Source organism: Molossus molossus, unplaced genomic scaffold (assembly GCF_014108415.1).
Source record: "Molossus molossus isolate mMolMol1 unplaced genomic scaffold, mMolMol1.p scaffold_m16_p_8, whole genome shotgun sequence".
Classification (NCBI taxonomy): domain Eukaryota; kingdom Metazoa; phylum Chordata; class Mammalia; order Chiroptera; family Molossidae; genus Molossus; species Molossus molossus.
The window spans coordinates 81425841-81678369 of NW_023425402.1; the positions used below are offsets into that span (position 1 = coordinate 81425841).

A 252529-nucleotide genomic window follows, 5' to 3' on the forward strand; every position below is an offset into this window, starting at 1 on the left:
CCCCTTTGAGCTTAGAGGTAGCAAGTCTGAGTAAGTCCATGGAAAGACCCTTTAAGAAGAGTTGTCTGATCAATACAATCATAGCAGGGAACTTCAACACCCCACTGACATCACTGGATAGATCCTCTAGACAAAAAATTAGCAAGGAAACAGAGATTCTAAATGAAGCACTAGACCAAATGGATTTAATAGATATCTACAGAGAATTACACCCCAAAACTACAGAATTTACATTCTTCTCAAGTGCACATGGGACTTTCTCAAAGATAGACCACATGTTAAGACACAAACTAAGTCTCTACAAGTTCAAGAAGATTGAAATCATATCAAACATCTTCTCAGATTACAATGGCATGCAACTAGAAATCAACTGTGACAAGAACATGCAAAGACATTTGAAAACATGGAGGCTAAATGGCATGTTATTGAACAATAAATGGGTTACCATGGAAATCAAGGAAGAAGTTAAAAAATTCCTGGAATACAATGAAAATGAACACACAACACCACAAAATCTATGGGATGCAGCAAAAGCAGTTCTGAGAGGGAAGTTCATAGCACTACAGGCATACCTCAGGAAACAGGAAATATTTCTAATAGACTATCTAACCTCCCAACTTAAATAACCAGAAAGCAAACAAGAAGAAAACCCCAGAGCAAGTAGAAGGAAGGAAATAGTAAAGATCAGAGCAGAAATAAATGACATAAAGACCAGAAAATAATTCAAAGGATCAATGAAACAAAGAGCTGGTTCTTTGAAAAGATAAACAAGATTGATGGACCCTTAGCTAGACTCACAAAGAAACAAAGAGAGAGTACCCAAATATGCAAATTCAGAAATGAAAGAGGAGAAGTAACAATTGACATCACAGAAATACAAAAGATCGTTAACAACTACTATGAACAATTATATGGCAACAATTCGACAAGCTAAGCAAAATGGACAAATTTCTAGAAACACATAGTCTCCCAAAACTGGACTGGGAAGAGAGAAAACTTAAACAGACCAATAACAACTAAGGAAACTGAAGATGTCATCAAGACTCTCCCAACAAACAAAAGCCCAGGCCCGGATGTCTTCAAGGGGCAGTTTTACCAAACATTCAAAGAAGAACTAACACCCATTCTCCTCAAATTATTTTTAAAAATTTAAGAAGAAGGAATACTGTCCAACTCATTCTATGAGGCTAGCATAATTCTAATTCCAAAACCAGAAAACGACACTACAAAGAAAGTAAACTACAGGCTAATATCCCTGATGAACATAGTCGCCAAAATCCTGAACAAAATACTAGCAAATCGGATCCAGCAATACACCAAAAAAATTATTCACCATGACCAAGTGGGATTCATCCCAGGGATGCAAGGCTGGTACAATATTTGCAAATCAATAAATGTGATACACCACATAAATAAAATGAAGAATAAAAACCACATGATCATATCAATAGATGCCGAAAAAGCCTTCGACAAAATCCAGCATTCATTTTTTATAAAAATGCTCAACTCAGCAATCTGGGAATAGAGGGATCATATCTCGACATGATAAAGACCATATATGATAAACCTACAGCCAACATCATACTCAATGGGCAACAACTAAAAGCTTTTCCATTAAGGACAGGAACAAGACAGAATGACAACTTTTGCCACTCTTATTTAACATAGTACTGGAATTCTTAGCCACAGCAATCAGACATGAAGTAAAAATAAAAGGTATTCAAATTGGAAATGAGGAAGTGAAATTGTCTTTATTTGCAGATGACATAATATTATACATAAAAAACCCTAAAGACTCCATCAAAAATTTACTAGACTTAATCAATGAATTTGGCAAAGTAGCAGGATACAAAATTAACGTCAAGAAATCGATGGCATTTTTATACACCAACGATGAACTCACAGAAAGGGAAACTGAAAAAATAATTTCATTTACCATTGCAGCAAAAAAATTAAGATACCTAGGAATAAACTTAAGCAAAGAAGTAAAGGACCTATTTGCAGAAAAATACAAGACATTGAAAAAAGAAATAGAGGAAGATATAAAAAAGTGGAAGCACATACCTTGTTCATGGATTGGAAAAATTAACATCATTAAAATGTCCATACTACCGAAAGCAATCTATAGATTCAATGCAATCCCCATCAAAATACTAACAACATATTTCACAGAACTAGAACAAATACTTCAAAAGTTCATATGGAACCAAAAATGACCTCGAATAGCCACAGCAATCTTGAAAAAGAAGGACAAAGTAGGTGGGATCACAATACTGGATATCAGGTTATACTACAAAACTACTGTAATCAAAACAGCTTGGTACTGGCACAAGAACAGGCATATAGACTAGTGGAACAGAACAGAGAACCCAGAAATGAACCCAAGATATTATGCTCAATTAATATTTGACAAAGGAGGCAAGAGCATACAGTGGAATAAAGACAGCCTCTTGCCCTGGCCAGTTTGGCTCAGCAGTTAGAGCATCGGCCTGGGGTCCGGAGAGACCGGGGTTTGGTTCCCGCTAAGGGCACGTGCTTCGGTTGCAGTTTGTCCCCGGCCCTGGTTGGTCGTGTGGGTGGCAGCCGCTCGATGTGTCCCTTCACGTCGATGTTTCTCTCTCTCTCTCCTTCCTCTCTCTCCCTCCCACTCTATCTGTACAAAAAATGGAAAAATATCCTTGGGTGAGGATTTAAAAAAAAAAAAAATGGTTTAATAAATGGTTTTGGGAAAATTGGCAACTACATGCAAAAAAAAATGAAACTAGACCATCAACTTACACCATACACAGGAATAAACTCAAAATGGATAAAATACTTAAATGTGACTCATGAATCCATAAAAATCCTAGAAGAAACTGTAGGCAACAAAATTTTAGACATCATACACAGCAGAATCTTTACTGATACATCACCTAAGGCAACAGAAGCAAAGGAGAAAATGAACATATGGGACTACATCAAACTCAAAAGCTTCTGCACAGCAAAAGAAACAACCATCAAAATGGAAAGGCAACCCACTGTATGGGAGAACATCATTGCCAATGATACATGAGATAATTGGTTAATTTCCAATATATATAGAGTGCTCATACAACTGCACAAAAGGAAGACAAAGAACCCAATTAAAAAATGGGCGGAGGAGCTAAATAGACACCTCTCCAAACAGGACATACAAATGGCCAAGAGGCATATGAAGAAATGCTCAACATCACTAATCATCAGAGAGATGCAAATTAAAACAACAATGAGGTATCACCTCACACCTGTCAGAACAACTGCCATCAATAAATCATCAAACAAGTATTGACGAGGTTGTGGAGAAAAGGGGATTCTAGTTCACTGCTCGTGGGAATGCAGACTGGTGCAGCCACTATGGAAAACATTATGGTGTTACCTCAAAAAATTAAAAATTGAATTTTCATTTGACCCAGTGATCCTACTTCTAGGAATATACCCTAAGAAGCCTGAAACACCAATCCAAAAGAATATATGTACCCCCATGTTCATAGCAGTACTATTTACAATAGCTAAGATCTGGAAACAGCTCAAATGTTCATTGGTAGACGAATGGATAAAAAAGGAGTTGTACATATACACAATGGAGTACTATGCAGCTGTAAGAAAGAAAGTTCTCTTATTTTTTGAGACGACCTGGAGGGACCTGGAAAGTATTATCCTCAGCAAAAGAAGCCAAGCCGAAAAAGACAAATACCACATGATCTCACTTATTTGTGGAATATAATGAACATAACAGTCTGAGGAATAGGGTAGACCCAGAGACGTGGAAGTAGGGTACAGACTGACAACCCTCAGAAGAGGGAGTGTTGGGGGGAGGGAAGAGATAAACCACAGAACTTATATGCATGTACGCATAACCCATGGACACGGACAACAAAGCCGGGAAAAGGTTGGGGGGATGGGGAGGAGGGTGTCAATGGGGAAAACAAGGAGAAACATCTGTAACAAAAATTAAATTAAAATAAAAAACAAATAAAATAAAATAAAATAAAATAAAATAAAAAGAGGAGTTGTCTGGGGCTCCAGCAGCCTCAGCCTTCCTCAGCCTCAGTTCCCGCTGGTTTTACAGCCAGAAGTGATGAGGACTTCTCCTTCCCACACTGGAACCTGAACTGTGCACCTGGTGTGGGACGGGGACCTCTCACTCTTCAGGGAGGACCTTCCCAGCTGAGGTGTCCCTCCTGATTTTTGTCCAGCATATCAGTGCCTCTGCCCCTCCAACCAGTCTCCATGTGGCCACTTCTGCTGCTTTAATTTAGTAGTTGTAGGACTTCCATTCAGCTCGATATCAGGCGGTTCTGAAGGATGGTGGTGTTGTAGGTTAGTTGTAATTTTGATGTGGTTGTGGGAGGAGGCGATACTGCATTTACCTACACAGCCATCTTGATTGGAAGTTCCATAATTCCTGGATTACTTTTTTAAAAAATCCATCAGCACCCCACCTTTCTTTCAAGATTCTCTTCAAATCTTATTCTACTTCCAGATTATTTCAGCTCACAGCACTCTCACTTTTAGCTAGTATTTTTTTTATTTTTTATACACTAGCCCTTTATTGTCCTTGGGTTGTATCATTTCTAACTTTTCTTCCTAACTATGTTATAAGTCCTTTGAAGGAAGGCATGAAATCTAACATAAATTTTGTACACTTGCCATTGCCCTTTTTTTCCCCCGTTTTTCTTCTCTAATGGCACTTTCTTTTTTTGTCTTAGACTTCCAATATTTTCTTCCCAATTCTAACAGTTTTCTAATGAAAATTTCTGGTAAGCAATGAAAAATAATGACTATTGACATATGCAACAAAGATATAAATTTCAAAATAATCATGACAACTGAAATAAATCAGAGAGAAAAAGAGTACACAACAGTTTATACGAAAAATCTAATGCTCCCTAATCTTCTGTCATAGAGAGGGGACTCATGATTGAGATGGTGAAGAGTTGGGGAAATAGGGAGGCAGGAAGAGAGTGGACATAAAAGGTAAAAATGTTCTTAAAGATGAGAATACAAAGGGGAAAATAATAGTTTTACAATGATACAGATGATTATGACCTATGGTGATAGACTCCAGGTTATGTATATACATCGCACTTATCAAATAATGCATTCTTAAAATGTGTAGTTTATTATGCATTAGTAAAGCTATTTAAAATTGTTAAATAAGCAAGAATCAAACATTTAGAGTGCTTAAGTATTGTACAAGCATTAGGTCCATATTACTAAACTAAACTAAACTAAACTATATTGCTAAAAGGCCCAACTTAAAATTCCCCAGTCTGACTTTAAAGAGATCTCTTAAACTGTGCCCTAATTGATGTCAAATATACCACCCACTACTCTTTTCACATACAATTCTGCTCTCAATGTGGTAGTCTTGTTTCCAACAAAACCTGCCATCATTGCCATCCTAATTTGTATTCTAGCTATTTTATTCTAGAAATTCCTCCACCAAGCTCTTTGCTCCTACTTTTTTCCTATGATGACCTCAGCCCATGACTATTATGATTTTTCTGAGCTACTCTTGTGCTTCTGGGTTACTTTCAAAATTTTAAATCTTGTTTTGATTTTCTCTAGTTACGTCATGTAGTTCAACTTAAATACTAAGTAAAATCAGTCATTAAAAAAGAAGAAGAATCCAATTTATTTTGTTCTTGAATGAAAATAAAAGTTTAAAAGGTATCCAACCAACATTTAACCATACCATTTATTTATTATCGAACCCAGGGCAGAAAATTTGTTGGACCTTATGTTTAGGCTTCTCCTCAATCATGTCTCAGGAGTGCAGACATTTTTTTCCTTCATGCTAAGGATGCCTAAGAATATGAGTTAGTCCTGGCTGGTTTGGCTCAGCAGTTAGAGCATCGGCCTGCGGTCCAGAGAGAGCCGGGTTCGGTTCCCTCTAAGGGCATGTACCTTGATTGCAGTTTGTCCCCAGCCCTGGTTGGGTTGTCCCTTTCACATTGATGTTTCTCTCTCTCTCTCTCCCTCCCACTCTATCTGAAAAAAAAAAATTCCTCAGATGAGGATTTAAAAAAAGAGAGAGAGAAAAAAAGAATATGAGTTATACTGGCTTTTAGGAGATCCCTCTGACAAACTTGCTTGTAATGCCAGCTCAGATGATCCACAGAGCCCATATTGCAGAGCCTCATCTATAATCTTTTCCGGAAAATGACCCATTCTCTCATTGATTCCTTTCTTCTAGTACCATTTCCTGGAAGCTGAGGGTGTGAGTCCCTTATTTCTTGAATGCCACTGTTAGCCAAAATAAGATAGTTTGGGATTTATGATATTTTTGTTCCAAAACAAATCTTTACTTTCATTCCTGAGTGTGGACACAATTTTCAGGAGAGAACATATGAGAAAAAGGGTTTTTCTACAGAAGATTTGTATTCCTCCAGTCTACATGATTACTGAAACAATTTAAGATGGTAGGTAATGTAAATTAACTTTATGCACCCTTGTGTATTTAATGTATATTGCCTTAACTGTTTTGTTCATGGATGTACTCCCCAGTGCTTAGTACAAGACTTGACACTCAGTGGTACCTCAATTAATAGTTGTCAATATTGAATAAAGTAGATCTAATATGCTGTGTTTCATTGAATGAGGTAATCACTAGCATTTGTCACTATTTACATTTAAATTAATTGAAATTAAGTAAAATTTCAGGTCTGTGAAAGCATTAGTCATTTCAAGTGCTCAATAGCCATGTATAATAACATGTGAGCACAGTAGGTCTTCTGTTTCCCTACTGGACAGTGCAAATATAACAATTTTCATTACTGCACACAGTTCTAATGGACTTTGCTGGTTTAGAAAAACCATGCACATTGAGGGTATTCAATAAATGCTTGATGAAAAGATATTAGGAAAGAAAAAATAGATGAGGAGGAGTGAGAGGAAGAATAGTTGGAAAAGGAGTAGAAGTGGGGAAAAGAAAAAATAATCAATTTTCAGAAAAGGGGTCTTATTTATACAAGGTAATACTTTCTAATTAATTTTCAGTTAAATCAAAGGGTCATTGTAATGGAAAAGAGATTCATTTTTACCTGTATGATATTGCCATCCATGATGTACATGGAATCCCCATAAAAGATTTTTGTTCATTTGCTGGTGTGAATTTTTCAAAATACTTGGCTGTCTTGTTCAGTAAGATTTTATATGTCCCTTGTCTCTCAAGGTAATGCCAGAAATTAATGATATACTTTCCATTTTCTACCTTGTAATCACTAAATTGATTAGGACAGACTTTCCACAGGAGGGGATACGCATTGAAGATACTGGATACTACTGCCAAAGAAGAAAAATACAACTAATTACTACTCAGGCCTAGGAAAATAGAATGTCATGGTGTTTAACCTGGAGATTAAGATTATAATAAGAAGTTTATTAGAAATGGAGGATGAAATTATAAATTCGTGTGAGTGTGTACCAATTAAAACTCTTTATTATCTTTACTGAAAATGGTACAGTGGAAAGAAATAAAGATAATATGGTACTGTCCCTGCTACCCATCTCCCAAGTAAATGATGTTGATTATATATCAATCTCTAGACTTTTTAGTGAGGCCAGTTTCTTCCTAAATGTATTTCTGCCTCTGTCTTCTGTCTTCCTGGCTCTCATATTAACTATAATGATGAGGTGTATGTCCTCCCCAGGGGTATTGTATTTTAAAAGATGGCTGTTGATCTAAATTAATCTCTGTTTGATGGCATTTAGCAACATATAAAATTATAAAGTAAATAATTTTTTAGATAGAATTTGAAAGACATTTTTTTTTTTTTTTTTTACATTTCTGCCAGATGCAAGCCCAGATTCATATGTCAGATCTGTTAACCCAAATTCCATATTAGTAGGATTTGAGCCAAAGTCTGTTGCAGGCAGATTATTTGAGTCACAGAATTAAACAAAAGGAGGGAGAAAATAAAGAAAGGAAGATAAGCTAATAGAGGAAGAGATAGTTGGCTTGCTTCCACAAAGGGCTTGGGTGCTCAATATTGGCTTGGGACTAATGAAGACCATTGTTATAAAAGACCCAATAATCTTGAAAAATGAAAGTGAGAAGAATTTTGTCTAACCAGCCACTAATAAAGATGACCCCAAAGGTAAAAACTCTCCTGCCATTCTGATTGCACAAGTCTCAGTGCCAAACAGGTTCTTAAATTGCCCCAGGTAGCAGGAGAGGAGTTGAAAGTCAAGGCATAGGCAAGAGGTACAGGAGTGACTGCAATACAGGTGCCAGTCATACCTGCATAAAGCAGGTCCAAGCCTGTGTGGACCTGGTCCTAGCAGCAGGGAGCCAGAGTCTAGTAACATGAAACTGCCAAAAGGAGTACATGAGAGTCACAAATAAAGCTGCTCTCTCTGGCCAAGCACTTGGGAATGTTCTCTGACCATACTGAAATCAAGCTGGAAATCAATAACAGAACAAGAAAACAACAAACAAGATGTTTGTTCCAAGATGAACAAACAAAAATCAATAGCATATTTTTATATTAACAAGTGGAAACACAAATTTTAAGTGCCATTTACAATCATTCCAAAGAAAATGAAATATTTAAGTTTAAATCTAAGACAACATGTAGAGTCTGCATGATGAAAGAAATCAAAGAAGACCTAAATGCTTGTAGAGACATACCATACTTGTGGTTTAGAAAATTTAATATAGTAAAGATATCAATTCTCCCTAAATTTATGTATAGGTTTCCTATAATTCTTATCAATATTTCACTAAGGTTTATTTCCCCTAACTATAAAGAATATTACTCTAAAGTGTATTTGGAGAGAGAAAGACCCTGTAAAATCTAAAACCTATTTTGAAGTAAAAGATTAAAGTAGAGGGCCTGGCCAGGTGGCTTAGTGTTTTGAGCATTGTTCTATGCACCAAGAGGTCACCAGTTCGATTCCAGGTCAGGGCACATGCCCAGGTTGTAGATCCAGTCCCCAATAATGGGCATACAGGATGCAGCTGATAGATGTTTCTCTCTCATGGATGTTTCTCTCTCTCCTGCTCCCTTCCTCTCTCTCAGAAAAATCAATGAAAAAAGAAAGTAGGAGTAATCATTTTTCGTTGCTTAATACATAGCCACAGTAATCAAGACAATGTGGTACTGTTGGAGGAATAGGCACATAGATAATGAAACAGAATAGGGAAAGTAGAAATAAACCTACACAAATATGTGTAATAAATTTCTGACAAAGTTGCACAAGCAATTTAAAAAAGGAGGGATAGATGTTTTAATAAATGATGCTATAGCAATTGGACATCTACAGGCAAATAAATAAACCTCAAAGTAATTCACATACATCATAAAAAATTAACTCAAAGTAGATTAAGAACATAAATTTAAAACATAAAACTTCTAGAAAAAACATTTAAAAAATCTTTGAAACCTAGGATTAGGTAAATAATTCTTAGACTTGACTCTAAAAGCACTTAAAAGTAAAAATTCATGAAAAGAAATTTGATTAATTGGACTCAGAAAATTTTTTTAATTTTCTGTCTGAAAATTTGTGTTAAGAGGATGAAAAGATAAGCCATAAAAGGAAAACTTAAATGGGCCTAATAAAATAATCTTTACATTTCCCTCTGTGAGAGATTCTATTATGAGGATAAAAAGATAAGCTGTAGACTGAACAAAAGTATTTGCAGACCACATGTCCAACAAAGGACTCATGTCTAGACTAAATAAAGAATTCTCAAAACTCAACAAGTAATCAAATTAAAAAATGGGCATACAATGTGAACAGCCATTTTACCAAGGTTAAGGATGTCAAGTAAGCACATGAAAAAAGTTTAACATCATTTAGCCATTGAAGAAATGCAGATTAAAACCACAATGAGGTATCACTGCATGTCTATCAGAATGGCTAAAATAAAAGATAGTAATAACACAAATGCTAGTAAGGATGTGAGAAACTATATCAGTTGTATGTTGCTGGTGGGAATGTACAATGGTACAACTACTCTAGAAAACAATTTGGCAATTTCTTTTAAAACTAAAAGTGGGATTACCATATAACCCAGCATTTAAATTCTTAGGCATATATCCTAAGGGAAGTGGTAACTAATATTCATGCAGAAAAGTGTTCACAGATATTCACAGCAGCTATTTGTAATAGCTCAAGAGCATAAGAGCCTAAATTCAATGGCTTCAGTGGATGAATGGATAAACAAACTATATATCTATGCTATAGAAGCATACTACTCAGCAATAAATAGGAACAAACTTCTGATACATGCAGCAACTTGAATGTACCTCAAAATATTCTGAATTTTAAAAAAACCAGTCCCAAAAGAAAACACACTACATTATTCCACTTATATAATATTTGTGAGATAACATAAATATAGAAGTGAAGAACAGATTAGCCATTGCCAGGGGTCAGGGTCGAGGAAGGAATGGGTTTAGTGTGGACATAAAAATGTAGGATAAGGCACTGTTGTGGTGATAGTATAATTAATTATTTTTATTGTGGTAGTGATTACAAATACTACTCATGTGATGCATTTGCATGGAGACACACACATACACGTACAGGCACACAAATGAATACAAGTGTAAGTGGTAAAAGCTGAATAAACTGTATGGATTGAACCAATGTCAACACTTTTGCTTGATAATGTAAAATGTTCCCATTGGGGGAGTTTAAGTGAAGGGTACTGGTAGCTCTCTGTATATTTCCTTGCACTTATTCCTATGACTAGGTAACTATTGCAAAGTAAGTGAGAATAGCCCGGCCGATGTAGCTCAGTGGATTGAGCAACGTCCCATGGACTGAGAAATCCTGGTTTAATTCCCAGTCAGGCACATGCCCGGATTGTGGGCTCAATCCCCAGTAGGGGGCGTGCAGGAGGCAGCCAATCAATATTCTCTCTCACATCGATGTTTCTTTTTTTTTTTATGAATTTTTATTTATTTTTTTGTTACAGATATTTTACCTTTTTACCCCATTGGCACCCCCCCCACCCCCTCCACCCTGTCCCCGGCTTAGTTGTCCATGTCCATTGGTCATGCATACATGCATATAAGTTCTGTGGTTTATCTCTTCCCACCCCCCCACCCCCATCCCCTCTTCTGAGGGATGTCAGTCTCACATCGATGTTTCTATTTCTCCCTCCTTTCCTCTCTCTCTCTAAAATATATATATATATATATATATATATATATATATATTTTTTTTTTTTTTTTTTTTTTTTTTAAAGTAAGAATACATGTATGTTGCTTTATTTTAAATGGCCAGATTCCTCTGTGGGGGTTATACTATTTTATCTGCTACCAGTAATGACGGTTTTAAGTTGCCTTGATTTTTACTAATTTCTGAGTAAAGAAATGTCACACCAGAATGTATTTAATTTGTATTTCTTTTATCATGAATATGTTAACACAAAGACTATAACTGTCAAAACAGATTCACATGAACCATAAATCTTTCCCAAACCCAAGCTTAATTAATAATTTTAAGGATATAAGCAAGAAGCAGACACAGACAGAATTAATTTTTGAAGGGCAAGAAGGCTTCAGACACCACATCCTAATTGCCTTTTTCTCCTGAACTAATGCACAGTTTGAATTTGGTTTAACAGGCGTGTTCTGAACAGCATATGCAAATGCACCTTTCTCAAAGGCAGTGATTTCAGTGTTAGGGCTCCCAGTTTTATGTTCAGTAACTAACACAGATAAAACATGCCTATGAGATTCACTCCCATCACCAACTCAATATCATAAATCCATACATTCTATGTTTATGTGCAATAAGTGATCTAAACAGCCTGATCCATTCTGCCTGATAAATGCATTTTTATAGCAGGAATCCCTGTTACTGTTTTTTAGCTAGACTATGTAATGGGAGATGTTTTAGGTTAGGACAAGTGTATGAAGAGAGCTGGTCTAAGTCAATCATAACCAAGGGCATTCTTCTTAGGAAAGGATGAGACAAAGCCTGCTGATAATTTATTTTCTAATAAAGTAGAGCATTTTTTCATGTTTAAGTGACATTTGAATATCTTTTTTTGCCAAACTTCTTTTTCATGTCTTTTGCCCCCCTTTAAAATTTGATATTTTGTGTTTTTCAGTTGATTATTCACGCTCACATAAGAGTGATGTTCTCGCCCTGGCCACTGTGTTCAGTGGTTAGAGCATCGGCCCTCTGACTGAAGGGTCGCAGGTTTGATTCCTGGTCAAGGGTATGTACCTGGGTTGCAGGTTCAATCCCTAGCCCCATTCAGAGTTGTTCAGGAGGCAACTAGTCAATGTGTCTCTCTCACATCAATGTTTCTCTCTCTCTCCCTCTCCCTCCCTTTCATTCTCTCTAAAAACCAATGGAAAAATATCCTCAGGTAAAGATTAACAACAAAAAAAGCGATGTTCTTTATTTATGATTGTCATTAGTTTTCCCATTTTGTGATTTGCCTTTTACTTTGCATATGTATGTAAGCTAACCCATATATACAAGCATATCTATACTTATTTCTGTATATATCAATCTGCACATGTGTTAAACATGTCTCTGTCTATAAGTCAGTACCAGTGATTCATTCTACACTTGGCCTGGCCCCTATCCTTGTATTTGTTGGCTCTTATTATCTACAGATATAACTTTTTTGTTTAAATTGGGATACATGTAATACAACATAGTTTCAGAATTACTACCCTGTACTCTTGTGAGAAACAAATACACACTAGAATAGAGAGTATATACATGGCTACCATTAACCTCACAGTATCAGACTGTTTTCTAAAATTAGTTAAGTCAACACCTCCACCTTGCCACCCTTCTGCAATATAATGCATTTGTAATACACATAATATTTTTAGTTTCATTTGGCACAATCTACCTTTCATGCTGAGTTTTGCAACTACTGCTAAGAAAAAAGCCCATTGCTTAGGTGGTCTCAGAAGTTTGAAAGCCTTGTGTACCTCATTTGATCAGACCCATTCACAGAGTGACCAGAAAAGTTGCTCATTTTAGTGAGACCTACCACCACAGAACACTCTGGCACTAGTCTGGATTCCATGAAATCTGCTTTGTCACTTGAACCATATGACCCAACAGACCAATGGTGCTGGAAGTACTAGTGTAAGACAGAAATCTTATACGGAGCCTTTGGCTTGCCCCTGTATTTAAATTATAGTCCAGCCTATTGGGATTTTATATTAAAGTTATAGAATCCTCTGCAAATAATCACTTTCCTTTTGAGAAACAATTTCTCCCTTGTTACTCGCTTTTACATCCCTGACCATGATCCATCAAGTTACCATTCAACCTAAGCTGCCCATCATGAAGGTTTAATCTAACCACTGAGTCCATCACCCAATATGGCAATTAATTTATCCTGAGTACACTGTATGCATTTCTGCCATGACCGGGCCTTTCTTTCCTCTACCCCTACTCTTTGGTGTCATTCATACATACATCACATACACACATCACACACCACAAATACACACACATCACATATCATACATAAAATACACACCCCATACACATACACACACACCACATATCACACACACATCACACAAACCACAAGCACATATCATACATTATACCCTACACACACCACACACATATGACACATCACAATACTTACTGACTCTGTTTTTTCTTAATCTCATTATATTTCATCCTACATGGATTATTATTTTTTATTTCATTCATTTAAATTATATTCATTGTTAAAGATTTACTCAATTCTCACTTCCTTCAATGATTACTCCAGCACACAATATTTTCTCTCTTCTGAAGATATTATCACACTACTACCTAGTGTATTCTCCTTTTTTCTCATTGTCCAATAGTTGGTTTATTTTTAGCTTTCTTCTCTACTATGTTGTATTCTTTGAGGGAAGGAATTAAAACTATTCTTAAATTCCTTCCCTAGTCTCTATAACTATTAGAATTAAACTATTAGATGGGTAAAAATAAGTGTCACTTCATCAGATAAAGTTGGAGTCTTGTTCTTATTTTATATTCAATTATAAATTAAATTACTAGTTGTTCAGTGCCTGTCCCTTTTTTAATCCTCTTTTTCCCTTGATGGTAAGACTTTGCCTAGCCATAAGCTCCCACTATTGTCTTATTAACTTCATTACTTTTTCTATTAAAATCTGTCTGCTATACAAAAAGTAAACAACTATTGGTACACACAACATCACAGATAAATTTAAAAGGATGATGCTTTGTGTTACCACAGTTTTCTCCCCAATTTATTCCAAAGTAAAAACAAAATTTTTCTCATTGGTTGTCACTTACCTCCTAAATTACCTTTGCTCACCAGAACAAAAATAACTTTAGATTTAGATTTAAATAACTTTACAAACCTCCAATCTAATCCTTGAATGTTGACACTATTTTTAAAAAAAATATATTTTTTCTTTTTATTGATTTTAGAGAGATTGGAAAGGAGGAGAGAGAGAGATAGAGACAATGATGAGAGAGAACATCAATTGGCCTCTTCCTGCATTCCCCCCACTGGGGATTTGGCCCACAACCTGGGCATGTGCCCTGACCGAGAATGAAACCAGTGGACTCTTGATGCATGGGTCGACATTCAACCACTGAGCCACACCAGCCGGGCAAGTGATGACACTATTTTTAAGTAGGTAAAACTTTTATAAAATTTTCCAGCAGACTTTCTCTACTTTATCACCCCTCAGAGAATTTCAGATATGGCATACACACTATTTTGTTCTAGGATCTATTCCCATCATTTGGAATGTAATTTGGCACGTAATACAAATTTAATTAATAGCTGTTGATTATTTAATGAACTAAGTCTAAGTCTTTAGAGGTTGGCAAACACACATTTTGCCTTAGTGAGTGTCCACTGTCTTCCACAGTGCTCTCCAGGACAATAGTCCCTACCCACCTGGGCCATATAAATGTAAATTAATTCAAATTAAATACAATTTAAAACTCAGTTTTTTAGTGACACTAGCCCCATTTTAGGTGCTCAATAGTTATCTGTGGCTGGTGTTAACATACAGAAAGTGCACATACATAGTATTTATCAAGAAGGAAAGTTCTACTGGTGCTGGATACAAAATCCTGAACGCAGGGGTTATTTCATAAATATTTGATACAGAAAAATGAGGATAAAAATGGGAGAAGAAAGAGGTAGAAAAGAAAACAGAGATGGTAAAGAGAAGACATGATCAATTTTTAGAAATCTGATGTCTTATTAGTGTCCATTATACTGAAAATACATTAAAGTGAAAAAAGAGAGTTATTGCTTACCTGAATGATTATGCAGCCATGATATAAAAGTAATACCCACAAAAAATTTGTTCATTTTTGTGTGGGTGTGTAAATTTTTCAAAATACCTAATTAGGTTCCTATTCTCTTAACCTGTACCCAGTGATCAGTATGTTCTTCATTCTCTACCCAGTGGCCACTGAACTTATCAGGGCTTTCTTTCCACAGGGGAGGATGTAAATCTGAGTTATTGGTTGTTCCAGCTGAAGAAGCAGATACACAACCTACTATTATAAAGGTCCAAGAAAGATGGAGAGTCATGCTGATAAAGTTAGAGATTAGAATTTTGATAAGGCTTTTGTTGGAAAATTGAGGAGGAAGTCATAGTACATTTTTGTAACTAGCCAATCAAAGCTTTGCATTCCTCTTCCCAGTGATAATAGGTGGAGGTAGAAATGCCTCACCAATGAAAACAGGGCGACTCCCTTGCAGCACAAGGCTGCCAGTGTGGGATTTTATTCACATGACTTGAGCTAGATTTATTATTAAATTATTGTAAGGCTAAATATGTAAGCATTTTTAAGAACTTTAAAAATATTTTATCATGTATCAACATTCCTGTATACTCTCCTTGGTGTTGCACATCTAGATGTGTGTGTGTGTGTGTGTGTGTGTGTGTGAAAGAGAGAGAGTCAGTTTTTCCTTTCTTTTTTTCTCTAAAATCCCTACTTACTTGAAGAAAAATTTCAGCAGTAAATTTGTTTACTTCTCAAAAGATTTTGAAATGATTGGTGTTCTGGACCTCAGTGAAATACAATGAACTTCACTGGAACAAAATGTAGTGCCTTACAAGGCTGTTTCCAGTGATTAGCCCCATTCAGACAAAAGCAATTATCAGTTGAAGTGTATTGCAGAAGGTGTTTAGACATTGACTAAATGCTCATACGTATTTGAATTATTTCCTGGACTTTATCTTTTATCCCATTTTTTGGTCTCTTGTTTCCTAATTCACATTGCTTTAAATAACAAGGCTTTATAATATAGTTTACACACCTATAATTTTTTTTTTTAATCTTCAGAGTTTTTCTGACTACTCTTACTTGTTTTCTTTTTCCTAGACAAAATAAAGTATCTGCTAGAAAATATAGATTTCGAAAAAAATTTCAATGATATTTTTATTTGGGTTATATTATATTTTAGATAATCATGGAATGTTAACACATTGATGATGTTGACTTTTTCTATGTAAGAGTTTGTTACTCCTCTCAATTCAATCACATATTCTCCCTCATAGGATGCCTACATAAATAGAGATAATAACAGTTCAAAATTAAATTAAAATATTTTTTCAGCCCTGGCTGGTTTGGTTAAGTGGTTAGAGCGTTGGCCTGCGGCCCAGAGAGACCGGGGTTCGGTTCCCGCTAAGGGCACGTACCTCGGTTGCAGTTTGTCCCCGGCCCTGGTTGGGTTATGTGGATGGCAACCACTCGATGTGTCCCTTTCACGTCGATGTTTTTTTCTCTCTCTCTCCCTCCCACTCTATCTGAACCAAAAAAAAAAAAGGAAAAATGTCCTCGGGTGAGGATAAAATAATAATAATAATTTAAAAAAAGGTATTTTTTCAGTGCAATGAAAATATCACAAAAATCAAAATGAAAAACACAACACTGAGAACATGTGTAGGTAATTACTTAGTGACATAAAGAAATAAATGGAACTTTCAAAGTAACAACTGAAAAAATAATTTAAAATTATTAATTCATAATTGTCATACTGACTGTGATATAGATGTCTGATTACCTAACCTTATGTACAGTTGGAGAATCCAAACCTCAGCAGGTGTGGTCAGTGATAGCAGCCTCCGCAGTAGTATCTCCACCCACCTTGATATTGTCCTTGCCACCTCCATCCCAGAAGATGACCCTGCATTGCCTAAGGAAATGGTAATAGTCTCTCCTGAGGCAGTTGCCATGCTAAACAATGTTGATTCTACTCAGAACCCACTCTCATCACTTTTTTTTTTTTTTGCTTTTAGATCTATAACTAAACTTAAGTCCCAGCAGGCTCCTAATGACAAAGTACAAGAAAACATGCTACACTCCAAAAGAACTACTTGAGTTTTCAAATTTATACAAGCAAAATTATACAAAGCAGGACTGTAGAATTAAGATTTCTCAGTTTACACTGGAGAAAGCCACATATAGATGCATACCGAGGGAATCACACATTGATGAAGCCAAATCACCCTTTAAATCAGCTTCCGAATTTTCTGTAAAGGCTTATGGAATAAAAGAACCGATTATAAGAGAATATTGGTTAGTAAAGCAACAACATACAATAGTAGAATTGAAAATTTGTTGACATTTTTATGGTGAAATCTTATTGATATTTGGCTTCTTTGATAAAATGACTGTTACTTTGTGGAAAAATAAAATAACAAGTGAATTTACTTTGATGTCAATCTCAAGTAAATAACACTCGTAGACTTATGTTATCATTTGACCACTTTCATTTACTGTATCGAATTATGTTCAATACTGAAATTTACCTGTTTCTCCCTCTGAAAATTCAGCAAGTTAATAAACTATTTCTCAACAAAGGACTCCATGCTCAATATTGAAGCACACCTGAGACCCACGCACGGAAGCATCTAAAGGTGGGCAACCAGGAACAAATGGGGAGGCAAGAAGGGAGGAGAGTCCAGACAGCCACAGACACAGCCTGCAGCCAGGAGCTGGCAACCGCCTTAGCCAGAAGGGAGGAAACTGGAGGTGGCAGGTGCTTCCATGATCCAGGAGAAAAAAAGAGTTTTGGTGGGGTCTTCAGCAGGGCGAGCAGTGCGAACAGTGGCTTAGCCAGCAGAGATGCCTCGGCAAGGAAACAACATAAGGGTCCAGAGGTGGTGTTTCAGATAAAGAAACATAGTCACAGAGCCTCGCAGCCCCTTGGATTCCCAAAACTTGCCCCAGTTGCCCTTGGTGTCTGGTCAAGGAGCACATTATCTGCAAACCAAAAGCTATTGCAGTAGAATCTCTGTTTCCCTCTGTGATTGATCACCAGCCCAGGGGGGGAAGCCTGCAGAGGTCAGGGGTCGCTGTCATGGTGAGGACAAAACAAACCTCACCCCCAGGCAGTGTGGCCCAACTGTTTGACAGGAGCAGAGGAGGGAAACTCTGGAAGGTCACAGAGGTAAAAATTTTGTGATTCAGTGCCACATACTGGAAAATATTGGAATGACTTCTTCAGAGAAAACTGCTAGAGAAAAGTAAATAATTCAATAGATACCTAGGCAAAGGAGATCAGCAAATACCATGAGTAACCACAGTAATGAGGAAACTCTGAAAGAGTATGAAAAATCTCCAGAAAGCAAGCTTGAACACCTGGAAATATATGATACAAATGACAAAAAATTTAAGATTGCAGTTCTGAAAATACTCAATGAGATGCAAGAAAATACAGACATGCAATTTAATACACTCAGAAAACAAATTAATGAAAAAAATGAGTACTTTACCAAAGAGATTGAACCTTATAAAAGAACCAATCAGAAATCCTGGAAGTGGAGTATGCAATTAAGGTGGTTAGGAGTGAACTACTGAGCATAGGAAACAGTCAACCAGGTGGAGGAAAGGATTCGTGACATTGAAAATAGGAATCTAGAAATAACACAGAGGAAAAGAGAGAGAAACATCATCCTAAAAAGAAATGAAGAGTTCTACAAGAGCTATCTGACTCCATCAGAAAAAGAAATATAGGAAATGTAACATAACAGAAGAAGAAGAGAGGCAGAAGAGAATGGAGAGCCTATTCAAACAAATAGTGGATGAGAACTTCTCAAACCTATGGAAAGAACTAGATCCTCAAATCCACAAAGCAAACAGAACACCTAGTTACCTCAATCCAAAGACGCCTTCCCCAAGGCACATTGCATAAAAGCTGTCAAAAATTAATGAAAAAGAAAAAATTCTCAAAGCAGCCAAGGAAAAGAAGGAAGAGAACTACAGAAGAAAATTCATCAGAATGTCATCCAACTTCTCAACAGAAACTCTACAAGCTGGAAGAGAATGGAAGCAAATATTCAAAAAACTGAAAGAGAGCCCTGGCCGGTGTGGCTCAGCGGTTAGAGCATTGGCCTGCGGATCAGAGAGTCCTGGGTTCGGATCACGCTAAGGGCATGTACCTTAGTTGCAGTTTGTACCCGGCCCCAGTTGGGGTTGTGTGGGTGGCAAAGAGTTGATGTGTCTCTCTCACATCGATGTTTTTCTCTCTTTCTTCCTCCCTCTTTCCCTCCTACTCTATCTGAAATGCAAAAATGTCCTCGGTTGAGGATTAAAAAAAAAAACTGAAAGAGAAATTAGTAACCAAGAATCATATATCCAGAAAAGTTATTCTTTAAATATGAAGGAGAAATAAAGACTTTCCCAGACATACAGAAGCAGAGGGGTTTTATTACCAGGAAACTTACATTGCAGGAAAAATCAAGGGAATTATTCTGCTCCAAACAAAGAGTGTAAGATCACAACACTACAAGCAAGATAATCAAAAAACTTAGTAAACAGGGATAATTTGTGACAACAAAAACACAAAAAGGTATGAGATGAAAGTATGAACTGGCAAAGGAGGATGAAGTTCAGATGAACTCAAAAGAAAAAAAAAAAACTACTATATGTATGCAACTTTAGTTTTCATAAACCTAACAATAACCACACACGAAAACCCCAAAATTAAGATACATAGCTTAAAAAAAGAGGAAACAGAGGAAAGAAGTATGGAATACTACCAAACGAAAACAACAGACAGAAACACAAAGAAAAAGAACCAATGGATGCACAAAGCTACCAGAAAACAAATGATAAAATGGCTATAAGAAATTCTCAAACATTAATCATTACCCTCAATGTAAATGGACTGAATTCACCAATAAAGGGGCACAGAGTAGCAGAGTGGATCATAAAACATAACCCAACCATATGCTGCCTTCAGGAGACACATCCAAACTGCAAACAGATAGATAGATTCAATGAAAAGGTAGAAAATTATTCTCCAAGGAAATAACATCCACAGAAAAGCAGGTATAGCTATACTTATATCTGACAAAACAGATTTCAAGACAACAAAGATAATAAAAAACAAAAATGTATATTTTATAATGATAAAGGAGACACTACACCAAGGAAACAACACTTCTTAATATATATGCACCTAACCAGGGAGCACTGAAATATATAAAGCTACTACTTACAGAACTAAAGGGAAACAGATCAGAGCACAATCATAATTGGAGGCCTTAATACTCTGTTGACAGCTCCAGATAGATCATCCAAAAAGAAAATCAATAAATATTGGACTTAAATGACACACTAGACCAAATGTACATAATTGACATTTACAGAGCCTTTCATTCTAGAACACCAGAGTATGCATTCTTATCCAGGGCATGTGAAACATTCTCAAGGATACATTGGGTCACAAAACTAACCTCAACAAATTCAAGAAGAGTGAAATTATACCAAGCATATTCTCTAACCACAATGTCTTCAAATTAGAAATCAACTCTAAAAAGGAAGTAAGGAAACCAAACAAATAGTGGATGAGAACTTCTCAAACCTATGGAAAGAACTAGATCCTCAAATCCACAAAGCAAACAGAACACCTAGTTACCTCAATCCAAAGACGCCTTCCCCAAGGCACATTGCATAAAAGCTGTCAAATACATGGAGATTTAAAAACATACTACTAAACAACATGACTGGGTCAAAGAAGAAATACAAGGTGAGATCTAAAGATACATAGAGTCAAATAAGAATGAAAATATGACATATCAAAGCTTCTGGAATGTAGCAGAAGCAGTAATAAGAGGGAAGTTTATATCATTATGGGCCTATCTCAAGAAAGTAAAAACCTAACGTTACATCTCAAAGTTCTAGAAAAAGAAAAACAAAAGCAACTCAAAGTCAGCAGTAAAAGTAGAGCAGAATTGAATGAAATGGAAAATAAAGACTATACAAAAAATTAATATAACAAAGAGCTGGTTTTTGAAAAGATTAATAAAATTGACAAATCCCTGACTAGACTCATAAGGGAAAAAAAGACCCATATAAGCAAAACCAGAAATGAAATAGAAGTTGCCACAGAAATCCAGATATACAAAAGATAATACTGCAATAGTACGAAGGACTATATGCCACCAAATTCAATAACCTAGAAGAAAAGGATAAGTTCCTAGAATATATAACCTTCCTAGACTAAATCATAGAGAATTAAAAAATCTAAATAGATCAATCAGCAGTGAGGAAATTGAAGCAACCATCACCCTCCTTCCCCCACCCCTCACAAAAGCCAAGACCAGATAGTTTCACTAGTGAATTCTACCAACCTTTCAAAGAAGATTTAAAACCTATCCTTCTCAAAATCTTCCAAAAAACTGAAGAAGCAATAGTTCCTAACACATTTCATGATGCCAACATAACCCTGATACCAAAACCTGGCAAGTATAAGAAATACACACCCTAAAACTACAAACTCATATCTCTGATGAATACAGATGCAAGAATCCTAAACCAAATACTAGCAAATAACACACAAGGAATTATCAAAATAAAAATAATACATCATAATCAAGTGGGGTTCATCCCAGGGGCACAAGGATGGTTTGACATACACAAATCAATCAACGTAATACACTATATCAACAAAGAAAGGATAAAAATAATATGATCTTATCAATAGATATAAAAAAAGCATTTGATAAGGTATCACATCCATTTATTATTAAAACACTAAATAAAATAGGAAAATACCTCAACATAATAAAGGCCATATATAATAAGCCCTCAGTCAATATTGTACTCAGTGGCAAAAAACTTAAAACTTTTTCTCTAAAATCATGAACAAGACAAGGATGTCCAATCTTAACATTCTTAGTCAATATAGTTCTGAATGTCCTTGCCAGAGTAGTAAGGCAAGAGAAAGAAATAAAAGGCATCAAAATTGGGAAGGAAGTAGTAAAAGTGTCACTTTTTGCAGATGACATGATTCTGTACATAGAAAACCCTAAAGAGGCCACTAAAAAACTGTTAGAAACAATAAATAAATAAATACAGTAAATTTGCAGGATACAAAATCAACATACAAAAACCTACTGCTTTCCTGTGTACTAACAATGAAACTTCAGAAAAAGAAATGGAAAAAAAAAAAAAAAACACATTTTGAAATTACAACCCAAATAATAAAATACCCGGAGATAAACTTAACGGAGAACATGAAATGCCTATTGCAAAACATTATTAAAAGAAATTGAAAAAGACACAATAAAAAGGAAAAATATTTCATGTTTGTGGATGGGAAGAATCAGCATAGTTAAAATAGCCATATTACCCAAAGCGATATACAGATTTAATGAAATCCCTATCAAAATTCCAATGTCATTCATTAAAAAAATAGAACAAAAAATCATCAGATTTGTATAGAACCACAAAAGATCCTGAATGGCCAAAGCAATACTGAGAAAAAAGAACAAAACCAGAGATATCACAGTTCCTGACTTCAAATTATATTACAGAGCTACAATAATAAAAACAGCATGTTATTGGCAGAAAAAACAGACACAGAGAACAATGGAACATAAGAGCCAAGATATAAAACCACATGTAGATAATTTTCAACAAAGTAGCCCAAAACACACAATAGAGTAAAGAAAGCTTTGTCAATAAATGGTGTCAAGAAAATGGGAAAACCAGATGCAAAAGAATAAAACTAGATCACAGTTTGTCCCCATATACCAAAATTAACTCAAAATGGATCAAAGACCTAAATATAAGATCTGAAACAATAAATTATATAGAAGGAAACATAGGTACTAAACATATGGACCTTGGTCATAGAGAATATTTTATAAACTTGACTCCAAAGGCAAGAAAAGTAAAGGCAAAAATAAATGAATGGGCCCTGGCTGGTTTAGCTCAGTGGTTAGAGCATCAGCCCATGGACCAGAAAGGCCCCAGGTTCAGTTTCCACTAAGGGAAAGTACCTCAGTTGCAGTTTTTCCCCGGCCCTGGTTGGGGTTGTGTGGGTAGCAGCCACTCGATGTGTCTCTCTCACATCGATGTTTCTCTCTTTTTCTTCCACCCTCTCTCTTCCCTCTCTATCTGAAGATAAATGCAAAAAAATTAAAAATAAAATTAATTAATTAATTAATGGGACTATATTACACTAAAAAGTTTCTGCACAGTAAAAGAACCCCAGCAATGGAGCCGCCTCCTTCCTCCCTCACTTGGCAAATATGTGGAATAGAAAATGAAAGTCTCCAGGGACTTCTGGTCAAGATGGTGGTGTAGGTAAATGCACTATCACCTCCTCCCACAACCACATCAAAATTACAACTAAACTACAACACAACCATCCTTCGGAACTACCTGATATTGAGCTGGATGGAAGTCCTACAACTAAGAAATTAAAGAAGCAGCCACATCGAGACTAGTAGGAGGGATAGAGGCAGATGGGCTGGTCCCACACCCACATGTGGCGGATAAAAATTAGGAGGGACACCTTGGCTGGGAAGGTCCTCCCTGAGGACTGAGGGGTCGCCATCTCACACCAGGAGCCCAGTTCAGGGCTCCAGTGCCAGGAAGAGAATCCCCATAACTTCTGGCTGGAAAAACCAGTGGGACCTGAGGCTCAGGGAGGCTGCAGCTTCGGAAGCCCCAGGCAGCTCCTTTTAAAGGGCCCGCACACAGACTTACTCAGACTTGCTCCCTCTAAGCTTGAAGGGGAGGCAGCTTGAGGGGCACCAGAGACATACAGAGAAGAACTGAGCTGTTTGGCCTGAGGCCAAGAGCTGGAGAGGTGGCTTTCTCCTGGACAGACTGCTGGTAGAGGCTGATGTTGCTTTGGTGAGCCCTTTCATCAGGTGGTAGACAGCCACCATATCTGGGACTCCAGAAACCTAGCTGACTGTTTGCCCTGCCCTGGGGATTACCTGAGGCCCTGTCCCACCCAACTTTCGGGCCCACCCAAGTTAATTCCAAAGGCTTTACCATAGGATCGGCCTATCTTGGATCCTGCTTCATATTTTCCTAAAATCTCTCAAATAAGCAGTATATGGTCTCAGTGAGCCCTGTATCTCTCATTAAGTGGCCCCAGGCCTGGCACTAGAAGCAGCCAGCCTTGATTTACAACTTGGCTTTTCCTGGGTACCTCCAAGCCCAAACAAGAAGCAGCCATCTGCAGATCACTTTGTAGCTTATGCTGGGTGTCCCTGGATAGAACAGGCAGTGGCTGACCTAGCCCCAGAGCCAGCACACCCAGTGGAGAGCTTTAGACCACTACCCAAACACCTCCACAAGTGACACACTCAATGAGCGGACTCAGTGGGTACCAGAGCCCTGATGAAGTAAGTCTTGCTCTGTGTGGTGGGCCCCTATGCTGCTGATCCTTCAAGGGAGTCAGAGGCCAGTAGTCAGTGGGCACAGCCAGTTTTTGCAGCTGATCAGCCTGAGTAAATCCCTCCCATTGATGTGCCAACAGCAATCAAGCCTCAATTACAACAAAAGGGTGTACAGTCGACCCTATGGGAGCACCTCGAGGGCCCAGCTCGGGTAATTAGGGAGGCTGTGGCACTGGATCCTACAGGACACCTACAACAATAAGCCACCCTATGAAGCCTAGGAGACATAGCAACTCTACCTAATACATAGAAACAATCACAGGGAAGCAACCAAAATAAGAAGACAAAGAAACATGTCCCAAATGAAAGAAAAGAACAAAACTCCAGGAAAAGAATTAAACAAAATAAAGATAAGCAATCAATCAGATGTAGAGTTCAAAAGACTGGTTATAAGATTGCTCAAGGAACTTAGTGAGACCTTCAAGGAATGTAAGGAGACCTCCAAGGAACTTAGTGGAAATTTCAACAACATAAATAAGGACCAATCAGAAATGAAGGATGCACTAACTGAAATAAAGAATGATTTATAAGGAATCAAGAGTAGAGTAGGTAAAGCCAAGAAGCAAACCATTGATTTGGAATATAAGGAAGCAAAAAACACCCAATCAGAACAGCAAAAAGATAAAAGAATCCCAAAAAAATGAAGATAGTGTAAGAAGCCTTTGGGACAACTTCAAGAGTGCCAACATTTGCTTCATAGGTGTGCCAGAAGGAGAAGAGAGAGAACAAGAAATTGAAAACCTATTTGAAACAATAATGACAGAAAAATTTCCTAACTTGGTGAAGGAAACAGACATACACGTCCAGGAAGCACAGACAGTCCCAAATAAGATGAACCCAAAGAGGTCCACTCCAAGACACATCATCATCGAAATGCCAAAGTCTAAATACAAAGATAGAATCTTAAAAGCAGCAAGAGAAAAGCAGTTTGTTACCTACAAAAGAGCTCCCATAAGACTATCAGCAATTAAGACTCAATTACAACAGAAGGGTGTACAGTCCATACTAGGGGTGCACGTCGAGGGCCCAGCTGAGGTGATTAGGGAGGCTGTGTCACTGGATCCTATAGAACACCTACAACAATAGGCCACCCTATGAAGCCTAGAAGACATAGCAACTCTACCTGATACATGGAAACAATCACAGGGAAGCAGTCAAAATGAGGAGACAAAGAAACATGTCCCAAATGAAAGTAAAGAACAAAACTCCAAGAAAAGAATTAAACAAAATGAAGATAAGCAATCAATCAGATATAGAGTTCAAAACACTGGTTATAAGATTGCTCAAGGAACTTGGTGCGACCTTTAAGGAACTTAAGAAGACCTCCAAGGAACTTAGTGAGAACATCAACAACATGAAAAAGGACCAGTCAAAATGAAAGATGCACTAACTGAAATAAAGATTAATTTACAGGGAATCAATAGTAGAGTAGGTAATGCCAAAAAGCAAACCATCAATTTGGAATATAAGGAAGCAAAAAACACCCAATTAGAACAGAAAAAAGAAAAAGGAATCCAAAAAATGAGGATAGTGTAAGGAGCCCCTGGAACAACTTTAAAATGGCAATTAATACACATCTATCAACAACTGAATCTACAAACAAAATCAGCAAACAGAACAAAAAGTGACATCTAGATAGAGAGAACTTTTTGTTGCTTTCCAGATGGGCAGAGGCTGGCGGGATGGGTGAAAAAGATGAAGGAATTAAGAGTGCAAATTGGTCTTCAGACTGATGAACCTAAAAGGGAAGGGGGGAAGAAGGGCGGGATGAGATAAACCAAAGAACTTCTATGCATATATGCATAACCAATGGATACCGACCATAGTGTGGGGAAGGCAAGAGGGTGGTGGGATTGAAGAGGAGGGGGGTCACTGGGGGAAAAAAGGAGGGACATCTGTAATACATTCAACAATAAAGATGAGTTAAAAAAAAAAAAAAAAAAAAGACCCCAACAACAAAACAAAGAGGCAGCCCACAGAATGGGAGATGATATTGGCCATATTTGCCAATAATAGATCCAACAAAGTTTTAATATCCAAAATATATAATGAACTCATAAAATTCAATACCAGATACACAAACTATTATAAAAATGGTCAGAGACTCTGAACAGACACCTTTACCAAGAAGATATACCTACAGTCAACAAATATATGAAAAGATGGTCAACTTCACTAGCTGTTAGGGAAATGCAAATCAAAATTACAATGAAATAACACTTCAAATCTTTAGAATGGTTATTATTAACAAGACAAGTAATGACAAGTGTTGGAGAGGTTGTGGAGAAAAAGAACCCTCACACACTGCTAGTGGGAATGTAAATTGCTACAGCCACAATAAAAAACAGTATGGACATTTTTTTGAAAATTAAGAATTAAGTTACCATATGACCCAGCAATCCCTCTCTTGGGTATATACCGGAAAACTAGAAAACATGTATTTGCAAAGATATATGCACCCCTATGTTCATTGCAACTTTATTCATGGTGGACAATAAACAACCAAGGTGTCCTTTGATAGAGGATTTGTTAAAGAAGATGTGGTACAGATATACAATGGAATACTACTCAGCCATAAGAAAAGACAAAACAGTGTCATTTACAATTGCATGGATGGACCTTGAGAATATAATGCTAAGTGTAATCAGTCAGGTAGAAAAAGTGAAGAACCGTATGATTTCACTTGTATTTGGGATATAAAACCAAAACTCATGGACACAAACAGCTGTGTGATGGTTGCCAGAGAGAAGAAGAGGGGGTGGTGGAGTGAAGGGCACCTAACATGTGGTGATGAAAGATGATTTGACTTTGGTGGGTTGGCACACAGCACAATATAGAGGTCTTATAAGATAAAAATCCACACCTGAAACCTGTATGATCGTATTAACAAATTTTACCCCAGTACAAAAGAATTTGCCATGAAGAAACTTTGCATACCAAGTCTCTGATTTATTATTCCACCTAGCAAAAATGATTAAGTAACTTAATCTAACTTGTAAAAAAAAAAAAGAAATGAACATCACGGGTGCTTTCCTGCTATGTCTTCCCCATTCTCAGTATACAAGTAAAAAAATGACAAAGGGTAAATATCAAAAAGTAAGTCTCTCACAATTCTTATTTTTCTCTGTGTGTGTGTGTGTGTTTGATATGAATTTACCCAACCTCTTTATAAATACATATAGAAACATATTATACATAATTTTGTAAATGTTTTAAAAATTAGATGTTGCTCTATCAGTACATAATAATCTACACATTCTTTTTCATGAATGGCATAGCATTATATTTTATTAATTTATGAATATATACATATCAAGATTATTTCAATGATAGTTTGGTTCATTTATTCTTTTCCCAATAAGCTTGCATCAGTGAACAACTTTGCAGAGTTTATTTTGCCATACAGCAATAATATAAGAATAATAAAAATATTGTATGTCGCCCTGGCCGGTTTGGCTCAGCGGTTGGAGCGTCGGCCTGCGGTACAGAGAGACCCGGGTTCGGTTCTCGCTAGGGGCATGTACCTCGATTGCAGTTTGTCCCTGGCCCTGGTTGGTCGTGCGGGTGGCAGCCACTCAATGTGTCCCTTCACATCAATGTTTCTCTCTCTCTCTCTTCCTCTCTCTCCCTCCCGCTCTATCTGAACAAAAAATGGAAAAATGTCCTCGGGTGAGGATAAAAAAAAAATATATATATATATATATATAGTATGTGGAGTTAAAAGTTTTTGAAAAATATTGCCAATATTAATTTTTCCCAACAGTGATGGAAAGTGCATATATTCTCACAACTTGTCAATACTCTGGTCTCAAATCTTTTGATCATATTAATTTCCGAACACAAGCATCCACATGCATTTTTTTAAAACCTGTGAACATTGTTTTTATATCTTTTACCTAATTTTCTACAGGACTATTAGTGTATTTCTTACTGAATTGTAATATTTCATTATACCTAAGGGTAAGCTCTTTTTTGATACATTTGTTTCTGACTTTTTGAAATGTTTTCCTTTTCTCTGTTTTATTAAGATATAATAGTGCATCAATTTAAGGTGTGCAAGGTAATACTTTGACATATATGTATCTATTGCAAAATGATTATCACAAGTTTAGTTATCATCCATCACTTCACAGTTACATTTTTTTTCTTGGGATGAAAAATTTTAACAACATTTGAATATGTAACACAGTATTGTTAAATACAGTCACATGCTATAGATTACATCCCCAGGACTTACCTTGTACTTGGAAGTTTGTACTTTTTGATCATCTTTACCACTTCCACCTCTAGCCCCCACCTCAAGCAACCACCAATCTATTATCTCTTTCTATGATTTTTTTTTTTTAGATTCCACATATAAGTGATATCATGCTGTACTTATCTGTTTCTGATTTATTTCACTTAGCATAATGCCCTCCAGGACCATTTGTACTGTCAAAAATGGCATGATTTCCTTATTTTATTTAATGGTTGAACAATATTTTATTTTATTTATATATCTCACATCTTGTTTATCCATTCATCAATTGGTAGATACCTAGGCTGTTTCCATGTATGTCTTGGCCATTGTAAATAATACAGTGAACATGGGGTGCAGATAGCTCTTCAGGTTAGTGATTTTGTTTCCTATGGAAGTATGCACAGATGTAGAAATGCTAGAGTATGTGGTAATTCTATTTTTAATTTTTTGAGAAACCTCCATACTGTTTTCCATAGTGTCTGTAACCATTTATTTCCCACCTATGGTGCACTGTGGTTCCCTTTTCTTCGCATCCACACCAACAATTGTTTTATAATAACCATTGTAACAGCTGTGAGGTATCTCATTGTGGTTTTGATTTACATTTTCTTGATGATTAGTGACGTTGAGCATCTTTACGTGTACTTGTTGGCCATATGTATGTTCTCTTTCAAAAAGGTATATTCTAGTCCTCTTACCATTTTTTTCCCTTTATTGATTTTATAGAGAGAGGAAGGGAGAGGCAGAGAGAAATGAAAACATCGATGAGAGAGAACATCAATTGACTGCCTCCTGCATGCCCCCCACTGGGGTTCAGGCCCACAACCTGGGCATATGTCCTGACTGGGAATCAAACCGGCGACCTCTTGGTGCATGGGTTGATGCTCAACCACTGAGCCACACTGGCCAGAAATCTTACTATTTCTTAATTACATTATTTTTTTGCTATTGAGTTGTTTATATATTTTGGATATTAGCACTTTATCAGATATATGATTTGCAAATATTTTTCCCATTGTATAGGTTGCCTTTTCATTTTTTGAGGTTTTGTGTGTGTGTGTGTGTGTGTGTGTGCTTAACCTTTTTAGTTTGACGTAGTCTTGTTTATTTTTGTTTTTGTTGCCTTTGTTTTTGGTGTCAAATTCAAGGTCAAGGAGCCTGCCACCTATGCTTCCTTCCAGAAGTTTTATAGTTTCAGGTCTTACATTCAAATTTTTATTCCATTTTGATTGATTTTTGTAAATGGTTTAATTTAGTGGTCAAATTTTAATCTTTTGCATGTGGTTGTCCAGTTTATTTAAGACCATATTTTTCCTGTTGTATGTTCTTGGCTCCTTTGTTGTAAATTAATTGACTATACAGGCATATTTTGAAGATATTGCATGTTTAGTTACAGACCACCACAATAAAGTAAGTATTTCAATAAAGTAAATTGTAACCTTTCTCTGGTGCAGGGTCTAGCCTTCAGCTTGTAAAAAATACATCTGTGAAGTGCGATAAAGCAAAGCACAGTGAAATGAGATAGGTCTTTATATACTTCAGTTTACTTCTAGACTATCCTGTTATTGATCTATGTATCTGTTTGTATGGCTATACCATACTATTTTATTACTATAGTTTTGTGATATAGTTTGAAACCAGGAAGTGTGATGCCTGCAAGTTTTTTTTCTTTTTGATGATTGCTTTGGCTACTTTGGGTCCTTTGTGATTCCATACATTTTGTCTCTTGACTTCACTTATTAGTTTTATGTATTCATGTAAAAAAGCATCACTTGTATATAGATATTGATCTACCTATTATTTTATTTTGAGCAATGGACCTTGGTTAGTAAAGCTTTCTTCTACGGGATACTGACACTATTTAAAGTTTTATATCTTTTCATAAGGGCCAATTTTGGTTGAAAGGTAGCTAAAAATGCGGGAACTTCAAGGGGGGAAATAAAAGAGTGACACATTATAAAAAATATATATAACTGGTACCTAGACCATTGGAAGATACTTAACCTAACATAATTATTTTGAAAAAATTCCCTCAATAATGATTTAAAGATGGTAAGATTTAGATAACTTTCAACTCATATTTCAAAATATGTGCTTTTTTTCATATAGGAGCTTCAATATTAGCAAAAAATCATATTAGAAAAGAAAATTATAAGTTTTAATGATTTACACTGGAGTAGCTGAGAAGCTTTTTACCAGATGGTGAAAATGATTTCTCCAAGTGCTCAGACACTATGGAAATGACTTCTTTCGCTATTTGGATTGACAATTTTACTGATACTGAAAAGTACTTTGAGCTCAGTCATAGATACTTAAAATACTTAAAGTCTTTATTTCAAGTGTCTAAAATTGTATCTTGTATGAATAATTAGAGAAAAATTTACCTTGCTTATCTGGTAGTCTATAATTGAACGTTGAAAAAATATTAGAACCTTAAGTAGTATAACCTGCCTTAAACATAGATATTTGTGTATTCATATGTAACTCAGGCATTCCACAGAATTAATTTGGCTTTCATCAGATATGTAGTTACATTCTGGGAGTGGCAGATAGTAGATCATTGGTTATTAACTTCAAAAATACATAAGTGTAACAGAGATAGTAGGAACCAGAGAAATTTTCATAAACTCCTAATTCTAACATTTAATTGCTTTTTATACATAATTAAATTGGTCAACATATAGCATAAATTTAGGCTACTAAGGACTTGGTATTAAGAGTAACCACTTAGGAATTGTCCCACAGACTGCACAAGTTTTGAATTTATGACGTTCTTCCAAATTGTTAAAAATAAACCTCTTGTGAAAATAGAAAAAAAAAGTATATGCTCAGTTAGTAAAAGCATGAATATAATTTAGAAATGTAAAAAAATACATTAAATTAACATTCTTAATTATAGGATTTGGAATATTAGTAGTTCTGCCTGACAATTACATTTGTCAAATAACATAAGAAAATGCATTGTGTTGGATAGTTTAACAGCATAAATGAAGAGCTATTTATCTTATTTAAGATGAGACCTATTCAAGAATTCTCAAACAATGCATCATACACAATATATTATGAAATAAATAAAGGATAAATACTAAGTATTCTTTTATTTCAACTAAAAATTTTAAGACCCATAGTAACATCCTTTGTATCCCTGCTTATAATGTTTGTTTTTTGGAGTGACTGTTTTCTAAGAGAAAAAGACCTAATTGTTGTCCAAATAACACTAAAAGTGGACCTTAGACTTGATCTATGAACAGATGAAGTATAACTACAGTGTCTACACAATTCTAATTCTAAAATGCTGAGATTGAACTTTATAATATCCACTGATACTGTCCTACTTCCAAGGAAGGGAACACCTAATGGTAAAGAAAACGGAAACCACAAATACTGAGGTTAGGTCCAAGTTTAAATCTGCTTATATGATTTATTTTTTATGTATATTATAGCTCAGAATCATACTTATGATTTCATTTATTTCCGAAATGAGTTTTGCTGAAATCAAAAGTGCTTTTTCTCGTATGCTGAAGTTACTTGTGAGAACTTTAGGATCTTGATCTGTGAGTGGCCTGTGTGGGAAACCCACCAGTATTTCTGCGGAACCTTCCAAGTACGGGTCATATAATGCTTCCTCACAAAATTCTATGGTAACCAGAAATCCTTGGTGAAGTCTCTTTCAGTTTCAGAAGAATAGAATGAACTAAAAGACAATGACTTAATAACTCATTATTAGCAATATGAGTTACAAAATACTTTATATTAAATGCAAATTAAAGTTCAAATGTGTGTTTTCTCCCATATTCCTTAGGGTTATTTTGTAACTTACTAAATAACTTACTTACCAAATTGTGCAATTTCAGTACAATATAATTACTGCCCATAGTCACTTCTGCATTGTGCCTGGATGGAGAATCTCATAAACAGTGACAGAGGAGCCTAAGTTTTAATTTATAATTTTAAAAACTTCTAATGAACTAATCAAAACCTCTCCTACTTCCATCTGTTTTATTCTTCATGACTTCCTATTGTATTTCTTCAATATCAAATTTATATGCTATTCATTTTTCTTAGCATCAGTTGTTTTCTACAAAGAAAGCTCAGGGACTGGGTAAAACAAGCCAATATAACGAGTCGAGTATTATCTAACAGCAATTTCTGAGAATTTTGCAAGAATTAATGGTTGATGTTGATGTTTACTGTATAAGCATATACTTAGAATTTTTTAAAAAGTCACAATGACTAAGTAATGTATTAAGAATTTGCCATGGTAATCAAATCACCTAATCATTTTCTTGAATACAATAAAGTCCAAGGCCGATGGAACAAACACATAAAAGATCAAGGTTTTGTTTGATTTTTATATAATTTAAAAACTGAATTAACAGGCTGAATTCTTTCTTGTTGAGAAATTTAAAACTGAATAAAACATTAAAAAGATGTTCAATGACATCAGAAAGCTCAATGACATCACAAGTTTTGAGAAGTTGTAAAATTAAAAACCAGTTAAAAAGGTATTATGGGCCAAAATTTCATATGTTGAAATTCATATTAAAAAGAATAAAAGACCAGAACTCTCTCCCTTTCTTCTTCAGGTGAGGACACAGCAAGAAGGAAGCGAGGAAATAAACTTCTGTTGTTTAAGCCAACTAGTCTATAGAGTTCTGTTATGGCAGCACAAGTTCAATAACACAGAAGGAAAGCTTTGATATGATATATGTGGACATCATTCTACTCAAGGCAAGATGGTACTGGCACAAAAACAGGCGTATAGATCATTGGAACAGAACAGAGAACCCAGAAATCGACCCAAGACATTGTGCTCAGTTAGTATTTGACAACGGGAGCAAGAGCACACAATGCAGTAAAAGCAGTCTCTTCAATGAATGGTATTGGGAAAATGGGACAGGTACATGCAAAGAGAGAGAGAGAGAGAGAGAGAGAGAGAGAGAGAGAGGGAGAGAGAGAGAGAAAAGAAACTAGACCACCAACTTACACCATACACAAGAATTAACTCAAATGGATAAAAAACTTAAATGTAAGTCATGCAACCATAAAAATCGTAGATGAAAAAGTAGGCAGCAAAACACATCTCACACAGCAGAATTTTCACCAATACCTTGTTTAGGGCAAGAGAAACAAAGAAAAAAGTAAACAAATGTGGCAACATCACATTAAAAAGCTTCTACAGAGCAAAAGAAATCAGCATCAAAATGAGAAGAGAACCCACTGTATGGGAGAACATATTTGCCAATGATACATCTGATAGGGGTTAATTTCAAAAATATGTATTTAAAAATATTTTTATGAAGTGTGCTGCTTTTGATGAGCATTTAATAATGTTGTTTCCACTTTTTGACATGACAATTTTGTAATGAATGTTATCTCTCATTCAGCTTTATCAATGGAAGCTTCAGAATAAATTTTACCTCAGAATTGCTAGATTACTTATGTATTACCAGAATAATTTCCAACCATATTGTAGTAATTCACAATCTATAGCAAAAATATATGAGTAACGTAACTATAATTTTCCCCCAAACTAGTTACTTCTTTTCTTTTAATTACATCTATGTACAATATCATGTATTCTACAAATAATGACAGTTTCACTTTCTCCTTTTTAGTTTGGATTCCTTTTATTTTTTTCTTCCTGATTGCTATGGCTAAGAATTCCAGTACTATGTTAAACAAGAGTGGCAAAAGTGGGCATCCCTGTCTTGTTCTTATTCTTAAGGAAAATGCTTTTAATTTTTGCCCATTGAGTATGATGTTGGCTGTAGGTTTTTCATATATGGCCTTTATTATGTGGAGATATGATCCCTCTGTTCCCACATAACTGAGCATTTTTATCAGAAATGGGTGCTGAATTTTGTCAAATGCTTTTTCAGTGTCTATTGATATGATCATATACTACCCAAAGCAATCTATAGATTCAATGCAATCCCCATCAAAATACTAACAACATATTTTACAGAACTAGAACAAATACTTCAAAAGTTTATATGGAACCAAAAATGACCTCGAATAGCCACAGCAATCTTGAAAAAGAAGGACAAAGTAGGAGGAATCACAATACCAGATATTCGGTTATACTACAAAGCTACCGTAATAAAAACAGCTTGGTACTGGTACAAGAACAGACATATAGATCAATGGAAAAGAACAGAGAACTCGGAAATTGACCCAAGACATTATGTTCAATTAATATTTGACAAAGGTGGCAAAATCATATGACGGAGTAAAGACAGCCTCTTTAATAAATGGTGTTGGGAAACTTGGACGGCTACATGCAAAAATTAAAACTAGACCATCAACTTACACCATAAGCAAGAATTAACTCAAAATGGATAAAAGACTTAAATGTGACTCATGAATCCATAAAAATCCTAGAAGAAACTGTAGGCAACAAAATTTTAGACATCATAGTCAGCAGAATTTTACTGATACCTCACCTAAGGCAACAGAGACAAAAGAAAAAATGAGCACATGGGATTACATCAAACTAAAAAGCTTCTGCACAGCGAAAGAAACAACCATCAAAATGGAAAGGGAACCCACTGTGTGGGAGAGCATCATTGCCAATGATACAACAGATATGGGGTTAATTTTCAAAATATAGAGTGCTCATACAACTCAACAAAAGGAAGACAAAGAACCCAATTGAAAAATAGGCAGAGGACCTAAATAGACACCTCTCCAAAAGGAACATACAAACGTCAGGAGACATGTAAAGAAATGTTCAATGTCACTAATCATCAGAGAGATGCAAATAAAACAATGAGGTATCGCCTCACACCTGTCAGAATGGTGCCATCAACAAATCATCAAACAAGTGTTGGCGAGGGTGTGGAGAAAAGGGGACTCTAGTACACTGCTGGTGGGAATGCAGACTGGTGCAGCCACTATGGAAAACAGTATGATGTTTCTTCAAAAAATTAAAAATTGAACTGCCATTGGACACAGTGATACCACTTTTAGGAATATCTACTAAGAAGCCTGAAACATCAATCAGAAAGAATATATGTACCCCTATGTTCATAGTAGCACTATTTAGAATTGCTAAGATCTGGAAACAGCCCAAGTGTCCTTCAATAGATGAGTCTATAAAAAAGCTGTGGTACATATATACAATGGAATACTATGCAGCTATAAGAAAGAAAGACCTCTTATCTTTTGAGACGATATGGAGGGACCTTGAGACTAACTGAAATAAGCTGATCAGAGAAAGACAAATACCACATGATCTCTTTTTGTGGAATATAATAAACAAGGTGGGCTGATGAATGAAATAGACCCAGAGACATAGAGAGGAGTATGGTTCAGTTTGACGAACCTCAGAGTAGGGGAGCGGGGGAGATGGATGAAATGAACCAAAGAAATTTTATGCATGTATGCATTAACAATGGACATAGACAACAATGCTAGGATGGGAAGACGGGTGTCTAAGGGGGGTGGGAGAGAAACATCTGTAACCAAAATAAATTAATATAAATTTGGAGATAAAAAAAAGTAATTTCCTAATAGAATCAAATATCCAATTCAGAATAAATAAATAAATACTTTACTTTTTCCACATAATTTTTTAATCAACTAAATTATTTTTTCAATTTTGACACAAAGACTGATATTGTTACATTTTTTAAAATAGAGAAAAAACATACTTTAAACATATATAATATAAAATAAATTAAAAATTTTACACTAACAATGGGAAAACTATACATTTTAAAATAATTTGATCTATTAAGAGTCTTCTAGCAAAAATTGTATGATTTTCAACCAACACGTTCTGGTGACTGCACTCTTTTTAAATTTTGAACTAAATACATAACCACTATCCTATTTTCTTTTAACCAAAGAGAACTCAATGAATGTCCTTTGTAAATGCTATTGTAAACCATACAGAATAACTCAGACTACTGTATTTTTTCTTAATCTTTTTGTACAATATAGTAAAATTGACTTATCTTTCCTTTTGGTATAGAGTTCTATACATTTCAAGACATGCATATATTCATATAAATACCTCTACAGTCAGGACACAAAAGTTTCATCACCCCCGAAACTCCTTTATGCCGTCTCTTGATAATGACCACTTCCTGCTCTATTTCTGCCAACACTGGATCCACACTCCATCAGTCTAGTTCTATGATTCTGGGGCTGTCATATAGATGGTATCATGCAGTGATATTTTAATACTAGTTTTTATCACTTAGCCTTTGTGATTCACCAAGTTGTGTGTTCAATAGTTCTTTTGTTGTGGTGTTTTTTGTTGTTGTTGTTGTTGTTTTTCCTGTGGTTTATTTTTATTTATTTATTTATATTTTTTGCAATTGTATGGATTTATCACAGTTTGTTTATCCATTCACCCACTGAAGGATATCTGAGTTCTTTCCAGGTTTTGGAAATTTTTAATACAGTTTTTATGAACACTTAGGTATGGGTGTGATTTTTCATTTCTCTACCATAAATGCCTAGTAATGAGGTATCTGTGTAATTTCCAGAGAGTCTGTTTTAGTTTGCTGGGCTGCTGTAAACTCTGATATACTGTGGGTTTGGTTCCAGACCACTGCAATAAGTAATATCGCAATAAAGTGAATTACATGAATTTTTTAGTTTCTCATGCATATAAAAGTTATTTATACTATACTATAGTCTATTAAGCATACAATAGCTTTATTTATAAAAATGTATACACCTTAGTTTAAAAATACTTTATTGTTAAAAAATGCTAACCACCATCTAAGCCATCTGCAAGTCATTATTTATTGGTGGAACGTCTTGCCTCGGTATTGATGGCTGCTGACTGATCAGGGTGCTGGTTGCTGAAGGTGGGGTGACTTCAAACGAGACATTGTGGCAATTTCTCAAAATAAAACAACATTGCAGTTTGCCACATTGACTAACTCTCCTTTTTACAATTTCTCTGTAGCATGTGATACTGTTTGATAGTATTTTACCCAATTTATTTCAAAACTGGAGTTAAGCCTCTCAAACCCGGCTGCTGCTTTATCGACTACGTTTATGTAATAATCTACATCCTTTGTGGTCACTTCAACAATTTTCACAGCATCTTCACCAGGAGTGGACACAGAGATATGAAGTCAGCAAATGCTGTTGGAAAAACTGTGCAAACAGAACTTGTTTCATGCAGGGTTGCCACGAATCATTAATTTGTAATAAAAACTCAGTATTTGTGAAGCACAATAAAAGTAAGGGCAGTATCTATGTCTCAATTTAATCTTTTTATAATGACACAGGTCACATTGGGTTAGGGTCCACCTTACTCCAATATGACCTTGTCTTAATGAATTACATTTGCAAATATCTTATTTCCAAAAAAGGTCATATTTGGAGGTAGGGGGGTTAGGACTTCAGAGCACAAATTTGGGGGACACAATTCAACCCACAATAGGGGCTATGTCATTTGCTGTTCCAACCATAATGAGAGACCTAGTTCCTCTGCATCTCCACCAATACTTGTTGTTGTCAGTATTGTTATAGTTATCCTAATAAGGTACAGTGGTATTCATTGTATTCATTTGTTTAACAGGCTATCTTTGACCATTGTGTGGGTGTTTCTTTTTTGTCCAAAGTCAATTAACTTTAAATTATGAAAAACAGCATAAAGATTCCTCAAAATATTAAAAATAAAACTACCATATAATCCAGCAATTCCATCTATGGTTATTTATTCAAAGGAAATAAAAAACTAATTTGAAATAATATATGTAACCCCATGTTCATTGCAGCATTATTAATTGTAGAGTTTTTGTAATGCCTTTTAATAAGGTTAAGAAAGATCTCTCTATTCCTAGTTAGCTGAGAGTTCATGAATAGGGTTTGTACTTGTCAGTGCTTACTTTGAAATATTTGATTTGATCTTACAGATTTTATTTTTTAGATTGCTAATAATGTCATTACATCAACTGATTTTTAAATGTTGAACCAGCTTTATATACTCAATATAAACTTTCTTTTGTAGTGGTGTATTATTCATTTTACATGTTGTTGAATTTGATTTGGCAATATTTTATTGAGGATTCTTGTATCAACAATCTTGAGTAATACTGGTCTATGAGTTTGTTTGCTTTACTCTGTCTGGTTTTGGTATCAGGGTGATGATGGACTCATAACAAGAGTTGGGAAGTGTTTACCTCTGTTCTGTATTCTAGAAGAAATGTATACAATTTTCAATCTCTTTTCTCTCTACTGTTTATATTGATAATTTCTGTTGCTCCTTCTTTCCTTTGTCAATTCCATTCTGCTATTGAATTTATCCATTAAGTGTTTTACTTCTATTGTTACATATTTCCACTGTAAAATGTGTACTTCTATACACCTTCCACAATTTGTTAATTTTTTTAGTATTTTTATTTGCTTAAAAATATCTATAATTTTATGTTTGAGTAATTATATGATAGCTGCTTTAACATCTCTTTCAGAAAATCCCTCACATCCATGTCATTTCACTGTAAGTATCTGTGGTCTGTAATTTCCCATGAAAATTGACATTTTCATCTCCATATGCCGAATAATTTTGGATTGTACCTTGATCATCTTGACTATTATGTTATGAGGCTCTGGGCTTTGTTTAAATCCCATGAAGAATATTGACATTTTTGTCTTAGCAGAAAATGTACCTGGTAAAGTTCAGGCTGTGATTTACCACCCGTCTTTTGTAGGCTATGGTTTCAATGTCAGTTGTTTCAAAGCCTCTGCCGTGCCTCAGTGCTATTGGATCGTCCCCTGTGTGTTCTACTCAGTAGTCTGTTTGGATCCTGGGGAAAGATGTATTTACCAGCTCAGGTCTCAGAATATTGGACATGCTGATACGTACCAGATCCATGTGTGCGGGAGATGTGTGCCCTTCTTCGTGAATCTAGAGGTACAGCTTCCGCCTGCCTATCAGTGGACAGTTTAAAGGCTCACAGGTTTATTTGACTAACTAAAGACAAAACTAAAACCTTCTTACAAAGAATTTATTCAACTGGCAATACAATGCAGTTACAAAACCGAAAGAAAACAGACCAAAAAAACACTTTTTCTACAAACCGACTGCCATACAGTTTATTCCTATTGATAGCATCACCCTATAGTCTTTTGAACTGTACCCCAGGACTTAACAATATCACAAACCAAGATTTCCTTTAGGATATTTCTTGGTTTTTCTTAAAAAAAGTGGTCTGTGGAACTGCACAGGATAACGGGCCTCAGTAGGACCAACACTTCCAGAAAGGTGCTTTGAACGATAAGCCTGTGCCGCTGGGATGAAGATGATGCTGAGTGAGGAGACGGTTAGTCCACACCTGGAACCTAGACTCCATTTTCAGATTAGCTTGGTTTTTATGACTATTTCAGACCCTGGATTCTTAACTTTAAGCATGGAAATGTACTCATAAATGATTAAGTTAGCCATGTTTATCTATAGCAAAAATATATTCTGAAATACTGGTGAAAATCAATAGAAGCATAATACCCAAGTAACCCCCAAAATAATGGATGTTTTAAACTGGGTTTTCTTTAAGTAGATATTTTAAGAATTAAATTTTTTAATATCAAGCTCAATTATTCACAGATCTATGCCAGTAATTGAAACAAAAATATTTTAAGATATAAAACAATAGGAAATTGTTCTACTATGTTGAAAATTAAATTTAACTTAACAAAATGCCAATTGCTTATTTATTGTCAATGAATATTTTTTAGAATTTTAGAAAACTATCAGTTTATAAAATTAGCATGTAATTTCAGTTAATTGACAATTTATTCCTTTCAACTTAATGCTTTCCAGAGTTGAATTAATAGTTGATCACATTTATTTAAAATTATAGATACCTATTCAACTTTGCTTTGGCATGGAAGGGTTACTAATAGAAGTATGGTAATTTATGTAAACGATCCTTGGGAGTTTCTGATTGATTTTCTATTGGTAATCACTGCTCCTGCATAAGCTTTACTATAAATATCTGGATGCAGGTTTTTTCCTAAATGATTTATTATTTCAAAAATCATCAGTTTGACATAGAAAAGTTTAAATTGTAACAATAGGTGTCATTGCTCTTACAACTGTGAATTCTTATCTCAGTTACCTTTCTTGATGCTGTTTACCCTGACACAATGAGGTATTTTTAGTGCAACTGACAATGTTGGTCAAGGGAGCAGATAAATTTTAGTATGTATAACAAAACAAAACTATATATACATGACAATACTATAACAAAAATTAACTGCCATTCATTCTCCCCAAAGCAATAAAAAATCAAAATGCATTTAAACTGTTTTTGGGTTGGGATAGACAATTGTTTATATTTAAAAATAAGTAAGATATTTAGCATATTGCACTTCACATTTTCCTAAGAATTGAGATTCCTATAATGAAAATGTAAGTTAATATTTGTAGTAATATTACTATGTGATATATCATTAATTCTCTTTAACAAAGTATTGACCATATTCATCCATTTCTTTCTTCACAAACTAAGTTAAACATATAGAAACAATATCTTAAATGATAGAGGAGGTGTTTAGGTTAACAAAAATTTTAAATCTATCAATTTAAATCTACCTCTTTGTATATGTATGATTTTGGAATTGGTTTTCACAGAGCTGATCAGAAACAACTTGGGGGGATTAAAACTTGTTGGCCAAAAGTAAGGCTTTTGAATCATAGAAAGTGCTCAGTGTGATTAGAGAAAACATAGGTTCATTACACTTTTATACAGCCATTTCATTTTGGGATGTTATATTTAATGCTGCATTTTTCCTGTTAGTATAAATTTTATCATTCTAGAAAAAAACACATATAAGTATGTAATCAAATCTGGTTCTCAGCTCGTTCTTCTGGATGCACATCTAACACCACTAAAGCGCTTTCCTGTGTTTGGAGGATAAAAGGCTTTACATGTATTATAACCATAAATGGTGACTGTCCTTCATTCATAACATTATAAACTTACATGTGTGAATAATATTGTCAGTGAGAGAAATTTTATTTTTTCCCAAATAGCAATAAGATTCTCCCCTTGGTTTATCATTCACAGGTATCTTCTAGTAATGTTAATGACCTCTGGAAGTGAGGATGGATTGTATACAGCTTGTCCTTGGAAGTTGCTGGCAACCTTTTTAATGATGAGTAATATTAGATCTTTATGTTAGTTTAAATAATCATTTCTACTTGATGTAAAAATACACTTTCTGTCATGTTTCTCCTGTAATATAAACTTTTGGGGGAGGCAAAACCCAGGAAACATTTATTGTGCTATAAGCAGAACATAATGTGTGGAAAAGAAATCATGTACCCTCACTCCAAAAGCAAAAAATTACAAGGATGTTTTTTGAAGTCCATTTATTACCAGTTTCTGTCTATAACACTTGAAGATGTAATGAAAAGTAAATTGTGCTTATCTGAATATTTTGGATCACAGAACTATATTATGATCAGAACACTCTTGAATACAAACAAATACCACTACAATGTGACAGATGAGGGTGTGCACAAGGGCCCGAGAAGATTACTTAAAAGAATATTCCCTAAATATAGCATATAAGCACAATACAAAACTGCTTGTTTGACCCGTCCCGCAGGTCGAGCAACGAGGACTCTAGAGGGGGAGTGAGGATGAGGAGGGACAAGAGACACAAGAAATGGAGACAAGACAGAGCTCTGATCAAGTCTCGTTTATTCAGGGGTAATTCACACAATATATAGGGCAAGAAGCACCTGTTGCCAAGCACCAAGCTTGCCCGAAGCAATTCCAGGAAATACTACAAAAGGAACAAAAGTTCAGCAAAGACTGGCTTGTTGAGTAAATGGTTACTTAAAGAAATGCAAAATGCAGAGATAAAGAAATGCAGAATGCAGAGATATCCTGCCTATGGGCAGGCGATGGCAGAACAGATTTTAACAAAATTGACGCCATGCAAAAAGTCTCCCACAGGTCCCCCTTTTATTTTTATTTTTTTTTAAGGCCGAAATAATACCTTGAGGGGACTGTGCCTGTCTTAGGTCAGGAAACTTGCACACGGTGCCAACCTGTCCGAACCCGTCATTGGAATAGCAAGGCAGCATAAGGCCTTGTTCCTGTCTTAGGTGGTGGTTGGCGATGCGTGTGAGTTCCAGTTGCCCGTCTCTGGCTATCCAGTCCAGCGCACCAAGGTGACGAGGTTTTTGAGACTCACTATTTGCCATCTCGGGCATAGTCATAGCTTGACTCACAGCTAGAGTGAGCTTCTCTGTCGGCCATTTCAAGTCTATGATAATGGACCTGTATAGATTGCATCTCAATGGCATCTATCTGCTGCTTGATAAAAGCCATCACCTCATTGAAGAGGAAAGGTCCTAGTGACACAATCAGTAAAAGGCCAAGTAAGGGGCCCAACAGAGGGAGAAGATAAGGCAGCACCCCATTTAGCCCGCTCCAAAGGGGGTTATTGAAGAAAAGCTCTTTTAAGCAGCAGCATTCCTGCAAGGCAGTCGCATGGGGGGCCAAATAAGGCCCTCAGGAGCTCATCAGGGTGTGGAGGAGGCCCAAAACCTCCTTCAACGAGCAGGCAAAGACGCAATAGTATCCCTAGCAGTAAGATTTCAGCCTTCCTGTCCATTCCTGAAATAAAGAAGAAACAGGAAAAGCCTCTCAGGGCGAATTTTCATCCCTGGAGTTATCTATATGGTTATCTGTGATTCCTTTAACTTGATCAATCTGTTTAACCAAACGCTCTGGTAGCCATCTGGCAGATTTCATTTTCTTAGAGTAAATGCATACAGAACCTCGGCCCCAGATGAGGACGGGGTCTGGGCCATGCCAAGAGCTGGTTAGCGGATCTTTCCATAGTACTGATGCAAATTGTTTTTGAGTTTCTGTATGCCAAAAGCGATTAGCAGCAGATTGCCCATCAGTGTCCAGGTTTAAAAAATTGAGGATAAATAAGGCATGAGAGAGAATATTTCTGGGTGACCCCCTTGTGGGGTACCATTCCCCCTTTTTTATTTTATTAATGATGATTTTTAAAGACAGATGTGCCCTCTCTACAATTCCTTGGCCCTGAGGGTTGTAAGGTATACCTGTTATGTGTTGAATATTGAGGCGTTTGCAAAATTGGGAGAAGGCTGAACTTGTATAGCCTGGGCTGTTATAGGTTTTCAATTGCTGTGGGCATCCCAGAACTGTAAATGTGGTTAGCATGTGACTGATCACATGTTTTGTGGCTTCACCAGTTTGGAGGGAAGCATAAATGAATCTATGATATTTAAGCAGTTTTTAACAATTTGCCTAGCTTGTTCCCTAACCATCGTAATGAGATTGGAAACTGATAATATGGCTCAATGACCTTTTTAGGTGTGGCAGGCAAGTGAATCCACATTAAGGGCGCTGTTTGCCAGAAAACAGCGGTAGGGGAGAGAGCAGTCTTACAAATAATAAACTTTAAAGGTTTAGTGTAATCCATAAAGGTGGTTGCTTGAGAATGGATAGCCTGTTCAACTTTGCGTATAGCCTGTTTTCCTTCCAAGGCAAGTTCACGGGGAGACGTAGGGTTGGCATCTCCCTGCAATATATCATACAGGGATTTAAGTTCTCCTTTACTGATTTTTAAATAGGGCATAAGCCAATTAATGTCCCCTAGCAATTTTTGGAAATCATTTAGGGTTTTAAGCTTGTCTAATTTTAGTTCTAATTTTTGAGACAAAATTAGGGACCCTCGCATTTGAAAACCAAGGTATGTATAAGGGTCTGCGAGTTGGACCTTGTCAGGGGCTATTTCCAGGCCTTTGTCTCTTAAGGCAACGCGCATCATCTCATAGCATTTCAAAACTTCACTCCCTTCTTTTCCGGCTATAAGGATATCATCCATGTAATGTATAATGTACATATTTGGCCAATTGTCTCTAATTGTAAGGCTGAGGCTACGAAGGATTAGCATAGGGTAGGGCTATTAGCCATTCCCTGTGGCAGAACACGCCATTGGAATCTTTTCATAGGCGCTTTGAGCTGGTAAGCTGAATGCAAATCGCCTCTGATCATCTGGATGCAGAGGAATCGTGAAAAAACAATCCTTTAGATCAACAATGACTTTGAAATAACCCAAAGGTATGGCAACAGGTGAGGGAAGTCCTGGTTGTAAGGCTCCCATTAGTGCCATAGTCTTATTTACAGCTCTTAAGTCTTGCAATAGCCGCCATTTACCAGATTTCTTTTTAATGACAAAAATAGGAGTATTCCAAGGGGAGCTACTAGGGACAATGTGGCCAGCATCAAGCTGCTCCTGTACCAGCTGTTGTGCAGCCATCAGTTTTTCTGCTGTTAGAGGCCATTGATCAACCCACACCGGCTCCTCAGATAGCCACGGGATCTTTTCTGCATGGGTCACAGGAGTGTCAATGGCCCCTATGGAAAATGGCCTAATCGTGCCCTATCAGTCTTTGGGGAGGGCTCTATGGGTTCTGTTATACCCGTATTATTTTTTCCCAGCCCTTGGCCTGGTAGATATCCGGTTTTCAACATTTGGGTAGTAATAACAGCATTTGGGCTTCCCATTATTAATCCTAATTGGGATAAGAGGTCTCTACCCCAAAGATTTATAGGCAATCCAGCTATAACATATGGTTGTATGGTGCCCTGGTTACCTTCCTGATCTTTCCAAGTTAATAGCTTTGAACTTCTCTCTGGGTTTTGACTTTGCCCTATTCCTTTTAGGTGAGTCAGAGTTGCATCTAGGGGCCAGGCTGTAGGCCAGTCTTCTTTTTTAATTATTGTGACATTAGCACTTGTGTCTATAAGCCCTGAAAATTTCTTACCATCTAACCAGCCTTGATCACCTCTTTGTCCTGATACTTCCCTATTTGTGGTGGGCATCAAAGGCAGGAGCAGCAATTGAGCGAATCTTTGTCCTGTGATGACAGTATTAATATTTTTTGGGGATGACACCATAACCTTAATTTGTCCGGAGTAGTCATTGTCTATGACTCCTGGAAGGACTTGTAGTCCATTCATTGTTGAGCTGCTACGTCCTATTATTAGTCCAAATGTGTTTTCAGGCAGAGGGCCAAAAATTCCAGTAGGAAGGGCCTGAACTCCCATTTCAGGAGTTAATACTGTATAGGTGGTGGAACTGAGGTCTAATCCTGCGCTTCCTGTGGTGGCTCTGAGGAGGTTTGAAATGGATTGTTGTTTGCTGGAACAAAACTGACTGCCCCAAAGATTTGTTTGGGTTTGGGGGCCTGGGGCTGGACCTGTGCCCGTTTCCCTGCATCGGGGATAGTTCGTTACCCTGAACATCCTTTTTAGACCTACATTCATTAGCCCAATGTTTCCCCCTTTTACATCTAGGGCAAACTCCTGGAGTCTGAGTTTTTGAGTTATTAGTGGGATTTCCTTTACAATTCCTTGCGAAATGGCCAGTTTCCCTACAGTTAAAACATTTACTATTGTTTTGTTGGGATAAGAACTGTCTGACTGTATACCCTTGCAAGGCGGCAGCCATGGCAAGGCCCTGTTGATAGGCAGTCCCAATATCAGAGCATAGGCGAATATAGCCAGTTAAATCAGTCTTTTTCTTATAAGGTCTAATAGCGGCTTGACAGGCAGCATTAGCATTTTCAAAAGCCAATTGTTTAACAAAATCTGCACCGGCGTCTGCATTACCGAAAATTCTGCCTGCTGCAGTAATTAAGCGGTGAACAAAATCTGCAAAAGGCTCATCAGGTCCTTGTTTAATGTTAGTAAGGGAGGAGCTCATGTCTCCCTTGGTGGGCAGTTTCCTCCATGCTCTAGTGCCTGCAGCCTGAACTTGTGCAAAAAGACCTGCATCAAATTGCATTTGGGCATCACTATTGGCATAATTTCCTTCTCCTATTAGCATATCGAAATTCCATCCATTACCAGCCTGCGCATTGCGTTTAGCAATGTCCCTGCAGTTCTCTACATATTCTGATTTCCATAGGAGATAGTCTCCTCCAGCAAGTGTCGCTCGGGCTAACATCTGCCAATCCCCAGGCGTAAGCCAATTCACGGCTACTGATTCTAAAATTGTCGTAGTATACGGGGCTGTGGCTCCGTATTGTGCTACAGCGGTCTTTAACTCCTTTATTAATTTAAAATCAAACCCGCTATGGTGGCGCCAAGCCTGTCCTTGCGCGTCCACTGTTTCTGTTACTGGAAAAGCCTCTATATCATCTAGCTCTGGTGCACGTTGCATGCGGGGAGGGATCTTTGGGACGGCTCCCCTCATGGGTGGCTTTTGATTACCAAGGACTCCTGTTCTTACTTCACTCTCCTTTTTAGATTTTCCTACTTTTAGTCCTTCTAATTGGGCTATGAGATCTTGGTGCTCTTTTTCCAGTTTTATTTGTTCTTTGAGGTGTTCAATTTTATCTCTAAGTTCTTTTCTAGGGTCAAGGACTGGACACTCCAGTGGGGGAGCACTGGGATTATTATTATAAGGCGGGGGGCGTTGAGAAACAGGCGGCCAATCAGAGTTATGATATCTGGCAGCTTCATCCGCCAATTCATCCCAATTAACCTCCCCTCCGTCAGGAACAGTCTCCAAATATTCTGATAGGTTGGGATAAATAGAGCTTTTAGGCATAATTTTATTCCAAGTGGGCTCGGTTTCTTCTTCCTCATTATCATTATCGAATGACATGAAGTCCTCACATTCTTTACTTTCATTTTCATTCCCCTTTCTTTCTTTCTGTAATATACCCTCGCCATATTCTACTACATTGGCAACGAGAGGATCAGAATGTCTCTGAGATAAAATCTCATCTATTAAATACCAATAAGAAAAAGCAGTTACCGGGACCTTCTCGGGTCCATAAGTCTTATAGTAATCTCTAAGAGCATCACCGACTATTTTCCATCGTTTTTGATCTATAATTCCCTCTGTAGCAAACCAAGGACAAACTTCTTTAATATAATCAAAATACTGACACAAATGCTTAATTTTCACCTTTACTCCTCGTGCCTTGATAGCCTTTCCTAGTCCTTCAACGAACATCTTATCTTGGCTCAATGCTTGACCCATAATCGCCGTTCACTTACCCGAGGGGTGCAGACGTAGCAGGTTCCCACGTCGTTCCCTCTTTTCTTTTCTTTTCTTTTCCTTTGCTTTCCTTTCTGCCGGCCACTCGAACGGCGTCCTTCACTGGATCCCCCGTGCTCGAGCCCCACGTTGGGCGCCACTTGACCCGACCCGCAGGTCGAGCAACGAGGACTCTAGAGGGGGAGTGAGGATGAGGAGGGACAAGAGACACAAGAAATGGAGACAAGACAGAGCTCTGATCAAGTCTCGTTTATTCAGGGGGAGTTCACACAATATATAGGGCAAGAAGCACCTTTCTCCAAGCACCAAACTTGCCCGAAGCAATTCCAGGAAATACTACAAAAGGAACAAAAGTTCAGCAAAGACTGGCTTGTTGAGTAAATGGTTACTTAAAGAAATGCAAAATGCAGAGATAAAGAAATGCAGAATGCAGAGATATCCTGCCTATGGGCAGGCGATGGCAGAGCAGATTTTAACAAAATTGACGCCATGCAAAAAAGTCCCACACTTGTTAACATATAACATTGTACATGTGCATGCTATCAAAATTGGGTATTGAAAGGGACATATAGAGCTAGTGACTAATAGAAAGTTTACCTGGCAAACTTACTACTAATATGACACTTTCACCCCCCAAAATATCCAGATATTCATAAAAAGAAGGTTTTACTGCTAACATGACTATATGAATCCAGGCCTGTATGTTTGAGGAATACTGGTACTTGGTGTTGTCTCTCTCCCTGACCTCTTGATTATATTGCTTCACTCCCTCTATCTTTTGATATTTCTTCCCAATGGATCCTAAGACTGTGTGGTGAAGGCTCTCAGCTACTGTGGTTTCTGTGATTTAAACTAGGACTATCACATCTTCAACAATTCTTCCTGTTTCTGACAAGTGTTCACCTGAGCCAGGTGCTCCAGAGGTGAGCCTAGTGTGAGTTATGTGTTCTCTCCCATTGCAGTTGGGCCTTGGTGGCTGTTGGCACGTCAGTGGGGGCTGGCCCTCGGGCTGACTAGCTATGACTGGCTGGGCCTTCAGGGGACAAGCTGTGGTGCCAAGGCTGACACCACTGAGCAGGATCTGCTCTGGCAGGGCTCAGGTGCCTGCAAAGTCCGCCCTCTGGGTGTGTGGTCTGTGGGTGCCTGCAAAGTCCGCCCTCTGGGTGTGTCGTCTGTGGCGCTGATTAGGGGGGCTCTGGTGTGGTCTGAAGCAGGCCCCTCATAACATGCCCTTTGATTGACTTGCAGGTAGTATGAAACCTTTCTGTTCCCTTCCCGGGCTCAGTACTTTTGCTTCCTCCACTATGCTTGAACAGAAAACAAACAGTTAAACATAGAAACCTGCCTGACTGATGGAAGCAAAGATGAAAACTGCCATACCATGGTTTTGCCTATCTGGTTCAGTGGATTTCAGTCATAACCAAAACTTCATCCCCCAATCCTAGTGTTCTGTCCTAGCCCTTCCCCAGCTCCTGCATAGATACAAAGGAAGAAACACAAGCGTCCATAATTAAAGCTTGAGAGTTACTTATTCAGCCTAGTTCTAGAATAAATGTGTTCTGTTGAACCAATAGCATAACTGAATTATTTTTAGTCCTAAGAGCAAAATTTACAAATTAGTATGGGTATGAAAGAAGTCAGGTTATAGCCCTAGCCGGTTTGGCTCAGCGGTTAGAGCGTCGGCCTGCGGTCCTGAGAGACCCGGGTTCGGTTCCCGCTAAGGGCATGTACCTCGGTTGCAGTTTGTCCCCGGCCCTGGTTGGTCGTGCGGGTGGCAGCCACTCGATGTGTCCCTTTCACATCGATGTTTCTCTCTCTCTCTCTGTTCCCCGCTCTACCTGAACAAAAAAACAAAAACAAAAAAATGTCCTTGGGTGAGGATTAAAAAAAAAAAAAAAAAAGAAGTCAGGTTATACATTAAAACATTATATTAAGAATAACATTTTAGATATCATAACTGTATTCCAGATTTGAATGGTATACATGATCTCTTTTAGGATGTAAAGAAAAGAGATTGAGTGGAGAGTTAGCAGCATTTAAAATAAAACTTGGATGTTGATGATTTTAGCTTTTCATAAGCTTCAATTTTACTGAAAGTTAGCAATAGATTAGGTACGGTGTTTGAACAACATGGGTAAAGAAAGGGAAAAGGCAGACTTTGGGGAAACACAGTGGCTTTAGCTTTATAAACTAGACAACTAGCAACACCTAGTGGTCATTCTTAAACCCAACCCCTCTCTTGATTTCCACCGTTGTTTAGAATTCAGTTACATACCAAGAGTATTGGCAGGTATTTTGAATTAAGTGAGAACAAATAAAATTAAACCAAATCAGGAAATACTATAAATTGAAATATAAGCATTAGTTTTAATGTATATATAATATAAACATCCAAGACGTACTGTTATTTACAACTGTTTATTTGGTTTATGAGCAACAGAATTTAATACATTGAGTAGTAAGCTTTGCTTGTCATAAGAAGGAGAAAGGACTTAATCTTACTAACATTAACCCTAAATGTTAAATTAAGATTTTAAGACTCCTGCTATAGATAATTCTCCATTATTTTAACTGATAGAATTGACAAGGATTTTGAACAATTACTTGCGTTACTCAACTGTTTAAAATCAGGAAATAAGAACAGCAGGCTTCAACCCTTGAATACACATAATCTGACAGAGAAGGCTTATAACATGCGAAGAGATAATAACAGCTAATAATTACTTGGAGGCAAAGGAAAGTTTGCCTGGGCCTTTATATTTTTATGGTCAAACTATAAATGAATGATTCAAGAGTCAAATACAGATTAAAAACTGTCAGGAAAAGGATAATTCCTACTAACATAATTCAAATACTCTAAGAGATTATTTATTTTTAATATTGATAATATAATACATATTTGATACTGAAAATATAAATATAATTGCAATCTAAAAAAGAGAAAGAAATGGAGGGCAGACATCAGTGTTTATAGTGCGCAGTTCACGCCCTAGACACAGGGTGGTGCTTCGTTCGTACCGCCATTGTTCTTTAGCCCTGTGACAATTCTGGAAACAGATGTCTTTGCCACACACCCCTCCCTATCCCATTTTATAAAGAATTAGAGTCACTCCTGTGGTCATGAACTAGGAAGCGACAAAGATGAATCTGGCCCTGGCCAGTTTGACTCAGCGGTTAGAGCGTCGGCCTGCGGTCCAGAGAGACCCCGGTTCGGTTCCCGCTAAGGGCACGTACTTCAGTTGCAGTTCGTCCCTGGCCCTGGTTGGGTTGTGCGGGTGGCAGCCACTGGATGTGTCCCTTCACGTCGATGTTTCTCTCTCTCTCTTCCTCTCTCTCCCTCCCGCTCTATCTGAACAAAAAGTGGAAAAATGTCCTTGGTTGAGGCTAAAAAAAAAACACAAAACAAAGTTAAATCTGAATTCAACTCAATCTGACTCCCAACTTAATGCTCTCAGTGTTTATCAACACCATATACATATACTTAATTTATACTCTGGGCAAAAAGTTTAAAATATGATATCAAATTCTAAAAAAAATTTTTTAATTAATTAATTTATTTTTGTTACAGCTGTTTCTCCTTTTCCCCCACTGATTCCCTCCTCCCCCTACCTCCCTCCCCTGTCCCCAGCTTTGTTGTCCATGTCCACTGTTCATGCATACATGCATATAAGTTCTGTGGTTTATCTCTCCCCCACCACCCCCTCTTCTGAGGATTGTCAGTCTGAAAAATTTTTTTTTGTTTTGTAGGCCCTGTAGCTCCAGGGTCATGCAGTATCTTGAAAGATGCCCCACTGGTCAAGTCTGACTTTTATTCATCAGTGACCAGTCTTTCAGTTCACGTATTTATTCAACTATTATGTTAGGTACCAGTGCAATTAGAGAAAGCTTAAGATACAAATCTAAGCTAAAGGCAGCATAGTAAATTAAATTTAGATAACATTAGAGATCTACTCATTTAAAATCATGTATAATGCACATACAATGTGTCATTGCTGCTATAAAAACAAATGACACAGCCTGAATACCAGGAACTCAGTGAAAATATATGCAAACGAATATTCACAACACTGAAGATACATTATTGTACTACACGTACCAGAGTCATAAAGGACAGATGGGTATGGTGTTGGTGTCTGCTTGAATGAGTCTTGCAAAATCCACGGATGAAATCTTTGAACTCTGCAGTTCATTAACCCAGGTGGGTGAAACTTTGTCAGTTATAAAGAGGAGTCCATGTAAAGGCAAGAAAAAGATGGAGAGAAGCAGAGGGATTTGAGGCATATTTAGAAAGTAATATTTCAAGAGTACAGATCCCTCATGGCCTTTGAATGATGGGAAATATGCATCACCACTAGGCTGCAGGAGGGTCTGCTGCGAAGAGGAAAAACTATTGACTTTTGCAAATTAACTGGTCTAATGGGATATGATCAGTTGTGACTATTTGGAAATTATGTTGGGGGAAAGGAACATTTCAGGTTACACTAGTTAATGTGCAATATTTGTACTTTGTCTGCTTAGTGAATATGCTGTAAAACTGAAACTTGAACTGTGTGGTTGGGGGGTTGACATTATTTAACAAAACTATGGTAACTGCAAATTGTGCATATTGAAACCGTGCAAGGCAAGCACTGCACACACACGTGTGCGCGCGCACTCACACACACACACACACACACACTGAACTTAACGCACCAGGAATGTAAACAACTGGAAATTTTATACATTGATGAATGAAATTAAAAATAGGACAATTTGTGAAACATTATAGTAGTTTCTTAAAAAGTTAAACTGGTGCTCACTTCGACAGCACACTCACTAAAATTGGAACGATACAGAGGAGATTAGCATGGCCCCCTACGCAAGGATGACACGCAAATTCGTGAAGCATTCCATATTTTTCTAAAAAAAACCAAAAAAACCTTAAACATGTATCTACTACACAACCTCAACATTTCATTTTTATTTACCCAAGAGAAATGAAAGCGTTTCTCCATAGAAGGATTTACATACAATTGTTCATAGCTTTATTTGTAATAACCCCCAACTGGGAAAATTCCAAACATCCATCAATAGACAAATCAACATCTTGTGGTATATTTATACAACAAAACACTACTCGGCACAATTGCGAAGAAAAAAGTGATATATGCAATAACATGTATGACTATCAAAATAATTACACTAAATAAAAGAAGGCAGACACAAAAGTATTTACTCCATGATTCCATTTATAAAAACTCTACAAAAACATAAACTAATTTATAGCGATAGAAAGATGGAAAGCATTGTCTAGGAACAGGGAGGAGGAACAAAGGAAAATAAGAGGAGCAAATACAAAGGGACAGAACAAATGTTCTGTCATCATGGATATGTTCATTATGTTGATTGAGGTGATAGTTTTATGGGTATAAATGTGTTTTCAAATGTATCAAATTTTTAATTGTAAATATATATACAGTTCATTGTATGTCAGCTATATCTCAGTAAAGCTATTATAAATATAAATATAAAAATGTATTTTTCTGTATCTTTTTTACTGTCATTAACTTTGCATTTACTTAAGAATTATATTGCTTTATACTTGTTCTTTAGTAATATAAACCAAAATAAATTTGGTTAAACTTTATTTTTTTATTTTTTATCCTCACCCGAGGACATTTTTCCACTTTTTGTTCAAATAGAGTAGGAGGGGGAGAGAGAGAGAGAAACATCAGTGTGAAAGGGACATATCGAGTGGTTGCCACCCACACGACCCAACCAGGGCCGGGGACAAACTGCAACCAAGGTATATGCCCTTAGCGGAAACCGAACCCGGGTCTCTCTGGACTTCAGGCCAACGCTCTAACCGCTGAGCCAAACCGGCCAGGGCAATTTGGTTAAACTCTAAAAATATTTTTCTGAGTTTTCATATCACAAAACATGAATTTTGATTAATTATTGACACATATGTTTAAAGTTCTATATCATTCTCACTGCCTAGTAAATTTCTAAAGACTGTTAGACTTTTACCTTAGTTATGTGGCTAACATATCAGTGTAATTTTATCATTAAAAGTTACTAACATGCCTGTCAGCTGTTAAAATATGGGGCTAATGAATCACAGAAACATTTGAAATTAAAAATTGAACTTTTTTCCCCCAATGAGTAAATTTTCCAATTAATTTAAAAAATAAATTAGAGCCCGGACAGTGTGGTTCAGTGGTTGAGCATCAACCCATGCACCAAGAGATCGCCAGTTAGATTTCCGGTCAGGGCACATGCCCAGGCTGTGGGTCAAATCCCCGATAGGAGGCATGCAGGAGGCAGCCAATCAATGTTCTCTCTCATTGATGTTTCTATCTCTCTCTCCCTCTCCCTTCCTCTCTCTAAAACCAATAAAGAAAAAATTAAAAATAAACTAGAATAATTCAAAATATTGATTACAGTTCTGGGATTATTTATTAATATAAAGCTATATTTTTAAAAATTTTGCTGAAATTCCCATTTAGGATTGGTTTAAACATACTCTGTGGAATAGCAACAAATGGTTGGTATCTAAACAGAATTTATTGACCAACACATTTGAAACCATGTTAAAAAGCAATTAGTAAGTTTTATATCTGCAGAAACTAGGGGAAACCATAAGCCATTTATCCCATCTTCATAACTTATGTTTAAGATTATGTTATGACATAATTGAGTCGAGTTTAATGTGGACAAGTGTATAAATCAGAACAGGAGCATGTAAGTGAGAAGTGATCAAAATGAAATAATTCATTCTTCTCGTTGCTGTTGCCATGTTGTAATGAGATGTTTGTGGTCTTGGCTGCTATTAATATTGAGGCATTCTTGAAAATAAAATTAAGATGAGCAAGTTTACATGTATAGTCTACTTTATACAAATTGAGGAATGGTGATCCCAAAACTATCAAGTCTCGGAAGCAAATAGCCCTTAGTTTGGCAATTTCCACTCAGGATTCTGTAGAGAACTGTTAACCTTCCTGGGAGATTGGAATGTTACAGTATCCTGGTAGTGATGTCAGGCATTTACACTGATTAAGTGCTGCAGGCTGTAACTACTCTTTGTAACTACTTTCACAGAAGAAATGCAAAGAGAAGTTAAGAATGTTGAATACAGGAAGTCAGAAACTGATCTAAAATCTAATCTAGCCTACACAATATAAATTTCAATGGCAAAACCTAAATCAGGACTAATAGTTAAACTATATTCATTGTTAAAAATGGAAATGCATTTATATGAAACAACAGGCACCCTAACAAACAATCTTAACAACACAACATTTTCTGTGTCTGGAATATTTGTCTCAAAACAAAGATCAAGATAATGGATTAGAACAATTACATCTCTATGTGCTGTAAAATTTCATTTTAAGAATAATAACTTTTAAATAATAAAAATATTGTTATTTCATTTTTCATGATGTTTTTTGTTATTTATTTTGTTAATATTCCCTTCCTTAAGTATTGTCTAATATCAAATTGTTTTAGGTAGACATCATTTTTTTATCTTACCATATATATTACCTGATAAAAATAATAAGCCATGCATTTATTATCATATGTTGATTTTTTAACTGAAAACCTCTGAAACTAAAACTGCCACACAAAATCATTTATTTTTTATTATTATGGGAATTATATTTTAAAACAGATAAATTAATTATTATTTTAAGATATAGGAAAATCTATGATTTGGCGATTCCCCAAATTCCCAGGAATAATAATATTCACAAATCCTCAGTATTAATATTTGTAGCAAATTTAAAAACACCCTGTGAGCAGTTTTCTTTATTCCTCACTTTAATAGTTTTTGATTTACAGATTTCTTTAAAATCCACACTTATCTCTAACTTACATGGCTAGGAGTATCAAACAAAATTTACATTGGACCTGTCCATGAAGTTGTTCTAGGATTTTGTAAACCCATGTCAAAAATTTTGCCTTCTCATGACTACTGTGAGAATGAGCTACCAGTATTTTCAGTACATTTCTCTATACACATACTAAAATGAAATAATTAACTTGCTCAAACACAAATCACAATGACAAAAGTTACCAAACATAATATAAAACAAAATATACAGTCTAATTTCCACTCTCATAAGGGAATCTCTTATCTGACAAACTAATGAAGTGAATTTATATTTCAGACTTTCAGAATCTAAATGAGAAATACATATAGTTACCTTTTTACCTTTTAATACTTTTTTTATCCTCACCCGAGGATATTTTTCTATTTATCTTCAGATAGAATGGGAGGGAGAGAGATGGAGAGAAAGGGAGAGAGAGAAACATTGACGTGAGAGGGACACATCGATTGGATGCCTCCCTCACGACTCTGACCCTTGGGGCCTAGGGGCCCTTGGCTGGAATCACACCTGTGACTCATTGGTTGGAGGGCTAACTCTCTACCACTGAGCCAAGCTGGCCAGGGCTAATTTTAATACTTTTAATATCTCAACAAATAATCCAGATAAAGTTATTATCAGGCAATTATTTCCATGGAACAAGAGGAGAGAAATTATATAGCCCATTTCCTCCAATAGCATACTACTTGTCTAATAAGGATATGAGCATTTATAAATATTTTTGCTACTATTTCAATGTACTGATCTCTAACTTAGAAATAAAGAACTCTTTCTGTATCTTTTCATGCACTGGAAGTATTCAACCCAAGTTTAAAACTTCCTCACAATGCACAAAAGGAAAAAAAATGTCAGGATTATGTCTAAAAGAGTATAACTATTACATACATTAAGTACTATGATAATACTGACCAAAAAGTTTAGCTTCTATTTTTTAATACTGCAAAATATAGAATTTGTCATGCAATAAAATTCTTTTCAATAAAAGAATTTGGGGCACTAAAGGAAGATGCTGGAGAAAACATGTCTTATCTTTTACTAGTATGTGGGACAAATAAAAGAAAATATTTTTAAGATGATACCAATGGAAAAATGCATTCTACCAAGAGAGCAGAACTAAAGCATATGCTTAATAATAGTACATATGATAAAGTAAAGTGCCCCCGGGGGATTATAATGTGCATTTTGTTTGAGGAAGTTTTGCTGAATATCTATCTGCCTCTTCTTGTAGTGTTTTCCTTAAGTCATTTTATCTTTTACATATACTTTTATATATTTATATTTTATATATATTAAACATATATGATATTAAAAACATATACATAATTATGAACAAGCATAAGAAATAAACATTATTAGTACATTCAAAGGCCCTTAGGCACACATCCCAATCTCTCCTCAACCTTGACCATAGGGGTCAGTATTATTCAGAAATTTGTGCCTATCATTTCTTTGCTTTATCATATACATGATGTGCACAATTCTTTTTTTATTATTATTGTTGAAAGTATTACAAATGTCCTCCTTTTTTCCCCATTAACCCCCTTCTCCCTGCTCCAATCCAACCCTTCCTTCTCCAATGATGTCTGTGTCCATTGGTTGTGCATATATGCACATAAGTTCTTTGATTTATCTTTTCCCTCCCTCCCACTCCCCATCTCTCTGAGGTTTATTAGTCTGTTCCCTACTTCCAAGACTCTGGATCTATTTTGGTTGACAGCTTATTTTGTTCATGATGTTCCCCAAATAAGTGAGACCATGTGGTACTTGTGTTTCTCTGACTGGCTTATTTCATTAAGCATAATACTCTCCAGGTCACTCCATGTCATTTCAAGGGGTAAGAGATCTTTCTTTCCTATAGCTGCATAGTACCCCATTATGTAAATGTACCACAGCTTTTTTATCCACTCGTCTACTGATGGACACTAGGGTTGTTTTCAGATCTTAGCTATAAGCATAACTATGAACATAGGGGTGCATATATTCTTCCTGACTGGTGTTTTAGGATTCTTAGGATATATTCCAAGAAGTAGGATCACTGGATCAAATGGCAGTTCCATTTTCAACTTTTTGAGGTAACACCATAGTGTTTTCCATAGTGGCTGCACCAGCCTGCATTCCCACCAGCAGTGTGCTAGGGCACCCTTTTTCTCCACACCCTCGCCAACACTTGTTTGATGATTTGTTGCTGGCAGCCATTCTGACAGGTGTGAGGTGATACCTCATAGTTGTTGTTTTAATTTGCATCTCTTTGATGATTAGTGATGTTGAGCATTTCTTCATATGTCTCTTAGCCATTTGTATGTCCTGTTTGGAGAAGTGGCTATTTAGTTCCTCTTCCCATTTTTTAATTGGGTTCTTTGTCGTCCTTTTGTTGAGTGGTATGAGCACTCTATATATTTTGGAAATTAATCCCTTATCTGATATATCATTGGCAATGATGCTTTCCCATACAGTGGGTACATTTCCATTTACATGACTGTATCTTTTGCTGTACAGAAGCTTTTGAGTTTGATGTAGTCCCATGTGTTCATTTTCACCTTTGTTTCTGTTGCCTTAAGTGATGTGTCAGTGAAGATTCTGCTGTGTATGATGTCTGAAATTTTGTTGCCTACAGTTTCTTCTAGGATTTTTGTGGATTCACGAGTCACATTTAAGTCTTTTATCCATTTTGAGTTTATTTTTGTGTAGGGTGTAAGTTGATGGTCTAGTTTCATTTTTTTGCATGTAGTTGTCCAATTTTCCCAGTACCATTTATTAAAGAGGCTGTCCTTACTCCACTGTATGCTCTTGCCACCTTTGTCAAATATTAATTGAGCGTAATGTCTTGGGTCCATTTCTGGGTTCTCTGTTCTGTTCCACTGGTCTATATGCCTGTTCTTATGCCAGTACCACGCTGTTTCGATTACAGTGGCTTTGTAGTATAACCTGAAATCTGGTAATGTGATCCCTCCTACTTTGTTCTTCTTTTTCAAGATTGCTGTGGCTATTAGGGGTCTTTTTTGGTTTCATGAGAACTTTTGAAGTATTTGTTCTAGTTCTGTGAAATATGTCATTGGTATTTTGATGGGGATTGCATTAAATCTATAGATTGCTTTGGATAGTATGGACATTTTAATGATGTTAATTCTTCCAATCCATGAATAAGGTATGTGCTTCCACTTTTTTTATATCTTCCTCTACTTCTTTTTCCAATAACCTGCCGTTTTCTGCGAATAGGTCCTTTATATCGTCGGTTAAGTTTATTCCTAGGTATCTTAATTTTTTTGCCACAATGGTAAATGGGATTGTTTTCTTATTTTCTCTTTCTGTGAGTTCATCATTGGTGTATAAGAATGCCATCGATTTCTTGATGTTAATTTTTGCCAAATTCGCTGATTAAGTCTAGTAAATTTTTTTTTTTTTATCCTCACCCGAGGATATTTTTCCATTTTTTGTACAGATAGAGTGGGAGGGAGAGAGAGAAAGGGAGAGAGAGCGAGAGAAACATCGATGTGAAGGGAAACATCGAGTGGCTGCCACCCGCACGACCAACCAGGGCCGGGGACAAACTGCAACCGAAGTACGTGCCCCTAGTGGGAACCGAACCCAGGTCTCTCCGGACCGCAGGCCGATGCTCTAACCGCTGAGCCAAACTGGCCAGGGCAAGTCTAGTAAATTTTTGATGGAGTCTTTGGGGTGTTCTACATATAGTATCATGTCATCTGCGAATAATGACAATTTCACTTCTCCTTTCCAATTTGGATCCCTTTTATTTTTTCTTCCTGTCTGATTGCTGTGGCTAAGACTTCCAGTACTATGTTAAATAAGAGTGGTGAAAGTGAGCATCCCTGTCTTGTTTCAGTTCTTAAGGGAAATGCTTTAGTTTCTGCCCATTGAGTATGACGTTGGCTGTAGGTCTTTCATATATGGCGTTTATTACGTCGAGATATGATCCCTCTATTTCCATCCTGCTGAGTGTTTTTATCAGAAATGGATGTTGGATTTTGTTGAAGGCTTTTTCAGCATATATTGATATGATCATGTGGTTTTTATTCTTTTTTTTATTTATGTGGTGTATCACATTTATTGATTTGCAAATATTGTACCAGCCTTGCATCACTGGGATGAATCCCACTTGATCATGGTGAATAATTTTTTTGATGTGTTGCTGGATCTGATTTGCTAGTATTTTGTTCAGGATTTTGGCGTCTAGGTTGATCAGGGATATTGGCCTGTAGGTTTCTTTCTTCGTAATGTCTTTTCCTGGTTTTGAAATTAAAATTATGCTAGCTTCATAAAATGAGTTGGGAAGTCTTCCTTCTTCTTGAATTTTTTGAAATAGTTTGAGGAGAATGGGTGTTAGTTCTTTTTTGAATATTCGGTAAAACCCCCGTGAAGCCATCTGGGCCTGGGCTTTTGTTTGCTGGGAGAGTCTTGATTACATCTTCAATTTCTTCTGTTGCTTTGGTTTGTTCAAGTTTTCTTTCTCTTCCTGGTCCTGTTTTGGGAGACTATGTGTTTCTAGAAATTTGTCCATTTTGCTTAGATTGTCGAATTTGTTGCCATATAATCGTTCATAGTAGTTGTTAAAGATCTTTTGTTTTTCTGTGGTGTCAGTTGTTACTTCTCCTCTTTCATTTCTGATTTTGTGTATTTGGGTTCTCTCTCTTTGTTTCTTGGTGATTCTAGCTAAGGGTCCAACAATCTTGTTTATCTTTTTGAAAAAACAGCTCTTTGTTTTACTGATCCTTTGAATTGTTTCTTTGGACTCTATGTCATTTATTTCAGCTCTGATCTTTACTCTTTCCTTCCTTCTACTTGCTCTAGAGTTTTCTTTTTGATTGCTTTCTATTTCTTTAAGTTGTGAGGTTAGGTAATCTATTAGAGATTTTTCTTGCTTCTTGAGGTAGGCCTGTAGTGCTATGAACTTCCCTCTCAGAACTGCTTTCGCTATATTACAGAGGTTTTTTGTTGTTGTGTGTTCATTTTCATTGGATTCCAGGAATTTTTAAATTTCTTCCTTGATCTCCTCATTGACCCATTCGTTATTTAACAACATGCTATTTAGCTTTCATGTGTTCTTATGTCTTTGCATGTTCTTGTTGCAATTGATTTCTAGTTTCATGCCGTTGTGATCTGAGAAGATACTTCATATGATTTCAATCTTCTTGAACTTGTAGAGACTTAGTTTGTGTCCTCAAAGATGTTCTATCTTTGAGAATGTCCCATGTGCACTTGAGAAGAATGTGAATTTTGTAGTTTTGGTGTATAATTCTTTGTAGATATCTATTAAATCCATTTGGTCTAGTGCTTCATTTAGTCTCTGTTTCCTTGCTAATTTTTTGTCTAGTGGATCTATCCGGTGATGTCAGTGGGGTGTTGAAGTTCCCTGCTATGATTGTATTGCTATACATTTCTCCTTTGAAGTCCTCCAGAAAATTTTTAATGTATTTTGGTGCTCCTATATTGGGTGCATATATGTTTATCAAGGTTATATCTTCCTGCTGGATAGATCATTTTAATATTATGTAGTGGCCTTCTTTGTTTCTAGTTATGGTCTTCATTTTGAAATCTATTTTATCAGATATCAGTATTGTTACCCCAGCTTTTTTTTTTTGTTTCCGTTCGCTTGGAAGATTATTTTCCATCCCTTCACTTTTAACATATGTGAGTCTTTTGTTGAGAGGTGGGTCTCTTGTAAACAACATATAGATGAGTCATGCTTTCTTATCCAATCAGCTATTCTGTGTCTTTTATCGGAGCATCAATCCATTTACATTTAAGGTGATTATTGATATGTATTTATTTATTGCCATTTTTGTTTAGTGTTGTTCTATTTTTCTTCCTATTTCTCTTGCTAATTACAGCAGTCCTTTTAATATTTCTTGCAGTGCTGATTCAGTGCTAATATATTCCCTTAGCCTTTTTTTTTTGTCCAGGAAGCTCTTCATTTGACCTTCTATTTTGAATGATAGTCTTGCTGGGTAGAGTAGTCTTGGATTCACATCTTGTTTTTCAAGACCTCGATTACCTCATGCCATTCCCTTCTGGCCTATAGTGTTTCTGTTGAGAAGTCAGCTGAGAACCTTAGGGGGTGGGGTTCCTTTGTAGGTAACCAGTTGCTGATCTCTAGCTGCTTTTAGGATTCTCTCTTTGTCTTATTTTTGGTATTTTGATTACTATGTGTCTTGGTGTGGGCCTGTTTGGGTTCTTCTTACCTGGGGCTCTCTGTGCTTCTTGAACTTGAATGCCTTCTTCCTTCACCAAATTAGGGAAGTTTTCTGTCACTATTTCTTCAAATATATTTTCTAACCCTTGCTCATTGTCTTCTTCTTTGAGGACGCCTATGATGCGAATATTATTATGTTTCCAGTTGTCCCACAGTTCTCTTAAGCTGTCTTCCTGTTTTTTTAATTGTTTTTTCCTTTGGGTTTTCTGATTGGTTGATTTTTTCTACCCTGTCTTCCAATTCACTGATCCAGTCCTCAGCTTCCTCTACTCTGCTATTTAGACCATTCAATGTGTCCTTTATTTCTGATATGTCATTCTTCATTTCTTCCTGGTGGTTTTAAATTTTCAACTTGTTGATTTACAACATTTCTATGTCATTACTCATGGTGCTCATGTCCTTACACATGCTGTTGAGCTTCCTCAAGATCATGGCTCTGAATTCTAGTTCTGTTAACTTGCTTAACTGCATCTCATTTATCTCATGTTTTCATCAAGAGAGGTCTCTTGTTCTTTCATTTGGCTTTTGTTTCTTGTTTCACCATTTTGCCTATCACAGTTGGCTTAGGAGCCTGCCAAATTTTCCTGTGGGTTTTGGTGTTCTGCTATTTGGGGCTCTCTCTCCTGGGTTTGGATGAGCCAGGGAAGACCCAGGTTAAACACCACTGTCAAGTCTTACTTTCCTGGTTAGAGTTGCTAGCCCAGGAATGGTACAGTTATCCTCTAGCATTTTGCCTGGAGGCTATCAGGAGAGGTTACCTGAGGAACCTTGGCTTCTCAGTTGAATGAAAAGCTCCCTCAGGTGTTCATTGTAAGAGGATTTCCCGAGGGTGAGGCAGATGCTGGTTGTTAATGGGCCTCATTTAGGATTTCAATGGCCACCAGGTGGGGTTGAATCTCTGACGGAGGGGCTGCCGCCTCTCCCCAGGGCCCTGGGAAGGAGTAAGATGATCACAGTCCTACATGGCTGCAGCTCAGCAAAAGCTCTGAGCACCCTTCAAATCCCAAGTGCCCCACACAGTTCCAGTCCAGTCTGCCCTCTCTCTGCCAGAGCCCAAGGTATGTGGCTGCTGCTATTTTAGCCTCTGTCTTGGCTCTGTGCTGGGGAGCCGCTTGGGAGTTTAACCTGAGGGTGCCGCTCCCAGCAAAGGCTGCCGCTCCCAGCAGAGGCTGTAGCTCCCAGTCAAGGCCACTGCTCCCAGCCAAGGCTGTAGCTCCAAGCCAAGGCCGTTGCTCCCAACCGAGGCCTCCGCTCCCAGCCCAGGCCGCTGCTTCTGGCTAAGGCCACTGCTCCCAGCCGAGGCCACTGCCGATGTGGGCTCCCAGCCCCCTCGCATCTCCGCTAGCCTACCAGGATTGAGTCAGTGTTCCTGGTTATGGGTCCTCCAAGCGGCTTTTCGGTTGCCTTTTCCTGACAATTTGTCTTTATTTTTGTTGTAATTCCAGTTTGGTCCTGGGAGATGGTCTGCATAGCTTCCATTCACTCTGCTGCCACTTTCAGGATCTCTGGATTTCATTTCTTTCATAGAATACATTTTAAAATTTAGTCTTGTCCTGAGAATTTGACTTATTGTATATCCCCTCTGTTCCTGTTCATCTTAAAAGTCTTTTATTTTTTAATTATTTAGTTTGGTTCACAGTTCTTGAGAGTTTTACCCCAGTAGCCTGGCTTCCAGCTTCCAGCTTGGCCTTGGTAGTCTACTGTTTGTCATTTGATGTCTCAACCTTATCTTTGCATCCATATCCTTCAATTTCACTATGATATGTTGTAAAATTACTTTAAAAAAAACCTTTTTTTGAAGTTTTTTGTATCTCCTAATTCTTGGAATTAGTATCACTTATCAATTCCATAAAGTTCTTAGATAACATCCTTGAATATCATCTTACCTCAGCCTTGCACCGTTCTCAATTTTTTCTGCTATTATTCTAATTAAATTAATATTATGCCTTCTTAAACTCATCTACATGTCTTTTAACATCTTTATTCTATTTTCCCTTGTCTTGTCTTTCTTTGCTACATTCTGGATGATGACTTAAACTCTACTATCTCATTTACTTTCTCTTCTGTTGTGCCTGGCCTGTTTTTTAAATTGCCATATTTTTTTGTTTCTGGTATTTTTATATTGTTGTTGTTATTGATGTAGTAGTAGTACGCTGGCAAGGACAAAACCACTGGACTGAATTCCAGTTCCAGATTGTCAGTCAAATACAAGACACAATAGGCTTACCCAGCACCAAGTTTATTTAACTTTATTAAGGGGTAGAAAACAGATAGTAAGCACTGTGCAAAGCAAGACATTCCTGGAGGCTTCAGACACACAGGTACAGTGTCTCACGTACCAGTCACTGCAGTGTTCTCAAGCATGACAGGGAGATACTGAGAGTGTGAGTCACATCAGCATAGGGAAGCCCAGGGTTAGGGCCTCTCAGCTTGAGTACACTGCTGTCACATAACGGGGTGTGTGTCTAGCTCTCATTCTATAGCACAGCTTCAATACACTAATGATAGAATGTATAGTCAAAATTGTGATGATGATGCACAGAGTGTTTAGACTTATCTTGTCATAAATAGTGCAACTGCTCTTCGAGCAGGTCAAATATAAATAGACTCTTCTGGGCAAATCCATCTTCCACTGAGTCCACTGGTTCCACAGAACCTACCCAGGTTATTTTCACATTTCTAAAGTTATAATCAAAATATACATACCCAGTGTCTCTTGGAACCATATAAATGATTCCTTGGTCTGTGGAAAAAGAGCTATTATAGTAGAAATGGCTGCGTAAAAACTCCCTTTACTTACTTCTGGTCCATGTGGTAAACATAAAACAATATCGTATCCCAGGTGTATTGACAGAAAGTAGTGCCACCCTCAGAGATTTAAGAAAATATATAATATGTTAGACAGAATCAATGATCAGAGAGAAAAAATAAAATGAGGCTACAGTTTGAGATAATGTGGTCAAGACAGGCATTTATATAAAACCAGAGGGAAGTGGGGAAGGGACCTGGTGGATATATGAGCAAAACACATTCTGTGTCAGGAGAAAACATATGTCCTGGCATGTTTGATGAACAGTGGGGAGGCAGCATGATTTGTGCACAGTAAGTAAGAGGAGAAAGGCCAGGGAGATGACAGGAATCAATTCCATGGGTTTTATAGATCATTTTAGAAAGTTTGGCTTTTACTCTAAACGAGGCAGGAAACAACTGTGGTGTTAAATAATGCAGTATGTTTTAATGAGGTCCTCCTGGCTACTTCAATCAGAATAGATGGACTGGTGGCCAAGGCAGGAATGAGGAGAACAGTTACAGGTAACTGCAGTAATCCGGAGGAGCTGGGTGAAGCTTAGCTCACACTGGGAGAAGTGGAGCAGGAAGATGTGGTAAAATGGTGGAAATATTTTGATGGTAGAATAAAAAGAATACTTTAATTCTATTAGATTCTGTTTTTGTACTGCAGCCTCTTGAAATATGTCTGGATCCTAATTCCAACCCTTCCTTGCCATAGGTTTCACATAGCCCCTCCTTTTAGAAGTAATTTGTATTTTAATCCTTTGGATAAACGTCTCAAAATCTCATTAATGTTGACTTTGATGTTAAAACAGACACTTTTTTTTTTTGCCAGGTCAGTGTGGCTCAGTGGTTGAGCATCGACCCATGCACCAGGAGGTCACCGGTTCAATTCCCAGTCAGGACACACACCCAGGTTGTGGGCTCAATCCCCAGTTGGGGGCATGCAGGAGGCGGCCAGTCGATGTTCTCTCTCATCGATGTTTCTGTCTCTCTCTTCCTCTCCCTTCCTCTCTCTCTACAATCAATAAAGAAAAAAAAAAGGTTTTTAATAAAAATAAAACAGACACTTTTTATACTAAAGTCCTGGTTATAAGAACAACTTATCTCAAAAAGAACGTTTTCCTTTTTCCATCTCTCATTTCATTTCCATTCCTTTCCCTTAACTACTTGAATGATAGAGAATCAATCACTGGTCATCTCGGCAGCCTGCCCATGCTGTGAAATTCGTACTTAACACTATAGGTCCCTGGTTTGGGGGTGGGTGGGGGTCAGACAGGATCTCTCTCTTCCTGGCTCCTTTAACACCGGCAGCCTCCTCCTTGGTGGTGAAGACTTGATTTCACTTTTAGTTAAAGAATATTTTAACTTAGTTGTTGGAGGATAGTTATTGCACAGCTAAACGTGACAGAGAACACACACACATACAGATGAAATTTAGAAAATTTATTTCAACCTCCCCAAATCTTTCACAGATGACCATAAAGTTTATTACACTTTTCAATATCAAGCACAGGACACAGGATTTACATTAAATTAGAAATGGCATACATAATTTCCACTAGAAAGCCCTTGATGATTTACAACTAAACTAAGAGGTAGGTACATTCTCTAGATTTTTCTAATTCAAGAATTATACTTACTAAATGTACAAATGTAATTGCTCTCATGTACCCCTCCCCCCGCCAATCCCAACTAAGTATCCATTGTTATTTGAAAAATAATGAGTTTGCCAAGGTTGCTGGGTTGAGATAGGATTCTCTGTGTACTTCAATAATCAAATGTGGCGCATAAACTGAAAAGCTCCTAAACCAGCAAAATAAAAAACAGTGAACCCATCCCAAACATCTTCAGAAACTGTTGCTAACTAATGATATTACACTTCAAATTGCTAAACAATCTTTAGGATATTGTAGATCAGGATTCATTTTCACTTAAAAAGAAAAAAAAAGATAAGGGAAAGTAAGTTGAATCGGAACAGCCATGCATCACTTAACAGGGATACATTCTGAGAAAGGTATCGTTAGGGAATCTCATCACTGAGCAGACATCACAGAGTGCACTTTGTAAACCTGGGTGGCATGGCCTGCTACCCTCTAGGCTGCATGGGAGGACTGCTGCCGCTGGGCTACAAGCATGTACAGCTACTGGACTGAACAATGTGGGCAAGTGTCACACAATGGTAATATTTGTATATTTAAACATATCCTAAACATAGAAAAAGTACAGTAAATACACAGTATAAAAGATAAAAAATGGTACACCTGTACAGGGCATTTACCATGAATGGAGCTTACAAGACTGAAAGTTGCTCTAGCTGAGTCATGGGGCACGTGGCAAGTACTTGAGAAGGCCCAGGACAGAGCTGTACACTATTCTGGAGACAATGTATACGTCATCTATACCAAATTTATAAAAAACAAAACAAAACATTTTTCTTTCTTCAATAATGAATTAAACTTAGCTTACTGTAACTTTTCTTGCTTTATATATTGTCTAATTTTTTAAACTCTTCAGTTTAAAACACAAACATATTTTCTTTCTTTATATTCTTATTCTATAAGCTTCTTTCTATTAAAATTTTTTTAAAACTTGTTTTGTTCAAAACTAAGGCACAGACACATACATTAGCCCAGGCCTACACAGGGTCAGGGTCGTCCATATCACTCTGTTCCGTTCCCACATCTTGTCCCGTTGGGAGGTCTGCAGGGACAGTATCACACACAGAGCCCTCACGCCCTATGATACCGGATCCCTCCTGGAGGACCTGCCCGAGGCTCTTCTCGAGGAGGTGTCACTCTTTTCAGAAATGTGTCCACGATGGTTTGCTTGGTTTGTTTCTTTTTTTCATCAGAGATTTGCTTTAAAGTAGATCAGTCCCATGAATCTATTTTGGGATTGGGGTCCACGTTTTCAATATTTTTGAGCTCTGAAAAAGCTTCTGCTAAGTCCACTGAATTTCCTCAGGGGTTCTTTGTTTTACTCTCTTTGCATTTTCCGCTTCGCTTGCTGCTTCTTCAGCTATGCACCCTTACGCTGGCTGCAACAACTTCTCATTGATCGCTTGGTAAGGAGCCACCTCCAGGTGCTCCTCAAAGTCGCCCTCACCCACGCTCGGGTTTGGGTTGCCTGCCGTCCCATCCACGGCCTTGTGGATTTGGGCAGCCTCTGAGCCACAGTGTCATGATGGCTACAATGTCACTAGCAGGAGGAATTTTTCAGCTCCATTATAATCTTATGGAACCACCGTTGTATGTGTGGTCCATCATTGTTCAGAATAACCTTAAGGGGTGCATAACTGTACAAATATGGTGTAAAGGATCTGCGAATGTAATTTTCTTCTTTTGTTGAAAAGTTGCCTAGTGACTTGTCATCAGAAACTCTTTGATACTAAACCAATGAACACTTTCTATACATAAAATAATTATGATATAGGAGACTTTTATAAAGAGTATGACCTATGAACAGAGCTAACACTTGCCATTAAATTCCTGTATAACTTCAATGAAAAAACTTCTTTGTCTCTTCATTTTGCTGGATGCAAAATAATATTGTTCTGTATACTTAACACATAATAATACATAAATAAAATGGTTTTCCTATGATCCTAATAAACATTCATCCAAAAGATTATCTAACACACAGTACATAAAATAATAAGGCATACTATCAGAACTTTGGTAATATTGCAGTCATGAATTCTGCTTGTAAAGAACCAGGGGAGAAAGTTATGACAAAATCTCTGTGACTCATGATAGCTTAAACTGTTAGGCCTCAAACACACTTATTTAAGACTACTTCCACAACAAACTAAAAATGGGAAGTAAAATTCATCGTCACAGCTCCAAGTGAATCAGATAAGAAACCTGGGCATTTTCAATCACTCTCAGATATAATTTTTTCAAGGTTCTTTTGAACAGGAATGATGATAACACCAGAAACCACTTGTGAAAAGAAAAGTAAATATTTGATGAGTCGTCATCCTATTTGATACTAGTTTTACTCAAAAACTGAAATGTGAAATTATTTTTCGACTGCTTAATAGTTGTTAGTGAAAATAAGAACCACATAAAAATGTGCATGTTAAATAAATATGTCCTGATCATAATGGAATGATACATAAAGATGTTGGCACAACAGAGTGGACTATGTGAATTGTAGACATAGGTTTCTTCTTTGTTTTCTCTGCTGAAACTTTTCAAGTTGTTTTCCTCTTTGCACTGGCCAGTCAAGTTCCTTGTGGGGGCCGTTGGGAAAGCGTTGCTTTTCAGCTAGAAGGCGAGGCTCGCTTCTCCTCTGCAACATTTATGTTCCCTACCCAAGTGGCTCCAGTCACATCTCGTTCTTTTTGATGGTTTTCATTTTTGAAGATTTCTATACGTAAAGGAATAATAAGAAGGGTCTGTCAGAAATATGCATTGGAAATAGGCAGTAAGGAAACTACCTGCTTTCAAATGCTGTTTATAAGACACTCTCATGCATATATGCTTTTTAAGAAATAATTCAGAAAAAAAGGAAGAAGAATCAAAACTGTAACATCTTTTAGATACAAGGTAAGTAATTTTATGAACTTAAATTTGTAAAGTGCTTTTCGCCTGACAAAGTGCTTTCCTGTGCATTTTTAGTGTATCCGCATAAGAACTCTATTATATAAGTAATGCAAGGTGCAAACTGCATTCAGAGGGAACGCCCAGCGATCACACGGCGTCGCAGAGATGGAAGCTGACTGTGCCCTGAAATCAGCATCTGGCTGCAGACCTACCATTCTGGCTGTGCACGACGTCTGCAGAATAGAACCCAAACCTAGTGGACTTCTGAAGACTACGGAGGGGGAAAAGGTAACCTATACATGTTAAACTGGAGACAAGACAATAGGTCTCAAGCATAAGCTGAACAATCTAAAGCTTCTGACTAACATACACACACACTTGACTTGAACACATCAGATCCATACTCAAGTAAAGAAAGCTACGCTGCAGACAGGAGTTCTGTCTGCGTTCCGGCAGCGTGGCTTTGGGGAGCATGGGAACTCCTGCCCCAGTGCTCCCTAGCCTCCGCCTCCTTCCCTCCTTCCTTCCTCTCTTCTTCCCTCCCTCCTTTCTTTCCTTCTTTTTCCCTTCCTAGCTTCCTTCCTTTCTTTCCTCCTTCCTCTGTCCTTCCCTCCCTCTCTCTTCTTCCCTTGTTTCTTTCTTTTTCTTTTTTAACAATATTGGACCATTGATTTATTTCATTGTAATTAAATTTATTGGGGTGACATTAGTTAATAGGATAATATAGATTTCAAGTGTACATTTCTATGGTACATGATCTGTAAATTTCACCATGTGCCCACCACCCTAAGCCAAATCATCTCCCCTCACCATATAGTTGGCTTCTTTTGTTCTTTCTTCTTTCTTCTCTTCCTCCCTTTTATTCCCTCCCCTCCTGTCTCTTTCCTTCCCTCCTTTTCTGCTAGATATTAACTTTATAACCTTAAGGAAGTTATCTAACATTTATATGCCTAATTTCCTCATCTTTAAAAAGGGAGAGGAGGTATTATATATAGTGCCCATTTTATATGATGCCTAGGTGCCTGTTATGACAAAGATTAAATGAGTTAATAAATGTAAAGAGTTTTATATTTTACAGTGAGGAATTTTATTGTCTCACCAAATGCTGGTTATTTTATACATGTGAAATAGAAAGATAAAATATATAGTTTCATGACCCCTGAGCTCACAGACTAATTGGGAAAGATTGAGGAAAGGAGATGTCAGAACAGAAAGAAGGGGAATTTTTCCACACGTCATGTTAATTCTCTTAACAGTGTGGATTTATTTTGTTCTGTCAACATTTCCTGTCACTGTTAACTTGGGCTGGGGTGTGAGGACTGAGGGCAGAGGGCAGGGGGCTGAGGGCTGAGGGCAGGGGGCTGAGGGCTGAGGGCTGAGGGCAGGGGGCTGAGGGCAGAGGGCTGAGGGCAGGGGGCTGAGGGCAGGGGGCTGAGGGCTGAGGGCAGAGGGCTGAGGGCTGAGGGCTGAGGGCAGGGGGCTGAGGGCTGAGGGCTGAGGGCTGAGGGCAGGGGGCTGAGGGCTGAGGGCTGAGGGCTGAGGGTAGGGGGCTGAGGGCTGAGGGCTGAGGAGGGCTGAGGGCTGAGGGTAGGGGGCTGAGGACTGAGGGCTGAGGGCTGAGGGCTGAGGGCAGGGGGCTGAGGGCTGAGGGCTGAGGGTAGGGGGCTGAGGGCTGAGGGCTGAGGGCTGAGGAGGGCTGAGGGCTGAGGGCTGAGGGCTGAGGGCTGAGGGCTGAGGGCTGAGGGCTGAGGGCAGAGGGCTGAGGGCTGAGGGCAGGGGGCTGAGGGCTGAGGGCTGAGGGCAGAGGGCTGAGGGCTGAGGGCAGGGGGCTGAGAGCTGAGGGCTGAGGGCTGAGGGCAGGGGGCTGAGGGCTGAGGGCAGAGGGCTGAGGGCTGAGGGCTGAGGGCAGAGGGCTGAGGGCAGGGGGCTGAGGGCTGAGGGCAGGGGGCTGAGGGCAGGGGGCTGAGGGCTGAGGGCAGGGGGCTGAGGGCAGGGGGCTGAGGGCTGAGGGCAGGGGGCTGAGGGCAGGGGGCTGAGGGCTGAGGGCAGGGGGCTGAGGGCAGGGGGCTGAGGGCTGAGGGCTGAGGGCAGGGGGCTGAGGGCAGGGGGCTGAGGGCAGGGGGCTGAGGGCAGGGGGCTGAGGGCTGAGGGCTGAGGGCAGGGGGCTGAGGGCAGGGGGCTGAGGGCTGAGGGCTGAGGGCAGGGGGCTGAGGGCAGGGGGCTGAGGGCAGGGGGCTGAGGGCTGAGGGCTGAGGGCAGGGGGCTGAGGGCAGGGGGCTGAGGGCAGAGGGCTGAGGGCAGGGGGCTGAGGGCAGGGGGCTGAGGGCTGAGGGCAGGGGGCTGAGGGCAGGGGGCTGAGGGCTGAGGGCTGAGGGCAGGGGGCTGAGGGCAGGGGGCCGCATGCAGAGCAGGGGTAGCCAGTGGCCTGATGGGAGAAAGACAGCCCGGCCTGCACACTGTCTGATTTCACTTCCTCCCCTCGCTGTCCGCTATCTCCAGCTGCTGCCTTTAGATATTTCGGTCTTTCTTATGTCACAGGCAGCAATAAATCTACACACTCTACCATATACATTATAGATGAAAAAACACAGGGTTTTTAGGCAGTATGCCAGACTTTATTCTCACGTCTATCACCAATTATCTTTGTGACTTTATTTGTAAAAAGGGATAACAGCAGTATTTCTCCCTCACGGTGCTGCTTTTCTTGGGGAAGAAGGGGTTGAGGGCAAATGAAATAAACACACAGTAGTACAGAGAACAGGATCTGAAGCCCTAGGTATGATTCCTTATTCTAAGACTTACTAGCTGTGTCTTGAGAAATCTCTGAATTCCATTTCCTTATCCGTGAATAAATTTTGATAGTAATAACTGAATCATAGAGTTGAAGAAATATCAAATGAAATAATGAACCCGCAAGTGCTTTGTAAAATGTAAAATGCTACAGAAATATTACTTGCTATTACCATCTCATATTCACATAAAACTATTATAAGCCCATAGTTTGAAAGTTCAATCTGTCATCTTGACAGTTATTAGTCTCACTCTCCCTTGTCAATAAACTGATTTAAGATAGTACATAGTTAAGCAGAAAAATGGGAGGTGAGGGAATTGGAATAATGGGTTTATCTCAATATAAAATAATAAGATTTAAACATTCTTGGTTTTGGAGGAGACCTTATAAATGACCTCTCTCTGCCTGAACTAGTCCAATCTCCCACCCAGTGTAAGAATGTTACAAATAACATCTGCGCTCTAATGGCCAGCGCAGGTTGACAGAGCAGATGTCACATTGAATTGAAACTGTGTTCTTTATTGCATTAACTTTCAAGAAATCTCCAAATGTGAAAGAAATGATTTTTCTTATGATTGTTTAGGTTATAAAATTCCAATCGATTTAAAACCCTCGGTTCTTTTGGCGTCCATCAACCATTCCTTTTGAAAATGTCACAGACTTAACGTGGAGGTGATGTTTCTCACATCAAATTGAATATACACTGATTACTTTTGAGTATTCACAATTACATAAATGATCAAATTAAGTGAGAGATGTGAAATCACGTACACTCAGTTCCTTGGAGATCAAGCCAAACACTTCATCTGCTGAGGAACAAATATGAAATGTAGTTTTATTCGGTTTTTCTCTCTAACAGCTATCTTTCAATAGTCAAAAGTGTCCTGTGATAGTCGAAATCTATGTCTATGTAAGAATAGCCTGCTGTTCAACCAACAAACCAAGGCTTTATATACATAAATTTAGTTGAGTAATTTTTTTTTTTTAATCCTCACCCAAGGACATTTTTCCATTTTTTGTTCAGGTAGAATGGAAGGAAGAGAGAGCAGTTAGGAAGCCAATTAGCTAGAATCATGAACAAGAGGAAGAGTAGTGACCACTGGAGGATTGTGAGGAAAGGAGTTCCATGATCAGACTAAGGTTTTAACACAATTACTCTCGCTGTTGTGTTGTGTAAGAAGAAAGGGCAGAAGCAGATGGATTAGTCATGAAGCCAATACAAGAATCCAGATGAAAAATAATGATGACTTAGACTAGGTTGATAATAGTGACCATGCTAAACAAAAATGATCATATTCTAGATATTGTTTGTAAATAAAGACAATAAGACTTCTTGATGGAGTTGGTGTGATGAGTGAGAAGAAAAGAAAGGTTGTTTATAAGTTTTCAACTGCATTATTTTTAAAAGTGTAGTCCGGAGACACCCTGCACCATAATCACCCAAGAAGCATGTTACAATATATTCCCAGTTTCTACCTGACAACTGCTGAATCAGACTCTCTAGAGCAAAGGGCAGCAAACTTTTACTTCAAAGAGCCAAATAGTAAATATTTCAGACTTTGCATCTGGTGTCCATCAAAACTACTCAACTCTGCTGATGGAGCATGAGCAGGAAAAACAGCCATAGACAACATGTAAACAAATGAGTGTAGCTGTGTTCCAATTACACTTCATATAGACATTGAAATCAGAATTACATATAATTTTCACATGTCAGAAATATTTTTCTTTCTTTAATTTTTCCCAAACATTTACAAATTGAAAAATATTTTTATTTTGTGGGCTGTACAAAAGCAGGCAAGAGGACAGAGGAGACCAACGGCCAGTTTGCCAACCCTGCTCTAGAGTGTAGATCCCACGAATAAGTATTTTTAACATGATTATACGTGACCTTTTTCATGTTCAAGAACTTAGAGAAACATTGAAATAATTTTGAAAGTTATTGCCACCAGTTCCTTCTTGTTTTGCTTAGTTCATGGATCCGAATTAAGAAGGCCTTCCTGAATAAAATGCAAATCAGATTTGGTTTGAAAAAATAAATAAAAGAGATTTTTACCTGCACCCCCTCAAAAAAAATGGCGAGAAGAAAGGGGAAAGAAAATTTAAAATAATAAGATTAAATATTATTCATGAAGAAAATGAAGAAATCAGGGGAAGGTTCAAAAATGTATTATTTTGTAGTAACTTTCATACTTTAAAAAATGCATTTATCACTAAAATGGATCAATCAATGATTTGTACAGTCAGAGACAGAGGTCATCATACAAATCCTGTCCATTGTTCTACCTGAGTTAAGATACTGTCAATGATCTTAAGAAAAATATTGTTTTTGCATATGAAAGAATAGTAGCTATCATAAGTTATGAATCACACACAGAGCGCATCTCTGCTAGTAGCAACTTGTATTAGATCTGAGTTGTTATGGATTTGTACCATGACATCTCTTTTTTTATTTTATTTTATCATCTAAAGCTTTAGTTGTTCTTTCTTTCTGGTGTTACTGTCAAATCATAAAACAACATGGGAGAAATAAGTAAAAAGATAATTCACTAAAATGAACTTACTAATCACAATCATGTTACTGCAACAGTGATCTTTCTGGCTTTAACGTAATTGATTTTGTTGCTTCATCTAGTAAGTATTTTTCAACCCTATCTCTATTTGCTGTCACGCTATTGCCTTTTTTGTCTCAAGATCTAATTCACCAAAGTTTTATTTCTGAGACTGAATCAATGAGAAACTGACAATTTTTATTTTAGAGAAAATAATTTGAAAGAATAAACTCAAAGGCCATTTCAAGTTCTAATAGATCTAAAACTATTAGCAAAGAGATTTGGGATTTAAAAAAAAAAATTTATTGGTGAAAAGAAAAAAATGCTCCTCAGTCCTTAGCAAGTATTATGAAAGCTGTAAAAGTGGTGATGTAGTCAAGGTTTCAACAGGCTCTCTCTGTAATCCGTCTCAGTCTATACTCCTGACTCCTAGAAGCTGAAAGATAGATTTCTTCATATCTCTAATAGATTCCTTTATAAACCAACATGATACATGGCTAATATTATGCCACAGGAATGAATATTCAGTACGTGCTAAATAAAGGTTGTTGATTAAGCTTTGTAATAACGATCATTTTTTAGTGCCTACTCTGTGCCTGTCTCATTGCACACTTTCATGTGAGGCAAACATTTCTATCCTCATCTTTCAGATCAGAAAACAGTCACAGAGAGATGTTACAGTGCAGGCACGGGTCTGTCTGGTGGTCAAGCCTGCACATTTTCCTCCATTCCCCCTCCTCACACAGACTGCTTCCCCAGTGCTCAATGTTCCATCCTGCCACAAGCGGAGGAGAGAATGGAATGGGAAGAATAGGCAAGAACAGACAGGAGAAGGTAAAGGTTGCTGTTTTTCCCTTTCAATATGGTATATGGTTTTGCTTTTATAATTAACATTCTGCTGAGGAGAACTCCCACTGGTGAAGGCTGAGGAGTCAGGTTTTCCATGAAGAGCAAGCACTGCAGGAAATAAATTAATCTCTAGGGAAGATAAGGGGTGAGGTTGTCAGTTCTCACACAACTGCCTAATAGGAAATGATATTTCAGAATTGTTCAAAGAAGGATGTGACTGCAGGTTCTCCTTCCGGCACACTCTCAACCATTTCAACCCTCTGAGAAGAGGGAAATAGGTTCTATAAAATGAAGAGCAATCTCATAACGTTTTACTTCAGGCAGTCAGTAGTTCCAGACTGAGATGGTATTCCCTAGAAATGTAAGGGAAATTCTACCAGTGTCATTATTTTGTTTATATTATGAAAACACTGCATTGATGTTAAATAGAAGGATAAAAAATACACCGGATTTTTGAATTACTAGTTTAAAATGATCCAATATTTTAAATAACAGGTTTTCTGGTCTTTGGAGTAAAAAGTAGTAATTGCTCTCAATATTGCACACTACCAGAATAACATTAATTGCTAAAGTGTTTCTTTATTAAAATTGAGAGACAAAATTATATTTTATGATATCTAAAAGCACCTACCTCTTTATAGCATACATTTAGTCAGTCTTTAATACAGAATCCTCATTTTGTCTAATTCTCAAAATAATCCTGATCTAGAACTGCCTTATGTTTTGTTTCCCATATAGAAGTAAAATCTGAAGTTTAACATTAAGATTAATTCAAAACTCAATAGGAAAGCTTCTTTAGTTTCTTATAGATCCATTATTTATTTCTAACTTCTACGTTGACTTCAATTAAGAGTTTTCCCATGGAGCTTTGTTCCTTTTATCTGTTTTGTTTACCAAAGTGAGTGTGTTCCTAAATGTGGGGACCATTTCCATGAGTCTTCCTTAGAGAGGAGGGACAGCTGCATCACTCTATGGTATCAGAATAGGCTGTAGAATCAACACTTTCAGAATTGACAGGACATAAAAATCACCTGGCACACCTTCTATTTTGGTAAGGAAAATGTAACTGAGAAAAGTGAAATATGTTGTGGAAGGCTCCATGTCCAGTTTGTGCAGAGCTGGGACTAGACCTTAGGGTGCCTGTGTTTTATTTTCTCTCCTAGGGTTCTCACTACTGGAAAAGTCTAATTTATGGAGGGTGAGTCTTGGGCTTCGCTTAAAGATGTAGGAATAATTAGAACATAGTTGAAGTTTCAAAAGAAAGGAAATTTCATTAAAGAACATTGATTAAGAGGGTATACAATTTGTTTAGTAGAGAACACTTATGTAGGGCATAACCAAATAGGCATACTTTAAAATATTATCCTTTCTGGTAAAGACTGGGATTTCTAAAGAGACAATATAAGATGGTGGTGGGGGTGTGGGGGTGACAGACTCCTGTTTAGCCAGTTGGATTACCAGAAGCAATTACTGCACTTAGCGGGTGTCCTACATAATAATCACATGCTCTTCACGACTTAATGATACTCCTCTGATACCATATGACTGCCTTTGGCTGGAGGAAGCCACCTTGCCCACAGCCATGACCCACAGCCATGACCCTTCCACAAGGGCGTCTGCATCCAATGATTGATTGATTCTGGACCGTGAAGGCCTGGCCGGGCAGTTCTGAAGAGCGGTGCCAGCTCCAGAGCTCCTGGTGGGGTCAGCCGAAGGCTTTCTTGTGACTTCACTATGTTTACCTTGTCCCTCTGCCCAGACCTGCCTTTGTTCCTCTGCCTTATGAGCTGTCCCTGCGAGCCTTCTCAACACATTTTCCCAAGCAAGTTTACCCTGGGAAGGGGCCATGCAACCAACTGCTTAAAACAAGCATTGGCACTTAACACATGACTCCCACCAAGAATAGCCCAGGTGAGGCCCGGTGATCCTGCTGCAGAGGTAAGATGGGAAAGGGGTCCTTTAGGGAGTTTCAGGGCTTCCTTGTCTCTGTACAATTACAGCGTTTCTTGAACTCCAAGGAATCAGTGACCCATCTCCAAAAGATTTCTAATCACCTCCCATGTCCATAGGATTCATAGAGGCCATAAAATTCCCAAGAGGATACAGCTCTCAAAGGGAAAAAAATACAGATAGAAACTAAACCTGTGAGAGCCACGTGAGGTGGTCATAACCAGCACTTTGCAGAACAAAGTGCCAGGAAGCAAATTTTTCCTTAGCAATCAACCTACAAAGATGCTGAAGTTAATTATAATAGCTATGATTCAATTGGAGTTTATTATGTACTATACCAACTTTAACCCAGTTTATCTAATGTGGTTATTGAAAGAGCCTATGGTGTAGGTTATTATTCAGCCAATTTTACAAATAAAGAGATAAAGACATTAGCAAATTGCTTGTGGTACCCAGCTGGTGAGTGGGACAGACAAGATTTAATCCCAGCAGTCTGAGTTCAGACTCCAAAGGTTAACCACTTAATCATCCTACTTTGAGAACTGTTCTCTCAGTAATTTATGAACAAAACAACCTGCAGGCTTAATAACAATATTCTTAAAATAAAACATGGGCATTGTCAAGCAGTCAGAGTGGATGGAGGACCCACAGAGGCCATTCATGGGACCCAGTGAGACGGTTCCGTCAGTGTCCTCGGGCAGAGCACGGGGCTGGGCGACCGACAGACAGCCTGCGGGCTCCCGCGGCTACTCGGTGATGTGCTTCCACAGGGAAACTCGCAGGTGTTCGCGTTCCATTCCAAAGGAAAGAATTCCCTTTAGTGTCACCACTAGACACACATTCGAAGTGGTTGCAGTTCATCTAACTGAAAGAGTACGATCCAGAAAGAGCAAAACTACAGAAGCAGCAACCCTGTCTAAATGAGGCTTTTCATAATTTATTTATTTATTTCTCCTTTTGCTGTAAAGACTCTAAAACGTCCACTTTCACCCAAAGAGATTTTAGAAAATGACTGATTTATGTCTAAGTATTAAAAAGGGAAGGCTCAGAAAGGGTATGATTTGCCCATCTGAATTGCAAGGTGGTGACTGAATATTCAGAGATGAGCTATTTATTCCGAATCTAGTAGACATTCAGTAGAGAGCCAATGAGTCTATTTAAAATAATCATACTATATTACATGAGATAAATGAAATTTGAAGAACTGTATTTCTGATCTACTTCTGTGTTTTTACATATGGAATTGTCATATAACTCTAGTTCATAATGGAGACACGCTCTGTAATTTATTGTAATTACAAATGACAAAGCAAATAAAAATACTGCTGAAATGAGCACATTAAAAAATTTCTGGAAAAAAAAAAATGCATGTTGAAATTACCTAACCTAAGTAAGATTGCATTTTACTCTCTTGAATAAAGTTAGGAAGTCTTGTCTAGAAACTATACTTTAATTTTAGGACCTCTTTTTCCTTAAACCGTCACTTAGAGGCAATATGCTCAAAGCAGGTGCTGCTCTGGCCTGTGACACACTCCGCACTGTTCATTCGGGGTGCAAAGCTGGGGCTGCCATGGGCCATCCCAGGAAGATGCGCCCACGCTGATAGGTCTGATGACAAGGTTTCTATCATTGAAACAACAACTGTGAGCTCAGGAATTGTGTTATCTGCTACTTTTTAGGAGCCATAACCTTAGGAAAAAATAGTTTCCAATAAATTAATAATGGTTTGAGACTCGGGGCGCTGCAGCAATTTTCACTGCAGTAGCTGTTTCTTTTATAGTCGCACTCGGTTCGTATTTGAAACTTGGAGGAATTGCAATATGCATGGTTTTCAAAGCCCTTTACAGAATTTCATTTTTATCACTCGAAGAGAGTCAATGAAAGGTAATAGAAAAGCTCTATGGGATATTTTTACAGGGGTGTCAGAAGCCAGTAAGCTAACTACATGAAAGACTACAGACTCTACAGACAGAGCTTCGGCAGCAACACTTCAGAGACTTCATGGCTAGTATTTTGACTTTTATATGTCCTTGGAGGAAGAGAGAGTGCTAGCTACCATACCAGACAAGGAGGGGAAAGAAACAAACCATCAGCTTAAGAATAATTACAGTTTCATTTTTCCTACAAACTGAGATGTAAAGTTTCAAAGATGAAGTGTGATAGATATTGTGTTGCTTTGGTGTGCCTAAAATAATTCCCTTGCTAACTCATCTCTCATTTCCACAATATGGAAGTTAGTCTCGGTGGCTTAATTGAAGGCTATCAACTTCTCCACAAGTCCATTTGTTCCTGTTTTCTTTCAGCAGAGATGAAAAATATCACATCACCCTCTCTATAAACAGCTATCATAATTCAGGTTTGCATTAGATTACTTATCTGACGCGTCTTCAAACTGAAACATCTCAATTACGTTAACCTCTTCTCACGCCATTTATCCTTCTTGTTAATTCTGGCAAACACTGAAAAATATCATTGGCGTGATAATACAAGCAGTCTTAAAATAAAGTACTTCCTTGGCCATGAAAACCATAAGTGAGAAAAATCTAATAAAGAACAATGCAGATATCTATCATTAGTGTGAGTGTTTACTAAGATGCTGCACTTAAAACTATATTCCAATGAGATCTGCAAGTCAGACAGTCACTGTGACTGAATTATAGACCCCAAACAAAGTACTAGTAGGAATCTGTATGTTGTACATTAGTCACATAGGTGTTTGAAACCAGTACGGTGTGGCTAGTGACCTGTGGTTCCTTCGGCTCCTGGTACTGCTGTTGGTCCACCGTTGCTTCTCTCTTTCTCCAGACCGGCCAGAGCATTCTGACAGCCACCTGGTTCTTTAGAATCCGGGTCAGCTTGACTGGGGTGCAGTTTCTTGGATATATCTACATGGAGACTCTGAAATGAGACAGGCCAGAGTGATTGATTTTGCAAGTAAATTATCAGTCCAAAATAAATGCTTCCCAGAGATATGACAAGGGTAAACATTTATCATATGGCAAGTTATTTCTTGTATCTGGAACAGAACATTCTGTGTGTCAAAGGGAGTTACAAATTATATTTTCATCAATATATTTTGGTAGCCTAGGTGTGGAATTTTTGTGGCAATCTAAGTGACTAGAATAAGAAGTCATCTCAGAAGGAGAAAATCATATCCAAAGGTCATTTGCATATTTTACTTTCTTCGTGTGAATCTTATAAATTGTTCTTCATTTAGAACATTTTCACTCAGTTTTATTCCTGTAGTAAATAATCCTGCATTTCTTTGTATATTGCATAATTACATACTATATAATGAAGAGATTTCATTTCTGTATAATTGTCATTCTTTATATAAAATAAATCATAATATCTGCTAAAAATAAATCACACTTGCATCAGTATTATGCAAACTTGAAAAAGCTCTTCCAGTCAATTTAAGAATAATAATTCATCATAACAATGAATTATTAAGGCATAACTTCAATAAACCCATAAACTCATCTCACATCTGAGAAGTCATACAGTGTTTGATCTTGTACTGGTTTACTGTATGCTTCAAAAAAAATCATCAGATAGGAGCACGAATTAAAGACTTATACAAGAAATTGAACTTTCAACATTATGTTTTATACCCAACTTCAGACCAGAAGTTTTTCAGTTTGAATGTAATGACAAAATATTTAAAAATTCATAACGTCAAAATTAGCCATTTTGGGTTATCCATAAAGTCATTTTGATTCACCAAAGGATAGCCTAATGAACAATTTTATTTAGGTTCCTCCTACAGATTGTGTACAGCATTAAATTCATAAAAGCTTCATTGAAAGCTTCAAGCAAAGGCTTTAAAGCTTAGAAAGGACCAAAAAAAAAAACATTAGGGTCCAGTATAATTACATGATTTGCCCAAATGAATAAAATAAACAGTGCTGAGCTTTGGGGAAAGGTCTCCTGACACTTAGTCCAGTGCTCCTCGTACCATCTACAATCCATTCGTTCATATGTTTATTCGATGTGGTAGGCTGCTTACCATTACCCCCCAATTCTGTACCCTTCTCTCTATCCCTGCCCTGTCCATGTAATTTTCCCAGTGCCCTCCCACTCTGACTTTTGACTTGTCCACGTGACCTCTTCTGGACCAATGGGATACTGGCACATTTAACACAGAGACTTGAAATGCACTTGCACAGTTGGCTTTTGTCATTCTTCTCCTTCCACTATGCCGTGAGAACAGGCCTGGACCAGCCTGCTGCTTGCTGCCATGACGGACAGCAGGCTCAGGTTACCTTAGTCATCCGGTTGAGACAACCTCAGCCACAGGAGCCCCAGACATCTGGGCAAACCCAGCCTAGATCAGCTGAAAATGACTCAGGTCAGCTGAACCCCGCAGCCTCATGAACTGGATAAGTGTTTTGAATGTATGCCATTACGTTTTTCTGGTGAGTAGGCAGCACTGTGTGGCGACAGATAATGAGTACATCAGCAACCATTTGTCTGTATTATCCCAGATAATGGCTGCAGTGTGAGAAAACAAATAAATGCATCCCATAGTCTCAGGCTCTGAATTGTTCAAACAGAATTTCTTAAATTGTTTAAACAGAGAATTAAAATACGTGTGGCACATCACTTGTAAATAATTCTCTAATTCTTTTCTAATGACAAAGGATGGGGTCCTGCTGACACTTGCATGAAAACTCAGCTCAGAGTGTGAATGCTGGCGTCAACTGGAACGAAAGCACCACGCGTATTCACGTTTCACTCGCGCGCAGTCCACAGAAGCATAAATCCATCACACATTCTGAATTTTTTAAATTTACTGTCAGGTCTGCATTACTACCTAGCTTTGGAAAGAAGCAGAGTCAACCAGCATCTAAGTACTTTCCTGATTTTAAATGAGATAACTTTGGGGAATATATCATTTTTTCAGGTTATTAGATGAGGATTAAATGATAGGTTCTCATTACTAAGCAATACGCTACACTAAAGAAGGAATTCACTTCTTGCTTTTTCGTATGAAACTGAATTGATAATATTAGTAAATTGAAGGGAAAATGTAAGCCCCTGTGAAGTATGTGTTATTCATAACCTATCCCGGACTTCAAAGGAAAAATGCCAAATTTAAACAAAGTCCTTAAACCTGTAATCTAAAGGCTTAAGGTTTGAAAGGCTGAGGGGAGAAAATGACTGTTTGATCAGAACAAGTCAAGTATTATAAAGGCCTGGTGCTGCCTGGCCAGTGTGGCTCAGTGACTGAGGGTCAACCCATGCACCAGGAGGTCACCAGTTCGATTCCCAGTCGGGGCACATGCCCAGGGTGTGGGCCAGGTCCCCAGTGAGTGGCATGCAGGAGGCGGCCAGTCGATGTTCTCTCTCATCGATGTTTCTCTCTCTCTCTCCCTCTCCCTTCCTCTCTCTCTACAATCAATTTAAAAAAAAAGTTATTTTTAAATAAATAAAAATAAAGGCCTGGTGCTTCTTGATGTAAACCTCTGGCAGATTGTACATTTTATAAGCATATTAGCATTTCAATAGTTAAAATCCCCCCACGCTGAGGTATCCTCTAGTCAAGCCCTGTCAGGTCTTCCAATCTCTTCTCTGCTTTCCTGTCACAGCCAGAGTCCTATTTTCTGGTCTTAATATAAAGAGAGAAATCACCGAACCTGCCACAATCTCTCAGCCTCGTTCACCTAATCAGTCTTCCCTCTGCTTCCTTGAATCTCTAAACCAGGTCCAGATACTGATTGTCTGTTGTAATAAAGCTCCCACAATACTCTCGATACTCTGTTCTTCATTGCCAAGTTGGACTCTTTAAGTCCCAATCTTTCTCTTTCTCTCTCTCTGTCCCCACTATTCTTACCTCTCAAATTCTTCCGTGGTTTACAAATTGCCCTTTGTACTCAACTTTCTTTCAGGACATTGTGTCTACCTTCCTAAAATTTTATTCTCCACTGAGGACAGCATTTGTGCTAGCAATTGCATCGTGATCTCTGTGCAAATAATCCCTGCTGCCTTGATATTTTTGTTGTCTAGCTATGCACCATTGCCCTTTTTGTTGATATCATCTACCTACTAATCTCTAGTAACAATCTATCCTTCATAAAAAGATTGGATGATTGTTTTACCTTCTAGCCCCATGATCCTGGATGATGTTCACATCTACACAAACATCACATTTAATACCCTGACTGGATTTCCTTATCACAGGTACACTTTCATTTCTCCATCTTAGCCTTTCTCTCCCAGAGTCACACCTGAGACCTGTCGTAACTAGAATCTTTTCCACTTCCAAAATTACTAAATATCTTTTCCTCTCACCTGCTCTCCTGTCCTCGAGTTTGTTGTTTTCACTCCAGCCAAAGCTCTTACCTTAAAGACTGTCGCCCCTTTCACCTCCCAATCAGGTCTATTCTTGGACCTCCCTGGGAACAGAGATCCACTGGTACCTCTACTTTCTCTACACCTACCAGCCCTCTGCGCTCTTCTCCCTTCCTTCTCTACACAGCATCCCCCCCAGTCGTAAAACTGGATGTCAGACATCACCTTTTTTACCTCGCTGCAGCTTTTGATATGTCTTGTTCCCTTCCTGCTTCTGGTGTCCTTCCGACCACTCTGACCACTAATTCTTGGTTTTCATGGACTGTGAAGTGTTTCTTAAGGTTTTGCTATTGATCTAGTTTTTTTTTTTAAATCATCCCTAGATAATTCCAACAATTATATGACTTAATTTAACATCTATGTATTTATGACTCAGGAGAAGAGCGAGAATTATGAAATAAGATGAGGCAGAGCTTGTATAACATGATAAACACTCTGGCTCCAACTCTAATGTCTTTTAGTTTTACAGTCCAATCATGCTTCCTTCCTGACTTACGGCTTGGCTATTTCATTTACCTAGAACATTATTACAGACTTTTCCTCCTTAGTTTTACTAAGTCTTGAGTTCCTTCAAGTTTTTACTCACCATGTAGACTTGAGCCAGTACCTTTGTTTTCTAGTCTTGGAGCTCCTTATACCTGTACTGCAAAGCATTTTCACAAATACAATAAAATAATACCTGGTTTACTGTTTAGTGACTATCTCTCTGGTTAAAAATATAAACAAACTAGAATAAGGACTATGTCTATCCTATTCACTGTTCTCAGTCCTCATCTCAATGTTTTAACTATTTTAGGTATCAAATAACTACATAGGAAATAAATGGAGAAATGCTTGAATAAAATATAGACTCAATTTTTACAACTTTTTCTTTGGCTAGCTTAACAATGGCCATTACATATTCATATGTTTAAATGTGATATCCAGTCACCCCTAACAAAAATCCTTATTATATAATTGAAAGGCACACATGTTTTAATTTATTTCATTCATAAAAAACATATATTATAAATCTTTTGTTTTAAAATAAATTCATTGACGCAATCGTTGCAAATACTACAGTTATATAATATTCCATACATTTGTTCATTTGTTTGGTTCAAGTTAGAGTTAGGTTAGTCACTATATATATATATATATATATATACATATATATATATATATACACACACACTATATACTATATATATGTGTATATATATAAAATAAATCAAAGATTGGTTATGTCGAGAAAGTGAGAGCCTGAGAACTGAGGGTGTATATACAGTGCCCCCACATTCCTGAGGCACAGATTGTAGCCCGACAATAATGAAAGAAATAAAACTCTCTGTCAGGCAATGCTTCAAAGATGTCAAGCCTTCAACTTGAAGATCAAGTACAGAAGAAAATGAGAAAACTAAAATGTGTGCAAAGAATAAAGAGGAACATAGATAAATTTGAACTGGCATGCATCAGTTCTTTGTGACCACACTATGGTTGTACTTTAAAAATAAATCCTGTTTATTTTGTGTAAATTCCATTTAACTTGTCGTTAGAAATGAGTCATTAGGATCCTGTCTGTTAATATAAAACAACTGTTAAATTATTTCTCGTGTTATTCTTGGCTTGTAGTTTGCATACTGCTTTTTGTGTTTCTGCTGAAAGCAATGATTCAATTGCAAGGTATTGAATATTTCTCTCATGAACAAAGAAAGGAACGGGTAAACATTGCCAAAAAATAAGATGTCCATAAAAAAATTAAAAGATTCCTTGAAATCCATCTTTCATCTCACACCTAAAGCCATGTTGCTGAATAAACATCATCATTTTCCAATTGTGCATTGAGATCCCAGTACATAGTTGTATTCTCTTGTGTCCCTTCTCCCCAAGGGCACAGAAAGCTTACTTTTTCTAAGAAAGCCACAAAGAGACTGTCTTGGCCCAGGGACTAAATATCACTCACATTTAAAACAACATGAAGTATCCTAGATAATGTACTTCACTTTAAACTGTAAAAAATCACTCATCTCCTAAAAGACTGAAAAATCTACCTCTTTCTCTGCTTATATAAACAACTGCTCCTTTCCACTGCCCATAACATCTTTTTTTCTCATCAGAATAGTAAATCCAAGTGATATTTGTGAAGAAATTTCTCATTAACTAACTTTCTTCTTCAGAATTAAGTTCTACTTCAATCAAGAACAACAGAAACAATTTAGAGACTATATATTAAAATAAAGAAATAAGATTAAAATTCAATCATAAAAAATACAGGTTTGTGATGTACATCAAATTATCATTCCAGGAGAACATGTAATACTCTATGTAATCTGTCTTCTAATGTGTGTGTGTGTGTGTGTGTATTTTCTTTCGTTTTTTATATGGTTGAATCATCATAAATAATTTATAAGATTATCAAGTGGTTTTTAAAAACCCATAATATTCTCATTGTGCTTTTTAAATGGAGGCAAATGTTTGCTTTTTTTTCCTGAAGAAAATGCTTGAACAAGAATATGAAATGAAAACACTATCTAAAGCTGATCATCCATATACACAGTCCTCTCTTTTAGACAGTTATCTGATGTTTTATACCATTATCCATCTATACTTGTAAACTGTCTTTTCTGCACAGAATGTGTTCCTTATACCAACTGAAAGAACATGCTGTTAAATTAGTCCCACCCAGTCCCAGAGACAAGCTGTCATTGATATTCTTCTTGTCCCTTGCATTCTTAGGTTGTTTGCGGAGGGGTTGCCTGTGATTGGCAGGACTTACATAATGGGTTTATTATCAGAAGTGTATTTTCATCTCTCTCACCTCTAGAACTTCAGACTGTGGCCTTCCCAGGTGAGACCCCTTGCTGGCCTCACTTACTCTTCTCAGCCAATGCTCTTTACCTCTTGACCATGCACACCTTCTGCTTCAAATGGGACCGTGCTGGCCGGGCTTCGAGCTGGCAGTGGACTGGGGCCTCAGAGGAGTTGCATGTGCATGCATGTGGCGTGACATTTAGATACTCTTGGGCCCAGTTGTAGTCGACAGATAAAACAACCCCTCTCTCCTCTGCCTGCTCCAAGTAGCACCAGAAGTTCAAATGTTTAAAATACAGTAGTTGGGATTTTCTATCTGCCCTGCCCATTCCCTCGGTCTGGAGAAGAGGCAGTTGGGCCATAGGAAAGAAAATGCCCGCGTCTGCTTCCTAAGCTGTCCTGAGGCGAGACGACAACCTCCCATTCCAATTACAGACCGCTACCTGCTGGACTTGCTGGGACCAGACCCAAGAAAAGACATCCTTGTTGGAAGTGTGATTAGAGATCTTAACAAGCATTAGGTCTCAAAGATCTCACCATTTTATCTGGGGAAAGAAATTCTTTATTTATTATTGAGATGACTTTAAATCTTTACATCCAAACATGTTTCAAGGAGATATTATGTACTAAAGGAAGAGACTTACGTTACTCGTGTATTTCAGTTGCAGTGCCCTCTGTTTTTCCTACTACAACTGGGAACTAGACAATTTAACATCGAGAAGAACCCCCATCCTGATTTGATGTTCACTTGTCTTCCCTCTTGGGAAAAATCAACGTCTGGCTCCAGGGTGCAGGAAGAACTCAATATAATCACACACTTTGTTTGATCAAAACAAGTCTAAGAACGTCGTTCCAGAGTACGCATGGTAGGGAAGCCCTTCATGCCCTCTGGTCGCGCTCAATTCAATCTGCTCTTTGCTACTCTCATCTTCTGTGAATTTAGCCAAAAACAAAATGGACACTGGAGTCAGTGCTTAACCAATATATTTGTATTTCAAAATGCAGTCAGAATAGACTGGTAATCTCTACACTTGTTATTGGTAATAAAATAAATGAGCAGTCCGGCTGCCCTCAAAGAGGTTAATGCTGTCCCTCCAGATGGCGGGCAAACGTGTCAAGGCGTTGCTGTTTTTTGTTTTTTAGTCCTCACCCGAGGACATTTTTTCATTTTTTTGTTCAGATAGACTGGGAGGGAGAGAGAGGAAGAGAAAGAGAGAGAAACTTGGAAGTGAAAGGGACATATCTAGTGGCTGCCACCTGCTGGGGACAAACTGCAACCGAGGTACGTGCCTTTAGCGGGAACCGAACCCGGGGCTCTCTGGACCGCAGGCTGATGCTCTTAACAATTGAGCCAAACCGGCCAGGGCAAGGCATTGCTGTCTTAAAAATGCTGTAACAAGTGCATCCCCTTCAAAAAAGACTGACGGACTGACAACGCTGGTATTGTGAACACTGCAATGGCTCTTTGTGTATAAATAAATCTGCTTCTTTTATTTTATTTTGCCCTCCTGTAAATATTAAAGCTATTAATTCACATGGTTATTGTTATAACTTCCATAGTCCTATTGTAATTGGAACATTGTAACTCTTTGTGTGAGGTAATCTGTGGCCAAAGGGCAAGAAAATTGATCTTAGTTTAATTTATAGAAATAGAAATTACAGTAGAATAAACTATATGACACATTTTTTGTTTAGAGGAGCTTTTGGCGAAATTAGTTTTGAATCAGTGAGCATATGAATAGGATTTGGACAGTGTCCAGCAGAGTAACTCTTGCTGCAGATGGCAAATGGGGATGGCAGTCTGTAATACAATAGTTCTGTATCTAGGAGAAGTAGACGCAATTCATTTCTTAAAAATTACATGTGAAATCATTTTAACTTTCTGGGTATTAAAAAAAACAGCCTTTCACACGCTTCTTTGAAAGGTATCCATCTTGGCAACCTGATTTAAAACATTGCCATATTACTATTTGAGCTAGAAACAATTTTTAATGAGTGTGATTCATCTCACTATTTCTTCAAGCATTCCTATTATGTGGAATATTAAATGGCATTCTTGCCACCAAAGTGTTGCTAAAATTAAAAAGCTCATGCTGTTGTGATCAAGTGTCCAACATAAAATGTAGACCTGGAAGGCTGCTTACCCCTTTTCACCTCAACTTTTCTTTGAAACCCTTTCCCATGAAGGCTGCCCTTCTCCCTGCAGACTGCACCTGTGCCCTACTCCCCATCTCTTCATTAAGCATCGTCTGAGACTGCCATCCAACACCATCTCTGAATTTGTACAGAATCCGGGCATGGCCCTTCAGTGGTCTCCAGCATCCTACCCTGTAAATAAGGTGTTTGCTCATAATGCCCTCTTCATCCCATGTTCTGCCCTTTGTCATCCCTCCTCCAACATGACATCCTAATTGTTTACATTTAGTCGAACATATCTTTTTTTCTATTCTCTTTTAGCCCCATGTAAGTACAATCAGAACTTGGATCTCATTGTCCCTTAGAATTTCTCCATCGTCGAGATCTTGAATTCCAAGACTTGCCTTTGTTTCGCCTTACTTAGCACTGTTCTTCCCTCTTAGTCTTTGGTTCATGTCTGCCTACCTTGCCTCACTTGTGTCCCCGCCTCGCAGTCCTTGGGACCAGCTTGTTAACACTCTCCTCACTGTGGTTATAAGATCCTCACTTTCTATTCTACTCCCTTTGCCAGTCCCTACAAATCACTTCCTCATTTCTCACCTCCCAAAAGTAATTCCCTGCTGGTAAAGTAATAATAGTAAAAACAATACTACTAATAAAGGAAACAGTCTTGTAATTTTCCTAATTGGGCTTCTACATAAACTCATGTTGCCTGCAGACATCCGGGTCCTCAGTGTTGCTCAGTTACGGGAAAATCTCTGCTTCCGTTCTTTGTAAGGGACCCAAAAAAGATATTTCGAATCTTTTCCTGTTTTATCTAGCTCTCAGTGGCAACCTGGCATTCCTCAAGCTTAGGAAGTTATGTAATCACTTAATTCATCGAGAGTGTGGCCAGAGGCAAGCAATTCCCACAGCTTCCTTTGCCTTTCCTTAGAGGTGCTCTTGATCTCACCTTTCTGACAACATGTCCCATCCCCTCTCTCCCCTGACTGTGACACTTTCCCTCCCAATTGTTCTGCCCATGCCCGCGCAGTCCCTGGCACTGCCTCTCTGTCGCCTTGTTCCGTTGCTGCGAGCGTTAGTAAGAGTGATCTGTCTTCCTGCCCCCTTTCCTCCCCTCCCACTACCTTATTATCTCGTATTTACTGCATAGCATCTGGTTTCTGTTCCTACCACTTGACTAAAAATATTTTCACCAATAACTTTCTAATCATCAGTCATAAATCTCATGGCTTTTCCTCAGACCTCCTAGTTCCTGAGCTTTCTGGTGCACATAACTCTGTTACCCACCTCATCATTGTAGAAAACACGTTCTCCTCAGTTTCCAGGAACACTGCACCCTGGTCCTTCTGTCTCTTGACTCGTCATTCACTCATCTCTTTTGCTGTCTTTTCTCTTTCCTACCAACCTCTAAATTGGTGATCTCTAAACTCTTCTGATTGTATCGTCTTAACAATACACATTTTAAGCATGAACCATAAATGTGATACATGCATATTTATATTTACTCTACTAAGATATCATGCACATTATGAAACAAACTCAATGTAAAAACATTAAAATAGAGTTAAACAAAAATATTTTAAGCAAAATTTTATTTTGAATATTAATAATACTGAAAAAATGGTTGAATAGTTTTCATTACTTTTTAAATCTTGACTGAATACTTTGTGATACTGCAATTCAATTGTTCACTTCATAATTCGGTTGACTTATTTATTGCATTTTAATGACTGTCATCATTACAACATGCTGCTTCACAAAGACACATGGATCCAAATGAAAGAAATACATTGTTAGTTGCTCTAAGTCATGATACAATAATATCTACTAATTTTGCAAAGATGTTCAAATTGGCTAGGAAATTCTTATATTCCCCGATGTCAAACTGTTTTTAAGAACTAAACAAATTTGAATTCGAGGTTTATTAATTAATACTTTTAACTATTACATTAAAAATCCACTGAAATTCTTCAGAAGATTTTATAAATGGTTAGAAATTTTGTTTCCTAGTTTTTAAAGCTTGCAAGATGAGGTTTTATTGGTTGCTGTGTACACATTGTGTTGTTTTCAGCAATGAAAGGCAAATAACATTATAGCTATTTCATAACAATCCATTTTCAAATGTTCTACATGGAATGATTCTTTTATTGTAATTAATTTTTGACCCTTTTAATCGAAGGGCCAGCTCCATTATGTATGTGTGTGTCCCTCTAGATAGCACACTAGTGACAGGCACTTATCATGGACTAGGTAGGCCAATGTGAACACTCACCTTCTTTTGCAAAATAAATATTAATACATCTTTAATTTGGGGGAAATGATTTATAATGAGATTCTCAGTAAATCTTTATGGCATAAAAGAAGACCACAGTCACTTCCCACCTCCAAAGTGTCATGAGAATTCTGTACTTTACACTTTAGTTTCTATAAATTAACCATATTCAAAACATTCTGCAGAGTTTTGTAAACTTTGCTCAACTATTTCTTTGCTGTACTAACTTGCCTTTAATAATCCTAAGAATACATTTCATAAGTAGATTTCTCTCCCTAAGCTTCGTTGAAGATCACGATTAAAAATTCTAGACAGTGCAGCTGCTATATCATTTAGTTGTACTTATTTACTTTATCCATAAAGCAATGCGTTCACTAAAGAAGTCTTTAAAGAATGGAATAATGCTTTCTTCAATGCATTCATTTTTTTTTTCATGGATTTCGTTAGCGAAACACAGTCTCACGAATATAATAAACATATATGTCAGGAAATAACTGAACTCTCATGCAACTTTATAGAAAATCTCCCTCACTGCAGTCACTTGTTCATTCAAATAACAAGAGCTAACAGTTAGTCTGTGCTCCGTGCCTATGCCTGTTCCATGTGGGAGCATGCTGAAATCTGCATTTCTTTAAAAACAACTTCCAAGAGTATTTTCAGAAAAAGAAATCGTTTTGATTTGTCACCACCTTACTTCTTTGTATTAACCTGTCCGTTCTTAGGAAGAACTGGTGTACTCAGTAATATGTAGTTTTTTCTTTATCTCTGTTAAAGAAAATTCCAAGAGTTTATGTTAACTTTAGCAAATTTTAAATGTAATAAAGTACTGGATTGAGTATTATTATAGGCAACACTGAAAACGCCAAACAATTGTTTTCATCTCTTTGTTTAGCTTTACAATAGATTTTTAATCACCATAGCTTCCTCTTTCTCAGTTGCTAATATCCCATAACACAGTATAAAAAATATGGTGAAATTCACTCTCACTTAGCATGCTTGTAAATCTTCATTCCCAGCTTGGTAATTTCAAATGTTTGGATGACATCTTGAAGGGTATGATTCATCATCTTTTTCCCCCTAATATGGCTGATGGAGCAATATTAGAAGGTGTGGAAACTGTCAGTTCTACTTTTTAAAAAAATCACTCAGTTGTCCTTTGCTTATATCATAAGTACAGTATTTCAATACATTTATATACTGAAGTATGAAATGCTTTTATGAAAATGCACAAATACTAAAGACGGCTCAGTGATTTGGTACAAATTGAATGCACCTATGTAACTACTACCTAGATCTGGAAACAGAATATTAACAGCCCCCGGGCAGCTCCTACAGGCCTCAACCCATGCACATTTTCAGTCCCTGTTTCCTGAAGCTTCCTACTGGTCCAACTTCTAATATCACATTAGTTATCTTTCTTGTTTAAAACCTTTATACTCTGAATCATAGGGTACATTTGCTTTTATTTCTAGCCTCTTTCTTTTTAACCATAATTTCCAGAGCATTCCATTGTATGAATATACCAAAATTCATTTATCTACTTTACCATTGAAAAACATTTGAGTTGTTTCTAATTTTTATCTATTACAAATGATGGCACCATGAATATTCTTGTACAGATCACTTAATGCACATATATACACTTTTCTTTTGGGTGCATATATTCATATATTTCTGTAGGCATGACATTTTCTCAGTTTATTCATATTTGATACTGTCAGTCGTTTTATTTCATCATTCTCGTGATTCTATAATGTTATCTTGTCGTGGTTTTAATTTACATTTCCCAGATGACTAATGAAATTTAATAGCTTTGTGATGTTCTATTGGTAATTGTGAAATACCTATTTTGTGAAGTAACTCTTTAGGTGTTTGCCTATTTTTTCTATAGTGCTGTCTGTATTTTTGTTAGTGATTGGTGAGATTTCTTTATATATTCTGAATACAAGTCCTTTTCAGTATCCCTTATCTGTTTCTGTATAGTCTCCCCCACTCTGTGGCTTGTCTTTTCACTCTATTAATGTTGCCTTTTTTTTTTTTTTTAATAGTTTGTATTGATTTTTAAAGAGGGAAGAATGGAGAGGAAGAGGAAGAGAAACATTGATGTGAGAGCATAACATCAATTGGCTGCCTCCCAAACAGCCCCCACTGGGGATGGAGCCTGCAGCCCAGGCACGTGCCCTGACTGGGAATCAAACTGGCAGCCCTTCAGTGCAGGAACAACTCTTAATCCACTGAGCCACACTTAGCCAGGGCTCTTAATGTTGTCTTTATCAGTATAATCTTTCATTGACAGGTTTATTTTTTAATTTCTTAAAGTAATTTTGAAAAATCCTTGTTCGTTTTGTGAGATTTGAGTTTGTTTAAACTAGAAAATATAATTTCCAAACACCCTGACCAGGCTCATCGAATCTGCAGCATAGTGCAATTTCCTGAAATCAGGGGTGCCACAGAGTACCCTCAGTACGGGATCTGGGCTGGGTCCCAGGCTTAGCAGTCTCTGGAAGTAAAAACAAGATTCAGTGACCAAATCTGCCCTGTGATTTGAACTAGCAGTGATCATCAACAGCTGCTAACTTTATTAAAAACAAACAACAGATGTTATATGTGTTGTGGTAAAATATAAATATCACTCTTTATGGAGCAGTCCTCTGAAAAATCCAAATCTAAATCAATGAAGCTTCAAGATTTAACTACCAATTCACAGAAAAACAAGTCAGAATACCTGAAGGGAAGCCAATTTGCAGGCAAAACAATCCTGGAATATATGTACATTGTGAGGACACTTGAAAAAATGTACTGAATTTCAGAAAATAGGTTACAGTTTCTTAAATCATCTCATATGCCTAAAGTTGAGGTCAGTGGTCAGTGGTCAGTACTCAGCTTGGATGACATAGCTAGATCTCTGACAGTCTCAGAGAAAGAGACTTTCAGAGTCTTGACTCTACTCCAGAAGGTACACAGGAAACTGTAGTTTGGACAATGTTGAAGAGACGATTTGGAGAGCTCAGAAAGTTAGGTGCAATCTAACAACAAGGCTGAGTGCATGAATATTATAGACTAAGTGGTATGTTCAAAGTCAACACTGAGGATCATGAGGGGTACCTCGAAGAACAAGTCAGACATCTGACTCAAGTGACACTGCATTCAAGAGGCCTGGTGCTATAGACCAGAAACCACCTGCCTTGCATATTGAGAGCCTCCGGAAGCCCCAAATGATGGTCGCCAGGGCACCTCCTCTGATGGCAGGCACTAATAGGTGGTGGAACTGTTTCTCACGTGGGCAACTCTGTGCTGTCTTCTCTAGTACATGGAATGTGGAGACATTCATTTAATGATGATTGATGTGTCTCCTAAGAAACTTCAGGGAAATCAGCTAGCTAGCATGTGTTCTTCTTGAAGATGTTTGAGCACTAAGCCTCCAAGCATTCATCAAACTACATACATTCTTGGTTAATGAAATCATCAGTAAATTCAGTCATTTAGATCTGGACCTTCCTGGAAGATTTGCTGCTAGACAGTAACATAGACCAGATTCTCCAATGTGGCCAAGCTCCCCATCCATCATGACGTTTGCTCTTGGTTGATTATAGGGAAATAAAAAGAGAAGAGAAGGATGTTTGGATCCAGGTGCCTTTTCTACCTATGTATGAAATTCTTACTTAACCAAAAATTTAGAAATGCCATTTCTCTTTTAATGTTTTTGTAATGCATGCCTAAAGTATTGGATTGAGAGGAAACTAATTTTATGATATGTAATTTGTACAAGGTGTGGAGCAATCTTAAATCTTTACTGAGAAAATATTGAATACAAAGTAGAGTTGACATATACACATACATACATACATACATACCTAATGTGAAATTCTGCAGAAAATACTTTAACTCACTCACACATTAATTACTTTGAAGAGAGAGAAATTCAGTAGAGAGTAAAATTGATGATAAGAGATATTTAAGAGCTGACTATTTATATGGTCTTTATAACACCAAAATCTAGCCTCAGAATCATATAAATATTTTAAATATATTAAAATCTCTACACAAAGTACATGATCTGTCATTATCTGCCAAGTTGAAACTCAGCTGATGGAGAAACTATAAGAGCCAAAGCTGATAAACCAAACTCAAGTACCAAAGGATTAAACGATATCCACAAATGCAAACCAGACTGGAGTCTAGGCTATAGGCTCATTGTTTCCAGACCTATGTTCAGATTACTTGTCATTTTATTCATTCTTCTATATTCATCTTGACGTACTAATGTAGTCAGAATTGTGTATTACATTGTATTTATGGTAATTAGATGGTTTATTCCAGTTTCTGAAAACTAGAAAATAATGAGTAGGAAAAAGTGAAGGGCCAAATAGAATAAAAACAACATATCTGCCCTTGATGTTTTTTTCACACGTCAGAAGAAAGGTAAAACATAGAACAAAAAAACAGGAAGGAACTTGAAAATCAATAATAACAATATGGTGACTAATTAAAACACTGCTCAGGTGGTGTTTGCTTTAAAATATGATGTCTATTCAGGTCCAATCACTAAAGAACATATATGCATAACCTGTGGACATGACAATGACTTGGTAAAGGCCAGGAAAGGAGGAGGGTGGAGAGAGGGGAAAGAAAGATTCCTGAAATAATGTCAATGTTAAAAATTTTTAAATTAAAATATAAAATATAATGTCACTCTTGCTTTAAAAATTAGGTTGTCAACAAATACTTCATTAAGCATCCTGGAGGCTGTGACTGTATTTTAGTAGTAATTTCATATTGCCACCAGATGGCAGTCTTCCCCGGCTCTTCACAGCTAGCTTCCAAAGTACATCCACGGCTGACAGAGCACTGGCGTTATATCTATGTACGTACTCGGTTTGAATATGGGAAATCTGCCAGGACACCGTGGCTCCAGGATTAAATGTCTCTCATTTGAAAAGAGATTTCCATGGGCAGAGGTTTTTATTTTTTCAAGTCATGCATTTATCTTCCGGACAAAGGCTATTTACATAAACTGTAAGCTTAAGTTGAGAGTCTCAGGATCTCAGTTGGCACCTTGTCCTGATGCTCAGGACTCCAAGAGGCTGGTACTGCACTGGGAATGTTTCAGAGTATTGTATTTCCTAAAGCAGAGTCAAGTGAGAAGTATTCAAATGTCACCCATATCTCCAGTATTCTTATCTAATCTCAGCTCCCAGGGTATTTACTTAAAACATTTTCATTTTCTTGGCAAGGAACTATGTAAATACTTTCAATTTTACCTTTCTTATACATAGGCCCTTGAGATATTTTTGGCTAATGTGTTAGGTTTGAGAATTTTACTCTCTAACTACAAGTGCACAAATGTATCATTAATTCCAGAATAAAAGGCTTATCTCAATGATGAGTGACATTTTCATTCAGGAATTAGAAGCAATTGAGAATTCATCCACGCTCTATTGCTAGGAAGCTTCAGTGCATTTTCCAAATTATTTTAAATTTGTAGACCTAACAAATCTATATCTCTGACATGAATTGGTACCAATGGATTGCCTTTTCAATACAAGAATTCACACAATGCTAGATACTATCTATACTTTGTACGGGGAATAAGCGGCCAACATTCTCACAGGGTACCTGCCCAGGGAAGAGGGTGGGTCTTTGGAGAAAGGGTCTCAGGCGAAGGCATTAGGGTGACGCAGGGCAGCACATCTGAGGCGGGGCTCCGCCCTCATCGTTTGGCTTCTTCTTGCTGAGTGGTAATAGAACACGCCATCCCAAAAGATGACTGAAAGAGTTAAGCCGCTTTGGTATATTAATTATTTTGAGTTGTAGGCACTGGAAAAACAGCAAATGCAGGGAAAGACTATCTCTGAACTCCCCTTATCTGCCTCCAAAAGGAACTTGATTGTCATAAATCCCCTCTCTGGGAGTTTCATCAACCAGAAGTTTGACTCTTTTCATAGAAGAGAAGTCACGATGCCACACCTAGACAAATCTTGTCACAAGCTATCATACCTCCCACCTATTCTTCTTGGGGCCCCTTCATCCTATCCTTCCTGAAACCATTTACTCCCCCATAAGAGGCCTACACCCCACTCCTTTCCCTATTCAGATGGTATTTAAGACTGAGGTCTACGGCTACCTCTTTGGGTTACTCGGTTTTCCTGGGCATCTCCAGGATTCCACATGTTAATAAACTTTGTTTCTTCTTCTGTTAATCTGCCCTTTATTACGGGGTTCTCAGTCAAGAACTCATAAGGGTAGAGAGAAAATTACTTTTCCCCTACACGACTCACACCTAACAGAGAAAACCACAAGCTGTTGAAGAATACTAAGGGCCATGGGACCTTGACCCAGATTCTGAACCTTGCCCCAGATTCTCAGCCTCGCCCCTCACCTCACTCTGCACAACACAGTATGCTGCCAACCCAGGGATTTTAAACTATTTTTCATATGCATAATATAAAACAAGCATTAGAATTCTGTATAAATTTAAGTTAAAAAATAATCATTATCAGAACTAAATTCACCATCATTTACAGAGAATGGGACTGTAACCCAGTTGCCCAATAATGTGACATGTATGAACACAATCATGCACAGAAAAGGAAGCTTTTCTATGGATGAGGAATTGGAGACCAAATATTTAGGTAAACAATCCAGCAAGGAGAGGTGTAGTATTGTTCATGTTGGTTAAAAACAGAAAGTTCCATCCTGTTTTAATAACAAAGAGTCATAGGTTTTTTTCATATAAAATTAGTTTTCGATTTAATTTCTCTACTTAAAATTCCTCTATACCTCTTATTCTATAGCCCAAAGGATAAAATACAGACTAAATTCTGTGACCTTTAAGACAGTCACAACCCAATTTCATGCCTCCCCTCTAGGCTCTGCTCTGCAGTCCTCCGAGTACGCCCAGACTTTGATTATTTTCAGGTCTCACTACCTTGTGTGCTGCTGGTAGTCTTTCTACTTGCTCACCTTTCTGATGTTCAGAGCTTCCTCAATATATATTTGATGAATCAATCAATTAAATAACTCATTGTTGCTTTTCTGACTAGGCTGTTTCTAAAAATTCCCAAACACCTGGGAAACACATCTATTCACTCCTTCTTGGGAAGCCCTGGAATACCTGGGTAGGATCAGTTTCCTAGAACTGCTGTAAAAAATTGCCACAAACTAGTTACTTGAACCTTGTAGATCAGTGGTCCTCAACCTTCCTAACGCCCCGACCCTTTAATCCAGTTCCTCATGTTGTGTGTGGGCGTTTCTGCACGTGGGCGGACCCGCCTGGAGTCGGATAGAGCAGCGGTGTCTCGGTTCCTAAGACCACTGGAAATATGTGTTTTCCGATGGTCTCAGGCGATCCCTGTGAAAGGGTCGTTCGACCCCCAAAGGGGTCCCGACCCACAGGTTGAGAACTGCTGTTTTAGAGACATCCATTCTCTAAAGTTCTGGAAGTCAGAAGTTGAAATCAAATTGTTGGCTGGGCCATATTCCCTCCAGAGACTCTGGGGACAAAACCTTGTTGCCTCTTCCTGCTTCTGGTGGCTGTCGACAGTTCCTTGACGTGCCTTGGCTCATGGCTGCATCATTCCAACATCTGCCTCCATCTCCACACTGCCTTTTTCTCTGGCTTTGTGTCTAGACTCCTTCACTTTCTGATAAGATGTGTATAATGGCATTTAGAGTCCACCAGTTAATCCAGAATAAACCCTTCCTCTCAAGATCCTTAACTTAATCATATCACTGCCTTGTAGGGAAATATTCATTCTGTTGTCATATAAAATGATGGTCGGATGTCAGGTGAATGAGACATAGACATCTCTTTAGGGACCATATGCAGCCTACCACAACCTGAGAACAAATAATTAACCCTAAGAGAATATGAAATTCAAACTGGGTTCCTATATTTTCTTGGTTAGACCTAAGCTCAGACATCTCTATAGCTCTGAAATGGAAATTTTACATACATTACCCACGAAGATTTCTATTGTTAAGTGAGCTCCAAAGAAAGCAACACCTCCTAGAGAACAAAACAATGCAGGAGACAGAAGTGATAAAGGCTAACTCGGGAGACAGGCTTGATCGATGCCCCTGGTCCTGCGCGCTGGAGAGACCCGTGCCGTGGGCGAGTGTTGGGGACAGAGATGCGGTCCAGAGAGAAGCATGTGGGAGCCAAAAGGTGGGTGAGAAGCTCAAGATGCAAAATCAATTTTCACTTCCAAGGAACAAAGATAGCGAGGGTGAACCACGGTGGGACAAAAATACATCAAAATTAATTCCACCTCCCTCCGGGGGTTAAGAAAAAGGGAGAACCAGCCCGTGGGAAGGAAGAGGTGGCATGTGAAACAGGAAGGGCCTGGGCAGCCTACTTAGTGTTGTAAACCTAACAAACTGTTCGAACATATGACTACAATTAGGCTTTGCGTGATTCTACAATCTGACACTTTAACAGTATTCTCATACTCTAAGATTCCATTGTACAAATAGTTAAAAATACAAAGTGGTTTTAATGTTATTCACGGAAGGGCTCACATTCAGCTGGTGCGCACTTGTACTGAGCAGAGCAGCCCTGGTTCTCAGGTAAGGCACGTTATCAACGGCCAAGGCTCGTACTGATTTTCTCCGGGATGGTCTCGGGCTGCATGCATGGGCGGATGGACACACGGCTGGGGAAGGAGCCTTTGGAGAAGAGATCGCTGGGCCTTGAGGCAGACATTGTCCTCTGATTCCTCCAGAGGAAGAAATAGGACAATAATTAGAGCTTTGGCAACAGGAAACTAATTGTTTTTTCTTTTTTTTTCTTTTTTCCCTGAGCAGCTGGATATTTTATCACAAAGACCATCGAAAGGAAGGGATTAAAATGTACATATTGCTCATTACAAAAATAGTCGTGGAGATTGAAAGTACAGCACAGGGAATATAGTCGATAATATTGTAATAAGTATGTATGGTATCAGATCAGTATTAGACTTATTGGGTGATTATTTAATAAACGATGTAACTATGTAATCAGTATATTATATATCTGAAACTAATATAAAACTGTGTGTGTGTGTGTGTGTGTGTGTGTGTGTGTTGAGGGAGGGGGAGAGGGGAATCAGTGGGGGAAAAAGGAGAAACATCTGTAACAAAAATAAATTAATTAATTTAAAAAAAACTGCGTGTCAACTTTAATTGAAAAAAAATTTATAGGCCATATAAATAATTTAAAAACCCATGAAATCAGGTACTGGAAACTCAAACACCTTCAGAGCCAATGAAGCAGGGATCATAGAAAAAAAAAGGCAGAACCATATTTGTGATTGACTTCAGAGTTGAAGTTACCAGTTTGTGATCCCTGATTAATAAGGGTATCTGGTCAGACAAACACTACTGAAGTTTGGAAGGCTCTGGTGGATTTAAACATTGGTAAAATTTTTTATTAGATGCAAAGTTCAAACTGTTGTCCAGCTGGTATGGCTCAGTGGTTGAGCATTGACCCCTGCACCAAGATGTTGCTGGTTCAATTCCCGGTCAGGGCACATGCCCAGGTGGTGGGCCAAATTTCCAGCAGGGAGCATGCAGGAGGCAGCCAATCAATGTTCTCTCCCATCAATGTTTCTATCTCTCTCTCCCTCTCCCTTTGTCTCTCTCTCAAATCAATGTAGAAAAAAATAATAAAGTTCAAACTGTTTATAGCCATAGCTCAGTGATAGAAAAATAGAAAGAAAATGATTAGTAGAGTGATTTTAATCAGATTCCATTTCCTATCTAATCCAATTGATTCTCCTCAAAGAGTCACTTAATTGGCTTAAAACCTCCCAATGTCATTAAAATAATGACCATATATAAAGCCAGCCTTGTTTTGCTGAGTTGCTATTGAAAGACATGACAGCATAAACATCTTGACCATGTTTTCCTTTGCTATCTGAAAATAAAGCTGGTATTTGGTTACAAATAGCTGTGGAGTGGAGAGGACTTATGTATTGAAGCAATTTTTGATAGACATAGCAGTAGACCTCTTGAGAGCATCTGTGAGCTACTGAGACTCTAAGACAACACTATAAACCATTTACTACAATATTTTTTTAAGAAAAAAGAAATAAGAATTTAGGGGGCATTTTATTTTATATATATATAATTATTATCAGCAAGTGTTCTAACTACAAATCAAAAGCCTTGCTAAAATATCTGCTTTTATAACCATGTTTAAAAACAGGTCCATCTCTCTCTTCCTCTCATCATATACATAGAAGGACATTTGCACATGTTTGCTTGCCCACACCTGGAAAGTAGTTAAATTGTATAGATACTATCTATTTGAAACCAATAAAATCCCACAAATACTTATCTCTTTAAGAAGTTCAGTTGTAAGTCTGCAAACATATTGTTCAACTCCATTTTCTCAAAAAACATGTGGTTAATGTTTGTTTTTATTAACAGAAGCAGCAAAAGATAACAGTCCACAATACCTAAATTATAAAACATACAGGTAAGCTTACCATTTCTTTTAAACTTTGCTCTTCAGTTTTCTGTACCTTTAAGGGTCAAATTACCATCTACACCTCATGTAAGTATAATTATCATTTATATATTTTTCAGTGTTCTTCTGATCTTAAAAACGGCTCATAGAGGAGCATTGTTTGCTGTTGCTTATCAAACTTGATCTGCAATATGACAGACTTAGAATCACAGAGGGAGAAAGAATCTGCCAGACATGTTGTGCACTCTACTCCATAACAAACTAAAGATTCAAGATGAAGAGAACGAGGAGGAAAAGCCAACTGAGGAGCAGGTCTAGAATGAATTCTTAAGCCTTGAAGCACAAAGAAATCAAGGGACACAGCAGAACATGTTTAGCTATATTTAATTTGATATCCAGCTTCTCCAATTCCCTAAGTGACATGTAGATGTTATTTATTGTTATTCTGCTTTCCAGTTAACCCTTTACTGTAACATCTTATTCTCATAACCAACCTCTTCTTTTAATCCATTTCTTAGTCTACAGAATGGGAATAAAAAGTACTGGCTGGCCAAGATAATGGGTCGAGGCTGCTTAGGCTAGATGGAAGACAGAAGAAATCATCAGAACCCTGATAATTTTCCATAAGATGGTATCTGTTCACTAAATAGTAACCTGGCACCAGTAAAAAATGACTAAAGAATTAGTTGCTGCAGAGTAAAGGAAAATAACTTAAGCAAGTTATTCTCAGGGCAGCCAAAGGAATCATCTGAACTGTAGGGGAAAAGAGAATATGGATCGTTGTGAAAAACAGTATGATGGTTCCTAAATAAATTAAACATCGAATTACCACATGATCCAGCACTGTAATTTCTAGGTATATATCCAAAAGAAGTAAAAGCAGGAGCTCGAATGTATATTTGTACACAAATGTTCATAGATGCATTATTCACAATAACCAAAGGTGAAAGCAACCCAGGTGTCCATTGACAGATGAATAAACAGAATGTGAAATATACATACAGTGGAATATTATTCAGCCTTCAAAAGTAAATGAAATTCTGACACAGACATTATGCTAAGTGAAGTAACTGAGACACAAAAGGACAAATACTGTATGAGTTCACTTATATGAGGTATCTAGAGTAGCCAAATTCATAGAAACAGAAAGCAGAATGGTAGCTGCCAGGGTCTGGTGGGGACGGGAAATGGGAAGTTATTGTTTAATGGGTACAAAGTTTTGGTTTGGGAAGATGAAAAGCTCCAAAGGTGGATGGTGATGATGGTTGCACAACAATGTGAATGTACTCAATGTATTAAACTGTACACTTAAAAGTTGATTAAAATGGTAAGCATACGTCATATATTTTACCATAATAAAAAGATATAAGGAATATTTCCTTTTGAGTTTCATAAAAATCAGTTATTCAAATCATTATTAATAAAACAGCAAATTTTCTTAGAAATAAACATGTGTAAAGATGAATCATTAAAGGAAAGATGGAAAGTGGGTTATCACATAAAACTGTATTCTTCAGCATGCCAAGTAGTCCAAGGAAGACTAAAAGGCAAGAAGCACCATTAGGTGACTTTCTGCAGAATAAAATAATGATATCTCAGTTCCAGTTGTAGTTTCGCATTCGAGCCTTTTAATTTCAAGTTAATCACTTGACTGCTAATCATCTGGGCACCAAACATTCCAGATATGAAGTCGAAGCCCGAGAAAATGTCGTCACCCTCGATTTTTCTTGCTCCCAAAGCCAAATTAAATGAAAAAGTCTGCTTGACCTTTAGAAAGTCATGGATGTGAATGAAATGAAGGAAAGAAGTTCATATTAATGATATGCTTGGGGCTTAAGAGGAGGTAAAGAACGAGATACCTGAAAAATAGTGGGACAGAATTGTTCTGTTCAGAGGATGCACTACACCATCCTTAAATGTAATAGGAATGAAGAAGAAAAGGTTTTTAAGATAGAATCTCTTAAGAAAGATGTACAAGTGTTTCTCAGTTGCTACGGTATTAGCTTTGTGGGCAGATGCTGAAGTCGAACAAAACTACAGTCATCTTATTGTGCCAAGGAACTAGACACAAGCGTAACGATGAAGATGATTAAATCAATTTCTTTCATAAATCTTAACTTACTTTTCTCAGGTTCACAATGTATCACAGAAGCAAATCCTGTATTTAGAATAAGTTCTATTAAAACAATGTGCAAATAGTGAAAAGCAAGTCTATGTTTTTTTCGCTATTATTCTAGTTGTTTCTATATTATGCCTATCACCTACCGGTGTTACCTTCAGTAAAAGAACAACAGCCCAGTAGGTTTTACTTCCAACAATATATTGTTACCCTGCCAAAACTGCTCTGGCTCAGAGAAAAAAAATACACAGTAAATACAAACAACTGAGATCTGGAAATAAAACCATTATTAAATTATTGAAATTGACCAACGTTCCAATATTTGATATCAGGTACAATGATCAGAGTTGCCATAAGAACAGATGGTTCATTGACTGCTCCAGGCAACTTGTTCTCCGATAAGTTACAGAAACTGCAAAATGTCTTTATTGGGTTTGCCAGAATTGTCTGATCGATCCCTTAGCTCAGGAAGTTAAAAAGAGGTTGAGCCTTTGGAAATTTTTACTGGATCAAAATTTCTCTTTACTAGTCTCTTCTTGCTTATTCTCCCTTCTTCAATTTCTCCATCCCCCTTAATATTCTTATGTTACTCCAGATTCCTCATATTATATCAAATATACAGTGAAAAAGTAAGAGGGAGAAAAGACTAAAAAAGAAATAAAACACAATGGAACTTATGTTGACAGCTTCTGGGACTTGGAGATATTATAAACGGAATACAGTAACTTCACAGAACTATCAGCCAAGGTGACCAAAACAGCATTCTCACACAATCTAACTTGGGAGAGCTTAAATTATTTCCCAACCCCATGGAAAGTAATTTGAAAAACATGTCAAGTACTTAAATATTACTATACCCTTGACTAATAATTATACTGACGGAAAATCTGCCTAAGTAGCAAATTTGAAATATAAAATGTTTTATAGATAAAAATTAGAAACAATCATTCAAGTGACAATCAAAATTCCAAGTGATGCAGAATAATTAGGGATATTGTGGTTAATCCATAAGGTAGATTTTAAAGGGCATTTAAAAAATGATCTATAATATATACATATCTTTATGCTATATTAAGAAAAACAAATAACAGTACAGGTATGTTATATAATGTATTTGTTCTACATATCAAACTATAAGTGCTGGTCTATAAAGACATAATATATTAGTATTTTATCCTGTGAAAGGATTTGGATTCAATTCTACCTCAACATATTGAACTGTGCTATTTAAAGGGAAAGAAAAACTTCCTGTCCAGACATATTATCTTATGTTTATAAACATGAATGGAATTCTCAAAGACTGTTTGCACTACAAGAATAAGATTTAAAAGCATACAATACCTAATATTGATATGTATATTTAGAATACCGAGGGTTTCAAACTCAGTTGGTACTTCTCTATTTCTTCACAAGTTATTATTTTACTCCCTTCCACTTGCAAGCAAGAATATTTTATTAATATCATTAGGTTCTTTCTCTCACCGATATCCTCAAAATACTGCTTCCTTATCATAGTCAAAGTAGCGGCTGAAGCTTCTGCAACACTTTCAGGGCAGTGACCGACCTTTAACCTCCCTTTGAGACATTTCTTGGCATTTACATATATCATTTCATGCTGATATTTCATTTGCCATAACTTTGTCACATAACCAATCTAGCTGCAAAGAAGTGTGATACTGGTAGCCGTACCTTAAAAAATCAGAGCTTCTATATTCCAAAGGAGGGTACAGAGAACAATCAGAAAACAGATAGCAATTTGCCACATAGCTTTTACTTTTTATTACATTCCCATAGTACCTAGTGCTTGAACAAAATAGGTGTACAAAAAATATTTGATTAATACTATTTTTAAAACTTAATTCAACTGATGTAAGATTACTCAGTCACAAAATTGGGAGTATGATCTAGAATGTCAATTCTAGTTATTTGTATTATGTAATAAATCAAAGATGTGCTAAAAGATTTAATCACAAAAATGCACTGCTTATTAAAATTTTATTTTTAATACTAAAGTATTGGAAATCATAAATGATCAACAATAGAAGACTGATTATATAAATTATATCTATAAATTATAATATATATATATAAATGCTGGTTTTATATTAATTGAATTGAAAAGAGCTGATTACAAATCAGATTGAGCAGAGAAAAAGGAACTGAAAGATTTACCAGGATTATTAAGGTAATTAGCTATGTATTGAATTACAAGCAAGCTTATGTTTCTGCTTATTTATCTCTTTTTTGAAAATATTTTTCTACAACAGCATTTATGCACAAAAGACAATTCACATTAAAGTTATTTTTAGGTCATATTGGGATAAAAAAATTTACTATAATTCATGCTGAATATTCTTTATTCTCTGGTGAAGCAATAATTGAGAAACACAAGAAAACTCCATCTTATTTTTTCTTTATTATGTATGTTTCCCTACTCTCCTCCCATTCTCTTTTAGACTCTTCTTTTTATTACACTCTCACTCAAACATACACCTATTTGCACTATTACACACTTGCACAGAAAACAAGCCAGCTATAAATAAAAAAAAGAGAGAAAAGAGGGTGAGCCAAATCAACTCTTAGTTAACTAAAAATAACCTAAAAAAAAGTCACATTATGACGAGCACATGCAAAGAGAGGCAATGTTTCTGCTAGTGTTTTCTACAATTAGCAAAGCTGTGAGTTGGGGATAGTGCCTTGCAGGATCTGCTGGCAGGACAAGAGTCTCACCTGTTTGGGGTAGATTGTATTTACCTGGATTTATTCACTTGAAGGGTCTGCTTTACCAACACGTATATCAAGATGATGGCCAAATGGAGGTTTATGAATAGTGTGCCAAAATGGGAATCAAGAAATAAGGTTATCTTGCTAAAGTCACAGTTTTTCAGAAATTCAGTTTCTATTTTAACCTATAATAATATCATGTACAATTTAGATGCTTTACTAAATTAAAATTTGATATGCACACCTCAAATTATTCATATCTCAAATTATGTTATAATAAAAGCAGCCCTGGATGAAAAGATAAGCGGTATTAGGTGTCCATTTTCCGTTCCACCCCTAACTAGACAATATGTTAGGGGCTATCAATATATTTGTAAATGAAGGCATGGGTTAAGACGAACTCTAAGGTCTCATTCAGTTTAACTTTCCATGATTTTTTTAGTATGGCTTCTATAACAATTTCACATGCCAAAATATTGCCATTGGCAAAAATCTCCTCATATGGAAAACCTGATCCAGCCCTGAGGATATTGTGCCCCCTTGAATCCAGAGCTCTGTGCAGGGCGAAAGCCCTTCAACCTTTAGCTGGAAAAGTACGTAATTATTTAATCTATGCCCCTCACAGTGTGGGTAACTTCTTTGGTATCCATTGTTCAGATCTGACAAGAGCATAAAGATATGTGGTGATTATAAACTGCAAGGAAAACAACTGAACTCGGTATTTATTCAAACCCCAGGATGGAACCCTAGGCTCAATGCCAAGTTAATGGGAAAGAAAAGTCTTCATGAGACCAGGCAAGGAAGCACTGCACATCAGCGGCTTATTTTGAAAGGAGATTTGAAACAGAAAAGAACAATTCATGTTCATAAAAAGGCTCTATCACATTTCCAGGGCTCCCTCAGGATCTTTGCTTCACGTGCCATATGACTTTATAGGAAGTGGCATCACTCATAACAAGCAGTAAACGCACAGGTAAGCTTGACATAGATGCTATGACAGATCCAGACACATCTTAGAGAATCTGTGAAAAATGGTTAACACTCCAATTAAGTAATCTTATTCTGTAAGACCCTGACAAAACATTACTGGGCCATAGGGCTAAATGTTCCAGGACCTTACTAGATTGAAGATGAAGTTGAAGCCATAAAATAAGCCTATACTATCCTGGACATATAGCTGAACTGGGAGTTTATTGGAGCATAATACATCATGGAGAATTGCAGCCAGCTCCGCCGACCACTGTAACACCACGTCATGAGTTTTACAGAATATAAGAATAGATTTGGAGTTCTGAGTAGGTCAAAGTATTAATAAAAAGGCACTTTGCTTGATCTTTCCTGGGACACTAAAACAAAGTCATGCCTAACCTTTGCTCATTCTTTATGAAACGGGGGCTATACCTCCTTGAGCACCGGGAAATGCTTATGAGAAATATTTTACACAGAAAAAGGGTAAAATGGCTTCATTATAATCATTGTTATTATGGGGTATTACCACACTTCTGCCCAGGTGTCAATCAACCAACTCTATTGGACCTGGGTTATAATGAGATAGCTAGCCTCACAGTGAGAGAAAAAATTACTGGTTTCCTATTCTAATTCATAGCATATTCTAACCACCTTTAGTTGAAAAAAAATTGTTTACTTTTAACTGCGAGGAAAACAAGAAAATATTATGGTTTCTCCTTTTTTTCTTTTTTTAATCCTCATCCGAGGACATTTTTCCATTTTTTGTACAGACAGAGTGGGAGGGAGAGAGAGGAAGAGAGAGAGAGGGAAACATCGATGTGAAAGGGCCACATCGAGTGGCTGCCACCCGCATGACCAATATGGGCCGGGGACAAACTGCAACCGAGGTACTTGCTCTTAGCGGGAACCGAACCTGGGTCTCTCAGGACCACAGGCCGACGCTCTAACCGCTGAGCCAAACCGGCCAGGGCAGTTTCTATATCATTCTTTTGAGGTAGGCATAAATTTTTGTCATAGCCTTGGCCTATGTAAAAAAGTGTTTCTTCATATATACATTTTAAGTATTTATTTTATTTTTAAGTACCTCATATTCATATTGTATTTTGTAAGGTCAATGTGACAAAGAAAACACAAGACAACTCATTATTTATAGGTACAATTTCATTCATGTTTGATCACAAATTCTAAACCAGGATGTCAGTACATTATTAATATAAGAGCTGTTCTAATAGGTTGGGTTTGGAGTCCTATAATATTGGCATAAAACATAGTCAAACTAGATCTTCTTGTTTGATTTGACACAGGAAAAATCTGTTTGTTCTAAGATTGGCTAATTACTGATACAATTTTAAGTTAATAGTTGAAATTTATGGGAAAATTAAAATATGATAAAGAAGCTTCTAAGTATTTATTTCACATTACTCATTAAATGCTTTACAAAGCATGGATTATACAAGCAGTCCCCAACCTACGAAGGAGTTGTATTCCTACACTTGTGTAAAGAGATTTGGAGAATTTTTCTATAAAAGCTTTCTTAACCATTTTGTTCAGGCTTCTGGACATTTTCATAACAGTTGTTTTAATGTAGTTGAACTTTAATACAAATAATATTTTCAAATTGATATTTAATGCACTACTTCCATGATGAAATGTTTGTAACTCAGGATGCTATAGTTAAATAATGCTGTCATAGATCCAGACACTTGTTATCACTCCACTTGCCATTCTTAGGATGTCAGTTCTGTCCACTGGCCAATTTCTCTCATGGTCACAAAATAGCTGACAGCAGCACTCAATAAAGTGCTCCTTAGTTCACATTGACTGGAAGACAAGAAATCTCTCCCTCAACAAAGGAATTTAATTTCCTCCTTAATTCTCATGGTGCAAACTTGGGTCAGGTGCCCACCTCCCAGACTGATCATGGTTATTAAGAAATTTGCAGTAAACAAATTTTAAAATAACCTTGGAGCTTGGGACAAAGTTTCCAAAAGGGAGGGTTATATTAGGAAGAAGACAGCAATGCATGCTGGGCATTCCCAATATAGCTTTAGGAGTTTGGGAAAGACCGCAGGAGAGGCAATAAAAGTAGATGTGGAAAGAATGGTGAATGGCAGCAACCATTCAAATTAGTGAATTGTTTATATTTTTTACTGATAGTTTCATAGTATCCATAATAAAATATGTATGTAGAGTTATTTTCCAAAAATTATTGCAACTAATTGGAACATTTTCCCAAGAAGGCAGGTCATGGATTATCTTAAAACTCTGTTCATCCATTCTTTTCAAAATACCTCCTTAAAAAAAATATATAACAGCTTGGTATTTGGGTAACATTCTCTGAAGACAAATCTTGCTCCTCTAGCACGCAAGGCATCTTTCCTCCAAAACTGCCAGTATCTACAGAACACGTCTTCTAGGAACTTGTAATGCTCCAAAACTGTATCTGGCATTACCATCATCATCATCAGTCAGACTCAGGCAACACAGTTAGAGGTTATAACTCATGATAGACATTGAATCCCTAAATAAAAAGGACCTAAAAGTTATCATAAGGGACTGGCTAGTGTGGCTTCTTGGTCTAAGCAAGTTTTGGGTTTCTACTATAATAGCAATAGAAATGTCAAAGAAAAAGAATTGTGAGGTTTCCAATAAAATGTTTAACATTTTATATTTTGATGAAAATATACTTTTTTCCCCCTATCGCCCTACAAAATACTGGAAGAAACCATCTGGTATATAAGATATTGTTTTTTAAAGTTTGTGTGTGTGTGTGTGTGTGTATGTGTGTGTGTACTTTGATATCAACTTACTGTAACTTTTAACTGTATGTTGAACAAATGTTCTCCACAAAATAAAAACAGAAAATCAGCAACATTCTCACCTTGCATGCCATACTTTAGCAATCAATATTCATCACTAACTAACTTATCCAAATACAGAAAATGATTCATACTATATAGCCAGGTATGTCATTAAAATATCCCCCAACCCTTAAAAAAAAAAAAAAAGCTGTTATGATCATTGTCTTTAAGAAGTTAAGAATTTCATTTCAGCCTTGTTTAATTTAACTTTCTAAAAATCTCCATATAAAATTATTAATATGCAAGCAGGTTCTTATTTGTATGACTGAAAGAACAATTTTATACAGCTGCTGTAGGTTAAAAAAGTAGCACAAAAACATCTCATGCACTTGTACATCAATGACATAAATGCAACTATAAAGTCATAGACAAATTTTACCTCAACTAAGGTTGTTACTAATCAATTTCACTTGTTACAGCAAGCACAGAAGATGTAAAATATTACATGTCATTTTCCAATAGAATATGTCCATGACCAAATTCAAATGGCTGTATTTCCATTGCCTCTAATCAAGAGATGAGAATGATCAGTTTACAAAAAGCATTTTAGAAAACATTCTGGCACTTGTAAATGAAGCTTTTGGTGTTTTTCCTTCTGACTCCTCTATCAGTCAACTGCACCCTCTAGTATTTTTCACTAATTATTAACTATTGACTAATATGAGAGTTCCTTTATTTAGCTAAAGAAATAAAGCCTAGCGTGATAGTGTATTTTCTGGTATTTTAATATGCAAGTCAAATTAATTCAAAGTGAGTTTTATCAGCTTTTATGCGAGTGTGGTAATGTCACTTTGAACTCCAGGAAGTACCAGTTCTGCAGTCCAATTATTTATATCCTAATAGAAAATGCCACCACAATTAATCTTGGATTTTTTTCTGCAAAGTGGACAATATACAATGACTTTTCCCTCATTAGAATGTTTCTGCCAATTTATGTTTTTCTGGCAAAAATAATAATAAAACAGTATCACAATCAAAAAATGGTCACCACCTTATTTCAGAAAGGAAAATTTGAAAATCCAAAATATCTGTACTGCAGGTAAAAAAAAGAAAAAACAACAAAAAAACAAACACATTTATTTTTTCCATAGTAGAACTTTGTAATTTAACTTTCTGGGATGATAGAAATGTTCTATTCCTGTGTTATCCATTACACTAGCCACTCGCCACATGTGGCTATTGAACACTTAAAATGTGACAAGTTGAATTAAGGCATTATATTTTTAATTTCAGCAAATTCAAATTTAAATAGCTCCACATGGCTAGTGGCCATATTAGCCATGATATATGGAATAATATGTTAGTGGATTCTACAATTATTGTCAAAATTTCTAATGATGTATCTAAGCCTTGGATAATATATAAATTTATTCTTGAATAGACAAAAATACAGTAAAAATGTGATCATCTTTAAAGGCATTAATATGTTTGAGTATTTTGTACGTAAAAAAATCAATTCAGTCATTCAGATAGACAGAGAAATTACATTAGTCAGCTTAAATTAGTTGTGTCATCAACAATCTCAAATTCTTAGTGAGTAACAATATAGGTTATTTCTTATTCTTGTTACATGTTTTTTTTTGTTTTTTTTCAGGGCTCAGCTATAGTTAGGCTATGGGACCAAGATAGAGTGGCAACTACTTAGGTCTTAACAATTTCATGATAGAGCACATAGAACAATGGTAGATCCGTACATTGGCTCTCAAAGCGTTTGCTTGAAAATGGCATATGTCACATTTCATTGGCCAAGTCAAGATATATGGACAAATCTGATACAGGTGGTGCTGAGAATAGTTTCTTTCTTCAAGCAGAGACAAGGTTGGCAGAGAAGAATCACATAGAGAAAGGTAACAAATATTTTAACAATAACACAATTTATTCTCAATAGGTAGATATATCACAAATATGCATATATACATATATATTCTGAGATTTAAGAGTATGAGATAGACAGGAATTAGCCTGATTTGTATGAATAACTTGTAAATAAAATGTCCATTAAAAAGGAATGAAAGAACATTGTTAGTTTAGTTTAAGTACATGAACCGATAAACTTTCTAGGTAATTAAAATATTCCTGATCCTTAATATGCATTAGATAGTGTTTTATGGTTTACAGAATGCTTTCGTATACATTTTCTCACTGGATCATCAAAATCGAGATCTATGTTGTGGTTGTGAGTGGATTAACTAATTAGCGTGATCCAAAACAAAAGTTAATTTTGAATGTTAAAAAAAAAACAGATGCTTCTGTGAGACAGGAGTTTCTGAGCAACACTAGTTTTTTGCATAATAAAATAAGTTATTATTACAAGTAATTTTATTTCTTTATTTTTATTATTATTTTTTAATTTAATAAATTAATTTATTTTTGTTAGAGATGTTTCTCCTTTTTCTCCCAATGATTGCCCCTCCCCTTCCCTTCCCCCTTCCCCAGATATGTTGTCCATATCCATGGTTCATGAACACATGCATATAAGTTCTGTGATTTCTCTCACCCCCTCACCCCCTCGTCTGGGGATTGTCAGTCTGTACCCCACTTCCACATCTCTGGGACTACCCCATTCCTCAGACTGTTATGTTCATTATATTCCACAAATAAGTGAGATCATATGATACTTGTCTTTCTCTGTTTGGCTTGGATCGCTTAGGATGATACTTTTCAGGTCCCTCCATGTTGTCTCAAAGAATAAGAGGTCTTTCCATCTTAGAGCTGCATATTACTCCATCGTGTATATGTACCACTGCTTTTTTATCCATTCATCTACTAATGGACTCTTGCGCTGTTTCCAGATTTTAGCTATTGTAAATAGTGCTGCTACAAACATGGGGGTACATATGTTCTTTCTGCTTGGTGTTTCAGACTTCTTACGGTATATTCCTAGAAGTGGGATCACTGGGTCAAATGGAAGTTCAATTTTTAATTTTTTGAGGTAACACCATATTGTTTTCCATAGTGGCTGCACCAGTCTGCATTCCCACCAGGAGTGCACTAGAGTCCCCTGTTCTCCACACCCTCGCCAACACTTGTTGTTTGATGATTTGTTGATGGCGGCCATTCTGACAGGTGTGAGGTGATACCTCATCGTTGTTTTAATTTGCATCTCTCTGATGACTAGTGATGTTGAGCATTTCTTTATATGTCTCTTAGCCATTTGTATGTCCAATTTGCAAAGGTGTCTATTTAGTTTCTCTGCCCATTTATCAATTGGGTTCTTTGTCTTCATTTTCTTGAGTTGTATGAGCACTCTATACATATTGGAAATTAACCCCTTAGCTGATATGTCATTGGCAATTATGCTCTCCAATATAGTGGGTTGCCTTTCCATTTTGATGATTGTATCTTTTGCTGTGCAGAAGCTTTTGAGTTTGATGTAGTCCCATGTGTTCATTTTCTCCTTTGTTTCTGTTGCCTTAGGTGATGTATCAGTGAAAATTCTGCTGCGTATGATGTCTGAAATTTTGTTGCCTACAGTTTCTTCTAGGATTTTTGTGGATACATGAGTCACATTTAAGTCTTTTACCCATTTTGAGTTTATTCTTGTGTAGGGTGTAAGTTGATGGTCTAGTTTCACTTTTTTACATGTAGCTGTCCAATTTTCCCAACATCATTTATTAAAGAGGCTGTCTTTACTCCACTGTATGCTCTTGCCACCTTTGTCAAATATTAATTGAGCATATTGCCTTGGGTCCATTTATGGATTCTCTGTTCTGTTCCACTGGTCTATATGCATGTCCTTGTGCCAGTATCAGGCTGTTTTGATTAGGGGGGCTTTGTAGTATAACCTGAAATCTGGTAATGCAATTCCTCCTACTTTGTTCTTCTTTTTCAAGATTGCTGTGGCAATTTGAGGTAATTTTTGGTTCCATATGAACTTTTGAAGTATTTGTTCTAGTTCTGTGAAGTATGTCATTGGTATTTTGATGGGGATTGCACTGAATCTACAGAATACTTTGGGTAATATGGACATTTTAATCATGTTAATTCTTCCAATCCATGAACAAGGTATGTGCTTCCAGTTTTTTATATCTTCCTCTATTTCTTTTTTCAATAACCTGTAGTTTTCTGCAAATAGTCCTTTATTTCTTTGGTTAAGTTTATTTCTAGGTATCTTAATTTTGTTGCTGCAATGGTTAATGAGATTCTTTTCTTAGTTACTCTTTCTGTGAGTTCATCATTGGTGTATAAGAATGCCACTGATTTCTTGATGTTAATTTTGTATCCTACTTTGCCAAATCATTGATTATGTCTAGCAAATTTTTGATGGAGTTTTTGGGGTTTTCTACGTATAGTGTCATGTCATCTGAGAATAATGACAGTCTCACTTCCTCCTTTCCAATTTGGATCCCTTTTATTTTTTCTTCCTGTCTGATTGCTGTGGCTAAGATTTCCAGTACTATGTTAAATAAGAGTGGCAAAAGTGGGCATCCATGTCTTCTTCCTATTTTTAAGGAAATGCTTTTAGTTTTTGCCCAATGAGTATAACGTTCGCTGTTGGTCTTTCAGATATGGCCTTTATTATGTCGAGATATGATCCTTCTATTCCCACATTTCTGAGCTGAGCATTTTTATCAGAAATGGAAGCTGGATTTTGTCAAAGGCTTTTTCGGCATCTATTGATATGATTGTGTGGTTTTTATTCTTCATTTTATTTATGTGGTGTATCACATTTATTGATTTGCTAATATTGTACCAGCCTTGCATCACTGGGATGAATCCCACTTGGTCATGGTGAATAATTTTTTTGATGTGTTGCTGGATCCGATTTGCTAGTATTTTGTTCAGGATTTTGGCGTCTATGTTCATCAGGGATATTGGCCTGTAGTTTTTTTTCTTTGTAGTGTCTTTTTCTGGTTTTCAAATTTGAATTATGCTGGCTTCATAAAACGAGTTTGGAAGTCTTTCTTCTTCTTGAATTTTTTGAAATAGTTTGAGGAGAATGGGTGTTAGTTCTTTTTTGAATGTTCGGTAAAACTTGCCTGTGAAGCCATCCGGACCTAGGCTTTTGTTTGGTGGGAGAGTCTTGATTACATCTTCAATTACCTTAGTTGTTATTGGTCTGTTCAAGATTTTTATCATCTCGTGGTCCAGTTTTTGGAGACCATGTGTTTCTAGTAAATTGTCCATTTCACTTAGAATGTCGAACTGTTCCCATATAAATGTTCATAGTAGTTGCTAATGATCTTTTGTATTCCTGTGGTGTCAGTTGTTAGTTCTCCTCTTTCATTTCTGATTTTGTGTATTTGGGTTCTCTCTCTTTGTTTCTTGGTGAGTCTAACTAAGGATCTATCAATCTTGTTTATGTTTTCAAAAACCAGCTCTTTGTTTCATTGATCCTTTGAATTGTTTCTTTGGACTCTATGTCATTTATTTCTGCTCTGATCATTTCTATTTCCTTCCTTCTCCTTGCTCTGGGTTTTCTTTTTGTTTGCTTTCGAGTTCTTTAAGTTGTGAGGTTAGATAGTTTATTAGAGATTTGTCTTGTTTCTTGAGGTAGTCTTGTTGTGCTATAACTTCCCTCTCAGAACTGCTTTTGCTGCATCCCATAGATTTTTGTGTTGTTGTGTGTTCATCTTTATTGGTTTCCAGGAAGTTTTTAATTGCTTCTTTGATCTCCTTCATAACCCCTTCATTGTTTAATAACATGCTATTTAGCCTCCATGTGTTCTAATGTCTTTGCATGTTCTCATTGCATTTGATTTCTAGTTTTATGCCACTGTGATCTAAGAAGATGCTTGATATGATTTAATATTCTTGAACTTGTAGAGACTTAGTTTGTGTCCTAACATGTGGTCTATCTTTGAGAATGTCCAATGTGCACTTGAGAAGAATTTGAATTCTGTAGTTTAGGAGTAATATTCTCTCTAGATATCTATTAAATCCATTTGGTCTAGTGCTTCATTTAGAGTCTTTGTTTCCTTGCTAATTTTTGTCATGAGGATCTATCCAGTGATGTCAGCAGGGTGTTGAAGTCCCCTGTTATGATTGTATTGCTATGGATTTCTCCTTTGAAGTCCGCCAGGAGATTTTTAATATATTTTGGTGCTCCTATATTGGGTGCATATTTGTTTATCAAGGTTATATCTTCCTGTTGGATAGATCCTTTCAATATTATGTAGTGGCCTTCTTTGTCCCTAGTTATGGCCTTCATTTTGAAATCTATTTCATCAGATATGAGTATTGCTACCCCAGCTTTTTTTCCCTTTCCGTTTGCTTGGAAGACTTTTTTCTATCCCTTCACTTTCAACCTATGTGAGTCTTTTGTTGTGAGGTGGGTCTCTTGTTAACAACATATAGATGAGTCATGCTTTCTTATCCAATCAGCTACTCTGTGTCTTTTTATGGGAGCATTCAATCCATTTACATTTAAGGTGATTATTGATATGTACTTATTTATGGCCATTTTTGTTTAGTGTCGTTCTATTTTTTCTTCCTATTTCTCCTGCTAATTACAGCAGTCCTTTTAACATTTTTTGCAGTGCTGGCTTGGTGCTAATATTCCCTTAGCCTTTTTTTTTGGTCTGGGAAACTCTTTATTTAACCATGTATTTTGAATGATAGCCTTGCTGGATAGAGTAGTCTTGGATTCAGATCCTTGTTTTTCATGACCTTGATTACCTCATGCCATTCCCTCTGGCCTGTAGTGTTTCTTGTGAGAAGTCAGCTGAGAGCCTTATGCAGGGGAGGGGGTGTCCTTTGTACGTAAGCTGTTGATTAACTCTTGCTGCTTTTAGGATTCTCTCTTTGTCTTTAATTTTTGGCAGTTTGATTACTATGTGTCTTGGTGTGGGCCTGTTTGGGTTCTTCTTACTTGGGGCTCTCTGTACTTCTTGAACTTGAATGCCTTCTTCCTTCACCAAATTAGGGAAGTTTTCTGTCACTATTTCTTTGAATATATTCTCTAACCCTTGCTCATTTTCTGCTTCTTCAGGGATTCCTATGATGCAAATATTACTCCGTTTCCAGTTGTCCCACAGTTCTCTTAAGCTGTCTTCCTGGTTTTTAATTGTTTTTTTCCTTTGGGTTTTCTGATTGGTTGATTTCTTCTACCCTGTCTTCTAATTCACTGATCCGGTCTTCAGCTTCCCCTACTCTGCTTTTTAGACCTTCCAATGTGTTCTTTATTTCTGATATGTCATTCTTCATTTCTTCTTGTTGGTTTTTAATTTCCAACTGGTTGATTTTCAACATTTCTATGTCTTTAGTCATGGTGCTCATGTCCTTACACATGCTGTTGAGCTTTCTCAAGATCATGGCTCTGAATTCTAGTTCTGTTAACTTGCTTAACTGCATCTCATTTATCTCATCTTTGGTAGAGGTCTCTTGTTCTTTCATTTGGCTTTTGTTTCTGTGTTTCACCATTTTGGCTATCACAGTGCACTTTGGAGCCTGCCAAATTTTCCCTGTGGGTGTTGGTGTTCTGCTGTTTGTGGCTCCCTCTCTGGGTTTGGATGAACCAGGGTTCAACACCACTGTCAAGTCTTACTTTCCTGGTTAGAGTTGCTAGCCCAGGAATGGTACAGTTATCCTCTAGCTTTTTGCCTGGAGACTGGCTATCAGTAGCCAGTTACTTGAAGAGCCAGTTTCTTGAAGACCCTGGTTTCTGAGTTGAATGAAAAACTCCCTTAGGTGTTCAGCATGAGGGGATTTCCTGAGGGTGGGGCAGATGCTGGTTGTTAATGGGCCTCAATTTGCATTTCAATGGCCACCAGATATGGTTGAATCTCCAAGGGAGGGTCTGCCGTCTCTCCCCAGAGCCCTGGGAAGGAGTAAGATGACCACAGTCCTGTGTGGCCACAACTCAGCAAAAGCTCTGAGCGCCCTCCAAATCCCGAGTGTCCCCACATAGTTCCAGTCCAGTCCGCCCTCCCTCTGCCGGAGCCCAGGGTAAGTGGCTGTGGCTATTTTAGCCTCTGTCTCAGCTGTGCTCTGGAGCCGCTTGGGATTTTAACCCAAAGGCACTGCTCACAGCTAAGACTGCTGCTTTCTATGAGCTCCCAGCCCCCCTTCACACACCTGCAAGCCTACCAGGATGGATGGTGTCCCTGGTTATATGGTCTTCCAAGCTGCTTTTCTGTTGCTTTTTCCTAACGATTTGTCTTTATTTTCGTTGTAAGTCCAGTTTGGTCCTGGGAGATGATCTGTGTAGCTTCCATTCACTCCACTGCCATTTTGGAATCCCATTATAAGAAATTTTAAAACAAATGTAAAGAAAACTTTTGTCCTAGCTTTGTTACACTTGCTATCTACCAAGACTCATAAAAAAGTATTTCATGCACTTGCAAATGACTTGAAAATATGTAATTAGAGATGGCTTTCTTTAGCTTAAATTTATTTCTTTTATATAGTTCTGCAATATGCAATATGTAACTACTAGGCATATGTGGCTGTTGAATGCATGAAGTGTCGCTAGTTCAAACTAAGAGGTGTGTAAGTGTAATAGACACACTAGATTTCTCTAACTAAAAAAAATGTATATGATCTCATTAGTAATACTATTTTGATTACATATAAATCAAAGATATTAATAATATACTTTGTAAATAGAGGGATAAAGCATAAATCAAATGAATGTCACCTGGGTTTTTGTTATTTTTTCTATGATTATTTGGAAATTTAAAATTGCATATATGGCTTATATTTGCAGCTCAATGTTATATTAGTATTGGACAGATAATTCTGTGACAAATCACATCCATTCTTAAAAGCTGGTTTAATTAGATTTAATTAAGGAAGAATAAGAGCACAAAGATTTCTTTTATCAGTTCAGAAAGACATAGGAAAGTGTGTGACATAATCTCTATCCTAAGATTGGCTGACAGAGTCCCTTAGAATTGGTTACATGTAGTGAGAACTAACAAGGTACCTGTCATTGTTCATGCTTTGTCCCATTTAATACTCATAAAACCCACATGAGGTAGGTGCAAGTCATTTGCTATATATGTTTCCATGGTCATTTGCTAAAAATTCGTTTGTCTTTCCCTCTTATTTGGTTGAAGTTTGCAAACTTGAGGCTTTTTTTTTTTTATTCCAGCAGCTTCCCTTCTATTTTGGGATAGAATTAATACTAAAGAAAAGTAAAACATTAAAATGTAAAAGTGGTCAACAAGATTAAAATATAAAATGAACTCCTTATTAAGTATATAAAGAGATAGAATGATTTTAGAGGGCAATTGAATGGAACTCTGGTATATTAACACCTTATTTCATCTGCCCTTGACTACTTAAGACCCTGTTTTCTGCCCAGGCTAGTTTGCTCAGTGGTTAGAGCATAGACCTGCGGACCAGAGAGAACCAGGTTCAGTTCCCACTAAGGGTACGTATCTCTGTTGCAGTTTTCCCCCGGCCCTGGTTACCCCTGGTTGGAGTCATGCCGAAGGCAGCCACTCAATGTGTCCCTTTCATGTCGATCTTTCTCTCTTTCCCTCCCACTCTATCTGAACAAAAAAATGAAAAAATGTCCTCAAGTGAGGATTAAAAATAAAAAGATCCTGTTTCCTAAAACAATGCACTTGGTAAGGACCCAGGTCAGGGCCCAAGGAAGGGTGCTGCTTACTGGCTTTACCCAAAGGCAATGAAAATCATTAGTAATCCCATTGTGATTCAATAAAAGCTTGTGCATTGTCTTACTTTTCACATTCTCTCATTCAATTTTTGAGTATTTATATATATTTTTGTTACTAACATTTCCAGACGTCATTCCAATTCTTCTTTTCCTGAAGAGATTAATATAAATATTGTTTGCTTTGTTCTCTCTTTCCTTCTTCCACATTTTAATAAAATTAGACCCCCCCCCCCAGCTGCAGCAGGAATTAATGCTTCGTTTTGCTCTGCATCTCCATCTGTATAGGCTGTCACCAGGGAAACCCCATTAACTGTGAATTTCAAAGCTTCATGTAAACTACAAGTGTCCTATTAATCTAATCCTGTTACAGAGACCCTTGCTTTCTCAGGGGATATGCCCTGAGACTTTCTAGAATTCTCAAAGTCAAGGATACTATTATATCACATCATTTCTTCCTTAAAAATTCAATAATGCAGAAGGAAAAAAAATTGTTGGTGGTCTCTTCAGACTTAATGGTTCTACAAATAGAAGGCCAAAATCATGTATATAAAGTTATTTGAGGAATAAGAATTGCTACGTTCTTAGGTCTCTTTACTGCGACTAACATTATCAGTTGGCTATTATCTGGGAAAATTTTTACAAAGCAACAACGTTTTCGTCATGTCATGAGTGTGACTGTGTAGATGATGAAGAGAGAACAATAAAAACCCAGATAGAGATGGATTGTCAACTAGAAAAAATGGATGGGGAAGCTTACTACTATACACCAGCTTCAGAGCATGAGAGTCCATTTCAGCTAAGATAAATGACAAATTATTATATCCATTTTTAAAAACATAATAAAGAGAATTTTGTACTGCTTAATGCAAGGACTTACTCAAGCAATTTAATGAACACTGAATTGTGCTAGGTATATTTTTCCAAAGTAATCCTTGGAAAAATGTAATTATTCTTAAGTAAATTCTTACTGATAATCAATCTAGAGCAAGGATTTATTGAGTGGCGAATGTAGAAGCAAACAGATCAAAATTTAGCAACCAGAATCCAAAGCATCTGTTCTATTCTCTGTCTATGAGAATTTTAACAAACTCTCAGTCATCATCCAATGGGCCCCTTACATTGCAGTCTTAGCTCTTCTACTGACTGCCTACTTCTTTGTGATGGCCACCAGGAATTCCCAATGTGAACTTCATACATCCTATGCAGCTTCTTTTGTCTGATGCACTAACTAGCAGTTTTATTTAATGTAAACGAACTTAGTAGCATTTGAAAATTTTTGTTTTTAAAATGTTTAATTTAATGATTCTTTTAGTAAAATGGTTGTTAGATGCAGAGTTAGACTCTATTTTGTTCTACTTGAAAAAAAATATAGCCCTGGCCGGTTTGGCTCAGCGGTTAGAGCGTCAGCCTGCGGTACAGAGAGACATGGGTTCGGTTCCCGCTAAGGGCATGTACCTCGGTTGCAGTTTGTCCCCGGCCCTGGTTGGTCGTGCGGGTGGCAGCCACTCGATGTGTCCCTTCACGTCGAGGTTTCTCTCTCTCTCTCTTCCTCTCTCTCCCTCCTGCTCTATCTGAACAAAAAATGGAAAAATGTCCTGGGGTGAGGATTAAAAAAAAAAAAGAAAAAAAAATATATATAAAATATGTTTAATAGGTGCGATATAACAATTGGTGAGTATATATTAATGGTTTAGGGCAGACACCTCCTACAAGGTGCTCACAAATACATCTTTCCATTTCCTCGTACACTTTCTTTCTATGATTACAGCATACACAGGCACACAAACACACACTTCTCTCTATTTACTTTTAAGATAAGCTATTTAATGACTTTTCCATTCCTACAAGTTATTAATTGGTGGAGCAATATGATGCTTCATTCATTTAATTAGAGAAGTGTACTTTCAGAGCAAAATAAATGTTAACTCAATTTGTATTCCAGGGCTTCATCTTCCCTCCCCTCTAACTTAAATGCCGTGCTGTGTTTCTGGATTCGTTACCAACTCCAGGCACACTTCCCTCCACTTGCCTCTGTCAACCCAGCAAGCTATTCCTTCTGACTTCAAAGTGTGAATATTTCTGCTTCATCATCAGTTTTGTAGTCTGATGGGAGAGTTGGCTTACCTAAAAAGAAACCATACTTTTCAGCAAAAACAATAGAATAAGGATACTAATTACACCTTCCTTTTAGAATATGTATGCTTCTTTCTCAAAAAAAAAAAGACAAGGGAAATTTTTTTTTTTTAATTAACAGAAATATTTATTCCACAAGCATGCAAACTGGGAAGTAAGTTGCATTTATTGACCTCACTGAGCTAGGTGCAAAGTTAGAATGATCTCATTGTGTAATTGAATTCTCACAGCAATCATGTATGTCCATTCTGTAGGAAAAGAAAGCCAGGCTCAGAGAAATTAAGTCATTTACCTGAATGGAGAAGGAGAGCTGAAATTTGAAACAGGGTCTAATTTCAGAGCCAATCCACGGCTCTTTTCTTTATATTAAATTATTATTGTTATTATTTACATCTGTATTCACCAGGCACTTGCAAGACGCTCCACATACAATAATGACTGGAAAGTGGTCCTGGTGCTGAGCGAGCTCAGTCTGCAGGATTGCCATCATCCTCACACACAGTTCTGAGCAGCAGGCCAGTGTGCTGTAGAGAGAGGCCAGTGTGTTGGTGGCAAAACACACAGAGAGCTCTGGAAGGAACCAACAGTCCGTTCAGACTGTTGATGTTGGAAATCAGCTCAGCCCGCCACTGGAGAGAGACAGGGAGGACCTCCCACGGGCAAGCAGCAGAGCAGCTCAAGTCACCGCTGAGAATGACCAGCCACTCTTCTGCTTAGCCATGTTCTTGAAAGCAGATGTTGGAATAAGTGCTTCCAGTGTCAGCATCCTCACTAGTTACCAGGCAACAGTAAAAATTATTGCCTCAGTGAAAAGTTCAGTGTTGCCAGATCTCCTCTTTTATATTTTTCCCCAAAAGTATCTTAAAATTTTTATATTTATGTTAGTATAAATGGTTAAATGTTAGCAATTAGGTTTTTAAAAATTTAATTAATTAATTAATTAATTTTTGTTACAGATGTTTCTCCTTTTTCCCCCACTGATTCTTCCCTCCCCCTCCCTCCCTGCTCTGTCCCCAGCTTTGTTGTCCATGTCCATTGTTCATGCACACATGCATATAAGTTCTGTGGTTTATCTCTCCCCCACCACCCCCTCTTCTGGGGATTGTCAGTCTGTACCTCACTTCCACGTCTCTGGGACTATCCCATTCCTCACATTGTTATGTTCATTATGTTGCCCAAATAAGTGAGATCATACGATACTTGTCTTTCTCTGTTTGGCTTGTTTCACTTAGGATGATACTTTCCAGGTCCCTCCATGTCATCTCAAAGGATAAGAGGTTTTTCTTTGTTACAGCTGCATAGTACTCCATTGTGTGTATGTACCACTGCTTTTTTATCCATTCGACTACTGATGGACATTTGAGCTGTTTCCAGATCTTAGCTATTGTAGATAGTGCTGCTTTGAACATGGGGGTACATGTATTCTTTATGATTGGTGTTTCAGGCTACTTAGGGTATATTCCTAGAAGCGGGATCTCAGGGTCAAATGGAAGTTCAATTTTTAATTTTTTGAGGTAACACCATATTGTTTTCCATAGTGGCTGCACCAGTCTGAATTCCCACCAGCAGTGTACTAGAGTCCCCTTTTCTCCACACCCTCGCCAACACTTGTTTGATGATTTGTTGATGGCGGCCTATCTGATAGGTGTGAGGTGATACCTCACTGTTGTTTTAATTTGCATCTCTCTGATGATTAGTGATGTTCAGCATTTCTTCATTTGTCTCTTAGCCATTTCTATGTCCTGTTTGGAGAGGTGTCTATTTAGTTCCTCTGCTCATTTTTTAATTGGGTTCTTTCTCTTCCTTTTGTTGAGTTGTATGAGCACTCTCTATATATATTAGCAATTAAACCCTTATCTGATATGTCATTGGCAATTTTGCTCTCCCATACCGTGGGTTGCCTTTTTATTTGGACAATTGTATTTTTTGCTGTGCAGAAGCTTTGGAGTTTGATGTAGTCTCATGTGTTCATTTTCTCCTTTGTTTCTGTTGCCTTAGGGAATGTATCAATAAAAATTCTGCTGCGTAAGATGTCGGAAATTTTGTTGCCTACAGTTTCTTCTAGGATTTTTATGGAGTCACATTTAAGTCTTTTATCCATTTTGAGTTTAATCTTGTGTAGGGTGTAAGTTGATGGTCTAGTTTCATTTTTCTGCATGTAGCTGTCCAATTTTCCCAACACCATTTATTAAAGAGGCTATCTTTACTCCACTGTATGCTCTTGCCACCTTTGTCAAATATTACTTGAGCATATTGCCTTGGGTCCATTTCTGGGTTTTTAGTTCTGTACCACTGGTCTATATGCCTGTGCTTGTGCCAGTACCAGGCTGTTTGATTACAGTGGCTTTGTAGTATAACCTGATATCTGGTATCGTGATCCGGCCTACTTTGTTCTTCTTTTTCAAGATTGCTGTGGCTATTTGAGGCCTTTTTTGGTTCCATATGAACTTTTAAAGTAATTGTTGTAGTTCTGTAAAGTATGTCGTTGGTATTGTGATGTGGATTGCATTGAATCTATAGATTGCTTTGATGAACATTTTAATCATGTTATTCTTCCAATCCATGAACAAGGTATGTACTTCCACTTTTTTATATCTTCCTCTATTTCTTTTTTCAATGACATGTAGTTTTCTGTGAATAGGTCCTTTATTTCTTTGGTTAAGTTTATTCCTAGGTATCTTAATTTTGTTGTTGCAATGGTTAATGGGATTCTTTTCTCAGTTTCTCTTTCTGTGACTTTATCATTAGTGTATAAGAATGACTTCGATTTCTTGATATTAATTTTGTATCCTGCTACTTTGCCAATTGTAGCATTGATTAAGTCTAGTAAATGTTTGATGGAGTCTTTGGGGTTTTCTACGTATAGTATCATGTCATCTGCGAATAATGACAGTCTCACTTCCTCCTTTCCAATTTGGATCCCTTTTATTTTTTCTTCCTGTCTGATTACTGTGGCTAAAACTTCCAGTACTATGTTAAATAAGAGTGGTGAAAGTGGGCATCCTTGTCTTGATTCTGTTCTTACGGGAAATGCTTTTAGTTTTTGCCCATTGAGTATGATGTTGGCTGTCGGTCTTTCATAGATGGGCTTTATTATGTCGAGATATGATCCCTCTATTCTCACATTTCTGAGCTGAGCGTTTTTATTAAAAATGGATGCTGGATTTTGTCAAAGGCCTTTTTGGCATATATTGATATGATCATGTGGTTTATATACTTCATTTTATTTATGTGGTGTATCACGTTTATTGATTTGTGAATATTGTACCAGCCTTGCATCCCTGGAATGATTCCCACTTAGTCATGGTGAATATTTTTTTTAATGTGTTGCTGGATCCAATTTGCTAGTATTTTGTTCAAGATTTTGGCATCTATGTTCATCAGGATATTGGCCTGTAGTTTTCTTTCTTTGTAGTGTCTTTTTCTGGTTTTGGAATTAGAATTATGCTGGCTTCATAAAACGAGTTTGGAAGTCTTTCTTCTTCTTGAACTTTTTGAAATAGTTTGAGAAGAATGGGTGTAAGTTCTTTTTTGAATGTTCGGTAAAACTCCCCCGTGAAGCCATCCAGACCTGGTCTTTTGTTTGCTGGGAGAGTCTTTATTACATCTTCAATTTCCTTACTTGTTATTGGTCTGTTCAAGTTTTCCATCTTCTCATGGTCCATTTTTTGGAGACTATTTGTTTCTAGAAATTTGTCCATTTTACTTAGAATGTCGAATTTGTTGCCATATAATTGTTCATAGTAGTTGTTATAGATCTTTTGTATTCCTGTGGTGTCAGTTGTTACTTCTCTTCTTTCATTTCTGATGTTGTGTATTTGGGTTCTCTCTCTTTGTTTCTTGGGGCGTCTAACTAAGGGTCTACCAATCTTGTTTATATTTTCGAAAACCAGTTCTTTGTTTCACTGATCCTTTGAATTGTTTCTTTGGACTCTATGTCATTTATTTCTGCTCTGATCTTTACTATTTCCTTCCTTCCTCTTGCTCTGGGTTTTCTTTTTGTTTGCTTTCTAGTTCTTTAAGTTGTGAGGTGAGATAGTTTATTAGAGATTTGTCTTATTTCTTGAGGTAGTCCTGTAGTGCTATGAACTTCCCCTCTCAGAACTGCTTTTGCTGCATCCCATAGATTTTGTGTTGTTGTGTGTTCATCTTCATTGGTTTCCAGGAAGTTTTTGATTTTTTTCTTGATCTCCTCGTTGACCCATTCATTGTTTAATAACATGCTATTTAGCTTCCATGTGTTCAAATGTCTTTGTATGTTCTTCTTTCAATTGATTTCTAGTTTCATGCCATTTTGATCTGAGAAGATGCTTGATATGATTTCAATCTTCTAGAACTTGTAGAGACTTAGTTTGTGCCCTAACATGTGGTCTATCTTTGAGAATGTTCCATGTGCACTTGAGAAGAATGTGAATTCTGTAGTTTTGGGGTGTAATTCTCTGTAGATATCTATTAAATCCATTTGGTCTAGTGCTTCATTTAGAGTCTCTGTTTCCTTGCTAATTTTTGTTATGAGGATCTATCCAGTGATGTCAGCAGGGTGTTGAAGTCCCCTGCTATGATTGTATTGCCATCGATTTCTCCACTGAAGTCTGCCAGAAGTTTTTAAATATATTTTGGTGCTCCTATATTGGGTGCATATTTGTTTATCAAGGTTATATCTTCCTGTTGGATAGATCCTTTCAATATTATGTAGTGGCCTTCTTTTTCTCTAATTATGGCCTTCATTCTGAAATCTATTTTATCAGATATGAGTATTGTTCCCCCAGCTTTTTTCCTTTTCCGTTTGCTTGGAAGATTTTTTTCCATCCCTTCACTTTCAATCTAGGTGAGTCTTTTGTTGTGAGGTGGGTCTCTTGTAAACAACATATAGATGAGTCATGCTTTCTTATCCAATTAGCTACTCTGTGTCTTTTAATGGCAGCCTTCAATCCATTTACATTTAAGGTGATTATTGATATGTACTTATTTATTGCCATTTTTCTTTAGTGTCGTTCTATTTTTCTTCCTATTTCTCCTGCTAATTACAGCAGTCCTTTTAACATTTCTTGCAGTGCTGGATTGGTGCTAATGTATTCCCTTAGCCTTTTTTTGTCTGGGAAGCTCTTTATTTGACCTTTTATTTTGAATGATAGCCTTGCTGGGTAGAGTAGTCTTAGATTCAGTACCTTGTTTTTCATGACCTTGATTACTTCATGCCATTCCCTTCTGGCCTGCAGTGTTTCTTGTGAGAAGTCACCTGAGAGCCTTATGGGGTTTCCTTTGTAGGTAACCTGTTGCTTATCTCTTGCTGCTTTTAGGATTCTCTCTTTGTCTTATTTTTGGGATTTTGATTACTATGTGTCTTGGTGTGGGCCTGTTTGGGTTCTTCTTACTTGGGGCTCTCTGTATTTCTTTAACTTGAATGCCTTCTTCCTTCACCAAATTAAGAAAGTTTTCTGTCACTATTTTTTCAAATATATTCTATAACCCTTGCTCATTTTCTGCTTCTTCAGGGACTCCTATGATGCAAATATTATTATATTTCCAGTTGTCCCAAAGTTTTCTAAAGCTGTCTTCCTGTTTTTTAATTGTTTTTTCCTTTCGGTTTTCTGATTGGTTGATTTTTTCTACCCTATCTTCTAATTCACTGATCCGGTTTTCCACTCCCTCTACTCTGCTGTTTAGACCTTCCAATATGTTATTTATTTTTGATATGTCATTCTTTATTTCTTCTTGGTGGTTTTTAATTTCCAACTGGTTGGTTTTCAACATTTCTATGTCTTTACTCATGGTGCCTATGTCCTTACACATGCTGTTGAGCTTCCTCAAGATCATGACTCTGATTTCTAGTTTTGTTAACTTGCTAAACTGCATCTCATTTATCTCATCTTTGGTAGAGGTCTCTTGTTCTTTCATTTGGCTTTTGTTTCTGTGTTTCACCATTTTGGCTATCACAGTGAGCTTTGGTGCCTGCCAAATTGAGAAATTTCTTTCATAAAAGAGGAAAGGCTATGTGTGAAAGAGATCTTCAAAGAGTATTAACTATATTTTTAAAATGTAGATATTGAAATTATACAACAGAATTATCTGCTGAATTATATATGTATTCAGACAATTACTCAGATTAGAAATTTGTCAGTTCCAAAATATTAAAATGTTTCCAAATAAAAGTTTCTAATTTGCTCATATATTCTACAAACTTACCTGCATATAGCTCAATGTTGAATGTAAAATATGTATTTGTTTTAATCATACTGGCTATCCTTTCCACTAATAGGTTTTGATCCTTTTGGTAGTACTGGTCTTAGCTCCTATGGGACATAATGAATCTTCCTGGCTTATCACATGGCTAACTCTAAACAATCTTTACCTTTAAACAGCACAATGTTGAGCTCAGTCTAAACTGCAAATATTACAGTGTTCAAACACATCATCAGAAAACAGCATTCATTTCCAATTCACTTCGCAGACCTTCCTTTATTAAGACATTCTCTGAATTTTGGTCAGCATATGGCTCAGTAGCGAGATGGAAACATTAATTACATTTAGGAGAAATACTTGAGTTCTTAAAAATACACATCAAATGAAAGTTTTAATGAGAAAAGAAATAGGCTAAAGTACATCTAAAATTTTTAGAAATCCTATTAAATTGGGCAAATCAGCCCTAGATGGTTTGAACTAGGCAGGTGGAGCATCAGCCCTCAGACCAAAGTGTCGCAGGTTCAATTCCCAGTCAAGGGCATCTATCTGGGTTGCGGATAAATCCTATCCAGGTCTGGGACTTGCAGGAGGCAACCAATCAATGTGTCTCTCTCACGTCGATGTTTCTCTCTCTCTCTCTCTCTCTGACTGTCCCTCTTGCGCTGTCTCCCTTACACTCTATCTAAAAATGAATTGAAAAATATCCTCGGGTTAGAATTAACAAGAAAACAAAAATAAATAAATAAACAAATAGGGTAAATCCTTTGAGTTAGTTTTCTTTGGCTTTCTTCACTTTTTTCTGATCAGTAATTAAAGGAGTTGTTTTAAACTTTTAGGTTATTTGTATTTATTATGAATAAATAAAAATAAGTTCCAATTTCTGAGCATTTATGTGCTTGGCAGTGTATAAAATGTTTCAACAACATCTTCTTTGATCTCCACCAGGAACTTACTAGGTAGATAGTATCTCCTCATTTTACAGGGAAGACAGAGACACAGAGGCAAAGCAACACGTTCAATGTCACTAAGTCCATACATTTAGGCATTGCTTTCTACTGTCAATCATACTTATGTTTTGGGTTAAGAAGCTTTCATTTCAGCTCCATTAGATAAAGGACCTTAAAAATTATCTTTATTTTCCTTAGCAGTCACTAATCTCACAATGAAAGTTGGAACAGTGAAAATCTATAATCATTTATAGCTCACCTAAGCATGGTTTAAAACCAAAATTTGCACCATGAAATTTTTCCCATTCTTTTTACTTCTGAGTAATTACAAAACTAAAATATGCATATCCCTTATTATACTACCCCTTCACAAGGTCAGCATGGTATATGTGGATCACCCATATATATCAGAACATATATATGATTATATAGAAATGGATAATTCTGTTTTGTGATTTTTTTTTAATAACTGAAAAAGTGTTGTGTATTTTGTTTTAAACTTGCTTTTTTCACTTAATAATATATCTTAGATACTTTCAGTTTTCCATACATCTACATCTGTCTCATTATTATTTTTTTTTCCCCGCCAAAGGCTTGTTTTCTCTCTATTGATTTTAGAGAGGAAGGGAGAGGGAGAGACAGATTGAAACATCAGTGAGAGAGAATATCAATGAGCCACCTCCTGCATGCCTCCCACTGGGGATTGGGCCCACAACCTGGGCATGTGCCCCGACGGGGAAATGAATCGGCAACCTCTGCGATGTTCAACCATGGAGCCACACCAGCTGGGCTGTCTCATTCTTTTAAAAATCTTCATAGTATGGATATTCTTAGTTTATATAATTATTCCTTTATTAATAAACATCTATATTGCTTCAACATGTTCATTATTTGAAACACAGTAACAGTGGTTTTTCTTATATGAACCCATATAGGGGAATTTTCTTAGACAGGTAGTGTTAAGTAAAATTGTTAGGTCAAAATTTTTCATACAGAGTATAAGAGAAACTGCTTCTTTGCTCTCTCTGACTAACTTCTTAATCTTTCTGTTTTTTCCTATTTTTGTCCCTGGTGAATTAAAATTTCTTATTTTAAAATTTACCTATTATTGATTTTTAGTGAAAATAAGAAGTGTTACACATATTTATTGGTCATTTGTAGTTCTGTAAACTGTCTATTTATATAATTTGTTCATTTTTCAGAAAAAGTGTTAATCTGTTCACTGAGGACAGTTAAGGGAACGTCCTTACATCTGAGCTAATAAAGTGTTTTTTTTTTTAAAAATAATTTAATTGCTTAAGGGTTAAGTTCTTGAAATCATTCTCTAGGGAAAAAACTTGTATGTGATGTTTCATTTTTGTATAGCAAGAATAACTCAAATATCTTCCTGTTTCTGTAATTTCCTAGACTACAATCTTCTTCTTAGTAAGTATTCTTGCTAACAGGTTCTAATTCCTACAACTGTTTTTTTTGTTTTGTTTTGTTTTTTTAACAGCAATATCTTTCTAATCTAATGTCATTATAATGTCTACATTTCCAGAGACGTCTAAAACTGTAAGAAGTTCTAGTACATGATTTAGAAGTCCAATCTTTTCATTTAGGTAGCTCACTAACAGGGTGGGGCATACTCAGTCTTCAAAGAATTATTCTTTAAGAAGTAAAACTTGTTTATTAGACTTCTCTTGACTCTATCAGTTCTGCTCTACTTTGTATAAAAATGAAGTTATACTAAATCAAGTTGATAGCACTGGGTAAGTTCCAGAATTCAGTGTCTGTATATGTATAATATATGTTGACTCAAACTTAAGCACCTAAAACCCGTAAGTTACTTTTTGCATAATTTTCAGGATAGAGAGATAATTAAGAAGCTCAAGGCAATCCCAAGATTTTTGCCAACAAGAAAATAGGACTTTAGCCTGAAATGCACTTTCTTGGGGAACACGGCAAAGAATATAGCTTTTTATCATGGTTTCATATAATTAAGCTAATATAGAACCACTGAGATCTATCAGTGTTTTTGGAATACCAACGTATAAAAGAATCACTGATTCTGATCATCATACATACTCCTGATATATTTCTGCATCACTAGTAATGTTAGAAACTTCCAAAAAATTATTATATTTTTAGAACATGTTTGGGGTTCTTTATCTAATTTTTTATCATTATATGAATACATTGTTGAAAATACTCAGAAATCATTTAAAAACACTTTATGTATTTAAAAATAATTATTTTCTTTCCTGTTACTGATAAGTGGCTACAAATATAAATTTTCACTAAAGAATTTTGAAAGATTTTTTTAAATGACAAATGGAAGATTATGGATATTTTCATCACTAACCTGACATCTGGTATCTTCTTCCCTGCCAAGATCCCTGAATGGTTTAAATTGTCACTTAACTTTGTAAAATGCCACCTTAGGTAAAAAACCAAACAACCTAAAGAATATAATTAATATAACAACACTGTACAATTAGCCAATCTATTCATTTTTATTCTATATAATCTTATGTTCTTATACATAGTGGCTTTTATGAGTGCCTCACTTATCTATTTGGCATAACAAATCACTCCAAAACATAGTGGTTTAAGACAACATAATTTTATGATCTTTACCATTCTATGAATCATTTAGGCCCAGTTCCATGTGATGTCTTCTGGGTCTGCAACATTCAAGATGGCTTACTACATGCCTGGCGCTTTGGTGAAGTCGAGATTACTTGTATGGAATCTATTCTTGATCTGAAGACCATGAAATAGAGAAATAAGCTATATGCCCTCACCCAACATACAATGGGGAGAGATGGTCAGAAGAACCCTAATAGAGACTTCCATTAAAAAACAGGAATAATGGAAGCAACACTGAAGTCACTGGTTTGAAAAATATCAAGTTCAGAAGAGCACAAGTTGCCAATTTACCTTTGCTCAGAAAGAAGGGAGTATGTTGAGTAAGATTCAAGTGTGTTTCCTGGGGGTTGTTCTTGGCTGCTGGCCCAAAGCTCTGAACCCTTGAAACTACCCTCTGAGTCTCCTTCTTCTTAAGAAAAGGCCTACATTCGCAGCAGTGTTCTGAGCCTGCTTTCTGCTAGTCGGAAGTTTGGGGACTCAAAGTTTTTTTGTTTAAAGGGTCTATTCCTTTCAGTTTAGTTGGTATAATTTTTTTTTAAAAAACCTATGAATTTGTAATGTATAAAAATAATCAAATTCTTCTGATTATGAAACAAGTTTTGATTTTATAAAAGAAGTTCCTCTTCAAGAACTTTGTCAATGGGTAAAATAAATCAAACTGACAACTAGCTTAAAAAATTAAGTCTGCGAAATGTAAACCAAACTATTAACCAGTTATTTTATCTTTTACAGCAAAGCTGCCTACAGCAATGAGTTGTGTGGTAAAAATATCTGTAGAAAAAAGTGTTTACAACAAAAATTTTTATGATAAAATGCTCATAGTGAAAATACCAGATATGGTATATTTCACCTCTACTATATCCCTTCATTTATTGATGAACATTTAGATTGTTTCCATATCTTGGCCTTTGAGAATAATGCTGCAACAGACATGGGAGTGCAGATATCTCTTCAACATCCAGATTCAGTTATTTTGGATATATACTCAGAAGTGGGATTGCTGGTAGTTTCATTTTTAATATTTTTAGAAACTTCCATACTGGCTTCCATAGCGGCTGTATGATTTTACGTTCCTACCACAAAGTACAAGGATTTCAATTTTTCCACAACCTCAATACTTATCTTTAAAAAATTAACAATAATAATAATAATAATAGTCATCCTAACATAGGTGAACTGATATCTCATGATGGTTGACATTTCCATGATTATTAGTGATGTTGAGCATTTTCCCCTATATATATTGGCCAGTTGCAGTCTTCTTTGGAGAAATGCCTATTCAAATCCTTTGACTGTTTTTTAACCAGGTCATTTTGTTTTTTACTATTGAGATGTAGTAGTTTCTTACATATTTTGGAAATTAATCCCTATCCATTATATGGTTTGCAAATATTTTCTACGTTTCATAGGTTGCCTTTTAATTCTGTTCATAGGTTATTTTGCTGTGAAAATGCTTTTTAGTTTGATGTAGTTATACTTGTCTATTTTTCTTCTGTTGCCTGTGTCTTTGGTATAATACCCAAGAAATTATTGTCAAGCCAATGTCAAGAATCTTTTCCTATATGCTTTCTTTTAAGAGTTTTATGGTTTCAGCTTTTACATATAAGTCCTTAATTTATTTTGAATTAATTTTTGTGTGTGGTGTAAGATAAGAGTCCAATTTTATTATTTTGAATGTGTGTATTCAGTTTTCCTGGACACATTTATTGAAGAGTGGGCACTCTTGCCTCATTCCAGATCTCAGAGAAAAAGCTTTCAGATTTCATCACTGAGTATGATGTTAGCTGTGGTCTTTTCATATATAACCCTTATTGTGCTGGGAAAAGACTCATCTATACTTGATTAGTTAAGATTTTTATCATGATAAAGTGGTGACAATTGTCAATGCTTTTTCTGCCTCTGTTGAGATAATTACGGGATGTTTGTTTTTCATTCTGTTAATGTCGTGTAGACCATTCATTGACTTGCTTATGTTGAACCATCCTTGAATTCCAGGGATAAATCCCACTTGGCCATGGTGCCGCACGGACTCGCTGGGACCAGGGGACTTGGCGGGACAGTGCTACCGAGGCTGAGTCCTGCGAACTCTGCGTGCTAAGCCATCGGCTGGTGCCGCACAGACTCGCTGGGACCAGGGGACTCTGCTGGAAGCAGCTGCCAACTCGGCAGTGTCTTGCTACCGTGGCTTAGTCCTGGGATTTCTGCTGAGTGCAACGGCCTCGGCTGGTGACACAGCCAGGCTGCCGTTGGCTGGAAGCAGCGCCCTCGGGTTAAAAGTCCCAGGTGGCTCCACGACGCAGAGTCTAGACAGAGGCTAAATTGGCAGCATCAACTCACCTTGGGCTCCGGCAGAGGGAGGGCAGACTGGAATGGAACTGTGTGGGGACACTTGGGTTTTGGAGGGTGCTAAGAGCTTTCGCTGAGTGCAGCCACACAGGACTGTGGTCATTTTACCCCTTCCCAGGGCCCTGGGGAGAGGCAGAGGCCCCTCCCTCAGAGATTCAACCCCACCTGGTGGCCATTGAAATGCTAATTGAGGCCCATTAACAACCAGCAGCTGTCCCACCCTCAGGAAATCCTCTTATACTGAGCACCTGAGGGAGTTTTTCAGGCAACTCAGAAACCAAGGTTCTTCAGGTGACCTCTACTAATAGCCTCCAGGCAAAAAAAAAAGCTAGAAGATAACTACCATTCCCTGGGCTAGCAACACTAACCAGAAAAGCTAAGACTTGATGGTGGTGTTTAAAGTGGGTCCTCCTTGGTTCATCCAAACCCAGAAGAGGGAGCCACAAACAGCAGAACACCAACACCCACAGGGAAAATTTGGCAGACTCCAAAGCCCACTGTGATAGTCAAAATGGTGAAAAACAGAAAGAAAATCCCAGAACAAGAAACCTCTATTGAAGATGAGATAAATGAGGTGCACTTAAGCAAGTTAACAGAACTAGAATTTAGAGCCATGATGTTGAGGAAGCTCAACAGCATGTGTAAGGATATGAGCACCATGAGTAAAGACATAGAAATGTTGAAAATCAACCAGTTGGAAATTAAAAACCAACAAGAAGAAATGAAGAATGACATATCAGAAATGAAAAACACATTGAAAGGTCTAAAAAGCAGAGTAGGGGAAGCTGAGGACCGGATCAGTGAATTAGAAGACAGGGTAGAAGAAATCAACCAATCAGAAAACCAAAAGGAAAAAACAATTAAAAAACAGGAAGACAGCTTAAGAGAACTGTGGGACAACTGGAAATGTAATAACATTCGCATCATAGGAGTCCCTGAAGAAGCAGAAAATGAGCAAGGGTTAGAGAATATATTTGAAAAAATAGTGACAGAAAACTTCCCTAATTTGGTGAAGGAAGAAGGCATTCAAGTTCAAGAAGTACAGAGAGCCCCAAGTAAGAAGAACCCAAACAGGCCCACACCAAGACACATAGTAATCAAACTGCCAAAAATTAAAGACAAAGAGAGAATCCTAAAAGCAGCAAGAGATAAGCAACAGGTTACCTACAAAGACAACCCCATAAGGCTCTCAGGTGACTTCTCACAAGAAACACTATAGGCCAGAAGGGAATGGCATGAAGTAATAAAGGTCATGAAAAACAAGGATCTGAATCCAAGACTACTCTACCCAGCAAGACTATCAATCAAAATAGAAGGTTAAATAAAGAGCTTCCCAGACAAAAAAAAAGGCTAAGGGACTACATTAGCACCAATCCAGCACTGCAAGAAATGTTAAAAGGACTGCTGTAATTAGCAGGAGAAATAGGAAGAAAAATAGAACGACACTAAAGAAAAATGGCAATAAATAAGTACATATCAATAATCACCTTAAATGTAAATGGATTGAATGCTCCCATAAAAAGACACAGAGTAGCTGATTGATAAGAAACCATGACTCATCTATATTTTGTTTCCAAGAGACCCACCTCACAACAAAAGACTCACATAGGTTGAAAGTGAAGGGATGGAAAAAAATTTTCCAAGCTAATGGAAAAGAAAAAAAGCTGGGGTAGCAATACTCATATCTGATAAAATAGATTTCAGAATGAAGGCCATAATTAGAGAAAAAGAAGGCCACTACATAATATTGAAAGGATCTATCCAACAGGAAGATATAACCTTGATAAACATATATGCACCCAATATCGTAGCACCAAAATATATTTAAAAACTTCTGGAGGACTTCAAAGGAGAAATCAATAACAATACAATCATAGCAGGGGACTTCAACACCCCACTGACATCACTGGATAGATCCTTTAGACAAAAAATTAGTAAGGAAACAGGGACACTAAATGAAGCACTAGACCAAATGGATTTAATAGATATCTACAGAGAATTATACCCCCAAACTACAGAATTCACAATTTTCTCAAGTGCACATGGGACATTCTCAAAAATAGACCACATGTTAGGGCACAAACTGAGTCTTCACAAGTTCAAGAAGATTGAATCATATCAAGCATCTTCTCAGATCACAATGGCATGAAACTAGAAATCAATTGAAAGAAGAACATACAAAGACATTTGAACACATGGAAGATAAATAGCATATTAAACAATGAATGGGTCACCAAGAAGATCAAGGAAGAAATCAAAAACATCCTGGAAACCAATGAAAATGAAGACACAACAACACAAGTTCTATGGGATGCAACAAAAGCAGTTCTGAGAGGGAAGTTCATAGCACTACAGGCCTACCTCAAAAAAGAAGAAAAATCTCTAATAGATTATCTAACCTCACAACTTAAATAACTAGAGAGCAAACAAAAAGAAAACCCCAGAGCAAGTAGAAGGAAGGAAATAGTAAAGATCAGAGCAGAAATAAATGACATAGAGACCAAAAAAACAATTCAAAGGATCAATAAAACAAAGAGCTGGTTTTTCGAAAAAATAAACAAGATTTATGGACCCTTAGCTAGACTCCCCAAGAAACAAAGAGAGAGAACCCAAATACACAAAATCAGAAATGAAAGAGGAGAGATAACAACTGACACCCCAGAAATACAAAAGATCGTTAACAACTACTATGAACAATTATATGGCAACAAATTCGACAATCTAAGTGAAATGGACAAATGGACAAATGGACTAGAAACACATAGTCTCTGAAAACTCGATCAGGAAGAGATAGAAAACTTGAACAGACCAATAACAAGTAAGGAAATTGAAGATGTAATCAAGACTCTTCCAGCAAACAAAAGCCCAGGCCTGGATGGCATCATGGGGGAGTTTTACCGAACATTCAAAGAAGAACTAATGCCCCTTCTCCTCAAACTATTTCAAAAAATTCAGGAAGAAGGAAGACTTCCAAACTCATTTTAGGAAGGCAGCATAATTCTAATTCCAAAACCAGAAAAAGACACTGCAAAGAAAGAAAACTACAGGCCAATATCCCTGATGAACATAGATGCCAAAATCCTGAACAAAATACTAGCAAATAGGATCCAGCAATACACCAAAAAAATATCCACCATGACCAAGTGGGATTCATCCCAGGGATGCAAGGCTGGTACAATATTCACAAATCAATAAATGTGATACACCACATAAATAAAATGAAGAATAAAAACCACATGATAATATCAATAGATGCTGAAAAAGCCTTCGACAAAATCCAGCATCCATTTCTGATAAAAACGCTCAGCAGTGTGGGAATTGAGGGATCATATCTAAACATAATAAAGGCCATATATGAAAGACCTACAGCCAACATCATACTCAATGGGCAAAAACTAAAAGCATTTCCCTTAAGAACAGGAACAAGACAAGGTTGCCCACTTTCGCCACTCCTATTTAACATAGTACTGAAAGTCTTAGCCACAGAAATCAGACATGAAGAAAAAATAAAAGGATCCAAATTGGAAAGGAAGAAGTGAAATTGTCATTATTTGCAGATGACATGATACTATACGTAGAAAACCCCAAAGACTCCATCAAAAGTTTACTAGACTTAATAAATGAATTTGGTAAAGTACCAGGATACAAAATTAACATCAAGAAATCGATGGCATTCTTATACACCAATGATGAACTCACAGAAAGAGAAACTAAGAAAACAATCCCATTTACCATTGCGCCAAAAAAATTAAGATACCTAAGAATAAACTTAACAAAAGAAATAAAGGACCTATTCATGGAAAACTACAGATCATTGAAAAAAGAAATAGAGGAAGATATAAAAAAGTGGAAGCACATACCCTGTTCATGGACTGGGAGAAATAACATTATTAAAATGTTCATATTACCCAAAGCAATCTATAGATTCAATGCAATCCCCATCAAAATACCAATGGCATACTTCACAGGATTAGAACAATTATTTCAAAAGTTCATATGGAACCAAAAAAGACCTCCAATAGCCACAGCAATCTTCAAAAGGAAGAACAAAGTTGGAAGGATCACAATACCAGATTTCAGGTTATACTACAAAGCCACTGTAATCAAAACAGCCTGGTACTGGCACAAGAACAGCATATAGACCAGTGGAACAGAACAGAGAACCCAGAAATGGACCCAAGACAATATGCTCAATTAATATTTGACAAAGGTGGCAAGAGCATACAGTGGAGTAAGGACAGCCTCTTTAATAAATGGTGCTGGGAAAATTGGACAGCTACTTGCAGAATAATGAAACTAGACCATCAACTTACACCCTACACAAGAATAATCTCAAAATGGATAAAAGACTTAAATGTAACTCATGAATTCATAAAAATCCTATTAGAGACTGTAGGCAACAAAATTTCAGACATCATACGCAGCTGAATTTTTACTGACATATCATCTAAGGCAATAGAAACAGAGGAGAAAATGAGCACATGGGACTACATCAAACTCAAAAGCTTCTGTACAGCGAAAGATACAATCATCAAAATGGAAAGGCTACCCACTGTATGGGAGAGCATAATTGGCAATGATATATCAGATAAGGGTTAATTTCCAATACATATAGAGTGTTCATACAACTCAACAAAAGGAAGACAAAGAATCCAATTTAAAAAATGGGCAGAGGAACTAAATAGACACCTCTCCAAACAGGACATACAAATGGCTAAGAAACATATGAAGAAATGCTCATCATCACTAATCATTAGAGAGATGCAAATTAAAACAACAATGAGGTATCATCTCACACCTGTCAGAATGGCCGTCATCAACAAATCATCAAACAACAAGTGTTGGCGAGGGTGTGGAGAAAAGGGGACTCTAGTGCACTGCTGGTGGGAATGCAGACTGGTGCAGCCACTATGGAAAACAATATGGTGTTACCTCAAAATATTAAAAATTGAACTTCCATTTGACGCAGTGATCCCACTTCTAGGAATATACCCTAAGAAACCTGAAACACCAATCAGAAAGAATATATGTACCCCCATGTTCACAGCAGCACTATTTACAATAGCTAAGATCTGGAAGCAGCCCAAGTGTCCATCAGTAGACGAATGGATAAAAAAGCAGTGGTACATATACACAATGGAGTACTACGCAGCGATAAAAAGGAAAGATCTCTTATCCTTTGAGACGACATGGAGGGACCTGGAAAGTAGTATCCTAAGTGAAACAAGCCAAACAGAGAAAGACAGTTTCATGTGATCTCACTTATTTGTGGAACATAATGAACATAACAGTCTGAGGAATGGGGTAGTCCCAGAGACGTGGAAGTGGGGTACAGACTGATGATCCCCTAAAGAGGGTGGTGGTGGGGGGGAGATAAACCACAGAACTTATATGCATGAACAGTGGACACGGACAACAAACTGAGGAAAGGGCGAGGAGGGAAGGGGAGGGAGGAATCAGTGGGGGAAAAAGGAGAAACATCTGTAACAAAAATTAATTAATAAAAAAAATAAAAGAAAGAAAAATAAAATAAAATAAAATATTTTTCCATAATAGGCAAAAAAAAAAAAATCAAGCTCTCTCCAACACCCTTGCATGCACGCACGCGCGCGTGCGCGCACACACACACACACAAATACCAACACCATATACACCACAATAGATAATTATGATATATATAATTATCTCCTTAGTCTGAAGTACTGAAATGTTTGAGAGTAGTCATTCCCTGGCAGTAACATGGCACTAAAAGTTATTTTCAGATTGTAGCATCATATTTAAAAGTAATATATTTTAACAGTTTGTCCCTGTATCTTTTCAGACTCCACAAAAATTATCATACCAGTACATTATCTCTTTTTATCGGTGAATAGGTAACAAGCTTTTATATCTTATAAATTCTGTTTAGACAAGGTTATTTCACTTAATCCTCACTACCCTCTGCCCACTTGCCCAGAATATGACAAAATAATGAAGAAATAAAATTGGTTTTATTTACTTTGATGTAGTAAAATATTTTCAAATAAAATTTTAAATTTGAACAAAAATGGCTCTAATTTCTTGATCACACTTTAGAAACAAAGCTCTGCCATCCTGAGCATTAGTAATGGTAATCATTTAGGGCCCTCTTACAGCTACAGTAATTCTTTGCTTTGACGATTGCTCATCTCAGTCGAGGAAAAAGAAGCCAGAGTCCTTTTCAGGGCCTGTTATACCCCACACAGCCTGCTCTTCCTGGATAACAGGTGTCCTTGTTTGCTGCTTTTGTTCTGTTTGCTGTATCTACATATTCCAGCCAGCTGGTTCATCCTTTAACAAACAATTGAGCAAGATAGAAGATTGCTTAGAAATAAGTCCTAGAGTTCTTGTGCCTTGCACTGAAACTGAACATATATAATCCAAATATTTATCTCAAGTGTTTTGAAAATGTATTCTCTTGTTCAACTCTAGACAAAGACTTATTGAGTATCTTTTGAGGACAGTCATTCACTCATTCAAAGCATGGTATTTGGTATTTGATATACCATTTGGTTACATCCCAGGTGTAACAAAGGAGATACCATATATACGTCAATATTGCTATTAGTGAGAAAAAGAAAACAGACATACATACAAAATCTAAGAAATTCCAAGGAAACAGTGGTCAAGATCACTTGATTACTTGGTCCAAAATGGAAAATTCTCCTTGATGAATGAGGAATATTCAGAAACTTGGATTTGTTCTATCTCAGAAGAAGATAAAATAGAAGTAGAGAGACATTAATTTTATAATGTTAAAAAAAAAAAGTTGGTAGCAATGCTAATCTACAGCCCAGGTGTACTGGCTGACCAGTCTTTGTCCACCTGGACAGCACACAGAAATACGGATTCAGAGCAGACCAATGAGAAAAATGGGATACAACACCTGTCTCTCCAAAAACGTGTCAGCAGTATCATGTTTATATAAAAAGAAAAATGTGCTGCTTCTAAATTTATGTTACTGACGTGCTTAATCAGAATACCTTTCATCTCAAGGAAATCTTTTTATTTCAAATCATAAAATTTGTAAATAAAACACACAAAAATGTAGCTATCTTTGAGGTAGGCCATATTAATTCCCTGTGACACACTGTGCTTTTTAGACATGTGTTATTTCTCTGGAAGTTTTCTTTATAACCACCCCATGGGAAAGATGCGATTGTTCTGTTCTGGCTATGATAGATCAATAAACATAGATTACATGCAAGAAACAATAGAGCAGAAAAGTTGAGAGACATTCACATACCACTTTTCCAGGGAGGATCGTAAGCCCATACAAAGTGCCTGGGTTTTGTGGGCAGAAGAGCAGAGATAAGGGCCTGCCCTGGCACTGGCTGCAAACCTGGGGACCTTGGTAAGCTGCCTTCACTATAAAATGGTGATGATAATATCTATATCACACGGTTGTGTTACAGGGTTCAAATGAGGTGAAGTATGCAAAACCACTATGTGCAATTATTGTCGTAGTTTCTAGGAAAGAGGCAACTTAGAGAAGTTCTGATATAGTTATCAATAACCAATGTCATGGAAATTTTAGAATCATCATTTTGATTGTGTTTCTGGCTCTCTCTGAATGCTCCTCATTTTGAACTATTTACTGAAAATCCTATGTTGCCAATCAAATCAGAATTACTGCTTAGCTCTACAGACCACTCTTTTGAAGACTGATTACCTTTTAACCATGATTAGAGATTTAGTTTTCATAATAGGAAATGACAGTTTCTCGGAGTGTTTGGCAGGACTTCATAGCACAGCTTCAGTCAGGCTGGCGTGCGCTGTTGTTAACCATATTTCCTATAGCTGCACACACAATGAGAAATCAACTTCTGTGAGCAGAACCAATCCTAACTGAGCAGGTACACTTTTCCCCCAGCCTGGCCATGATGTCAAATGTTTAATTAGAAAGGTCTTGTGCCTTTAGCTAACTAGGGGTACATTTCTTTTCATTTGTAAGAACAAGCTATTCCTGCCTTTCATTCCAAAGCCTCTTAGTACCTTAATTCTGGTCTCTCAATGCCAAATAGAGTAAAAAATATAACACCCTTGAGATGGGGAAAACAATACTGTTATAATTGTCTGAAAACAACTTGAGTTAGCTTCAGGAAGGAGTAGACTGCAGCCCTGCACACAATCAGACGCGTTGTGTGGTATAGGACAGGGCCAGCTTACACATGAAGAACGGGTCCCAGTGGAGGCAGCGTGGGGGATGGTAGCCCTAGAAAGGATCTCAAGAAGGGTGACACATACAGGAAAGTTGCACATTTAATGGAGTGGCATAACCCCCAACAATCAGATTTTGGAAGTGCAGGACTAAAACAGGAAAAGGTGATTCTTAAAAGAGGCAGTTCTTGGGAAAGTCCTCCCAGAAAGATAAGAAAAGAGAACACAGGAGCCAGGTTCTTACTAGGTGCAGGACTAGGAAGACAAAGCAGACCTCACTAACTCAAGCATTACCGGCAAGGAGCACCGTTCAGGTGCCAAAGACAGAGAAACATACAGGAAACGTCACCGCGGAGACCACTATCTCCCCCCAATACCATAAACTCATTTTTAGATACTTCCTGCTTCTTCTCTTTACAATTTTTTTCTTTTTAAGCTACAGTAAAGCAACCTATTGATATTGTAAGGGGCACAAAATAAGATTTTCAGTTACTTTTACTCTTGCTGACCAGTGTATAGATACAGAGTCATAGATTAGTAGACTATTTAGGCTCAGAGAAATAGTACTAATCATTTACTCTAACCTTACTTTATACTCAGAGATGCTAAGATTATCCCAGATAACATGACACACTAGTAGAAGAGCCAGACCAAGAATTATATTTTCTTAATTTCCAGATAATGTTTATTAATGAGACTATATCGCACTACTGATTTTAGTCAAGCCTGGGAAATAAAAGAAATCAAGTAAGAGAATTGAGAAACTGCCCGGCCGGTGTGGCTCAGGGGATTGAGCACCGTTCCACTGCGAGGTCCTTGTCCGATTCCCAGTCAGGGCATATGCTCAGGTTACAGGCTCGATCTCCAGTTGGGGGAGTGCGGGAGGCAGCTGATTGATGTTTTGCTCTCACATGGATGCTTCTATCTCTCTCTCTAAAAAATCAAAACCTATTTTTTTTTTTAAATTGAGAAACTGCCTCCAGAGGAGATGAGTAAAGAATAGTTCCGTAAATATATAAAACTGGAAAAGTGTGTTAACCATTTGTGTAAAAAAATTTATGTTCACATAATATAGCATATACATTTCTTATGGATTAACAAATTAAATATGAAAACATAAAATGATGTAAAATAATTATACATTGATATGATTTTAAAGCAAGTCAGGCTTTCTAAACTTAAAACTATATAACTAAATTATGAGAATGAGTATTTTGAATGCATTAAATAATAATTATTATTATTACAAAACAAGCAATCAATAAATATGAGCTGATCTTGTATGGGAAAGAATTGATTTTGTGAGATAAAAAAATTTGGAGAGGTTTAAGGGTCAAGGCATTAGGGTTTAGAAGTACCACTCCTATTGCTGGCTAGTCTCACCAGACCTTCAGCAAACTAATTTTTACCCAAAACTGGGTTGTGCACAGTTCCTTGAAAAATCAAAGAGAACACATTGAATCCATAGTTTGAAGCACTAAAAACCATAGTAATCTGATATCAGAACACCTGTACTGAGATGATATACAAAGAGTGAAAAACAGTAATAAAGAGGGCAGGGGGAAACTATTGGAGAGAATAGATAAGTTTAAGGCATATACCGTATTGAGGTTTCATCGGTGTACACTTATCACTAAACTCATCAAGTTATATGTATTAATTATGTATAGTTTTATATGTAAAATATATCAAATTAAATAAATAAAATTCAAAGCAAAAGTGAAGAGCAAGACAGCAAAAGAGATCATAGGAGGAAATGTCAAGCTCCCATACAAATATTTGGAAATAAAGCAGAAGGGCACTGAAATGCCAAAAATTATGTGAAATTAGGGGCATTGCACATACCCACACATATATACTCACATACAGAAATGGGCCCACATGGGTGTCTCATGGCTCTATACATATACAAACATCTACACACACATTCATACTATTAAGCAGGAACTAACTTTATTCTTGTTTATATCCCTTCAAATTTCTGTGAACCTGTGTTTGTTCTAACTCTGCATAAAACCTTGGGGAAATCCCACAGATTTTAGTGAACAAATAGTCCATAAAAATCGATATTTGTATACATTACAGATACTTACTTCCAGGCCATTTTAGTATAATAACCAAAGCTCAAATACTTTCCCTCGTTTAAGACTTCTCCCTGTAGTAACTTAATTCCTCCTGAGACTACCAATCTATGACAGAGAAGATATGGTTAACTTCTCAATTATGAGCACTCTTCAAGTCCTTCCCCTCCTCACTAACCTCTCCTTTTTTCTTGTCCAGCATAGGGTCTGGGGAGGAAAGGGAATTGGGATAAACGACACACACTCTTGGGTTGCTGATATCTCTGTAATTTGGATGTGCAGACATTAATAACGGACCGATTTACTCATGGAATCCTTTTGCAGAATACTTGGAAGTTGTCCCAGTTGGGAATGGCACTGTAGCTTACTTGCCTATGCCCAACAACGTACAATTAGCACCCTCAGCTCCAGGACATTACATTTATTGGCCACAGTTTTTTCAGGTCTTGTCTCCAGAGAACCACACACTTGCTCTGCCATTGATGAAGGTGCAGTTTACTCTCCATGTCACATACCCCAGGGCAGGGAACCTCCAGTCTCAGTCCCTCACCTTTACACTTTGTAGACATGGAGCAAATGCCAGTTTCTATTTTTCGCACACTCCCACAACTAAGTGGCAAGGTCCCCAAATGGATCACTTCATGGCCCCATCACATAACTTGGAGAAAAACTTAAGTTCCCTTACTGATTGTGTTGGAGATAAGAAATTCACAATATATGAGTAACTCTCTGCAAAACATATCTTCTTTCCTCACCTTGCTCACTTCTTAACCCTTTTTCAATGTCTTGACCTGGGGTGAGGGGAAATACCCTAGCACTTAAAGAACATCTGCTCCTGTCTTTTAAGATGCAAGACTGGCTAATACTGCTGGCACCAATTGTAAGACCCACCTCTTCCAAATCCTGCACAGATAGTCTGGCAGCTCACTTTAAAATGAAGAGGTTCAAGTCCCTTTTGCCAGCTGCCCCTGAGATGCTTGGTCCTTCTGAGGAAGCGAAGGCCAGGTTGGGGTGAGGCCCTCACTTTATCCGGGGACTAGTTCAGCTCCTGGCAGTGCTCACCCAGCACTGGCCTCCATCTCAGAGCTCGCTGGCCTGAGGTGACAGTGACAGAGAATAAGAGCAATGCTCTCAGAAAAGCAGCTGGTGTCAAGGGTGAGCATTACTAGACAGGCTTGTTTGCAAAGGCTCTGACCAGTGTCAACAAGAGGATCAACTGCAATGTGGGGGCTGGTGGACCTGCCTCAGCAGGAGGTCCTGCCCCTCCTCCACTGCTGTCCCAGTTCAGGAGAAGAAAGTAGAAGCAAAGAAGAACCTGAGGAGTCTGATGATGACATGGGCTTTGTTCTCTTAGACTAAACCTCCTTTGTAACACACTCAAGAAAAAGCTGAACTCTGCTAAAATAAATAAATAAGTAAATAAATAAATAAATAAATTTAAAATGTGGAGGTTCAAGAGTCAAATGTAACAGGAAATCTGTTAGACTACACACATGTGTACAAATACTATATGCCCGTATATCACTTTACATAGAATCATACATGTATGTGTGACTGAGTCTATATATTAATGAATAATGGACATATACCATCTATAGAACAAAATATTAATGTGATAAGATTACCGGTGACTTCATTTTATTCTTTTGATTTCCTAAAATAGCATACCTTACTCTCAAAACACATAAAAGTGTATCTATACATAAACACATAATAGATCTTAATTTTAAAGTGTGCTTATAGTTCAAAAATAAAATAAAAGATCACTCAAAGAAATTAATAACCCAGAAAGAGGCTGTTATATAAAGATACATATTATGTGATAAAGCATGAAAAAATTGGAAAGAATTACTTAACAAATAGTATTAGATATTTTAAAATCACCTTCATAATAAAATTTAGATGGATTCAGTAGTGTATAATATATATATAATATATATATTCACACTATATGTACATACATATATGTTTGCATATATGTATACATTAAATTTATATATAAATTCAAATTTTAAAAATTAGAATAGAATTAATAAACATGTATCAAATCATTGGAATGGGGATACATTTGAAAGCAATAAAAGTAACCACAAATGAAAAGGTTAGCAGGTTTGGCTGCATAAAAGTTTAATATTCCACATAGAAGAATTAAGAATCAGCAGTCTGGAAAACTTTCCTAAAAATGTGACATTTGTAGACTTTTTAAATCACATGGACTGCAAAGGAATTTATTTAAAGAAAAATTACATTAAATTTCCTTCCTTTCTCCTTTCCTTTCTTTCCTTCTTTTTGTCCTTTCCTTCCTTCTTCCCACAGACATTTATTGAGTGTTCAGTAGCGAACAAACTATATGTTCCTAGGCCTAAAGAAGCACAGAGTCTAATTAGTATGACAGATATGTAAAAGAGCTGCTATGGAAACCCAAATTAGGAGCACCAAACACAGACTGAGCTGAGGGCTGAGAGGCAGAGGAGAGCCAAAGAAATTTCTGTAGAACAGGAAACAACACAGAGCAGCTTGGATAAAGGGTAAACAAGCATAGGTTTAGAATTCCAGGTCTAACACTTACTGGTAGCTCTCTTACCTTGGGCAATTATTCCCTGAGTCTCAGTTTTCCTTGTCTATAAATTAGAAGTAATAGTAACACTACCAGGGACACTGAAAGGATTTAATGAGAATAATTTTGTTTTTTAGAATTTAGTATAATCCTCTACAAATAATTTTTTAAAAAAACAAAAACAGCAAAATCAAATCTGCAAACAGTAAATTTAGTATGGTTGAATTATAAATGTGAGGTAAGGTATGAAGAGGAGTAAGGCTTCAGAAATAAATATGGGATAAATGATTAAAATTAATAGAAAATTAGAAAATATTTTTAATGAGTTACACAGTAATATTATCCTATTAGAATGATACTACATCAGTGATGTGAATAATAAATTAGAGTATAGTGTGACCAAAATAAGAAGACTAGTTAAGAGATGATCTCAAATTTCTAGAACCACACAGTCTCCCAAAACTGAACTGGTTAGAGATAGAAAACTTGAACATACCAATAACAACTAAGGAAATTAAAAATGTAATCAAGAAACTCCCAGCAAACAAAAGCCCAGGCCCAGATAGCTTCACAGGGGAGTTTCACTGAACATTCAAAGAAGAACACCCATTCTCCTCAAACTATTTCAAAAAATTCTATAAGAAGGCAGACTTCCAAACTCATTTTATGAGGCCAGCATAATCCTAATTTCAAAATTGGATAAAAAACACTACAAAGAAAGAAAATAACAGGCCAATATCCCTGATAAACATAGATGCCAAAATCTTTAACAAAATATTAGCAAATCAGATCCAGCAATACATTAAAAAAAGTATTCACCATGACCAAGGGGGATTCATCCCAGGGATGCAAGGCTGATACGGTATTCGCAAATAAATAAATGTAGTACACCACATAAACAAAATGAAAGAGAACAACCATATGATCATATCAATAGATGCTGAAAAAGCATTAGAAAAAAATCTAGCACCCATTTCTGATAAAATCACTCAGCAATGTGGGAATAGAGGGATCATATCTTGACATAATAAAGGTCATATATGAAAAACCTACAGCCAATATTTTACTCAATGGGCAAAAACTAAAAGCATTTCCCTTAACAAGACTAAGACAGGGATGCCCACTTTTGCCACTCTTATTTAACATAGTTCTGGAAGTCTTAGCCACAGCAGTTAAACATGAAAAAATAAAAATAAAAGGGATTCAAATTGGAAAGGAGGAAGCAAAACAGTTATTTTTTACAGATGACATGATATTTGTACATAGACAACCCTAAATACTCCACCAAAAATCTACTAGATTTAATAAATGAAATTGGCAATATAGCAGGATACAAAACTAACATCAAGAAATCAACAACATTCTTATACACCAATAATGAACTCACTGAAAGAGAGACTAAAAAGAACAATCCCATTTACCAGTGCAGCAAACAACTAAGATACCTAGGAATAAACTTAACCAAAGAAGTATAGAACCTATTTGCAGAAAACTACAGAACATTGAAAGAAGAAATAGAGAGATATAAAAAAGTGGAAGCATATACCATGTTCATGGATTGGAAGAATTAACATCATTGAAATATCCATACTACCCAAAGCAATCTATAGATTCAATGCAATCCCCATCAAAATACAATGACATATTTTACTGAACTATAACAAATATTCCCAACATTTATATGGAACCAAAAAAGACCCTGAATAGCCACAGCAATCATGAAAAAGAATAACAAAGTAGAAGGGATCACAATACCAGATATCAAGTTATACTACAAAGCCATTGTAATCAAAGCAGCCTGGTACTGACACAAGAACAGGCATATAGATCAATGGAACAGAACAGAGAACCCAAAAATTGACCCTAGACAATATGCTCAATTAATATTTGAAAAAAGTGGCAAGAGCATACAGTGGAGCAAAGATAGTCTTTTCAATAAATGGTGTTGGGCAAACTGGACAGCTACATGCAAAAAAAATGAAGCTAGACCACCAATTTACACCATACAGAAGAATAAACTCAAAATGGATAAAAGACTTAAATGTGACTCATGAGTCCATAAAAATCCTAGAAGAAACTGTAAGCAACAAAATTTCAGACATCACATGCAGTGCGATTTTCACTGATATAACACCTAAAGCAAGAGAAACAAAGGAAAAAAATTGATAAATCAGACTACATGAAACCAAAACGTTTCTGCACAGCAAAAGAAACAACCAACAGAATGGAAAGGGAACCCACTATATGGGGCAGTATAATTGCCAATGATACATTACATAAGGGGTTAATTTTCAAAATATATAGAGTACTCAGACAACTCAACAAAAGGAAGACACGTAATTCAATAAAAAATGGGCAGAGAATCTAAATAGACACCTCTCCACACAGGATATACAAATAGCCAAGAGACATGAAAAAAATGCTGAATGTTACTAACCACTAGAGAGATACAAATTAAAATGACTATGAGGTATCACCTCACACCTATCAGAATGGAGAATGGCTGCCATCAACAAATCATCACACAAGTGCTGGGGAGGGTGTGGAGGAAAGGGGACTCTAGTACACTGCTGATGGGAATGTAGACTGGTGCAGTCACTATGGAAAAAAAATATAGTGTGTCTTCAAAAAATTAAAAATTGATCTGCCATTTGACCCAGTGATCCCACTTCTAGGAATATACCCCAAAAAGCTTGAAACATCAATCAGAAAGAATATATGCACCCTTATGTTCATAGCAGCACTATTTACAATTGTTAAGATCTGGAATCAGCCCAAGCGTCCATCAATAGATGACTGGATAAAAAAGCTGTGGTACATATATACAATGAAATACTATGCAGCTGTAAGAAAGAAAGACCTCTTATCCTTTGAGATGACATGGAGGGAACTAGAGAGTAGTATGCTAAGTGAAATAAGCCAATCAGAGAAAGACAAATATCACACGATTTCATTTATTGTGGAATAAAGAGAACAAAATAAACTGATGAACAAAGTAGACCCAGAGACATAGAATTAGGGTACAGACTGAAAAACCTCAGAAGTTGGGGATGGGGCCAGGGGGAGGGAAGAGATAAACCAAAAAACTTATATTTATATATGCATAATCAATGGACATAGACAACAATGCTGGGAGGGGGGGTGGGATTGAGAGAAGGGTGTCATTAAGGAGGGGAAGGAGAAACATCTGTAACAAGAATAAATTTTAAAAAAAAAGAGATGGTCTCAGTAATGCATAAGAGAAATCATGAAGACCTGAACTAAGGAGGCATATATTCAAGATATGTTAAAGAAGTAGAACCTATAGGATTTAATGATTGATCAGTGGAAAGAGGACAAAAAGGAAGGACTGGTTTAGTAAATGGTGGTGGCATTTGCAGAGATAAGAAATACAGAAGGAGGATTTAATGTGATTAATTTTTGAGACAGTATAGTAGCCCTTATATTGTTTACTAGTACCCAGTTTCCCTCTACTTCAAGGCATAAAAGCAAGTTACAACTTCTTGCCCCAAGAAGACATAGACTATAATTATTTCTGGCCAGTTAAATAAGTGCAGTAGATAGAGATGGAGATAGAGATAGCGATCCTTCATCAGTGCATTAATCTCAGTTTATGATTTTTGACCTTCCTTTACCCAAATAATAACAACTGTTCATGTTCCAAAAGAAGCAGCCTACATCAGTGTGGGTCCCTAAGAATGGAGGCCGTATTTCAGAAAAATTTCCTTTGACAAGTTATAGTTCCATAAAATTTTAAGTTACATACAAGTTAAGTACATTGATTTCCACATTTTCGGGGGTGGAGGAGGGGTGACACACATCCATCAGCCGTGGCTTGAATTTTTATTATAAAATCATAAATATTCTCCATAGTGCTGAGTCTCTTAAACTATTGATCATTATTTCTACTTGAAAAGCAATACTTTAGATTTTTGGTCTTGAAAATTTATCTAATGTTGATAAACATTAATTAGCTATACAATAAGATAACAATTTGGGGACTAACTTTATTATTTTTTTGTAAGGATTAAATGAGTCTATACATGTAAAAAGCTTAGAATAGTGACTAATTAACTGAAAACACTTAGTTAATAATGCTCTCCTGTTGCTTATTTTTAGGCTATTTGTATCCTTTTTTGTTTCTTATATTTTTAACTTCCTCACAGAAGTCTCCCCCCCCCCCCCCCATGAACCACACACTAGTTTCATCTTCTTTTCTCACAGATCTTTATGTACCATTTACAGCATATAGTATCCCTTACCCACGGTTTCACTTTCCATGGTGTCAGTCACTCACAGTCAACCATGGTCAGTAATGGGCTGGTAGTTTTTTAACAGAAGACTGAGACCAGTCTGGATCGTAGGTCTTTGGATAGTTTTTGAAGACAGGATGCCTGACATCCATTTGGGAGAATTTGGTGGGGAAGAGTCTACTATGAATAAAAACAACAACAACACAGAAATGACTACAGCTCAGGGGAGAAGCTGGAACCAGAGACAACGAGGAGAACAATAGCGTGGGCAAGGCAGTTCCCATCCTTGGATAACAATGAACTTACATGACTTTGTGTTTTATCCTATTTAATTAAGTGGTAATTGTATATTTTTTGAACATTAGTTAAGAGTTGAAAAGCATTTGAAAGCAACAAACTTACATTTAGGACAAATAGTATGTAAAATTTCATGATCTAAATAAGCATAATATCACATATTAAAATTACATTCTTATCTCTTACACTAGGAGAACAGATACTTCTAGGTTGTGGCACACTGTGCAACTCCATAATTTTGCAAACAACCCTTTTCAACTTTGTATCCAAATAATTAGCAATAGACATAGTTCTTGCGGTCTTTAATATATACATTTATTCCATTTGGCTAATTTTGTAGTCAATGGCCTTCTGACTTACAGAATTTCCTCTCATTCCTCCTTCTTTCTTCATCACATTTAAAATTAGTTATATAGTTGGTTCATAGTAAATGCTTAAACAAATAACATGTCTTACAAAATCACTAAAAGTAACTTGTTCTATTAGAAGTATATCTTGATAAGTAAGCGGGTAGAGACTTTCTAAGACATAATCATATTGAAGTTAGATTCTAGATGAAGTATAACAAAAATGTTTGATGCTGTAAAAGGCTGGCTGAGAGTTAGCCCCTAAATAATGCATTTGTGTGACTCATTTCTATCTCTATGAATTTTTAGAGTTTATGGATCCCTTGGTCTCTTAAATTCAAAGCTCATTTTCACTTACTACTCTCTTCTATTTTTAAGATATTTTTTGTTAAGTTTTCTACTTTTCAAAATCTGAAAACAAAATGTACTAATTTTGGAAGCCTACCCTAATGCATTTTTCATAGCCATCTTATACTCATTTTTCATCTTCACATGTATCCAGGAAATTTGGTTTGGAAAACAAAGCATAAAAGTGTGTAGATCTGACATCAGAGGAAACACTACCAAAAAATTTAAATGTAATTGTTGCCTTATAAGAAGCTAGGTAGTTTTAGTAAAACTTATTTGCTCAAATATATAGCTTGTGTCTTACCAATTTATTTCTAGGCAAGGATTTGTTCTAAAATAAATTGAAAACTGATAAATATAGTAATGGAAAACTCAGATAAATTGGTTTGGGGAACTACAAAGCCAGCTGGAACTTACTTCCTCCAACTACTCTTTAGATTTCTAAAAATTTATAAAACAAAACTAAAGATAGTGAGCTCAAAGAACAGAACTTAAATATCTAGTGAGCCCACATTTAAATAAATGATTCTAAGCATTAAAATTCCTACAGAGATTATTGGAAATTGGCAATTCAGGTGCCCTCACTTTGTCCATACTATTCTTTGAACATCCCAAACTTCTGATTCTTCTATTATAACTGGGCATTTCTAAACAGGAATTTCTAGCTTACGGACATTTAAGAAAGTGAAAACTGTTCTAACCTTCTTAAAATCCAGAAATCTGATATGAAATGATTTACTCCAAATTTAAGTCAATCGTTTTGCAAATCCATTGGGGAAACATATTTTTAATTCATATATATTTAGAGAGGGAGAGAGAGAGAGAAACATTCACTGGTTGCCTCCCATATGCACCCTGACGGGGGATCAAACTCTCAACCTGGGTATGTGCCCTGACCAAGAATTGAATCTGTAACCTTTTGGTGCATGGGATGACCCTCAACCAACTGAGCAACACCAGCCAGGGTAATTCATATATTTTTTGAAGATGAAAAGTAATACTGACACTGAAAATATGGTAATTTCATAACTGGTAGTGTTTTAGTTCTTGACTACATAGATGGGAGAGGAAGATGAGGAACAGTATTCATTGACTTTTTTGACAGCCCTTCCTCACTCATCTGGTGAGAACATTGTTGGTTGGTTGAAAGCTCGAAGAGGACAAAATGTTGGTTTGTTCAAGCATTTCCAAGTAGCAGTGTACTTCAATGATCCCACCATGAAAACAATGTCCTTTGGACATAAACTCTATAGAGAGAATGGGTATTTTATTAGTTGTTTGATAACTTGTTCATTTTTTGGCCAAAATACCCTTAAAATCAGGCAATGGATTCTAATGTCTTATTTTAATCAATTTTTTTTTTCATTAAAAGCTCATTTAAACCATTCTTTGGCTATCTAGCTAGAAGTATTAATATACTGCGTGTCATGCAGAGAATGAAATGTTAAAAGTTATGTTTACTCTCCCACTTCTAGAAGCACAAAAAAGAATTTATAAGTATTCTCTACTTCCCAATGGGCACAGGTTTCTACCTGTAAGGTTTCCGTTGGAGCTCAGTACTTCATTTATTCATCCATTGCTCTCTCCCCCCATCTCTTCCAATTCCTCCTACTCTATTTGGGTGTTTACTGGCTCATGTTGTTTACTAGACTATAAACCTCAGGCAACTCAAAAATAGTGATGTACGCCCTGGCCAGTTTGGCTCAGCGGTTAGAGCGTCGGCTTGCGGTCCGGAGAGACCCGGGTTCGGTTCCCACTAAGGGCATGTACTTCAGTTGCAGTTTGTCCCCGGCCCTGGTTGGTCGTGCGGGTGGCAGTCACTCGATGTGTCCCTTCACGTCGATGTTTCTCTCTCTCTCTCCCTCCCACTCTATCTGTACAAAAAATGGAAAAATATCCTTGGGTGAGGATTAAAAAAAAAAAAAAATAGTGATGTATGATTCTGTATGTATCTTGCCATAAGAACAGCTCAAATAGCTGTTAAAAATATGCTAAAATTGTATCTCACAGTTGAAATTCTTCAATATTTTAAAGAAAAAGCATAAGTTCCCTTTATTTTCCTATTAGTCAGATTTAAGATCCCAATTTTTAGAGTATGTCCACATTCCACCTTCAAGCCTTTGGTCTTTGAAAATTGTTAAAACATGAATTTCCTCTGTTCGCAGGGAAATAGACTTACTTCTTCTATGTTAGACCAAAAGCACACACCATGAATGGACAGATATCAGTCTACAGAAGTGTAAGGATTGCTTATAAACCCAAATACTCGAATGCCTTTATACCACACCAGGTTAACAAAAATATACACAAATCACACTGTTTTTGTGTGTGAAATGTTTAAATTTTATAGACAACAAACAAGTGGATATAATACTATTCTCCAAATCAGTGATTTTCAACTGGTGGGCTGCAAAAAATTTTAAAATATGCAATTCCTGACTATTTAGTCAGAGGCATTGACTTCTTTTTCCTTAAATTGTCAATTAAAAAAAAAAAAGTAACAAGAACCAAGACAACAATAGTTGTCTGGTGTGAATCAATCAAAATTATACCTATTTTTTTGTCAGATAAAATAAAATACTATATATCTTGGGAGTGCCGCAGAATTTCAGTAATTAGTTTATGTGCACCACAAGATGAGGAAGGTTGAAAATCGCTGCTCTAACGATCCAGATTCAGCCCAGGAGCGTGGGTTTCTTGAACACTTCCCAGCACTCTAACTGTCACACCAGAGCAGAAGTAAGTCCTAGCACCCAGTAGCTGCTGTTGAAGTGTTCTCTCTACAGCTCCCAGAAACTATTGCTTTCCTTCTGCCTTTTCCAGCCCTCACTCCAATTCTAGTACAGAGTTTGTTTTCTGCTCAATACAGTACCTTGCCATTACCGCCTCCCTTGCTCTGGCCTTAATGTCTCCTATGGGTGTTCTTGTCCAACAGAAATCTAGAAATTCTGGCGGCAAAATGGACACTTGGGCATTAAATGGCCAAACAGTGTTAGTGAAATGCAAGATTTCTGATCCCAGTTGCGGTCTCTGAAGGAGTGGTATATCTCATCTTTCAACCAAAGGTTTGTTTTTCTATCTGGTTATAGGCTCTTTCATCAGAATACAGAAGTTACATTTCTCCTGTGTGGCACTCAGAAGTCATAGCCATATATATCTATGACAGGCAAAAACTCCAGTGAGTATGTTCTTCACACTCTCTGAAACTACATCTGACACAGAAGCTAACTCTCAGAGAAGGACAGTCTACCCCATAAGATTCCTATTTAGAATACAATTTTTGGCCCAGCCTCATTTATTTAGTCATTTATAATATTGTTTTCATCTGATTAAGAATCAGAATGCACAAATCTTAAAAATACTACTTGTACATTGTCATAAGCCTAAAATTTTTTGAGGGATCATTTGGTATACACTCATCCCTTTGTTTAGACCCCATACATTACTCTCCCAGTTAATTGTCATATTTTTACAACAAGAATAAGATCCTTCAGTGTAAAACCTCATAGGCCTTGAGATGTGCCGTCATCTCTGTTGCTATCCATCTCCCCCTCTCTCCTGTCCCTGCTCATATTCACATTACAATTCTCAAATTCCTATGACAATTGATTTTCTCTTATTTAGGTATTGCTAAAACTAGAGAAAAGTTGACAATCTTACCTTGGAAAACAATTATTTCTATTTATCTTAGTTCTTATAACTTGCCCTTATATGTTTTTATTTCTAAACTTCTTAGATAAACTTGTAGGTTTTATAACTGACAACAGGTACCTGATATAGGTGAATTTGCCTAATACTGAGTCCATTTAGTTTCTTACTCTTTGACAGCCCATACATCTGCCCTATTATTTAACATTGCAAGAAATGAACTAGTAAAGTTAATGATCCACTGGGAAGGCAAAAGTAAACTTATATAATGAAGCATCTTATACTCTTCTCTGCATATGCAATAAGGTAATGAGTTAAGTGAGCATGAATATTTAAACTCTGAATAACCCTCACAAATTTTTCTCTGAATTTAAAGCAATATTCTAATACAATCCAAACTCTTAGAGGTTTATTTTCTATGGCAGCTTCCTGCCTATAGAATATTAAAAAGAAGTTCTATGCAATCACTTCAAAAGCATACATAAAGGAGCTTTAATGTAGATATCAGAAGAAATATAAAAGAAATATATGGAAGGATGACATTATGATAATGAGAAATAGTTGGTTACAAGACTTTTTAAGTAGATTATGCAGAAACGGACAGAGCTTTCTTTATATTCCAAAAATTTTCCACTAAGCAGATTTCTATCTTCATGGTAAGAAAAAAAATGTTGAAAATGAGGAGGTCAGTCTAAACACAGATAAATTGTAGTACCCTTGACATTTTGAAGTGATTTCAGGGAAAATATAGTTCTTTATCTACTACACTAGATTTGATTAATCTGGTTATAAACAAAGAAGCATACAGCCTTCTCAAATGACTGATAAACTTTCAACCAAGCAGGAATCTCCTGACATCATTGAACCTAGGGTTTCCTAGCTTAAGCTATAATTTTTTTGGAGACAATAAATCTGTTACAACCTATTACACCAAAATTGTCCTCAACCAACGTTGTAATGAAAATAAGAATGTACTCTTTGCTATAAGGTAGCTCTTTATTTTTTTAAATTTTTTAGAGAAAGAACATCAACTGGCTGCCTCCTGCATGTCCCCCACAACCTGGACATGTACCCTGACTGGGAATCAAACTGGCGACCTCTTGGTGCATGGGTCAACGTTCAACCACTGAGTCATACCTGCCGGGCCAGAATAGCTCTTTAATGTGTAACACTAATATCATCTCATGCAAGTCATTCAAGTTTAGACTATTATTCAATTCCCTCAGTAGATCCTAAGATAAGAATAGCTCCTGGACCTTTGAACATCTTAACATCTTTAAAAATTTCAGTTAATCGATGTTCTTTAGAAATGAGACTCAGAAGTAGACACAAGAATCCATGTGGGGTCTGACCAGTGAAGAAAAAATTAGGAATTAATAAGTTGATCTGGATCCCTACATGTATATATTTAGTCTAGGATTTCTTTAGTCTTATTGTACTAGCTGTGAGATAATAGAAATTATATATATTGGTCTCTGCGCTCAGTTCCTGGTACAAAGCTCCTGAAATGTTTCTTATAATGTCCTAAGTAAAAAGAGCCTTAGGAGCATCTTTTGCTCTAATATTTCATCTTTGACCCAGGTTTCTGACACAGGGCTTCTAAATTCTTTGAAATTCCTGGGTGATAGAAGTATCTTTTGTCCTAATGAGATGACTCTTGGTGGGGTCCTAGATGGCTCTCGGATGAGAGCTGGTCATCAGAAAGACTAATCCATAATTTAGAGGCTTGGTATTTTTATCCCCAGCCCCCTCCAATTCTCCAGAGAAGGAAGAGGGATTAAAATGAAGTTAATAATTGATTATGTCTATGTGTGGAAGTCTCCCCCAAAATCCCCAAAGTATGGGAGTTGGAGAGCTTCTGGGTGGAAAACATCCATGTACCGGGAGAGTGGCCCATCCCAACTTGACAGGGAACAGACACTCCTAGCTCAGCACGCTCCCAGAGCTTGCCTTCTGTATCTCTTTATCTGACTGTTCATCTGCAGTCTTTATTATATCCTTTAACAAAATGGCAAATGTATTTCCCTGAGTCTTGTGAGCCACTCTAGCAAATTAATAGAACCCATAACGTTGTTGTTTTATGAGTTTCTCTCTTAATAAAACACATCATTTTCATCTGCTATTCTGTCAAAAGGCATTTAATAAATATTTAACGTATCTCTCTATGAATGCCTTGTTAGTGGTTTAGGATTTTTAATTCTTTTCTTTATTTATTGTAACAGACATCCATTCTTTTGTATCTCCAGATGTTCATATGCTATTCCAGTATCTGTTAGGTAAGACAACCAGGCCTCATTCCCTTCCCCACCAATCTTGACTGTTTTAGGGGCAGCAACGGAGTTGATTGAACAAGGAGACAGACATGTTATCCAAAGTCTTTCTCTTTTTAAATCAGAATTACATTCTTTCTTAGTGATGAAACTATGAGATGCAGGAACTACCAGCAGTATTGTGCCTCATATGAGTAAAACTAGCCTGTGAAAATAAACCAATTTGTGATGAAAAGTGAAGTCCACTCTGGCTGTGTTCAAGATCCTGCTTCCCATTGTCCCTGGAACTTAGCTGTACCTCAAAAGTTCAAACTCAAATATAGGTTTTTCTATCTAAAATTTTTTACTTAGGGCCTTAGCCAGTTTGGCTCAGCGGCTGGAGCGTTGGCCTGTGGACCAGAGATTCCCGGATTCGGTTCCCATTAGGGGCACGTACCCAAAAAATAAATAAATGAAAAATAAAATTTTTTACTTATACCTTCCTCCCAACTTTATGTCTTGTTAATACAGGACTTCGTATTGTTGCTATAATATGAACTTCGTGCCTTAAACAATTCAACTTCATTATCTTAGAATTCTATAAGTCAGAAATCTGACATGAGTCTCATCGGCTAAAATCAAGGTGTTGGCATAGCTGAATTCCACTCTGGAGGCTCTAGGGATGAAGGTTTCTCTGTCTTTTCTAGCTCCTAGACACCATGTACGTTCCGTGGCTCAATGCTCCTTTCCTTTACCTTCAAAGTCAGCAATGCTACATTTCTCTAATGATTCTTCTGTAGTCACATCTCTGATCCTGACCTCAACTAGGAAAAGTCATTTTAAGTATCCTTGTGAGTAAATTGGACATACCTGGACAATCCAGGACAATCTCCTCATTTTATGGTTCTTAGTTTTAAGCACATGTGCAAAGTCTATTTTGCCATCCAATGCAACATATTCACAGGTCTTTAATGTTTAAGGATGGACACCTTGAGGTTGGGAGGCATTCTTCTGCTTACCATTAAAAAGCAAACCATCATTCCATCTCTCACATTAGTCAACACAGTAATAAAAATATATTTATCAAGAAATGCCAGATACCCTCCACATTAACAGAAGCATGTTAATCAACATTATTTGGGAACAGTTGTTTAATTCCCAATGGCTGCTTCAAAATTGTTTTTCTGGAAAGAAAATTTTGGTTGGTTTTATCTTCTGAAGATGAGTTTGAAGATCCTTACTGAATTTCCCCAGCATACAATAGAATGCAATCTTTGAAATGTGGAATTAATAGTTCCAAATCTACATACTTGAAGCCTGAGGCAACTATCATTCCTGAGTATAGAGAGTAAACACAGCATTTCTTTGTTTTACTAGTAGCTTTGTTTCCCCAAGCTGCTGGCAAAACATCTGCCAGGCCAGAATGTGCTCCATACACGCCACAGACCCGCTGCTGGCCAGACCAATGACCTGTGATTCGTGGTGTAAGGTGAGCGCTTTCCAGGTGCCCAGCAGTTTTCAAAAAACAAAAACTTCAAGTAGAAATGAAGCTGCCACACCCCCTCTCCCAAAATCTTTAGAGTTGATTCTGTAATGATCTTATACTGTCTGTGATTTTATTGATTTTGTTTTTCAATAGAACTGCTAAAGATTACGATTCTCAGATAGGCAGAATGTGGGCAGATGCTCATATGCTCACACATAGTTCTGCCAAGATATTTTTACATTTTTCTGCACTTAAAACAAAATGAAGACATGTGTTATAGATGCTTGCTGCTGGTAACCCCCCAGAAAAAGAGACTTTTTTCTTTTTTTTGTACACTCACATTCTGGATGAAGTATTAAAACAACTCTACCTAGAAAAAAATGAACAGTTCTTTGAAAATAAAAGAGATTTGCTTCTTAGGCACCTTATAAAACATTCCTAATTACTAAAACCCATTGAAACGGCAATTTGGGTCACCATATCCAAACGTCATCCCTGCTATTTCTAACTCAATATAAACTTCTTGTCACATTTACTAGTTAAGCATCAAAATACAAAATGCCACAACAGCTTATGCTCCGTTGATGTTCATTCATCTACTGTGCACCAGAAAGGCTCATTTCAAATACAGCACGAAAGAGGGAAAAGTAAGCAAAAAGTAAACTAAAAGACTTGGAATACATTGCCTCCAGAAAAACACTCAAGAGGAAAATCTGCAAAATCAGAGCCTTACCTTGGGAGACTTAGGTAGACCCACCGTCCCTTCTTCTGCTGAGTGTAGCAGAGGTAGCTTTGCTTCTTCCACTGAGGGATGTTTGGGAGGGCGAGGCGGGGGGTCCGAGAAGGAGCTTTCGTATCTTCGCATCATGTAATATTGTTCCTCAGTGATCTCTTCAATCAGAGTCCTGACTCGAAGTGGTCCTGCATCCTGGGGCAGATTGCTAACTAACTGAACGGTCATATTCAAGCGGCCGAGGGGAATTTCCCAGCATTCTGTGGGCTTGGCCAGGTCACTGACCAGGAGGTAGGAGTCCGTGATAGCCTCCTCCAGCTGAAGTCCCGGCGTAGCAGCCAGGATATCTTCTTCAATGAAAAGGTCTCTCACGGACACCTTCACATTGAAGGGCAGGTGGAACAGCGCACACAGCTCCGAGATCTGGTACTGTTTGGTGTCATGAATCACCTCCACGAAGCCTCCTTCCATGTACAAAGGGAGCAGCGCTGCCTCGTAGGATTTTTTGAGGATTTTTTCACAGGCCAGAACGCTCACTGTTCTGCTGCCCTCACAGAGGATGTCCGTCGTCTTTGAGGCATGCACTAGAAACTGGTCCCCAACGGACACAGGTGAAAACTCATCCTCAGGGGGATGGAAGGCCTTGGTGGCCACCACGTGGAGTCGTTCCTTTGCACTCTTCGCTATCTCCAGGTCGTAAGCCGTGGGGAACTCCCGCGGTCGCCTCTTGAATTTGCCTTTGTAGCTGGTGGGGATTAAAAAGTGTCTTTTGGGAAAATGGCTTCTAATTTCGGAAGCTAAGATCCTTGATGCCTGATACTTTTTGTGAATCACAATGGTTTTCCCAGGCTGTAAAAGGTTGCTGGGTAGCTGGTTGCCTTGAGGCGCTTCGATGACTTCAGCCACGATGGGGAAGTCTTTGCTGGTCATGGCAGAAAGATCTTGTGTAGATAACAGCTGAAGAAACCAGTTGGCATCGTAACTGTCAGTAATGTCTTTGACTTCGACATCTAAACTGGGAAGGATACGGACTATGTCCTTTTGGACTGAGGGGAAAAAAAAAAAAGAGTATGACATTTTGTATATCAAAATGTTGCTGTGAGGAGGTATTAGAAGCTCTTCAGGTGCCATAGATGCATTTAATTTTTAAAAACTCAAATGTTCATGATATAACAATTCTTATATGTGACTTTGCTTTTTTTTTTTTTTTCAAAATTTAAAATGAAATAGATCATATGTAAAACTGACACTCATAAACCTGTTGCTCAGCTTATAAAACAGACATTAACCTTTACCTTGGAGCCCTATGAACCTTACCAGAATCACATTCTCCCGACTGCAACCTAAGAATAACAATACCCCTGAGGGTAGTGTTTATCATTCCCTCATTTTTCTTTATAATTTTTTTTCGCACAGAACATGTATGAATATATATGCATGTGTGTTAATGTATATGTGTGTGTTTTTTTTTTCTCCAGAAGGTTGATTATATTATTTTATCATTATTCATGAGGTCCAGACAGCATATGTAATATTATCTTAGAAGCAAGTTTGGTACTTCAAATAAGACCCTTCCTACATAAGGCCCAAGTCCTAAATTGATCTATCAGAACATAGGCACCTTAATGTGAGCTGGATCCCAAACCCAGCACGCAGAGGGTACTGAGGGCAAGGCATTGCCTTACTAACTTAGGAGAACGTTATTTCTATCAGAGAAAGCTTCCAGGCCAAGCTTTCTAACCTCTATTACATTTTATTGTTTTGAATTCCTAGCTTGTCTTCAATACTTTTATACCAAATCCACTGAAAGTATTCTAGTCTATCTCATCCTACTTGCTGCATTGGCAGCTTCCCAGAGTAGATTTGACTTGCTTTACTTTGTTATATTTTTCTCACTTATTCCTTACCTTACTTATGATTCTTCTCAATGTTTTTTTCTTGTTTCTTCTCGCTTCACACCACCCCCTTTATCCTACCCCCTCACACCTTTTCATGTGACTTGGTTCTCTTCCTTTCTCTGTCTACACTCACGCCCACTGTCATCTTACACTCTCATGTCTTTAAGTACTATCTGGATGCTGATGACTCCCCAAAGAATCTCTACTTGTCTCAAAATTAACATGCTCAAACTGAAATTCTGACCTTCCCAACCAAATCATAATCTATATGTTGCTTTTTTTTAGCTCAGTTATTGAGGACTTCATTCTCCTTATTCAGCCCAGAGAGCTCAGAAACATACTTACATTTTCTCTTTTTCTAACACCTAATATCCATTACATAGGACTACCTTGATCTAAGCCACACTATCTCTTGCCTAGTTTATTGCAATATCTTCCAATTTTCTTACACTTAAATCTGTATCAGCCAGACAAAGACTTTTTAAAAAATGTTGACTTGATCATGCCCTCTTCTGTTTACAGGCACACAATGGTAGTCCTTTTCATTCAGAATAAGAGTCAATACCCTTTCCATGGTCTTTGGTATCACTTGGATCTCATCTCCCACTGGGTTGCCTTCCTTTAGCTCACTGTTGCCTCACTATCTCATTTTTAATCAGGACTTTGTTTGCATGGCCTGTTTCCTCTGCTTGCTACATCTTTTAGCCAGATATACTTATGGCTAGTTCCTTTTGCTCTGCTTCAAATCTGTTTAACTATCATCTTCTCAATGAGACTTGCTCAGTAAGTACTTGCCACAGACTGAATATTATTGTGTCCCCTTAAAATCCATATGGTAAAACCTAATCCCCAAAGTGACAGTATTGGGAGGTGAGAACTTTGGGAGATGAGTAGGTCATGAGATTATTGGCCTTATAAAAGAGACCCCAGCCCTGGCCAGTTTGGCTCAGCGGTTAGGGCATCGCCCTGCGGTCTGGAGAGACCCGGGTTCGGTTCCCGCTAAGGGCACGTACTTCGGTTGCAGTTTGTCCCCGGCCCTGGTTGGTCGTGCGGGTGGCAGCCACTCGATGTGTCCCTTCACGTCGATGTTTCTCTCTCTCTCTCTTCCTTCCTCTCTCTCCCTCCCACTCTATCTGTACAAAAAATGGAAAAATATCTTCGGGTGAGGATAAAAAAAAAAAAAAGAGACCCCAGAGAACTCCTTTAACCTTCTCCCATGGGAGAACAGAATGAGAAGCTGGCTGTCTATGAAACAGGAAGTAGACCCTCCCCAGACACCGAATCTGCCAGCATCTTGATCTTTCCAGCCCCCAGAACTATAAGAAATACATTTCTGTTCTCTGTGAGCCACCCAGTCTATGGCATTTTGTTGTGGCCAATGAATAGACTAAGAAAGCTCTTTTACATTTGGAGAACGCAATCCTCCCACTACACAATCAACACCCCCAAGAAAACAAAAACAACAATAACAAAAAAACAAGTTATAGAGCATAAACTACATTAGAAAATTACCCAAAAAAGTTAACTGGATTTTGAAATGATAAAGAGATAAGAAGGCAGCAACTGGAAGCTCTAGAGGTATTCCTGGAGGTGTTTATTACAAATTTCCCAGTTTCAAACTAATCTGAAGTAAAAATAATTTATACTCATGCAACCTGAGTTTAGACTTCCCAAGTTTTTTGTTCTTGCTTGGATATGTTTTCTGGACATCCAAAGGGAACTCTTGTGAAAAAAACACCCTTTCTGTTTTCTCTAAAAAAGCTACACTGGTTTCCTCTTTATGCTGCTAAATCATTTCAATAAACGTTGTCTTTCTGCCTATTCTTTCAGGAAAAGTCCCTTTACAGTCGGGGCTAATGCTAATCATAATGTGGTGCTTTTCTGCATTTCCCACTGCAACAAATCTTTTTGCTACATGTAAATTTTGGGGACCTTACTAAACCCTATTTTTAAAAAGAAAATAAAGATTTACATTTAAGTTGGGTAATGTTGGGCAATGCAAGTTTCCTTGGAGAGTTAGTATTTAATTCCAGAATATCCTGTATCTACTCAGCATTTGAGTACCTATCCTTTGCAACTGGACCTGAATTTGTAGGACAAGGCTGGAAATCTACTGAGACAATTTTATTCATGTCTGAAAGGTAAGGTGTGTTTTTTCTAAACAAGGTTTGTAAATTCTAGCCCTGCAGTTTCTCTCAATATCTAGTTCTAGTTCTGCCTATATTGTTATTTAACAAGAAAAATAATTGATATATTTGTTGAAAACTTTCACTATCTAAGTTTAATTTGTTTGTCATTTACTTTCCAAAATTATATTTATGTCCCTCAAATGTGCTTTCATAAATTTCAGCTCCAGGTCTCAATCACTCAGTGAATTGTTTTGTCTACATTTGCATCACGTTATACTCTGTATGGTGATTATTAGAAGCGCTGAGCTTGCCTTATTCTAGACTTTTAAATTAAAATTTGCTCTATAGTTCACCCATTTGGTCTCAGTTTTCTTCATGACTATTCTGTGAATGTTATTTCATTTATTTAGTTTCATTACAACTTAAGAGAAGCTATTCTGTGAATTTCCATTTTCTAGATGGCTCTCCTCTGGTTCTACTACTGTTTGTATTTAGAAATAGAGAAAGTGCCTTTTAGATTACTCTCTAACATTTGTAGCAGAAAAAAAGATCATCATGACCTTCACTGAGAAATGAAGTCATTTAAAATGAATACACTGGCTTTTGATATGGGTGTATTTGTAATACTGCTCTTTTACATCTTCACTTGGTTTATAAAAGATAAGAAAAGTGAATAGCCATTTATTGTACTGGATGATACATTTCAGCATGTTTTCTCTACTGATGTTGGTGATGGTTAGTTTTATGTGTCAACTTGACTGAGCTATAGTTACTTAAGCCAGCAGTAGTCCAGGGCTAGCTGGGAAAGAATTCTGTGGATGTGGTTTACATCTAAACCAGTTGACTTTAAGTCACGGATGTTACCCTCGATAATGCGGCAGAGCCTCATCCTATCAGTTGAAGGTCTTAGGAGCGAAAATGGAGGTTTCCCTGAGAAGAAGAAATTCTGCCTCCAGTCTGCAGCATCAGCTTCTGCTTGACTTTCTAGCCATCCAGTCTGTCCTACAGATGTAGAACTTACTAGCCCCATAATTGCATAAGGCAAGTCCTTAAATTAAATTAATATATAATTATGTATATGTAATATGACAGTATATATACTGTTTCTCTGGAGAACCTCAACTGATAAACATTAATGATTGGTAGTGTAAAAATATATAAATCTGTATGGATGGCAAAAACTAAACTTTCTCTTGCTTACAGTTTGATATTTCTATTGGCAATAACATAGTTGCCTAAAAGAAGAAAATAAAATGGAAACTTTATCCACTAGATAAACAAACTAAAGTTTGTTTAGTCCACAAACTTTATGGACTAGAGTGTCCACTGGTTCTAAATATTATGTTATGTGACAGTATTTTCATAGACAAATTAGAAAAAGCATCACTAACAAAAATTGAACCTGATATATAAATATAAATGATATTAACTTTTGTACCATGAAGTGAATATATATTCTTCTTAGATATTAAATTCATGAATATGTCATTGCAATCAATCAAAACTGGATATGGTAAGTGAAAAACTCTTTTATTACCTAAATAAGAACTTTGTACCGTGCAATACGTATATATAGAAGCAATTATTTTAGTTGCTTTATTCATTTATTTATGTATTTGATTTACTTAATATTGAATATTTACTTTTAACACAAGCATTGTGAAACTAAACATAAATACATAAGAAATTGACTAATATTTTTCTAAATTACTGGAAATTATGTTTTATTATAATTATTATTTATAAGTTACACTTATCAGTTAGCAATACTGGCAACCAGTCTTTTTAAGATTATACTAGGTCCAGGTAAAACTCTAGGCTAGGACTAATTTAAATGAGTAGTGAGGTTTATGGATGAAATATTCTACCTTCGAACCCTTTCTTCCCTCAAATGTATAAGCATGAAAAGAAAAGAAAAAAAAGACAGGGAGAGGAAAAAAAGATGCAATAAATCTAAAAGACACCTGCAATCCTTAAACTAAATGAAACTGGAACTCAGATGGAAGAAGGGTAATGATTTGGCAGAATGGAAAAAGAAAAACCTATATGCCTAAGAATTGCAATGAAAAGTCAGCCTTTTGCCCCAAAGAAGCCCCCTTATGCCTACGAATTGGAGTCATAAGGCTCCTCTGAAGGTGAAAAGAAGCGAGGTGGCAAAAACAGGAAATTACCTCAATGTCAGAAAGTGGTTAAAGCTGGGCTCCAACACTAATCTGGGGAAGGTAGGAGCCACCCCTTCCTCCTCTTTCTCTGCAGGAAACAGTTGGTCCAGGGTCCCGGAATCGGGAAACCAGGCACAGGTGGGCAGGGGGAGGCATGGCGCTGGGAAAAGGAGGTAAGTCTAAGTTTGTGGGGAAGCGTGAAACCCTCAGCCGCTTCCCTGCTCAGCTGCAATCGTTTCGTTACCTGCAGAAGATATCAGGAAGATCCTTCTCAGGTCGAACTGGGTAGTCCTAGTGAAAGACTCAGAACCCGAATTTGGGGAAATGCACCTATAAATGAGCTGGCAAAATGAAACCTAAAATTCATAAACAAAGAGCTTGTGTATGTGAGTCTTGTGCCTCACTTGTTCATTAAAAAGTGTCTAACGTGCAAATATGAACAGGTGGCAAATAATCTCCAGGATTTGAGAAAGAACATTTAACAAGAACGACAGACCAAAATTTTTTCTTAAAAAGTCCCGAAGAGGCAGATAAAATGCAAGGAACAATAGAAAAGTTTAAAAAAACTGTAAAATATTCTCAGAGACATAAAATATTGTTTCTTTAAAATAAGAACACAGTAACATTTAAAAAATTTTGTAAGAAATAACTTTTGGAAATTAAAAATATGCTTCGTAAATTAAAAATTCATTGAAACAGTTGGAAATGTAGTTAAAGAATTTTCCCCAAAGGTAAACCAAAGACAAGGAAACATAAAATAGAGAAGAAAAAAGTCCTAGATCAACATGGGAGCTTCAACATGAGATCAGAAGTTACAGAAAGAGAGAAGAGAAAAAATGGTTAAAAAGAAATTATCAAAGAAATAATCCCAGAAATGAAGGACCTAAGTTTCCATACTGAAAAGTGCCATCACAGTGAAATTACACACTGCCCCACCAGAGTCCATTACTGTGCAGTTTCAGAATATCATAGACAAACTCTCAACAGCAACATTGGAAGGTAGACCATGAGGGAGCCCAGCTTTCAAAATTCTGAGAATAAATTATTTCAACCTGGAATTCTATAAATAGCTAAACTATCAATCTTATATGAATGTAGAATCAGGATTTTTTCCCCCAAACATTCAGGTCCCCTAATTAACTAATTAATATCCTTTGCACCTATCTCAGGAAGCAAGTGACGGATAAGTTCCTCAAAACTAGAAGAAAACCAAGAAAGCATTTATTTGAGTTCAGAAATTGGTGGTAGACACAGATGTAAGTCAAAGGGGAACCATCAGGATGATATTTAAAATATAAAACCCAGGACAGCACTGTTAATGGACCAAATGTCTGTGTCTCCCAATATTTGTATTTTGAAACTCTAAAAATCTTACTCTCTAATGTGACGTTATTACGAGGCTGGGCTTTTGGGAGGTGATTAAAATTAGATATGTCATTAGAGTGAAGTCCTCATGAATGGGATTAGTGACATAAGATTCGTGAGAGAGCTGGCCTCCTCTCCTGGCTCTCCACCATGTGAGGGGCAATGAGAAGTTAGGAGTCTGCAGTGTAGTAGAGGTTCCTCACCAGGAGGGCACCCTGATCTCAGACCTGTGAGAAATAAATTGCTATTGTTTATAAGCCACCCAGTCTATGGTCTCTTTGTTACAGCTGCACAAGCTAAGACAAGCACCTATGCAGCAGGTGTAAAACCCAACAAATTCAAATTAGAAAATGAGAACGAAGGGTTCCAGGAGGAATACTCGCAGGGGAAAAAAATAACAAAAAGGTAGATCTGACAGTTTGGTCTTTGTTTGTTTACAGAGATGTTAAAGAATACTTTAAGACTTAGGAGAGGATTGAAGAAAAACACCCATGAAACAATAAGGTCATCATTACAAAAAACCAAAGAATTATGCAAAATGAAATTATAGTCATACAGCATTTGATTCAGCAGTGAATTGTCACAATAAAGAAAACATTAACCATAATCTACCATATACTGAGAGAATGGGATAGAAGAGGAAGTAGAAATAATAAGAGAATTAAATCTTCGTCACTACGTTGAATAGAGGTAGTTACTGTCTAAAGTCGATAACTTGAAAAATTGCAAAATCCATGTGTCATTTGGAAATGTAAATACAAATTCAAGAAAGCAGGAACAGAATGGTGAAAGGAATTACATTGGAGTAGCAGAATATGGTGGAAATTAGAGAATGATCAAGGGGAAAATCTTTGCTGATAACTTTTATAAGTCCTTTTACCACTATTTGACATTTTTTCATATTTATAAAGATTGGATTTATTTTTAAAAATCAAATGAGAGAGATAATCCTTCCCTCAGAATACTAAAAGATCACATATTAAACAATATTCATATACTGCCTTTCTGATATCACCTTTCTACTTGTGTGATTTCAGTCTTCTGCTTATAAGTGAATTAATCTGTCATACATTAAAATTGCAGTTAGAAAACAAATAATTAGCAATCTATACTTTAAAACTAACACCATTAAAAAGTTTTAATGACAAAGACCTCATTTTTTGAAGCAAATTTAAATAACTGACTCAATTTTTTATTTGCAAATATGCATTCTATTTCTGACACTATTATGAATTTTGTTTTCTCGTGAAAGGCACAAATAGAGTTTCTTATGACTTGTATGAGATCAGTAAATAGACATCTTGGACAATTATTTATATCTATTTTCCAAAAAGATATAATTAAAAAAATATATTAAATGAATGTGATAATTAGAGGGCCTTCAGGCTGGTGATGAGGATCATAACCAAGAATTTCCTGGAACAAATATTTCATTTAAACACCTTTTGCTCGTTTTCTTTTTATGGAGCCTAAATTTTCATACTAAAACCATATTTAAAACTAACACCAAGTGTAGAATATCTTTTATTCCCTCTTTTCTCTATCTACTTGTTATGTTCTCTTTTCAGCTAATCAATATTTTATAGTTTCCTGTAGTTCCCAATATTTTTCATCTTGCCCTTTCCCCTAAAGTTTCTCGAAAACTTGCTAACCCTGGTTCAGACCTAGTCTTTCTGTCTTTCTCTTGTCACTTTAGAAATGAAGGGCTCAGTCAAGAGCAGTTTGAACTGTGCCCGACACTGAAGGCCATTGGAAAGCAACTTAGCAACATGCCCTTGACTTCAAGGCAAGTTTGAATCTTCAATTTAAGAAAGAATAATGCAAAACATGACACAGTTGATTTTTTAAATAGTCAACACTCTATATTTAGAAGAAAAATGCCTACAATAACAAAAATTTTAAGAACTGGGCATTTTGTGTTGACACCATCCTCTGTTTCCAGAGAATATTCTGCAATCAGTTCACATACTAATCAGTCTTGTAGAACATCTGTCCCAAAATTGTAATACAATAAGAACTAATGTTTAAAATCATCCCTAAGAAATTAAGGATCCAAAATAATTAAAATCAAAAAATTCAATTCAATATCATTAAAGAATGGAAATTGGACTATAACATTTTGGAAGGATTTTGTTTCAACCAAAGGATTTTTTTCCGGGATCTTAGTTAGCAGGAAAATCCATCTAAATCCATCTAAACAATTTTGTTTAAATCCCATGCTCTTCTATCAATGTTTATATTTAACACACTGCACCACCATCCAGCCAGTAGATGAAGCCCAGAAGTCTTACAGCTCAGAATGACGTTTTCCCCTTCCAATAGTTCTCCATATCTTATTGGTTGTGCTTCCTAAACACCTGTCAAAACAACTACTATTCTTGTTCTGTACTTTCAAAATCACTATTGTATTAATCCCCAGTACCCTGACACAACCAAATGGGCTCACTGCATTTCTCTGACCCTGCTCCTCCTGGAGCTGAAACACTTTATTAATTTTCTCTTTAGACAAATGTTAACCCTTTAGCATATATTTCAAAACCTTCCAAGACTTTGCTACCTCCCTTGCGTGATTTGATATTTGCCTCAAATTGCTTTCACCTCTCTTTCTTCACACCAGCTGCCTGCAGCTCCAATCTCTTGCTCACCTGCTCTGCCACAAGCTGGTATCACTTCCTTCAAAGTTGTCTCCTCATTTGCCTATTTCCTATTCATCACTCAGGTCTTTTTAAAATGCCATTTCCTTAGAGAAGCCTTTCTTGATCCCTAATCTAAATTCATTAAATGTCAGCACCTTGTTCAGATGCTTAGGTTCTGGGTTGGCCTTCATTTTCAGCTGTGTGATAGGAGATGCCAATGGTTTTAGAAAATTAACAAATTTTAAAATGAGAAAATGCTATCCATTATTTGTGAATATTGAGGAAAACTCCATTATTAATTTTGATTGCACATTTTGGGATAACTAACAAAGCACTACGGTGAGAACTAAATTTTTTTTGCAACCTCATTTTTTTGTCACATTAAAAAATAATCATGCTGTGGCCTCAATCTTTTATAGTATTGGAAAATAATCATGACTTGAGTGGAATTTCTTAACTATATCTTCGGTTCAAATGAATTCATCAACTTCTGGTTAAGTATTTGTGTACAACAGCATGTAACACATAGTCCTAAAACCTACCCAAACTTTCACATCAACTTTTTTATTACTGTATGAGTAACCAACAATATTAATGAGAGAAGAGATATATAGAGTTTAAGACAGAGGTACATGTTGACCAACTATTTTTACATACTACTGTATGTCCTCAGGTGTATTACATAAAGTACCTGAGCAGAACCTAATTTCATTCTCAAAACAACTCCAAAAGTCAGGCAAAGGGATATCATCATCCTTTTCGCATAGATACAGTTTTAATGGCACACCCCAAACCACCAACTATTAAGTTATTGATTCAGACATAGAATCTAGGACTTTTGACTGCAAGTTTAGAACTCTTTGCTCCAATAACCCATGGACTTAGACAACAATGCTGGGGGCAAGGACAGGGGGATCAAGAGGAGGGTGTCTAGGGGGAAAAAAGGAGAAACATCTGTAACAAAAATAAAAAAAAGAACTCTTAGTTCCAGACTTGCCCTAGATCCTAATCTTGAAAATTAAAGATATTAATTCCTTTGGGTAACAATGCTCTTCCTATTTTAAAATGCAAATAATTCACTGAAGATTACATAGTAAAGCACACCTATGAGTAAATTAATTTGTCACATTATTTCCTTTGTCAGAAGGACTTCCAGCTAGTAGGGAAGATTTATTAACAGTGATAGTGGCTGAAGTAAGGGATGTCACAAAAATAGGTGTAAGGGACACATTAAGGAAACTGTATTTTTACTTCATTTTTGACCAACTCCATACCAGAAAGCCTCTTTCTAAGCAAATACATTCTATTTTTAAAAGCAGCTTGTTTCTGACCAAGTTGAACTAGCAGTGATAAAAATGAATATTTTAATATGTCTGTATGAGACAGAGCAACTTACGTTAGGATGCACCACATAATTTACAATATGTGTTTATACATGTTATCCAATTTGATCCTTGCAACAAATATGTGCTTTGCTTGTTTGTAGATGAGAATCTGACCCTCAGAGGCTTAATGGACAAGTCAGGGACAGAGTCTCATTCTTCACTCTACAGCCTTTCCGTTTCCCAAACCCCACAATTCTCCACAGAGTATCATTCCCAGTGGATACTTACATTTCATCACACCTTGAATTTCATAAACAGGTTTGAGTGTCAGAGCACCATAAAATCCTTTAGGGAATGGATTCGTTAAATCCCACTTATTTGAAAAATCTGTAAGTTTCACAGTTCTTGTTCTATTCTTGGGGATCTTCCACTCCACGATCTCCTTTAGAGTGTAAATATGTTCATCTTCACACTCGTAGAATTCCCCTTCTTGTGACAAAGGCAAAGTAAATGAGTGATTTTGATGATTCCTCACCACTCCACAGTTCACCATTATTTCTCCATCAATTTCTTCAACTGAGTTGAGCATGATTTGCTCACCATGCTTTATGATGAGATTCTCTAGTTTCATATCCTTCTGATGGTAGAAGCAAGGATGCCCTAGTCTACTTGGTCCAATATGGATGGTCCTTATGATTTCTTCCATAGTGAGGTATGGCGTTTTATCTGCGACAATCTTAAAAAGACCTAAGAACAGAATTGTGTGAATTAAAGAGAGTTTTTACAATGAAAGTTCTCTACAAAAATCAGTGAGACAGGTATAAAACAAGTATAATGTAGATGGTTAAAGTAATGCGAATTCTTTATAGACTGGATATACTTCTTTGAATCCTGAATTCTTCTAGGAAAAAATTTAATGTATTATTTGATAATCATATCTAGGCAACATAAATGAAGACAAGACAAAAAAGACCTTAAGAGAGAAAAGGCCCTACTCTTGGAAATGGGAAATTTGTATGACATACTGACTGTGTGACATTGACCAAGGCATTTAATCTTTCAAAATTACATTTTTACTTTATTTTAATTTTTAAAATGAGAGGATTGGGTTAGATCAATATGCCCATAAATGTAATCTCTAGATGCACTGTGACAAAAGGGGAATAAAGCATACAAAATTTAAAAAATGTTTTTGATTAAAGAACTCTTGATAAAATATCCACTAATAAATTACAAGATAATACAGCATGAAATATTAGTGCTACATGTAACCTTGGAAAATGCCAGGTTAGGTAGTTCTGGATTGAATAATCTTGATTATATGTCATTCTGTCTTCCCATTACTTCTCTAACTTTGTCACAGTTTTACTATTTAATTTTTTCTCTAATACTATCAGAAAAGTCACTAATACAATTAATTTTTACTATTCAAGGTATATATTTTTTTGTTTGTGTATTTAAGTGTTTAAGTTTAATTATCCTTTTTGATTATTTTGCTTTTATTTTGTGGGCACATCTGCTGTGTAGCACTTTCAGAAGCTTTTTTATCACATACATTTTAATATATCCCCAAGAAAATCAGAATAAAGAAAAAATTACATAATTGCTTTCTTAACCCAAAGGTAAATTCATGATAATATTGTATACTAGCATGCACAAAGAAGATAATGTATTATAAAAACTACTTAATATAATAATATAGCTTAGAAAAGTCATTCATTAGTTTTACTCAACATGTACATTTCAACCAAATTTATCTATATATCAAATCATTAACCAAGTTATGATACCTGTTATATATACTTTTGTCTTCTCTACAAAGACTTATGGTGAGTTATTTTTGTAGTTAATCTTTGCTCAAACAAAAAATATGTATATAAGATTTGGCTATTTTTTATATAAACTTCCTGAAGAAGTGTGGGTGATACAAGCTCGATGGGAATGAATGAAATAGCATGTGCAATCTGTCCTGGAAACTCATCGATGGCTGATGTGCTTGAAGACGGCAAGGCAAAGAAACATTTACTTTGAAGGAACTTCTTATTTTATTATGTCTTGTATCAGGAAAAAATCTAATAAAATAGCATTCTTGAATTCTCCACAGTAAATGAGTATATGTGTGTGATATGTGTGTGTGTACATGTGCATGCCTGCAACATGTAATCTCATTTGTCTGTGTGTGAAGATTTATTTCTAAGAGTCCACATTCATTAACAAGGTATAACAAATTCAGCAGTTTTTATGAAATACATTAAAAAAATAGCTACCTAGAATCTCATATATAACAGGCACACTGCTGTTTTATCTCTCTTAGCTGTGTTGATGACATAAGTCAAAGAAAATAAATTTAGCATCTTCTTTCTTGGGGAATTGGGTTCACCTAAGGTAATAACAGATCTAAAATGTTATGAAGTAGAGAAAGCCTGAAACCTTAAGGGCTGCCATTATTTCAAGTTAATCACACACCTCAGAGCTGTCTTGTTGGATGTTTCTATTGCAAAAAACATTCATCTATAAATCTGTGTGTTTTCCCTTAGGAAATGATTAAGTACACAGTTTGGCATATAAGTGGCAGAGTACACAAAAATTTTGGTTAACTTATTTCTCCATATACTATTATAGCCAATCCAAAAATCCCTTCTTATAAACAGTTACTTAATACCATATAAATGCGGGTATGCTAATACATGTAATACATATATATATATTTATAAAGGAAATTCTATTTTACAATAAACTAAAGCACCATAGGCCAGGTTTAAATCAGACCAATTAGACCAATACTTACTCTATCATTTTTAAAGAGTATTATGGATTTTCATTGGGGAAAAATTATTTATTATTCCAAAGGAAAACAAAACACATTTCAGGAGCTGTATGATCATGAGAGTAATTACAAAATAAGCCAATATGTAATCTTTATAAAGTAAGTTAAAAAAAACAAAAACAGAAAATAGATTTCTGTTTCCAAATTTGATTGTCACCTACTAAATGGATATTATTATTATTTTAATTATTGAAATTATTCACAAAGAGCATGCCACATAGAAAACAAAAATTACACGAAACCAATGAACTGATCTGTTGAAAATTAGTCAATAATTAAATTTAGTCTGGAAGATCTTGAGTCAATCTTAGGTTTTCCAGAGTGTGTGTGTGTGTATATATGTGTGTGTGTGTGTGTATGTATATATATATACATACATATACATATATATATATATATATATATATTTAAATGATTTTATTGAATTTTTAGAGAAAGAGGAAGTGAAAGAGAGATAGAAACATTGATGTGAGAGAGAAACATTAATCAGCTGCTTCCAGCACACCCCTCACTTAGGATTGAGCACACAACCCAGGCATGAGCCCTGACTGGGAATCGAACCATGGGATGATGCTCAATCCACTGAGCCACACTGGGCAGGAGTTTATATTTTTAACTAATTCTTAATGATCTGCAATTATTGGTATTTATAGTAATAGTAATACATGAATATTGTTTAGAAATTTACATTTGAAGGATTTTTTTCATTTGCATCATTTATCCTCACAGTAAATATTTAAGGACAATAAAACAAATATTTTTACTGAGGGATATGAAAGGTCATAGTTTTCATAGTTATGGCTCTAGAATCACGAAGGAGAGTTTTATCTTCTTGCCACCAGGCTGGGCTGCCTCCCTGTTACATATATGACTTACAAAGACATTTTTATTGAAAACATGCTTATTCCAGTTCACAAAATATGTATATACATCTACAGAGATGGCCCTCCTTTTACATGGATCAGCCTTTATAGACACTTTAATATGAGAAGAGCAAGAATAATTTTCTGTCCCAGCCAGTGTGGTTCAGTGGATTGAGCATCATCCCATGGACTGAGAGGTCCCAGTTCGATTCCTGGTCAGGGCACATGCCTGGGTTGTGGGCTCGATCCCCAGTAGAGGTCATGCAGGAGGCAGCCGATGCATGTTTCTCTCGCACATCGATGTTTCTATCTCTCTCTAAAAAATCAATCAAAACATATTTTTTTAAAAAAGAATAATTTCCTGGTTTACTGTGTAGAATTTGTGCACATCATATTTTTTTCTTTTTTCTCTTTCTATCTCAGAAATTCCCACCCAAATAGGGAATACTTCTTAAAATTTTATTTTCCAACTATATGTCACAATATTATTTAATATACATAGCATGAGATTATTGTGAAGAATTTACTATCTTTTTCTTGTCTAATCTTTAGCTTGCTTTCCCAGTTCCGATCCAATATATTTTCTCCATCTTTGAAACCAGGAATCTTAAAGTGAACTTTACCTACTAATAACGATCTTTCCCTGACATCACTAATATTAGAATTATTAAAATATTAGAAGCTTAAAGTGTGCTGAAAATTCATATGTAAGATACAATTTAATTTTCAAAATAGCAATATATGGTAGCTACAAATAAAACACAAACATTTCACAGATAAGCACAAGAACATTTGAAAGGATGCCATAAATTCTCTATCATCATGTAGATCATAAGAAACAAAGCATGCTTTTGTGTCTCTAAAACTCAAGGGCTTAATCACAGAGCTACACACTTTCCCCTTTCACTATTATCTGAAATCATACATTGTTTGTCTAACCTTTTCTGAGCTAACAAGGGTGGTCCAAGGTGGGTGTATACCCTGCTTTAGGATGAAGAAAGACTGAGAGATGTTTAAATCTAACAGCATAAGAACGTGAACTTCACTGATATTTAAGACACTGGTGGGCATTTTCTGTTGCTGTCGGATGGTCACACGCCGGCAGGTGCGGGCGATGCCTCTGAGCAGGCTTGGGGGCCACCCAAGGTGAAGGGGTTGATTGTGGTGCACACACCAGTTCATGTATTTCCCGTGTGCTACAAGTTTCCTGGCCCTATTTAAGTGGATTTCTAGAATATATTATCCTAGTATTAAAACATAGCAACCCTCACAAAATTAACAGATCACTTTAAACACTTGCTACAAGAAAACCATGCATTAAAATTAAAATGAATATAAACACAAGAACCACACACGCACACAAAAGGGCAGAGTTGACATTTCGACTTCCACTAAAGCTTTTTCTTCAGCCATACTGTGAGGTAAAATAATGACACTCTAGTCTAATAAAATATTAAAGTGGCTGAAACTTCTTTAACACAAATTTATCAAAATATGGATTAATATTCACTGTCATTATACAGAAATTTGTCCTTGAGATACAGGTAAAGATATGTCAAGTACACACACACTATTTTAAATTAACACTCATATATTTGACATGCACACTTGAAAATTTCTAAGGCATTGAGATATGTGAAGAAGATTTGGAGATAAATCAGACTGCTACGGATTGCTAATACTGTGTCTTGTCTCTCTGCCAACAAAGCAAAGTAAATCTGAATTATTTTTTGTGAGTGTGTGCTTCCACCCCTTAGGAAACTGCTCTGCCATTGAATTTCTAAACAGTCTGCTATTTCATATTGGCCTATCTGGACTTCTCATTTCACGTGCTTCAGGTGGCTTTTAAAAAAATAATAATTTTGTTACATTCCCAAGACAATTCTTAGGTCAGTATATCCTAAAAAAATCTTCGAGACTATACCAAATCCACTATTTTCACTAGAAATTCTAGCTTGAGCATCTTCATTCAACTTCAGATAGAAATGGAGTTCATGAAATAACCTATCAAAGCAAAAACCTCAAAATCCTTGTGCAAAGGACATATAATAATATCTAATAATACTATTATATAATATCTAATAATGTTATCATATAATACTATAATAATAATGTTCAAATTGTGAGAAAATTCTCCAGACTTCTCAGAGTCAATTATAGGATTATTGAACATCGTCAACTAATGAATGATTCCAACAATCTTCATCAAAGAGTCTCCCACAGCAGAAAGAAGGAATGTGAGGAATGTCAAAGTTCATGATAAGAAAATGTTGTGTAGTAATTTAATTGAGTATTTGGGAGGGAAAAAGACATATCAGATATGGTAACCATTTTTTAAAAATGTTAAATGATACAAAGCGAGGCTGTAGAACTTCTGTGTTTAAATGTTTTTACACTTACAATGGAATTGGAATTGTCTATAATAGCTATTAAGAGTTCTTAATAGTTCTTCTACCTGCAGGTAAAACAAATAAATCATAAAACCTACCAATTTATTTTTAACTCTGAGCCAATTATTGCATTTTTAAAAGACCTCTTTTGCCCTGGCCGGTTTGGCTCAGCGGATAGAGCACTGGCCTGTGGACCAGAGAGTCCCGGGTTCGGTTCCTGCTAAGGGCACGTGCCTCGGTTGCAGTTTGTCCCCAGCCCCGGTTGGGATCATGTGGGTGTCAGCCACTTGATGTGTCTGTCTCACATCGATGTTTCTTTCTTTTCCTCCCTCTATCCCTTCTATTCTGTCTAAAAATAAATGCAAAGAAATGTCCTCGGGTGAGGATAAAAAATAATAGTAATAAAATAATTAAATAAAAAGATCTCCTTTCTCTTGAAAGGAGTGACGCTGCACATCTAGCCCACTTGAGATGTTTAACAAATAATTTACATTACTAATGTTAGGTTTTGAAATCAAATGATATAACTTGGTATCTCTGCCTATACATCTCTTATAATCAAAGCTTATTGAATAAAGTTGTCACATAATGTGTTCATGTTCAGGTTTTCTCTCTCCCAAGCAGTGAGGATGAATGATAAATTCGGGATGAGGAGAGAGTGGGAGAAATTCTTTTTCTCATCAACCTTGGCAGAAGCACAACCGCCTGGACTGTGAAGCTCTGCAGAGCACTGCCCCCCGGGCTACGGAAAGACACACAGAGGCATCGGGTCGGGTCTGGAAAGAACCCCCGCAGACCTTCGTCACCCCGAATCTCTCGCTAGGCTTTGGTAGGAGAATCTTCAAAGTACCACAGATTTACTGCTTCTGCCGTGGTGACTGTGGGCACTAAGATGTTAAGGGCCAGCAGCGCACAGCTATCCCAACAGGAAAGTGAAGGGGCAAACAGTGTGGTGTTGACTCAGGCAGCCTGGGCGTAATTCTGGCCTCAGTGTTCTCCTCACAGTGCCGGCTTGAGGACTTACACGCTTAGGGCTACAATTAGTCCTTTTCTGTCCAACAGGAAAAATATCTTCTGCATCATAAAATCAATGCGATGATTAAATGAGTTAATACATGGAACAAGCATAGAAAACACTTAATATATAACATAAACTCCCCCCCACCCCCAAGAAAAAGCAAAAAATTAATGGTTATTATTCCTCCTCTTTTTTTCCTCTGGAATTTTTTTTGTAAAAATTTTTTTTTCCTTGTTGATTTTACAGAGAGAGGAAGGGAGAGGGAGAGAGAGACAGAACCATCAATGAGAGAGAACATCGACTGGCCACCTCCTACATGCCCCCCAGCGGAGATCAGGCCCACAGCCTGGGCATGTGCCCTGACTGGGAATCTAACTGGCGACATCTTGGTGCATGGGTTGATTCTCAGCCACTGAGCCACACTAGCTGAGCTACCCTGGAACTCTAAGCCATCGCAGGATAGTTATAAAGTCAGAGAGTTTAGTACCTATAAGACCAAAGAAGACAAACTAGACATTCCAGCCCGGATCAAATTAGATGAGGCAAACTAAAGAATCCACAGTTCAGCATCTGACACAGATTGAGCAAAACATCTCAACAACAATCTCTTCCACAGATTTTTACCAAAGTGTTTGAATGTGAAAGTGAGTCTCAGGTGACCTCTTTTAGTGGATGGCCTTTGGGGAAACATTTCCAGGTTGCTTTGAAGAGTTTGTCTGACCCCATGCTTTGATGAATTGCTTAGAATGTAACCACCATAGTTTTATGCCCATAATGAGCAGATTGCAGGGAGATGTAAGCACTTTTAAAATGCAAAGACTATGCTGTTTGTAGTTATTCACAAGGTATGCATTATACACAGCTGCTGACGTTCCCTTGAACAAAAGAAACAGCGAAACACCAAGGCATTTTTGAAAACATGTCTTATTCATGGCTCTGAAAGGTGGTTGAAGCCAGTTCAGGGAGGAGCACACCCTCCCACTATCTTAATGATCTTAATTTTGCTAATGGAATGTTAGTGGAGAGAGTTGGGGAGGCATGCGGCGCTGGCGGCGTTGCTTAGCATTGATGTTGCCTGCAAATTAAATGTACCTAAGTAGCCACCTGTTTATGCTCACGATTATGTAAAGCCCCATATGGTTCCCGCTCTACACTTGGGAGGTAAATATTGAAAAAAGTATTGTGTTGTGAAGGGTGAAAACAGCAGCAATTCTTTTGTAACTGTCACACATGCTGCGGTGTTTCCTTTAATGTGGTGCAGGCTGACAGATTTGCTGATTTTTACCATGCCGTGTTCAAAAATCTGCTACCCGTGGCTATACAAAACAATTAGAAATCAGTTTACATTAAATTCAAATTAGGAAGATATATGATTTTTAATGTAGCCATAAGTTTTAAATGAATATCAGAGCGTATGACTTAAATAGATTTTGATTTGCATGATGAAGAAAACAACGCTTTTTCCTAAATTCACGAGCATATAAAAAGGGACATTTTCTTCCTAAAGACATCCTTTTGAATCCATGTTACTAGGCAGGCAACAACAAACTAACTCACATAACATGAACTTAAAAATCCCAGCTATAATCAGCATCTCTTTAATTGGCTAGCCCGCCACCATGCCCCCTGGATTCGCTTTGGAAAGTAGGTTGCTGGACATTATACAGAACTGACCTGGTCAGCAAGCGCTTCTGAGAGTTTCAAGATGCTTTCGTTTAGTGCACGGGAGATGCGGCACCAGTAACACCCGTGGTACTGCCTCAGACTACTCAGAGATTGGCCCAGGCAGTAACTTGCAGAAAAGACCAGAGAACTTGCTGGTATTGATTACTTTAAATAGTGAAGATAAACGAATGGGGCTCTTATATGTTTTGTATCTGATCAAGAAGGGTTTAAACATCAACAGTCTAGAAGCTTAGATGTGACAGTTCCTGACTTCCCAATATAGTATTTTCAAAAAGACATAGAATATGATAGAAAAAGATGAAAACTTACCACACCACCAAGAACTACTAATTGACCACTGTCCCCCAAAGCTAGAATTTATTTTCGCAATAAGGAAGACAGAGCTGAAATGAGAACATTAGAGGCCTACCAATCCTCGGTCTCATGAAACAGAGGAGTCCCTCGACATGTTCCAAAGATAATAAGAAGAATAAAAATAAAAGGAAGGAAAACTATTGAGTACTTTTTACAGGCCAAAGTTTGTAATAAGCACTTAATGATCACCTCATTTCATTTATTTAATTCTTGGAAGAATTATACAAGATAAATAGTATTTATATTTTCCCAACTTTATAGATAAGAAAATTAATAAACTAATGTACTAAAATACATCAAGGAGATCACCCAATCTTTTTAAATTTTGGCATTTTTTTTCCAATCTTGACATATGCATACATAGATACAGATAGAAATGTTCTAAGAACATTAAAGGTATACCAAATATAGTTATTTGAATTCCTATTTCACTTAATACTGGACCATGATTAAACCTCATGTTTTAAATATGTTTCACAAATTTTCTCTTTAACGGCTATATAATATGTTGTAAGGGATGTGTCATACATTATCTTGTTCCTCACTATTGGGCATTTAAATTGATTATATGGTTTTGCTAGTATGAATAAGCTTTAAGATGGTTATTTCTTTTCTTTTTTTTTATCCTCACCCGAGGACATTTTTTCATTTTTGTTCAGATTGAGTGGGAGAGAGAGAGAGGGAAACATTTACGTGAAAGGGACACATCGAATAACTGCTTCCCACACAACCCCAACCGGGGCCAGGGACAAACTGCAACTGAGGTACATGCCTTAGCGGGAACTGAACCCGGGTCTCTCTGGGCCCCGGGCTGACACTCCAACTGCTGAGCCAAACCAGTCAGGGCTAAGATGGTTATTTCTTTAGAGTTTATTCAAATAAGTGGAACCACAAGGTGAAAGGCCCTTTTCTCCACAGACTGCTGGTTCCAGGAGGGCGGGATCAAGATAGAAGCGGATTTCTGTCCTCACTCGTTTTCTCTGCACTTGCACAAAAGAAAGATTTACCAATTGACTGGCAGATGGCTCTTGAAATCTATCACCTTTACTTGCAGAAAGGTTATAGCATTCTATACACCCTTTGGTTAGGTTTGAGAGTGACCCCTTGACAATGCCTTTCTCAACTTTATTATTATTATGGTAAAACTCAGCTAATACATATGTGGAAAAGTTGTCATTATTGTCTTAATTTACATTGAATCTGAACTAATTTCTGTGTGGTTACAAGCCATTTGAATTTCTTCTGTTCTTTATTCATTTCCCAGTTAGTGTTCTTCTAGACTACTGGACCTTTTTTGTTTTACATTTTAATGATACTAGTGTTTTTTAAATTGTGTCATTTTGCTGTTGAATTTTCTTCCTGTTTTTATTTTTCTGATGTACAGAAAGTTTTATTTTATATAATTAAATATATTGATTTTTTATGTTTTTTTATTATATTTATCATCTGAAAAGATGTTTTATATACAAACATAAAATAATTTTACCTAAAATGTAACTTTAATTTACCTCAAATTTCTTTTGTAAATCCTGGTGTAAGGTTGATGATCCAATTTCATCTATTGCTATCTAAATTGATAACTACATTACATTAATTTACTAAATAACTTTTTTCTTTAATCCCAGATGTGTAGTACCAAATTTACTAACTAGAAAGTAAGAGTATACATTAAGGTCAAAGCTATAAACAAAGGCTTAAGTTCAGGACATTAGAGTCCAATTTAAAGCATTGCTTTAATGCTTCTTTAACAATTAGTACCACTATTATTAATTTATTGACTCAGATTTTCATATTTTGTAACATTCAGCATAATTTATTCTAACTTTGTAATAGGCTTTTTAAAAAATATGTTTTTATGGATTTTTTTTAGAGAGAGAGATAGAAACATCCATGTAAGAGAGAAACCTCAATCGGCTGCCTCCTGCACTCCCCCTACTGTGGATCAAGTCTGAAACCCGGGCATGTGCCCTGACTGGAAATTGAACTGGGACCCCTCAGTCCACAGGACATCACTCAGTCCACTGAGCCGCACCAGCCAGGCTGTAATAGGTTTTAATATTGGCAGGAAAGTACTTTCATATTGTTCTGTGTTTTTAAATATGTGTTGGAATATTTTGACTTGTTTATTCTTCCAAATGAACTTGAGAATTACTTTGACAAGAGCCAACACAATAATAATTATGATTATAATATCTGAATTAGGTTTATCATTATGTTTATATCATAAATTAATTGATATATACGATATTTAGTTTTCTGATTCAAGCACTTAAAATATGTTTTCTTATTTTTTTACTGATTTATTTTTTAATTCTCACTGGAGGATATGTTTTTATTGATTTTAGGGAGTGAGAGAGAAATATCCAAATGATAGGAAAACATTGATTAGTTTCCTCCATACATGCCCAGACCAGGGATCAAACCCAGAACCTAGGTATGTGCCCTGACAGGGAATCAAACCCAGAACCTTTTTGGCGTATGGGATGACAGTCTGACCAACTGAGCCACCTAGCCAGGGCTGTGTTTATTTATTTTTAATAAAAAAGCTTTTATAATATGTTTAAGTAAATAAGAAAAACAGTTAAAGTTTTATAATATTTTTATACTACATATAAAGATATTAAGCATAGTTGTTTTATGCTTTTCCATTGCTATTTTAAAATATATTACCTTTTATATTCTAAATGGTTATAAATGGAATGGTATGACTCTATATTTTTATACATATAAATATATATTTGTTTATGTTCATATTTTAAGTACACACATATTTATATATATATTTGTTTTATATATTTTTTATCCTGTCTTCTTACTAAGCTCACTTATTAATTCTAACAAATTTAAAATTTTTGTTTCATTTGATTGCATTAGTTTTACTGGATGATCTTACTTCAAATAATGATTATCACCTCGTTTCTAAAAGCCTTCAAATTCATTTGTTCTTGGCCATACTTACTCAGAACTGTGGAATGGTTGAATGAGAGTGAAAATAAACACCCTTAGCCCTGGCCGGTTTGGCTCAGCGGTTGGAGCGTCAGCCTGCGGTATGGAGAAACCAGGGTTCGGTTCCCGCTAAGGGCACGTACCTAGGTTGCAGTTTGTCCCCAGCCCTGGTTGGTCGTGCGGGTGGCAGCCACTCGATGTGTCCCTTTCACATCGATGTTTTCCTCTCTCTCTCTCTCTCTTCCTCTCTCTCCCTCCCGCTCTATCTGAACAAAAAGTAGAAAAATGTCCTCGGGTGAGGATAAAAAAAAGAAGTTGAACAGCGCTCTCTTCCTCTGACTCACTGGGCCTTTACTCTTGCCACCTGTGCCTGACTCCAGACCCAGTGACCCCGCCACCTCTGCGACAGGCCCTGCCATTTGCCAGGATGCCGAAGGTTTTTAAATTCATGTTGCTTGAAAAACTGAGACAGGATTACTAAAAATCATTGAATCATATACTTTAAACAGCTGACTTTTATAGTATGTAAATTACATCTCAATAAAGCTGTAATTTTTTTTTTTAAACAAAGAAGGGAGGACTAAACGGTAAGTAATAGCTTCAAAAAAGCAGCTAGATTGGCCCTCTCATTAGTTCTTGAAAGGAATGGAAGTTGGCAGAGTTTGTAGGGGATGTGGCTTGGCAATATGCATAAGAAACATGAGAAACATTTTTATTTCTGAAGTCGTAATTCTATGTACATGAAATTATTATAAAAATGAGAAATATGGACAAAACTTCAGTTCAAAGCTGCTCAAGGAAATGATCATTTTCAGGGAGGACTTAATAAATTATGATATGTGTATATGAGGGACTATTATACAGAAAATAAAAATTGCTTTTTGAAGAATATAGGCAAATCCTCAGAAATAAGCTTGTTTCTCATTATATTAAAACATGTCTATCTGTGTGTGGGTGTGCCATGACTAGAAAACAATGGAAGGAAATGTAACCAATATTAATGCTAGATAGTTCTGGTGATGAGATTATAGGGAGCTTTAATTTATTTCTCTGCATTTTCTTCCATTTTTAAATTTTCTACAAGATTGTATATAGTATCTGTAAAGTTGAGAAAAATCAATACATCTTATAACTTTAAAAAATTGTGTTTTCTATGTCCACACTAAAACCTGCACATGGATGTTTATAGCAGCTTTATTCATAAGTGCCAAACTTAGAAGCAACCAAGATGTCCTTCAGTAAGTGAATAAATAAACTGTGATACATTCAGACAATGGTGTATCAGTCAGTGCTAAAGAGAAATGAGCTACCAAGCTATGAAAAGACATGGGGACCTTCAATTTATATTACTAAATAAAAAAGGCCAATTGGAAAAGGCTACATACTTTATAATTACAATTAGATATTGGAACTATAAAACTATGGAAACAAGTTTACCAGGAGTTGTGGGGAAGAAGGATAAACAGACAAAGCAAAGAGGACTTTAAGGACAGTGAAAATACTCTGTATAATTCTATAATATGGATATATATTGTTACACATTCATCTAAACCCACAGAACATAAAATACCAAGAGTGAACCAATGTACATCAGAAACTTTGGTTATGATATATCAATGCAGGTACATCAGTTATAACAAAGGGTACCCACTCTGGTGGGGTATATGATAAAGGATGAGGATATGCATATGTCGGGGCAGGGTATATGGAAGATCTCTGTACTTGTCACTCAATTTTACTGTGAACCTAAAACAGCTCTTTAAAAAGTCTATTAAAAAAGGCTTTTGGTACAATGGCAGAACCTCTAAATCACTACTATATAATTTGTATAAATATTGTAATGTGTTTTATCAATGTCCATTTAAGATAATCAAGGAAATAAAGATCTGAGCAGACAATTTTTTAAGGGAAGTTTATTTGCACGGAGATGATACTGTTGAGGCAGCACCATAAAGAACTTTAGAGGAGATGTGCATGTAGGAAAGGGGAATGGTAAAAGCAAAATATGGTTAAATAGATTTTTTGAAGATGTGCATAAAATATTAATACCATGAAAACTTATAGAGCAGTTCCAGTTATGGAAAAGTGCATTTTAAAATCATCTTTCTGACAGAATTTTGGCATTAGGCTGAAATGTACATAGGTGGGTGAAAAGAACCCTTTAACCTACACTTGCAAAGTCTATTGTCTTCCAGATAATATACATTTTAGTTATCCAAAGACCAAGGCCATGGAGAAATAATCTGATCACGTACTAAAGAGCACAAGGAAAAATAGGCCAAAAAAAATGGAAATGAAAATTTGTGTAAAAGCCTGAATTTTTGTGTGCACTTAGATTGCCTCATATTTTTTTTTGCATGGTATATCCGGAATATCCTTTTTCATCCAGGAAAACATTTTGTATAATAGACATAGCTGAATTTATTTTGCTTAAGTGAGCACAGTGGGGAAGAGATGCCGTAAGAGAAGTTGACCCAGAAAATTTGGAAGAATAACCCATGATTCCTTAAGTAGCAAATTATCCAAGAGGCAGGGAGACTATTCAGGGCCTCTCTGAAATATGTCTTCATAACATCCAGTTGGAAAAATACGAGCAAATTCTGCCTTATATTTTGCTTCTTTTAACAAAAGTCCTTCAAAAAGCAGGAGCGATAAAGGTTATTCATGATAAAGCTACTAAATATATTTAAATCTTTTTGGCAAAACAAATTACCTATCGGGTAATTTCCAGAAGGAATTCAGAAGCTGATATTTTAATTAGCTTCAAAAAAATTAGGTACAATCATAAAATGGCTAACCATAAAAGACTTAATCGCTTCAATGGTAGTTGAAAAATATAATGAATGACCATTGAATATAATAATATTTGTTTTCTATCAATTAAGTATATAGTTTCCCAAATAAAACAATGAGAAAATTCATTTTGAAAAATGTTAATGTATCACATAGTTTGATACCCAGTCACAAAGTAGGAGGTTTCATTAACTTTAGTCATTTAACCTCAATAAATTTCTTGAAAAAATAATTCTAGTATTTGTCTATAATTTTGTCATTGGTTATTCTCAATACTCTTTTGTGTCTTTCACATTTATAATTAAAATGATTTTGAAAAGAGTCTTACTGTTCAGGGAAATAGATATGTTGGTTGATAACCCTCATGACAGCTATGATTTAGAATCTGGAGATAACAGATTTGTTTCCCAGCCAGTACAGAAATGATAGAAAATATCTCCCTCCTGGTAGACATTCTAAAATTGTAAAATCTTCCTTCTCTCCAGAAAAAAAGTGTTTTGTTTTTTCCCATTCCCCAGTAATAAAGACAATGCTTTCCTCCAAGGCAAAGACTGGCAGTTTGCCAGCAGCCCCTTAACATTTGGGATTTCCTAACCTCCCTGTTCCTCCTGGTCCTGCTCTATTTCACCCCCGGTGGGGCGTGGGGCTCAGGGGAGCCACCAAGGCATGAAGCTCAGTGCTGTCTGCTGTGCCCTCAGAAATGAACTGCTACATTCATAGGGGCTTATTATTTCATTACTGACCTAATTTCTGCAAATGTGGCAAGTCAGCCTAGCTACTTAAGGATGGCTTGAGCACCTGCCAGATAAAATCCATCTAACCATTTCTCTGGTCGAAATTCATTTAAGTGGGAGGCACTGCCTGAAGCTTGTATTTAAAACATGATTTAAATTCGTTGAATACATGAAGGGAATTTTATGTTAACTGAATTGTCTAACATTTATCTAAAAATTCCCATTTCATATTGTTTTAGGAGTAACTAGTTTAGATTTGTTTTTCTTTATCATTACAATCAATGTTCACTGCATTTAACAACAGCAACAACAACAACAAAAAAACATTAGAAAAAATATCCAGGGGATCTGTGGATCTTCACTGTAATACTGATTTTGGCTGACGACGGACCATCTCTTTTTCTACGATGAAGCAAGAAGAGCACAGACTCTGGAACCACACTGTTTAGAGCACTCGGATGTTCTCCATACAGTACCACGGCGCAGGCATGAGCATCTGAAACGTGGCTACTTAAAATGTGCAGAGCTGGAACTGAGATGAGCTATAAGTGGAAAGCATCTGCCACATTTTAGTCTTAGCATGAGCAATGTAAAATATCTCAATAAATTTTATGTTGATTGGATGTCAAAACGGTATCTAGATACATTTTAATGAAGTATATTATTCATTTTACAACTTTTTTCTCTTGATTTGTTTTCATTATCTGTGAGACCTTGCCTCCAAGATGACCCTCAGGGAATTTTGCCTCCTGATCACACCCTTGTGCAGTCCCCTCCCAGACTGCACCAGCATGTGTCTGTGTGATGAAAAGGATACAGTCGTGCATTGTTTAATGATGAGGACACATTCTGAGAAATGCATCGTTAGGTGATTTTGTCATTGTGGCAGCATCACAGAGTGCACTAACACAAACCTCGATGCTACAGTCCACTGCACACCTAGGCAATACGGGAGGCCCTAATGCTCCTAGGCTGCAAATCTGTACAGCATGTGACTCCGCTGAATACTGTACTGCAGGCAATTGTAACACAATGGTAAGTATTTCTGTATCTAAACATACCCTAACATAGAAAAGATATAGTAAAAATACAGTTTCAAAGACAGAAACATGGTATATCCATAAGGGGCATTTACCACGAGTGAAGCTTACAGGATTAAAAGTTGTTCTGGGTGATTCAGTGAGTGATGAATGAATTTAAAGGCCTAAGATATTACTGTACATTACAGTGTAGACTTTATAAACACTGTACACTTAGGCTATGCTAAATTTATAAAAAATATTTTTCTTTAATAATAAATTAACCTTACCCTACTGTAACACTTTTATTTTATAAACTTTTTAATTTTTTAATTCTTAGACTCTTGTATAGCAACATTTAGCTTACAACACAAATTGTATAGCTGACAAAAATTTTTTCTTTATATCTTTATTCTATAAGCTATTCTTTTATAAATAATATAATACTTAGTTATTACTATTATTATTGTTATTATTTTGCTTTTTAAACTTTTTTGTTAAAAACCAAGGCACAGCCCTGGCCAGTTTGGCTCAGCGGTTAGAGCATCGGCCTGCGGTCCGGAGAGACCTGGGTTCGGTTCCCGCTAAGGGCATGTACCTCGGTTGCAGTTTGTCCCCGGCCCTGGTTGGTCATGCGGGTGGCGGCCACTCGATGTGTCCCTTTCACACCGATGTTTCTCTCTCCCTCTCTCTCTCCCTCCTGCTCTATCTGAACAAAGAATGAAAAAGTGTCCTCGGGTGAGGATAAAAAAAAAAAAAAAAACCAAGGCACAAACAACATTCATTAGCGTAGGCCTACACAGGGTCAGAATCATCAATATCATTGTCTTCTGCCTCCACATCTTGTCCATTATAAGGTCTTCAGGGGCAGTACCAGGCATGGAGCTGTCACCTCCTATGGTAACAATGCCCTCTTCTGGAATCCAGGAGTCTGGCACATCATCAGCAATCTCATTTGAGTGTATAAAATGGGAAGAGTAGAGTGTAGGATAGTAAAGAATGTTTCATCTCTAAGCTCTAATATTACATTCCTTACATGCCTCTCATCTCCAGCAATACAATTCCTACACAGTAATAAAAGTTATAAAGCAGGATCTAAAAATTCAAACAAAAATATTTTCAATTTAGCTTAGTAATTTTAAGCATGATTTTTAGAGATGCGACCACAATCTCCTTGAAGGTATGCCTTAGCAACCATTATGTAAACTTGATATTTGGGGGTAAAAATCTGTTCATCAGAAAAATATATTAAAATACCTTATCCTGGATATTTTCGTGACTAATGAGGTCTTTCTTATCTATGCATTGGAACACTTCAAAAGAGGAAAAACTCTTTCCAGGAAGTAATCCAGAAGTTTGGGACTTTAAAATACCTCAAACATTAAATTACATGATTTATCAATCTATGGACATAATGCAATTAACTACCAAATATCAGAATATATTTTTGTTGTGTTTGGCAAGAATCACATGTTTTCTAGCTCATAAGAAGACTCAGTGAAGAAGGCTGTCTTCAAAAAGAACACATTGTGTTTCTAAAGCAGTATGTTTATTTCCATAAAGAACTGAAATGATTGCTTTTTAGTTCTTTTAATATGCTGGATATACGTTTGAGGTGGCAAAATAGAGACATATGGAAACATAATATTAATATAGTTTGCAACCAGTGATGTATATCACAAGTTTAGTTCCCCAACCACATTTTAGCAAAAAATTAACTTCCAGTTTTTCCCCTGAAAGTGTCCTTGCCAAATTTCTACAAAGATTTTCTTTCTTAAAAGTTTCCATTTGCTGGAGTTGAATCTATAAAGCTATATTTACTGGCAAAGGCTGGAATCTCTCTTCAGTAAAGCTTCTATATTTGTAAAGAAATCATCATGGGTACCCTTGCCGAGGTTATAGTCATCTTCATAAAAACTTTAGAATTTCCAGCCCTGGCCAGTTTGGCTCAGCAGTTAGAGGATTGGCCTACAGTCCAGAGAGACCCGGGCTTGGTTCTCGCTAAAGGCATGTACCTCGGTTGTAGTTTGTCCCTGGCCCTGGTTGGGTCGTGTGGGTGCCAGCCTCTTGATGTGTCCCTTTCACGTCGATGTTTCTCTCTCTCTCTCTCCCTCCCACTCTATCTGAACAAAAAATGGAAAAATGTGCTCGGGTGAGGATAAAAAAGAAAGAAAACTTTTGAGTTTCCATGAGAAATTAAGGATCTGCGTTAATATAATTTACTTAAATACAGAAAGTGGATGGTGTTAGCAAAAATGGTAAAATAAGAACATTTAAAAATTTTCTCTATTAAAGTAATAAAAAAAACTGGTGAAAAATGTGTTTCGAGATTAATTTTTTTTCAGAATTCTGTAAATTAACCAAAGGATTGAAGCAATCTAAAGTATTTATTTAAAAAAATGGCCAAACCTTGCTAAGAAAAGCAAACTTTGTAGCAACTGAACTTGCTATATTTCCACTGTTTGTACCCTTTTCAATTTCCAGTAGCCATGAAAATTAACTGCCTACAATAATGGGGGGAAAATGTACCCTAGCAGTCACAGGAGGGGGCAGAAAGAAGTTGGAGTTCCTTTACAGCTTATTTTCACAGAATTGTCATTATTTGACATGTCTGGAAGATTCTACTTGCAACAGTGTCTTTATCTGATTTTATTTTTAGCTCACTTGGTGGGAAAATACTTTTTCTCAGAGCATTTGTCAAAAACAATAAGAGGCAATTATTTAACTTTTGTGGCTGCCTGCAGTGGTGTATACAGTTGAGGAAAACAATAGGCTAACCAAACAGCTTAACAAGAAAAGCTGAGGAATGAAAAGCTGAGGACATTGAAAAGTTCCAAAATATTCCTGGAAATCTAGAAAACACATACATGTATAGAACTATGCACACACTCAGAACTATGTGCATACTCAGGAAAGTTTAAGAATGCCCTAAGCTTTTGATTCTGGCAAGTTTGAAGCTCTACAGGAGAAGAAACTAAAGTTTAAGCAAGAGTTTTAAATTGCCTGGTTGAGTATTGAAAGTATGCCCCAAAATAAACACATAACTCCTCAACAAAGACTGAGAGACTTCTTAGTTCTAGCTGTTTAAGGAAATCTTAGTTCATATATTTGCTGCCCACTAAATTAACAGAGCAAACTTTAGTGGCCGTGCATGACAAAAAATGCAGGCTTTATAGATTTAGATCAGATAAGTCAGTTAACAACGAGAAATAACAATAAACCCGGAGGAAAAAGAATCAGATTTCTAGTGATGACACATTATATTGTTTAGAATACCCAGTTTTCAACATCAAATTATGAGACAAGCAAAGTAGCAAAAAAAAATATGGTCCATACACAATGCAAAAAAAAAAGCAATCAAATGAAACTCCCTGAGGAAGTTCAGTCATTAGACTTCCTAGAGAAAGAATTTAAATCAGCTATTTAAAACAATATTGTGTTGCCCAGCCAGTGTGGCTCAGTGGTTGAGCGTCAACTCATGCACCAAGAGGTCACTGGTTAGATTCCCAGTCAGGGCACATGCCCAGGTTGTGTGCCAAATCCCCAGTGAGGCACATGCAGGAGGTGGTCAGTTGATGTTCTTTCTTATCGATGTCTCTCTCTCCCCCTCTTCTTTCTCTAAAATCAATTAAAAAATTAAAAAGAAAACAATACGGTGTTTTCTCAAAAAATTAAAAATTGAACTGCCATTTGAACCAGTGATCCCACTTATAGGAATATATCCTAAGAAGCCTGAAACACCAATCAGAAAAAATATATGTATCCCTATGTTCATAGCAACACTATTTACAATTGCTAATATCTGGAATCAGCCCAAGTGTCCATCAATAGATGAGTGGAAAAAAAAGCTGTGGCACATATATAAAATGGAATACTATGCAGCTCCAAGAAAGAAAGATCTCTTATCCTTTGAGACCACCTGGAGGGACCTGGATAGTATTATGCTAAGCAAAATAAACCAATCAGAAAAGACAAATATCACATGATCTCACTTATTTGTGGAATATAATGAACAAAATAAGGTGATGAACACAATAGGTCCAGAGACACAGACTTAGGATTCAGACTGACAAACCTCAGAGGAGGGGGGCAGAGGGAGGGAATAGATAAGCCAAAGAATGGATATGCATATTTGCATAACCAATGGACATAGACAACAGTGTTGTGAGGGGGTGGGGCAGGATCGGGAGGAGGGTGTCAATGAGGGAAAAAGAAACATCTGTAACAAAAATAAATTAATTATTAAAAATTAAAATAAAACTTTCACAGTTCTTAGCTTAAAAAAATAAATCAGCTATTTTAAATATTTTCAAAGAACTAAAGAAAACTATGTCTAAGAGGAGCTAAGACGTAGTATAAAAATAAAGTCTTGCCAAATAAAAAATATAAATCAAATTTGAAGATATGTCATTTGAGAAAGAGTATAAAGATAAATGAATAATTTCTAAGAACTATAAAACACCATCAAGTATCTCAACATATTATTATTAATAGGTGTGTCAAAAGAAGAGGAGAAAAAGATGAAGAAAAAAATATTTGAAAATATAATGGCAAAAACTTCCAAAACCTGATGAAAAACATCAATCTACACATTTAAGAAACTAACCAGCCCTGGCCGGTTTGGCTCAGTGGTTAAAGCGTTGGCCTGTGGTCCAGAGAGACCCAAGTTCGGTTTCTGCTAGGGGTGTGTACCTCGGTTATGGTTTGTCCCCAACTCTGGTTGGTTGTGCGGGGTGGCAACCACTCAATGTATCCCTTTCATATCGATGTTTCTCTCTCTCTCTCTCTCTCTCTCCCTCCCACTCTATCTGAACAAAAAATGGAAAAGTATCCTCGGATGAGGATAAAAAAAAAAGAAAGAAACTAACCATACTCCACGTAGGATCAATTTAGAGATTAATGCCTAGATACATCATGATAAAACTGCTGATAATCATAGACAAATTGAGAATTTTTAAAAGATGGAAAGAGAAATGATTCATAATGTACAAGATTTTCAATAAGATTAAAAACTAAGTTTTACTCAGAAACCAGGGAGGCATGGAGGGGATGACATATATAAAGTATAGTAGGAAAAGGACTAGCCACCCAAAATTCTCTATTTAGAAAAAATATCCTTTGAAAATGAAAGGAGAAATCAAAACATTTCCAGATAGACAAACACTGAGAGACTCTGCCACTTTCAACCATGCCATACAAGAAATTCTAATGAGAGTCCTTTTAGGCTGAAATAGAAGGATATAAGACAGTCTCTATACTACATGAAGAAATACAGGGTACCAGGAAAAGTAAATACAGGGGTAAATATAAAAGTTTAAATGTACTTCTCTCTTGTTTCTTTCCAAATCTTTTTTCTCCATTTTATTTAAAAGACAGTGACATAAAGAATAATTATAAATCTGTGTTGAGGGGCACACAATGTATAAATATGTAATTTTTATGATAACAGCAACTCAAAGTAGGGAATGGAGCTATAGATAAGCCAGATGTTATACACTATTGAAATGAAATTAGTTCATCTAAACTAGATTGTTATAAATTATAACATTAATTATAATCCCCAGGTGACCACCGGAAAGAAATAATTAAAAAATATATATGTTTTTGTTTGCTTCAGTCTTGCTTGGCATATAAGGAGCTTGGAAGTTGTTACTCCATCCCAACAAAAAGGGAAGAGGTAAAAAAAAAAAAGGAAAAATCGACAGGTCTTCTTAGATCCAGCAAAGAAGTGACAAGGGACAAACCTTTGCTTACAAAATTGTAGAAACTGACAGGCAAGGACCCAGAATCACAACTTACCAGAGCAGAAACCTCTGCCGGAATCAGTACCAGGCTAGGAGAATCTGAATTGCAATTGACAAATTGCTAGAGGTTCAGAGCGGACAATTTTGAGTGTAAAAAAAATCTCCAGAGGTGGACAGTCTTAAGCCCCCACCCCACACAATTTTGTAAGTTTTGCATCCAGGCCCTCACAGAGAACATCAGATGTGCTGGTTGTTAGAAATACAAAGTCCCTTATGTATGTTTTACCTGTGAAGGAAGTTTAGTTTAGAGCAGAGGTCAGCACACTATAATTCACTGGCCAAATTGTGCTGGCCACCTGTTTTTATAAATACACAGAATAATGGCAGTAGGAATAAAGAGAGTTGACATGTTTAATATATATATAGTTCCACATAACTTATGAAAATATATCTTTGATTCTTTTTTTAACTATGTAGCATAGCTAGTGATGCTTCTGGTTGAAACTCACTAAATATTTGTTAACAGAAAGTATTAAGTCCTAAGTAAATGATGTTTATTTAAAAGGGGAAGAAAATACGTGCCTTCTATTAGTCCTTAAAATCACTGAAATATAAGAATTATGATGTTTCACCTACTGCCGTAGGGTGAAAAAAACCCGACTTGGCACTTTTTCATTGTTTTCAATTGTTTAGATGTAAATGTCTATTAACAATGCAGTTTTATAAATGAGAAATGGTTACAATATACTGTACCTGGAAAATTCATAGGCAATTCAAATGGTTGTGGAGATTCACACCCTTCAATGTGCTCACAAATTTCAGCCATGATCTTTTTAATTTTGAGACCAGTAATTTTAATCACTTCTCCAGTTGAAAAACAGCATTCATTTCCAAACATTTCATAAATAGAACCTGAAAAAAAGAAGAGTAAAAACAGCTCTTAAAAAATAATTAAATCATGACGAACAAGGTAGGAGTCAAAAGCCTCATATGAAGTGCTTTTTATTCAGTTCCTCTCTTAGCTACCTACTAAAAAGAAATTTCATCAAGCTTGGCAAAATGTACAGCATGTACCAGGAAAAATATTAGATTTTTACTTTATCCACTGGGCAAGGTAGAAACAATCTTATTTTTGTTATTATTGTAAACTGAATTTATGGTTTCCTTAGAACCTTTAGCTCATCTTTCCAAGGTCAAACTACAAACATGTCTTTCTCTCTTGGGATTTATGATCTATTTCTGCAGGGTCACAGAATTAAGCTTATATGAGTCAACAATGATCTAAGTAAGTACTGCAAACAAGGTTGTAACACAATTCAAGATCCAAAGACAGAGGGCCTGCACACCAGGGCTTTATATTTGGAGCATCATATCTATTTCTTAGACCTGGTTCTCTTCATCATTGTGAATATAAGGCTTTTGTCCATTTTCTCTCTTGATTTTTGACAAGGTGGAAACTTTTAATATCTTTATGGCAATAGGGGGCAGACCAGTCCAGCCAGATAAACTGAAAGGCTTCATTTAGTTCATGATTTCAGTCTTTCCTAACAAACCTTTTATTGTAGATGCTAAAACTAAGCTTTTCACTCATTTATTTCCCTTTTATATCTCCTGATGGGAGAGGAGCAAGCAGTGAAATGACCAAAAGATGAGCAACAAAAAACAAAAAGAAGAGGCAAAAATTCTGGATAATCTACCCCTAGTAAAAAGGGAACAACGCAAAAACTACATCTTTGGGATATTACTGATTTATAGTTAAACAGTAAATAAACTAAAGTTGATATAAATAAACATTACAAAATTGTAAGGTTTAGAATATATCAATTTTTCCTCACCTCCAACATGATTTATATTATTTTTACCACACTAAAATGTGAACAATCTAAACATAACATTTTAGGTTTGTTTTTGTTTCCTGAATTTTTCTCTATTAAACTACATCCTCCTAGAATCTTGTCTGATATATAGCAGGCACCTAAAATATTTTTATAGCATTAATGGTTACCATAACTTATTAAGACTGATATCCAATCTAGCTTTAAACAACACTGTGATTGTATCAGAATCTCAATAGAGATCAAGGGGAACACTCAAAATAATTTAAGAAGGTTTTAACAAAGGGGCAATTTACACAGAGGCACAGTCAGTTCTAGGCAACACATGGAAATAAATATCCTGATCTTACTGTTCTCCCTCCATCTGATCCTCTGCCAGATCACCTCACTCGCCAAATTCAGCCAAGAGCCAGAGGACAAAGGAGGGGCTGACGCCCACATGGAAATCATCTCCTCAGAAGAGTGAAAATGATACTCCAGCACACCAAACTTACTGGAAAATTCACAACCATTTGAATTGCCCATGAGTTTTCCAGGTACATTGTTGAATAAGAACCATTTTTTGAAGACCTACTAGTATATCTGCTCAAGTTTTAGTATGTATTTCCCTAACTCCTTTACTTTTCCATACTTCTCCCCTAACTACATGTTCATGCTTTTTATTAACTCCAATATGTAGTAATGTCAGCCATCACAAATCCTTTGTAGAACAAGTTGGAATATTAAAAAAATAATAATAAATTCATAATGACATTTTCCTCCAATGAACTCAGAATAGTTCATTTCTATGATCCTCATTTGGCAATTAATCACATACTAACATTTTACATCTTCAGTATTATCTCATCCTGTACTTAACTTTTTATGACTTTAGTTTTTATTACTCCCAATTCAATTTTAAGCTTTATGAAAGAAAATATTGCATTATATTATTGCATAAGTATAAGAGACCAACTTCTCCTATTCATTTATTCAACAATCTTTAATTAAAATCTACTGTACATTCTGGTATTGTGATTGACAGTGGGCATCTAAGATAAAATGCATAATCTCTCCCCACCCCGAACACACACACAGAAGCACTGTCTTGAAGGGAACAGACAAGTAAACAGATATTGCAACAGATTATTCAAGTTATAATTTAGGAACATAGGGCATTGTGGGAGGATATTGGAGGTATTTAATTAAGAAATTACACAGGAAAGAGATTAGGGAAGGACTCCTGGAGGAAATAACAGCTGAGCTGTTTTGAAGGAAGCCTAACATGAGGTCAGGATAGGCAGAGGAAACAGTATTTGAAAAATCATTGAAATATTATACATTCTGGAAATTTCAAGGAGCTTGTTATGTCTCAAATGTAAAGAAAGGGAGTAGTAAGAAGGCTAGAGAAGTAGAGGGAGTCTAGATCATGAAGCATCTTTGTGAAATAATCAATAAACAAAAGGGCCAATAAAAACCTGAAGCAATCTTAAAGTCAAAGAACCTACATTTTCAGTTATCAGGGTCTAGGAACTAATGCCAATTTAATGAGAAGACATGTGTATCTAGGTGCTTGCTATCCAAAGTCTAGTTAGACTCTTAGCCAGACCTCCAACCTGCTGAATCAGAACCTGCATTTTCAACAAAACCCTCAGATGATTCATAAGCACATTAGCATTTGCAAAGCACTGGTCAAGGCAAAAATGTATAAATGTCTCTGTTCTGAGACTGTTGTAGAACCAGAGAAGGAAGAACATGCCCTGTAGAGGAAGCAGTCAGTGCTGTTGAGGTAAAGGATGTTGAAAATGAAAACAAGAAAAGAAAAAAACTTTAAGTAGGAAAGTGATATGGTAAGACTTTTCTTTGCCACATAAAACAGAACACAATGTAACCTATTCCGTTTCCGCTGAAGTTTTGGGCTTAATTACATTTTAACGAATATTTAATTGTAGATGTAATGTATATCAAACTGAATAACTTGGAATTCCATCCTTTTCAAAGGATACACTGGAAATCAAAATTTTAAAAATGAATTTATGTGAGATTACACAAACAATTTGTGGGAGATAGAAACTTGAGAATTTTATGTGGAGAAAATTCTGTGGATTTTAGTCAACACACAGCACACACAAATCTTTGGACTCTTCAGGTCTCTTTCCAAGCATGTCTCTCCTTTAGGGAAAAAAAAGTCACTTCTTTTAGTAAAAAAAAAAAAAAAAAACCCAAAAATCCAAATAGAACTTCATAAAAATAATACCAGTCTTTGACATTTATCTGTCTTTGTGACTTTTAATTTTCTTTAACCAAGAAAGTTGTCCATTCACTTTTAATAAAGAGAATGTCAATAATGGCCAACACCAGAAAGTCGTGTTCATGATAGGTGACGAGCATAGCTGGTACTTAAAGGGGTCTCATACCTTATTATCAACTCAGTGTCTCTTAAAATATACATTTTTCTCAATAAAATATAAAATGATTAATTTTAAAACAACTCAACTTTTTCAATCTCAGAACAAGCACACATATGTATGACTACTTTTAAAAATTTGCTGAGATGTGGGCCTGAACTATTTGTGTATACACATAGATATTAAAATTGTTTTTATTTCATTTTAACAAGACATGTACTTTGAATATGCAAATCTATTAAACTTTACAGACTGATTCTTTCCAAGTCAGAGCATATGTAATTCAAATAATGCCAAACATCAGAGAAAGCCGAACAAAGCAGCCTGTTCTCAGTGATCAAACATTGCCCCTGAAGGCTGTAATGAAAGAACCATGTGCCTTTGAAATCACCTTCTCTAATGCTACTTTGCTCAATAGAAATGACACATTAATATCCTTTTATGAGCTCATCTCTTATTTGACAATTCATATAAGCAATACTATGATCACATCAGAAGAGCCAAAACAATTGGTTCAATGCGTTTTCTTCCATTTCCTCTACAACGTTAAAAATGTATGGCAGATAGGGTGGAGGAAACACACCATTTAGAGGTTTGTTTTTCTCCCCCTTTATTCAAGACTCACCCATTCCCTCAATTCCCTACCCACTTCCTCAGTCACAACAGTCCACTTACCTCTTTATCCCCGCATCAGCCTGTCAACAAAGTTTAACCAATCCTAAAGATTCAGATCATATTTCTGGTTTTCTTCCCAGCCTTCCTTGATCCCCACGCCTCAGTGAGAATTAATTCTTTCTCCTATTCACTAATAGCACTTTACTTGTAACTTCATTATAGACCCTTTAAGATTATTATGAGGGTGTTATTTTCTAACCATGAATATTATGTATATTTTAGAATTTATTATGCGTTTCTATAGAAAAGCTATCTCTTAACTATATTTATGCTTGTCCTCACAGACACTGTTAGTAACCCAGTTTTTGTCACTTAGTAGATTCTTAGTGAATGTTGAAGTATTTTTAGTTTTACTGTAAAATCACAAGAAATTATTTTGAATAGAGTAGTAGTCTTTCTACATCCGCAGTTTAAAGCATGGTCAACCCAAGGCTTTGGCATGGTTTGTATCTTCATTTGGTATGTTTAATATCAAATGTACAAGCATACGTGAGAGCAGCTGGCAGTCCTGTGAATTATCTAGACAGGAAACACTGGGCAGGTAGCTCTTCAATATCAATCTCTACTTAAGTTTGCCATTTTACAACTATGTTTAGTATTTTTATATTTGCTGGATGTGAGGGTGAAATGAAATATAGATGAAATGATCTGAGATAGTTTGGAGTAGTTAAGAAATTACATCTGTAAAGTTTGCTGGATATTGTATTATAGTGTATGAAGAACCACATCAGACTGGTGTTGCCAGCAGAGTTGTATCTTTACTTTACTTCTCATATGTAGGTATAATTATTCCTTAGAAGGCAGTGAAAAAATAGTAAGTATGAAACAATAAGCTTGCAGCTTTACTAGAGGTAGATTCAACTACTTAGACATTGGATATAACCCAAAGAGGTATATCTGAACATTGATAGGAAATGATCTTTCAAGGTCATAGAAAATCTCTTACTCCACCTCCGAAATATCATTATAGAGACAGAAAAACATTGGCATTTGGTAGTAAGAAAAGTGCCCACACTATGAACTAAGGTATAATCTCTCTTACTCTAAGATTATAGGTTTCTTCTTGTAAATTGAGATTCAAGTGTTATCCAGAAAGTACAACTTAAAGACATAGATGTGCTGGAGATTGCAGAGTATGTTGGTGAGCCTTATGTCTGAAAGTGGGGAAGCAACGAAAGCCACAATGAGTTGGAAAGGCTGGATCCTGAAGCCAATAAAGCCGATTAAAATAGTAGCGAGATCAGAAATTGAAAAATGTTCAACTTTTCAAACTCTGAGAAGAATACATGTCACAAAAAAGTTTTGTGGTCGAGGAAGAATGATTCACAGTTTTATACACCAGCTAAAACCTTGATGCTTGTTTAATGGCAGAATCAATTTAACAGATTAAATAAAACAGTGCTAAGAGGGTTTGCAGGTTGGTATAATGATAGAAGTCATCACTGTGGCTTTGTGTCAATAATTATCAGAGTATAGGGATGTGGGAGGTGGGAGTATAAAATTAATATCCTTCCTACACATCTACGAAATATTTCCTCATGATGGTGGAACAAATCAGTGGTCCTGCATCTCTTGACACTATTGTTAACCACATTTCACTCAAATTTTAACCCTTAAAATGCCATTATGAATATGATTTCTTATATGAACAATGTTAACATTGTACGTTTGGTTTATCGTTTTAGGAAGAACTTAGTTTCTAGTAATTTTTTATACTTGCTTATGTTTTATATCCTAAATGTTAAATAAAGCTACTATAAACTTCTATAGCCATGTAAAATAGTAAACCTGTTCTCTACATCCATTTAATGACTATATATTGGTTGAATTGATTATACAGGGGCTCTAATCACTATAATGTGTTCATGCAATGCATAAAAAATAAAGCATCGTCATATAATAAATTTTCCATAAGTTCATTAATATTAAACACTTTATTAACTATTAGGCTTATGAAATATAATTTAGAAATTGTGATTTAAGGTTTAGAAACTCTTATAGGAATTTTGAAGTTATTTTATGCCCACTGAATTAAATACTTAAACTATGCTTGTATTTTGTATGTCTTTATTTTATAATTTTTATTTTTATAACAATTTATTTTTATTGTATTTTATTAAAGTACCAGCCCATGCTAGTTTGGGAAAAGAAAATAAATTGGACATTCACCACAGATAGTTTGAGAAGCACCTCCATTACAAATGAATGAGCACAGTCAGTACAGGGAACCAGGATCTGGTATGAGACAGTAAAATTTGAACACACTGAAAAAATATTTATAACTTAATACACAGAGTCCTAATAGATATTATTAACTCATCTATCTCAGTGTCACCAGCACCCTGGGTGCCCTGGCTAAAAGACGGAGATTTTAATCACCTTGACAGTAATAGTTCTAATTGCAAATTATTACATTGGCATTCTGATTTGTACATCATGTTCTTCTGAGTTGTATGAGGTAGTGCTTGAGCCTAATTGACCCTGGACGCTTTAAATTGTGAGACCTACACAAGCTAAAGTCCAAAGCCACAGGAGGTAGAATCCTCTACAAAATAAATTCCATGAGCTCTATCTAACTAGTGTCTCAGGTATTCTCCATGACAGAGATGGCAAGAATCTAGAGTATATTCCACCATTTTTCCCTCCCATCACTAACCATCCATGGCACATTTCCAGCTGAATCCAGATGAGACCTAATAATCCTCTTCAACATAAAGTTCCAGGTGACTGTCCATCAGTTGAAGGGGGCATGTTAATTATTCCCAGGCCAGCCCTACCCTATGACTTGCATTCTTTATGCCCTTTTGGTTGACATTTATTTTTAAATCATTAAAATCTTTAAAAATTTTACTCCCAAAGTCTTAATTAAAAGAAATCCCAAAGTCTTATGTAAAAGAAATCTGTTTTAAATAAGTAAATAAATAAATGAAAGATATCTGGCAGAATACAGACTCTCCGAATCCATTATTATTTTCCAGGGCAGCTATGTAAATTGAGGTATAAAACATTTAACTCAGTAACAAAAACAACTGTCTATACTCTGATGACAGCTGTAGGGCAGGTTTCATCTTCATTTACATCTCTAAGCAAAGTGTCAATAATTCTAATATTATCTTTTTTTTCTGTAAAGATATTTTTGTTATTGATTTTCAGGAAGAAGGGAGAGGGATACAGAGAAAGAAACATCAATGTGAGAGCAAAACATCAATGGGCTGCCTTCTGCACACCCACTATTAGTGACTGAGCCTGCAACCTAGGCATGTGCCTTGACTGGGAAACGAACCTGCAACCTTTTTTCATGGGATGATGTCCAATCAACTGAGCCACACCAGCCAAGGCTTTAATAATATCGTGAATCATAGAATCTTAGTGTTGGACAGGAGCTTAAATACCATCTTTTTCTACTAACATATTACAATATCTGAGTATACAATATCTCTACTAAACGGTTATCCAAACTATATCTGAACACTTTCACTGATGAAATTCCAATTATTTTAAGGTGACCCACTCTACTTTTGAGCAATTCTCACTGTTAAAAGCTCTGCTTTTTATTAAGTATAATATGTGTTCCTACAGGATATACACATCAGAACTGTTTTTAGCTCTTGGAATCATATAGAAAACAACTATTTAATTCTTCCAATAGCAACCTTAAAATGTTTGAAGACAGCTTTTACCAGTTATAACAAATAAATCTGTCAAACAATTGAAATATGTTCAGGACTATGGCTTACAGCCTAGGTTACCTATTATAAAACTACTTGAAGCACAACTTACATGGATGTGAATGGCATCCTTGGATTTGTACAACATGATAAAATGTGTGCCCTTGAGTGTCCAGTGCAGGCTTGATAGTACCTGTCAAGGATGTCCAAAGGACACTTCCTGCCATGAAACTTAACGTCTTTGTATGAGGAAAATGACAACCGTTTCATACTGGCAACATTTGGCTTTGCCAACCAATGAGTCAAAGTAATTCCTACAGTGTAAAAAGTAAAGATGTCCTAAAGCTGAGTAGTAAATTTAAGAAAACAATATCTCACCAGCAGCTGGATTCTTCCTCTGCATTCCTTTCACTATTAAAGGCAAGACACGAAGATTATTTCCCCAGGAAATGAGAGAGATTTAGTCGCTATTTACTCTGAGACTCAAAGATCTTTTGAAAACTTGGGAGATAGTAATCATAAAAAGATAAACTTTATTAGAAGGAGAAAGTCCTTGTTTTACAATTGACATAATCTTTTTATGTGAATATAAGAACCAAATGATGAAAGATTATCATATAGTAGATTGTAGTCAAGACTCAGTGAATGACATAAAGGAATTTTTGCCTGGCTGCAAAGAAAGTTAGGATTTGTTTTTAATTGCAAGAATTAACATAATCAAATATTCTAATTTTTACTTCAAAAATGGACTCTGTCACACATCAAAAATATAAAACGTTTTGTAAATCAAGCTTTTGATTTACAAGATCTGTTTCTTATTGAGAGAAATCAAAGGAAGACAATTACATAATTTATATTTTGAAGTCAGTTTGTAAAGAGAAGAAGAAGAATTTCAGGGTATCTTCTGGGACAGCAGCTGAAAAGGAGAAAGGTAAGTTTAAATAAGAGTCATCTTGGAGAAGATTAGTTGGACCAGATTGGAACAGAAATCATAAGGAGAGGTACAGAAAGTGCCATAATCAGCCTGCCCAGCACCCCTATGTTCAGCTTCAGGAAGCTGGGACTGCAGCCTATGACAAACGGTCATTCTAATATGCAACAAGCGCAATTTCTCAGTGTTTCACTTCTGTCTGTTGAAAGTCTCCTTCAATAGCTGCCTGAATGTCCAGCAAAAATGATGTCTACCCACATAGATTAGATGTCCTCATGTCTACTCTCAGGTTTAACGTCTTACTAGAAGGACTTACAGAACTCAGAGAGCTGTTAACTCACACTTATAGTTGATTACAAAGAAATGATAAAAATTAAAATCAGCAAAGAGAAAAGTATGTAAAGCAGACTTGGGGAGACATGTTTCCAGTTGTCCTCTCCCAGTGGAGTCAAACGGACAGAGTTTAATTCTCCCAGCATTGGTATATAAGAACATATATAAACTATTGACAATCAGGAAAGCTCACCTGAGCCTTGGTGTCTAGGGCCTATCACTGACCTTATCTCTGACATTAACTACTCAATATTCATCAACCCTCTCAGAGGTCAAACTAACACAGCATGGTGCAGGACCCTAGTCAAACCAGAAATGACATTCACTATAAGTCACTTTGTTAACAATATATTTGGGTAGTCCAAGTTTCAAAATATAAAAAGATACCTGTAGCAGGCAGATTTTCCAAAGAATCAGTCAAAGGCCAGTCTGCTCTTTAGAACATACAGAGTTTGAACATCTAAAGGATGCTGAGTTAACCCTTTACACTATACCATGTCTCAAGATTATGTTAAAGTTTGTCAGGAAAAAGCTATTCAAGATTTGTAAAGAGAAAAAATGGACAATAGGTGTCCTTTGAGTGGAGATCTGGATCTCACCTAGCAGACATTTTAGGAATTATCTGATTCCATAGAGTTATTCAGATTTTAATGACATTATATTAACTTATAGAAATTGAGAGAGATGTAAATGATACTTAGCCTTAGCAAGGCAAATGATTATTTTCCAAAGAAACAAAAATAGATTTTCTAGTACATACACAATTGAACTATGCCTTGTGGAAAAGATAATCCTAAATATTACATTTTTGAGAATGATAATAAGGTTTGGACACCAGAAAATTTATTTCAGCATTTCTGAATATATTTTTGCATGCATGTGTGTTTGTTTGAACATTTGAACTGGTTTTAATATTGCACTGGTTATCTCATTTAATGAGTTAAATAAAATCTTTTACATGTTTAATTTATGTTTATATGGGAATGATGTTTTTAAGTTTGTGAAAAATTGTACCTTATCAATCTCACATTAGTTATACAACATTTGCATTCTCTTTTTAATATACCTAGTTATTTGTGACAGTGGAATCCTTCTTCCCAAAAATGCATTGATAATTTGATAAGGAAAGTATTCAATATTTATGTTTGGGTGGAAATGCTCAATGTTGAAATTGACCTCCCTCACATTTGTGAAATATTATGTATGATTTATACTATACATTTTCTTCCCTTTTCGGCCCTGCTTTTCCGTCCCTTGTCTTATGATTTAGGGGAGAATTTTAAAAAAATGATCTAGTAAAGAGAGAAGATTAAAGACCCATGTTGTCTTCAAAATATATTAAATGTACTCAAGTACTTCTATAAAGTGCGATATTCATTATGTTATCTGCCCAAATGCCTATAGTTGTATTTAGTGAATAAAAGTTATAAACACTAATTAACATCATTATATAGTTATGTGATTCCATAGTATATATTTTTGAGGATCAAATTATCTCTTATTTATAATAATTTTCTCTTCAAAACAAGTCTGCAACAGGTAAAATTTCAATATCACTTTTTTAAAGAATGATAAATGTTTTTAAGCTTTATGTTCCAAAGAGTCAGATTGAGTTCATCATCACTAATCATCAGAGAGATGCAAATCAAAACAACAATGAGGTACCACCTCACACCTGTCAGAATGGCCGCCATCAACAAATCATCAAACAACAAGTGTTGGCGAGGGTGTGGAGAAAAGGGGACTCTAGTACACTGTTGGTGGGAATGCAGACTGGTGCAGCCACTATGGAAAAGAATATGGTGTCACCTCAAAAAATTAAAAATTGAACTCCCATTTGACCCAGTGATCCCACTTCTAGGAATTATACCCTACGAAGCATAAAATACCAATCAGAAAGAATATATGTACCCCCATCTTTGTAGCAGCACTATTTACAATCGCTAAGATCTGGAAACAGCCCAAGTGCCCATCAGTAGACGAATGGATTAAAAAGCTGTGGTACATATACACAATGGAGTACTACGCAGCGGTAAGAAAGAAAGATCTCTTATCCTTTGAGACTACATGGAGGGACCTGGAAAGTATCATCCTAAGTGAAACAAGCCAAACAGAGAAAGACAAATTTCATATGATCCCACTGATTTCTGGAATATAATGAACATAACAGTTTGAGGACAATCCCCTAAGGAGTGGGGAGCTGAGAGAGAGATGAACAACAGAATTTATATGCATGTAGGCATGAACAGTGGACATGGACAACAATCGGGGGAAGGGGCAGGGAGGGAAGGGGGAGGGGGAATCAGTGGGGGAAAAAAGGAGAATCATTTGCAACAAAAATTAATCAATAAAAAAAAAAAAAGTCAGATTGAGAAACTGTCAAATACAATAAAATTCTAAAGTGCATTCTAAATATTAAATTGCCCTTCTCTGAGAGTTCACATTCCCCATATTTCTAGTTTTGAAAACAATGAGGAAAGTTTTATACAATATTGAGCTGACAGTTACATCATTCACTGAGCTCCTAAACAATACAAAGCACAGTACCAAAAACTATCTAAAGGTACAAACAACAACAGCAACAAAAAGCAAATAAACAAACAAAATCCTTTTTTTTTTTTTAGTAGTAGTTTGCATTCTAGGTAGGTGGAGATTAGAAGGCACACACAGATGATAAATAACAAAAATAAGTAACCAGTAGACACCAATACCAGGCACAAAGAATTATAGATAAGTCTACCAAAGTTTATCTGATTATTAATAGATATGATGGTAATCAAGAAAAAAAAAATGGTTTTCTGTGCTATAGAAAAGGAGATTTGACTACTTCTTTCTGAAAACTCTTTCTTTCCTTTGGGGAGGGGCGGGGTTTAGTTATATAAACACTGTTATTCTTGGGTAAACATAGACACGACCATTGGCTTCAGTGCAGCTGTGCCTAACCAAGCAATTTCTCTGTAATATTAATTGGTATGTGTGAGTCACAACTCTTTCTCTGTTTTGAGAAACAAAATAATGAATGGTTGTATACCCATCCCAAGAACCCCAATTCAGCCACTGACACAATACCAAAACAACAGTTGCTTAAACAAGAAAAAAAAATAGGTTTATTCCTCTCTCAAGTAACAACTCAGTGGTAGCTTGTCAGAGTTTATGTGGAATCTTCACAGCATCCAGTTTTTTTCTACGTTGCTATTCTGGCTTCTTCAACATGCGACCTTGTAACAACCTAGAGGACCGTTACAGTTCCTACCATCGTGTCTGAATTTCAGCTTATAAGACAAAGAAATGGAGAAGAGGAAGAAATATTCCTTTTGTTTTAGTGACATGCAACAGAAATTTCACACTTCAAATACTTTCACAATCCATTGTCTGAAACGTAATCAAATGGTCACATTAAACTTCAAGAGAGCTGGGTGATATCATCTTTAGCTGGGCAGCTGTGTGCACAGCTGGAACTCTTGTTACTACAGAAGAAGGACAGAACAAATGTAGTTTGAGGGGCAGCTAACAGATGCTGATGCAAAAGGTGAAGGAAAGTTATGTATATTCCATGATTTAAATTAAACTACACGGTGCCTGTAACACTTACATTGCCTTATGTGGTGGGGGGGGATACATATTTTTTACTTGAAACACCAAAGACCGGAGGTCTGTTGCTAAGGTTGAGACTGCAGGATGAAATTTCAGGGCTGATGGTTATCTCCACTAAGAAACACAGCTGTGAAACACACCATATGCACAGGCACATGCATGTACTCACCCTTTCTCTCCGCATTTGTTCTTAGGCATTTACTGAGGTAAAAATCACAGATAAGAATGCGTTCTCTAGTGTCAAGTTCAAGTCCAGGAATTATGCTCATTAGATGTGACCTCAGGCAATTACTTCATCTAGTAAAATAGTGAATTCTTTATCTTTAAAAGGAAGGTGGTAATATTACCTCAATTACTTATTTTGAGGATCACAGAAAATAATCAAATTTTAAGTGCACAGCCCAGCACATGGAATATATTTAGGGCCTAATAAATATTAGCCATTATTGGTGTCATCGCTATCACTTTACATAATGTTGGTTAAGAATGAATACTTCAGTATAATATTATAATATCATAAGCTGGTATGATTTCATGGTCAAGATACAAGATGTTTCCTCTTAAGGATGGGGGAGAGATTTCCCTGAATAAAAAAATAATTTTGTTTCTGTTTTTGTTGTTCAGTTATCTTAAGAAAGAGAAGTTTGTGAAAGCGAAAATAGGAACTTGAGAGGATGAATTTTGAATGAAAATAAAGATACATGCAAGGTCATTTTTCCCTAACTTGTACCAATGAACCTTGGAATGCTACATATAGGTTATAAGTGTGTCAACATATTGAACTTCTCACTCCTTCAAGTGATTAGCTCAGGTGGGTTTGGGATGACTACTAGCTTTGGCTGGAGACCTCTGGCTGCAAGTTGCTTTGTCTGTCTCCCCCATGTGCCCAACAAATATTTCCATTGTGTTTATGTGTCTGGCATAATTTATAGAGTTAGGAAGAATGGTCCGGGAGCATTCCTAAAGGAAAAGATAAGCTTCACTCTTTCATATGGAGGTTAGCTGAGAAATAACTGTTATTCCAGGCAAGGATATAGCTTTACAGACATTCAGAAGCCTTGAAAGAAACTTGATTTGATTATTTATCAACTTATTCATTTTTTATCTATTCAACAAATTAATCGAATACATGTTTTGTGCCAAACAAAGAAGTACTACTGATATAATTAAATGGTGAGGAACTATGTGATCTCAACTTAATGAAAATGTTAATATATTGGAATAAAAGATATTAATAAAAAAGTCATACCAATATGTGATTACAAAATGATAATTACTATGAAAGAAAATTGCATGGTATTAGGAGAAAGAGCTTGTTCTTCTTGTCCCCATGAACAGTACCTTTGTACCATATTTATTTATTAAATCATTCAACAAATATTTATTGAGTTCCAGTCTATTAATCTCAAGCTATAGTAAAGTTTTATTAAAAGGCTTTAGCTGGGAACTTTGTTTCTGGGAAGATAGAGTAGACATACATTTTCCTAACCTCACTTATCCCAGACTTGAAGCTAAAGAAGCTGGAAAACTAGAAATGCCAATGGGAACAAATAAAATAAAATTTTATAAAAGCTCCAACTAATGTTGTTCACTCTAGTAAAAGGAACAGTAAAGGAACATCTAGTAGGACAGAAACTTTGTGTCAATTATCACTCTACTCAAGCCAAACACCACAGAAAATATTTGGGTTCCACAACCACCCACACCAGGAAAGTGTGAGTAGAAACATTAGACTCCCACTCTGGATGTGTGTTATAAGATATCTACACACCCACCCCTTGCTGGGATGGTGTTAAAAAAGGTAGAGTTGAGACTTGCATCTTTGCACGCTAGTAATAAGCCCCCATTCTCCATCAGAAAAAGTGGGGAGTCTGGACTTCTACCCCTACGCAGAAGTTCTGAGATGCCTTTTTGCGTCTCACCACTGGGGTGATACCAGAGCATGTCCAGTAAAAAAATTAGTACTTTCAGAACTGCCCACCACTAGGTGTAAGTGAAGGCCAGTAATGAAGGATTCCTAAACTCCCAACAAGGGTGATTAGTGAAGGCCTAGTGAGGAGCCAGTACTCACACTCCAACCACCAGTTAAAATGATCCCCTCCCCTTTAGGTGCCAACAGAGGCTGAATGGAGAACCTGGATTTTGAATCCCACCTGGTAATAATGAGACAATGCACCCATTCCCTCCTGGAGAAACAAAAACCAAAACCAAACAGAAACCTAAAGATATAATGGCAGGCTTAGCCTTGATATATCATTTGTCATATTAAATGTAAATGATCTAAATACATCAATACAAAGTGATTGACAGAGTGGATTTTTAAGAAAAGACCTACGTATATGCTATCTATGTGAGACTCAATTCAAATATAACAACAAAGACAGGTTGAAATGAATCAGGTGGAAAAGATATATCATGCATATATTTATCAAAAGAAATCAGGAATAGCTATATTAACATCAGATACTATAAACTTCAAAGTAATAAAAATTACTAGAAATAATGATGTACATTACATAATGATAAAAGGTAAATTTACCAAGAAGATGCAGCAATCCTCAATGTATAAATACCAAACAACAGAGGTGGAAAATCTATAAAGCAAAAACTAGTATAACTGAAAGAAAAAATAGACAAATCCACAAACACAGTTGAAGATGTCAACATCTATCTCTCAACAACTAATAGATATACTAGACAGTATGTATATAGAAGAACTATAACAATATTAAACAAAAAAATATAATTTACATTTATAGAGCACTATAACAACAGATACACATTGTTTTCAAGTGCCTACCAGAACATATACAAAAATATACCTACCGTAAAACAAACCTCAACAGATTTAAAGAATTGAATCATAGTATTTTCTGACCATAATGAATTAAACTAAAAATAAATAACAGAAACGAAACAGGATATTCTCCAAACCATTGAACACTAAAAAACTCAACACAATACCTCCAAATAATCTATGGGTGCAAAGACAACTTAAAGAGAAAATTTATACACACACACACACACACACACACACACCTGTGTGTGTGTGTGTGTGTGTATCTGAATGAAATGTATATATGAACTGAGGGAAAATGAAAAACAATATATCACAGCTGTGGGACACAGATACAGAAGTACAGAGGTGGAATGGTATAGTACTAAATGCTTATAATTTTAAAAAAGAGCAAAAGTCTCAAGTCGATAATTTAAGCTCCTTTCCCAAGAACTTGGGGGAAAAAAAGAGCAAAATCGATAAAGCAAAGAGAAGATTCTTTGTAAAGATCAATAAAATTGACAAGCCATTAGCAACTCTGACAAAGAGAAAGACACAAATTTCCAATAACAGGAAAAAAAATCCAGAGGATATGGATATGTAATTAGACAATTTAGGTGAAATGAACCAATTCCTTCAAGAAAAAAAAACACACAATATACCGCAACTCATCCAATATAAAATGTGTAACTGGTCAATACTAGAGCCATGAAGAAAATTAATTTTAATTACAAAATACCCACTTCCCCCAAATCTGAAGGCTCTGATTGTTTCACTGGAAACTTCTTTAAAAATTCTAAGGAAGTATTTTCACCAATTCTAGAAAAATAGATGAAGAGGGAATACATACCAATTTATTTTATGTAGCTAGCATTACTATTATACCAAACCCAGGTGAACATTACAATATCTCTCATCAATATAGACAAAAAAAATCCTTTACAAATATTAGAAATATAATCCAGTAGAATATAAAAAATAACTATACATTAAGCCCAAGTGTGGTTAATCTCAAAAACACTAGGTTGGTTCAATATTCAAAAAGCAATCAATGTAATCATCTTTTCCTAAAGAAGAAAAAGTATATAACCAGATAAATTGATGCAGAAAAAGCATTTGAGAAAATTAGGTAATAATAATAATAATAATAATAGACTCTCTGAAAAACTAGGGTATAGGGAGAACCTACCAAAATAAAAATTAAAAAAAAAAAACCCTACAAATAACATTATACTTAATGATTAGAGATCAAATGCTCTCCTCCCTAAGATCAGGAATAAGTCACGGCTGTCTGCTCTAACCATTGTTATTCAACATGGTCCTGGATGTTCTAGCCAGTGCAATAAGATAAGAAAGAAAATAAAAGGTATATGTCTTGGAAAGCAAGATATAAAACTGTCCATATTTGTGAATGGCAGGATTATCTGCATAGAAAATCCTAAGAAACTGACAAAAAATCTCCTAGAAACTATTATGTTAATTCATTGATATCATAGAATATAAGATCACATACAAAAGTCAAAAGTGTTTTTATAACTGGCAATGAACATGTGGACACTAGAATTTAAAATGTAATTTACATCCACTTAAAAATAAAATACTTAGTTGTAAATCTAACAAAACATGTACAGGACTTGTATGCTAAAAAGTAAAAAACATTGATGTAAGAAATCAAAATCTTTAAAAAATGGTGAAGCACACTGTGTTCATAGGTTGAAACACTCAGCATAATAAAGATGTTAATTCTCTCCAAACTGGTATACAGGTTAATGCTATTCATATCAAAATTTCAGTGAGGTTTTTTTTTTAAAGATAGACATGATTTTCAAATATGTGTAAGGAAAGGCAAAAGAACTAGAAAGCTAAAACAATTTTGAAAAATAAGAATAAAGTGGAGGGAACTAGACTACTTGAGTTCAGGATTTATTACACAAGTACAATAATCATTACTGTAATACTTGCAGAGACACAGATATATATCAAAGGAACAAAATAAAGTAGTACCTAGCAACAGCCCCACGGAAATAAGTTCATATGATTTTTGTCAAAGATGCAGAAGCAATTCAGTGGAAGAAAGAAGGCCTTTTAAACAAAGGATGCTGGAACAATTGGATATCCATAGCCAAAATAAATAAATAAATAAACTAGTACTGAATAAATCTCACATCATATACATACAAATATTGACTCAAAATGGATCATAAATGTAACATGAAATGAAAAAAAGCTTAAAAACATTGAAAAAATTTTAGCACCTTAGGGCTAGGCAACAAGTTCTTAGAATTGATACCAAGAGTATGAAAAGGAAAACTTGATAAATTAAATTTTATCAAAATTAAATACTTTTGCTCTGAAAAGACAAGCTACAGATTGAGAAAAAAAAAATTGTAAACCATATATCTGCCAGAGAATTTATATCTAAAATTTATAAAGAATTTTTAAAGCCAAATAATAATATATATGTGTACACACACACACACACACATAAAATCTAATTAGGAAATGGGCAAAAAACATGAATAATCACTTCACTGAATAGGATATATACAAATAGCAAATGAGCACATGGTTAGCCATTATTGATGTGTAAATTAAAACCACAGTGAGATATCAGTACATACCTATCAAAATGGCTAAAATAAAAACCAGTGACAACACCAAATGCTAGTAAGTGTGCAGAGAAACTGGGTTACTTGTACATTGCCAGTGGGAATGTCAAATGGTACAGCCACTTGGAAGCACTGCTTGGCAATTTATTTAAAAATAACTAAACATGCACAACCAGCCTTTCACTGTTGGGCACGTATCCCAGAGAAATAAAAAATTATTTTCACACAAAAACTTGTATCCAAGTGCTTACAACAGATTTATTTGGAATAGTCCAAAACTAGAAACAGGCCAAATGTCCTTTAGCATGTGAGTAGGTACACAAAACATGGTACAACCATACTATGAAATACCACTGAGCAATAAAAAGGAATAAACTATCAATATAATCAAAACCCTAGGTGAATCCAAAGAGAATTATGTTGCGTGAAAAAAGACAATCCCAACAAGTTACATATTGAATGATTTGCTTTCTATAACCTTTTTGAAATAACAAAATTATTAAAATGCTGAACAGATTAATGGTTGAATTTGATTAAAGACAGGATGGGGGCTCTGGCCAGTGTGGTTCAGTTGGTTGAGCATCCTCCTATGCACCAAACGTCTCCAGTTCAATTCCCAGTCAGAGCACATACCCAGGTTTCAGGTTCAATCCCCAGCAGGGGTGTGTGCAGAAGGCAGCTGATCAATGTCTCTCTCTTTCTCTTCTCTCTTTCTCCCCTTTCCTCTTTCTAAGAAATCAATAGAAATATATTTCTATAAAATACAGGATAGGGGGAGTGGGAAGTAGGCATCCCTGTAGAAGGGCAACAGGTGTGATATGCCGATAGCCGTGTTCTGTGACTTGACTGTCCCGATGTGAGCATGCTTGCTGTGGCCGTGTGCCGTCGTGTACCATGTGAAGATAGAGGCACGCTGGGTAAGGGCTACATGGGATCTCTTTGTTCTACTTCTTATGCTTGTGTGTGAATCTGATATCATTTCAAAATAAAGAATTTAATTTAAGTAAATGAGTGTGTGTGTGTGCACGCGCGCACCACGCTGCAACTTTTCACACTAATGGCAGACTGAGAAAGTCTGAGTCAAACCCAGAAACACACGTGGACAAAGTAAAGTCATGGAAATATCTTGAGGAAAATGTATAACCACAAAACTTCAGTAACCTGTCAGGAGAGTATGACATCAGAGATAGAGGTGGAGGCTGTGGGTTGTGCTGACACTGGAGGAGAGGTGAGCTTCTTTTCAATTTCAAGAATCCAAGAATTCAGAGCAGCACTGTCCAACAGAACTCCATGCAACGACAGACATATTATAATTTGAGGTGCTCAACACTACCTTACAGCCACATGAGGCTGATGAACATATGAAACGTAACTAATGTAATTGAGGAACTCAATTTTTAAGTTTATATACTTCAATCAATTTAAATTTAAATAGCCACATAAGACTGGTGGTTACTGTATTGAACAGCATTTCTTTTTTTCTACTAAAAGGAAAAATGGAAGCTGAAATGAGAGCTCAGGTTTCGCTTTTCAACATGCTTCAGAGCTTTGGTAATGTCAGTATCCTTGTATCACCTTGATTGTCTCCTCATGCTAATGAAGTTGGCAACAAACCACTTCAAGTATAATCTTTTACATATGTAGTAGTTGATATGTGATTGTGGCCAAACGGGGTTAATCTGGATGGCTGGTTATTAATATTGATGAAAGGCCATTCCAGAAAGTACAAACATCATTTTTCAGACTTAAACAAATTAACATGTGTTAAAGGATTATCTGACATCCAGTGCCTTTCCAAGATGATCTGATTACAAAATAAAAAGGCAGGGGTTGGAGAGAATTTAAGGACAGTGGATTCAAATTCAAGGCAGTATCTATTGCTATTGTTCCCAGAAAGACCTAAGAGCAACTCATAGAGCAAGAGAAGACATCAGAGGAGTTGAGATGTGTGCCCGGTGCTCCAGTGAGGTGAGCGCACAGCAGGAGAGCCTGAATAGATCTGCAGCCCCAGACACGGAAATGGCCCCCAGGAATCGGTGAAAGGAGACGCAGCGGATGATGGCTTACTCAGATGTGGAAATGTTGAGGAGAAAACCCCAGGCTCAGTTCCTAACATTGTTTCTAATGTCAATTGGTCACCCTTAAGCAGAGACGGTCCTATCCAGTTTCTCTCAAAGAACTGTTTGCCAACAGATTGCGCCAGAATTAATTGGGCACAATTTTAAAATAAAGATTCTTGGGCTAGAATCCAGAAATTCTAAATGAGATTCACCAGGGTGCAGTCCAGGAATAGTTTTTAAAGTTCCCTCGTAGATTCCAAGTTTACTTAGGTTTGAGCACTGCTGCTAAAAATCACTAAATAGGTAGAGGGAAATCAGGATTGCATACATCGATCCGGAAAATTATACAAATTTAGGATTAGCTAAACCTACAAGAGTAAAAACAAAAGAAAACAAAAGCAACTCGACAGATAAATTGGCTCCACTAAAAGTGAGAAAAATAGAGCATTTGGGACACATATGAAGATAAATGTTTAATATTATTATAATGTACATGCAATTTACTTCATATACTTTACCACAGACACTGAGATACATAAGTAGGTTATTCAGCTGTTTTAATCTGTAGCCCTGGGAAAGAGATGAAGAAAATGCCAACACGTGCAGTACACTAATCAGAAATATAAACCCAGGATGACTATTCAACACGCAAAAGATTTTAGAAGTCTGTATATATACTCTTAAATCAACTGCCACAATGTCACCTACACTGATTTCCTATCAACACAAAAGTTTTCTTGATTACAATAATGGATGTGAATATGACTGCTTCATCGACGAAGTGAGTGGTGTTCAAAAATGGGTTGATTAGTTCCAAATATGACATAGGCACTCCTGTTCTTGAAGAGGGGTCTAAGAATCTAGTGAGTCCAATGTAAACCCTCTGCTTTACAGTCCTGGTTCAGCTGCTGATTCAGAGCAGTTTTGCCATCTCACTAGAAGGGTAAGTGGATGGCGCTGCTGGAATACTGCTGCAGGATTCTCCAGTGAACCTCTCATGGAAGGTGCTGTCGGAGCTCCCAAAAGACAAACAGCTGGGACGAAGGCAAGCTGACACTCAGGGCATATGACTGTTTTCATGTCTGCTTGCAAATGTACGTTTTACATCTGGAAAATTTGACCTAAGGTTTTCTTTCATTATTTGAGACCATGTGCTTCCAAGGAATGAAGGCTATCAATATCTATCCAAAAAAAATAACCTAATAATGGTGAATGACCTAAGCAGTTCTGGTCAGTTTGCAGCAAAAGTCATTTTCTCCAGAAAGTCTGGCATGATTTTTTTTAGTTACTCTTAATAAATAGGATGACATTAATATTCATCAATGAGTTACATTAATAAATAGGAGCTGCTGAATTTTACTGAGCAGCAAGACTGCGGTTTCTAAAAACATGGTGTTTCCTTGAATGATTCAGCTTTTTCAAAGGGATCTGTTTAGAAAAGCAACCAGCTTGAAGCCCAACAATAAAAAAAGCAAAATTACAGGTCACTTGTCAGATGAATGGCATCTATCAGTTGTTAATTTCACTGTCAAATTTTTAATGAGAACTTGCTAATGAGTGGCTTACTGTTCCAAGTAAGAGACCACTCTTAATAGCAGGAATTAAAATTTCATTCTTCTGTCTTCTGTGGTTTAAAGCACTCATTTAAGCTTTAAAGTATGTGTTACAATAAGAAGTCGTTTATTAAATGTCAACTTAAAAAAAAGTCTTCTTCAAAATAACGTTATTTCTATACTGAGAAAAAAAGTGTTCCCTTGGGTACATTTTCTAAAAATTCCGCCATGACTGGTTTGGCTCAGTGGTTAGAGGGTTGGCCCATGGACCGAAGAGTCATGGGTTCGATTCTAATCAAGGGTACATACCTCGACTGTGTTTAGGTCACCGGCTCTCCTTGGGGTCATGAGGGAGGCAACGAGTCAATGTGTTGCTCTCATTCTCTCTCTCCCCCTCTCACTCTGTCTGAAGATAAATGGAAAAACATCCTTGAGTGAGGGTTAAAAAAAAAATTCATAGTTTCACATAACCATATCAATTCAGGAGTGAGTGCATAACCTGTTGAACATGTTTATGTAGAGCAGATCATGGCATCTTGGTAAGTGTTATCCTGACTTCATAAGGAACCTTGACTTCTTTGGGAAGGCCATGTTATTTAATAAGCTTGGTTGCTGCAAATTCAGCCTTCTGCCAGGTAGGCAGCCATTCACAGTTAGCTGAGTAAATGGACACTCTTAGAGATTTATTTATTTTATTGTTTATCTGCTTCCTTATATTAAGTATCATTACAAAAGATCATTTTGATCCTGTTAATAGAAAAAGTAAGTTTCAGTCTTCTCTTTATTAATAATTGGTAAATGGAATAATTGCACAAAAATGTGACTTTAGATAGGTCTCTGCCTCTCTAAAGTGAGTTGAGTTTTGTTGATCTAGAATGCTGTCTCATTCTAAAAGGTCTAGGTTGACTAGGAATGTAGAAAATTACTTTTTTAAACTGTACAAATTATGCAGGGCCAAGTGTAGGGAAAAAAAGAAAATGGACCATTTTCATTATGGTCAAGATTTTGTAAACTCTTTGAGCATGCTATATTGCTGCCAATTTTTTAAAAATTACTGCAATAAATGCATGTACTCTATTTACATCGAATATATTTAAATTAGTAACTATGTTACTAACATCTAAAATCAAAGTGGTTTCTGTTAATAAACAGTTAATTCAAAACTCACATGATTTGATTTCAGTAGTTCTGAAAAAATTGTTTTAAATATGCTTTAAGCTTTTTTTGATGAAAACAAAAAAGTAAAAAAGAATGTTCTTTGGTCTGTGGTTAGAATTCACACATCATTTATACGGCAAGTGTTCTTCTCTAATCTGACACAAATGCTGACTCATTAAGCCAACCATTCTAACCTAGAGTAAAACTCTTGAGACCTACTTTTTCTCTATAAGAATCAGAATACTGGAGAGCTAATATCAATAAATAAATTAGGAGAAAACGTGCCTCAATTTCTAATGAATTATTTTTCTTTAAAATAACAACAAAATCTTCTCAAAGTATGACTGTCCCTTGCCATTTACAAACTATTATTTCATGTGAAAGAGGTATATTTTATGTATAAGTAAATTTCAACTCACAGCTTTTGCTATAATCTTAGTTTTAAAAAAAGTGTAAATGATTCCAAATATTTATTAGGAGTAAAAATGTAAATGCTCCAATTAAAATGCAGTGTTTTTAAGTTCAAGAGCTTGAATATTACAGCAAACATAGACACTTCTGAAAATAATTTTTATACCTTTTTTACACATTATTTGAAGTTACTTTCATTCTCATTTTCAATACTCACTCATTAATCATTTAGTAGTGCCTAACAAAATGTATCAATATCATAACATAATAAAACATAAACTACTATAAGGCAAAGTTTTAGTTTTCTTTTTCTTTAGTAAATGCTGTTAATGTTAAATAAATGACCAAAAATTTGTAGCTATTAAAAAGAAGCTAGGTAATTAAGATCCCTAACCAGAATGTCTGTTTCCTGGCATTGGAAATCTAGCAGCCATGAAAGAATACAATTTTTATTTAATGTCTTGCTCCATCTTTTCTCTATATTTATAAAATGAGAGAGGTATATGAATAATCTTTGTTTATATGATTATATGCAAAACCATATGCCAAACTCCATTTTCAAACTTTGTGTTGCATAGTCAAGTTTAGTAGTTAACAACAAATAAGTTAGAAATGTTTAAGTGTAATTACTCTACTATAGATGTAAATAATGCACTTGATTGTACAAAAAATGTCTGCATTTAAGAACATCTCCACTTCGGTAAATAACACAAAAAAATTTCTGGCAGTTAATGTCTCCTAGAGCTTTTGAAAATAATGTAGCTGAAATTACTCTTAGCTGAGCTTCTTTTGCTTGTTCTTAATGTACCTATTTTAAGACGTTTTCCATTCATACACACAAAATGCACTCATCTTTTAAAGTTATTTTATGTTTTTAAACTTGAAATATTTTGATTCTTATTTCTAATAATATAATGTTTAATTACATTGAAAAAGTAATTTCCTATTGATCTGTAGTGTATGGTCTAAAGGCATTCCAGGAGTCAAATTATACTTCAGCTGAAGTATCAAGTCTTAGATAAAAAATGGTTCCAAAGAATTCAACACCATTTAAGACAAGTTTATGCCTTAAAAATGTAGGCACAAAAGTAATTTTTGCATATTACCAAATTGGTATGATTCTAATACATATTTCTTAAATGAACATTCAAGTTGTCCAGAGTTTATTCTCATAGGCATGCTAGTGTCCAACATATGCCACCGACAGAAACAGAGCGGATTTAGATTTATTTAATAAAATATCATCAATTTTAAATTTGGACACTAACAAGTTTTACTTAATTTTAGAACTGGATTATAAAAAGTTTTCAGTTTTTCATATTTGTGAACTTAGGTTATTCTGAATCTCAATCCTTGAAGTTCAACAGAACATATTGTAAACGTAAAAAAAGAATCGTACTTTAGAAATGTAATGCATGTCTTTAATAAATCTTTGTAAATATATGCTCAGGTAGAAAAATATTGCTGTTCTTTTTTCTTTTAGCTGAAATTTCTTTTTGAAAAATGTGACAGGCCATATTTTATTAGACTTTTACATAATTTCATTCCCCTTGAGTCTATATGAAGTAATATCAATATTGTAAATACATATAAAAAAGTGAAAAAAAGTTTTTGCTTTGTCTGACTATTTAAAGCCTATAAAATATGAGTAAACACCCAATGGATAAAATGTTATAACTTTTAAATTTGCCCTGATTTTATAACCATGTTCCTAGCTGATTAAATTAAGCCTAAAGAAAATTATATTCAATTAGCCATAAAATAATTATGTTCACATTAAAATAAACATAATTTGTTACCATATGACTTTTGATAGATGCATCAAATCTGTAAAAGTCATGTTTATATAATACATAATTCACTAAGTATCATTATTCAAAATACTTATTCAACCAATTTTAAAGTTAATACTTCAATGTCATACTTATCAAATTGCAATGGTAATCAGTAATAAGTGATGAGTTATTAAAAGACAAAACAAATGTGTAACTAGGACTAGTTATTTCTTCGGCATGCTTACTTTAGCAACCCAATTTGTGTAGTCAAACTGCCATTAGTAAATTGTTATAATATTTCTTAAGAACATTGATGATTCTATAATGTTAGGATTCCCTATAGAATTTTCTAAACTCATCAGATGAGCAGAGCAAGAATAAACTTTACTATAAGTTTTATCCCCGGGGCATATATAGGTGATATGATATGTAGGTGACCTTAAAAATGGAAATAATAATCTCTCAAGATACTGCTAAGGATTGAATTTCTCTCTATATATAATAAGTAATTTAAATAAAATTAAATATATACATATGAATAATACATTTATATATAAAGTATTATTTAATTATATATTTTGTATTAGATATAGTCACATATATATGTATAGACATACACACATATAAAACATATTTATATATGCATTATATATGCTTACATGCCCAAACGTATATATAAAGGGCATGGCACAGTGCCTGGTCCACAATAAGCCCTCAATATTATAGGACTATAATCATAATTAATAATCCATCTTAAACTATGTACTTAAAACAAACATTTATCCTTGACACTTTCACAACCTAGTGCTCTATGTCATTTATTTTCATCAACAAACCACTCCACTTTCTCCTGGTTCTCCTCCAACAGAGACTTTTTTTGACAGGTGCCTCCTCTGTCCATACCTTCCATGTTGTTCTTTGAGACCCTTGAGTTTCTTCTCACAGGGACCGTAGAGCACTTCCTGAAAGAAGACTTTTTTCACCCACTTACAAATATGTAATGTTAAACATGACAAGTTTAGTCCTCCTTTTACTTCAGGAGTACATTTTTGGTGCTCTAACGTTCATTTGCATCTGATCGTCTTGCAGGAGCTTCAAACTCATTGGAATATGACTAGATCATGCCTCCGTCTCTGAAACTCCTGCTGCTCTTGGAGTAACCCTTTCAATGAACATTTTTTTTTTTATCATCTACCACGTTTGCTTAGTCCAGGAACTTCAGACTTGTGATCAACCCCTTCCTCTTGCTGGCTGCTTCTCATAAGTTGCAAAGTTCAGAAGATTCTACCCAAAAGGCCATAGATTGTGTCTTTTCCTTTCTATTAATATGTTATCAGTTTCTTACTGTTTAGTTCAAGTCTATCTGGTAAACCTCTACTAGAATCTAATCTATTCATCTGAGCTGATTTTTTTTTTTGCCTTAAACATCTCAGAAATTCTTTGGCTTTTTCTATAATTTTTAAATTGTTTACAATGAACAAGTTTTATTTTATAATCAGAAAAATGCATTATAAAAAGAATATCCTTTTATAGATTCCTATTTCTTACAGAATAAATTCAATATTCTTATTAAAATTCAGAAGCCACTTAAAATATAACAACAAATTACCTAATTACCTACTGTTCACCGAGCTTTTCTTGAATCATATTTTAAATTTTCAAAACTCTTATAACCTCCTAAACACATCTCTCTTGTTCTGAAAATTTCTTATTTACCTGCTCATTTTCTATATAGTCTGCAGGCCCAGCAAAACATATCTCTACCCCTTGCTAAAAGCTTCCTCTGACTTGAGTGGTAAGTTGGGCTCTTCCCTGTGTTCTTAAAACTTTTATGTCTATTAGAGAGCTTTTCACATCACATAATAAATATTGATTTTTAAAAAAATCTGTCTCCTTTTACTGTCCTATAGAGTCCTTTAAGGCAAGAATCATATTTATTTTGTAAAAATAAGAAAGAAATGAAGGGAGATCAATACACAATTGAACAATAATTTCCATGATCTTACTATATTTTGGCAGGGAAAAAATATAATATTTAATATATTTAAAATATGGTACTTAAAATCTTAACTTTCAAGAGGGGAAACTCATCTTTATGGTATTTAAAAACTGATTTACGATAAACTTCTAGTATTATATTTATGGGCTCATTTAAGCAAAACTATGTTCTAACTTCTGCAAATATATGTGTGGTTTCATCAGCATTCTTAATCTTGATAAACAGTTCAAAGGAATGGCTCATGGTACATAAATATATAGTGAAAAGTTCTATCATTGTTTTAGTTGTTTTTGTTAAAGTTTTATTTTGTTTTTTATCCTCACCCGAGGATATTTTTTATTTTTTGATATTTTGTTCAGATAGAGTGGGAGGGAGAGAGAGAGAGAAATATCAACGTGAAAGGGACACATCGGGTAGCTGCCACCCGCACAACCCAACCGGGGACAAACTGCAACTGAGGTACGTGCCCTTAGCGGGAACCGAACGTGGGTCTCTCCGGACCGCAGGCCGACGCTCTAACCGCTGAGCCAAACCGGCCAGGGCTGTTTCTGTTAATTTAGATTAGTTTCTCCAAGTTTCCAATTCTTCTAAGAATAAAACTTTTTTTTTTTTTTTTTTTAAATCCTCACTTGAAGACATTTTCCTCCCATTCATTGTTAGATAGAGTAGGAGGGAAAAATAAAGACACATCTATGTGAGAGAGACACATTGACTGGTTGCCTCCCACACGACCCTCATCAGGACCAGGGACCAAACCTCAACCGAGGTACGTGCCTGACTGGAATCCACCCGCGAGTCTTTGGTCCACGAGCCAACGCTCCAACCGCAGAGTCAAACCAGCCAGGGCAGAGAAAAACTTCTTGAATGTTCAAGAGGACCTATAAGGTTCTCTACCATTTCCACTTGGTATCATTTCTGATCACTCTCCTCCTCCCTCCAATCTCACTGGTTTCTCACTTTTACTAAAATATATCAACACATTTCTGCTATAACATTTTGATGAAGGTGTTCTCTCAGTTTGGAAAGCTATTCGCCCAGATACCTGTTTAGTTAACTCCATCACCTCTCTCAACTAGAAAGTCTTCTCTAACCGAGTTATTCCCAGCATGCTTAGTAAGTGTACAAAGTTGGTTAATTTTTTCTATTACTTGGATTTAAGACTTCAGAAAATTCTGGCTAAGTCAAATGGAAATTACATCTAAAGATAAGAGAGAAAATTCTTGTCAAAGAAAACTGAGAAGTAAAGGGCTAACTCCATGGGCTTGGGGTGCTCGAACTCTGCACATTCCAAGAAAGGACCAGCCTTGACAGGCTCCTGAGACATAACATCTAAACCTTTGGAATATCCGCCCTGGCCAGTTTGGCTCAGTGGTTAGAGCGTCGGCCTGCGGTCCGGAGAGACCCGGGTTCGGTTCCCGCTAAGGGCATGTACTTCGGTTGCAGTTTGTCCCCGGCCCTGGTTGGTCGTGCGGGTGGCAGCCACTCGATGTGTCCCTTCACATCGATGTTTCTCTCTCTCTCCCTTCCTCTCTCTCCCTCCCACTCCATCTGTACAAAAAATGGAAAAATATCCTCGGGTGAGGATAAAAAAAAATTAAAAAAAAAATAAACCTTTGGAATATCCTGCCAGATTAGAGTGTTATCATATAACTGAGATCTTGGGCCACACCAGATCGTTTATGCCATAACATTTATGGTAACAATGTGATTAACAGGGAATTCCTGTTTTTTGTTCACCTGAAGGGTTCTGGATCACACTGTATCACTTGACCTCCGGAGGGGCTAGAGACTCAGTAGCTAAGATCAGTCACACAAATACTCCATGCCTACGTCAGTGTACCAGTAAAAATCGTGGACACAAAGGCATGAGTGAGCTTCCCTAATTGGAAATATTCTGTCCGTGTTGTGACGCAGCATTGCCAGGAGACCTCAACGCTATCTACGTATCTCCACTGGGACAGAATAGCGGGCAGCTGTGCTGCTTTCGCATGGACTCTGCCACACAAGCCTTTCTTCTTTGTTGACTTTAATCCATACCCTTTCCCTGTAATAAACAGCTTTTCTGAAAACAGCATTTCCTGAAAATCATCAAAACTGGGGTGATCTGGGAGACCCTGAATACAAAACATAAGAGAAAATTTTTATGACCTCGATACAAATAAGGGCTAAAGAAAAAGAATTTGATAAATTGGATTTCATCAAATTTAAAACATTTTGCCTTAAAAGACAACATTAAGAAAATGAAAAGACCAGCCACAGAAGGGAAGGGTAACATATATTTGCAACTGTATATCTGAAAATATTTGCGAATCAAATATCAGGATAAAGAATATAAAAATAATTCTTATAACTCAATAACAAGAAGGAAAACAAAGATGGGCAAACCATTTGAAGAGACTTTTATCTAAAAAAGACAAATAAATTGCTAATAAGCAAGAAAACAGTGTTCAACATCACTTGCCATTAAAGAAATGCAAATTAAAACTACAATGAGATACCCTTGGCCATAATATAAAAAATAGACAATATCAAGTTTTGGTAAGGATTTGGAGAAAATGTATTCCTAATACATTGTACGTGGAAATGTAAAATGATACATTATTTATAATATCTTCAAAGGATAATAATATAAGTGTTCTTTAACTGATGTTAGACAAACAAAATATAGAATATCCAAATAATAAAATATTATTTGCAATAAAAAGGAACAAAATGCTCTGGCCAGTTGAGCTCAGCAGTCAGAGCATTGGCCTGTGGACTGAAGGGTTGTTGAATAAATTTCTAGCCAAGGGCATGTACCTGGGTTGCAGGTTCAATCCCCAGACCCAGTCAAGGTTGCGCAGGAGGCAACCAAGTGATTGATGTGTCTCTCTCACATTGATGTTTCCTTTTCTCTTTCCCTTCCGCCCTCCCACCCTCCCTTTCACTCTATCTAAAAATAAATAAATAAATGGAAAACTATCCTCAGGTGAGAATTAACAAACAAAAAACAACAACAACAAAAAACACACACACAACACAATACTTATATATACTACAACATGGATGAACTTCAAAAATATACTAAGTTTTTAAAAAGCTGTATATAAAAGACAGCATACTGTATAATTTATTTTCTATGAAATGTCCAGGTAAGGCTAACTTATACACAGAAAGCAGACAAATGGTTGCCAGGGGCCAGAAATGTCAGTGATGACTATTGGCAAATAGTTCAAGGGACTTTTTTGAGGTGATGGAAATGGTCTAAAAGTAGTAGTTATTATACAACTCTGTATATTTTCTAAAAATCATTGAATTGTACTATTATAATGAATACATTTTATGGCTTAAATTATATCTCAATTAAGCTGTAAAAAAAAAAATCTAATGGGAAAAGACAGAAAAATAAACAATAAATAACTTACATAGTATGGAAGAATGAGATAGGTGTTTTGATACAAAAAAACAATGAAGAACACGGTAAAGAGAGTAGGGAATATAGTGAGGAAGTGTGAAAATGTTGCAGTGTGATATAGGGTAGTCAGGGTAAGACTTATAGTGAAGGAGTTACCACGTTGACATCTGGTAGAAGAGCTCACCAGCCCAAGGGAAGAACATGAGCAAAGCTTTAAGGTAGGAGCATATCCCCAAGTTTGAAGAACAGTGAAGAGGTCAGTGTGGCTAGAAGGAGAATGAGATTAGTAAACAATAAACTCAGATAAATAATGGGAGCAAGGAGAAAAAAACAGGGCCTTATTACCCATTGTAAGGTTTTTATTTTGAGAAAAAATTTAGATAGCCATTGGAAGATTTTTGATAGCGGAATAACATCATGGACGTACAATTTAAAAGTATGATTCTCTCTATCATGTAGAGAGTAGACTTTAGGAGTGAAAGAGTAGTAACAGGGAGACCAGTGAAGTGGTTACTTTGATAATTCTGACAGTAAATTTATGATGGCTTGAATCAAGGGGGTAGAGGGAGGTTGTTGTGAGTAGTGCGAGTCTCTATAAAGCATGGGGGAAGGAATTTTAGCATTAGTTTTTCTCTTTTTAAAAGTTAACTCATACTTTTACCATGATCTCTCTTTGGAATTATTGCATGGTTTCCTAATGTGTTTCATTCTAGTTTGGTCCTATTCTCCAAAGATCAGCCAATGATTCTCCTAAAACAATAATCAGATCCTGTCAATTTCCTGCCTCAAAGTGGTCATTGAGGTTCTTATAAAATCCAAACTTGAAATGTTCTTGCCCACTCCTTAAATCACTGTTCATAGACTCTCCTCTCTGCTTTCTTCTGTATGTTTGAGGTACAGGGATATTTATCTCATCCTCAAACAGACTAAACTCCTGTTGGTCTCCAGTGGTTTGCACCAGCTATTTACCCTGTTTGGAACATTCGTTGCCCAGATCTTTTCTTGGCTGATTTTCTTCCCAATATTCAGGTCTTTGTTCCTCAATCAGCTCTTTAGTGCGGCCTTCCATGATCCCCTTATCTTACAGGCCTTAGTTCCCCAGCCCACTGTGTACCAAGTTATGTAGTACTTTGGCCTTTGAGGCCTACACAGTCCTTACCTCCCCACCACATCCCAGCCTCATCTCCCACCATCCTTCCCCGCAGTTGGAATGCTTCATCCCCACTGGCCTCCTCCCGGTTTCTTAATTAGATGAAGAATGTGGTTGCACTTGTTCTGCCCTCAGGAAGAATGTTCTTCTTCCAGATATGTGCAAAGTTCATTTCCTCAGTTTATTCTGGCCCTGCTCAAATTCCGTCTTATCAGATAGCTGCCCTAGTCACTCTTTCAGAAGGTCACCTCTTCCCTCCTCCTTGCTTCAATATCTATTTAGTTCTTCATGATACTTGCATATATTTTAAATTTTTCATTTGTTCTCTTCACCAGAATGTAAGCTCCAATGAGGTAAGGGCTTTGCTTTCTTCCCTCACCTGAATTCTAGCCCCTTGAAACACTGCTTGATAATGTATTATTGTACTTTATATAAGCTATTTCTTGCTGAGATTCACTTGATGTTTGTGTATAAAACATGCTGCTATGATCATTCTTGTATAATCATTATTTTTGTTTTTTGTAATTATATTTTAAGTTAACTTGTAGAGGTCATATGTTTGTGCACATGTTAAATGTTGAGGCATATTGCCTAAATGATTCCTAGAAAGTCTGTAATAGTTTACATACCCAACAACGTGTGCTTCACATTTTAATGCATTCAGGCCTACGTTGTGCTTTGTGAATCTTTCTAAGATCGGCGACCTAAAACATGAATGAGTGATTTATTGCTCTATTTGCATCTTATTAGTTTTTTTTTTCTTTTTTAATCCTCACCCAAGAATATTTTTTCCATTTATCTTCAGATAGAGTGAGAGGGAAGGAGAAAGAGGGAGAGAGAGAGAGAAACATTGATGCAAACCTACATGAATTAAGACAGGGTGAAATCGGTATAAGAACAGCAATTACATGAATGGAACAGAATAAAAGCTATGGAAAGAAATCCAGGCATATATTAATACTGTTTAACATAACATTAACAGAGAAGGAAAAAAGCGGTTTTTCAATAAAAATCACTGTAACAATTGGCTCCATAGAAGAAAAAATAAACATTGATCCCAACCTCAAATAATATACAAAATAGTCAGTTCTATGTAGATTGTAGAGGTTAAAAAGAGAATAAATAAATATAATCTCTAAAAGATAATATAAAATAATATTTTCAAATTGAACAAATGAGACTATATCTAACTAAAACGTTTTTGCAGCAGAGGAAACCATCAACAAAACAAAAAGGCAACATACTGAATGTAAAAAGTTATTTGCCAACAATACATCTGATAAAGGGTTAACATCTAAGATTTATAAAGAACTTACGCAATTCAACACCAGAAAAACTAACAATCCAATTTAAAAATGCGGGAGGCCCTAAATAGACACTTCTCCAAAAAGGACATACAGATGGTCAACAGACATATGAAAAGATGTTCAATATCACTAATCATCAGAGAAATGCTAATTAAAACCACGATGAGAGACCACCTCATACCTGTCAGAATAGCTGTAATAAACCAACAAACAACAAATGTTGGGCAAGGTTGGGAATGCATATTGGTGCAACCCTGTGAAAAACAGTATGGAGGTTCCTCAAAGAATGAACAATGGAACTGCCTGATGACTCAGCGATTCCACTTCTTGCAATATATCTGAAGAAATCCAAAGTACTAATTCGAAAGACTATACGCACCCCTATGTCCATTGCAGCGTTATTTACAAAACCAAGGTATGGAGGCAACACAACTGTGGCCATAGTAAAAGAATAAAATCTTACCATTTGCAACAGCATGGATGGATCTAGACGGCACTATGCTAAGTGAAATAAGACAGACTGAGAAAGACAAATACAATATGATTTTGCTTATATGTGGAATCTAAAGAACAAAATAAAGGAAAAAAGCAAAACAAAAAACAAAATAGAAACAGACTCATAGATACAAAGATCAGACTGATAACTGCCAGAGGGGAGGAGGGTTAGGAAACTGGGTGAAAAGGTGCAAGGATTGAGAAGCACAAACTAGTAACAAAATAGGAATGCACAGTACAGCAATACGAAATGTAATGAATAATACCGTAACTATGCACAATACCAGGTGCATACTTAAATATTGGGGGGAACTACTATGTAATGTATATTATTGTTTAACCACTATGCTGTATACATAAAACTAATACAAAATGATATTGCATGTACACTCTAATTGAAAAAAAAAAGAAATTAGAAACTTAAAAAAAGAGCATATGTCTTCATGCACCCAGGGTAATGAAAATTTGACAACACGTAGCAAAGAAAGCAATTATAAAATGAGTACACTACCACTAAAATTAAGACTTCCATCAAAAGACACCATTTAAAAAATGAAATAACAAGCTATAGACTGAGATGGAAATTTGCAATACAGGTAACTAAGGATCAGGAATCCATATATATATATATATTTCAATCAATTTTAAAAGTTTATAAAATCCAATAGAGAAATGGGCAGGAGACATGAACAATGTTTTTATAAAACAACATCTTCAAAAGGCCAGGACACATATGAAAAGGTGCTCATACTTTTTAGTGGCCAGGAGATGCAAACTACAACCACTATACTCCAGAATGACTAAAATTATGAAGACTGATAACATCAAATATTTCCAGGGACATAGATTAATTGAAACTTTCATATACTGCTGTGGGAATGGAAATTGGTATAACTACTATGGAAAAAGTTGTTCATGATTCACCAAGGCTGTATATATACATGACATGGCAAATGTGTGTGTGTATATATATATATATATATATATATATATATATATATATCTCCAACTGAATGCATATACAAGTGAACACACATGCACAAAAATTTTCATAGTGACACTGCATTCTTTTCATAATGACAAACCAGGAATAATTCAAATGTCCGTTGGCAGTAGAATGCATAAATTGTGGTATATTCATTCAATGGAATATTATTCACACTGAAATGAATAAACTATATGAACATCATGGGTTAATTTTTAAAAGATGATGTTGGGCATATAAGCCAATCAGAGAAGGATACATCCTATAATTTTCCATCTATATAAAGTTTGTAAATGGACAAAAGTCATGATAATGATTATTTTCAGGGAGGGTGGTGGATAATAATTGAGAAAAGGCACAATATTTCTAGAATACTTACAATTTGTTTATTTCTTGACTAGGGTGGTGGTTACATAAATGTGCTTACTTTGTAAAAATTCATCTAAGTATATACTTTGTTCTCTTAATTGACATATAACATAGTAGTAACGTATTAAAGGATGAAGTGGGTCTGAACATATGGGGAAACATACTGTGTTCTTATGTAAAACTTAATATAAAAATGTCAGTTCTTCCCAAGTTAATCTACAAAATCAATACAATCCAGTACAAATTATAGTTGAATTTTTAAAATCTTTATTGTCTAAAGTATTACAGATGTCTCCCTGTTTTCCCCATTGACCCCCTCCTCCCCAATCCCACCCCCTCCTTCTCTAGTTGAATGTCTTAAGTAACAAACTGATATCTTTAAAATCATTTGAAAAGTCTATGAATAGATAAGTCAAGTTTGAAAAAAGGAGCGAAAACAAGGATTGGTCTATACATGAACTACATATTAATACCTATTTCAGAATCATAGTTACAAAAATACAATGATTTCGGCATAATTGAAAAAAATAGACTAATGGAATAGAAGTGATATTTCAGAGACAGATTAATTCAGCAACTTAAAAGCAGCAACACAAATCAATGGGGAAAGGGTGGCCAGCTTAGTAAATGTTACTGGGAAGTCAAGTTTATTATATGGAAAAAAACTAAAATTGGATCCCTCTGCACCTCAGAGCAAAGTGTCCTCCAAATAGATTATAGACTAAATGTGAAATATAATATTGAAAATGTGATATAAAATAATATAGAAAAAAGCTTTGTAATTTAGAAGTGAAAATCATCTTTCTATGCAAAGCCTTCATAGGACAACCATAAAAAAATTGGAGGCTGATTTATGAACAAGGGCATATTTCATAATATTGTATACATGGAAAAATGTGGATTTATTCCAATTATCAACTTACAAATGAATTAAACAAAACTTGATATTAAGGTGATCGTAGCCTGCACCAATAAGTGTGTGTGTATGTGTGTGTATGTACTGGATCAGACATTTGTCAATCTTGTTTTATTTTATAATATAATATCTAAAACATTCTTTTGTCTATGAACAGGAAAGATTTGCCTACCAACACTTCTTTAACTTATTTTCCCAGTAGTTTTTCTATATCTAATTTTATTACTGCCTCAATTCTACTATTATGACCAGAAATATATATTTGCCTTTTTCTTGCATGTATTCAGACTAACTGCTTAAAAATTCTAGGGTAGATAGAATCCCCAGACTTTCATATTCTTTGGCTGAATTAACATAGTAAGTTATATCAAAACACATTTATGAATCAATAATCCAAATGGAATTCTGACTTTTCAACATAAATTCTTAAAATTACCTTGTCATTAGAAAACATTCATTTCTATACATAAAAATGTCATTATCTAAAGAATCAGAAATCAGGCCCCTGCAGAAAGTATAAGAAGTGTTGACATAGGCAACATTGAGAAGTGGTTCAAAGTTTGGTAGAATTTTCTTCCTAAGCACTGTTCTTTAATAGTTACTTTTGTTTTAGAAAAACTAAATTCTATTGTTTATATTCTAGAAACATAAATATGGATAACTTTTTACTCTTTCATTATAATAAAACCAATTTCAAAGAAAAGGCAGAAATAATTCACCATATAGGTTGTACTATTTGGAGGCCTATTAAAAGCTCAAGAAGCTTCATTCAATTCCCTGCCCCTATTCACCCCAGAGGCCTTATTTAGTTTCTCTCTCCACCACTCTTGAGTCTTGACTGTTGGTGAGTTAGTTACTTTCTCTCTTTTACAATCACCTTTCCAAACAGAACTCATACATGTTCTACTAAAACTTATTCCTCCAGTTCCCAAGAGTATACACTATCTAAGCACTTCTAACCTACCAAGAGATAGGAGGGTGCTTACCTTCAAAGTAGATGCCTGACTGGATTTCTAGGACCCTAGGGAGGGTCCTGAGGTCAAGGGAATGCACAAATTCTTGAAGTGACAATGCCATTGCTCTGACTTGCGTCTTGTGCAGACCTGGTACTTACAGAAGCTTGTGGCTTCTGGGTGTCACCTGCCTGCAGTTGCAGACTCTGCTCATCATTTCTCCCTCAGGCTGGCAGGGATGACACACTAGAGCCCAACTGGGGTAGAGTAGAGTTATTTGGGGAGAACAGTGAGGAGGGTGGGAGGAGACAGGGAACAAAAGGTTTTAGAGCTCTTTTTGTTCTAGTTGTGGCTTCATTTCCTTCTGACACTGAAGTAGAACAGGATGGGGGTGGGGTGAGCAAGTCTAAACAGACATTGCCCCAAAAATGAGATTTGATAAGTAGCTCGTTGTCTGTGGCTAGTCCAGGTTGTCTGCTGCTGGTCCAGCTGTGCATCTGCAGTTTGGGGTCAGAGCTGCTTATTGACCAGGAAAGAACTGGAATGCAGGACTACACTCTAATCTTAAACCAGGCACCATGTTCATTCCTTATCTCTCTAGTTCATGTCTAAAGTTTGGTTTTGTGCCTTATTTGCATACTCTGTGCTTTTATATTAAATTTGGTTCCGAAAGTGTTTTGTGTCAGCAATTTTCAGAAATCTGATACTCTGGAGAGAGAGGATCGAAACCAGTTTTTATTCTTCCACATTAAAATTTTTGCTGAATCTTAAAGGAGAGTAGAGCAGGGGGTGCAATATGCAAAGTGATACAGTAAATTAATTCAGTAAGTTAATATAAATTTTCTCATCTCCACACTATAGTGAAAGTATCTAAATCCATCATTAGCAAACCTGGGTTTCCTGGGTTTAGCTCTGCTTCTGATTTATAGGTAACTTCAGCCTTGTCTTTGCTCTTCCTTATTTATCTCATTTACTACATGGAGAAAACACAGGAGTCAAATAAATTGTGCAATTTCTTTCCAGACTAAAATTCTACAATTCTAGTCCTGTGATCCAAATTTAGGGTGGAAAATTTGCAAAGTCAAAGGGTGCAAGAGAAGCCTTATAATAACAATTTTAAAAATTTCCCCCTCTCTATTCTTTGTATTTAGCTAAAACAAAGTTTTAGAACTTGAGTATACAACTGAAGGTGATGGTTTCTAAGTCTCTTTAAGGGTGAAGAAAGGAAGACTGCTGGCAGAGTTACAGGTGAAAGATGCTAAGAAGCTGCATCTGGGCAGGCTCCCCATCTGGAGACTGTTTAGCTTTGGGCTACAAAGAGCATAGCCAGACAGAGAGGGTTAGGGCTCATCACAGCGCCACCATGTCCTTCACATAAATGACCTAGCAATAAAATATTACCTTATTTTGATATAGAACTTACAAAACTCTTTCAGCTCTTATTACCATGTTTGATATTTGCAACAATCTGACTGGATTCATTTCTTTCTTTGTAAGACTAGAATTTATGGGATCGCATTAGTTTTTTCACCAGTAGCATCTACTTCCTCACTGCAATTATTTTGCCTTCAAATCGCCCAAACTTGATTACTTCACCTTCTGCACCCCTCTTTCCAAGCATAGGCTCCTTAATTGACTGCAGACACTGTTTACAGCCTAAAGCATGGTTGAATATATGAAAAAGTCTGCTGTGTACTGCTCCTTAAAAATCATACATCTGTTAGAATGGGTGCCACAACAAATTTCATTTGATACCTAATCCAAACTGGACTTTACTTGATGATTTTTGTCTTAATATTGCCAAGTCAACTTTTTATCCTAGCAGCTAAAGAGGTCATTTTAAAATATCACTAATCTTTTACAATCATCTATGCTATTCCAGCTTCTGCTCTTTTCAACGGATGATCTTCTCTTTCTGCTTCTCTTATATACCTGGTATTCGGTAATGACACTACCATTCTCTTAGATTCCCAAGCCAGAAGCCTGCATTGTGGGGTATGCCATCTCCAGCCTCCAAATCCCTCATGCACTATAGATGGCAAGACTCCATATCCCTCTCTGTTCTTGCTCTGTATCCCAAGTACCACTTTAGTCCAGATCACATTCACTTCTGATACTGTCGGCAAAGAAATCCTGATGTGAACAGCAAGATAAAATTGATGAACAGGAGTATCGAAAGGGTACTTGAACCATGAGGGAGTACATGAATAATTTAAGTTCAATAATAGAATCAGCAGATTGCGGGTGTGATAACAGTCAGACAAGTAAGAGCTCGGAAACAAACCAGAGGACAAATAATCACTTACTATATGAAAAAGGTGAGATTCCAAAGAAGTGAAGAATATTTTATTCAATAAATTTGACCAATGCTCCTACCATGGGCAATGTGAAAAGTGGATGATTTTTTTATAAGTCTTGTTTTAAGGAACAGAACTATCAGGGCAGCTGAGACTTGAGAGGCCAATATGTATTCTGAAAGATGGGAAAACACAATGAGGGAACCCAGTGTTCTACATCTCTTTTCTATCAAGGCATTTATGGACTGGTAGTTGGCACCAAGAGAGAGGGTGAGAATCAGAGCAAAAGTGGTCATTAAGGAGCAGAGAAGCTGAGTTGAATTTTTAGCAATTTCACATAGCTAGAGAGATAAAAAATGGCATTTGGGGCTAGAAAGCATCCAGGAAAACTCAGATAAATGAGTTGTTCGGCACCAATTTTCCCCTTCAGAGTTTTGCCCATTCAAAAGCAGTATAGGGTTGATTGTACAAGACACCAGTTAGAAAGTGATCAGTAGGAAATTGAAGCAGACAAGAGTGCTTCCCAGCCGTCTTGCACTGCTGCGAAGGCAGGGCCTGCCAAGGAGCGAGCTCAGATGAATGCACTTGCTTTCAACGGGAACTCTGAAGGCTGCTTTTCAAAAGAAAATATTGACTATAAATAGAACAGGCCTTCCCCAGACTAAAATGATCTCAATCCTTGATTGGATTAAGGTGGTCACCATTTCAGTGGTCAGACAAAAACAATAGTAAATCCTGTCACTGGGGAAAAGCAACAAGAATTTCTGTTACTTTTCAAATACAATGCCTAGGATTTAATAATTAAAAAAACACTCAGATATGGAATTATTAGACATAAAATTTAAAATAATTTTACATTTTAAAAACTAAAAGAAGGAGAATTTCAGAAAAGAACTGCCACTTATAAAAGCATCATTGAAAATTCTTGCATTGAAAATACAACTGAGGGTATATATCCAAAGAAAACCAGAATACTAATATGAAAGAGTATATGCAGTGTATGTTCATTACAGCATTATTTACAATAGACAATCTGTGGAGGCAACCCAAGTGCCTGTCAATAGACAGTGGATAAAAATGCTGTAGTACCTATATACAATAAAATATTACTCGGCCATTAAAAACAATGAAATCATACCATTTGCAGCAAGGTGAATGCACATAGAGGGTATTATGCTAAGTAAAATAAGCCTGATAAAGAAAACAAATACTATATGACATTGCTTATCTGTGGAATCTAAAGAACAAAATAAACAAAATAGAAACAAACTTATAGATACAGAGAACAGACTAATGAATGACAGAGATGAGGATTTGGGGGGACTGGAAGAAAAAAGATGATGAGATTAAAAAGTACCAATTGGTAGTTGCAAAATAGGCACAAGCATGTAAAATATAGCGTAGGAAATATAGTCATTAATATTGTAATAACTGTGTGATGCCCACTGGCTATTAGAAATATCAGGGGAATCACTTTGTAAAATATTTGAATGGCTAACCACTATGCTGTAGAACTGAAACTAATACAAAATAACACTGAATGTAAACTTTAATTTAAAATGTTTAAAAATAAAAAAATTAAGAAACAAAGAAAAGAAAATAGAACTGAAATTAAGACTAGTAATTGGATTGAAGCCCAGGCAATGTGGCTCCGTGGACTGAGCATGGTCCCACGGACTGAGAGGTCGCGTTTCAATTCCCAAGCAGGGCACTTGCCCGGGCTGCAGGCTCGATCTCAAGGAGGGGGTTGCAGGAGGCAGCCAATCGATGTTTCTCTCTCACATCGATGTTTCTCTCTCTCCCTTCTTCTCTCTCTAAATAAATAAATTTTTAAAAATTAAAAAAATTGGATTTAACAGTCGCTTTGGACATGTAGTAAGAGAAGACTGCTGAGCTGGAAATAGAAGAGTAGAAAACATCTACTCTCTACAGAGATAAAAATAATTCAGCATTAAGAAAAAATATAAGGGACATTTCAGCCATAATGAAATGGCCCTTGCTTATGTGTACATTGAGTCCTAAGATAAAAGGATAAAAGGAACAGAGGGAAAAGCAATATTTCTAGAGATACTAACTAAAGAGTCTCAAAAGCTGAAAAAGATGTCAATTCATAGATTCGACAATTGCAGAGAAAACAAGAAGGGTAATTACAAAGAAAAACATACCCAAGAACAACATACTAAAACTTTTAAGACCCACGGTCAAAGGGAATGTCTTTTTTTTTTATTGAAAGTGTTATAGATGTTTCCTTCTTTTCCCCATGGACGCCCTCCTCCCTGCTGCCACCCCCTCCTGCTTTCCCCAACCCAATGCTGGGTCCACTGGTTGTGCATATATGCATGTAGGTTCCTTGGTTTATCTCTTCCCACCCGTCCCACCCCCATCCATCTGAGGCTTGATGCTGCAAGCAACAGTAATATTGTTTAGAGAATTTTTATCTCATCTAAGTCTCTGTAATTGCAGGGGGAAAACCCTGAGAGTAGCAGTTTCAACCGAGGCCCTTGGAAGTCTTCTACAGGAAAGATTATCCTGCAAAGAGCTGCACCTTTGATCGCAGAGACTGATGCTAAGGATCGTTGTCTGCATAAGGGCATTGAAACACTTTGGTCTTCCCTTCCTCTCCTGCAGGGAGCCATGAAGGGCCCCTCACCCCTACCACCAGCAAAAAAAGAACAATGTAAATACAAACTTTGTGAATGTAAATATCAACCTTGAGTCTTCAGAAGGCTCCATTTGTGAACCTGGTGTGTCTACAAATGGGGCGGAGCTCTTACATCTTGATGCGGTTAAGCCCAGATGGCACCAGGCTCAGTATTTCCTGTGTATTAGCTGAAAGCAGCAGCAACTAATTCCAGTTAGATTAACCTGAGGAGCGGAATTATTATAAGGTTTCAGAATTGTTTAAAGGCAAACTTGCAGCTGGGGGTCAGGTGCAAACTAGAACTACAAATCAAAAAGACATCTGAAACTGAGTGCTGTCTTGTCATCTTCCATTTTTATTTTCTCTGCAAGTCTCAAAGAGATCAAGTAACGCTTTCACATTCACTCAGCTACTCTGTTATAGAGTAGAACTGAAATCCAAATTTTTTGACTTCTGGTTTTGAGCAGTTTCTACGCACTTTACTCTCTGCCTTGAGAGCAACTAAAATCAGCTATGCACATCTAATTCCTTCCATCCCTGCCTAACTGGTAAATTGCAACAAATGAATACGTATTAAATGAGGTTGATGAATAATTGCTTGAAGGCCCAGATATTTTCTACCTCCTTTCTGTTTGCTTATTTTCCAACATAGTGTAGTAGATGCAATCATTGAATAGGATGTCACTCATTCCTGATTCTGCCCCACACAGGGCAGATCGTAAGAAAGTCATTTAAACTCTCCAAGTCTTAACTTTCTTGTATTTAAAATAAGATGGTAGTTGTATCAATCACAGAGCGCTGATGTGAGATAGAAATGAGATATTGCACATTCATGACATCCATAGTGCACTAGGGCGGGGTAAACCTTTTGATGGTACTGGAACCGTTAGTATCGATATTTCAGTGTCAGTTCTCCAAACACCTCTGCCATCCCCTCTCCAGTTCTAACCACAGATTTCACGGTCCTGAGCATTCTCAAAGCAAGGACATTGATATAAACAATTTTTTTAGTGTTTGTTGTGAAGGAGGAGGTGAGGTGAACAGATGAACTGACATTCACTGATGACTTAATCCAGGTGTCAGTCTGGTTTCCCAAAGAGAAAGGATGGTATTTCTGGGAAGCTGTCAAACCCTAATTTACACAGGTGCAACAGCACCTGCTGAATTAACCTGTGGCATTTGCCAAAGCTAACCTCGGCCAAAAACAAATCTCTCTTGTCCTGGCATACTGAATAAGAGATAGGGATGCATTAAACATTTACTGAGACACTTCAAGATAGCCTTAGATAACAGGAAGTGTGTTCAGATTTATTTGGCATACATTAAGTACACATAAGACAGGAGGAGATATACAGGGAATGTTCTTGGGTTTTTTTTCTTTTCAATAAGCTTCCTTTGTGACTTTTACACTATAATTTATTTTTAAAGAGGCATCACAGTTTTCTGGGTGCCATATAAAATCTAAAATAAATGTTTTCTCCCAGATAAGCACTATTGAAAAGAAACTGAATTCATTTAAATACATTCGCAAAAGATTGATTTTCCCAAGGGAGAGTGTACATATCCTATTTCTTTAATTATTCTTGAAGTTTAGCCTAGCAACTGACAATTTCTGCAGAAGGGAAGCAAAACAGCCCGGCTTTCCTGACAGCAAAGAACCATAATAATACTAGAATAAAACTGGTTTGTCATTTTCCTTACCTGTTCTTAATGTCTGAATTACTGGGAGTCAGGAATGAAATAACCCACACCTCACAATTGCTAAGAATATATTAAACTGAAAGTTAAATTCAAGGTTAACTTTCTCTAGTTTTTAAAGATTAGCATACACATTAACTCTAAGTAACCAGTATAATGAGTTATACAAAATTAGAATAGAATATAGTGATATTTGTTTTACTTTTCTATTCCTTTTTTCACTCTTCTCTACAGCCTAGAACTTGCCATCTGGCTGTTCACAGCAGGGCTTCTCGGCAATACATTCAAATCTGATAAGCCCTCCCCAACCCTTGCACTACACCTAAATCACCAGCCCCCAATGTCCTTTCTATCGTAACATGGTTTTTCTTTAGAAGCTGTGGTTTCTTTCTAGTCAATGAACTTGCTTCAGGTTCTCCTAAACCTGGCCCTCCTTTTAGAGCAATGATCTCTGTTGAACAGTGGTGGCGGTTGTACAGCATTGTGAATGTACCTCGTGTACAACATTGTGAATTCCATACCTAAATACGGTTAAAAATTTATGTTGTATCTATTTTATTTATTTCTACCTTTCATTTAATTCTCCCTTTTATTTCTGGGTAGTAGATGGGCTGGCTACCCAGAGGGCCCTGACTTTCTTTTTCTAATGGGTCCACCAACTCTGTATCTTTGCATACCAAAGCCAGAGACATTTTGTACAAATTACAAGTATACAAAATGAAACTGTATTTATACTCTTTTCCTTCTGCTTCAAGGAATGCAGTATAACTTCTCTCCCCTTGAGTATTTGTGGGCTTAAGACTCTCTTAAAACCAATCGAATGTGATGCTATGTAAATTGTGAAGCTAGATAATTAAAGGCAATTCGTCATTCTCTTGCTCTAACTCTCATGTTGACTCCTTCAACTACCCTGAGGCCACCGCGCTGTAAGGAAGCCCAATAAACAGAGAGACCAATGGAGAAGCCCTAACACCACACGGAGGGAGAGATGCAGCCCTTAGCTGCTCCACCTTCTGGCACTATCTAACTGCAAATCCACGAGACCCTGTGCCAGAACTGCACGGTCAAGCCCTTCCCAAATTCCAGACTCACCAAAACCAGAAGAGACAATAAAATTACTGTTGTCAATTCTGATCCATAAAGTATTAGCCAATAAGAAAGAAATGGAACAGAATTGGTACCTGAAAGGGATGCCACTATAAAAACCAAAAATATATGACATTGACTTTAGGACCAGGTAGAAGTTGGCAGAACCTTGAAAAGACTGTTAAGAAAAGTCTAAAGAGCCTGGAGAATTTAGCAGAATCTCAAAAGAACTGAAGAAGTCTACCTGTGAAAGCTTAAAGGACAGTGAGAGGCATATTAGGTTAAGGAAAGGAGATGGTTTCAAGCGGTGGTAGAAAGTTGAGCAAAGCTGTCATCTGAGGTAACTTGGAAAATAGGAACTATATTCAATGAACTTAGTGATCTGGCTGAGGAGATTTCCAGGCCGAATGTTGAGAGTGTTGCCTGGTTGGTTTCTTCTAGCTGCCTGCTATAAAATGAGAAAAGAGATGAACTAAACAACAAATTATTCAGGTTTTGAATTGCATTTGAGAGTATGCAAAGAGCCCCAAAATGGTCTTTTCAGCTAGCAAAAGCCTCTCAAAATAAGGAAGGGTCTCAGGCCAAAGGCTAAGTGTAAAATGTGACAACAGAGTTATCGGAAAGACCTAAGGCAGTGCTGCTGGTTACCTTTCAGGCAGATAAAAAGGCCCCAGAAGACCTTAAGGGCATGGCTTTCTGTTAAGTAAAAGGGTTTTTAAGAACCTGAAGGCCACCGTCCCTCAACCCATCATGGGTAAACTCAAAATAGAAAAGAGATTATCTGTGGTTGAGGTGTTTGACTCGTGAGGCAGATTATAAATCAATACACAGGAAACCTGTAGCATTTGAAAAGAATTGTATTCAAGAACATTGAAAATTGACAGACCTTTGGACTCTTTAATTTCTAAAGGCAGAAAGCTCAATGACAAAACTAATCCGATGCAAATACCGGCTCAGACTCATGTTGCATGCTTCTTGCCACAGTCCCCAAATCAGTCATTTTCCCCCAAGTCCTAGTTTCTTATCTTGAAGGATGGTGCTAGAAACCCAAACCTGAGTACCAGGTGTATTTATTGCTACTGCGGTGTCATTGCTTCTAGGCTTTCTCAGATAACAAAGCAAGGAAATGTATGTGTGTGTAGCATTTCACATATACATGCACATGTATAAATGTTTCTCTTTAGATTTATATTATGTTCATAGTGATGTCTTAAATGTTAATCTATTATTATTTACTTAATTGTTTTCCTTTGGAGTATGGAAAGTCTGATACAGCTATTGTCAAGGTAAGAAATGTTTAAACCTATAGAGAATTCTTATAAGAATTATTCGAGCCAAACTGATGACCTGCCAGGAGGCAAGATCTAAAATGCTCCAAAGAGTGACAGTTTTTCAGTTTCTTTTATACGTTTGGAATTAAGGAGGAAATGCAAGGAACGTTATATGAAAGTAGAAGAAAGAAAAACAGGGAAATGTCTATGGCTGGATTATAGGATAGTTAGAAAGATTATGTACTCTCTTGAGAATGGTTACACTTGAAAAAAGAGGAATTTAAAAGACGCGTTAACCTAGGTGAATAAAAAACAAACAAACAACAACAACAACAAAAAACCCAGTACTTGCTTAAGGCAAATAAAACCATTTCCTAAGGAAGTTATAGGCTTGAGGCATGACTGTCCAACATGAACTACCCAGTTAGGAATTTATGATCAGATCACCCTGTGAGGTTACTTTCAATTCAATTTATTACAGAGCCCCCTTTTTATTCAGATTATACATGTGTATTGGTATTGACAAGTAAACAGATAACTGATTTTAAGAGTGTGGCAAGAAATATATAAGATGAGCCCTGGCCTGTTTGGCCCAGCGATTAGAGCCTCAGCCCACAGACCAAAGGGTCACAGGTTTGATTCCTGGTCAAGGGCACATACCTGGGTTGCAGGTTCGATCCCCAGCCCTGGTCAGGCTCATGTGGGAAGCAACCCACTGATGTGTCTTTCTCACATCAATGTTTCTCTCACTTCCTCACTCTTCCTCCCTCCCTTTCACTCATCTTAAAAAAATATATCAATGGAAAAATATCCTCAGGTGAGGAATAATAAAAATAAATATATAAAATGAGATTAGCCTGTAGCATTTTATAGTGTCAGATAGAAAGAACTACTCAAAAACACAAAACAAACAGACATACATGCTAACACACACTGACACAGCACACTGTCTCTCAGTGATTGGGTGTGTCAAAAGGATAAGGAACCAAATGAAAGTCTCAATGACCAAGTCTGGAACAAAATTGAAAAAAAAAATCATAACATAATATTGAAATAGAACCTAAAGTACAAAATAAATATTAATGAAGTCATATCAATATTTAAAAATATTAAATAAATGGAGGAAAATATAAATATTCAATGCAGAAGAATTTCAAAAAATTTTTTATAGATATTCCCCTTCAAGAAGATAGAGCATAACTCTACATACTTTAATGACTTCTTTTCAAAAAGTACAGTTTGGAAAGGGGCAAAAGATTAACTTTACAAGTGAGAAACCTAACCAATACTATATTAAGTAGGTAATAAAAGTAAACATCAACACTGAGAAGTCATGATATAATACAAATAACAGTTGTTCTTTAGAGTTTTTTCCTCCAAAACCCATAACTCGAGTCTAATAATGAGAAAATCAGACAAATCATAATTAAGGGGCATTTTTAAAAATATCTGACCAGGACCCCTCAAAACTGTCAAGGTCATTAAACACATGGCAAGTCTGAGAGTTTCCCATAGTGAAGAGCAGCCTAAGGAGACCTGATAAATGTAATATGGTATCCTGGGTGGGATCCTGGCACAATAAAAAAAACATTAGAAAACAGCTAAGAAAATCTGAAAAAAAGTATCAAGTTTAGTTAATACTATGGTATCAATATGGCTTTGTTAATTGTGACAAGCACGCATAGCAAAGTAGAATGTTAATTACAGGAAATTAGGCATAAAGGAGAATTCTTTGTATAATCTTTGTAATTTTTTTATAAATCTAAAATAAAATTTATTTAAAAAAGAAATTATGGAATAAATTATCCAAAGAGCATCACAAAGTTGCTATACGAATTCTGGAGTACCTATTGCTCAATTTCTTACTACATCAAGAAAATTTCCATTTGTTAAATGACTCCTGATGTAATTATCGAATCTTCCCTAGGAGAGCCAAAGCAACGATAAACGGGCATACTGGGTCTCAGAGATGTGACAGCATGGCAGGGCTGAGGCAAGAGAGGACTCAGTTCTTCCAGCAGTAACCATTATCTTAGACACTCATATCAAAATTAGGTAAACAATTTTTAAAAGATACTTAAAATTTTTTTATTGATTGATTTTAGAGAGAGAGAGATCAATTTGTTGTTCTACTTATTTATGCATTCATTGGTGGCTTCGTGTATGTGCCCTGACTGGGGATCGAATCTACAACCTTGGTGTATCGGGACAATGCTCTAATCAACTTGAGCAACCTGGCCAGGGCACAACTATACTTTTTTTTCAACTGAAAGAATTATTTGCTTTCTACAGTGGAAGAAAAATTTCCAATTGTATTAGACTGTATTATGAGGAAAAAAAAAAAAAGAATATTAAGAAAACAAAGTGAATAGAATCTAGAGACAATCTGAGGTAGCAAATGGAGTTTGGAGGAGACAAGGGGGAAGATCAATGCTGATGAAGAATTTGGGAGGAATTTTTAAGGTTTGGTGTAGGAGAATAGTCGGACATGAGAAGTCATATTAGCAGTCAAGAATCCCTAGAATTATCTGTGATCCTCAGAGAATCATTTCAGTTTGGCAGCCCCTACTATCTGTAGGGAAAAGAAGGTGATACATCTGGCAGTCCCTTGTTTGTCTTTGGAGATTTTGTGTATCTCTGAGCAGGAGCAACAGTGGCCCATTTCCTGAGTGAATGTCTCATGAGACTCCCCAGAAGGGATCTAGGCCCCTCTTATTAACTGTTTGTGTGGTTCAGAGTTACTGTTCAAGGTCAAGGGTATCTCATACACTTCATCAATTAAAGGTATGAAGAGGAATTGGATGAGGTTAGAAACCTAGATACTTGTACTTGACAGGAAGCAAAACCAACAAAATAGGAACACAATGATATCAGAAATAGCAAACCAGAATGTGGTAACCAAGAAAAGCCCATAACTCCTGCAGTGAGACTATGATGAAGCAGAAAGATGATTGCTCTTATGAGGGAACACCTTCAACAAATCACTGCAAAGAGGACTTAATTTCTGTTTGCTTTTGGTTATAACTCATTCTCTAGAAGCCCCTGCAGGTCACACATACATTATTCCCCACAAGGATTTAATGGGGGAAAGAGCAATATGTGGGTGCAATTGTGGTCTTCAACTTGGACATCTAGGAATAGAAGAGGTTCTACAGACACACATTTCATGTTACTTCATTTCTTAGAAAATCCTATGTCTCATTTCATAAATTAAAAACATGGCATGATATATTTAATTGCAATTTCTTCCACAGCCTATGTATAGTTTGATCTGAAACAATTTCAGAGCGTTTCATTTTAATGACTGAAATGTATATTCAATTCCTATAAAAATCCAAAGCTCCATTCTGAATGCAGTTGACATGCTCTAGCACATCATTTAAATTTCTCCTAGTAATTGTCTGCCTTCTGTGAGACAGTAGTGTTACATCGCCTCCGGGCGTTTTGCATATTTTGTTGATTTTAACATTTAAAGTCCTGGTGGTTTTTACTCTCTCATTATGTCCCTGTTCATGTCCCATAATTCCCTCTACTCTTCTCTAGGAAGCAGTGAGAAAGTTGAAATTATTTGTGTGAGATTAAGAAGCAGTTTCACTGAGATGGAAACTGATGATTGAGACAGAAACATTGATGAAGATATCAGGAATCAAGGAATTTTTTTTTCTGGTTATAAGGGCTATGAGGATAATATAATTGAATTCTTCTATCAATTATGTAGACGTCTTCAAAGTAAAATGGAAGTTGAGGACTAGAACTAAATTTAGCATTTAAGGAAACAAAAAATAAATGTATAAAGCCACCGTATTATTTAAAATTTATTATGCAAAAGAATAAGAAAAGCATGGCGGAAAATTACAAAGACTTTGATTTTTTTCAAAAGTACAGTATTAAAAGTGGAGAAAAAACACTTGAATGAAAGAAAATATAAGAGAAGAATAAGCTAATCTGACCAAATGGCAATGCCAAGGGCCATTATGTCTGTTAACATTTTCCAGATACCTCCATTCCAATGTATTAGTGTGAAAGAAATGTAACAGTGAGAAACTGTTACCCACTTCACCATTTTTTGGACATTGTTTCTGTAAATGCTGACTCTGACGGATGTGTGGTTTGCAGATAAACCCCATGTTTGTATAAGAATCCTAAGAACGAACTTCAGAAGATCCAGACTCGGACCTTCCATCATCCCAGCTCTAGGAGAATCGCTTGCCTTCAAGTGTAAACCAGGACAACAAAGTCCAGGATGATGGAAACCAGGAGGATACACACCAGACCATCACCTGACCAGTTTCAAGGTCCTTAACAGGCTTGTACATAGAGAACTTTTCAGCTCCCTCCCCTTGATTTCTTTGTTCTGCTTTCCCTCTGTCTCCTTATAAAAACTTCTCCCTGCTGGGCTTTGCAACAAGAGTCCCCATCATTTCAGGGGGCCGAAACTTGAATAAACCTCTGTTGTTTTCTTAAATCCTCACCCAAGGATATTTTTCCATTTCTTTTCAAATAAAGTGGGAGGGGGAGAGAAAAAGAGAGAGAGAGAGAAAAGGGGGAAACATCACTGTGAGAGAGAAACATGGATTGGTTGCCTCCTGCAGGGCTCCTACCAGGGCCGGGACCGAAATGCAACAGAGGCACATACCTTTGACTGGAATCGAACCCATGACTCTTTGGTCTGTGGGCCAATACTCTTATCTGCTGAGCCAAACCTGTCAGGGCTTGAGTAAACCTCTTTTTTTTTTTCACCAGCATCTGTCTCACATGTTTGGTTTTCATGGCAACAGGCTGCTGCTACTAAACCTGGGTTTTGGTTACAGAAAGGGCCTGTCTATTATTTACTTGCTAACATACATACATATTACATATTTTACTATATATTTTACACTATAATCTCCAGACTATGACACATATTCCAAGGTACTTTTAAACTTTTTTTTAAGGGTTTTTTTTTAAATTAACTTTAGAGAAAGAAAGGGTGGGGAGAGAGAAAGAAAGAGGGAAAGAAATTTGTTGTTCCATTTATTTATGCATTTATTGGTTGGTTCTCATATGTGCCCTGACTGTGAATCAAACTTGCAACATTGGCATATTGTATCGGGATGACGCTGATGCTCTAACCAACGGAGTTACCCAGTCGGGGCTAACATTCAAATATAGTAATAATCTTGTAAGTATTTTCATTTTTAATCTAATTTTTAATTTTTACCCCTCATTTATTTTCATCCATCTGTTTTAATGGGCCTAAATCTCTTTTATTTATCCATGTATTAGTTAATCCATCAAACACTTATTGAGAAATGCCAGTGGGGCACATTAAAGACGGTCACAAATCCTTGGACACTTCTCTAATTGAGAGTTGGAGGTCTTTCCCCCTCCTTTTGAATCTAGGTGGGCTCTGCAACTGCTCTGGCCAATTAGAATACTTGACTAAACAGAATTAATCTTGTTCTATAATTTGAGCCAAGTTTTAAGAGATTGGAAACTTCAACTTTTTGTTTCCTAAAATGCTTGTCCTGGAGGAATTCTGTCACCATGCAAGAAGTTTGATGCACCTGAGTCTACATGGTATGAAAACCCCCAGGCTAGCCACATGAAGGGAATATGTGAAAAAAGATGGTCAACTAGGCTTGGTGACAGATATGTGGGTGAGAAAGCTTTTTAATGGTTCCAGCCACAGACCATCTGACTGCAATCATACCAAAGAGTCATGGGTTCAGTTCTGGTCAAGGGCACGTACTTCATTTGCAGTTTGGTCCCTGGCCCTGGTCGGGGTCGTGCAGGAGGCAACCAGTCAATGTGTCTCTCCCATGTTGATGTTTCTGTCTCTCTCTCTCCCTCCCATTCTGTCAAAAAATCAATGAAAAAAAAAAAAAGTCCTTGGAGCTGAGGATTTTAAAAAAAAGGAACAATCAACCAACTGAGTTTGTCAACACCCCAAAGAGATAAAAAAATATTTTTTTCATTTTAAGCAACTAAGTTTAAGAGTAAATTATTACATAGAATTAAATAATTGAACAACCATACCCAACATAAAGTGCTGGGGAGATACAATGAAAAGTAAAACAAGAACCCCTCTTAACTAATTCTATAGGAACCTAGAGGAATAAGCGATTAATTATGGCTACAATCAAGTTTCATAGAAGGTTCACTGTTGAAGTAAGAGAGGTGAGTTGGAAGGTGTGAATAACAAGTTCTCTGACCCTCAGTTTCTTTCTCTGTAAATCTTGTAAAAATTAAATAGGTTAATTATGTAAAATACTGAAAATATGGTCTGGTGCACAGTACATAGTCAATATATATCAGCTGCTATTATGATGATGATGATGATTATCATCATTATTATTATCAGAAGAAGGCAGTGGTAAACACCTCCATCCCAAGATGTAACTGTAAAGACTCATAACTCCAAGTTAGATCTGCTGACTGTTGCTGGAAGAGGAGTCTATAATTATTCTTCTACCTCATACTACTCTTCTTCTGAGCATCCTTGATCTTCAATAGCCATAGAGTATTGCGTTGCTGCAAGTCCGACTAGTCTGTAAAGTCATTGTTTCTAAATAGTACATAGTATAATGTTTAAGAGTGGGTTCAAATCTTCTTTCAAACATATACTGGCTGTGTGACTTTCTGTGCATCAGTTGTCTCATCTTCACAACTAAATTTGGTTATTTACCTCAAGAAGCTGTAGTGAGGATGAAATGGGATAATACACGTAAAGTCCTTAGCACGTAGTGTTGAATAAATGTTGCTTGTTGTCATTCTTATTATTATCATTGACAAGTAAAAATAATACAGTTCCACCCAGCGGTTAGAGTGCCGGCTTGCGGTCCGGAGAGGCTCGGGTTCGGTTCCTGAGAAGGACACGTTCCTCGGTTGCAGTTTGTCCCCGGCCCTGGTTGGGTCGCGCGGGAGGCAGGCACTCGATGTGTCCCTTTCACGTCGATGTTTCTCTCTCTCTCTTTCTTCCTCCCACTCTATCTAAACAAAAAATGGAAAAATGTCCTCAGGTATGGATAAAATAATAATAATTATAATAATAATCATCATAATAATACAGTTCCTACTACATGCTAGTCACTTTCATATATTATTAATAATCTTAATAACCTTTGATCATAATTATTATAATTTCTATTAAAAAAAAAAAAAACTGAGGTTCAGAGACAAATTACTTTCCCTCTGTCACCTAGCAAGAAAGCAATAAAGTCACACTTTAATCTACATCTGGCTGATTCAAAACCTCACTCCTTTTCTATGTCATTTCTTTTTGAAAAATAATAATAACAATAATATTTATTATAAACAGGAATTAATCCACATTATCACTTTATTTGAGTTGACAGATTTAAAAAGTAAAAATAAAAAATATTCATTGTTTATTTGAAATTCAAATTTAACTGAGTATCTTATAATTATCTGGTCTCACAATGTTTTTAGATATTTTTAGCTGTTAAACCTAAAAGCATTTTTGCTTTTTTCCTAGCTAGAGATCTTCCCTTTGCCACTTATGTCTTTATTTGTTAGATGAAATTTGGTTGAGAGAAAGAACACACATTCTTATATTAGATATCTCCCATCCTTGCACTCAGATTATTACCCAAACAGATCATATATGTTCCTTGGAAAAAGGGGATTTGTCTCATTTGTGTTTGTGTCTCCCAAGACAATATATACCATACGTGGGTACTGAAAAAGTGCTCCTACAATGAAAACACCAGTTAAAGGTTCTTGGAAGTCTTTCAGAAGGAAGATTTGAGTGATGGGAAAATATTCAGCAAACGATGTGTATAGCAAATATGAAGCAAGAAAAATTTTGTATAGCTGCTTGGCAACTTAGAAATGAACACACTTTTCTCGTCTACAACCAGAAAAAAACTTCAAATTCACTTTTCCAAGCCTTAGGTAAATACTGTGATTACTCACTTACTCATGTTGAAACTCTGAACAGACAGAATCAAATGATGCCAGCATATCTGGAATGTTAAATACTATGGACCAAAGTTTTAATCAAAGCTGTATTACTGCCGATAAGTATTTTCTTTATTATCATCATCATGTTTTGCCTATTTGTACACTGCATCATCCTCAGGATTTCACTCAGTGAGAAAATCATAAAACTAAGGAAATTTTTGGAGAGAGTAAGAGAAACCTTGACTCGGGTTTAGTCACAGGGAAGAGCAAAGGAATCCCTGAAATAAAATAACTACAAGAGATAGAAATGGAGGAAAAGGACAAAATAAAGTTTTTTGATCTGTGAGCTGGAAAACTAGAAGGCAATCTGACTGAGAACAGACTAGCACACTGGGGAAATAAATTCATCTAAAGAACCGTATCCCTGGCAGCCCTGGGCAGCTCTTGCATACAGAGCTCTTAACATAGTATTTGTGGAGAGGCAGCTTTATTCTGTTTACCCCGGCTAAAAATCTGCACTTAGCAGCCTTCAGTTATAAGAGAAGTGGAGTAATTTGACCACATCTCTGTGAATTTGAGCATAAGTGATGGCACTTAACTACTTTGGACAATTCTTCTGCCTTAAATGATCTTGTACAATTTACTTAACATCTTGATGCCTCTATTTTCTCATCTGTAAAATGCAGTTAATAACCTATATCATGTCTGTTGTACAGATTAAGGTTAAATAACAATATAATAAATACTTACTATCAATATTACTTACTTTTCACTGTAGACACTGTATTTTGCAATGACCGATTTATTATAACAAAAGAAACTATAGCTTTTGGAGTCCAAAAGAATTTTAACCTTGAACTCCTCTGACACTATACTGGGAGTGCTACACCAGTTGTCCTCTTCGAAGGTTCATTTATCCTAGACAGTAGGAGAAAACACTCAATTTTTCTAGTCTTCCCCCAAATTCTGACACCAATTCTCAGGCCAATGGTTCAGCAGAATGCCAGAGCACCTACAAAACCCAACAATAAGGGGGTGCCACTCATTGTCCAATCTCAGGGCTTGCAATGGAAACCAATACCAGCACCAAGATCTGGGAGTAATCAGAACTGGTAAACCTGGCCAATGCTAAACATACAGGGATTTCTGAATGTGTAAGGGGAAGAGGGAGTCCCTGATGAGGACACACATCTATTTGATCTTAACCCTTTAGGCCAACACCTCAAAATATGATACCCCTCACCCAATTAGGCACAGAAAAGAAAATACAGTAGTTCCTCCATTGTTCACAGGGGAGAAATTCCAAGACCACCTAATGCCTGAAACCCGGGAAAGTACCGAACCCTATATATACTACATTTTTCCCCCTACAAAATAGTGCCTGTGGTTTCTTTTGCTGTGAAGAAGCTTTTTAGTTTGATGTAGTCCCATTTACTATTTTTATTCCTTTGTTTCTCTTGCCCTAGGCAATGTATCAGTGAAAATTCCACTACATATGATGTCTGAGATTTTTCTCCCTATATTTTCTTCTAGGATTTTATGGTTTCATAAGTTACATATACGACTTTTATTCATTTTGAGTTTATTCCTGTGTAGAGTGTAAGTTGGTGGTCTGGTCTCATTTTTTTTGCACGTGGCTGTCCAATTTTCCCAACAACATTTATTGAAGAGACTGTCTTTTCTCCATTGTGTGCTTTTGCCTCCTTTGTCAGATATTAATTGTACATACTGTCTTTGGTAGATATCTGGTTCTGTGTTCTCTTCCATCGATTTATATCCTGTTCTTGTTGCCAGTAACAGGCTGTTTTGATTACAATGGCTTTGTAGGGTAACTTGATATCTGGTATTGTGATCCCTTCCACTTTGTTCTTTTTTTTTTTTCAAGATTGCTGTGGCTATTCAGGGTCTTTTATGATTCCATATAAATTTTTGGCCAGCATCAAAATGAAAAGGGAACCCACTCTCTGGGAGAACATATTTGCCAATGATACATTGGTTTAGGCTTTAATATCCAAAATATATAGAGTACTCATACAACTCAACAAAAGGAAGACAAATAATCCAATTAAAATGGCAGAAGACCTGAATAGACACTTCTCCAAACAGCACATAGAAATGGCCATGAGACATGAAAAAATGCTCAACATCTCTAATCATCAGAGAGATGCAAATTAAAATGACTATGAGATACCACCTCACACCTGCCAGAATGGCTGCCATCAACAAATCCTCAAACAACAAGTGCTGGTGAGGGTGTAAAGAAAAGGAGACTCTAGTACTCTGCTGGTGGAAATGCAGATTGGTGTAGCGACTATGAAAAACAAAATGGTGTTTCTTCAATAAATTAAAAATGGAACTGCCATTAGACCTAGTGATTCCTCTTCTAGGAATATATCCTAAGAAGCCTGAAACACCAATCAGTAAGAATATATGCACACTTATGTTCATAGCAATGCTATTTATAATAGCTAAAATCTGGAAACAGCCCAAGTGCCCATCAGTAGATGAGTGGATAAAAAAAACTCTGGTACATTTACACAATGGAATATTATGCAGTAAGAAAGAAACATCTCCTATATTTTGAGATGACATGGAGGGACCCGGAGAGTATTATGCTGAGCGAAATAAGCCAGTCGGGGAAAGACAAGTACCACAAGATCTCACTTATTTATGGAACATCACAAACAAAATAAGCTGTCAACCAAAAGAGATCCAGAGTCATGAAAGTAGGGAACAGACTGACAAACCTCAGAGGGTGGGAGTTAGAAGGGGTGGGAAGAGATCAACCAAAGAACCTATGTGCATATATGCACACCAATCAACACAGACACCAGGTTGGGGAGGCAGGAGGGGGTGGGAGTGGGAAGGATGAGGTCAATGGGAGAAAAAGAGAGACATCTGTAATACTTTCGATAATAAAAAGAAAAGAAATATAAACAGAAAAATAATCTTGCTTTCTTCAGAAAAATGGTTGACATGGTAATAATATTTATCTTTCAGGGTTTTTATGGGGATTAAATGATTGACCTTCCCTAACAACACTTTGAAACTGTAATATACTGACAAATATGGGCTACTTTTTAAATGGTATGTGAAGTATTTCTAAAAATGTAAAACACATAGTATTTATTGCTATCCATCAATGTTATTACGAACATTCATTTTCGAATGTGAATTAAAGTTTTAAAACACAGAAAAAAATAGTACCTATGGTACAGTTTAATTTATAAATTAGGTACAGACATTAAGAACGATAACTATTAATTAAAAAGAACAATTATAGCAATATACTGTAATAAAAGTTATGTGAATGTTTTTTCTCTCTCTCAAAATATCTTATTATATCGTACTCACCATTTACTTAAAGGAGGCCCTGTACAGTTTCCTGTGGCGTGTCCGAATTGCCAGCCCCACTGCTCTTGTGCTTTGGCGACAATACTAAGTAAAATAAGGGCTGCTACACAGGCACCGGTGGTCGTCTGATAACCACGCTCGAGGCCACTGTGAGGCTGCAGGGCAGGGGAGGAGCTTATAGAGTGGATACGCTCACAGAGGAAGATTCAGGTCTGCGAGAACAGAGTGGGATCCCGAGAGTTCATCACTACTCAGAATGACATCCAATTTGAAACTCGTAAGTTATTTACCTCTGCAATTTCCCATTCAGTATTTTCAAACCATGGTTGACCATGGGTGATAAAATCTCAGAAAGCGAAACTGCAAATAATGGGGACTACGGGTGTAGCAACCAATGTTATTGTTTGTTTTTTCTGTAAGGAGCACAGGTTCTTTTGAGTGAAGGTCAAAGTGATGTGCATTGCTGGGGTAAAGGGAGGAGAACAATATATATTTTCTTGTAGATCACTGATATGAATGCCTCCTATATTTTCCCTTTTGATCAAGGAAAAAAGGACACAATTCCTATATTTCCTTTCTCAACACCTGATATACCTTTTCTTCTGTTCTAGAAGCTAAAAATAGAATATTTTAGCTTTTTCATTCATGTAGTATATAACATGTTTAAATTGTTAGTAACTCCTGAATGTGGCTGTGGCTAAAGTTTTGATGGACAGCAGTGTGTGACATTTGACTTTTTTAAAAATTATAAAACATTTTTATACATTTTGAGTAGACTTTATTTGTTAGAAATCCAATGAATGTATTCAGAAAAAAAAATGCTAAATCACAACAAAAATTAATTCTATATCTGTTTTCCAACACTTTCTTCCTCCTGATGGTTCTCTGTTTTGTTTTGCTGAC

General features: G+C 36.5%; 1 protein-coding gene and 1 non-coding gene across 2 annotated transcripts; one reads left to right on the plus strand and one right to left on the minus strand.

Moving 5' to 3' along the window:
• The first annotated feature begins 52725 nt into the window (after window positions 1-52725).
• On the plus strand, window positions 52726-52833 carry LOC118622046. Its single transcript, XR_004957884.1, has one exon. It is a non-coding gene; the product is annotated as a U6 spliceosomal RNA (small nuclear RNA).
• Window positions 52834-68837: 16004 nt separating this feature from the next.
• On the minus strand, window positions 68838-231654 carry THEMIS (thymocyte selection associated). The gene is made up of 6 exons (XM_036248623.1): window positions 231408-231654; window positions 194795-194953; window positions 171956-172414; window positions 160153-161198; window positions 80237-80390; window positions 68838-69174 (listed from the first exon to the last, which is right to left on the minus strand). Exons 1-6 carry the CDS (start codon window positions 231496-231498, stop codon window positions 69068-69070), a joined length of 2016 nt encoding a protein of 671 aa, XP_036104516.1. The 5' UTR covers window positions 231499-231654; the 3' UTR covers window positions 68838-69067.
• Between the last annotated feature and the right edge of the window lie 20875 nt (window positions 231655-252529).

What these genes read in the sequence shown, in the direction of transcription:
- THEMIS (XM_036248623.1), bottom strand. Translation starts at nt 231,498, where the DNA reads ATGGCATTGTCACTTCAAGAATTTGTGCATTCCCTTGACCTCAGGACC. An exon ending in AATTCAAGGTGTGATGAAAT is followed by an intron (nt 161,199 to 171,955) that starts GTAAGTATCCAC and finishes TTTTCCCCTCAG; the next exon opens with TCCAAAAGGACATAGTCCGT. An exon ending in AGGAGCCGAAGGAACCACAG is followed by an intron (nt 69,175 to 80,236) that starts GTCACTAGCCAC and finishes CTTTACGTATAG; the next exon opens with AAATCTTCAAAAATGAAAAC.